Source organism: Homo sapiens, chromosome 13, assembly GCF_000001405.40.
Source record: "Homo sapiens chromosome 13, GRCh38.p14 Primary Assembly".
Lineage (NCBI taxonomy): Eukaryota > Metazoa > Chordata > Mammalia > Primates > Hominidae > Homo > Homo sapiens.
In genome coordinates, this window is record NC_000013.11 from 26244877 (window position 1) to 26508195 (window position 263319).

At 39.6% G+C, this 263319-nt stretch overlaps 1 protein-coding gene across 5 annotated transcripts, besides 7 other annotated features; it reads left to right on the forward strand.

Moving 5' to 3' along the window:
* On the forward strand, nt 9253-160362 carry CDK8 (cyclin dependent kinase 8). 5 transcript variants are annotated; one of them, XM_047430033.1, is made up of 14 exons: nt 9253-9893; nt 79896-79945; nt 92691-92766; nt 104196-104306; nt 108864-109004; nt 137938-137995; nt 140335-140466; nt 148491-148634; nt 151409-151478; nt 152277-152349; nt 155577-155674; nt 156393-156471; nt 156590-156748; nt 159080-160362. In XM_047430033.1, the coding sequence occupies exons 3-14, from the start codon at nt 92743-92745 to the stop codon at nt 159203-159205; spliced, it is 1215 nt and encodes a 404-aa protein (XP_047285989.1). In that variant the 5' UTR covers nt 9253-9893; nt 79896-79945; nt 92691-92742; the 3' UTR covers nt 159206-160362. The 5 variants fall into 5 exon arrangements, with proteins under 5 accessions (XP_047285989.1, NP_001251.1, NP_001305297.1 ...); NM_001260.3 differs by lacking the exon at nt 79896-79945; NM_001318368.2 differs by lacking the exon at nt 79896-79945 and having other exon boundaries at nt 156593-156748.
* Nucleotides 9258-9857: a silencer, noted in NCBI's record as "silent region_5186". NCBI's record gives its function as "represses an Ori minimal core promoter by ATAC-STARR-seq in GM12878 lymphoblastoid cells {active_cell/tissue: GM12878}" and the evidence as "EXISTENCE:reporter gene assay evidence [ECO:0000049][PMID:35858748]".
* Nucleotides 134036-134551: an enhancer, noted in NCBI's record as "NANOG hESC enhancer chr13:26953049-26953564 (GRCh37/hg19 assembly coordinates)". NCBI's record gives its function as "activates a minimal SCP1, AML or CMV promoter by ChIP-STARR-seq in primed H9 embryonic stem cells {active_cell/tissue: H9 hESC(primed)}" and the evidence as "EXISTENCE:reporter gene assay evidence [ECO:0000049][PMID:30033119]".
* Nucleotides 179616-180141: an enhancer, noted in NCBI's record as "H3K4me1 hESC enhancer chr13:26998629-26999154 (GRCh37/hg19 assembly coordinates)". NCBI's record gives its function as "activates a minimal SCP1, AML or CMV promoter by ChIP-STARR-seq in naive H9 embryonic stem cells {active_cell/tissue: H9 hESC(naive)}" and the evidence as "EXISTENCE:reporter gene assay evidence [ECO:0000049][PMID:30033119]".
* Nucleotides 231336-231630: an enhancer, noted in NCBI's record as "tiled region #712; HepG2 Activating DNase unmatched - State 4:PromP". NCBI's record gives its function as "activates a minimal TATA promoter and a strong SV40 promoter by Sharpr-MPRA in HepG2 cells {active_cell/tissue: HepG2}" and the evidence as "EXISTENCE:reporter gene assay evidence [ECO:0000049][PMID:27701403]".
* Nucleotides 240636-241147: an enhancer, noted in NCBI's record as "H3K4me1 hESC enhancer chr13:27059649-27060160 (GRCh37/hg19 assembly coordinates)". NCBI's record gives its function as "activates a minimal SCP1, AML or CMV promoter by ChIP-STARR-seq in primed H9 embryonic stem cells {active_cell/tissue: H9 hESC(primed)}" and the evidence as "EXISTENCE:reporter gene assay evidence [ECO:0000049][PMID:30033119]".
* Nucleotides 251834-252003: a silencer, noted in NCBI's record as "silent region_5187". NCBI's record gives its function as "represses an Ori minimal core promoter by ATAC-STARR-seq in GM12878 lymphoblastoid cells {active_cell/tissue: GM12878}" and the evidence as "EXISTENCE:reporter gene assay evidence [ECO:0000049][PMID:35858748]".
* Nucleotides 256144-256644: an enhancer, noted in NCBI's record as "H3K4me1 hESC enhancer chr13:27075157-27075657 (GRCh37/hg19 assembly coordinates)". NCBI's record gives its function as "activates a minimal SCP1, AML or CMV promoter by ChIP-STARR-seq in primed H9 embryonic stem cells {active_cell/tissue: H9 hESC(primed)}" and the evidence as "EXISTENCE:reporter gene assay evidence [ECO:0000049][PMID:30033119]".

Sequence of the window (263319 nt, forward strand, 5' to 3'; positions counted from 1 at the left end):
GCAACAACATGGATGGAACTGGAGGCTATTATGTTAAGGGAAATAAGCCAAGAATCAAAAGACAATTACTGTATGATCTCATATTTATGTATAATCTAAAATAGTCCAATTCATAGAAACAGAGTAGAATGGTGGCTGTCAGGGGTTGGTGGTGTGAGGGAAATGGGGAGATCTTGGTCAAAGGATACAAACTTTCAGTTATAAGATGAACAAGTTCTGGCCGGGCACAGTGGCTCATGCCTGTAATACCAGCATTTTGGGAGGCTGAGGCAGGCGGATCACATGAGGTCAGGAGTTTGAGACCAGCCTGACCAGAGATGGTGAGACCCCATCTCTGCTAAAAATACAAAAATTAGCCAGGCGTGGTGGTGCGCACCTGTAATACCAGCTACTCCAGAGGCTGAGGCAGGAGAATTGCTTGAACCCAGGAGGCGGAGATTGCAGTGAGCAGAGATCACGCCACTGCCCTCCAGCCTGGGCGACGGAGCGAGACTCCATCTCAAAAAAAAAAAAAAAAAAAAGATGAACAAGTTCTGAGGATCTAAGGTACACCATGGGTGGTGACAGATGCATTAATTAATTTGACCATGATAATCATTATACAGCGTATACATATGTGAAATAATCATGTTACATGCCTTGAATATATATAATCTTTGTCAATTAAATATATTAAAATTTTGCTGGGCGCGGTGGCTCACGCCTGTAATCCCAGCATTTTGGGAGGCTGAGGCGGGTGGATCACGAGGTCAGGAGATCGAGACCATTCTGGCTAACACGGTGAAACCTCGTCTCTACTAAAAATTACAAAAAATTAGCTGGGCGTGGTGGCAGGCCCCTGTAGTCCCAGCTACTCGGGAGGCTGAGGCAGGAGAATGGCGTGAACCCGGGAGGCAGAGCTTGCAGTGAGCCAAGATCGCGCCACTGCACTCCAGCCTGGGCGACAGAGGGAGACTCCGTCTCCAAAATAAATAAATAAATAAATAAATAAAATAAAAATAAAATTTTAAGAATGGGGGAAAAGGGATTGCTGGGGGGATTCCCTAAGTAATTCCAATGGACAACCATTGGGTTCTCCAAAGGTTGAGAACCAGTTTCATTGAATAGGAAGCAGCCTATGAGAAACTGTTCTGCAGCTATACTGGAAACATAGAAGAGCTCAGATTGTGGGAAACTTAGCTACGTGGAGCTAACTAATTTAATTCTAGTATTTCTATTGTAAGCTGCCTTAAAGTATTTTCATAAGCCAGGCTAAAGTAAATACAGGACCTGAAATATTAGATGAAGGAGTTTAAATTAAGCTATAGGCAATGGAAAATCACGTAGGGTCTTTAAAGATTTTTAAGCAGAGGAATGATGTAAATAGAACATTAAGAAATTTAAACAGGATGTAGGCTTTCAGGGCAGGAAGGATGATATCTGATGGAACCTGACCTTGGGTGGTGGAGGCGGGGCAGGGAAAAGGCTACTAACGGAGAAAGAGTCCCAGAGGTTCTGGGCATGGAGTTGCGTGGAAACAAATAGCCCTGGGTATCAAATATCAGGTGGTTGCAGAGGTGACCTAGCCATGTTTATGTGTGATAGAAAAAGCTATGTAGCTCACAGGAGAGATACATGTTTGTGCCGGAACCAGCCAGAAAAGACTTGGCTTTCCTGGCAATTGGGCCTGAGTAACACAGTCCAGCTAAATGGAGGGTGAAACATACTGAAACAAGAAGTCAGAGTAATACATTAAGCCTTGAAAAACTGAACACAAAACTAAACTGTGTTCCTATAGGTTAGTTGCTACACTCTTGTGTAGCAAAATATTATTTTGAACTGAAGAATATAAAGTGATATGCTTATTTCTAAAAAGGTGTCCACTAGCGAAAAAAAGGACAAAATTACAGTACTAAATATCATTTTAAAGAGGTAACTTCTCCTTAATACTTACAGAATGTGAGGATGGAATTCACCAACAACAAATTTGAGAGATTTCAGTCAGGGATGCCCTTAACAGTCAAAGTAATAGGAATCTACTAGTCAGGAAAAGGAGAAATCATTTTAAACCTATCACTCACATTATTATTTCAGCTGTCTTAGTATGTATCTGATGAAAGTGTATTGCTACCAATCTTAAGGAAGCAAGGAATGAGGTTATGTTTTTTTTTTAATTATCTTGCAAAACGGTAAAAATTTTCAAGCTAGTATTACAAGGTAAAATGGGAAATCCTGTCCCCATTTCATTCTCTACTCAACTTAAATGTCATGGTGTTCTGTCATTTTAACTACTCTCCTGCCAGTGATCCTAACCTCCCTCGCCTGATTTTCTTTTCATCATATCCAGCTGGCAAGGTCCCAACCCTGGATGAATCCAACATCTGTCTTTGCCCAGCCTCCACCTGAGCTGTTGAGTACTAGTGATGAAAATCACACAACAAGGCAAATGGATATTGATATAAATGCATGGCTGCACCTGCAAATGGGCCCCATACATTGGCTAGAAGTCCTCTGATGATATCCTGCCAGCTATCTCTCCCATTTTGCTCAAGCACTATTTTAAACCTGCGGTCTTTTCAGATATGCAATCATTGCTTTCTCTCTTTTCACTCCTTCCCCTGCTTCACAGCAGATGAGTTTTTCTTCTACTTTACAGGGAAAACCAAAGCCATTTGAAAAGCAACTGCTTCAACATTTACCAGATCTACAGATTTATATGCATCCATGCTTGGGAGAGAGAGAAAAACATGGCCACAATATTTTGCACTTCTTACTATCAAGAAGTGGAGTCTATTTGCCCATTCCTTGAATCTGGGCTGGTCTTGTGACTTGCTTTAACCAAGATGTGGTGGAAGTGATATGTGAGTTCCAGAGCACAGAACTCAAGAGACCTTATGGCTTTTATCTTTACCATTTTAAAGCATGTCAGTACCAGATAAGAAAGTTTGAGCTTGACTACTGAATGAGGAAAAACCACGTGCAGAGAGAGGCCCAGCTGAGAGCCAGAACCAAGGCCACAGACGTGCATATGAGGTCATCTTAGACCCTCCAGCCCCAGTCTAGCAACTACTTACAGCCATGTGAGTAACGTCAGATGAGACCAGCAGAAACACTTGGCTGAGTCCAGCCAACCTACTGAATCATGAGAAATAATAAATCCTTGTTGTTTTATGTCACTGTCTTTGGGAGTTGTTTGTAGGGCAGAAATAGATATGTGATAAGGATTGCTATCCTTTTCTTCTTCCTGCTTGTTAACCATGGAAGAGATGTGTCTTTTCCTGATGAAGAGCAATGCTTTCACCTATGCCCTGGGACCATTCCCTCTCCCTATTTTAGAGATACAGAACTATTGTTTTCAGTATCTTCTTGCAAGTGGCTCCATTTAATCAGCAGTGAAATACCTCCAGTCTCTCTTGACTAATGTTTCCTTCTACTTCATGTTCACCTCCTGTGACAATCCCCTTTTTGATAAGGAACTATATACAGCAGGTCCTATCTTTTATCTCCATTGTACAGCTACTATCATCATTCCGAAGAATAACTGCTAACTTAGAACATACACCATGTATTAATACCAGGCACAATTCTAAATACTTTACATATATTGCTATTAACTCTCTTAACCCTTCCAACAACTTTATGAGGTAGTTACTATTATTCCACTTTTACAGATGAAGAAGGAAACTGAGACACAAATAAAGCAGCTTGCCTTGTTAGTCAGGGGCAGGTTTGAGAGCAGAGGCCAGATTGCTGAGGCAGTTCTTGCAACCATTCTGCTATAAATGACCTACATGTCTGGTTCCATTTCGTTACTTCAAACTCACTCTTCAGTCCAATGCAGATTGGCTTCGACCCCTGCTTCACTGCTGCAACTACTGTTGTTAGTGTCCAAAATCATTTATGTATCAATGAATCATGCATTCTCAGTGGGACAATATCGCTTACTAAGGGGCAAAATCTGATTCTGAAGGGCTCAAAAAAAAAAAAAAAAAAGATACTAAAATGGTGTGTGGTCCTCCAATGTGCTACAGTACACAAATAGATACACTATATCCGTAAAATTAACATTTCATGGGGGTAGACAGAAAAAAAAATCTAAACATGCTCCTTAGCGGGGAAACCATTTTAAAACAGGTTGAGAAACTATGATACGTTTAACACTATGATCTTTATCTTGCTTGACTTCTTGGCAGCATTCAGTGCTATTGCCCATCCCTCCTTTTCAAAACATGTTCTTCCCTTGGCTTTTGTGATTTCATATTTCCTGATTTTCAAATAACCCTCTGGCCTCCTCTCCTATACTCAACCTTTGAATGTTGGAGGTCCTCAGGGATTTGTTCTTTCTCACTGTAACGTATTTACTTTGTAGGCAATCTAACCAACTGTTATGGTTGGTGATTTCCAAATTCTTATCTCCAGCCCTGCTCTTTGCTTTGAGCTTCAGACTCCCACATCCACCTGCCCACCAGATATGTTCACTTAGATTTCTGAGGCATTGCATGTTTGACATGTCCAAAATGGAACTTACTTTTTTCACCTAAACTTGTTACTCTCAGTCTTCCCCATCTCAGTAAGTGGCAACATCCTCAGGAGTCATCTTAATTACTTCTTTTTCTTTACTTTCCATCCAACTGATCAGCAAGTTCCATAAATCTCTGTCTCCATACTATCTATCTATTATCTATATATCTATCATCTATCTATCTGTCTCCCTCCCTCCCTATCCATTCATCCATCCATCCATTTACCCATCTATCATTCATCCATCCATCCATCCACCCATCTATCTATCCATCCATTCATTCATCCATCTATCATCTATTCACCCATCTATATATCCATTATCCATCTGTTCATTCATCTATTCACCCATCTATCTATCCATTCATTCATCTAACTATTCATCTATCTATCTATCTATCTATCTATCTATCTATCTATCTATCTATCTGTCTAATCTGTCTACCTATTTGTCCATCCATCCATTCATTCCTCTATCTTCTATCTATCCATCAATTCACTCATCTATCTATCCATTCATTTATCTATCTATCTATCTAGCTATCTATCTATCTATCTATGTCACCATCCATCCATCCATCCATCTTGCCTCCTACAATTAATTCTTCACATAGCACCAGGATATTCTTTTTAAAGCATAAATCACATCTGGTCACTCCCCTCCTTATAACCTTCTGAAAGGTTGCCTGCAAATAAAACCCAAACGCCTTGCTATGGTCAAAAAGGCCATATATAATCTGGTCCCTGTCTACCTCTCTGTCTTCACCTCACACAATTTCACCTCTTACTCATTATATTCTTGTCATCTTTCTGTTCCTTCATTCCCAGCTTTGCCTTTTGCACTTGCTGTCTGTTTAATCTGCCTGGACTACTCTGCTCCCTCATCCACAGCAGATTTTGTTTCTCAACCTTCAGGTCTCTGCTTAAGCATTGTCTCCTTAGAGAAACCTTGACCGTCTACCAATCTAAAGGAATTTCCTCCTGGTCTCACTTTCTATCACATTGTCCTGTTTTATTTCCTTTATAATACTTAGGGCATTCTTCCTCCTGTGAGCTCCCTACCCCCATCTCCCTCATGCCCCCTAATAAAGGAGCTCTCATATTCTTGCATGGTCCTGTCCCTGTGGCTACACTTAGTTGGCCTAGGACGGGCCTGACTCAGCCATACCAGAGCCCTTCTTGGGATTTTTAGAACCAGAATTGAGAAACAGTCAATTCTTCGCTAATGAAAGCCATTGTCTGACGTAAAATTCAGCAACTATTGGTGGTCATGTTTCCCGTTGTGTGGAGGAAATGAGTCCACAAAGGCAAATGATACCCACATGGTGAAGGGGAGAAGAGTAAGATATTTTTGAAAGTATTTTTTATATTCTGGTTATTTCTAAGGTCTAAATTATATTCTGGATGCTTGCAGAGTTAGTAAGGATACTTTTTGCATCTATAGTTTCTTTGAAAATTTTTTAAAAATCAGGCCAGAAAGACAGAGTGAAAAAAATGAAATATTAAAAAAAAGCTCTTGGATTGATTAATCTAACTTGTTCTTCCTTGTGTCGAACACTGTGCTCACATGTAGATGGTTAATATGTGCGGGATGAACGTGCCACCTGTAGAATGAGAGGTTACATGCTTTCCACTGAAAGCATGCCTTAATACTGAGTGAGAAAGTGGAAGTCAAAGTTGTAGAGACTGCAGTGATTAACTATGAGAAGAGCCACTTGGGCTTTTACATTAATATATCATGAAGCACTCAGTCCTTTTGCAGCTATAAAAAGCCCTTTTTAGAGGCAAGACTGAGGCAAGATACTAAATGTTTTACAATGACTGTCCTCTGACAGGTGGAGACCTTTATTATTATTAATGTCCATTTCAACATTTATTGAAATCAATCCAATGAAACACATTCTAATGAAATATAATTACGCAAACAATATGTGCTTGGAACTGTAGGGGATATATAGATGATTAAGGCAGGAACTCAGTCACTAAATTTATTAAGGGGCAGATTTTTTTAATCGCATAAAATAAATGATTAAAATACAAGGTAGCTATAATGAGTTACAAATAAAGTGCAATGGTGCCAGGGCTGGGGTAGAGGTTCATGATAAAGAAAGGTCATATCTAGTTGCAAGAACTGGGAAAGACTTCATGACCAAATTAAGCACTTGGGGGATGGGTAGGACTGTAAAGGTCAGAGATGGTATGAGGAAGCATCTTAGCCCTTAAGAACCTTAAGAACACACAAAAGGAGACACTTAAAACTAAATATTAGATGCTGCTGTTCCTAGCATTAGCCATGCTCTCCTATAAGGGGCCCTTAGTGGCTATCTCTTTCTCAGCTCCCCATCCTGATACCATTTTACAGGGTCAGCTTACCTCCTACCACCATATTCCTCCAACCTAGTGTCTAGGCCTCTAACTCTCACCCTGGCTTCAAAGAGAAAAGCAGATCTTGCTCTTCCCTAGTCCAAGGTTAGCTTCTTTTCCTGCCCCCAGGAAAAGACTGACAGTCAGGACTGACATTCAGGATACTCAGTTGACAGTGAGGACACTCAATTCCTTCAGGGAGAGTTCACCTTCACCCAGAGTGAAGCCAGCCAAAACAGTGTATAAAAGTACATTTTTAAAAGTCTGAGGCCAGGTATGTGGCTCATGCCTGTAATCCCAGCACTTTGGGAGGTTGAGACAGGAGGATCACTTGAACCCAGGAGTTAAAGACCAGCCTGGGCAACAGAGCGAGACTCCGTCTCTCAAAAAAAAAAAAAAAAAAAAAACTTAGCTGGGTGTAGTGGCACATGCCTGTAGTCCCAGCTACTCAGGAGGCTGGGGAGGAGAATTGTTTGAGCCCAGGAGTTCAAGGTTGTAGTAAGCTGTGATCGCATCACTGCACTCCAGCCTGGGTGACATAGCCAGACCCTGTCTCAAAATAAAAACACAAAAAGACAAACAAAAAAGGTCTGAGACCTTCAGTGTTCCAGAATAGTGTGTATAATTGGTACAGGAGGTGGGGAAGGGGGACCCGATACAGTGTAGGGGCAAGCTGAGTCCCATGCCTCTTCACAACTTTTCCTCCAGTGTGGTAGTTTGATTTCTCAAGATCCATGAGTAAATATGTGCACAAAAGACACATCCCTCAAAAAATACAAAATACATTGTCTAAGGAAGAATCTTTTAAATCCATATTCAGAAAATGATGTAATTCTTTAAGGATGCAAATGAGCAGTTCTGCTAGAGAGTTACCCAATTTTCATCACTGAATGGAAACAAATAATATGCCATTAATGAAAGCCTACATTTGTTTTGTGCTTTGCACTTTGCAAAGAAAAAATTCTAGGCTCCAAGAACACATTAGTAAATGACAATGCAGGATTCAAACCCAGTATAGTAAAATACTCAATACTTATATAGTATGCTAGGTAAAAACAATTTAATTTTACACAGTGGTGAAGTCACTAATTTTCTCCAAGGAAAATTATATAAGAGAAAGCCCTTTGGAGGCTTTTTCACAAGATGATATCATCATCATCATCATTGGTATATGGATCTTTTTGAGATAAACATGTTTATTCATTCATTAATTTAACAAGTGTTTACTGTGCATCATTATCAAGGCATGACACTAGGTTTTACAGAAGATGCAAATATGACTTCCTATAACAACTTAGGATCTAGCAAGGTAGAGGAAATAAAAGATGAAAGGAATTTGATAAATATCACAGGAAAGGTGGGAAAAAAAGTGTTAAAAAGTTCACATTAAAACTGCAAAGTTCATATTCCCTTTGGGAAGTGGGGAGCTTTAGTGGAAATGGTAACAATTGGAAAACCAAAAATTAAAAATAGACAAGGGGGGTAAGATAAAATGATAGATTAGTATCAAGATACCAGGACTCCTGAAGCAGGACATATTGCTACCTTAAGATTATTAACAAACTAGTTCCCATGGATTTAGATCCTTTCTGTAATCATAGCTAGAAACTGGTGTTCTTATAGGTAGTATCGCAGAAGGCTGTACTGTACTCAATACTTCCTGTATATGGATAGGAAAGGTTTGGATGGTCATCTGTCACAAGAGTAACAATGTTTAGGAGTAGCTTGGACACTGGTCATTGATTCACTTTTATTGGTGCTTGTAATGTCAGTATGTTGACATCATTGTGCAGCCCTTATCAGATTGTGAACACCAAGAGTACCCCAACTGCTGGCCCGCGAGCTGTTTACAAATATCATACCGGCTTTTATCGATGATAGTGGCCTTTAAAATCTGGAGTTCAGAGTGGCACAAAATGTGTTTCTAATGCAAACGACTCTCCTTCCCACGTGCACCTCTTTGATCAAGTTTGTGGCTGAAATCAGACTCTAGTTAGATCGCTGTAAAAATAAAAATAAATTTTCCCCAAATGATTGAAACGAATTTCACCCTAGACTACGAGTCCCATCATGCAACGCTCCCATATTCCCACCGTGTGGGGCGGAGTCGTAGAAGGGGCGGCAGCGGCGGCGGCCTGTGCATTCTGGGTATTGTAGTCTGGGGCCCGGCCACCGCTGGGGCTGGTTCCACGTGGTGCATTTGGCGGCAGCTTTGGGCAGTGGCTCCCCTGCTCCCTCCACACGGTCCTCAGGGTGCCAGCGCCAGCAGGGGCGGCCAGCCACCGCGGGAGCGGGCTAGAGTGTGGCCCGGAGGCAGCCCGAGGCTTCGCGACGTTTTTGCGACAGCCGCGGCCGTGTTCCGCGAGTGCCCTCCCTCCTCCTCTCTTTGAGGAGGTACCGGCTGTTGTGCGGCTCTGCCCTTCTGTTTGAGTGTATGGGAGAGTGAGTGAGTGAGTGAGTGTGAGCGTGTGTGTGAGAGCGTGAGGCGTGAGTGCGCGTGTGAGAGGACGAGAGCCCGCCTGGCCGCCCCGCCGCTCCCGCCGCAGCAGGAGCAGAACGCGCGGCCGGAGAGAGCGGCGGAGCCGGCGCCCAGGGAGCCCGCGGGGACAAGGGCAGAGACACCGCTCCCCACCCCCAGCCCTCGTCCCTCGGCTCTCCTTCGCCGGGGGATCCTCCCCGTTCCTCCACCCCCGGCCGGCCTCTGCCCCGCCGTCCCCCTGGATGTCCCTGGCGCTTTCGCGGGGCCTCCTCCTGCTCTTGCCGCATCAGTCGGGCTGGTGCTGCGGCCGGCGGGCGTAGAGCGGGCGGGTTCCCGGGGGCTGCGGCTGCCCGTGCTTCCCCGGTCCCCACCCCTGCCCCCCGGCCCCCCGACCCAGCTCTCCGGCCTCAGAGGCTGTGACAATGGACTATGACTTTAAAGTGAAGCTGAGCAGCGAGCGGGAGCGGGTCGAGGACCTGTTTGAATACGAGGGCTGCAAAGTTGGCCGAGGCACTTATGGTCACGTCTACAAAGCCAAGAGGAAAGATGGGTGAGTGTGTGTGTCTGGGCCGGTGTCCGCGCTGGGCGGCGCTCCCGCAGGCCGAGGCAGGTAGCCCGGAGGGAGAGCGGGCCGCCGGGGTGCCGGGCTCTGACTTCCTCGACGCCGGCCTCTGGCTCCGCCAGCCAGGTTTGGGGAGGAAGTGGTGTACGAGGGATCCAAACCCACGAGAAATCCTGCGTGCCGCGTCTGTGTTCTGCTCTGGTGGTAAGAGGCAAGATGAGCCTCTGCACCGTGGGCTGTATACTTTTCAAGGATTTCAAAGCTGATTCATGAAAAAATTCGTTCTAAAACGCCGGGTTAAATGTTTTTTGTTTTTTTTTTTCCTTGGTCGATTTATTATGGTAACCTTCTGGGGATTTCCTCACCCGCCTCTGGAGTGTCATCCATCGGTCTAGAAGGAAGGCTGTGATCCTTTCCCCCACCAGTTTGTGATCGATTTTTTATCAAATTTGTATTTTATTTGAGGAAAGGAAGGCAGCGAGTGAATGTGGTTCTGGAGAGAGTTCCCCATAGTGATCATCTGCAACATAAATGTTGCAATTGCTATTTAGATATTATTAGCTGTGAATTTTTACATAGAACAATGGGGGTTTGGTGCAGGGTGGGTGGTGGGGAAGAAGGCAAGTGACATAGGGACTATCTCGTTCAGGCGGTTTCCCCCAAATTTAGCGGCTGGCAGTGAACTTTAAATAATCCCTTTGCTTTAAATATTCTTCCCTAGTAACAACTTAATTAAACCTATGACTGGTAATGCTTCCAATTTAGTTTCTTAACAGGCAAGTGAATTGTTCATTTTTTCTCTTTGTCAGTAGATGAATGTCTTGTAATATTGACAAAAGAGAAGGCAATTCTTAGTTGGGGGGAAAATATATTTTATTAACTCCATGTTTTCTTGTAAAATGGATGTTGTCTCTGTTGCCTTTGACAGAATAGAAAATTATTGAAAAGTCAAAGCTTATTATATAATCCTTGGATTTTATTAGAAACGAAGTAGCTTTACTTGAGCATCCCAGTTTAGTCACCTGCTGTATGATGTTTAATCACTTAAAATTTCCAATTAGGTAGGAGAGTATGTTCAGACTACATTAGCACGAAAAAAAAATTCATAAAGCTGAAGTTCCCTACTGTGGGGTAGGGGGGCGCATATTTACAAATACTTTAGTATTCTGGATGTTGGAAAGGAAAGTGTATATTTATTGGACATTTTTCTTAGATTTACTGAAATGTCTTTCTAAAAGTATTTACAATGGACTCTACGAGGAAGATAGGAGTTCTAATTAATTTAGAATGTGTATTTTAGTGCTTTTATGCAACAGTAAAGTGGAACAGATCGGCAGAAGGTAGGGATTTGGATTTGAAAACTTGATATTCTGGGCGCCGCACGTATTTAAAAGTACTTTTTAGCGGAATGGATAGTCTGGTGACACTGGAGAAATCAGCGTCTGGAGATATTGCTGACTCTGTTGTTGTCTAATTAGACTTATTGTTGAAGTTTTACTCTGTAATGACATATATTTTTAAAATTATGTTTGTTAACTCACCATACAATATTTCTCAAAAGCTTTAAACCATCTCCCCTTCCCCCAGTATTATGTAATTTTGGGCATATTCATAAAATCCCCAATCCCATGAGATTAGACATTACAGTACATTTGACCAAACTGACATGTTATATAAAATTCTAGCGCCTTTGCATTATTTTTAATCTGTGTGAGAGAAGCCGGTTCTGTTTTCATAAATTACCAATTTAAGCTAATAAAATATGCATATTTGTTTTAACGTTGTACATTTTATTAGAAAACTAATACTGTGTATTGGCAGGGGGTACTTAAGCACATTTTATATCTCTATGGTCAGGTTTTAATTTAGGCCGTTAAGAATAATTTGAAAGAATAATTTCAATATCTTTGAATTTAAAGATAGTTGAAGGTATAATGTATGGACATTCTTAGTCATCTGTGACAGCTGAAAAGTAACATTGCATTTTGGAAAAAAGAACTTATTATTTGTAATCCTTGGAGTTTGTTTTCCATCAGTCTTTAATGATTCTCTTTATGTGATGAACTTCTATTTTTAATGGATCAAATGTCAAGAGAGTTTTAAAATTACTATCTTTTAGAGATAGTTTTAGAGAGTTTTAAAATTACAGGGATTTTTTTCGGTTTGACTTCTCTTTGTAACCTCACTCTGGTAAAGTATCGCATAGTATTTATGAGGTTCTTTTGATCTTATGTCAGTGAAATGTAATTTAATGCATTTTAGTCCTGGTAAAATAAAATTTGTGGCTGTTTAATCTTTCATAATAAGATGATGATCAAATAATTTGTTTCTAGTATTGATTTACTTTCAAATTACATTATATATTCTGCAGCTGAGATTTGTTCTCTAGGAACTCAGACAGTAACACCTTTAAGGAGAACCTGAGATTTTCTATAAAAGGAAGTAACGCAAATAAGCTTGGTTTAGACATATTTGACTATTGAAATGAATGTATGTAAACGTTGTATCCTTTCAGTTGCCCAGTGAGCATAGAACATGAATAATTGGTAAAATAATTTAGACCAGAGAAGTTAGCTGCTTAAATTATTAAGTTTTAGGAAATAAAATAGCTTCAAAGATTCATTTCTTTGACTTACTTGAGGCATGATTGCATAGTAGGGAAAAGGGACCTTTTATAACTTTGTTAATTTCACATTATAATAGAGTTTAAAGAAATGCACAATAAATCTTGGGATTAATTTGTTCTCACTCGTGTCGCCGTAAATGAGATAGTGTCCTTTGTGTCTGAACACTTAAAGAGTACTCAGTGGGAAGCAGGGGGGTTCATTTTCTTTCTGAGTTGATTGTATCTCCTCTTTGCAGAGTTTAGGCAACCAAACTAATTTTGTTTTAAAGAGTAAGAGAGCGTTAGAAGACAGAAAACAATTTGTGTTTTTAAATTCTAGACTTCAATATTTGCACTGAATGTTTGGATAATTTAAAATATCAATTTGGGATAAGAGGTTTTTCTTCAAAAAAGAAAAACAAAAGGCATTTTCTTAGCAGGGTTTTTAATCTGTTATAATCTATGTTCCAAAGAATAGATAATTATGAGTGAGGAATGAGTGTGTGTTTGTGTGTGTGTGTGTGTGTGTGTGTGTGAGAGAGAGAGAGATACTGCCAACTTTCTTTGGGGCACATTTGTTGAGAGCCCAGAGATTAGTAAGTAGGCAGTGATAATGGCAATAATAGCTAAATTACTGAGTAATTAAGTTTCAGGTCCTGGGCAAAGCACTTTACATTCATCATCTAGTTAGTCCTCACAAGAAGTATATCAAGTCAATTCTGTTATTTTTCAGTTTTCCAGTTGAGGAAACTGAGGCTTAGAAAGGTTAAGCAAATTTACCCATGAGTACACAGCTAATTAAATGTCAGCTAAGATTAGAGGATTAGGCGCAGGTTTTTCACTCCAGAGCCCATGCTCTTAACCATTATGCTTCCTATAATTAATATATTGAATAAGTAAAAAAATAGTTATGGAGTTTGATTTCTAGTGGGTTATTCAAAAACATAAATACCTTGTAGAACTATTAATATTTGCTTCAATAAACTGGTGTACTTTCTGGGTATATTGCTGAAGCACCCTTTTTTTCAAGTGCTATAAAACTGTTTATGTAGATATATGGGTGTGTCTGTACGTATATACACAAACATACTTGTGTATCTAGAGGGGTGTGTGTGTGTGTGTGTGTGTAGGACTAAACTCTAATGAAAGCCATGTGGAAGCACTTCATCTAGTGGAAAGAACTCTAGATGAGCGATCCTGGAAACCTGAATTTGAATTCAGACTGTGCTTCTGATAGCAGTATGACCTTGGGCAAGTCATTTGCCCTTATAGCTCTTAGTAGGGGGGTTTCAGCATATAATTTTTAGGGTCTTTTCTAGTATTATGATTTGAGGAAGTAAAAATTATGAACATAAAATGTAATATTTTTTGCAAGATTAGGCAAACAACCACTAAAAAATTTTACTTTAGATGATGGTGCATTTCCATATTTTTTAGTCTCATGCTTTAACGTTGGTTCTCATCAACTGCCAAAAAGCTTGGTAACTCCCAAAGACCTATCAGTTACTTAACCCAACATGTCTTACGCTACCTTGCCATTCCTCTGTATTTATCTCTTAAGATATTGAGGATTTATGGACTAGTGCCTGTTCCCACTCCCTTGAACCATTCAGTTGGTGGGCAGCACAAAGGAACTCTTCTGATTCAACCTGCATTGGAGCATCCCATTACCTTTTTCCCCTTCTGAATATGGCTGAATGCTGTATCTAAGTTCATTTTGATTTAAATATTTCTTTAGATGTCAGAAATGCCAAATACAATATGTAATTTCTATCACTGGAATAGTCATGTATACAATAAAGAGTATTCCTTATAACCTTCTAAAAATGTGACAGAAGAGGACAGTTAGTCCCCTGTGTCTGCAGGTCCTGCATCTGTAGATTCAAGCAACTGTGGTTCAAAAATTTTCGAGGGGGTAGGGGGAAGGATAGTTGCATCTCTACTGAGCATGTACAGATTTTTTTTCTTGTCATTATTTCCTTAAAAAATAGAGTATAACAACTGTTTACATAGCATTTACATTTTATTAGGTATTATAAGTAATCTAGAGATGATTTAAAGTGTGTGGGAGGATATGCGTAGGTTATATGCAAATAGGACACCATTTTATATTAGAAACTTGAGCATCTGTGGATTTTGGGGGACGGTCCTGGAACGCACCCCTTGTGGATACTGAGGGATGACTGTATTTGCTGTGTACTTCTTATTTCCATGTGGTTGAAGTTACCTACCTTAGATATCAGTGCATTCAGATCCGCTATTTAGGCCACGTTGAGATTTCATGCTTAAATTTCATTTTTTTAGTAGCAATACTGGAAAATCAATTCATTTGGGATTTGTTCATGTGAGTTATTACTTTTACTGTGTCTTTGAACATTTGAAGAAGTCAATTACTCATTCATTCAACAAGTATTTATTGGACCCTTCTATGTGCCAAGCACTGTCCAAGGTATTGGGAATGCAAAGACGAATGAAGTATTCCATTATTTGGGGAGATAACTACTGGGGAAACAAACATGTAAATGTTGCAATTCAATAAGCACTATAATAATTAATGCAAGGTATATGGCAACACAGAGAAGGAAGTCCCCAACTGGTTAAGGTTTTTAGGAAAAGCTTCAAAGTTTACAGTATTTGATTTGGATCATAGAAGACAGGGAAGGTCTCATCAGAAAAGACATTCCAACAGGAATAGGACAAAGGGATTTTTTTTAAAATTGTATTTTCTGCAGACCCCAGCAAATTTTGTGGGTTTTAATTTTTCCTTGCCATGCCTTTCTTTTCCCCTTGTTTTCCCTGGCCAGCATTTTTTGAGTTCTTGCTGTACGTGTAGTAGTATATATATGCACTACAAATGTTCCATTGTACCCGTTGGACATGGTGAGGTACTCATTATTTAACAGTGGAGATAAATTTATCAGCGTTTGCACCGAACACCATAATTGTGTGTGTGTCAGTTTTCAATCATGAGAACATTGGCCATTCAAGAAAAGCAGCCTCTGAAATCCAGGGGTCTGATTTAAGACTCTCTCATGTGTAAAACTGCCATGGCAGAACTCTGTTTTGCCTGGGGCTCTGGTTGGCAAATGATTCTGCTTTGGCCTCACCTCCATGAGGTGTAAGGAGTCAGAATTTCATATGCTGCTGAGGTGATGGATGGTAACAAATTGGAAGGGGAAAGAAGTTCTTTTGCTACTTAGAGTTTAGGAAGTAATGGAATTTCTCTTGTTGGGGCTCTGATGTGTGGAAAGATGAAAGGTAGGGACAGGGCTTCTGGCATGCTGAATTTCAGCTAGGAAAACAGAAATAATGAAAAATTATAATTATTATAGGCCATTTGCAAACGTAACTACTTTGACAATTAATTCTCTGGGCAAATGTGTTCTAATTCTGATTTATAAACATTTGAAATGTGATTCATTTGTTAGATGGGAACTATGTATGGCAAATCAGTGTTGATAAATACATTTGATTCCCTGTGACTGGTGTTAATCTTTCTTGTAGTGCCTTTCACTATTGAATCCAATCCTCATTGTCTCTTGACTCTTTTTCTGTTCTTAGCTGCTGCTAGAAAATAAAACTCCTACTATCCTTTCCTCCTTCAGAACACTTTGTGAATTTTTTCCTTCACACCAGATTACGTAGCCTTGGTCATGTTACTTAGAAATTATCTTTTCTCTTTAGCAATCTTTTATCACCTCAAGGCAGCTCTTGATGTCACTAAAAGGTGGCTTTTACCTGTTGTTTTGACCTTAGTACTTAAAGACTGTTGGTATCATGATTCTGAATATTCTTTAATATAGTTATTGTCAAAGTCCCAAAACCAGTCCTTGCTGTAGTAAGCTGCCTTTACTGATGGAGTTATGTTCTTCAGATGTATTGTAGCAGAAAAAATGCTGAGAGCTCCTTTTTAAAAATTGAGATATAAGTCACATACCATAAAATTCACCCTTTTAAAAGTATGTGATCAGTATAGTGTTTTTTAGTAGATCGACGAGGCTGTGCAACCACCATCACTGTCTAATCCTAGGACATTTTCATGACCCCAAAAAGAAACCCATTAAGCAGTCAGTCCCATTCCCCTCTCTCCCCAGCCGTTGACAAGCACTAATCTACTTTCTGTCTCAGTGGATTTGCCTGTTCTGGACATTTCATATAAATGGACTAATTCAACATGTGGCCTTTTGTGTTTGTGTTTCTTTATTTAATGTAATGTTTTCAAGGTTCATCCATGTGGTACATGTATCAGTACTTCATACCTTTCTATGGCTGGATCATATTGCATTGTATAGATATACCACATTTTGTTTATATATTCATCAATTGGGCGTTTGGGTTGTTTCCACTTTTTGGCTAAAATGAATAATGCTTCGATAAGCAATTATGTGTGACTTGTTAGGTGGATGTATGTTTTCAGTATATACCTGGGAGTGGAATTTCTGGATCATATCCAAAGCAGCTGAGAACCAATTTTGAGTGACTTTACATTGACTTTGGTTTAGGACCAAGTTCTTTGTTCTTTGTGTACAAGACCTGACTAGTCTATTTTATTCCAGGACAGTGCTCACACCATAATCTATTGCAGTAATTCTGAAACAGAGATTCATACAGCTGCTCTCCTCCATCAACTTAGACCACTCTGACCTTTTCCTCAGGCAGCACCTTGTGCTGGAATTTTTTTTGTCTCAGGCAGCACCTTGTGCTGGAAATGCTTTTTTCTCAGTTGAAATGTACTGACAGCCTCAGAAAAAAATCCTAACTACGTATCTTAACATACAACTCCAATAAGTCCCACTTTACCCGTCACCCTGCAAAACATAGTCATTCACTGATATATTATGTAACTACTTCAGTGTATATGTGGTTAATGCTTATGTGTCCTTTGGGTCTTTCAGGTGAATGTTTATGGGTTAAAATTATAGATTTCCTTTAGGGCAATGATTGTGTTCTCCCCAGCTCTTGGCATATTGCCAAATTTTGACAGGTATTTTGTACTTTTGTGTATGTGTGTGTGTGTGTATCTGAAATTCATGTTTGAAAATCTTTTTTCTAAACTTGCTAACATTAAAAGCTTGAGGCATATTACGGGAAGAGTAGAAAAGTAATACCTGTGAAAATACCAGGAGAAGCAAAATTTGATGGGTTTCCTATGTTTTTACCCAGAATGGCACTGAACAATACCAAAATCAATCCAAAGGCAAGAGCAAGCTCGGTAGTTGGCTGAATCGAAATGGAAGGCCAAGGTATTTGAAAATTGAGCCACTAGAAATAATATTTTTTTGAAATATACTTTGAAAATGAACCCTTTAAAATGTGGATCAAATCTGTATTTCTAAAATTAAGGAAAACGTAATTAGTTTCTGAATCACAGTTGGCATTTAATTTTGCCTAAAATCACTGGTCTGTATAGCATGATCGTTTTATTTGAAATTTACCTTTTGTTACATGAGTAAAAAATTATTTAGACTAACTTCTATTCAAGGTAACTCAGTTACTCATCTCACTAGACAAGTTCTTTAAAGTCTATAACTTTATTGTAATCCATGAATTCTAACAAATAATCATCCTACAGAGAGGAATTTTTACATCATGATGAAGGGCCTACTCTGGGTGTTTCTAGACATTTGAATCTATAGGTTGTTTAGAGGACTAAAGGGATTGAATAAAAAGAAAACTTGTCAAGTCGTGCTAATGTAGTTTATATTAAACAAGTCATATTTTTGAGGAAAGAAGGAGTAGGTTTTTTTTGTTTTTCGGTTTTTTTTTTGAGACGGAGTCTCGCTCTGTTGCCCAGGCTGGAGTGCAATGGCGCGATCTCCGCTCACTGCTAGCTCCGCTTCCCGGGTTCACGCCATTCTCCTGCCTCAGCCTCCCGAGTAGCTGGGACTACAGGCGCCCGCCACCACACCCGGCTAGTTTTTTATATTTTTAGTAGAGACAGGGTTTCACCGTGTTAGCCAAGATGGTCTCGATCTCCTGGCCTCGTGATCCGCCTGCCTCAGCCTCCCAAGTGCTGGGATTACAGGCGTGAGCCACCGCGCCCGGCCGGGAGTAGGTATTACCTTTTTTTTTGAGCCAGAGTTTTGCTCTTGTTGCCCACGCTAGGGTGCGATGGCACGATCTTGGCTCACTGTAACCTCCGCCTCCTTGGTTCAAGAGATTCTCCTGCCTCAGCCTGCCGAGTAGCTGAGATTACAGGCATGTGCCACCAGCCTGGCAGATTTTGTATTTTTAGTAGAGATGGGGTTTCACCATGTTGGTCAGGCTGGCCACAAACTTCTGACCTTAGGGATCCGCCTGCCTCGGCCTCCCAAAGTGCTGGGATTACAGGCGTGAGCCACCGCGCCCGGCTAAAAGACTCCCTTTTTTTTTTTTTTCGAGACGGAGTCTCGCTATGTCACCCAGCCTGGAGTGCAGTGGCACGATCTCGGCTCACTGCTAGCTCCGTCTCCTGGGTTCACGCCATTCTCCTGCCTCAGCCTCCCGAGTAGCTGGGACTACAGGCGCCCGCCACTACGCCCGGCTAATTTTTTTGTACTTTTAGTAGAGACGGGGTTTCATCGTGTTAGCCAGGATGGTCTTGATCTCCTGACCTCGTGATCCGCCCACCTGGGCCCCCCAAAGTGCTGGGATTACTGGCGTGAGCCACCGCTCCCAGCCAAGACTCCCTTTAAGTAAATGAGTCTCCTAATGTTTTATTATGTGACTTTCTTTGCAAAAATTAAGTTTATACCTAATTTCCAAGAAAATGTCAGACAGAAAGCAAGACATACTTGTAATTTATTTTTTAATGCTGACTTAATGTTGATTTTTTAAAGTGTAAAATTAAATTATTTAAATATTTGGCATTTCATTATGGTTTGCCTTTAGCTGCCGTTCTTTTTTTTCTTAAAATTAATTAATTAATTAATTTTATTGAGACAGGGTCTCACTCTGTTCCCTGGGCTGGAGTGCTGTGGTGCAATCATGGCTCACTTCAGCCTTGAATTCCTGGGCTCAACTGATCCTCCCACCTTAGCCTCCCAAGTGGGTGGGACTAGCACGTCACCCCTCCCAGTAGCTGCAGTTCTTTTTGTAAATTTGTGTGCTTATAATTTATTTGGTAACTATTTACTGAATGTCTCTTATATGATTGGTTCTTGTACAAATTTATGGGGCACACGAGAAATTTTCTTAGATGTATATATGCATAGTGGTGAAGTCAGGGTACTTAGGAAGTTCATCACCAGACTGCAGTGCATTTTTGTTTAGTACTCCTACTCTACTATCAAACATTGAATTTATTTCTATTACGTTAATCTATATCTGCACCCTTTAACTCACTTCTCCTCCTCTCCTCCCTCCCCACTCACCCTTCCTAGTCCCCTTTATCTATTTTTCACTGTCTACATCCTTGTGTTCATTTTTTTGTAGCTCCCATGTATGAATGAGAACATATGATATTTGTCTTTTTGTGCCTGGCTTATTTCACTTAACATAAGGATCTCAAGTTCCATTCACGTTGCTGCAAATGATATGATTTCCTTCTTTTTTGTGGCTGAATAGTATTCCATTGTGAATATATGCCACATTTTCTTTATCCATTAATCTGCTGATGGACACTTAGATTGATGCCATACCTTTGCTGTTGTAAATAGTGTTGCCATAAACATGCGAGTGTAGGTATCCCCTTGATATACTGATTTCTTTTCCTTGGGGTAGAGATACCCAGTATCTCTTTGATTGCTGGATTGAATGGTAATTCTATTTTTAGTTTTTTGAGAAATCTTCGTACTGTTTTTTATAGTGGCTGTACTAGTTTACATTCCCACCAACTATGCTAGGTTCTGTGCCAGATGTAGGTGATTCAGCAGTGAACAGCCCATGGTCTAATAACTCTTTAGGGAACTTACAGACTTTTGAGGGGCATAGGCAGGTAAACAATTGTAATATAGTAGGATAAGGGCTGCAGTAGGGAAAATTGTAGGTTGCCATGGAAGTACCTAATCTGCCCTTGGGGAGCTCAAGTATATTTCACTTGTGACTTGAAAGATAATTAGAAATTGTGAATGGGCAATAAATAAGAGTTAGTGGGGGCTTGAGGAGTTATAGTGCAGGTGAGAGAGGTAATATCACTCGTGGCTCCAGAATTACTTTATAAGGAAGACGGTGCTGTCTAGATGAAGAGGCAGTGCAGTAATGTGTAGTAAGCAAGTTGCAACTGAAATTGTTTATTTGAGGTAATTTTGGGAGCTTGTGTATTATGGGGGGAAGCTATCCTTTGCAGCTGCCACTGAGTAGCATGCACAAAGACATGAAGGAAAGATGGTATGTACGGTGAGACAATTGAAAGAATTTCCATGCCAGATCTTGGAGGGGTGGAGGGAGAGGTATAAATAATCAAATTGGGGAAGTAAGCAGATTGTTGTAAATCAAGTCATGGATTTTGTACTTTCTTCCGAAGTCAGTGGGAACCATGCTTAGGGTCTTAAGCAGATAGTAATAAGTTCCGATTTCTCATTTAAAAAGATTGCTTGGTAACACGATCAGAATGGCCATAGGAAGCTGTGGTTAGGAGAATGTAATAGTAATCCAGGTGAGAGATGCTAGTGACTTGAATTAGGGAAGTGAGAGAGGGGATGAGGAGGGAGAAATGATAGGACTTGTTGATTTATTGGATATGATAGATGAACAAGTGAGAACCAAGGATGATGCCCAGGTTTCTGGCTTGGGCAGCTGGATATTGCCATTCACATAGCCAAAACAGAAAGAGGAGCAAGCTTGAGGTGGAAGATGATGATTGAGCTTTGATATGTTGACTTTCAGGTACCTGTTAAACATCTGAGAAGAAATGTGCATTAGGCAGATATGTAAATTTAATGCTCAAGAGAGGAGTCTGGCTAGAGTTAGACTATGTACTTAAAGTACTTAAAGTGGTAGCTTTCAGTGGTGATGAAATTGCCTAGGGAGAGTGTATAGAGCAAGACAAGGGCCTTGTATAAAGTGCGAAGAAAGAGATGTCTACCTAGGAGGCCAAAAATTGAGTCTAGAAAGGAGAAAACCCAAGGTTGCCATATTGTATAACAGGAACCGTGGAGTGTACAGCTTACTGGCTGTACAGGGCAGCTTGGAGAAATACTAGGACCTTGTAGGTAGAATAACAGCCAGGAAGAGTCTTTCCAGGAGTCAGAGATAGGAAGTGTCACATGTGGCTCAGAGGGCAAGGGAGATAAAGAAGTGTCTGGGTTAAATAAAATAAACGAAATAAAACTTCAGCTAAAGATTTTTGGATACCAAAGCTTAAGTCATAACACACTTTGTAGGTTTTATTCAGTGTTTTTGGTACTTTGATGGTTAGCCTTATTCAGAGCAAAGCAATGAAAAGCATCACTGCCATTCCTGTTTCTCTGCTGGCTGTGTTACTGAAGTGAAACCTGTAGATGCCATTTATTTATTTTGTACTCCATGCTATTCAGGATATTTCTCATTTTTTAATAAAAAGAAAATGGCTTTTTCTTTTTCTGATTATAAAAATAATGACTCTTCATTGTGATGAATTCAAGTAGTCCAGAAATGTATTCTTAAAACCCTAACTCTATAATTAGGAGACAATTAATATTTTCCTTGTCTTTCCAGATGACTTTGAATATATGTATACATTAATAACATCTATGATCTTACATTTTTTCATTCAAAAATATTATGCATCTTTCCATGTTGGTAAACGTAGCTCTAAATCAGCATTTTTAATTATTGCTGAATATCAGATGATACATATGCATATATTAATAAATATGTAGTCAACCAGTTTTTAGGGATAGATGTTGAAGTAATCTCCAAATTACAGCCATTGCAGTTAGCAAGGGATGTCAGTAAATATGCGTGCAGTTCTCCAGTGTCATATGAAGTCCTTGAAGTAGAATTTCAGGTCAAAGGTCATATACTTTCAACAACTATATTTCATTATGAAATAAGATGGGACTATGAAATTAATATAGTCTCATGATAAAACATTTAAATTGTACATAAGAGTACCCAGGAAAATCTAAGTCCCCCTTTTACCTCAGATTGAGCTTCCACTTTTTAGGGATAATTATTACCAGTGGCTCCTTGTGTATCTGCATATAGAAGCAAATATATGTATGGGTAGACTTCAAAATTTACTTTAGTACTTTATTCTTTTTGAGCAGATAATGCATGACCGTGGAAAAAAATTTAAATATGTGTTATTCTGTGCTTTGCTTTTTTCAGTTCATATGTTTTGGAGATCTATATCAGCACCTGTAACTCAATTCATTTTATCAGTTCATCGTTTTGTTTTATGTGTATAATATACTGGTCCAGTGCAAGGACATTTAGGTTGTTTTCATTGAAACAGAACTGCAATAAATGTCCTTTGCGTCTGTCTTTGTATACAACATGCTGTCAGATGGAGGTAGAACTTCCCAGGCTCCCAAAGTTCTCCATGGAGACATTTGCCATGGATGATACACTGGCAGAAAGTGAGGTTTCCATCAAGCAAGAGAAGCTCCCTTTGCTAAATCCACAGGGAGTTTTATCCCTCCTGGCTTCCTTCAATGGTTCTAGAAACTCTGATCACCATGCTCAAGTACAAGTAACTGGTAACAACCCTAGCAGATCACTGCAAGCAGGTCAGTTTCCTAGGAATATCTCTTCCCAGGCCTGGGCCAGACTCTTTTGAGGTCTAATCTTTGTCCTCTAAAAATGTTGCACCAATTACACTCACATCAAAACTCCAAAAACAAAACTTTTTGGAAAGAAGAAATGGGAGTAAATATAGTAATGACATGTTTGAATCATGGGGTTAAATACATTGTAAAGTCAGAATTGTTGAGATTTTTTTTTGAAAGTTTTGCTCCCCCCTCCCCCAACACACACACACACACACACACACACACACACACACACACACACACACACACAGTCCTGTGTATGTTATTTTATTTTGAGACAAGGTCTTGTTCTGTCACCCAGGCTGGAGTGCAGTAGTGCAGTCATGGCTCACTGCAGCCTTGAACTCTTGGGCTTAACCCATTCTCCCACCTCAGCCTCCTGAATGGCTGGGATTACAGGCATGTGTCACCACATCTGGCTAATTATTGTATTTTTTGTAGAGATGTAGTTTTGCCATGTTGCCCAGGCTGGTCTAGAACTCCTGAGCTCAAGTGTTCCTCCTGCCTCAGCCTCCTGAGTAGCTAGGACTACAGGCACAGGCTATAGGACTATGCCACCATACTTAGCTAATCCTGTGTATTTTAGATTACTGGTGGGGATTAAAAAAAACTCGAGAGCCATATAGGTATTTAAAATTACAGTTATTTCATTATTTTTACATCTTATTTTATGTTTACTTTCATCAGATTTCTCTATTCCAACTTGATAATGTTGCTACAATTTGTGACAAATGATTGATGCTCTTGGTATTCTACCTCCATGCAGTTTATTTAGCACTGACCTGTAGTTCTCTTACTCTTGCTTAGATCATCTTTCTTTCCATTTCTTGTTGGTTGGCCTTGGTCATCCTCTCATTTCCTACCCAGCACTGACATTCCTACTCCTGATTTTTTTCCTTTCTCCTCACTTTTTGGCTTGCTTTTTCTGTTTCATACTGATGTTGGCTTTGACATTGTTTATTGTTGCCTTTCTCAGTTGCGTTCACTTATGGACTTGCCTCCATAGAATGAGAGGCTGGAGCCCTTTCTGTTGCCAGTAGAATTGCTTGACTTCATGTTTAACAGAAGTACTCATTCATGTTAGGTAAGCAGCCAGGTGATTGTAAGACAGCTCTGATGTATTTTGTTAATTCTGAAGAAACTTTTAAGTACTGCTAAACATAATTCTTGATAGTATGGATACAATGACTGCTTAATAGACTTTGGAAAGTACTCCTTATAGATAGGAAGCTGAAATACACATATATTTTTATCTTTTTATCTAAAAACCTATTTTAGTACAAATGAGTCCAGCTGTGCTTGAGAATTTAAACCAGATATCCTGGAGCTGAAAGTCGATATTGTCAGTGTTTTAGCCAAGACTAGCTGACCTCTGCAGATCCCCTTTAAGTTTGTGGCATAAGCTAAATTCGGAAGTAAGTAAAAAACTTAAGGAAATCGATCAAAGTAGCACATACCTCTCTTACTTGATCTATTTCTCTTTAGATTGTTTTTTTTTTTATGGGATCATTCTATTCTAAAAGGTGATTCAGTCTGATGTTCCTAAGTACATGAAAATTTCAATGCAAGCAAAAAATACTGAGTACATGTCACTTTAAAACAATCTTGCTTTGACTTTGATCATGTAGTGTCTTTTCTGTATTTCTATTGCACTTTGAGTAACTGGACTCACTGAATTTAAAATGTGCTTGGTGGTTTTCAAATGAGAATGTAGTGCAATTAGGTTTTTTTCTTAGTAAAATTCTGTACTATATTCTTGAAAAGTTTTGGAATAGAAGATAGCATTTGCTACTAGTTACTTATTATTTATTTATTTATTTATTTTTTAGAGCAGGAGAACTTGATAGTTAAGTGTTTAAGAAGTAATTTTGATTTAGTTGCAGTGTGCAAAGTAGGGATATTAAATCCCAATTGTCTTCATGGAAAAATATTAGTAATACCTTCCAAAAAGTTATATACATTTGTGGTTCATAAAGTTTTTCTTAATATGGCTTTTTTGAGATATAATTCATATACCATACAATTCATCTATTTAAAATATACAGTTTAGCTAGGTGTGGTGGCTCACTCTTGTAATCCCAGCACTTTGGGAGGCCGAGGCAGGTAGATCACCTGAGGTCAGGAGTTTGAGACCAGCCTAATCAACATGTGAAACCCTATCTCTACTAAAAATACGAAAATTAGCTGGGTGTGGTGGCAGGTGCCTGTAATCCTAGCTACTCAAGAGGCTGAGGCAGGAGAATCATTTGAACCCAGGAGGTGGAGGTTGCGGTGAGCCAAGATCACGCCATTGCACTCCAGCCTGGGCAACAAGAGCGAAACTCTGTCTCAAAAAAAAAAAAAAATACACACACACACACATACACAGTTTAGTGCTTTTTGATATATTCACAGGGTTGTGCAGCTATTACCGCAATCTGATTTTAGAATATTTTTGGTCCCTCTAAAAGAAACCCCGTACCCATTAGCAATCACTCCTTGTTTCCTCTAATCCTCAGTCCTAGACATCCAGGAATCTCCTTTCTGTCCCTGCATTTGCCTGTTTTGGACATTTCATATAAATGACGAAATCATACAATATGTGCTCTTTTGTGACTGACTTCCTTCACTTAATGAAACGTTTTCAAGGCTCATCCATGTTGTAGCATATATCACATTTTGTTCATTCCTGGGCTGGTGAATATTTGGGTTCTTTCTACTTTTTGGTTGTTATGAATAATGCTGCTATGAACATGGGTATACAACTATCTGAGTCTCTGCTTTCAATTCCTAGGTATTCATTATAACCAAGAGTGGAATTACCGGCTCATGTTTAACTTTTTGAGTAGCCTCCAAACTGTTTTCCACAGCTGCTACACCATTTTGCGTTCCCACCAGCAGTGCACCAGGGTTGCAATTTCTCCACGTTCTTGCCAACACTTGTTTTCTGCCTTTTTGATAATAGACATCCTTAAGGGTATTAAATGGTATCTTATTGTGGTTTTGATTTGTATTTCCCTAATAACTAATGATGTTGAGTATCTTTTTATGTGCTTATTGACCATTCATGTATCTTTGTGGGAAAATATATTCAAATGCTTTGCTGTTTAAAATTAGGTTGTCTTTTTAGTAGTTAGTTGTAGGAGTTCTTTGTATATTCTGGATACTGAACCCTTATCAGATATATGATTTGCAAATACAGTTGTGTGTTGCTTAATGACAGGGATACTTTCTGAGAAATGCAGCATTAGGCAAGTTTATGATTGTGTGAACATCATAGAGCATACTCAGACACCTAGATGGTATAGCCTACAACACACCTAGGCTATATGGTGTAGCCTATTGCTTAGTCTACAAGCCTGTACAGTATGTTATTGTATTGACTATTATAGGCACTTGTAACACAGTGGTTAGTATTTGTGTATCTAAACACATTTTAATATAGAAAAGGTATAGTAAAAATATGGCATAAAAGGTAAAAAATGAGCTGGGTACAGTGACTCATGGTTGCAATTCCAGCATTTTGGGAGTCTGAGGTGGGAGGACTGCTTGAGGACATAGGAGTTTGAGACCAGCCTGGGCAGTATACTTGATACCCCATCTTTACAAAAAAGTTAAAAAATTAACTGGGCTTGGTGGTATTTGCCTGTAGTCCCAGCTACTCAGGAGACCGAGGCGGTAGGATTGCTTGAGTCCAGGAGCTTGAGGCGGTGGTGAGCTCTAATTGTACCACTGTAGAGGGCCTGGGGGACAGAGTGAGACCCTGTCTTTTTTTTTTTTTTTTTTTTTTTTTTTTTTTTTTTTAAGAGAGAGACATAAAAATTGGTATACCTGTGTAGGGTACTTACCATGAATGGAACTTACAGGTCTAGAAGTTGCTCTGGGTGAGTCAGTGGTAAGTGCATGTGAAGGCCTAGGACATTGCTTTACACCACTGTAGACTTTATAAACACTGTACACTTAGGCTACCCTAAATTTATTTAAATTTTTTTCTTCAATAATAAATTAACCTTAGCCTCCTGTAATTGAGTACTTTAAACTTTTCAGTTTTTTAAAACTTTCTGATTCTTGTATAATAACTTAGATTAAAACACAAACATTGTATAGGTGTATAAAAACATTTTCTTTATATCCTTATTCTGTAAGCTTTTTTCTATTTTTAAAAGTTTTTGGCTGGGCGTAGTGGGTCACACCTGTAATCCCAACACTTCGGGAGGCTTGAGATGGGAGGATTGCTTGAGGCAGGAGTTCAAGACCAAACTTTTTTTTTTAAAGAAAAAGAAAAAAAAGTTTTTATTTTTTGCTTTTTAAACGTGTTTGTTATGTTAGCCTAGGCCTACACAGGGTCAGGATCATCAGTATCACTGTCTTCCACTTCCACATCTTGTCCCCCTGGAAGGTCTGAGGGGTAGTGCAGACATGGAGCTGTCATCTCCTATGATGATAATGCCTTGATGTGGAATACCTCCTGAAGGACCTGCCTGAGGCAGTTTTACAGTTAATTTTAAAAAGAATAAGTCAAACTGGAGTACACTCTTTACTTTTTATTGACCTCTTGGGGATGAAGAAAGAAGTACACTCTTAATGATAAAAACCATAGTATAGCATATACATACACCAGTAACATGGTCATTTATTATCAAGTATTATGTAGTGTACATAACGGTATGTGCTATACATGACGGGCAGTGCAGTAGGTTTCTTCACACCAGCATCACCACAAACGTGCCTGTAATGCTTTGCACTATGAAGTTACAATGGCTACAGTGTCACTAGGTGAGAAGAATTTTTCAGCTCTATTTTAATCTTATGGGACAACCTCCCTATGTGCTGTTGTCTTCAAGTGAAACATCATTACATGGTGCATGACTGTATTTGGCTTGTCTTTTTACTTTCTTGTTGGTATTGTTTGTAGCACAAAAGTTTTTAATTTTGGTGTAGTCCAGTGTATCTATTTTTGCTTTTGTGGCTGTGTTTTTGATATTATATGTTAAAGAAACATTGCTTAACCCAAGGCCACAAAAACTTCTATGTTTTTTCCTAAGAGTTTTATAGTTGTAACTCCTAGATTTAGGTCTCTAAGGGGTTGAACTTCTTTCTTTTGGTGATGGATATACAGTTGTCCCAGCCTCTGAATTGTTTGGGCATACTTTGTTAAAAATCAGTTGGCCATAAATATAGGATATTTTTCTGGTCTCTCAATATGTCTGTCCTTAAGCTGGTACTACACTGTCTTCATTGCTGTAGCTTTGTAGTTAGTTTTGAAACTTGGAAGTGTACTTTCTTTTTTGCCAAGATTGTTTTGACTTTTTTGTAGTTCATGAAGTTTAAACACTACATCTGGTATTATTTTTCACTTTTCTAATAGATTATAATGTTGGATATGTTAGAAATGTATGTCTAGTTCCAGGTAATTAAAGTTTTCTGGGTAGCTGATTCACTTTTTATTCACTAAATCTTTATTTTAATCACTGTGGATGAAAGTCATTTATTTGGTATTATATAATAAAAATTATACATACACATATATGATATACTTGGAACACAGTTTAACTTTTTCTGTGCAGTTCAGACTAACTATTGTAAAACATTAGCCATCATATGTTATTTCCAGGTGCTTTAAAAAATATATATATATATAGTACTATTGGCTTTTGTACTAAATAGCTAGGTCTTCGGAGTTCATCTACCTATGGTGTTTTCCTTTATTCTTCTCCTTATTGTCAGCTGTTACTTAAAAAAAAAGTTTTATACTTTTAAATTACAGAATAACTATCAATTGTAGAAAATACAAGTAAAGTCTAAGAAGAAAATAAAATTTACCCTAATTTGGCCACACAGACTTTTTTAAGGCATGTTTTAAAATTAGATTATATTGTGCACATTGTTTTGAAACCTGCATAGACTGTGTATATTCCATGTCACTAATCATCTTTCTAAATCTTTCTGTTGTTTTAATGTCTGTATTTATTGTATTATATGATTGTACTTTAAAAAACATTTAGCATAGTTTCACTTTTTCATTACATTTAAAATTTTGTTGCTGCATCTTTGTAGACACTCATGATTTTATCCTTAGGAAAGATTTTTAGAAGTGGGTTTGCTGGATCCATTTTTAAGGTTTTTGATATATGAAGCTAGATTTTCTCCTAGAAGGTTTGAACTAATTTGTAATGTCTTTCATAATGACAAAAGTAATGTTTGCCTCCTCCTTGATCAATAGTTTTATTATTGTTTTCTTTGATCTTTGCAAATTTGATAGGCAACCTATGGAATTTTGGTTTTATTTACATTTGTTTAACATTTAAATTTTTAATTTCATATTTATTCATCATTTAATTTCTTTTCGGAATTACCCAATCATATTTTGCGTGTTTTCTGTTATGTTTTCTTTCTTTCTTTTTTTTTTTTGAGATGGAGTCTTGCTCTGTTGCCCAGGCTGGAGTGCAGTGGCACGACCTCCACTCACTGCAAGCTCTGCCTCTTGGGTTCATGCCATTCTCCTGCCTCAGCCTCCCGAGTAGCTGGGACTACAGGCGCCCGCCACCACGCCTGGCTAATTTTTTGTATTTTTAGTAGAGATGGGGTTTCACGATGTTAGCCAGGATGGTCTCATTCTCCTGACCTCGTGATCCGCCCGGCTCATCCTCCCAAAATGCTGGGATTACAAGTGTGAGCCACCGCGTCTGGCCTACATTTTCTTAAATATTTCTTTTTGTTAAGTGCTTTGTTTATTGGGATATTCATTTTTTTATTCATGTTGTAAGAATTTCCAATTCTTTGTTTTTATATTTATGACTTCTTAAATGTGTAATCAAATGTATCAGTCTTTTATTGCTTCTGAGTTTTCTCCATTATATGCCTTTTACTTACATTTTCACCTAATGTTTTTATGGGTTTCAAAATTACAGTTAAAATTTTATTTAATCTTAAAATGATTTGTTAAAACTTGTTAGGTAGGGTTCTAACTTTAATTTTTCTACTCCTTTTAATGCTGTTGAATAATTCTTTCTCAATTGATTCGAAATGCTGCTTTTATCATTACCCTACATTCCCAACTTGGAATTTATTTCTGGACTTTCTGTGTTAGTCCATTGATCTGTCTATTCCTGTGTTACTCCCTTTGTTGTTTTACGTCTTTTATAATAAAGATCTACAATATCTGGGGTAAGACTGGAACCTTGATGTTAGTCTTTGAAAAATAAATTACAGTTTTTCTTATCCATTTATTCCAGGTAAGCTCTAAAATCAACAACTCAAGGTCTAAAAAGTATTTTGAGATTTGGGTTGAATTGTATTAAATGTATAGATAGATGAATTACTCTCCATACTCAGCAATATGGTTATGTTTTTTATTCAGATTTTATCTTAAGAACCTTAATAAAGCCTTGTAGTGTTTTTCATATGGGTCCTACATATTGCCTACTACAAGGTATTCTATTTAAGTAGTGTTGTGCACAAGTTTGTGCACCTGTACGTCTCATGTAATATTTGTGACATATGAAAATTTTTTTTATGTTTATCTGAAATGCAGATTTATCTGGACATCTTGTATTTCATTTGCTAAATCTAGTAACCCTGTGCATATTTTTTAACTATTACAGAATTTAAAAAATGTACTCCAAAGTAGAGACGGTTCAATAAATCCTCATTAACCCACCATGTATCTCAAATAGTCGTAAACTTTCTGCATTTCTTATAAAGGTAGTTTAAATTTTTTATTGCTGATTTTTTAGCTTGCTGTCTTAGATATTCATGTTATATATATTAAGAGTTTTATTCTTTTCTAGTACTTCCACTTGAGGAAACTTTGGTGTTATTGCATTGGCTCTAACTTTTTTTTTTGAGACAGTCTCACTCTGTCGCCAGGCTGGAGTGCCGTGGCACAATCTTGGCTCACTGCAACCTCTGCCTCCCAGGTTCAAGCAATTCTTCTGCCTCAGCCTCCCGAGTAGCTGGGACTACAGGTGCATGCCACTACGGCCAGCTAATTTTTGTATTTTTAGTATAGATGGGGTTTCACCATGTTGGCTAGGATGGTCTCGATCTCTTGACCTCGTGATCTGCCTGCCTCGGCCTCCCAAAGTGCTGGGATTACAGGCGTGAGTAACCGGCTGTACCTTTTAAATAACTTTTTAATAACTTTACATTCTTACTGGCAGTGTTGGAGATATTTTTGTCTTTTGATTTTTAAATGGAAATATTTCTAGTGTTTCTGTGTTAGGTAAGTAAGAGTTCTTACTAAATTTTGTTTTCCTAATATTATTAGATTTGGGATTGACATACATGATTTACAAGCTCTGTTTCTGTCTTCCTAATATTATTAGATTTGGGATTGACATCTTATATGTGATTTATGAGCTCTTGAGCTTGAGCAGTTCATTCAGTCTCTCTGAGCACTTCTGATTTTTCATCTGTCAAATGAATTCATCCCACAGAGATCTTTTTGTAACATAAGGCAATGGATGCAAAACAAGTTTTCCAGCTATCATAAGGGCATATAAGTTACATGTACTTTAATATATTTTTTTAATTAATCTCTCTTGTTCATTCATTTATGATTACCTATTTCTCCAGTGCCCAATTATCCTGATTTATATTTTTTAAGAAGAATTTAAGATGCTTAGTGGTAGACGATTATCCTAAATATGTCTGTTTACAGATAGCAACCTATGGTTGTTTCTGCTGTAATATCATGTTTGTTTTTCTGCCAAATCTCTTATTATGAAAAATCTCTTATGAAAACAGAAGTTTCATTGGAGAAAGAGGACTGGAGAGTTTCTGTAGGACTGACATAAGTATTTATGTAGCTTTACTCTAAAAATAATAAATATGCTGACTAAATTCAATAAAAACAACCAAATTTTTCCTCCTTCACCCTTGAGTCCATCCACATTCTCAGAAGGTTCTTAGCTTCTCCTATCACATTTGTCCTTGACCATGCAGTTTTACTTGCAGAACTGTTCACAACTGCCAGTGGTAAACAAAAGAATAAAAGAATGCTTGAGTAAACAAAACAATTCTATTTCAGAAGAACACACAAACAATGCAGCTCTGTGTGCCTATTCTTTGATGCAACTATTATTTTTCCTATTTACGTTGTGCTAATTCCTGTTGGTGTTGTAGTAATAATGCTTTAGTGTACTGAGTTTTCCCCCAATTGATGATGTTATATCTACATTATGTTATAAAAGCTCATGCTGTAAGAGACTTGCCTATATTTGCTAGTACAGGGTAAATAGTAAGTATTGTATTAATAAATACTTGTTGATTGCAAATGGCCAGATGACTTATTTCAAATATTGAGGCTCATTGAGGTTCACTGTTATTGCCCTGGCTAGGTATTCAAGCCTGGCTCAGTAAACTGTACTTATTGGATACTGGTTCAAAACAAAGTAAAAAATGTAATCCTACTATTGTGCAAAGTCATAGTACCTTTTTACTTTTGGCAAGTGTTGTTACATTATAGGAAGATAAGAACTAGAGCAGGTTTGGAGAAAGGCACACAAAATGACAAGGAGAAAGGTACCATAGTATATAAACTAAAAGGGTTTGGGTGTTTCAACTTGGAAGTTAAAGGGATGAATTTGAAGTATAGAAGACTGTGATCATATAGGTAAGTTGAACTTGTTTTTAAATCTCAGCCTGATGAACTGTTGTTTATTTTTACCCCCAGTGTTGAAATAAGACAGTTGGATAGAAGCACTTTATTTTGAAACTGAAAATGTAATTAATTCTCTAAAAGTTTAGGTATATTTATGAATGATAGATTCGTATTTAGTTACTAAATGGAATTAAGCTATTTTAAGCCTTCTGAGGTATAAATCAAGGGGGCAGCATAAGCATATTCTCCCATATGGGTACTAGTTCAAATATTTGCTTTACTGTTACGTAGAATAGGGACACAACTGTTTTGTGACCCCCAAGTGTAGAACTGTGACCAATGACTTTGGCACTAAACATAGGGAGGAACTTTGTAACAAAGTACTCCAGATTATGGAATGGAAAAAGGGGAATTTGTTCTTTCTACAAATGGTTTCAACATGTCCTAAATGACAATTTGGTGGAGTTGTTGTGGAAGAAATTCAAGTAGTGGATTGATGTTTGAATTGGGTGACTTGTATGGTCCTGCCAGTTCTGAGATTTTATGATAAAGTGTCAGGAATCACTATTTCTTAGAGAACATCAGCCTGAATGGGCAATAAATCCAGAAAAAGTACAAGAAATTTTGCTAAAATGTGGAGATGGCTGTTTTGCCTTTAAAAGTTGATGAACCATAGCCTCATTTTACATTTTTAAAATAATGCTCTTTAAAAATGAAATGGTCATGAAAGAAATATAGACAGTGTAGAAGGGCATGAGCTAGAAAGTAATAGTGCTCTAATCCTCCGACCACCGTTTCCCTTTCCATCTAGTAGTGAGGGAAAGGGTGGTGTTGAGAATTAGTCTTTGTTTTTTGGCTTGAATAATTGACTCCACAGTGGCAGTGCCATTAACTGAGAGATGGGATAAAACTTGCAAGAACAGGAAGCTATGCGGAGCAAGCTTCCTGAACTGTCTTACATTGTTTGTCTGATTGAATTATTTAGGCCTTGAATTCTGTTTGTGCTCTAGTGACATTTTGTCTTCAAAGATGTTAAATTATTCCAAAAGTAATAGACACTGACTTGGAGAGGTTTTTATTGGCCAGATTTGGGATAATTTGAACATTAGACAGAATATACAGTTGACCCTGTGTATCTGTGGGTTCCATATATGCAGGTTAAGCCAACCACAGATTGAAAGTGTTCTGTAGTTGTGTCCGTACTGAACAGTTACAGACTTTTTTCTTTTCATTTTCCCCTAAACAACATAACAATTATTTACATAGTATTTACATTGTATTAGGTATCATAAGTAATCAAAAGACGATTTAAAGTATATGAGATGGTGTGTGTAGGTTTCATGCAGATACCACGTCATTTTATGTAAGGGACTTGAGCATCTGTGCATTTTGGTATCTGCTGGGAGGTCCTGGAGCCAGTGTGTCCCATAGATATTGAAGAGGGCTGTGTATTATAATTTGTCCTATAACGAACCCGTGAATCCATCTCGATAGTAAAAAAGGTAGGGTGGGGGTGGTTCTTTACAGAAGGATGCCAGTTGATAAAATGTAGAAGGAATGATGGAATCAGAAAAACCATTTTGTAACTCTCAGTGTAAAAATTGATTCAGGCAAAAATCATTGATGGTGAAAATTTGTTGGGAAATTAAATATTCATTGGTTTAAAAGTATCACCTCACAAATTATTTACTAATTGCAAAAAAGAAAATGTACCTTTGTAATTGAGAGTCTGGCAATCATCAGCTTAACAAAATGATCAATCTTAGCATCATGAACGGTGGGACAGCCCATTGTTTTTGCCTTTCATGGGGTGCAGTAAGAAAAAAAAAAATCACCGGTATAGTTGTCCCACCAAAAATATTTAATTTAAACCTAATCATGATGGAATAATCAGACAGATCTAGAATTTGTGCTGTTTTAAATGACCACTGGCCTAGTCTCTTCAAGAAAGTATCATGAAAAGCTTTGTGGTAGTGGCGTAGGGATTCAATTAAAAAAAGACTAAGGAGACTTACCAACCAAATTCAGTGGATTAATAAAAATTAAGTTCAGTAAATTTGGATTTAATAAAAACTCATACAAAAGACATTTTTGGAACAATTTGTAACATTTGAGTATGAATTATAAAACAGATGAGTTTATGAAAATGTTATTTTGGGGGTGTTATATAAATGATATTTTGATTATATAGGAAAATGTCCTTATTCTCAGAAGAGGTATTTCAGAATGAAGTGGCATGATGTCTAGAAATTACTTTTGTTTTCTTCTGACATCACCACATTGATCGTATGCTAAAAATTACTTTCAAGTGGTTCAGAAGAAAATTGTGTGTGTGTGTGTGTGTGTATGTGTGTGTAAAGATACGGTAAAATGTTAACAATATAGATGAAGGATATATAGATGTTTATTATACATCCTTCAATTTCTTATTAGGTTTAAACATTTTAAAATATTACATTTTTCAAAACATGATTTTTAATGACTACATTGTAATTCCACATGGCTGTGTATGACAATTTGTTAAATAATTACGTGTAAAATTTTCAGCGAGAATACTTAGGGGCTATTTTATAAATGGTGGCTAAGAAACTTAAATAAACTTTCAAATATTCATTTAAACCTATACTGTAACTGAAATAGCACGAAAAGTAACCTTGTGTGACTTTATAACCTTATTAAACATTTTGCCCATTTGCCTCTGGAGTCAAGATCTTAATCTCATTCAGAAGACTGAGTGGACAAGGATTTGGTATGCATAGATGGAGGCACTGGCAACCGGAGAGGTCCCAGGGCTGCATAACACTAAGTAGCTCATAGTGACTCAACATTGGAACTTGGTATAACTTGTCTATGATTAAAGCCATTCCAGTGATACCACAGTGATATAGTGGTACCACAAAGTAGTTTTAGTTTTGTTTCACTGAAAAATAATGAATGTCAGCATCTTTTCATATGATTAATGAACAGAGTATCTTCTTTTGTGAAATACCTGTTCAAGTGTTTTGCCTGTTTTTCTACTGTGTTGTCTACCTTTTCCTTATTGATATGCGAGATTTCCTGTCTTGTTGAATATAAAATGTATACACAGCTTTCTTCCTCCTTCTCTGTCCACGTAGTCATGCCCGATTCCTCTTTGCCTTCTGGCATGATTGTTCAAGATGGTGGATAGGAGACAGGGCTGACCTGCAGCTCTTAACTTGGATGGACAGAACAGCATGTGGAGACTCACACTGTGGACTTCTTGCTCCAGGAACCACCACAGGAGTGTACTAGAAAAACTGAAAGAATTCACAGATGCTTTGAAAGAAGCAGCAGGCTGCTGCAAATTCTGTGAGACCGGCAGAAATCTCTGGTGCTCTCTCAAAACTGCCACCTTCTGGCTGGAGGCCAACCACAATATTACAGCAACTCATGACAGAATAGCCCTGCTTCAAGGTAGGAGAAAACAATAGCTAATTCCACTGCCTGCAACATCCTGGGCAACCAGTGGTCCTGAGTCTCTCCATGTGACAACACTGCTAGCATAACCAGCATCTGAGAAAGCCAGCACACTAAACATATCTACATCCAAGGACTCTCACAGAGTCTACTTCACTCCCTTACCATCTCCACCAGAACAGGTGCTGGTATCCACAGCTGGGAGACCTGAAGACAGATTGTATCACAGGACTCTATGCAGACATTTGCAAGTACCAGCTCAGAGTCTGGTAGCCCCACGGGGTGGTTAGGCCCAGTAGAGCAATAACAATCACTGCAGTGTGGCTTGCTGGAAGCCCCATCCCTAACGGGGAGTGCATCACATCAAGGGACCACCAACGTGGTACAAAAGAATCTGAACAACAGCCCTTGAGTTCCAGATTTTTCCACTGAAATAGTCTACCCAAATGAGAAGGAATCAGAAAAGTAATTCTGGTAATATGACAAGGTAATAAAACAAGGTTCTATAACATCCCCAAAAGACCACACTAGCTCCCCAGCAATGGGTCCAAATCAAGAAGAAGTCTCTGAATTGCGAAATAAATAACTCAGAAGGTTGATTATTAAGCTACTCAGGGAGATACCAGGGAAAGGTGAAAACCAACTTAAAGAAATTAAAAAAAAATACAAGATATGGATGAAAAATGCTCCAGAAGATATTTACTCCAGAGAAGTAAATATCGTAGAGATAATGTTTATTCTAGAGAATAAATAAATATTGTATTCCAGAGAAATAAATATCATAAAGAAAAAAAGAATCACAACTTCTGGAAATGAAAAACACACTTAGAGAAATGCAGTATGCACTGGAATTCCCACAATAGACTAGAACAAATAGAAGAAAGAACTTCAGAGCTCAAAGATAAGGCTTACAAATTAACCCAATCAGACAAAGACAGAGCAAAAAGAATAAAAAAAAAGAACAAAGCCTCCACAAAGTTTGGGATTATGTTAAATGGCCAAACCTAACTATAATTGGTGGTCCTGAGGAAGATGAGAAATATAAAAGTTTGGAAAACATATTTCAGGGAATAATTGAGGAAAACTTCCTCGGCTTCACAAGAGATCTAGGTATCCAAATACAAGAAGCTAAAGGAACACCTGGGAAATTCATCACAAAAAGATCATCACCCACACACATAGTTATCAGGTTATCTAAAGGCAAAACAAAGGAAAGAATCTTAAGAGCTATCAGGCAAAAGCATCAGGTAACCTATAAAGGAAAACCTATCAGATTAACAGCAGATTTCTCAGCAGAACCCCTACAAGCCAGAAGGGATTTGGATCCTATCTTTAGCCTCTACAAACAAAATAATTGCCAGCCAAGAATTTCATATTGAGCAAAATGAACCTTCATAAATGGAAAGATAAAGTCTTTCTCAGACAAACAAATGCTGAGAGGATTCACCATCACCACACCAGCACTACAAGAAATGCTAAAAGGAGTTCTAAATGTTGAAGCAAAACCTTGAAATACACCAAAATAGAACCTTCTCAAAGCGTAAATCTGATGACCTACACAACAGTAACACAATGGAAGCAAAAAGGTATTCAGGCAACAAATAGCACGATGAATAAAACAGTACCTCACATCTCAATACCAACATTGAATGTAAATGGCCTAAATGCTCCTCTTAAAATACATATAATGGCAGAATGGATACAAGTCCACCAACTAAGTATCTGCTGTCTTCAAGAGACTCACCTAACACATAAGGACTCACATAAACTTAAGGTAAAAGGGTGGAAAAAGATATTTCATGCAAATGGAAGCCAAAAGCAAGCAGGAATAGCTATTCTTATATCAGACAAACTTTAAAGCAACAACAGTTAAAAAAGACAAAGAAGGACATTATATAATAATAAAAGAATCCAGCAGGAAAATATCACAGTCCTAAATATATATGGACCTAACATTGGAGTTCCAAATTTATAAAACAATTACTACTAGACTTAAGAAATGGGATAGATGGCAACACAATAATAGTGGGGGATTCTAATACTCCATTGACAGCACAGGTCATCAAGACAGAAAGTCAACAAAGAATGGACTTAAACTATACCATAGAACAAATGGACTTAACAGATATTTACAGAATATTCCACCCAACAACTGCAGAATATACATTCTTGTCAGCACATGGAACATTCTCTAAGATAGACCATATGATAGGTCATGAAACAGGTCTCAATAAATGCAACAAAATTGGCTGGGCACGGTGGCTCATGCCTGTAATTCCACCACTTTGGGAGGCCGAGGCGGGCGGATCACAAGGTTAGGAGATCGAGACCTTCCTGGCTAACACGGTGAAACTCCGTCTCTACTAAAAATAAAAAAATTAGCTGGGCGTGGTGGCACGTGCCTGTAGTCCCAGCTACTCTGGAGACTGAGGGAGGAGAATTGCTTGAACCTGGGAGGCAGGGGTTGCAGTGAGCCAAGATCGTGCCACTGCACCCCAGCCTGGGCAACAGAATGAGACTCCGTCTCAAAAAAAGTAGACTGGGCACAGTGGCTTATGCCTATAATCCCAGCACTTTGGGAGGCTGAGGCGGGCGGATCACAAGGTCAGGAGTTTGAGACCAGCCTGGCCAATTTGGTGAAACCCCTTCTCTACTAAAATACAAAAAATTAGCCAGCCGTGGTGGCGTGCGCCTATAGTCCCAGCTACTCGGGAGGCTGAGGCAGGGGAATCACTTGAACCCTGGAGGTGGAGGTTGCAGTGAGCCGAGATCATGCCACTGCACTGCAGCCTGGCGACAGAGCAAGACTCCATCTCAAAAAAAAAAAAAAAAGTAACAAAATCAAAATTATATCAGGTACCTTCTCAGACCACAGTGGAATAAAATTGGAAATCAACTCCAAAAGGAACCATCAAAACTGTACAAATACATGGAAATTAAATAATCTGCTTCTGAGTGATCTTTGGCTTAACAATGAAATCAAGGTGGAAATTAAAAAATTCTTGCAACTGAACAGTAATAGTGACACAACTTACCAAACTTCTGGAATATAGCAAATGTGGTGCTGAGAAGAAAGGTCATAGCATTAAATGCCTGCATCAAAAAGTCTGAAAGAGCACAAAATCTAAGGTTACACCTCAAGGAACTAAAGAAACGAAGAACAAACCAAACCCAAACCCAAACGCAGCAGAAGAAAATAAATAACAAAGATTAGAGCAGAACTAAACAAAATTGAAACAGATAAACAAAAACAAAAGATAAATGCAAGAAAAAGCTGTTTATTTGAAAAGATAAACAACATTGAAAGACCATTAGTAAGATTAACCAAGAAGAGAGATGTAAATAAGCTCAATTAGAAATGAAATGGGAAATACTACAACTGATACCACAGAAATATAAAAGATTATTCAAGTTTACTGTGAGCACAAACTAGAAAATCTAGAGATGGATAAATTCCTGGAAATATACTACCCTACTAGATTAAATTGGAAGAAATAGAAACTCTGAACAGACCAGTAACAAGTAGCAAGATTGAAACAGTAATGAAAAAACTGCCAACAAAAAAAATTCCAGGACTGGATGGATTCACAGCTAGATTCTATCAGGCATTCAGAGAAGAATTGGTATCAGTTTTACTAAAACTATTCCACAAGATAGAGAAGGAGGGTACCCTCCCCAAATAAGTCTTTGAAGCCAGTATCACCCTAATACCAAAATCAGGAAAGGTTATAATAACAACAACAAAAACAAAAAGAAGGAAAGAAGGAAGGAGGCAGCAAGTGGGGGAGGGAGATTGGGGAGGGAGGAAGGAAAAGAAAACCACATACCAATATCCCTGATGAACATAAATGCAAAAATCCTCAAAAAAAAAAAAAAGTCTGGGTACAGTGGCTCATGCCTGTAATCCCAGCAATTTGAAAGGCTGATGTGGGTGGATCACCTGAGATCAGGAGTTTGAGACCAACCTGGCCAACATGTTGAAACCCTGTCTCTACTAAAAATACAAAAGTTAGCCGGGCGTGGTGGCACACGCCTGTAATTCCAGCTACTCAGGAGGCTGAGGCAGGAGAATCGCTTGAACCCGAGAGGTCGAGTGAGCTGAGATCATGCCACTGCACCCCAGTCTGGGCAACAAGAGCGAAACTCCGTCTCAAAAAAACAAAACAAAACAAAACAAAACAAAAACTAGCTAACCAAATTCAATAGCTTATCAAAAAGATAATACACCATAATCAAGTGGGTTTCATAACAGGGATGTAGTGATGAATTAACACATGGAAGTCAATAAATGTGATCCATCACATAAACAGAATTAAAAACAAAAATCAAAGATCGTATCAATAGTTGCAGAAAAAGCATTTAACAATATGATTAAAACCCTTAGCAAAATCAGTATAGAAGGGAGATACCTCGAAGTAATAAAAGCCGTCTGTGACAAACCCACAGCCAACATTATACTGAATGAGGAAAAGTTGAAAACATTTCCCCTGAGAACTGGAACAAGACAAGGATGCTCACTTTCACCACTTCCATTCGACATTGTACTAGAAGTCCCAGCCAGAGCAGTCAGACAAGAGAAGGAAATAAAGCGGATCCACATTGGTAAAGACAAAGTCAAACTGTCACTGTTCACCAATGATATGATCATATACCTAGAAAACCCTAAAGACCCAGAAAGCTCCTTGATCTCATGAATGAATTTAGTAAAGTTTCAGGATACAAAATCAGCGTACACAAATCAGAAGCATTGCTAAACACCAACAATAACAAAGCCGAGAATCAAATCAAGGACTAAAACCCCTTTACAACAGCTGCAATAAATAAATAAACAAACAAACAAATAAATAAAATACTTACGAATATACCTAATCAAGGAGGTGAAACATCTCTGCAAGGAAAACTGCAAAACATTGCTGAAAGAAATCATAGATGACTCAAACAAATGGAAACACATGCCAAGCTCTTGGATGGGTAGAATCAATATTGTGAAAATGACCATACTGCCAAAAGCAATCTACAGATTCAATGCAATTCCCATCAAAATACCATCGTCATTCCTCACAGAACTAGAAAAAACAATCCTGAAGTTCATATGGAACCAAGAAAGAGCCCACATAGCCAAAGCAAGACTAAGCAAAAAGAACAAATCTGGAGGCATCACATTATCTGACTTCAAGCTATATACTACAAGGCTATAGTTACCAAAACAGTATGGTACTGGTATAAAAATAGGCATGTAGACCAATGGAACAGATGAGAGAACCCAGAAATAAAGCCAAATACTTACAGCCAACTGATCTTTGACAAAGCAAACAAAAACATTAAATGGGGAAAGGACATCCCATTCAATAAATGGTGCTGGGATAATTGGCAAGCCACATGTAGAAGAATGAAACTGGATCCTCATCTCTCACCTTATACAAAAATCAACTCAAGATGGAGTAAAGACTTAAATCTAAGATCTGAAATTATAAAAATTCTAGAAGATAACATCGGAAAAACCCTTCTGGGCATTGGCTCAGATAAGGACTTCATGACCAAGAATCCAAAAACAAATGCAGCAAAAACGAAGATAAGTAGATTATTAAACGAAAAAGCTTCTGCACAGTAAAAGAAATAATCAGCAGAGTAAACAGACAACCCACAGAGTGGGAAAAACAATATTCTCAACTGTGCATCTGACAAAGGACTAATACCCAGAATCTACAAGGAACTCAAATCAGCAAGATAAAAAACAATCCCATCAAAAAGTGGGCAAGGGACATGAATAGACAGTTCTCAAAAGAAAATATACAAATGGCCAACAGACATATGAAAAAATGCTCAATATCACTAATTATCAGGGAAATGCAAATCAAAACCATAAGGAGATACCACCTTACTCCTGGAAGAATGGCCGTAATTTAAAAAATCAAGAAACAACAGATGTTGGTGTAGATGTGGTAAAAAGGGAACACTTTTACACTGCTGGTGGGAAAGTAAACCACTATGGAAAACAGTATGGAGATTCCTTAAAGAACTAAAATAGAACTACCATTTGATCCAGCAATCCCAGTACTGGGTATCTACTCAGAGGAAAAGAAGTCATTATTTGAAAAAGACACTTGCACACACATTTATAGCAGCACACTTCACAGTTGCAAAAAAATGGAGCCCACTTAAATGCCCATCAACAAACAAGTGGATAAAGAAAATGTAGTGTCTATATGTATATATACAGCTCTGTCGCCCAGGCTGGAGTGCAGTGGTGCGATCTCGGCTCACTGCAACCTCCAACACACATACACACCATGGAATACTGTTCACCCATAAAAAGGAATGAAATAATGGCATTCGCAGCAACCTGGATGGAGTCGGAGACCATTTTTCTAAGTTCAGTAACTCAGGAATGGAAAACCAAACATCATATGTTTTCACTTATAAGCGGGAGCTAAGCTATGAGGATGCAAAGGCATAAGAGTGATATAATGGATTTTTGGGGACTTGGAGGAGAAAGGTGGGGAGGGGCTAGGGATAAAAGACTACATATTGGGTACAGTGTACACTGCTCAGGTGATGGGTGCATCAAAATCTCAGAAATCGCCATTAAAGAACTTTTCCATGCAACCACACACCGCCTGTTCCCTCAAAGCTATTGAAGTAAAAATATAAATAAATAGATCAAATAATTCTAAAAAAAAGTAAATGATTGAAAGAAGTCAAAAGTAATAATACCATATGACATGTAAAATAATAGGAAATCCCAATTTTAAGACTATAAAGTGCTAGGAGAAAATCTACACACATGTATGTATCAGATATTTTCTACTATCCTGTGACTTGTGTTTTTACCCCTGTAGTGTTGTCTTTTAATGAGCAGAAGTTCTTAATTTTAGTGCAACTTATTTTATTTTATTTTTTTAGATGGAGTCTCACTCTATCGCCCAGGCTGGAGTGCAGGGGTGTGATCTCGGCTCACTGCAACCTCTCCCTCTCCGGCTCAAGCAGTTCTCCTGCCTCAGCCTCCCGAGTAGCTGGGACTATAGGCACGTGCCACCATGCCCGGCTAATTTTTTGTATTTTTAGTAGAGACAGGGTTTCACCATGCTGGCCAGGCTGATCTTGAATTCCTGACCTCGTGATCCGCCTGCCTCGACCTCCTAAAGTGCTGGGGTTACAGGCGTGAGCCACTGCGCCCGGCCTAGTGCAACTTAATTTATCACTTTATGAGCAGTGAGCTTTTTGTACTATTTAGGAAATTGTTACCTACTGTAAGGTTACAGTTTTTTACATTTAGAGTTTTTTACATTTAGAGTTACTGTACATTTGGTATTGATTTTTGCATGTTGGTTTTAGGGGTCAAGATTTATTTTACATTTTGTCTTAATTACTATAGCCTTGTAATAATTCTAATTCATAATAAATATAATAGGTAATATAAATCTTCCAATTTGTTATTTAAAATCACCCTAGTCATTTATTTCTTATTTTTTTTTTTAGAATTTGCTTATAAATTTCTACCCCACCCCACCCCCCACAAACACACACATAAACACACTACTAGGATTTTGCTTGGGGTTGCTTTGAATCTGTTGATAATTTGGGGAGAATTAACATCTTTCCAATACTGAAACCTACCAACCCATGAACATGGTATAACCCCCATTTATTTAGGACTTTCATTTCTCCAAGCTTCTGTAAGTTTTTTGGGTTGATTTTAGACAGAATCTCACTCTGTCACCCAGGCTGGAGTGCAGTGGCGTGATCTCGGCTCACTGCAACCTCTGCCTCCTGGGTTCATCTGATTCTCCTGCCTCAGCCTCCTGGGACTATAGGCACGTGCCACTGCACCTGGCTAATTTTGTACTTAAGGTAGAGATGGGGTTTCACTATGGTCTCGAATTCCTGACCTCAGATGATCCTCCCACCTCAGCTTCCCAAAGTGCTGGGTTTACAGGCGTGAGCTGCTGCATCCAGACTAAGCTTCTGTAGTTTTTTTTTTTTTTTTTTTTTTTTGAGACAGTCTTGCTCTGTGGCCAGGCCGGAATGCAGTGGTGTGATCTCGGCTTACTGCAACCTCTGCCTTCCGGGTTCAAGCAGTTCTTCTGCCTCAGCCTTCCAAGTAGCTGGGACTACAGGCGCATGCCACCATGCCCAGCTAATTTTTGTATTTTTAGTAGAGATGGAGTTTCACCATGTTGGCCAGGATGGTCTCAATCTCCTGACCTCGTGAACCGCCTGCCTTGGCCTCCCAAAGTGCTGGGATTACAGGCATGAGCCACTGCGCCCGGCCAGCTTCAGTAGTTTTTAAGTGTAGAGTTCTTACACATCTTTTATTACATTTATACGTAGGTATTTGATGTTTGTTTTGATATCCTACTGTAAATTTATATTGTTTGTTACTTTAATTTTCTATGTGTTTGTTGCTAGTATTTGAAGGATACAGTTGGTTTTTGTACATAGATCTTATATCTAGCCATCTTGAAATTTGCTTGTTTGTTTGTTTTTTGAGACTGAGTCTCGCTCTGTGGCCCAGGCTGCAGTGCAGTGGCGGGATCTCGGCTCACTGCAAGCTCCGCCTCCCGGGTTCACGCCATTCTCCTGCCTCAGCCTCCCGAGTAGCTGGGACTAAAGGCACCTGCCACCATGCACAGCTAATTTTTTGTATTTTTAGTAGAGATGGGGTTTCACTGTGTTAGCCAGGACAGTCTCGATCTCCTGAGCTCATGATCTGCCCGCCTCAGCCTCCCAAAGTGCTGGGATTACAGGCGTGAGCCACGGTGCCCGGCCGAAATTTGCTTCTTAATTATTTTTTAAGGATTCATCTAATTCTTCTTGGTTTTATTTCTGACCTAAGATCTTTCTACTGTGATTCAATGCACCAAACATTTTTTGTAAAACTGATTAGATTTTCTTGAGTACTCTTTTGCATTTAGATCAGAAGTCACAAATATTTGATGTAAAAATAACATTATAAATTTTGACTTTATCATGTATAGGTAGTAGTCCAAATGTTGTATTAAATGTGATTTCTTACAGCAAAATTAAACTAGATCCAGGAAGTTGCTAATTCTTAGCATGAGCATTCTTCTAGAAATAACTATAGAGTATATTTATTTCTAGAAGAAATATAGAGTATAACTGTATTAAAAAGTGTTGAAGTTGTTTTAAAAGCTATAATTCTGATTTGCGAAAATCATGCTAATTCACTTTTCAGAAATACACTTAATTTTCTTTCATTTATTATTAATTTATCAAGCATTTATAAAGTGCCTGTCATGCCAGGAATTTAAGTACTCAAAGGTTTTAGTTTTCAACAAGTGAAAGAGTGGGGATTGGAAAACAGATATGTAGTTGTAATAGAGTGAAACTCACCTGATTATAGTATGCTTTGTATGTTATAGGAGCTAAGAAAACGGTCATCACACCCAGACTGGAGGAAGACCTTATGATATATATTAAAAGAGCAATTGGAGTGTGGTTGCTGAATACTTCACACACACACCCCTTTCAAACCCCACACCCCTTTTCTCCTGGGTTCCTATGAATAGATTTCTTGAAGGTTACTTTAAATCTCTTTTTGCTTTCTTTTCACTGATTAGTTGACGTTGAAGTGAGTTGAGATACTTCATCATTATATTGGTATTTGGGTTTCTAAAGAAAAAACATTTTTTAAAGAAGACATTTATTTAGTGTCATGATCAGGCAATCAAAATTTAGCAATCAAAAGCATGGTTTGCAAAAAACAAACAAACAAACAAAAAAACAAATTCTGGGCCAGGCGCGGTGGCTCACACCTGTAATCCCAGCACTTTGGGAGGCCGAGGCAGGTGGATCATGAGGTCAAGAGTTTGAGACCAGCCTGGCCAACATGGTGAAACCCTGTCTGTACTAAAAAAAAATATAAAAATTAGCTGGGCATGGTGGCGCCTGCTTGTAGTCCCAGCTATTCGGGTGGTTGAGGCAGGAGGATTGCTTGAACCCAGGAGGCAGAGGTTGCAGTGAGCCAGGACTGTGCCACTGCACTCCAGCCTGGGTGACAGAGTGAGCCTCCATCTCAAAAAAAAAAAAAAAATTCTGCATGTTTAGGTACACAAATACTGTGTTACAGTTGTGTATAGTGTTCAGTAACATGGTGTACAGGTTTGTAGCCTAGGAACAATGAGCTATATCATATAGCCTAGGTGTACAGTAGGCTATACCATCTAGATTTGTGTAAGTACACTCTGTGATGTTTGCACAACAGTGAAATTGTCTAATGATACATTTCTCAGAACATATACCCATTGCTAAGCAATGCATGACTATACATAGATGTATGTATATACATATAGAAAGAGTTGTTAACGCTGGTCTTTTGGTAGAATTCTGAAATTGGGAGCCATATGAATGAGAATTTGAATAGGAACAATAAAATGCCAACTGTTCAGAATTTTTAAAAATCAATATATGTTCAGATTTTTAAAAGTAGAATTGCACTGTAAAGTTTACAACAAAAAACAGCAACTCTGGGCCCAATTCTCCCTACCTCATGATTTTTGATTACAAGAAGCAAGGACTTTCAGATCTTGGATATTTTTTCTCTCTAATTTCAGCGTAATGGTATTATTTCTCCTATTTTTAAATTTAGAGTAATCTGTTGCAATTTGCTATCATGGTACATGAATGATTTGGTTCTGTTACATAGTTTTCCCCATCCTCACGTATATGCAAACTTTCTTTCCCCATCTTCATAGGAACTCTTAGAACTTCCATATACCTTCATCCTGGATATTCCCATTACCTCTCTCTTGTGTTGGAGTTTGATTCCTAGGTCTCCATCATCTTTCTGGGTTTACTCCCTTATTTTGCTGGCATACTTCCCTGAGTAGCTTTTTGAAAGGGAGTGAATGGAAGGCACATTTTTCGAGTCTTTGCATGTTTAAAAAAATGTCTATTCAATTTTATATTAATTCTTAACTTTATATTTCACACATCAGATTCATACATTATGTTCATAGAATGTATATAAACAAAGCAAAGAAAATTGGGGTATTTCAAAAGTTTTAGAGAAAGATAGTTATTTCATGTATTTAAATTTAAAAAGTCAACTTGGGAAATAAAGTGTGTGTATGTGTATATCAGTGGCTTAAACAATGAAGACATTTTTTCCAGTCATCCAGGGGTGCAGGTGCCTTTTACCTTATTCTTACACCGTTTTCTACTCTCAGGCCTCACTACTCAGAGTGCGATTCCCAGAAAGAGCAGCAGCATCACTTGGGAGCTTATTAGAAATGCAGAATCTCAGGACCAGCCCAGACCTACTGGATCCAAGTGATTGATTTGTTTGTTAAGAACTGCCTTAGGGTTTATCATTATTTTTGTGCTGTAAGATGGCTTACCATCACCCAGTATTCTTATTCCAACTAATAAGAAGGGAGAGAGAGTGGAGGGTCTGCAGATTTGTTTTAAGGGCATGAACTAAAATCTGCTCACATCACTTTTTCTCATATCTGATTGGTCAAGTTTGCCATATAGCTAAGCCCATTAAAAGTCACACAGGAAGCAGGAAAATGTGATATTTAGTTAGGTTGTTATGTGCTCAGCTCTAGCTAGGAGGGATTTGTTACTAAAAGGAGGAAGAGAAGAATGCATATTGGGGCAAACTAGCAGTGATACTTTGGCTGGATATGGAATTCTAGGTTGGAAATCCTTTTTAAAATCCCAGAATTTTGAATATATTGTTATATTCTCTTATAACTTCAGTGTTGTTGAAAACTCCAGTGTGATTCAGATTTCTGATCCCTGTGTATAACTTGTTTGTCTTCTAGAAAGCTTAAGAACTCTTATGTTTCTTCACTTTAAATTTCCATTTTTCTGAACTTTTATGATTATGTGCATTTGTGGATTTTATTTTATTTATTATTCTCAGTCCTGAGATGTAGGACTGGGTGCTTTCAGTTAGAAAGTATTTGTCCTGTGTGATTCCATGGTGTAATGGCAAGCACTCTGGACCCTGAATCAAGAAAGTACTTGTCCTTCAATTTTGGGAAATGCTATTATTTGATAATTTCTCTTTTTGTATTTTCTTTGTTTCTCTAGATTCTTAGTTTTCAATTTTGTCTTTCAAACCTTGTATTTAATTTTTATTTCTGCTTTCATATGTATATATAATTTGTCATCTGAATGTTCTTTTTCATAACCTTACTTATATTTCATGGATGCAGTAGCTTACCTCTTTGTGATAATAGTTTTAATTGACAAATAAAAATTGTGTATATTGGCTGGGCATGGTGGCTCACGCCTGTAATCGGAGCACTTTGGGCGGCCAAGGCGGGTGGATTGCCTGAGCTCAGGAGTTCATGACCAGCCTGGGCAACACAGTGAAACCCCATCTCTACTAAAATACAAAAAAAATTAGCTGGCCATGGCGGTGTGCACCTGTAGTCTCAGCTACTCGGGAGGCTGAGGCAGGAGAATTGCTTGAACCTGGGAGGCAGAGGTTGCAGTGAGCCGAGATTGCATCACTGACTCCAGCCTGGGCAACATAGTGAGACTGTCTCAAAAAAAAAAAAAAAAAAAAAAATTTGTATATATTTATGGTGTCAACATGGTTTTGAAATATGTGGAACAAATTTTTGTGATATACAGTTTTAATTGATAAATATTGTATATATTTATGGTATCAACATGTTTTGAAATATGTATACATTATGGACTAGCTATGTTGAGCTAATTAACCATAAGCATTAACTCACACATATCTACTCTGCAATTTTCAAGTATACGTTTACTGTAGTCCATTTGTTCTATAATATATATTTTGACCTTATTTTTCCTGCTTAATTGAAATTTGGTATACTTTTGCAAACCTCTCCCCAATCACTCCCCTCCTCCTCCAGCCCCTGGTAACCACCATTCTACTCTCTACTTTTATAAGTTCCACATTTTTAAATTCTACATATAAGTGAGATCATGTGGTATTTATCTTTCTGGCTTATTTCACATAACAACATAATGCCCTCTGGTTTCATCCATGTTGTTGCAAATGACCAGATTTCCTTGTTTTTAAAGGCTAAATAATATTCTGCACCTTTTTTTTTTTTCTTCAGAGGTGGGATCTTGCTTGGTTGCCCAGGCTGGAATACAGTGGCAGGATCATAGCTCACTGCAGCCTCAGACTCCTGCGCTCAAGCAGTCTCCCGCCTCAGCCTCCTCAGTAGTTGGGATTATAGGCATGAGCCACCATGCCCTGCTCTACACACTATATTTTCTTTATCCGTTCATCTGTCGATGATTCTTATGTGATTCTGTATCTTGGCTATTGTGAATAATGCTGCAGTGAACATGGGAGTGCAGGTATCTCTTCAACATACTGAATTCATATCCTATATAGCCAGTAGTAGGATGGTTGGATCATATGGTAGTTCTGTTTTCAATTTTTTGAGAAACCTCCATACTGTTTTTTAAATGGCTGTGCTAATTTCTATTCTCAGCAGTGTGCAAGGATTCCCTTTGCTCCACATCCTCACGAACACTTGTCTTTTTGGTATTAGCCACTCTAACAGATAGGAAGTGATATTTCATTGTGGCATTAATTTGCATTTCCCTGATGATTAGTGATGCTCAGCATTTTTTCGTATGTCTGTTGGCTATTTGAAAGTCTTTCAGAAAATGTATATTGAGGTTCTTTGTTCATGATAGTTTCTTTTTTGTTTTGTTTTGTTTTTTGAGAGGAGTCTTGCTCCGTCGCCAGGCTGGAGTGCTGTGGTATGATCTTGGCTCACTGCAACCTCCGCCTCCTGGGTTCAAGCGATTACCCCGCCTCAGCCTCCTTAGTAGCTGGGACTACATGTGTGCACCACCATGCCCTGCTAATTTTTGTATTTTCAGTAGAGATGGGGTTTCACCATGTTGGCCAGGATGATCTCGATCCCTTGACCTCGTGATCTGCCCCTCGGCCTCCCAAAGTGCTGGGATTACAGATGTGAACTACCGCACCCAGCCCATGATAGTGTTTTAATGTTCTTCTTTGTGCATTGTCTCTGTTTCTTCCAAGCTATTTTGGTCTTTTCTTATTAAAGGTTTTTCTTAAATATGGTGACTCTAGGAAATGTATTAATACTTAAGAGTAAAGTACCAAAACATTGACTGTATGATCTGTCTGTATTGGCAGATCTTTGCTTATAGGGAGATCAGGTAGGGAACAGGCTCTTTTTTTGGGATCCCTTAGACTTTGGTATGTGTAGATTTTTTCTCTTGGGCTTCCCTGTTGACCAAAATACCTTATTAATAAAGGAAAGCCTGGTTTATTTCCTATTATAATAAGGGAGTCTCCTGCCTTTACAGAATCTTAGTAGTGTCTCAGAGGGGAAGGCAAAAGAGTGATATTTATGAGGCTTTTGGGTTTGGTTTAATGCAGATCTTTTCACTGCAAAGGCCTGATTGGAATATGGCTGGGTAATGACAATCAGCAAGGGTTTTAAATGAGTCTTGCAGAGTAAAGAGTCTTTGAAGAACTTTGTTGAATGAGTTATTGTCCTGGGCAGGGGTAATGAGTAGTCTGTTTTTCAGATAAATATATTTGGGAGACGTTCCTGAATCCAACTAGACTATTTAAAACTTCATCTTTCTGGGCAGGAGTTCCTGGAATAGTAAAGTCATTTTAAGTTGAAGAGTAAAACCATGTAAATATAGATAGTATGTGATTGTTAATGGTTTTGGTTCTCAGCCTCCTTTCCCCAAGCATTAACATCTGAGAATATGATCAATCCAGTTATTTATGACTGTATGAGGTCTCAATGGTCAGGTAACAGGCTGGGGGTGGGGAGAAGATGGAGATGATCATTTCAATCTTCGTAAGCATTAGAGATTCTTCTCCTTTTGTATCATGGTCGTTTGTTGGATCATTTGACTGGACAGTGGCTGTACAGCAGCATTCAATACTCTGGCTACACCCCTGAGCACTGCACCACAGACGGATACTAAAAAAAGGATTATGATTAGAGTCTGCACTCTACTTTTTAGCCAGGAGCCAAGAGTGCCAAAATTAAGCCATGAAAATTGATTCTATCCCATCCGAAGAGCTCACAAAAACAAATGTAGCGTTATTGTCAACATCGCCTAATTTTATGATTATTTTGCTTGCTTCTGTAATCTTTTTAGTAATGGTAAGGATATCAGAGAGGATCGAAAGGTTATAAGCACATCTTCCCCTAAGACAGACAAATGTTGTATTTAAAGTGACTCTTCTGAACTACCACCTATCTGGTTTCACAAACCTTTTGGACAAAGGGCTCTTTGGTTATCTTTGGGTTACCTAATTTACTTGCTATTCTCTAAGCTTTAGCATGTAGAAATCTTCCTCCTTTCTAGACCTTTTGTAGAGCTGGAAGTAAAGAAGGTTGATGTGAAAAGGAAGCAATTCAGAATCCTCTTAAGTGGTTGGGGAATCAGATTCTCAGATTGTTTCCAAGAGCAGGAACTGATGGGCCAAAATGGGCTCTGGGTGATATCAGGTACTGTCCTGAAGGGAGGCATCAGTTTACTAAGATAACGAATCCCTGATTAGTTTGCAAGTAGTAGCTAGTAGACTTCTGTGTCATGAAGTTAACATTAATCTATTGAGGTAAAATACCCCTATTGGTGTTGTCAAAGAGCATTTATAACTTATCAAGGATGATCCAGTGCCAGGTAATCAAATTTGTAGCGCCAGTATCATTAGGTAGCTCTAAAGCACAAGAGCATGGGGTTTAATTTGTCTGTCTTTACTGTTAGGTCTATGAAACTGAGACCGCCTCCAAATACACACCTTTTATTAATAAAAGGACCTCTTATTACTAAAAGGACCCAACATTAAGTCCTCTTCTAAGGACTGGAAGACTAGAGGTCCTTGTAGTAATAAAGGACTAACCTGTAGTATTAAAGGACTAACCAAGGACTAGGACCTCTAGTCCTCTTCTAAGATCCGTTAGTAATGTTTCATTGGAGATAAGAACCTCCTTTCCTCTGAATGACACAATAGATGGCCTATCATTAGGGTTGCCATTTAAAAAGTTACTAAACAGTTAAGTCATTTACCCAGGAAACAAATTGATTAGTTACAAGGAACAATTACCAAGGAAAGCAGGGTGGCTCCCAAAGGAAAATGTTTATAAACCCAACAGTCACTCTGATTGTATGCTTTGGTCAAATTATGAATAAATTTTAATCAGGCATTGGGCTCATACAAATGGAATGGAAAAGCCAATATTAAGAATAGGGGCCTTTAAAGTAATATAACTAAAAAGGTAACCTTAATAGCAAAAGAGGAAAGAAGATAGCTAGGAAGATAAAGAACAGAATAATACAGATTAAAGCATGACAGTCACTAACCTTGTTCTATGGATCTTGGTCAAGATCTTTGATTGAAGCTCCCTCCTTCCAAAGACCTTCTACTTCTAGAAGGTTGCTGAGAATCGTCAACTTCAGATTTCTAAATGGGATAGTCTTCCAGTGATTCAAGGCTGACTTAGGCTTTTTTAAATTGAGAGACGTGAGTATAAGGAGTCTTACTGCCATACTGGTTATTAACAGTACCTGATAAGTTCCTTTCTCTCAAGTTCAAGGACTGTCTTTCTCTGTTTTCCAAAAGGCCATGTCTCCAGGTTTCAGATCATACAGGGGTCATTTAGGAGGATGTTAAGGAAACGCTACTTATACCTGTTGGTAGTAATACTGGATATATTGCATGTGTCTTACTTAGTTTGGGCTGCTAAAACAAAATATCATAGAGTGGCTTATAAACAACACAAATTATTTCTCACACTTTTGAAAGCTGAAAGAGATCAGGGTGCCAGCATGATTGGGTTCTGGTGAGATTCTCCCTCAGGGTTATAGGGTGCTGTCCTCTCGCTATATCCTCACTTGGTGGAAAGAGGCGGGAGAGCTCTCTGGAGTCTCTTTTATAGGGGCAATATCCCATTGCCCCTATTAAAGCCTCCTCCACCCTCATGACTAATTATTAAAACTGCGATTTTATATTGGTACCAATCTAATACTTCCCCGAAGCCCCATCTCCTCCTTGTGCCATCACATTGGAGTTTAGGATTTCAGCACATTAATTTTGCAGGGATACAAATATTTGGTCTGTAACATTATGAGTTCTTGGCAAGCAGTGCATATATGGCCATGTCTGCCTACAGTAGTGTGGAGTCTATAATCAGAGGTAATATTTCTAGGTATGTGGGCAAGCCTGTACTAAGTAATTATTGGGGAATGGTTGAGCCCCAGAAAAAATTGATCTCATTGTTATTAAAGCCAGTGGCAATATCTTAGGCCACAGAAGTTCAAGAGACTCTACCTTTGCTCATATTAGTCTCAGAATTCCCTTTGTTCTTTCTACCTTTCTTGAGGTGAGGTGGACAGTGAAACTTCCGAGTAAGTGGAAAGACTTTGCAAAGCTCTTTAATAACAGCTCTAGCAAAGTGGATGCCCCTCAAAGAAAGGTTGAAATTCCTCAGGTTGAACACACAAAATTCAGTTTTTTCCTAGTGTTTGAGCTGTAGATTTCCAACAAGGAAAGGCTTAAGTCTAATGCAAGAACAAGCAAATGATGACCAGGATATAGTCAAAACCCACAGCAGGGGATTAGTTGTGCGAAAACCATTTGTGGCACTCAGAGAGACCTTGAGGTCTCTACTCCTGTCTGTGTTCCACCTTTACTGTCAAAAATTATGCTGGTGAGAAAGGAGACATAGACCACGGCACCCTTGGCAATTTTAGTGACGCTTTTCCGGTAGTGTTAATAGACTTGACTGACCAATTTGTCCTTACCAGGGTATACAGTTTTATGCAAAAAATTTCCGAGGTTCCATTCAGGATCTCTGATGCCACCAAGAAACCCTGTCCTAAGAGCACCAGTGGTTAACTGTGGTAATTTGCCCCTGGATTTCATCCAATATGCTTTTCTAATGCTAGAGCCAGTTGTTGGCATTCTCTTTGAACCTCTTAAAAGATTTGGCCTTTTGAACTACCATAAAGGCTAAGATCTTAGTAAAGGGTGCTTCTTGTCTGACATAATGATCAGTCAGGGCATATTCTTAATTGTTCATGTTATTTCTCTTTTTTTGTGGGCATGTCTTTAGAATTGTTACTTCCTTAGGAAGGATTAATGCTAAAGTCAGGAACCATCGTTATTTTCAAAGCATCCCCAAATCATGACTACTCTTAAAACTGATCCATTCTCAGTTTTATATATACAGTTACTTGTGAGTTAACCATGGAGATATAGCCTGAGAAATGCATTGTTAGGTGATTTTGTCATTGTGCAAACATTATAGAGTAGTGTACTTAAACCTAGATGGGATAGCCTACTACACACCTAGGCTATATTGTATAGCCTAGTGCTCCTAGGCTACAAACCTGTACTGTGTACATGGTGCTGTCCTGAATCTTGTAGGCAGTTGTGATGCCACTGTCGTATATGTGGTTCTTTGTGACAGAAACATCAATATGCAGTATGTGACTGTATTATCCTTTCATCACTAGCTACACAGTTCACTGGCAAGCTCTGCTGAATGCAGTGATTTCAGTCATCTTGGCATATCTTGCCTCTAGCATGGGGTTTCATTCCGGGTGTGAGTTGAGATCTGTTCCATCAAAGTCGGCCTCATATTTTCTTGTTTCATCTGAAGACATGACCCATCAACAACCAAGATTGAATCTGAATTTTCTAGAGGAGTTTCTGGTAAGTCTATTTAGGACATAGTTTACTGACAGTAGTTTCCTGCTTTTTAAGGAATAGAGGAGTAGCAAGGGTCAACAAACCCTTTTCTGTAAAGGGCCAGATAGTAAATGTTTTAGGCTTGCTGGGCCATGTATAGTCTCTGTTACTAATTTTTTAAAACAATTCTTTAAAAATATAAAAACTATTCTTAGCTCATGGTCAGTGCAGAAATGAGCCATGGGCTGAACTTGGTTAAATTCTTTAATAATTATATAATTACAGAAAAATGGGGACCTACTACCTTCAGTAGTCAATGAGATAAAGGAATCTTCATGATTTTCTTTGTTGCATACCTCAGAAAGGTTTGAACGGTGTGTAATCTGCCCAGAGTAAGAGGCATACCTCCTTAGGATAAATCATGCACTAGGTAACGCGGTAGTCCCTCTCTGTCCCCAGGAGAGATACCTTTCAAGACCCCCAGTGGATGCCTGAAACCATGAACTTCATATAAACTATTAATATATTTTTTTAATCTGATAACCAAGACAGCTACTAAGTGACTAATGGGTGAGTAGAGTATGCAGCGTGGGTGGGCTGGACGAAGGGATGAGTCACATTCTGGTGAGGGATGGAGGTGGGGGGCATGAGATTTTATGCTAACTCAGAATGGCACACCATTTAAAACTTATGAATTGTTTATTTCTAGAAGTTTCCATTTAATATTTTCAGACTGAGGTTGACCATAGGTAACTGATACTGCGGAAAGCCAACCATGGATTGGGCGGGGGATTACTGTATACTTGAATAAGACTATAATTTCTCTTTGCCTATGTCCTGTCTGAGTTAAAGTAGAAAAATGTAATCAGTCTTGGAACTTACTTATTTTTCAGACCAACAAAAGGTCGTCCAGATATTAGATTAGAGTAGATACAGGGAAATTTAAGATCCTTGAGGTACTAGTTGAGGACTTGTTGAAAAATTGGAGAGTGTCTCAGTAAACTCTAGGGCATAACTGTCCAGATATATTATTGATTTTTCCAAAGCAAACAGGTATTGATTATCCCGCTCTAAAAAGACATTAAATTAAGACACAGGTTTGTAAGTGTGAAATATGTAGCTTCAAGAAATGGTAAAGATAAAATAATATTTGAGTTTGGTACTGTAGGAAAGTGGGGGTGAGGAGAGAGATGAATAGTCTATTTATAGCCCTGGGATCCTGAACAAAGCTGTATCCTTTCCATTGTGGTGATTTTGTTTTTTGTTTTTGATCAGGAAGACAGGAGTATTGCAAAGATAAATATGAGGTAATGAGTCCTTTCTGTATTAGGTCTTCAACTGTTGGTTTTAGTCCTTTTCACTTCTGCAGCTAGAGAGTATTGTTCAAATTTGGGTAGATGTTTGCTTCGGGTTAGTCAATCTGAGCCTTGAATGGGGTTCAGCTTCAATAAATCTGCCATTATCAGTAGACTTTTTTTTTTTTTTTTTTTTTTGCCTACAGAAAGTCAAACTTCCTAGAGATGTTCAATGTGGGCTTGATGTAAATTAAGAAACACCAGTAATCAATGTCCAAATTAGCTATGGCCTCATTGTTGAATAGAGGAGAACTTGGGGATTTCAAGGAAAGGGCCATTAGGCAAAATTTAATGTGGTAATTAATTTCTTTTGTACAATAATTAATTCCTCCCTGTTAAATTACCTGGTATGGTATCACAGGAAGAAAGAATGTTCCTCTGTTAGAGGCCTAAGGGTGAGACTTAAGAGTGGTATGTGGGGGATGTCTGAGCATTATGAGAGATGCCATCATCTGAGTAGTTTGTTGGCTCCATTGGAGAGGTTCTGTAACATTGGTAGAGTTTAAAGTTGACGTTAGAGCATTAGTATCAATGTAGATTCTGCAAGGTTGTCCTTTAATATTTAAAGAAATTTCTCCCTGTGAGTTTAAGGATAGGATGGGACATTCCCCATAATGTCACCTTTGATTACCTTCTTATCTAACAGTAGAACTAATTTTATTCCAATTCCCTTCCTTGATGATGGTATTTAAGAGCGTCTTCATCAAGAGACTCCTTGCTCTGGAAATTAATGACTGGAATGTGGGCACCTAGTTTTTAAAATGTGTAACGCCATCATTGTATTCTGAGTCTTATCCTGCTTTTGTTCAGTGAGAAGTTGGTAGTCAGTCTGTGGGGCTATTTCCCACTCTGGTTTTTGCTTGCATATTACATTCTCTATTTCTGACTTAAAATGGTTCACAGAAAGTGAGGCAAGAGTGCGGACCCATCTGTGTCAGAATCTCCTGAATGCTGTCTGCAGGTGTTAATGAGCCTGGCCAACACAGCAAGCAAGATCCCAGCTCTAAAAAACACAAAACAATAAACCTGATAAACTTCTGGATTAATCAAGGACTATGCTATTTAAAGTACCCATAAAACACCCCAATAGAATTCTGCAATGGATGCCTTCTTTATTTGCTTATGAACTGAATTAAAGACTTCAGTCGATTTCCAAAAGAGAAATTGTGAATTCTTCCAAAACTTATAACATCTATAGTATTTCTAAAACTCGTTGGTTTCTTATACAATTCAAGGTTTCACCCAAAGGGTCTTCCCAATTTTTTTGCATTTGAGTTTCCTATATATGAACCAATTGATATGGATCTGGGAGCCTGGGATTATATGTTTCTAAAAGTGTTCGCGATTCATTTGGAAGGGTCTTTTCATGGGACAGATAGGGCAGCTAAGGAAATTGGGACCCAGAGGACTAAGTTTCTGTTCTTGGTATTTTACAGTCACTCTAACCCTTTCCTGTAGCTGCTTTTTTGCAGCTTTGTCTTTCATCATGTGTGATTGTCTTATCTTTGTCTTTTAGAAAGGTCCCTCTGGCTCGAATGGAGAGTAGATTAGATGGACAAGTCTGGAGACAAGAAATAAGATAGATCATTGTTATAGTTTAGGGGAGAGATATTGATGGGGGAGAGTATCCCCAAGAGACATCCCTAATCCAGGTTACAAGTTTGAAGTCCATCTGCACATATTGTAACTGTTAACTTAAAATTCTATTGGGGTGTTTTATGGGTACTTTAAATTGCATAGTCCTTGATTAATCCAGAAGTTTATCAGATTTATAGTTTTGTTTTGTTTAGAGCTGGGATCTTGCTTACTATGTTGCCCAGGCTGGCTTTGAACTCCTGGGCTCAAGCGATCCTCTTGAGTAGCTAGAATTACTGGCATGAGCCACTGTGCCTGGCTGGTTTGTTGGATTTTTAATGAGTCAGTGTTTGGAATTGTTGGTCCTTTTTATTTTATATTTCTTTTCTATTTTATGTATGCAGGCATATTGTGTTTCCTTTCTGTTTTATGTATGCATGTATATCTTTGGCTGTTATATTTTTTTCTTTTTTATCTCCTTTTAGTTTAATTTTTTTCTCTTTACTAACTATAGCTTTAGTTGCTTTCCATACATTTTTATTTGCAGTAATTTCATTATCATTTTTTCCACATTTTTTTCTAATTTCCATTCTGATATCTTTTATTATTGGTACTTGGATTATCTATAAATATATTTCTTTTTTTTTTGAGACAGGTCTTGCTCTGTCACCCAGGCTGGAGTGCAGTGGCACGATCTCGGTTTGTTGCAACCTCCGCCTCCTGGGTTCAAGCAATTCTTCTGCCTCTGTCTCCCAAGTAGCTGGGATTATAGGTGCCTGCCAGTACGCCTGGCTAATTTTTGTATTTTTTGGTAAAGACGGGGTTTTACCATGTTGGGCAGGCTGGTCATGAACTCCTGACCTCAGGTGGTGTGAGCCACCACGCCTGGCCTAGAAATACATTTCTTAATTTCCCTTCTTAATTACTGATTTTTAACTTAATTTCACTTTTGCCAGCCAGAGAACATACATGAACATTTATGATCTTACATAGAAAACATTTATGATTTCAGTTCCATGAAATTTGTTAAAACTTCCTTTTATGATCCAGGATATGGCCAATTTTTATAAATGTTTTGTGTGTTTAAAAATCATGTGTACTCTGCAGTTACTGAGTAATTTTTTATAGGTATCAGGGCAAATTTAGTTAAAATGTTATCATCATAAACTTCACAATTCAGTAATGCCTTTTGCCTTAAATATTACTTTGTCTGTTATTAACCCAGCTACACTCGATTTCTGTTGGTTTGATGTTTGCCATGGTGTACTATTTCCCCTCCTTTTACTTTAACTCTTTTGAAATCCTTTTATTGGCCAGGCTCGGTGGCTCACACTTGGAATCCCAGCACTTCAGGGAGGCCGAGGCGGGTGGATCATGAGTTTGGGAGTTCAAGACCAGCCTGGCCACGATGGTGAAACCCCATCTCTACTAAAAATACAAAAAATTAGCCAGGTGTGGTGGTAGGCGCCTGTAATTCCAGCTACTCGGGAGGCTGAGGCAGTGAATTGCTTGAACCCAGGAGGCAGAGGTTGCAGTGAGCCGAGATTGCGCCGCTACACTCCAGCCTGAGCAACAGAGCCAGACTCTGTCTCAAAAAAAAAAAGAAAAAAAAGAAATCCTTTTATTTTCATCTCTTTTATGCAATATGTAAGTTCAATTTTAAAAATCAAGCCTAACAAACATTATATTTATTTTACCTAGTATTTCATTTAAATCTTTCATGCTTTCTATTTATCTCTCCAGCTTTATGTTTTGTCTTCTACTTTTTATATTATTGTGTATTATTCTATCTTCCTCCTCCTATTAACTTGGATGCTTTATATTCTTGCTACTCCTTTAGTGGTTTTTCTAGAGATTAAAACATGCATTTTTTTTAAACTTACCTGTGACTAATACCCTTTTTCCAAACTTCAACTCCATTTACTCCCCCAGCCCTGACTTGATATGACAATTATGTTTTATTTTATTTTATTATTATTTTTAGTGACAGTGTTTCCCTCTTTTGCCCAGGCTGGAATGCAGTGGTGTGATCAGAGTTCACTGTAAACTTGAAATCCTGGGCTCAAGGGGTTCTCCTGCCTCAGCCTCCCAAGTAGCTGGGACTACAGGTGCACACTACCATACCCAGCTAATTTAAATTTTTTTTTAATTTTAAAATTTTAAATTATTATTATTTTATAGAGATGAGGGTCTCACTATGTAGCCCAGGCCAATCTTGAACTTCTGGCCTCAATGATCCCCCTGCCTCAGCCTCCCAAACTGCTAGGATTACAGGTGTGAGCCACTGTGCTTGGCCTGACGATTATATTTTAATTCTGTATGCCTGTAGCTTACAAGATATTATCATTGTTGTATACAGTCAGTTTTCATTTAGAATTACTTTCACTTTTACAGTTTATTTCTTCCTGCATTATCATGCTTCCTTTTTGGAATTATTTTTTCTGACTGAAGAACACCCTTTAGTGTTTTGTTTAGTGTGGTACTGTCAACAAATTCTATTTTAGTTTGTCTGAAAATGTCTTTATTTCACCTTTAATCTTGAAGGATATTTCTCTTGGTATAGAATTCTAGGTTAGCAATTGTTTTCTTTCAGAATTTTAAAGATATTCTTATCCTTCTGATTTCTGTTGTTTTTATTAATAAATCAACTGTCAATCAGTTGAAACTGTTTCTTTTCAGGTGATGTACTTTTTCTCCGGGCTGCTTTTAACATTTTCTCTTTGTTTTTTAAAATAATTTTTCTAAGAAGTACTTAAGTGTGGTTTTCTTATGCTGCTGTCATTCATAATGCTTCTGAATCTGTAATTCGACGTCATTAGTTTTAGAAAATTCTTAGTCACTGTCTCTTTAAATATTGCTTATACCCCCTTTCTCTTTCTTGTCCCTCTCTCTTTTTGGGATTCAAAATGTATATTCGCCCTTCTTATTTGTATTGTTTATTGTTTCTTATCCTCTGCTTCATGGTTTTCATCATTTTGTCATTCCAATATTTTTAATATTTTCCTCTAGTATCTCTTCCAGTTGATTAATCATTTCTTCTGCTGTACAGCATTTGCTTTTAAACCTGTCAGTTGTGTTATTAAATACAGTTGCTATATTTTACAGTTTTAGAATTTTTTTTCTCCTCAAAAATCTGTGTTCTATCTTGAGGTACTCTGTTGGAATTCTCAGTCTTTATCACATTGAATATTGTGCAATAAATATATAATATGCAATAAAGACAGCTCCTCTATTTGGAGCCCTTACGAGTCTCTTTATTGCTTGTGGGTTTTGCTAGTTGTCTTCTCTCTTCATGTGCCTGGTTATTTTTTTTTATACTGTATTTGGAATTTTTCTTGAAAAATAACTTGATACTTAGGAGATAGTATCTTCTAGCAATAAGCACATTTATTTGGTGCCTGAAAGAGTTAGCAGTCTAGGACTACATTAGTCTGTTTTCAGTCTTTGATATTTGAAGCTGAACTGCAGTCCCTACCAGAGTCAGTATACTTCTTGTTCATATTACTGTTAGAGGACTGCTCTTCAGGGTCTCAACCAAAAGTCCATGGGCATTTCCTTGCATCCTTTCCTGTATCTTCCCTGGCATTAGTGGTTTCTGGACTGTAAATTTTTATCTGCTGAGCCCTACAAGACTATCAGAAGCATCATTGAGCTTCTTAATAGTCTCTTTTGTGGGAATGAACATATTTCTTTGACTATCATTAAATTCTGAGTTAGCTTGTTATTTACTTCTTGTAGCATATAGATTAATTTTATTTAATTATAGTTTTGCTTATAGTCTAATGCTAGTGATATTCTACTTTTTCATTTATTTAAAATAATATGAATCCTTTTTCTTTCTTTTTAAAAGAAATGTTTTGTAAAAGGCAATGAAAAGAGAATCTGTTCAGATTGAAGCAAGGCCAAGGCCTTGATTCTTCCCTACTTCCCTCCCTTTGCCCCTTATTGCTCTTTTTTTTTTTTTTTTTTTTCCTTGAGATGGAGTCTCATTCTGTCGCCCAGGCTGGAGTGCAGTGGCATTATCTCAGCTTACTGTAGCCTCCGCCTCCTGGGTTCAAGCGATTCTCCTGCCTCAGCTTCCCGAGTAGCTGGGACTACAGGCACCCACCACCACACCTGGCTAATTTTTGTATTTTTAGTAGAGACAGGGTTTCACCATGTTGGCCAGGCTGGTCTTGAACTTCTGACCTCAAGTGATCTGCCTGCCTCGGCCTCCCAAAGTGCTGGGATTACAGGCTGAGCCACAATGCCCAGCCTCCCTTATTATTCTTGAGTGATCTTACTGAAATTTTAGGACTCTATGAAAGTTTTGAAAAGTTGTCTTAGGAGAGAAACTCATATTAAAAGCTTTTAAACATTTGGGGCATATACAAAGACATACTAAGAACATAATGAGCACCTTTATCCTCTACTTGAAGAATAAAACATTAGAAAAGTTATAGCTCCTTAAATACATTTCTGTGGTACAGGAGATAAGACACCCCACCACCCCCAACCATGTTCTAATCCCTGAAGTTTTTGAATGTGGCAAGGGGATATTAAAGTTCCAGATGGAATTATGGTTTCTAATCAGCTGATTTCAGAAGAGGAAGATTATTCTGGATTATGTAGATTGGCTCTACATAATCACCAGGGTGCCTAAAAGTAGAAGAGGGAGATAGAAAAGTCAGAGAAGGAGGTATGACAACAGAAGCAAGGTCAGTGTGATATTATGTGAGAACTTGACCCACTGTTTCTTGCTTTGAAGATGGAGGAAGAGATTCATGAGCAAAAGAAGTGTGGTGGCCACCTTTAAAGTTGGAAAAGACAGGACAATTGATTATCCCCTAGGGACTCCAGAGAAGAATGCAGTCCTGCTGGTACCATGATTTTAGCTCAGTGAGACCTATGCTGCACTTCCTACCCATAAATCTGTAAGAATATAAATCTGTGTTTCTTTAAGACAAGTTTGTGGTCATTTGTTATAGCAGCAGTAGAAAACTAATACACCTTCCCTGATCAGTGTAGACCTCTCACCCTAGAAATAACCAACATGCTTGTGTTATATTTTGTATGAATGCCTTTATACTTCTATACCATGTATAGATGTATGTATCCCTAAAAGACATGCATTGCTGTGCATGTTTAAACTTCATAAGAACGGTACCTAATAATGCTTATTCTGCAACTTAAAAAAAAGTGTTAGCACTTGCTAACTAACAGCATTGTTTTTTGTTAAATACATGTTGATACATGTAGCTGTACCTTACTCATTTTATTGCTATCAATTCCATTGTAACTTGTAAGCTTATTTTCCTTTTGATGGATGTTTGGATTGTTTGATAAGCAGATACACAGTTGTTGTTGTTTTTAAAGAAACCAGTATTTTAAAATTAGATTTCCCATTAAAATCTTTATTTCTGACTTATCCTTAAACAGTTGGTACATTCGTAAACAATTTTCTAGAATTGTGCTGTGCAGTGCAGTAGCCACTAACTACATGTGTCTGTTTAAATAAAATGAAATAAGATGTAAAGTTCAGTCCCTCAGTCACACGAGCCTTATATCCGGTGCTTCATACTGCCATGAGGCTGGTGACTACTGTATTGGACAGAGCAGGCATAGGACATTTCCATCTCTCAGAATGCAGTGTTGGACAGTACCAACCATAGTTGGAGGTATAGGTAGACACCAAAGTCCTCTTACCACATGTGCATCTTTGACCCTTTCTCTAATAGAGGGAACTCTGGACAGGTTTAAATCCCAGCTAGCTCTGTGACCTTGGCCAAATGCCAGACCCCTCTTTACATCAGTTTTCTCATCTGCAAAATGGGCCACTTGGCTGTTACCAGCATTACATATGTTAATAGATAAGATATGCCTTCAGAAGTAACTGGCATATTATAAATGTACATAAGTTTTGGTCCCTGTTAGTATTACATAAATTACCTTCCTGATCTTGGTAGATATTTGAGTTTGCTATTCTACCTCTAGTAACAAGTTTAACAACTGAAGTTTTTCTGGGCACTGAATCTTCTTCAAGTTACCACGCTTTCACCTTTTCTTACAGGCGTATCTTTTAGAAGAGTTGTTTGTTCATACTGCTTCTAGTTCCTCACTTTCCATTTCCTCTTCAGCCCACTCCAATTTGGCTTCTGCCTCCCTCATTCCACTTAACTGTACTTGCTAATGTCACTGTAAACCCATTGAACACTTACAGAGACAGTATCACATAATGGCTACAAATTCAGGTTCTGGAAGCTGCCTGGTTTGCTAGCTGTGTGACTTTGAACAAGTTACTTACCTTCTCTAGACCTTAACTTGTTAAACTATAAAGTGGGGACAAATAAAGAAGCTTTCTTATAGGATTGTTATGAGAAATAAATGAATCAGCATTTTCCTGTACTTACGACAGTGCTAGGAACATAGTATTTAGTAAACACCTCCTGTCATTATCATCATCATTATATCTATATATGTATGTATATAGATTTTTTTTTTTTTTTTGAGACGGAGTCTTGCTCTTTCACCCAGGCTGGAGTGCGGTGGCGCGATCTCAGCTCACTGCAAGCTCCGCCTCCCAGGTTCACGCCATTCTCCTGCCTCAGCCTCCCGAGTAGCTGGGACTATAGGCGCCTGCCACCATGCCCAGCTAATTTTTTATGTTTTTAGTAGAGACGGGGTTTCACCGTGTTAGCTAGGATGGTCTCGATCTCCTGACCTTGTGATCCACCTGCCTCGGCCTCCCAAAGTGCTGGGATTACAGGCATGAGCCATCACACCTGGCCATCATTTTATATTTTACCAATTTTCTCCTGAAATATTTTCTTCTTTTAGCTTTTGAATTATTATACTTTAGTGATTTTCATTTCATATGTATGGCTTTTTCTTCTCATTCTTCTATGAGAATTCCTTCTTCTACCACAAAGTTCCTCATAGCTGGATCACAATATGCCTGGATTCCAGACCCTCTTTTTCTCTCCCTACATTCTCTCCCTAGGTGTTTTCCCCCAATTCTAGGCTCGAGATACCCTTAATGTGCTGAGTACTGTCACATTTACATCCCAGCCCAGATATCTGTTCTGTGTTCAAGACCATAATGTAAAATTTACCATCTTACCATCTTTTTATTTTTTATTTTATTTATTGATTTTTGAGACAGAGTCTCGCTCTGTCGCCCAGGCTGAGTGCAGTGGTGTGATCTTGGCTCACTGTACCCTCAGCCTCCCAGGTAACTGGGATTACAGGCACACGCCACCATGTCTGGCTAATTTTTTGTATTTTTAGTAGAGATGGGGTTTCACCATGTTGGCCAGGCTGGTCTCGAACTTCTGACCTCAGGTGATCCACCTGCCTCGGCCTCCGAAAGTGCTAGAATTACAGGCATGAGCCACTGTGCCCAGCCTTACCATCTTTTTTAATATATAGCTTAGAGGTATTAAGTACATTCACATCATTGTGCAGCTATCACCACCATCTATCTCCAGCTTTCTTCATCCTGCAAAACTGAAACTATCTACCCAGTAACTACTAACTCACCTTTCTCTTCTCTCCTTGGCCTCTGGCCACCACCATCTGCTCTCTGTGTGTGCATTTGACTACTCTAAGTACCTCATGTGAATGAAATTGTACAGTGTTGGTGAGCCGTTAAGTTTTTAACTTGTTCCCTCTATGTCTGTGGTCCCCAACCATTTTGGCACCAGGGACTGGTTTTGTGGAAAACAATTTTTCCATGGACCAATGGGGGCGAGGGGTGGTTTTGGATGATTCTAGTGCATTACATTTATTGTGGACTTAGCCCTGAGCTTGTTTTCCTGCAACTAGATGGTTCCATCTGGGAGTGATGGGGGACGGTGACAGATCATTAGGCATTAGAGTTTTCATAAGGAGTGTGCAACCTAGATCCCTCGCATACAGTTCACAATAGGGTCCGTTCTCCTATGAGAATCTAATGTCGCTACTGATATGACAGGAGGCAGAGCTTAGGTGGTAACATGAGCTATAGGGAGTGGCTATAAATACAGATGAAGCCTCTCTTGCCTGCTGCTCACCTCGTGCTGTGCAGCCCAGTTCCTAACAGGCCATGGACCCTTATTGGTCTGAGGCCCTGGGGGTTGTGGACCTCTGCTCTACATTGTATTTCCCTCAGTTTCAATTTTTTCTTCACATAGCAGCTGGTTGTGGTCTTCTCAAAGTTACTTTGTTCAAATCTCTCCATTGGCTTTGCATTGCATTTTATGATTACTCAAAAATCTTTGACATGCCCGTAAATCCTGGGTGACTTGTGCTTTGCCCTCCTCCCTACCCACCCACAACATCACTTCTCATCATTTTTTCCTGTTCGCTATGCTTCAGCTTGATTTTCAGTTCCACTTAAGCAAGCACCAATCTCTTTTTTTTTTTTTTTTTGCCTTAGGAAGCTGGTGTCTTATAGACTGCAGATTTTTAACATGTATAACAAAATCTTGAAAATGGTAGCTGTGCATTAAAAATGTTTGAATAAATGGACTCACTGTATATTTTACTGAAAAAAAATGGGGCCACCTAGCAGTGATTTTTCTCATCCTGCCTTCTTTCACCTTAATTCTTTGTAACATACCTTGTAAAAGATCTCACATTTTCTTTCCTTTACCGTATATTTTTGTTCTTCTCCACTTACTCTTCCCCTACTTCTTTCTCTTTTCTTTCTTCCTTCTCTTCCCCAAATAAATAAAAAATATTTATTAAGTTCTTGTTTGTCTGTTAGAATGCGTTTGGTCGCAAATAATAGGAAATTCTGACTCAGAGTGATTTAAACCGTAAGGAGATTCTAATATCTCACAAAACCATTAAGTCATGATTTCAGGCAACTTCTAGTTACATTACTCTAGCCACAGTACCTCATTGATGTCACTAAGATTCCAGATTATTTTCCTCTCCGTATTTGTTATCCTTAGCATGAACTTAATCCAGAGAACAAGTCTTTCTCATGGATACAAAATAGTTACCACAGGCAGCGGGGCCATGTGATTCCTGAGGAAGTAAGCCTCCCGCTTCATCTCCCTCTCTTCCTCACCCTCCTGCTCTCCCTCTCATTCTCTTTTATGGTAATAAAAGCTTCCCCAGTAGTCTTTATCTCATTATCATTGGCCAGAATTGGTTCATAGCCTATTTCTGAACCAATCACAGGCAAAAGAAGTAAGATTATCTTTGGATCAGTCTGACCCATTGTCTTTTGTGGCACATAGTTACATTAGGTAAAAGTAGATAAACCTGGACAAAATCAGCATTCTATAAAGAATCAGGAAGAATAGACATTGGGTGGTAAACCAGTAGCATCTGATGCTAAGCTCTGTAACAGCAAATACTTGTCACTGCCTTGTGAAGGTGAGAGGTGAAGCCAGCTGGACTTCCTGGGTCGAGTGGGGACTTGGAGAACTTTTCTGTCTAGCTAAAGGATTGTAAATGCACCAATCAGCACTCTTGTGTCTAGCTACGGGATTGTAAATGCACCAATCAGCACTCTGTGAAAACGCAACAATCAGCGCTCTGTGTCTAGCTAAAGGATTGTAAACGCACCAATCAGCACCCTGTAAAATGGACCAATCAGCAGAATGTGGGTGGGGACAAATAAGTTAATAAAAGCTGGCCACTTCAGCCAGCAGTGGCAACCCACTTGAGTCCCCTTCCACACTGTGGAAGCTTTGTTCTTTTGTTCTTCACGATAAATCTTGCTGCTGCTCACTCTTTGGGTCTGTACTACCTTTATGAGCTGTAACACTCACCGTGAGGGTCTGCGGCTTCATTCCTGAAGTCAGCGAGACCATGAACCCACCAGGAGGAACAAACAACTCCAGATGCACCACCTTTAAGAGCTGTAACACTCACTGCGAAGGTCTGCGGCTTCACTCCTGAAGTCAGCAAGACCACGAACCCTCCGGAAGGAAGAAACTCCAGACACATCTGAACATCTGAAGGAACAAACTCCAGACACACCATCTTTAAGAACTGTAACACTCACCTCTAGGGTCCGCGGCTTCATTCTTGAAGTCAGCGAGACCAAGAACCCACCAGAAGGAACCAATTCCGGGCACAGAGGGGTGTCTCCTTTCTAAGGTCTGCTCCTCCTTGTGTGCCCTCTTGCTTCTGTGCCTATCTCGTTTTGATTCTTTATGTTTCCGGAGTGTGTGCATAGTACTGTATTGATACTCAGCACTGTGTATATTTAATAAATTTCCTTAGAAATTTCCCTTGTTTAATAGCTTCAGATGTCACTCATGTACAGTGGATTCCTGTGTCTGCAATTTGCATCTTGGTCTCTAGTCTTCATTTCTCTACTTCTTCACTGGATATTTCTATGTAAATGCTGTTATATCAAGCTCATTTTCTCCTGAAATCAATTACTTGCCTGTTTTTGACACATTATTTTCACCTTCCATCCAGTTAACTCCCAGGTCAGATTGGTTATTGTTTCACCTGGAACATGTTTGTACCTTCTATTATTTTTATTTCATTCTCTTCACTTAGATTGTGACTGCCTTAAAGGCAAGGGCTTGGTAGAGTTTTTTCTTGATATCTCCATCACTAGTCATAGTACTTAGCACATTATAGATGTGTATATGTACTTAGTACTATGTGCTAAGTACTAAGAATGAAAAAGAGGCCTACTACATGTGATAATCTCAAGAAGGGTGGCAAAAACGAGATGGAAAAGAGATGAAGAATTGATAATTTTTTGACTCAGACCAATTCTTAAGAAATGGATAAAAAGTTTCTTAACTTTCATGTCGAGTTGAATGTGAAATAGGGGCTATCATTAACATAAATAGAGAAGTAGGGAAGACGTGTTTGGGTTTTAGACATAACTTTGAGGTGCAGGTGGGACAGTAAATAGTGTCTAGTAGTTTAATTGGGATACGGGACTAAAATCCATTCTCCTTTACACATTTCAGGGAATTTGGTATGTAGCCAGCTATGCTTGGGAGATTTACATGTGTTACCATATTTAATCTCCAAAGTGTATGTTAATAGTATCACTTTTCAGATGAGTAAATGAACTTCAGAGAGATTGAGTGATGTCATGAAGCTGTTGATTTGAGGCGAGTGACTTGATGTAATTGTTGTGAGTGAATTGAAGTAAGGTGGAATTGGGGATAAGGAGGCCTGTTAAATATTTACTCCTTTAACTCAGAAAGGAGGTGGTGTGGACAAGAGGTGACAACAGGTCGGAGAACAGGGATTTGATAGAACTGAATAGATAGATGGAATAAAGGAGAAAAAGAAAATGATGTCCAGGTTGGGTAAATGGTGAACCACAGAGTTTGGCAAGTTTTGAGGGTCTAACAACCAGGTGACTGGATTGAGGGGATAGGAGAAAGGTTTAGAATTTCTAAGCATGGAAGCAGATCCCTCTGGACTCTTCTGTTACTTTCACTCCAACCGCTTTGCTAATCCAGAGTTTTAAGGCTGAGGAAAAGATCTCTGAGAGCTGTTGCAGGTGTTAATTTTCTATCATGCCGTGGATGGCCATCATTTTAACCTCTTATTCACAAGATATTTTTGACTTTATTTAATTTTTTTTCTTTTCCCAGATTTTATTTTGGTGATAAGTCTTACGAAATAATTTTGTCTAAATTGTCCTACATATAACTTTCAGAATAGGTCTCTTCTGAGAAATAACAGTTACTAAGAACATTTCTAAGTTTCTGTTAACATCATCAATCTAAATTCTTTGCTTTTAGCTCAATTTAAAGAAAGAAATCAAACATTAAAATACAAGTTAACTGTAGCTATGGCTAATACATTTTGGAAAATTAGGTTACTGGGATGAAATAGTTTTGATGTTTGTAGTTCTTTATAGGTCTGTTTCATATCTAAATCACTTAAATTCAAACAGATATGTAATTGCAGAGTTGACATTCATGCAGGTGTTTTCATTCTTAGAATTAGGTGTATATGTATGTTTTCATCTTGAGATTGTAATAATAGGGATGAAGACAAAAGTTATCCATGGAGTCACCATGCTAGACTTGCAAGTCCAGAGGCGTGTAATATGGGAAAATTTGGCATTGTAGTAGCCCATGCTTTACCTGCTTTGTAGTCTTAAAAATATACTCATTTTATTCGGATAACTGTCTTCTGGCAATTGATCTTTTCTCCATATGTTTATACAGGACAAATTTTATAGGTGCTTAATTACAAATATTGTATTAGTAATATATGATACAGATTATATCTGTATGGTCTTTTATACAATATTTGTCATTTAGAAGTATTTAGTTCTTTAAAGGTATAAAAAATCAATTTAATATTGCTAGCAAAGCTCATCAAACATGTAGGAGATATTAATGTCTTTTTTTTCAGTAGAGAATCTAAATTGATTTATCCCTGTTTTTATGAGCTAGTTGGAAATTAATTTTTCCCACTACCTTTACATTCTGGGATTAGTCTAATTCTGATAATCACTGATATTTCTCTGCTTTTCTATAGTCTGTTGTGCTTTTTCTTTTGGCTTGAAAGCACTCAAAGTGTATAATTTGTTAAATCATAGTTTCTATACACAATTCAAATTTTTCACCTCTAATTTTTTAGTTTTATATAAAGATCATAGATATGTGAATGATACAAATGAAACTTGAAACTTTAGGTAGTGTTTTGTAAGGTCTGTCATCCTTTGTGTTGTTCATAGAATATATAACAACAGCTTTAAGTGAAAGGCTTCTGACAGCTTATGTCTCTGTTCATTGCCAGATCAGTTAGATGAGCACTGACAAGAGCAGGGAGGAGGATCAATCAGTGTGTGTGTGAGTGTGTTGTGTATGTGTGTATACACATGTATTAATGATAAGCAAAAATAGTCTATTAGCTCATGTAGCTAGGGGAGGGGATGTTCCTTCATTACTTTATCCATTTATGGCTATAATGAAGCTACCTAAGACAATTGTAAATGATAGCAATTTGTGAAAGAGTTGATAGTCACATTTCTTTCCTCTCTGTGGAACCAATTTAGCATTGTGGTTGAGGATGTTTTCTGGAATCTGACTGCCTGGGTTTGAAGTTGAGGCTTGCTTTCTAGCCATGTTACTTTGAATTCTTTAAGTCTCTGTTTTCTCATATAAAATGGGAGTAACAATACATTGTTGTGAGGTCATTATTACTAAAAAAATGCCATTTAAAGGACAATCAGGATTCTGGGAAGATGGCAGAGTAGGAAGCACCAGGAACTTGTCTCTTTCTATGAAACCAGTTGCACTGGCGGAATCTGTCCTGTGTAACATATATTTTGGAACCCTGGAGTCTGTTGAAGGCTTGTAAGTTCCAGGGGAAGATTTGGAAGTAAGTTGCAGTTAGTTTCAGTCAATTTCACTCTTAGCACATTAGTTCCTCCAGATATTGGGAATCTGTGCTCTGATCACTGATTGTTACTTCTGATCAAAGAGGTATAGGCAGCCAGGCACGTTGGATCATGCCTGCAATCCCAGCACTTTGGGAGGCCAGGGCTAGAGAGTCAGTTGAGTCCAGGAGTTCTAGACCAGCCTGGGCAACATGGCAAAAGCCTGTCTCTACAGAAAATGTAGAAACTTAGCTGGGCATGGTTGCACATACCTGTAGTCCCAGCTACTTGGGAGACTGAGGTGGGAGGATCACCTGAGCCCAGGAGGTCAAGGCTGCAGTGAGCCATGATTGCACCACTGCACTCCAGTCTGAGTGACAGAGTGAGACCCTGTCGCAACAACAACAACAGTAAAAAGAGAGATATAGGCAAGGAGATGGGTAGTTATCATTTTTCCTCCTCCCATTGTTGCAAACCCCTTTCCCTCCATCTAGAGTCACTTCTGGCAGATTTTAAAAGCTGCCACCTCTATCCTTTTTTAGAAAAGGGCATTCAAGTCTAGGATATTCAAAAACAACTGCATATATGGGAAGTATTAGAAAGTGACTGCTCATGCCCAGGGAAAGGTAAAGGCTCAGAAAAAACCTGAGAAGACTAAGTTTACACCTCAGGCTCATCCTTGGTACAAAGGCAGTCTCTAGCAAAAACCTACACACAGACACGCAATAACGAAAAGTAGCAAACACCAGGGAAGAAGAAGAATCTGATTTCTAGAGTTACTACATTATTAGATCCAAATGTCCAGTTTTCAACAAAAATCACAAGACATACAAAGAAACAGGAAAATGTGGCCCATTCAAAAAATAAATAAATTAACTCATATTCCTTGAAAAAGACCTGATGGCAGGTCAACTAGATAAAGACTTTTAAACAACAGCTATCTTAAACATGCTTAAAAAATTAAAGGAAGATGTGGAGAAAGTAAAAACAAACCAAAAACAACAAAAAAGATCTAGAAACAAAATGGAAATGTCAATTAAGAGATAGAAAACCTAAAAACCTAAAGGACAATGGAAATGGTATCAAGTATGAGGAACAGAAAGAGAAAGGGTTGAAGAAAAGTGAACAAGGTTTAAGCGACCTGTGTGACTCCATCAAGAGGACCAACGTACGCATTGTGGGAGTTCCAGAGAAGAAGCAGAGAGAGAGCATATTTGAAGAACTGATGCCTGAAATCTTCCCAAATTAAATCAAGAGACAAAGAAGGAGATTATATATTAGTACAGAATTCACAACAGCAAGAAGATAAAACAATGATAAGCATTTATGTACCTAATGACAGACCATCAAAATGCATGAAAGGAAAAAACTGATAGGGAGAGATAGACAGTTCTGTGATAATGAAGTTGGAGACTTATACCGCCTCTCAATGATGGATAGAAGATAAGTAAGGAAACAGAGGACTTAATAAACTAACTAGATCTAAAAGATATATTTAAGAATATTCTACCCAACAAAAGTGTACACATTCTTCTCAAGTACACATGGGACATTTTCCAGGATAGGCAATATGTTAGACCACAGATTGAGTCTCAATAGTTTTTTAAAGATAGATATCATACAAAGTGTATTCTCCAGCCACAATGGGGTAAAGTTAGAAATGAGAGACAGAAGTAAAACTGGACAATTCACAAAATTGTGGAAATTACACAACACACTCTTTAAACTTCTATTGGTTCAAAGAAGAAATTACAAGATAAGTTAGAAAATACCTAGAGACAAATGAAAATGAAAACATAACATACCAAAACTTATGGGACACAGCAAAAGCAGTAGTAAGGGGGAAGTTTATAGCTATAAACGCCTACCTTAAAAAACAAGAAAGATCTTAAACCAGCAACCTAAGGAGCTAGAAAAAGAAGAACAAACTAAACCCAAAGCTGGCAAAAGGAAGGAAATAAAAGAGTAGGGGACAGAGATACACAAAATAGAGAATAAAATATATAGCGAAAATAATAAACCCAAGAGTTTGGTTCTTTGAAAAGATCAACAAAGTTGGCAAACCTTTAGCTAGGTGGACTAAGAAAAAAAAAAGAGCAGACTTAAGTTGATAAAATTAGAAAAGAAAGTAGGGATATTACTACTGATTCTACAGAAACAAAAAGTAGTACTTTTATTTATAAGAGTACTATGAACATAGTTGTATGCCAATAAATCAGATAACCTAGATGAACTGGACCAATTCCTACAAACAAAACCTACAAAGATTAAATCATGAAGAAATAGAAAATCTGACTAGACATACAACTAAGGAGATTGAATCAGTAATCAAAAAGCTCTTGATTTAAAAAAAAAAGACCAGGACCTGATGGCTTTGCTGGTTAATTCTACCAAACAATTTAAGAACTGATACCACTCCCTCTAAAACTTTCAAAAAAATTGAAGTGGAGGAAACACTTCCTAACTCATTCTGTATGAGGCCAGCATTACCCCGGTACCAAAGCCAGACAAACACTATAAGAAAAACTACAGACCAATATCTCTTGTGATCATTGTGCAAAAATTATCCAGAAAATACTAGCACCCCAAATTCAACAGCGTGTTAATGGGATTATATTCTATGACCAAGTTATTTTATTTATTTACCATGTTTATTATTACCTTTTATTCCTGAAATGCAAGCGTGGTTCAACATGTGAAAATAAATTGTTGTAATATACCACATTAACAGAATGAAGAGAAAAATACATGTTCATCTCAATTGACGCAGAAAAAATCCTGACAAAATTGATCACCCTTTCATCATAAAAACAAAAATGGAAACAAATTATAAATGAAAGGAAACTACCTCAACATGATATGAGCTATACCTGAAAAACTCACAGTAAACATTATAGTCAATGGTGAAAGACTGAGCACTTTTCCTCTAGTACCAGGAACAAGGCAAGGATGCCAGCTTTTACCACTTCTGTGCATTATAGTACTGGAAGGTCTAGTCAGAGCAATTAAGCAAGTAAAATATTTAAAAGGCAGATTATATAATCTTATATATAGAAAACCTTAAAGATTACACACACACAAACAAGTAATAAATGAATTGAGCAAAGTAGCAGGATAAAAGTGAGTATACAAAAATCAGTTGCATTTCCGTACACTAATAGAAAACAGTGTGAAAAGATTATGAAGAAATTCTATTTATAATAGCATCAAAAAGAATAAAACAGGCTGGGTGTGGTGGCTTATGCCTGTAATCCCAGCACTTTGGAAGGCCGAGGTGGGTGGATCACCTGAGATCTGGAATTCGAGACCAGCCTGGCCAACATAGTGAAACCCTGTCTCTACTAAAAATACAAAAAAACAGCTGGGCGTGGTGGCGGATGCCTGTAATTCCAGCTACTCAGGAGGCTGAGGCAGGAGAATTGCTTGAACTCGGGAGGCGGAGGTTGCAGTGAGCCAAGATCATGCCATTGCACTCCACCCTGGGCAACAAAAGTGAAACTCCACTTAAAAAAAAAAAAAAGAATAAAATACTTAGGAATTAACCAAGAGGTAAAAGTCTTGTTCAGTGAAAGCTGTAACACATTGCTGAAAGAAACTGAAGACATAAGTCGATGGAAACATATCCTATGTTCATGAATTGGAAGATTTAATTTGGTTAAAATGTCAACAGGACCCAAATTGATTACAGATTTAGTGCAACAACTATCAAAATCCAAATGGCTTTTTTTTTTTTTTTGCATAAAAAGAAAAAACCCATCCTGAAATTAATATAGAATGTCTGGGGACTCCACATATTCACAACAGTCTTGAAAAAGGAGAACAAAACTGTAGGACTCACACTTCCCAATTTCAAAATTTATTACAAAGCTACAGTAATCAAAATAATACGGTACTGGCATAAAGTCAGAAATGTGGATCAGTGGAGTAGAATAGAGAGCCTAGAAATGAACTCTTGCATATATGGTCAAATGATTTTTTTACAAGGATGCTAAGGCCATTTAATGGGGAAAGGACAGCCCTTTCAACAAACGGTACTGATAAAACTGTATATCGACATTCAAAAGAATGAAGTTGGACCCTGCCTAACACCATATACAAAAATTACCTTAAAATGGATTAAAGATGTAGATGTGAAACCTAAGACAATAAAACTCTAGCCAGATGTAGTGGCTCATGCTTGTAATCCCAGCACTTTGGGAGGCTGAGGAGGGAAGATCGCTTGAGCCCAGGTGTTTGAGACCAGCCTGGGCAAAATGGCGAGACCTTGTCTCTACAAAAAAATTTAAAAAAGAAAAAAAAAAGGCTGTGTGTGGTAGTACACACCTGTAGTTCCAGCTACTCAGGAGGCTGGGTCGGGAGGATCGCTTGAGCACAGTAATTCAGCGCAGCAGTGAGCTATGATTGTGCCATTGCCTTCTAGCCTGGGCAACAAAGCAAGTCCCCATCTCTTAAAAATTAAAAAAAAAGAAACAAAAAAACAATGAAACTCTTAGAAGATAACATAGGGCAAAAGTTTTGATTTCTTGGATATGGCACAGGCAATAAAAGAAAAACATAGACAAATTGAACTTCATGAAAATTTTAAGTTTTCTTGGATCAAAAGACACTATCAACACAGTAAAAAGGCAACTAACAGAATGGGAGAAAATATTTCCAAATTACATATCTGATAAGGGATTAATAACCAGAATAAATAGAGAGCTCCTGGAACTCAACAACTAAAAAACAACTTGATTCAAAAATTGGCAAAGGACTTGAATAAACATTCCTCCAAAGAAGATATACAAATGGCTAAGAAGTACATACAAAGGTACTCAACACCACTATTAGGAAAATACAAATCAAAACTACAGTGAGGTACACCTCACACTCATTAGAATGGCTACTATAAAAAACAAAAACAAAATGACAGTTGTTGGCAAGAATGTGGAGAAATTGGAACTCTTGTGCACTGTTGGTGGTGATGTTAAATAATATAGCCACTGTGGAAAACAGCATAGCAGTGTCTTAAAAATACAATTACTGTATTATTCAGCAATTCCACTTCTGGGTATATACCCAAAAGAATTCAAAGGAGGCCTTCAAAGAGGAATATAAATCCCTGTTTGCATATATCATGCAAATATATAAATACTGCATGATAATAGTAGTATTATTCACAATAGCTAAAACAGGGAAGCATCCTAAGTGCCCACTGAAGGATGAATAGATGAGCAAATGTGTAAGGAACATTAGTAAGCCTTAAAAAGGTAGGAAATTCTGACATACGATACAACCTGGATGAATCAGGACATTTTGCTTAAGTGAAATAAGCCAGTCACAAAAAGAAAAATACTGTATATTTCCACTTACATGAAGTACTTAGAGTAATTAAGATCATAGAGACAGAAAGTGGAATGATAGTTGCTAGGAGCTAGGGGCATGGGGAAGGGGGAGTTAGTGTGTAGTGGTTATGGTTTCTTTACACAAGGTGAAAAGTGTTCTGGAGATGGATGGTGGTGATGGTTGTACACATTATAAAGGTATTTAATACCTTTGAACTGTACACTTAAAAATGGTTAAGGTAAATTTTATGTTAATCATATTTTACCACAATTAAAAAATGGAAAAAAAGTGACAATGTGTGTAATAAGCTATGTAAACTATATAACTATGATATTTTTTCTTTATGAAACTCCTGTAAAATTGTTCTAATGGCCTTATAAGTTAAAAACAGTACTGTGGGCAGTCAGTGAGCTAAGTATAAGAAGAAATTATCTCATCTTCCTCTTTTCTCTTTCTCTTCTATATATACATGTATATCTTTATGTAGCTTTATGTCTGTCTATATGCAGATATGTAAATGTATATATTATATATGTTCATATTTATGCTATTTATTTTTATATATTTACATGTGCATACATATATGTATAGAAAGACCATATATGAATACCCTATTATACATACTTAGAGACATGTAAAATAGATATTTTATATAAATAATTGCAGAGCGCATGTGGTGCTGACTTCAACATGTATCTTAAATGCCTAGTATCTTGACATACAGAAAATTCGGGATAAATGTTATCATCATCATATAGAAATCCTATTCCTGGTCTTCCTGCCAGGAAGTCCCACTGATTGAATATTTGCTTACAGAGAAATGGGCCTTTTGGTGTTCCGGAAAGTTAGTGGCAATGATGTTTTTCCAACTATTGGGAAATGACATGGTTTCCTCCCTTCAAATAACACTGAATTTGGTTCAAGAATTAGGAGAACTTAGGGCTTATAAATTTATTAGAGTAATTTTTTTAAAGAATGGTATGAAATTCTCAAATAGAAAAGGTTAATATTAACATTGCTACAAGACTTAAGTTTGATGACCCTAAATGACCCTGCCTTGTGAGATTCGCTGGCTGCTGATGCTCCCATTCATTCACCTCCATCCACTGTGACATATACTGATCTTTTCTCACTCTGTGTGGTTATTTCACTTTTGGTAGGGTGTTACATATTTACCTAATTACAGTGAGTCCTTAATCCACTTCTATCTTATGTGTAATTGGGGGTGGGGTGGTGAGTGGGAGGAGACAGGGAAAAAGGGGCAGGTTTCTTCTTGCCAGTTTTTAATTCACGAGAAACACTCTACCTGTATCTGGGACTACTATTAGGCAGCCAAGGTGAGTTTATCACTTCCTGTTTACACTCGTGCTAAATTGTATATTGAAAATAGCAAAATTTATAGTTTTGGTACTTATCTGACTCGAGTTATTGACAGTCACTTCTTTAGTAGTCTTCTTCCCTCCAGTCTTGATCCCTTCCAATGTGTACTGCTTGTTGCATGGTTTTTCTGAAAGTCTGATCAGGTCTTGTTAATTTTATTGTGTTTAACACTGTCAAATATCTATGTAATTCAACTGAAATTTTGTCGATTTTATATATCTTTGGCATTTGCCAAATTTGGCTCTCCTCTCACGATAATTTTTTTTCTACAGAATTTTGGGAATCCCTAATTTTGTATTTAGATAGCGGTAGTTCCATTTAACTGGATGGTTGATTCTTGTTTGTTTTTTGGGCAATAGGTACATAGAATTGAGTTGAAAATACTGCTCGATGCATGGCATATTGTCATTGTCAGTCTGTACAAGGTCCTACTTTGTTCTTCATTTTTCATTCCTTCATCTCTGTCTTAGTCTGTTTGGGCTACATCTACATAGAGTGGGTGGCTTAAACAGCACACATTTAACTTCTCCCAGTTCTGGAAGTTGTAAAATCCAAGATCAAGATTCCTGGTGAGGGCTATCTTCCTGGCTTCCTTTCTTCCTGGCTGTCTTCTCACTGTGTCCTCACATGTGAGAGAGAGAGAGAGAGAGAGAGAGAGAGGGAGAGAGAGAGGGAGAGGGAGAGGGAGAGGGAGAGGGAGAGGGAGAGGGAACAAGCAAGCGCTCTGGTTTCTCTTCTTATAATGGCACTAATCTCATCTTGAAGACCCCACCTTCATGAACTCATCGAAACCTAATTACCTCCCCAAGGCCCATATCCAAATACCATCACATTGTGGGTTAGTGCTTCATCATATGAAATTTGGGGGGAGACAGTTCAGTCCAGAGCACTGTCCTCTTCTCCCTTTATATTAGGCCCTCGTTCTCATTTGTTCAGTGTATGTTCTTCCAGCCCACTTTCCAACCCAGATATCTTTATTTCCATGCTTGTGTCCATGAAAATATAGTTTTGAGTGTGGTTTTAAATTTTTATATAAGGAATTCTGTAGTGTAAATCTCATTCCTTTAAATAAAATTTTTCTACTCACGTATATGCACGTTCAGCTTGTGACTTTTGACCATGTATTCTCTTTAAATGTGTCTTTAAGTGCATATACCACAGGTTATCTATTTCCAGTGTTTGCCTCTGCAAAGATGGTACTTTTTGCAGCTATATGAAACCTTTCCTGTGGTGTATAATCAGCAGAGGCATTGGCTGTCATAGGAAATACACATGCTGTACTTAATCACTATGCCAGACTGGTCCCTAACATGTTTGTACCAGTTTGTACTCTTAGTAGCAAGGCCTGTGGAATAGTAACCATTCCTCCATATCCTTACCAATTTAAATGAGAACCATTAAGTAATGTTAAATATTAGTGTTTAAAGGATCCTAGAAATAATTGATACAGAGTGCAAGAGTGAGAAGGTATATTAATTTCTTTAAATAGAAAAGTTTGTGGTCAGATATTTTTGTTTATAAACTCAGGCATTTGTTTATAACCTCAAACATTGTGTTGCTAATGGTGCAATAAAGACTCTCCATGTGAGGCAGAGTTGTAATGATTTTAGATCTCATCTTATTTTTTCAACAACTAGCATTCATAAAATATTTACAGTTAGTATTGTTGACGGGGTAGAAAGTAGCTTTGATTTGGTGACTATATTACTAAAAAGATAGAAATGTTAGAAAGTCGATTAAGGAGACAAAGACATTTTTAGGATGTCTTATTAGCACATCACTCTTGAGTACTTATTTATAGTAACACTTGGAGTATAACATGAACACTTCAGAAATGTTCAGGTGCATTCACATGCCTGAATGTAATAGTACTTTTAAGAAAAATATGTTTCAGGCCAAGTAGAAATAAATTAGGCAGATCTATGAAATAGCAGGAAATACTAACCATTTGAGTGCAAAAGTATTCGTGTACATTAATTTCTGTTTTTAGGGTTGCCCATATCTTCTAGCATGAGTGTTAAGGAGAAAAGAATGATTATAAATGATCAATGTCAAAATATGATTCTTGAAGATCCAATAAGTTTAAATTTTTTTTTCTTAATAGAGTTGTTAAGGCAAATGACTTTGGGAAGATAATTTAAGAAAGACTGATTGGTAAGTAATTTAATGGAAAACCTCCACATTCTAGTTCTGATAATGTACTGTAATTTTATAACTGAAACAGACAAGAAAAGACCAAGTGTTTCTTTCAGCCTCCAAGACAAATATTTTTTTAAGCTCTGCTGTTTCTCCAAACAAGGTAAAGATGAATTTGAAGTATAAACCTGGCTTGAATTTCATGAGATAATGCAGAGGAGAGGTATTCATTGCTAGGTTTACAAGAAGGCTTGCAACTTCTTGGAGCTTGGCATCTGGAGCTGCCAGGAAACTTGAAAGTAATTCCTGTTGAATCTGTCTTGTTCAGTGCCATATCTCAGAGATTATAACAGTGCCAAGCACAGGAACTTCCCCCAAATTGCTAGGAAATTCCCACAAATCTAGAATTAATAGTTCTAATAATCTTTTGAATAAACTTACATCATTAACTAAAAAGTTACCTAGTATATTTCATTTGTCAGAATGATCAAAAAAGCAGTATGTGTTAATATGGCAAGGGACCTTAAACAAAATGTAGCATAACTAGCTAGAAAGTGCTCTTTCAGGTTTTACCTCATTTAAAAGAAAGTGTTGTTTAATTTGCTTTGATGCATTGTAATCTTGTGTAAGATTATTGGGCATGATAAATGATAAATGCCACCAGGAGTGCACCTGTAGCCAAAACTTATTAGCCTGCTCTAGCAAGCGAGAGCTCACGCCAGATGAAGTATGAGGTATCTCGGTAAGAAAAGAGCAAGTTCTTTATAGGGATTTGGCTTGGGCTGAATGATTCTAAGGAAAGACTAGGGGAAGTAGAACAGATCTGGATTGGATATTGTCATGAAGGGAGGTCAGTTTGGGAATTAGGTGCTTCAGTATTCCGTTTGGGAGGAGTGAAGCAGGGCTGGGTTCTCTTGGTACTGGCCGTGCTACCGATCTGTTAGGGAAATAATAATATGATTATCAGTGGGGTTCATTTCACTTTCTCATTCCCTCCTTTTGGCCAGATTCAGGGTATTCAGATCATTGTTCAATGAAATACAGATCTTTACCATTGTTAGGAGATAGGAGATTATTAAGACAACCTCATCTGTTGTTGGACTGAAGTCAGTTCTTCATGTATACCTTTTGTTATTGTTTTAAGGTTAGCTGTTGAGTCATCTGAACGAAAAATGGCTGTACACATTTAAGGTTCTGGAGGTCACATTTGAGTAATTTAACACTGACAAATGCTGAGAGATTATTAACAGAGTTTGTATTCTACTTCTAAGCCAAGAGCCTTTGTCCCTAAGTGTGGTTTTGGTGTTGACAAAAACTTTCCTAAGTATGACATCATAGGGGTATCTGTCCTGTTTACTATTTTTAGTTTACTATTTAAAGAGTTGCTTAGTAGTTAAATGTAATTGCCCAGGAACTAGAGTAAGCTGAGTTGCACCCAAAAGAAAGTGGCTACAATCTCAACCATTGGTTTGATTGCATATTTTAGTTAAATCACGAGCAAATTGTACCCTGACAATAGACTCATACAGACAGTGACTAGGGATGCACAAAGCAATATTATGGGTAAGGTCTTATAGGTATCGTTGTTGGAGTTAACAAGTGCCTGTTAACAATTCAGAAATTTAAACCAAAGGAAAGACAATAGCTTGGACACAAAATAAGAGCATACAAATTAAAGCATGATAATTTATGGTTCTGGCCATCTAGATCTTTGTTCCATGGGTCCTGAGTAGAAGCTGTCTCTTTCGTTCCTTTTGATCCAGAAGTCTTGGGTAGAAGCTATATCTGTCTCTAAGATCATCTTCTTCTGGAAGATTCTTAAGAATCTTTAGTTTGAGGTCTCTGGCTGGGACAGACCTTTAGTAATTTGAGGATCTGTTGCGATGCTATAATTCAGAGCCAATGTGTTTTACTGCTGCATTAGTTGTTAACAGAATCTGGCAAAGTCATTGGAGTGTGTTCAAGTGCAGTCTCTGTCTAATGATGCTTCAAAAATAGCCAGACACCTAATCTACGGCCATATACAGCTGATAGTTGTTTCCATCAATGATAAGATTCAGCAGCCCTGGAAAGTTATTATCTTAACTAGAATTAATAGAATGGAAAAGAATGGATCATCTAGTGGCATACAATACACAGATTCAGTCAGTAATTATGCAGGGGATTAGACATATTATGAATAGTGAGGAATCTGACAAATCTACGTGGCCCTTTAGTTTCTATCATCAAGTGTACCTTGATTGTCCATGATTAATAAGGATACTGAAATCTAGAAACAAAAATCAATTTGAAGTAGTTATTGTACCAGTTTTTGTATATGAGCATGAGTTTGCCTTTTTTCAACTTAAAGTACATAACCATTGAGGATATATTCATTAATATTTTATTTGCATATAATTGATTTATACAGCCCAAATTTCTCTTGTGATTTACCAAATAAATTAATTTATCAATAAGAATTTTTATAATTTTGAATTAAATAACATTGTAGGAATGTTGACCAAATCTAATTATTTCTATTATCCTTCCTTTTTTAAGGTAAAGGAATAAATCTTTATGTTACCTCCTGGCCATTCCAGAAAATTTAAGGATGTTTTAGGCGTAAAATACGTTTTATTAGCTTTGTTATTCTGAATTTGGGACCTAAGTCTAGAAGGGTTTTAAATGATACAATTGTTAACCTGAGTCATGATACCCAAGGTAAGAAATAGTTCTAGGCAGTTTTTGAAAATAAAGCAAGAACAACCAGGTGCGGTGGCTCATGCCTGTAATCCCGGAACTTTGGGAGGCTGAGGCAGGTGGATCACCTGAGGTCAGGAGTTCGAGACCAGCCTGGACAACATGGTTAAACCCTGTCTCTACTACAGATACAAAAATTAGCTGGGTGTGGTGGTGGGTGCTTGTAATCCCAGCTACTCAGGAGGCAGAGGCAGGAGAATCGCTTGAACCCGGGAGGTGGAGGTTACAGTGAGCCGAGATTGCGCCACTGCACTCCAGCCTGGGTGACAGAGCCAGACTTTGTCTCAAACAAAAATAAAAAGAAAGAAAATAATGCAAGAACAATAATTGTTAGGACCTTTAATTGTTTTAAATAATGAAATTTTATTAAAAATGATTTAAAATATGGCTAAGGCCCAAGAACATATATTTAAGAGCTGTCTTTTTTTTTTTTTTTAACTTTTGCTTTCTTTCCCTAGTTGGAAATACTGTGGTCACTAAAAATACCAAAGATACCACACCAAAGCAACTTAGGCTGTTCATTTAACATCTCTAAAGCATTCGGACCAAACTGGTTTATTATCTTGCACAGCCACTAAGATTTTATGTCATAGTCCAGCATTCTCACTGACCTTTCCCCCTTAATAATCATCATACCTCAGCATGCAATGGCAGTTGTTTATGATCTTACACATTATCACATATTTAAGATAATTAAATCTTAGACCTACACATTAGCCTTTAGGTAATTCACAGTTCTTACTATATAACTAAACACAGTGATTATGATTATTTCAGCTGTTTTGTTTTCCTTAAAGCATGTCTTTTTCCATGAAAGAAGTAGTGTACTGCTTTACAATCTGGTGCAAGCTCCTTGATCTGGTTGACTGTTCCAGAATATTTTCCTATCTTTGCAACTGAAAATTTAATTCTCCAGAACAGGCTCCTAAACCCTAAACCACAGAGCTTAAACCCTAAACCACATCTGTTGACAATGTAATCAGTATATAACAATTTTATACAATGCAGAGCTAGTCTAGAACTTCTAGCTTGCAAAACTCATTTTGAGAGGACCAAAGGTCTCCTGATTACTGATCCCTTTCTAAGTGATTTGTTACCCATCCCCACTGGAAGCTTGTAAAATGTAAAATGTACTGTTTGTCTCCACTTTTCTGAAATATGTAGATATTGTGTCTTGGGATAGGCCTATTTTCATTTATTTGGGATGGGAATTTGGTAGACCCTTCCAGTTTTGGAAATTATGTCTTTCAATTTGGAAGTTTTCTTGAATTGCTTGAATTGCTCCTCCAATTTTCCTATTTTTCTTTTGCCCCTCTCTCACTTTGTCTCCTGCTATTCTGTTCTAGGATATCTCCTCCACTTTGTCTTCCATTCAGCCATTTCTACTTCTAGCATATTTTATAGTCTCAATTCTCTGCCATTGCATGATTTTGCTGTGTAAGTCTAATTGGTTCTTGGCTTTCTTCACTGTCAACTTCTGATTTTGTTTTCTTGGATCCTCTTAATCAGCTATTTTTTGTCCATTTGCTTTCTAGTTTCCACATTTTTATGCTATCTTCAGTCTCAGTTTTTATACTTATCGTCCTTATGTCTTTTAAAAATTCCCTTTACCATAGTTTAAATAGAGTTTTAGGAAGCAGTGTAGTTTGATTTGTGTGCTCCATACTCTCTTTTACCAAAACACTGCTCAGTTTTTTAACCAATCCTTTGCGGCCATTTTATATTTTCATCTTACTCCTCCCATCTCTTAAAGGTGAATTTTCATCATGGTCCCATCCTCTTATTTTTGGTTTTCTTACACAACACATTTTCCCTCAGCTTTATTTTTTTAATATAATATTTTCTTCTTAACTTATTTTGGACACTCTACATACCTCTTTTGAGACAGGTGCCATAAAATACCCCCATCTTACCTTGCCTATTTCTGTTTTTTTTTTTTTGTTTTTTTTTTGTTTGTTTTGTTTTGTTTTTGTTTTTGAGACAGAATTTTGCACTTGTCGCCCAGGCTGGAGTGCAGTGGCAGGATCTTGGCTCACTGCAACCTCCGCCTCCCGGGTTCAAGTGATTCTCCTGCCTCAGCCTCCCAAGTAGCTGGGATTACAGGCACCCACCACCATGCCTGGCTAAATTTTTGTATTTTTTGTACAGACGGGGTTTTGCCACGTTGGGCAGGCTGGTCTCAAACTCCTGACCTCAGGTGATCCGCCCACCTCGGCCTCCCAAAGTGCTGGGATTACAAGCCTGAGCCACTGCACCCGGCCGCCTATTTCTAAAATCTCATCTGTCCTCAGGGCTGTCACCGGTAGCCATTTATTTTGTGGTATGTTTAGTGATATTAAACTACTTGCTGCTAGTCTTTACTATTCTCTGAGCATGGCAGACCCTTTCCATGCTTCTGTAGTTTTGTATATACTGTTTCCACTTCCTGGGGTGTCTCATGTAACTACTGATTTATTTCCCCAGGGCCTCCCTCTCTTCCTGACAAACTTCTTAAGTCTTTTTGTGTGTGTGCGTGCCCAAATTTATGAGTTACATGAGAACATTTGTTACATGTATATAATACATAGTGATCAAATCAGGGAATTCTGGATGTCTATCATCCGACTACAGTACTTTTTTGTTAACTGTAGTCATCCCACTCTGCTGTCAAATGTTGAATTTATTTCATTTATTTATTTTTTTTATGAGACAGAGTCTCTGTCGCCTAGGCTGGAGTGCAGTGGCACAATCTCAGCTTGCTGCAACCTCCGTCTCCTGGGTTCGAGTGATCCTCCTGCTTCGGCCTCCCTAGTAGCTGGGACTACAGCTGTGCACCACCATGCCTGACTAATTTTGTGTTTTTAGTGGAGGCAGGGTTTCACCATGTTGGCCAGGCTGGCCTCAAACTCCTGACCTCAAGTGATCTGCCCGCCTTTCCCTCCCCAAGTGCTGGGATTACAGGCGTGAGCTACCACGCCCGGCTGAATTTATTCCTTTTATCTTACTGTATGTTTATACCCTTTAACCACTTTTCATTCACCCTTTTGCCTCCCACTTAACCTTCCCAGTCTCTCTGTTATCTGTTTTTCCACTCTTCCTTCACGTGTTCACATTTTTTTTTTTAGCTCCCACAGGTTAAGTGAGAACGTGCAATATTTGTCTTTTCGCGTCTGGCTTATTTTGCTTAAGCTATTTCCACCATGTTGACCTCCAGTTTCGTCCATGTTGCTGCAAATGACATGATTTCCTTCTTTGTGTGTGTGTGGTTGAATAGTATTCTATAGTGTATATATACCACATTTTCTTTATCCATTCATCTGTTGATGGACACTTAGGTTTATGTCTGTCTTTGGTATTGTGAATAGTGCTGCCATAAGCATGTGAGTGCAGGTATCATTTTGATACATTTGTTTCTTTTTGTTTTAGTGGATACCCAGTAGTGGGATTGCTGGATTGAATGGTATTTCGATTTTTAGCTTTTTGAGAAATTGCCATGCCATTTTCTATAGTGGCTGTACTAGTTTACATTCCCAGCCACCATGTGTAAGAGGAGTTCCCTTTTCTCTGTGTCCACACCAACATCTGTTATCTTTTGTCTTTTTAATGAATGCCATCCTCACCGGGGTAAGATGGTATCTCATTGTGGTTTTTATTTGCATTTCTCTGATGATTAGTGATATTGAGCATTTTTTTCATATACCTGTTGGATCTTTGTATGTCTTCTTTTGAAATGTATCTATTCATGTCCTTTGCCCACTTTTCAATGAGATTATTTGGTTTTCTCCTGTTGGGCTGTTTGAGTTCCTTTTATATTGTGGATATTAGTCCCCTCAGATGAATAGTTTGCAAATATTTTCTTCCATTCAACAGGCTGTCTCTTCACTATGTTATTTCTTTTGCTGTGCAGAAGCTTTTTTGTGTAATAAAGTCTCATTGTCTGTTTTTGGTTTTGTTGCCTGTGCTTTTGAGGTCTTAGTTATAAATTCTTTGCCTAGATCTTCTGCATGTGGCTATCTAGTTTTCCCAGCATCATTTATTAAAGAGGGTGTCCTTTTCCCTGATACAAGTTTTTGTCAGCTTTGTCAAAGATAAGTTGGCTATAAATATGTAGCTTTATTGCTGAGTTCTTCATTCTGCTCCATTGGGTTACTTATCTGTTTTTCTACCAATACCATGCTGTTTTGGTTATAGCCTTGTAATGTGTTTTGAAGTCAGGTAATGTGATGCCTCCAGCTATGTTCTTTTTGTTCAGGATTGCTTTTGACTATTGGGGCTCTTTTTTGGTTCCATACAAATTTTAGGATTATTTTTTCTGACTCCGTGAAGAATGGCATTGGTATTTTGACTGGGATTGTATTGAATCTGTAGATTGCTTTGGGTAGTATGGTCCTTTTAACAATATTGATTCTTCTGATCCATGGGCCTGGGATGTTTTTCCTTTTGTTTATGTCATCTTTAATTTCTTTTAACAGTGTTTTGTAGTCCTTCTCGTAGAGATTTCCATCTCCCTAGTTAGATTTACTCCTGGGTATTTTAATTTTGTTCTAGCTTTTTAAGTGAGATTGACTTCTTGATTTCTTTCTTGGTTGGATCATTTTTGATACATAGAAACAATACTTTTATACGTTGATTTTGTAACCTGCAACTTTACTGAATTTATTTGCCAAATCTAAGAGTTGTTTTTGGTGGAGTCTTTAGGTTTTTTTTAATACAAGATCATTTGGGAGGCTGAGGTGGGTGGATCACTTGAGGTCAGGAGTTTGAGACCAGCCTGACCAACAAGTGAAACCCTATCTCTACTAAAAATACAAAAATTAGCCAGGCATGGTGGTGCGTGCCTGTAATCACAGCTACTCGGGAGGCTGAGACAGGACAATCACTTGAACCCAGGAGGCGGAGGCTGCAGTGAGCTGAGATCATGCCACTGCACTCCAGCCTGGGCAACAGAGCAAGACTCCATATAATACATATATATATATATAAAATCATATCATCAGCAAAGAGAGACAGTTTGACTAACTCCTTTTGAATTTTGAGGACTTTTATTTCTTTCTCCTGTCTGATCGCTCTACCTAGGACTTCCAGTGCTATGTTGAATAAGAGTGGTGAAAGTGAGCATCCTTGTCTTCTTCCAGTTCTTGAAGGAAAGATTTTCAGCTTTTCCTCATTCGTATGATGTTAGCTGTCGGTTTGTTATATATGGCCTGTATTACTTTGAGCTATATTCCTTCTATGCCTAGTTTGTTAAGTATTTTTATCAAATTTCTTAAGTCTTCAGATTCTAATTTAAATAGACTTTCTGAAGGCTTGTCTTATCCAGCTTCATACCTTGAACATACATTGCGTTGTCTCCTCTTTCTCTAGTGCTTAGAACACTATTTGAGCACCTCTCATCCAAAAGTCAGAAATCCAAAATGCTACACAATCTGAAACTTTTTGATGCCTGATGCCACAAGTGGAAAATTCCACATCTGATTTCATGTGACAGGCCGTAGTCACATGCAGGTGCATAACACACCGTTGATTCTGCGTCCTCAAGGGAGAAAAGGTATTCTGGTGATGCTACTGTGCTGCTTAGGACTACCCTGAACACATTTTTTCACAATATTAATTATATACCTTCTTTTTTTTTTTTGAGACTCAGTCTCGCTCTCATCCCCCAGGCTGGAGTGCAATGGCGCAATCCTGGCTCACTGCAACCTCTACCTCCTGGGTTCAAGCAATTCTTCTACCTCAGCTTCCTGAGTAGCTGGGATTGCAGGTGTCCACTACCACGCCCGGCTAAGTTTCGTATTTTTAGTACAGATGGGGTTTCACTATGCTGTCTAGGCTGGCCTTGAACTCCGGACCTCAGGTGATCTGCCTGCCTTGGCCTCCCAAAGTGCTGGGATTACAGGTGTGAGCCACCACACCCGGCTGATATGCTGTATTTTTTTACTGTTAAGTACTTAAGTGTAAGAAAATAATTAGTTATTAGTAGCATATAAATTCAGAGTCATGAATGATGGTGATGCCAAACAACCACAGGTGATTCACAGGAGTGGCAGAGATAGTGACACTTTTGCTTTCTGATGGTTCATTGTACACAAACTTTGTTTTATGCACATAATTATTTAAATATTATATAAAATTACCTTCAGGCAATGTGTATATGGTGTATATGAAACATAAAATGAATCCTGTGTTTAAATTGGATCTCATCCCCAAGATATCTCATTATATATGGGCAAATATTCCACAATATCCTGAAAAATCAGAATTTCAAAACACCTCTCATCCCATGCATTTCAGATAAGGGATACTCGGTCTGTATTGTAACCATTCATTTAATCTGACTACTTCCCTTGGATCATTACTGACACTAGTGAACAACTCTTTTTCATCTCCTTTGTATCTTTTACTAAAAAAATGTGTGGATGGAGAGATAAATTTGCCATGTAAACCACATAGCACTATTATATTATGTTGTAATTATATTAGGTGATTTTCAAGAGGAGGTTGCCTTTTTTATAATCAGATGTCATTTATAATTTATTTGGTATTATTTTTCTCCATTGCACATTTCTTTCTAATAATCTACTTTTATAAAGTAAAAAACATATATTACTTGGAGTAGGGGAGAAGACTGATTGAATATTAGAATTTTTTTAGTTCACAGAGAAGAAATTGTCATATACCACCTTGGGCATTTTTAAATAAGAGAAAGTGGTGGATATTAAGGAGGTGAATGGGTAAATCTTTAGTTTAAATTATTTTCTTTCCCACCACTCTCTTTCTTAGTAGGGGGTTCAATTCTAGGATGTAATTCTTAAACAGTAGATATAATAGAATGTGTTATACCCTTGGATTGACCATCTGGTTAAATCAATAACCCTGCCCATGAAAGTGTCTAATAGACTATTCTGATTCCAATTTTGTTTTATTTTTATGTCCTTAACTTCGTCTTTCTTTCAGAAACCATTCAGACAGTGAATATTAAGTACAGATCCTCTTAATGTCTTTTTCATATAATGAGTACTCATGGTGCTTTACTAGATATATGCTGTAAAACTGATTGTTACAAAACAAATTTTTTTCCAGAAAAATAATGTTGTAATTGTGATTTCTTTTCCCAAGTAAGGATTTGGCATAAAATATGTTGTAAAAACAAAGATAAAGCAATGTTACGTTTTAGTAATAATTTAAAATAATAAAGTATTAAATTGACTTAAATTAATTGATTTTATAAAGGCTTATTAATTTGTTCACTTAAACTGTCTTACTACCGAAGTCTCCAGTGCTATCACGTCTGCCCTTCCTTTTAGTATATGACCTCATTGCCACTTTCAGAAAAAAAATGAACATATCAAAATCGGAACTCCCCCAGCTTTTTGCCTCTGAACCAACTTCTTTCCATCTGTATTCGTTCCTTTATCTGTCCTTTCTTCCTATTACGATGGAATAGACGTTTCTCCTTCAAGCCAGAGAGCAAAGACCCTGAAAGCTTGTTCTCTGGATTTTTTTCTCCTCTCCTATATTGTTAGCTCTTTTTCTCTGGGTCCTTTCTGTCAGTGCTTATCATAATCAAGTCTCTTCCATCTTAAGAAATAATAACTCTAACCTCGTGTATTACTCCAGCACCTGCCTTATTTTTCGCCTTCAAAGAATTGCTTACATATGTTGTCTTAGTTTACGTATGTCTCATTCACCCCTCAGCCTTCTGCAATATAGACCCTGCCACCACATCGCTGCAACCATTTTTGCCTACTCCACTATCCATTGTTGACTTAATCATTGCTAAATTCAGTAGATACTTTACAATTCTTACCTCACTAGACCTCTCTGCAGATTTTTGTACTATTTGCTATTCTGCCCTTTTTGAAAATCTTTTTCTTGGCAGTCCTTCTCTTTGCTCTCGTTGAACCTACTCTTGTGGCTTCGATCACTGTGTCATGCTGATTCCGGTAAATCTGTGTCTTCAGCTTGCTCTTGAGCTTTAGTGTTTATTCTGCTTGCCAGCAGCTATGCCCACTTAGATGTCTCACTGGTCCCCAAAACTCAGCCTACACAGAATGGAGCTATCACCTACCTGTTCCCTCAAAACTTTTCCTCCTACCTGGTTTTTAATTTCAGTGAATAATGCTGTCATTACTTTGTAGCCTGTGGCAGAAATCATTGTCTTTAACTTCTTCTTCCTTACCCACAGTAGTCAATCATGAAGGACCCTACTTCTTATCTGTCTGTTCTCTATAGTAACCACCATTCTGCAATAGCCATCATCATCTCTCACTGAATAATTTTAATACTAATTACTTGTAACTGTTCTGTCTGCCTCCTTTCCTTATTTACTCCCACTAAGCATTCACAAGGCAGCCAAAGATACATTTTCCAGATAAAATATAATTGATATTCTCTTGCTTAACAACAACAACAACAACAACAACAACAACAACAGACCTTTAAAGGTGCCCTTCTTGTTGTTCTTGGCATGAAAAGACTTGTGTTGTGGTTCTTGATTTTATCCCCAGCCTCATCTCTAGTTGTATACAGTATCCAGTCTCCCTCAAATGCTTTTTCTCTTTCCTCGTGTGACTGCACCTCTCTTAACTAATACACAAACATACACACACACACACACACACATACACACATACACACACACAATCAAGTGATCAGAGTGTGATCCTGGAACCCCCTGGGTGTCTACAAGATCCTTTCAGAGGGTCTGTAAGGTCAACACTATTTTTGTAATAATACTATGATATTGTTTGCTTTTTCATTCTCATTCTAATGAGTGCCTAGTGGATTTCTTTCAGAGATGATCCAACATGTGATGATGCTATTCCGTTGCTCTGGTGGCTAGTGGATATAAACTTCTGTAGTTTTAAAAGTTCCCATTTTAAAATTTGTATAGGATATAATATTGATAGATATAATAAACCAAAGCTTGTCAGGGTCCACAGTAATTTTCAAGAGAATAAAGGGGTTCTGGGACCAAAAGGTTTGAGAACAGCCATTTAGGCCTCAGATGGCATTTTCTCTGAGGAGTCTTTTTTTTTTTTTTTTTTTTTGAGACGGAGTCTCGCTCTGTCGCCCAGGCTGGACTGCAGTGGCGTGATCTCGGCTCACTGCAAGCTCCACCTCCTGGGTTCACGCCATTCTCCTGCCTCAGCCTCCCGAGTAGCTGGGACTACAGGCGCCCGCCACCACACCCGGCTAATTGTTTTGTATTTTTAGTAGAGACAGGGTTTCGCCATGTTAGCCAGGATGGTCTCGATCTCCTGACCTCGTGATCTGCCTGCCTTGGCCTCCCAAAGTGCTGGGATTACAGGCGTGAGCCACCGCGCCCGGCCTCTGAGGAGTCTTTGCTTGGGTCCTCCACCAAGTCCCCTTTGAGTAACCTTTTCTGTTGCACTTGCCATATCATAGCACTTATCATATTGTATTATGGTGTGTTACTTATCTTTTTAAGCCGGTAGACACAGAAAACTCTCTAAAAGAAGGAACTTGTTGTATCCTCAGTACCTAGCACAGTTCTGGGTACATAGTAAGTGTTCAGTAAACACATGTTGCGTGAGTGTCTTTGAAAGTCTTTGGAGATGACCTAAATTATTTATTATCAAATTATGATTACTATAACATGTTTTAAATTATAACCATTTTGTGTCTTAGGGACACATTCATTTCTTAACTTTTCTGACCCACTAATATCTGAATAGGTTTGAGAAAGCAGGTTTTATTTTATATGTGTGTGTTATGTTCATATATTAGAGCAGAAGGAATCTATTACTGGAAGTCAGAAGCTCTGTATCTCAATCTGTGTCTTCCACAAGTAACTGTGGAACCTTGGAAAAGTCTTTTTATTCCTTTGAAGCTAACTTCCCTCATCAAATAATGGGACTGGACTAGGTTGTCTGAAAAGTTTTTCCTTGTACGACATTGTATGATTATATTGAATAATGTCAAATGTGTATTAAACGTGATTTATATTTATTTATATTTTACTTTATAAAAATGCACATAAATATAGATTTATCTATATATTAAAATAACTTTGTTTTTACAGGAAGGATGATAAAGACTATGCTTTAAAACAAATAGAAGGAACTGGGATCTCTATGTCGGCATGTAGAGAAATAGCAGTAAGTGAAGTTCTTTTTATCATCGTTATTATCAACTGACTTATGAGTACCAACTATATAAGGCTCTGTATTGTATTTGTCATATTAATTGAAAGTTAGTGAATATTTTTATATCAACTATATGTAGAAAAATATTATTTATTAAGGAGAAGTAAAGGGGTCATGTAGTTCTGTCTATATAAACTCTTTATTTGGGGTAAAGTAAATTTCAGTTGTTTATATAAATACATGTTTTCCCAATACCTGTCACTAATAGTAGAGGATCCAGTTATTTCATTGAGAGCAGTAAAAGTGGCATGTTAGTCCATAGAAAATTAATATTTTTATTTTAATAGAATGAGACTAATGTCATTAGTTATGTCAAATTAAAATGAGGTTGTATTATTTGATTTTCATTGCTTGTATCTGTTCATTTGAGTATGTAAACATTTATGCCCTTTTATTTTGGAAGCATAGTTTTCCATATTGTGATTAGAATCTCATTTTGATTCCAAAGGGAAGTAGTCTTTGGGTTAATGCATTAATAGTTATCCATACATTTAAACTGAGTGTTACTTTTTGAGATTTTTCTTCAGTTTTTACTGTTATAAAACTGTGGGTCCAAATGTGTCTTTTCTGGCTTTACACAGAATATTCTAGGATATATATTATAATCTTTGCTTTTGTTGCTCTCAGCCCTTCTATTATATTTACCCATAATAGTCTATTATGACCTGGAAATGTTAAACAATTTTGCAAGTTTACTAAGATTCTGTACCAATGAGTCTTCAACTCAAGTAGATAAAAATAATTTACACTATGTTGAGGAAAAAGACTCATAAATCTAAGAGTAGCATGTCAAGCACTGTGATAGAAGTATATGGGAATGGAGAAGGGTGTACATCTAAACTAAAGTAGAAAATCAAGGAAAGTTCCAGGTTTGGGAACGAATGTAAGAATTACTTTCATGAGGGAAGAATAGGGGTGAGATGGAGGATATTGTTAACCAAAGGTAGACCATGCTGAAAGATGTAGTTCATTTAATTGATACTTTTTTAATACTTTTCAATCTTGAGACCAGGTGTCTGTATGTTAACTGTCAGTTATTCAACATCTATTCTGTATATACTCGTCAGTTTTAAAGAGTTAAAAGCCATTAAACTATGGTCAGTGGTGTTAGAAGTCAGGATGTTGATTACCCTTGGAGGGAATACAGAGCTTCAGGGTGCTAGTAATGTTCTCTGATCTTGCACTGGGTCTAGTAACACGGGTTATATATGTGAAAATTCATTGAGCTGTGTACTTATTGTTCACATGCTTTTCTCTTGTTTATTAGTCTTTAACAAACTGTTTTTTATTAGAAAAAAACTCAGTTCAGAAACAGCTATTATCTTTGCATATATCGTGATAACTATAAATGCACTTAAATACAGAAAGAAGTATGAAAGCCTACTTTTAATGTACTTGATCATGGCTCTTCAATCTAAGATGAACAGAAATGTTTAATTTTTATGAAGTCTTACTAATTTTTCCTCTTATGGCTATTTTCTGTATGTGGCTGAAGAAATCTGTACCCACTGATTGTGAAAATATTTCCCAATATTTTCTTCTAAATGCTTTATAATTTTTTTATTTCTAGTCTATGATATACTCAATTAATTTTTGTTTGTGGTATGATACAGAGTTTGAATTCCCCCTCCCATGTGAATGTACAGTTGTAGCATCATTTTTGGAAAACATCCTTTGCCATAGAATTCCTTTGGCACCTTTGCAAAAAAAGAAAGTATACATTTGGACTGTATTTCATTCCATTGTTCTCTCTGTCTAGCCTTATACCAATAGATTACTCTACCTTTCTAGCAAGACTTGAAGCCAGGTGGTGTAACGCCACCAGCTTTATTCTTTGTCAGAATTGTTTGGGGTATTTTAGGTTCTTTAGCATTATCATATAAATTTTTACATCAGCTAATTAGTTTTTTTTTTTTTTAAAAAGCTTGTTGAGATTATAATTTGGATCAATTCGAAGAATAATAGTATTGAGACTTTCAAGCCAGCGGAAAGATATACTTTCCATTTTATTTATTTATTTATTTATTTATTTATTTATTTTATTTATATAATTACTTAAAAAAAAAATATATATATATATATAGTGTAGTATATATCCTGAGATATTTCTGAACTCACTGGTAGGTTTTTGGTGATTGCTTGGGATTTTTTCTACATAATTATGTCATTTATGAATAGGGATACTTTTACTTTTTTCCATATTTCTGCTTTTATTTCCTTTTTTTCTTTACCGAGCTGGTTAGGCCATCTCACACAATGTTGAATAGTGGTGAGAGCAGTTATCTTTGATTTATTCCCAACTGTGAGGAAAATATTTCCGCTTTCACTGTTCAGTATAATGATAGCTGTGTGTTTTTCATAGGTGCTATTAATCAAGTTTAGGAAGTTATATTCCTAGATTCTAAGAATTCTTTTCATAAATGATATTGAATTTTATCAAATGCTTTTTTCTGCATAGATAAAAGCAACCATATAATTCTTTTCTTATTCTGTTAATTTAGTACAAAATATTTTCAGTTTTCTTTGTGAAATTTTTCCTTTTATCTATGAGTTATTTCGAATTATATTGCTTAATTTTTAAACGTGAGGTATTTCTAGATAACTTACTGTTACTGATTACTAATTTATTTTCATTGTGGGTCAGAGAAAAGAGACCTTGTATTTTAGAGATACATACTGAAATATTTATAGGTGAAATGATACAATAACTGGAATTTACTTCAGCATAATCCAGGGTTGGCTGGGAGGAGTGGATATTAGTATAAATAAATTAAGTTTGTCTGTGAGTGGCTAATGGTACGTAGGGGTTTTTTTTAATATTCTTTTTTATTTAGTTTGGAAATTTGTATAACAAAAAGTTAAGAATGAAATAATTCCCATGTTTTCTGGCAAGTTTTTATCAGGCCTTCCTCCTTTACATTTCTTAATTCTTCCTCGAAGAAGTTGTGCGTCCCCAGCATTCACCTCCATTAACTCTCTATGATTACACCCAGTTTGTTTCTTTAATATAACACTCATTACAAATGTAATTACGAGGGGGTTCTTTTTATCTGTGTGCCTGGTTACTTACTTTGTTATCTGTTCCCCCAACCCTCTAGACTGTAATGCGTTTCTTCCCCAGTTTGTGCTAGGTGTGGTGTATAGTCCTTGCTCTGTAAGTAAGTGTAGAAGGGAGGGAGGGAGGAAGGAACTCTGAAAATTTCTTCTAAAAGCAAAGAGCATTGCATATCTTCATCTTCATTTTTTTGTAAGTGATTTGTCTTATACATTGTCAAAATTTCCTGTGAGCTGTAATTCCTAGTGTAGACATTTTTCAAACTGCACATGGGTGAATCATCAGTATTCCACAAGGCTGCCTTATAGTTGTGATGGGGGAGCAGAGGTAAAGCTCTGGACTTGACTTTTCTACTCACCTCTACTTCAACCTAAGCATACCTCAGTTTTTTTCTTTTTTGTGACAGAGTCTTGCTCTGTTGCCCAGGCTGGAGTGCAATGGCACGATCTCGGCTCACTGCAATCTCTGCCTCCCGGGTTCAAGTGATTCTCCTGCCTCAGCCTCCTGAGTAGTTAGGATTACAGGTGCGCGCCACCACACCCAGCTAATGTTTATATTTTTAGTAGAGATGGGGTTTCACCATGTTGGTCAGGCTGGTCTCAAACTCCTAACCTTGTGATCCACCCACTTTGGCCTCCCAAAGTTCTGGGATTACAGGCATGAGCCATCGTGCCCGGCCAAGCATACCTCAGTTTTTATCAATTTGCAAGAATTTGGTTGAAAAAGGTTTCACAGGTTTAAATATATTGAAATAATTTTGAAATTGTTTTCCTTATTTTTTTACAGTGATTTCAAGTCAACTGTCACCATACTCATGTTATAAATTAAGAATTTATTTTTTATCTTTGCTATATTATGAAGTTTTAATGTTAGAATGCAATATAGTTTTGTGAATATTAGGCTTTTTAAGCCCATTTTCTCACCATTATGATATTTATTGAGAAGACACAGTTTGAAGTATTAATTTATTTTTTATATATTTGTACTATAGAAGTTCAAATTAAATGTGATACTGTATGTAACAGCTGGAATAAATTAAATTTACAGTAAATTACATAGTCAAAACAGTAATCTTAGAACTCAGAAAATAAGATTTTTTTTTTTCTTTTAGCAGAATTGGGAAAACAGGTGGTTTCTGTAATGGAAACTATTATATGAGTATCTTTAAACCTTCTGTTTTCAATTTTTTTTTTTGAGACGAAGTCTCGCTCTTTCCCCAGGCTGGAGTACAGTGGCGCAATCTCGGCTCACTGCAACCTCCGCCTCCCGTGTTCAAGCGATTCTTCTGCCTCACCCTCCCAAGTAGCTGGGACTACAGGCACATGCCACCATACCCAGCTAATTTTTGTATTTTTAGTAGAGATGGAGTTTCACCATGTTGGCCAGGATGGTCTCTTGACCTCGTGATCCGCCCACCTCAGCCTCCCAAAGTGCTGGGATTACAGGCGGCAGCCACCGCACCCAGCTGTTTTCAAAATATTTTAACACAAAATCTTCGAAAAGGCAAAAAGTAACTTCTACAGTATTAAAAACTAGGATCTACATGCTCTGGCCTCCAAATAGTGTCATGTAGTGCTGAAGTTCTTTTCGTCACCAAGGAAAGCCTGCATACTCTCTCAGCATCACAGCGTCAAACACACAGGAATGCATGAGGGGTGACAACCTTGCCAGACTCTTTGGGCTCTTACCCTGGCTCTGCCACTTTACTAGCTTGTAGGACCCAAAACAAGTTATTTGATTTCTTTGTGTTTCAGTTTTCCCATTTGTAAAATGGGACAGTGCCTGGCGTGTAGTAGGCATTTAGTAAATGTTAGCCCTGCTAAGTGCAGCACAGCTCCCAGGTCTTTTGGAGTTTCTTCAATGTAAATATTTACTTCAAGGTAATTGTCCACTGAGACAGTTCCATCACCAATCCTCAGTGGCCATTCTCTTTTAATCCCAAAGTGACCTGTCTGTCTCCTAATATGTCTCCCTAAAAACAACAACAACAAAACACCACCACCAACAAAGGTGTTTTACTTATTCAGTAGTAATAGTTACTTACTCTACTGGTTTGCTTTAGTTGCCCTAACAAAATACTACAGGCTGGGTGGCTTAAACAGCAGAAGTTTGTTTTCTTATAGTTGTGGAGGCTAGAAGCCTTATAGCAAGATGTTGTCAGGGTTAGTTTCCTCTGAGGCCTCTTTCTTTGGCTTGCAGATAGCCTCCTTCTTCCTGTCTCATCAGATGGTCATTTCAGAGACACTCCTGGTGTCTCTCTGTATGTCCTCATCATCTCTTCTTGGGAGGACGCCAGCCAGATTAGATTAGGGCCCACTCTAAAGACCTCATTTTAACCTAATTACTTCTTAAAAGGCCTTATCTCCAAATACAGTCATGCATCACTTAATTAGCGGGATATGCTCTGAAAAAATGCATTATTAGGCGATCTCATTGTTCTGCCATCGCAGAGTGTACTTACACTAACCCAGATGGTAGAACCTAAACACACCAGGCTGTTTGTAGCCTATTCCTTCTAGGCTACAAACCTATACAGCATGTTGCTATACCGAATACTATAGGCAACTGTAACACAATGCTAAATATTTGTATATCTGAGCATATTAAATAGAAAAGGCATGGTAAATATGTGGAATAAACATAGAAAAGGTACAGTAAAAATACGGAATAAATGATTAAAAAAATGGCTGTTCTGCCTATGGAGTAGCCATTCTTTATTCCTTTACTCTCTTAATAAACTTGCTTTCCCTTTTGTCTATGGATTCGCCCCAAATTCTTTCTTGTTCAAGGTCCCCCCAAAACAAAGATAAAAAATGGTACACCTGTATGTATAGGGCTGTTAGCATGAATGGGGCTTGCAGGTCTGAACGTTGCTCAGGGTATCAGTGAGTAGTGAATGAATGTGAAGGCCTAGGACATTAATGTACACTACTGTAGACTATAAGCACTGTACACTTAGGCCACATTCAGGCTACATTCAGTTTATAAAACATATTTTACTTTCTTCAATTAACCTTAGTTTACTGTAACTTTTTTACATTATAAACTTTTTTTCACTATTGTAATAACACTTAAAATACACATTGTACACCTGTACAAAAAATTTGTATTCTTATTCTATAAGTTTTTTTCTATTTAAAAAATTTTTTTTTTACTTTTTCAACTTTTAGGTTCAGGGGGCACATGTGTAGGTTTGTTACATGGGTAAATTGCATGTCACTGAGGTTTGGTGTGGGAATGATCTCATCACCCAGATAAGGAGCATAGTTACCAACAGTTTTTCACCCCTTCCCCCAACCTCACCCTCCCTCCTCTGGTAGTTCCCAGTATCTATTGTTGCTATCTTTATGTCCATGTTTATCCAATGTTTAGCCCCTACTTTTAAGTGAGAACATGTGGTATTTGGTTTTCTGTTCCTGTGTTATTTTATTTAGGGTTATGGCCTCCAGCTGCATCTATGTTGCTGCAAAAGACATGATTTTATTCTTTTTTATGGCTGTATATCATTCCGTGGTGTATATGTACCACATTTTCTCTTGTCCAGTCCACTGTTGCTGGGCATCTAGGTTGATTCCATGCTACTGTGAATAGTGCTGCAATGAACATACAAATGCATGTTTCTTTTCGTAAGCTAAGGTACATATACATTAGCCTAGGCCTACACAGGGTCAGGATCATGAATATCATTGTCTTCCACCTCCACATTTTATCCCACTAGAAAGTCTTCAGGGAGGCCAGGCATGGTGGCTTATGCCTGTAATCACAACAGTTTTGGGAGGCCGAGGTGGACAGATAGATCACTGGAGGCCAGGAGTTCGAGACCAGCCTGGCCAACATGGCGAAACCTTGTCTCTACCAAAAAAATACAAAAATTAGCTGGGTGTGGTGGTGCATGCCTGTGGAGGCTAAGACATGAGAATTGCTTGAATCTGGGAGATGGAGGTTGCAGTGAGCCAAGATCATGCCACTTCACTTCAGCCTGGGCAATATGAGACTGTCTCAAAAAAAAAAAAAATTCTTTGGGGCAATAACTCACATAGAGCTGCCTCTCCTAGGATAACAGTACCTTTCAGACTACCTCCTGAAGGACCTGCCTGAGGATATTTTACAGTTAACTTAAAAAAAAAATAAGTCGAAGGGGTACACTCTACAATAGTGATAAAAAGTGTAATGTAATGAAAACATAGCCAGTATTAGAGGCATTTATTATCATCAAATATTGTGTGCTGTATATAATGATATTTGCTAGACTTGTATGAGACTGGCAGCGTGATACATGTATGTATACCAGCATCACCACACACACGAGTAATGCACGTTGTGCTACAATATTATGAAGGTTGTGTGTCACTAGGTGATAGGAGTTTTTCAACTCCATTATAATCTTATATATGCTGTCTGTTATTGACTGTGACATCATCATGCAGCATGTGACTGTACGGTCACATTCCAAGGTACTGGGGGTAGGGCTTCAGCATAGGAATTTTAGGGGAACACAGTTCAGTCCATAACACTATTACTCACTACTCTGGCAGTAGTTACTTACCCAGAATGAAGTCTTTACTCTCAGAGATTTGTTGTCTGGTTAATCAGATAGATGAATTTTTTTTAATTGATATTTAATGAAGTAGATTGGTTTTTGTTTTTTTGTATTGAGATGGAGCCTCACTCTGTCACCCAGGCTAGAGTGCCTTGGTGTGATCTCAGCTCACTGCAACCTCCACCTCCCAGGCTCAAGCGATTCTCCTGCCTCACCCTCCCAAGTAGCTGGGATTACAGGTGTGTGCCACCACGCCCAACAAATTTTTTGTATTTTTAGTAGAGATGGGGTTTCACCATGTTGGCCAGGCTGGTCTTGAATTCCTGAACCTCAATGATCTGCCTGCCTCGGCCTCCCAAAGTGTTGGGATTACAGGCGTGAGCCACTGTGCCTGGCCGCTAATTTTTATATTTTTAGTAAATTTTAGTAAAACACAGTAGATTGGTTTTATAAAGAAAGAAGTGATCTTAGTTCATAGATCAGAAGCCAGAGTAGGTTGTGTGTCCTTCTTTAGTTTAGTTGTGCATTTTGTTAATTTACACAATCATTTATTCGTGTGTTTACCAAATAGTTAATAAAGGCCTCTGCAGTACCAGGCATTATGCTAGGAGCTGGCCATGCAGCCATGAGAATGAATACATTAGTGCCTGCCGTTGTCAAGTTTGCCACCTGGTATATATTTAAGACATTTATGTCTCTGGATTGTAAAGACACATAATCCAGACATAATCCATTCCTCTAGGATGTTAGCTCTTGGGAGGTATTGGTATTAGACCATAGTAGTTACAAGTACTGGCTTTGTGTTTTAAAAGTTAATTTATTAATTGCTGGTTCTACCACTTCCTAGGAATGTAACCTTGAGCAAATTATTTAAACCCCTTAAACCCCTGTTTTCTCGTTTGTAAAATAGGGGTTATATAAATATTTCATGGGGCTAATTCATGATTAAATGAGATAATACATGTCACATGCCTAGTACCATACTTGGCATCTGGGAGAAGAGCTTAATCAAATTGTTGCTGCAGTGTTTTTGAATACAGGAGTGAAGTGAAACCTTTCATTGGAGGTAAAATTCAGGAGACACTAAGAATAACTTTAAATGTAGGTTTCTAATAATTGTGGAGCTCTTTTGCCAATGCTTTGGAATTTGTTGTTTTTTTATAATTTACACCCTGCCAATTACTAGAAAGAATTTGAAATAGCTGTCTAGCTTAGGAGTGTGTTCCAATTTTGAGATAATAGAAAAACACTGAACTAGAATTAAGACTACCTTAGCACGAGCTTTGGCTCTTTGAGCCAGCTGGGAGATCCAGGATTACCACAAAGTCTAGACTTTCCCTGTCAGGTTATTTGTGTTGTTTATTAATTAGGGAATGGTCAATTTTAGATATTAGCGTTTAGGTTTCTGAGGATTGGTATATAATTGCTAAAGTCTTATAAGTTTGAAAATTATATTCTAAAAGCAGAAATAATATAACCTGAACTTAATCTTGCTTCTGAATAAAATAATTATCACACCAGAGAATAATCTTTAATATGTGACTGAATATTTAATTGATTTATAGTCTTTGCTGAAGTTTACTTCAAAGCCCCCAATATAGTGTTAACTTTACATTGATTCTTATTTTTGTGGCAGTGTTCTTACAAAAAGCACTGAAGTTACAAGTTTTAAGATCTTGGTTTTCTCACCTGGCTGTCCAGTATTTGAAGCACATTTGGAAGGCACTGTTGAAACCTGTTTTAACTGATAAAGACATAGTACTGGGCTTCATGAGAGGCTTTTTCTTGTTGTTGCAGTTGTTTTTGTTTTTGCTTGGCAGGGTTAGGGGTGCTTTTTTACTGGATGGATTGTTAGGCCACTTTGGTTATCATAAGATAAGGAGACAAAATATTTTAAATAAAATAACATCCTTTTATGAGATGAGAAAGCACAAACCCATGAAAATATGCTCTCCTGGATGCTTCTCTCTACGTTCTTTGTTATTTTATGAAAAGTTACAAAATTTTAATCAACTTTACTATGTAATTTAAATGCCTGAAATTAGGTGCTGTATCTCACAGGGTTGCTGAACTTAATTTTCATATGATAATTGATGTTAATGAATGTTGCATCTTCTAATGTTGCAAATATTCTTTGATATTTTCTAAAAAGGATTACAAACTACAGATTTGTTTCAAGTTCAATTGTTATGTGATGTCAAAGCCTAGACAACTTGCAGAATGGGAGAAAGTTTTATAAATCATATATTTGATAAGGGATTAGTATCTAGACTATGTAAAGAACTCCTGCAACTCAGCAGCAACAACAAAACAACCTGATTCAAAAATGGGCAAAAGACATACTAAATAGACATTTCTCCAAAGACGATCTACAAATGGTCAGTAAGCACATGAAAAGATGTTCGACACCATTATTGACTAGGCAAATGCAAACCAAAACCATAGTGAGATACTACTTCATACTCATTAGGATATATGTTAATTTTTAAGGGAAAAAAGGGAGAAATAACCAGTGTTGGTGAGGATATGAAGAAATTGGAACCTTCATACATTGCAGATGGGAATGTAAAATGGTACAGCTGCAAGTTTGGTGGTTTCTCAGAAAGTTAAACACAGAGCAATCATTTGATCCAGGATTTCCACTTTTAGGTTTATGCTCAAAGCATTGAAAGCAGGGACTTTCATCAGATAGTGTATACCACTGTTCATAGCAGCATTAATCACAATAACCAGAGGTGAAAACAATCCATGAACATCAACAGATGAATGGATAAACAAAATGTGATATCTATATATATATCTATATAGATATATATATAGATATGCATAGAGTGGAGTATATTTATCCATAAAGAATGAAATAGGCTAAGTGAAATAAGCCTGGCATGAAAGGATACATATTGTATGGTTCCACTTACATGAAATATCTAGATTAGGAAGATTCTTAGGGACAGATAGTAGAGTAGAGGTTACCAGAGCCTTGGGGAAAAAGGCGGTGGGATTATTGTGTAACGCAGGGGTCCCTGCGTCAGCACCGGTACGTTAGGAATTGGGCCGTACAGCAGGAGGTGAGCCACAGGCAAGCGAGCATTACCACCTGAGCTCTGCCTCCTGTCAGATTAGCAGTGGCATTAGATTCTCATAGGAGCTTGAACACTATTGTGAACTGCGCATGTGAAGGATCTAGGTTGCATGCTCCTTATGAGAATCTAATGCCTAATGAATGATCTGAGGTGAAACGGTTTCATCTTGAAACCATCCACCATCTGCCCCTTCCCCCAGCCCCCGCCCTGCACCTCCACCCCATTATCCGTGGAAAATTTGTCTTCCTCAAAAATGGTTTCTGATGCCAAAAAGGTTGGGAACCGCTGGTTTAATGGATTCAGAGTTTCTGTTTGGGATGACAAAAAAAATTCTAAAATGGATAGTGGTGGTGATCGCAGAACATTGTGAATATACTTATAGGATGCCACTGAATTGTACACTTAAAAATGATTAAAATGGTCTTTTTATGTTAGATATATTTTACCACAATCAAAAAATTAAAATAACCAACCAAACAACAACAAAATAGATTTACTCAGATAATACCTGTTCAGTGTCTTTTCCTCACAGATATCTTCTCATTTGTTACTGAAGTATCCGTCTCAGAATTGTGTGGGTGCTTATTAGATGTTTAAGATTGTTTACCTGTGGGTTTGTATTGCCTTTGAATTACAAATGGTGTGGGGTTTTTTACATTATTTTTGTGACAGAAATAGTTAATGCATCTCCTTTGTTTTGCAGTTACTTCGAGAGCTTAAGCATCCAAACGTCATTTCTCTTCAAAAGGTGTTTCTGTCTCATGCTGATAGGAAGGTGTGGCTTCTGTTTGACTATGCTGAACATGACCTCTGGGTAAGGTGAATTGCTGGCAGACATGAGCAAACAGTCAGGGATTGTTAAGAGTAACTAAAAACAGTTAGGTGTTCTGCTTATTATGAGACTTATGTTTTTAAAATAAAAGTAACCTCATAGAGTGTGGTTGGTGGCATGACGAAGGCTAGAGTATTTGACTTTGTATTATTACTTTTCAATATTGTCACTTTGATCTTTTAACAGATACTAAAGAAAACAATAGAATCTAAAGAGTGTTCAACAACTATTCAATATTGCTTCATATAGTTTTTTGATAAAATAAAAAGTAACTAATATATATAAAATTTTGCTCTAAAATAGAAAAGTAGCATATTTCCTTTTATTTCGTTGTATAAAGGGAACATAAAATGAGAAGGTGGTATCCTCATGTAGGAGGACGAATATGCTATCTTTGGAGAGATCTAATAGTTCTACCATTATTTGTCGTATAGCATTAAGCAAGTCTTTTAATGGCTTTGAAGCTGTAGTTTACCCCATCTGTAAAATGTAATACTTTCTTGCCTTTTTTAACAACGTTTTTCTGAGGAACAATCTTGTATTTGAAAAGTTTTATAAATATACAAATGTAGGAAACTGTTATTAATTATTAACTATTCACAATTGAATTTAATATCCTAATTCTTATTTTCAGTGGCAGTAGTTCAATACAGTATAGTCATGCGCCATATAATGTTATTGTCAACTAGGGACTGCATATATGATAGTGGTCTCCTAAGATTATAGTACCATATTGTTACTGTACCTTTTCTATGTTTACATATGTTTAGATAACACACTTATTTACTATTGTGTCACAATTGCCTTCCTTATTCAGTACAGTAACATGTACAGGTTTGTAGCCTAGGAGCAGGAGGCTATAACATATAGCCTAGGTTTGTAGTAGAGTCTATCATCTAGGTTTGTGTAAGTACAGTCTGTGATGTTTACACAACTGCAAAATTGCCTAACGACACATTTTTCAGAATGTATCCCTTCATTAAGTGATGCATGACTGTATTGTACTTACTTGAATTGGGCATAATCTTGCATTGGAGGAATTTTTTGTGGATGAGAGCTCTATTACAAAATAAGATTCGTGTGAAAATAAATTTTAATATCTCTTGGGACTTTTAGTTCTTTGTTTTCTGACCTATGATAAGAATAGTTTTAGGCCAAGTGTAGTGGGTCACACCTGTAGTCCCAACACTTTGGGAGGCCAAGACAGGAAGATCACTTGAGCCAAAGTGTTTGAGACAAGCCTGGGTCACATGGCAAGACCCTGTCTCTGCAAAAAATAAAAAAAATTAGCTGGGCTCAGTGGCACATGCTGTGGTCCCAGCTGTTCATGGGGCTGAAGCTCAGGAAGTCGAGGCTGCAGTGGGTCCTGTTTGCACTGTTGCACTCCAGCCCGGCTAATTTTTGTATTTTTAGTAGAGACAGGGTTTCACCATGTTGGCCAGGCTGGTCTCTTAACTCCTGATGTCAGGTGATCTGCCCACCTCGGCCTCCCAAAGTGCTGAGATTACAGGCCTGAGCCACTGAGCCCAGCCAGTTTATTAGTTTATCTAATGCATTGCAGAAAATGATGCTATATTGAAAAAAATTACTGTAAAATAAGAACTTAATTTTATCTTGTCTGAGTAGCTGAAATACAAACACCAGCCTCAGTATTTTGCAGTTTACTAAGCAGATTATTTTTTAAATTGGTATTTGAGGAACTCTAAGGTAACTATAAAATTTGCTCTTTTATTAAATATAACATTTATATATTTTTTAAAAATCTGAAACGTTACCTTGCAGATAAAACTTTGAGATATATATATAGAAAATCTATAATAGGATAGCCAAAGTAATTTTGAAACATAGTAACAAAATTGACATTCTTATCAATCTGTATAGAGAACATCTGTTAATACAGATTATAGTTTAAGAAACAAGTAAACTAAACATCTAACATTACCTTGTGTTAATTCATTAAGAATTACTATACTCCTGTGAACTGCTTTTTAAATGATATTTAATAATGTCTTTAAACATTGTATTGATTTGCATACTAATCTATATTTACTAAATTAGCATGGCTATGCTTTTTATTATGTATACATGAAATTTTCTCTCTTTTATGAAACTCTTTCCAAAGTTCATGCTGGTTATTAATTTCTTCTTTTTTTTTAAATCTTTGGTTCTTCTGTTCTTCTATTTTAAAAGAAATCTAATCAGATCAACCCTGTTAAATCAGCGTGGCCAGTATTAAATTGAACACTCACTATGCTGAGCCTCATAAGAAATAAAGTCATATAATTTAAACTTAAGGCATTTTCCAGGCTGGTTTATAAACAAGATTTGTGATAAACCACAGTAGAGCATAGAAGATAGTATAATATTTCACTCAATGTGATTTCTAGCTGCTAGTTTGTAATATTTAATTTTACATGTAGGTACAATGATTATACTTCAGCAAATTTTATTGTGGGTAATATTGTACAGTGCATATAACTAGTTCATTAGCTTTATCATCATCTTAATAATATTTAAGCCAAATAAATATTTTTAATGTTCATTTTCATAAAAAACAAATGATAATTTAGCCTACTAAAACCCACTCCTTTATCTATTTTAATTGGAATGTTGAAGTGAATTGGTAGGGGTTAGGCAGCAGAGGGTAACAAGGCAGTCGCAATAAAAATAGTTATTTTTAAAAATCACTTAGGCGTTGGTGAGATTTCATGGTATGTATATTTTGCATTTGTTATGTAGCCCTGGAATATAAAGAAAATGACAGTAGGATTTGTCATTTTAAAACATTGGTAAAAAAAGTCACTTGTAATACTCTAATGAAAGTGTACATGAAGAAATATATATGAAATTGATTAATTACCTTACCTCTCCTACATATTTGTTCCTTTGATTCTTACTGCGGCAGAGTTTTAATTTTTTTTTTTTCAAAAAATTAACCTATTTTATTTTTATTTATATTTATTTTACCTGTTTTTATTAAGCTTGGAGAGAGCCAAAGAATCTTCTTCTTGTTTTTTTTGTTTGTTTGTTTTTGAGATGGAGTCTCGCTCTGTCGCCCAGGCTGGAGAGCGGTGGCAGGATCTCCACTCACTGCAAGCTCCGCCTTCCAGGTTCACGCCATTCTCCTACCTCAGCCTCCCGAGTAGCTGGGACTACAGGTGCCTGCCACCACTCCCGGCTAATTTTTTGTATTTTTTAGTAGAGACGGGGTTTCACCGTGTTAGCCAGGATGGTCTTGATCTCCTGACCTCGTGATCCACCCGCCTCAGCCTCCCAAAGTTCTGGGATTACAGGCGTGAGCCACCATGCCCGGCCCAAGAATCTTCTTCTTAAGGAGAACAGACTTGATTGTCACATCATATTTTAGGACAGGTGACAAAACAGCCTAGATTATTAAATTGTTGTAGCTCTGTTTTGTTTGCCTGCTATTAAATACTTTGAAAAAAAGACTGAGAAGAAAATTAAAGTAGATTAATGCTGCTAATTTAGATTAGTCATACTACATATGTGCAAACTGCTACACTTTACCTTCTCGTAGATATTTGCTATATATTTTTACCTTGGAGAGTAAAGCTCCTTTATTCATTAATCATTAGTTATTCCTTACTTGTGTCATATTCTGTATATCATAAGAAAATAGCAAGTGAAAATGTTAACTTATAATGTTAAATATCTCTTATTTTTATTATGTCTACTAATTTCAAGAACATGCTTAATATTTACTTACATGTATTGGCCAAGGGTCTGCTCTGTGCAATATTAGGTTCAGGGATATGTACAGTGGTGTGCAAGGCATAGTTTACTGCAGCCGAGTTATAGATTTTCCTGCAATTTAAGAGTGATCTAATTAAGAAAATGAGTCCTATCAAGAGCATTTGAAACTTTTCAAGAAAAAACTTGTAAGGCACATTTATTCATAAAGTAATTTTTCTATGTATAAAGTTGTGCTTTGTTTTACTGGATGTCTAACAACATTATACATAGAAAGCTTTGATGGATGGTACAAGGCAGTTTTTATTTTCCTCAGAATCTTTCCCATTTTTACATTTTTCCATTGTGAACTGGTATATCATTTCTTTGTGCTTGTGTGTATTTTATTGAAGCATCTCCCCACTTGCTTTCTTTATAACCTGTGTCATAAATAGGTTCTAATTCTATGCTATGTCAACCAGCCAGAAGTATCTCTTGAATTTTGTTCTTTTTTTTTTTTCATTTTATCTACCAGATAAACAGGAATCAAGTATACTCTGAAAGTAATTGATTTTTAATTATGCTTTAAAAATAAAAGCACAATATTTTCTGATTCCCTATTGTGATAATTTATCTCCTGAAATGCTGTCATATGGGTAGGAAATGGAATTTTAGCCCCAGTTATTAGGGAATTTTAAAGTTGTTTATGTTATTCAGCAGAGTACGAAATTATATTTTCAATATCTATGGGAATCCCTGAGTGTTTCTTTTTCTGTTAGGAAAATATTATACATCAAATTATCTTTTCCTTTTTTTAAGCTTCTGTTGATATTTTTTTCTTTCTTTCAGCATATAATCAAGTTTCACAGAGCTTCTAAAGCAAACAAGAAGCCAGTTCAGTTACCTCGGGGAATGGTGAAGTCACTATTATATCAGATCCTAGATGGTATTCACTACCTGCATGCTAACTGGGTGTTGCACAGAGATTTGGTAAGTTGACCTGTAATTGGTTTAAACTAGAAAGATGCATTACAGTTGGATACTTTTCTAGTCGTCTGTAGATACCAGTGCTATATGTAGGCCTGCAAACCTTATAGAAGTAGTGAGAATGCTACCTTCTCAAAACATGGCCTAGTAGTGTTTTTATATAATGCCTCCTGCTTCTCTGACATACACTAGATGGTATTTATTTCAAAGTGAAAGAAGAGACATTTGTGTTCCTAAGCTTCTGTTTCCTTTTAAGTTCATAAATAAAGCATTGGCTTGCTTTAAATTGATTATTAGATACAAGGCCAACTGTAGAAATTTATATATTTATAATAACTTGAAAATAAAATTTTGGGAGCCTACTGCATACTAATTTACATATTAGAAAAGGAAAATGTTAATTCAATATGCTTATATTTTAAGCCCCTCTATATTAGCAGTCTGTTGGCCAATCACCTTTATTAATCATAATTGAAGTATATTATTAGAAGCCTTGCTGTGTTCAGGTGCATTGAACTTTTGAGAATTTAAAAACTTAAGAAACTGACTTTTTAATTTTACGTTGCAAAGTCATTTATGCCTTTTTTCACCCATCTTGCACAGGGGTCCCCAACCCCCAGGCCACAGACCAGTCCATGGCTCATTAGGGACCAGGCCACACAGCAGGAGGTGAGCGGTGGGTGAGCATTACCACCTGAGCTCCGCCTCCTGTCAGATCAGTGGCAGCATTAGATTCTCATAGGAGCCAGAACCCTATTGTGAACTGCACATGCGGGGGATCTAGATTGCACGCTCCTTATGAGAATCTAGCTAATGCCTTATGATCTGAGGTGGTACAGTTTCATACTGAAACCATCCCCTCCCACCCCGCTCCGTGGAAAAACTTCTTCCATGAAACTGGTCCCTGATGCCAAAAAGGTTGGGGACTGCTGGTCTAGCATATTATTATTCATTAAATTTTCATGGATTTAAATTACCTAAACTTCAAATTGCCCTTTCTTACTACATAATTACATTGCTTTTATAGTTCTTTTCTTTGTAAAGATAGTAACTATATAATAAGGTTTATAAAGGCACCTTCATTTCAAACAAATATAAACACAATGCTAAAAGTGATTATTTTGTCTCTAATCACCTGTATACAAAGGAAATATCCTGTAGGCTATGAGGCGGAGCCCATCTGGTCTCTCGCAAAGATGTTCTTCACAAATTTAGTGGATTTAGTCTCTGGCCTTCAATGTGCTGTTCCAGTGGCACAGTTTATACTTCTTTCTTCTAGCTTTAGGGAATTGCCTTGTAGTACATTTGATGTTAGTTACTTTATCTCCAGTTCTCATACCTACAAAGCATTTAGACTAGGACCAGTAACAGCAGAAATTTGGTTGAACTTGTTTCTTTATGCAAACTTTTATTTTTAATACAGTTAGAATATTTCACTTATAAAAATAGATTTACAGGCCAGGCACAGTGGTTCATGCCTATAATCCCAGCACTTTGGGAGGCCAAGGCGGGTGGATCACGAGGTCAGGAGTTCAAGATCAGGCTGGCCAAGATGGTGAAACCCCGTCTCTACTAAAAATACAAAAAATTAGCTGGGTGTGGTGGTGGGCACCTGTAATCCCAGCTACTCGGGAGGCTGAGGCAGAGAATTACTTGAACGCAGGAAGCTGAGGTTGCAGTGAGCCAAGATCGCGCCACTTCACTCCAGCCTGGGCGACAGAGCGAAACTCCATCTCTAAAAAATAAAAGAAAACAAAAAATAGATTTACATAACAGAAATAAGACAAATCCTTTGGCATTTTGTGAAGCTCAAAATAAATTTTGGCCATTGGGGTGGAGTCAAGTTAGGGAAAAACATTTCTACTTTTGAGCTACCAGTCCTTTTTATGATCTCTAAAAGAAAAAACTGTGGCTTAAGGACATTTTTTTCCCCGTAGAGTCAGTTATGCTAAGATAGCTCTACATTTTCTTTTTCTTGTAAATTTTTTTTTCACTTGAAATACATATGTATATTAGGTAAATACAGACTGGTTTTTAAAACCAATATTTAAATTTCATGTAATAATATAAATATACTTAAGCCACTTAGATTAGTATTAAGTATGGTAGTGAAAATTATGATACCGAGTTTCTTTTATCTCTCTTATGGTAAAGCTCTTCCTGCTAATGCATCTTAAGTAGATTCTCTTTGACATAGGGGTAGTATAGAACAGATCATTTCAGAAGGCTCTGTCTGTTAGTGGTGTACTAAGTGGTGGAAAGTGGAAGGATTGGTGCCCCCTAATATAGGCAACAAGGGATGCATTATCTGTAGATGATTTAAAAATAATAATAAAGCACATTAAAAGTTAGTTGCTTTTTATTGTCACTATATGCTGGCAATTCTGAACAATTTCAGTAATAAAATATTTCTCTACGGTGAGGCAAATCACTCTTACTCCTCCATCCCTCTTGCCATTATTTAAAGTTTATTAATCCAAAAAGTTCTGCAGTGTCTGCTGCTATCTTCTTTGATTTCCATATTTGAGTGAGATTTCCCATATTTTCTGTGCATGACTTAGTGTTCTTTATAAACGTCTGACCCTTCTGTGTGTCTCACGCACGCAGAAGTCCACTGAACCATTGTTTCATGAAAATGATAGCCTTTGCCTCTAATCTAGATCCTACTGGTTCAGATGCCCACCTTTCAAATTCTTCAATTTCTGAAGAAAAATCTCATTTACCATATATGTACATTTTAAAATGTGAACACCTTCCTGCCAACTGAAAAAGTTTTAAAGTTTTAATGTTTATAGTGTTTGAACAATAGCTACATATGATTCTAATGTATGTAGTAATATGATATTAACTCTCAAGAACATTGTTCAGAAGCTGTATCACATAACTTTTTTAACATTTTTTCTCAAATATTTGTTGTTACTTGCATATGAAATATTTACCCTATCAAAACAAAAATTAATAGTTCATTATATTCTTTACCCCTGTTTAGTCAGATTTAGATCAAATGTGATAATGCTGACCTTAACTCTCTTCATAGATTTCTAATGCTATGAATTGGACCAGTTGGCTGACATGCCACAAGAAACTTCATATTAAGGTGGATAATTGGCACAGACACCCTAAAAACACCATTTTAATAATACTCTGGAATGTTATTGATGTCTTTGTTTAATAAAATTGGCTTTATTAATTAATAGAAATACTGGTTTGAGATGGTAGAGTTATGAATTTCTTTGATATGTATAGTTGAGCTTTTAAAATTAACAGTCCTATTTAATAAATAATGATTTATTTGGTTGCTATTAATTATCACATAGAAGCAGATCAGTAGCTGAAATCCGGCATCCTTGGTGGGAAAATAGAGATTTATTAATTCTGGAAATCTTTTTGAGCTGAGAGTCGTAATCAGTGTAAATGTATGGGTGTTTTAAGAAATATGGACCAGAAAAGAAACATAAGCAGTATTTATTTTGTGAAGTAATTCATTGATCCAAACCAAACTTTTTAGTTTTAGAACATTAAAATATGTATATGTAAGTTGTTGCTTATACACTTGTCTGTGTCCACTAGAGGTAAATAAGAACAAAGTTATGTCTGTTAAGTTAGCTTTGCTCCTTCCCTTGATGACTCTCTTCCCTTTTCTTTGTTTATTCTCTTTCTCTCCTTGGGAAGGGAAAATAGTTTGACTACCAGTCTACTATAGTCCTGGTTCTGGTATTACCATCTATACTGCTTAGGGTTCTCCAGAGATGCAGAACCAACAAGGTGTTTATACATAGATGGAGAGTGATTTATTTAAGGAATTGGCACATGCAGTTGTGGAGGCTTGGTAAATCCAAAATCTGCAGAGCAGGCTACAGGCTGGAGACCCAGGAAAAAGTTTTAGCTCTAGTCCAAAGACAGTCTGCTGGCAGAATTCCTTCTTGCTCAGGGGAGGTCAGTCTTGTTCTATGAAGGCATTCAACTGATTCGATGAGGCATATCCATGTTAAGGATAGTCCTTATGTGTTTTACTCAAAGTCCACTGATTTAAATGTTAATCTCATCCAACAAAACATTCACGGAAACATTCAGAATAATGTTTGACCAAACATCTGGGCACTATGGTCCAGCCAAATTTACACATCAAATTATTCATCCTTGGCTGGGCATGGTGGCTCACGCCTGTAATCCCAGCACTTTGGGAGGCGGGCAGATCATGAGGTCAGGAGATTGAGACCATCCTGGCTAACATGGTGAAACCCTATCTCTACTAAAAAAAATACAAAAAAATTAGCTGGGCATGGTGGCGGGTGCCTGTAGTCCCAGCTACTTGGGAGGTTGAGGCAGGAGAATGGTGTGAACCCAGGAGGCAGAGCTTGCAGTGAGCTGGGATCGCGCCACTGCACTCCAGCCTGGGCAACAGAGCAAGACTCCGTCTCAAAAAAAAATAAAAAATAAAAAAGTCATCCTATACAAGTGAATAAACAAGAAGCACAAGTTAAAATAATGTGAGGTAAGTTATTTGCCCTGTCTCTTCCCCCTCTCTCCCTGCTGTTACTAAAATAGGAGTATTGAGTTAAGGCATTCTAAGAATTTTTACCTCGTATTATAAAGAAGGGACTAAGTGGGAAATACTGTGAAAACAAGTAAAGATACATTTAACTTTCTAACACCGTTGTCAGGAATGTAAAATAATACAGCTGCTGTGGAAAACACTGTGGCAGTTTTTAAAAAAATTAAAAATAAGATTACCATATGATCCAGCAGTTCCACTTCTTGGTATATACCCAAAATAATTCAAAGCAGGGTCTCAAAGAGGTATTTGTATATGCATGTTCATAGCAGCATTATTCACAGTAGCTTGCCAAAAGGTAGAAGCAACCCAAGTGTCCATCAGTGGATAAATGGGTAAACAAAATGGGGTATGTACATACAATAGAATATTATTCAACCTTAAAAAGGAAGGAACTTCTCAGCCTGGGCAACATAGTGAAACCTCATATCCACAAAAGCAAAAATTAGCTGGGTGTGGTAGCATGCACCTGTGGTCCCAGCTACTTGGGAGGCTGAGGTGGGAGGGTCACTTGAGTCCAGGAGTTTGAGGCTGCAGTGAGCTGTGATTGTGCCACTGCACTTCAGCCTGGGCAACAGAGTAAGACTCTGTCTGTAAAATAAAAATTACAAAATTTCTTTTGGGTAAGAAAATTGACATATGTACAAGGATGAACCTTGAGGACATTATACTAAGTGAAATAAGCTAGTCACAAAAGGATAAGTACCATATGATTCCACTTTCATGAGGTACCTGAGTAGTCAGATTCATAGAGACAAAGTAGAATGGTGGTTGCCAGGGCTGAGGGGAGGAGCAGTTACGGGACGTTACTGTTTAATGGATGCAGAGTATGAAAAGAGTTTGGAGATGTACGGTGGTTGCACAGCATTATGAATGTGCATTTAATACTGAACTGTACACTTAAAATGGTTGATAAATTTTATGTTACGTGTATTTTACCACAATAAAAGACATCGGGAGAAAATATGTTTAAGTGATTCATAATAAGGAAAAGTTTGAAGTCTGCTAGCCTGATTGGATTCAGTTTGGTAATTTTTCTTAGCACAGTCAAATAACAAGACATGATGCATCAAAGTTGTATTGATACTGTTTGTGTAGAAGCCCAGTTTTGATTTGGCAATGGTATCTGAACTGTTTCTGAAAAAGTGGTCCTCCTTTCTAGATAGAGTTAAAACACATGGGCAAGGGCATGAGCGGTTTTTCACTACTGAAGCCTGTGTTGTGACCATTTTGAGAGCATCTAGACAACTTCACTAACTGCAGCTATGTGGCCTCATTTTTTTCTTCTTTTCTTTTTTTTGAGATGGAGTCATCACTCTGTTGCCCAGGCTTGAGTGCAATGGCATGATCACAGCTCACTTGAACCTCTGCCTCCCAGGTTCAAGTGATTCTCCTGCCTTAGCCTCCCAAGTAGCTGGGATTACAGGCGTGTACCACCACATCCGGCCAATTTTTGTATTTTTAGTAGAGACAGAGTTTTGCCATGTTGGCCAGGCTGGTCTCGAACTCCTGACCTCAAGAGATCTGCCCACCTCGACCTCCCAAAGTGCTGGGATTACAGACATAAGCCATTGCACCTGGCCTGGCCTCTTTCAGTAGAACTGATTTCAGTAGAACTTCAAACTATTTTTTATAAAACTTAAAAAAGGAATGCTTTTCTCATTCAGTTTGTGAAATAAATTTCAAAGTCAGTTAATATTTCTTTTACTGGGAAGAATTCTGTGATAAATTAAAAATTTGAGGCAAAGCATGATGGCTTATGCCTGTAATCCCAGCACTTTAGGAGGCCAAAGTAGGAGGATTGTTTGAGGCCAGAAGTTAGAGACCAGCCTGGGCAATATAGTGAGACTCTGTCTCTACAAAAAGAAAATTGAAACACATTGTCAAATATGCTGGTATTTGTGAATCTAAGTGAAGACTGATATGTAGTCCAGCTCCAATCTTCTTTTCTTTCCCTATCTTACTCCTTAAGCTAATTTTCCAGCCAACTCAGAGGTTGCCCTGCCTGCTTGAATCCCCTCATCCCTTCATCTTCATAGCTCGAAATTAAACTCTCTCTAGTCACCCTAGCTGAAAATGAGAATGTTTATATCTAAAATCCTATTACAGCTACTTTGAACCACCCATGGGCCACTTACTAGTTTTGGTAATATGGTAATCTATTTGATTATAAACTCCTGAGGGCAAAGACTGTGTCTTACTCTGTGTTTGTATGCCTCCCACTGCCTACCAAAATACACAATTTGTGTATACAATATTGCATGTTTGTTGAATGAATGAACTAGCTTACTTGTAACAGAAACAAAGTGGCTTCCAAGGTTATTTCTGATTTTACCTAATGCTTATGCATATCTACAGACACATGCATATCCTTTTGCATTTCTTTTTACTACCCTTTTACCTCTACTATGATTTACTGCAGTGAAGTGGTGCACAAAAGCTTCCCCCCATCCGTCTGCATTTTAAATCCTTTCAGCTGCTTCCCTCTTACTACTCAGAAGAACTCAGCTCTTACTAGTCAGTTCAAAGACCATTCAACTAATGATATTGACCTATTGATCTCTTTTATTGCTCTCTTCTTATACGCAATATTTTTGTTTCACTCAGTGAAACCTATTTGCTGACCCTTTTCCTATGTGTTCTGATGTTCTCTTTATGTCACTTATTTTTCTCAAATTTTTTCTTTAATCTTAAGGTTGGAACATTACTATCATAGTTAATATACATCCCTCACTTTATTCAAAAACATCTTAAGGTTCCTTCTGAGTAAATTCTTTAATTGCAAATAAGATGGCAATGCCTACCTTCTTCTAAACATACCAACTGTTCTGAACTTGGAACTCTTCTATTTCACTTTTACATTGCATTTAACTGACCAGTCTATTACTTGTCATAATATATTTATGGATGCTCCTTGACTTACAGTGGGGTTCCATCTTGATAAACCCCTCATAAGTTGAAAATATTGTAAGTCTAAAATGCATTTAATACACCTAAACTACCAAACATCAGAGATGAGTTCAGTGTGTTTTAAACATGCTCAGAACACTTCAGTCAACCTACAATTGGGCAAAATCATCTAACACAAAGCCTATTTTATAATAAATTTGTTGAGCATCTCATGTGATTTATTGAATACTACACTCAAAATGAAAAACAATGGTTGTATGGGTACTGGAAGTACAGTTTTTACTGAATGCATATTACTCTCACATCATCTTAAAAGCCAAAAAATTATAAGTCACGCCATTGTAAGTTGGAGATCATCTCTAATTTCTAGCTTATAGTTGCTCATTTTGGGACTGCTTTCATTTTTTAAGTAATTTTCTTTTTGTCTTTCTTTTCTTTTCCCTTTTTTTTTTTTTTTTTTTTTTTTTTTTTGAGACAGGGTGTCACTGTGTTGCCCAGGCTAGTCTTGAACTCCTGGGCTCAAGAGATCGTCCTGCCTCAGCCTTCCAAAGTGCCGGGATTACAGGCCTGAGCCACCACACACAGCCATTTTGTAAATTAATTTTCTAATGCACTTATTATTGGCTGTGTTTTATGCTTTTTGTTGAAAGTATTCATAAAGCTGTATCAGACCATAGGAATGATTTATACTAAATCAACATCTAAGTATTAAAGACTTGGTTTTGATGTATTTTCTAAGAAAATTAATTGAAAGTAGAGTAGTAGTTATATGACTGGCCTAGTAGCCATTAATTTTTGTAAAGTACATGTATTAGAGTTCTCCAGAGAAACAGAGTCAATAGGATAGATAGGTAGATGTATGTGTGGATGATAGATGATAGATGGATGGATGGATGGATGGATGGATGGATGGATGGATGGATGGATAGATAGATGAATGACAGAGCATTTGCTAGAGGAATCGGCTTATGCAATTATGGAGGCTGAGAAGTCCCATGATATGCCAACTGCCAGCTGAAGAAACAGGGAAGCTGGTTGCATGGTTCAGTCTAAATCCAGATGACCTGAGAATGAGGGAGCTGATGGCATAACTCTCAGTCAGAGGCCAAAGGTTTGAGAAGCTGGGGAGCTACTGTACAAGTCCCAGAGTCCAAAGGCCAGAGAATGGAGAGTTCTGATTTCCAAGAGCAGGAGAAGAAAGGTATCCCAGCTCCAGAGGAAAGAGAAGTTGCCTTTCCTCTGCCTTTTTGTTCCATCTGGGCCCTCACCTAATAAGATGGTGTCCATCTATGTACGTTACTTGGAGGTGGATCTTTCCACTTTAGTCTACTGTTTCAAATGCCAGTCTCTTCTGGAAACACCTTCACCGAAATACCCAGAAATAATGCTTTGCCAGCTATCTGGGTATTCTTTAGTCAAGTTGACACCTTAAATCAACCGTCACAGTCTATATCAAATTTTCATATGGTCATTAATGTTTTCCTTGTTTTAAAATATGTGATATCCAAAATTTCATTTTAATAGTTACCTTAATGATTTTATCATAGTAGTAGTTAACTTGGAACTAGCAGGCACACAGTGTGTATTGTAGTCCTGTTTTACTAAATGGCATATAATGTTGAGTGAGATATACTATAACTTTTCATTGTAGTTTTTTTTTTTTTTTAATTTTCAAGTTCAATTACAAGATTGTATAGAAATTTGGAGTATTTCTCACGCCTGTAATCCCAGCACTTTGGGAGGCTGAGGTGAGTGGATCACGAGGTCAAGAGATCGAGACCATCCTGGCTAACACGGTGAAACCCCATCTCTGCTAAAAAAAAAAAAATGGAAAAATTAGCCAGGTGCGGTGACAGGAGCCTGTAGTCCCAGCTACTTGGGAGGCTGAGGCAGGAGAATGGCGTGAACCTGGGAGGTGGAGCTGGCAGTGAGCCGAGATCGCACCACTGCACTCCAGCCTGGGTGACAGAGCAAGACTCCATCTCAAAAAAAAAAAAAAGAAATTTGGAGTATTTCAACTATTGCAGCCATCGTCGGTTGGCCACTCCTGCTCTTAACTAATTCAAAATAGTGATTTTTAATGTCATAGTAAAACTTTCTAGAAAATCTCTAGATTTGGGGAGTGTTTCAGTAGAGGTATGCTACTCACTTCAAAGCTTATTTTGGAAAAAATAAGCTTTTTTTTGTTTGTTTGTTTTTGGTAGAGATGAGGTCTTGCTGTGTTGCCCAGGCTGGTCTCAAACTCTTGGGCTCTTGGGCTCAAGCAGTTCTTCTGCCTTGGCCTCCCAAAGTGCTGGGATTACAGGCACAAACAACCTTGCCCAGCCTGATTTATTATTACTTTTTAAATCTGATAGTGTTGCTGTCCTGCAGTTTATTTTAATTATACTGGGTAATTTGGAATCACTAAGTGGGACTTCATGTGTCCTTGGTGAAGGATATGTTGGTTTCCTAGCAACTGTTAAATAAGATTAAAATCTTGGAGGGAGCCATTGACTCAAACTCAGTTTCATAGGGCACACTTTATCAAGGCATCTTATTGTGTATTGATAGCATGATGAATTATTAAGGCATTTTGGGTCTGATTCTTTTTATTTGAGTGACAAAGTGAAAAAACACCTAATGTGTTTTACTTACCAATACTAATGTTTGCTCATGGTTATATGACATTTTTGTTTTTGTTTGAGGTGTATTTTCTTATTGTCTGCTCAACTCTACTACTAGTAAGTGGAAAAATTGAGAAGCAAAGAGGCTAAATGACTTCATTATGGTTATTCAGAGAACTGTAGCAAAGCTGGACTACCGAATTTAGGATTTTTCCTCTAGTTCAGTGATTTTTAAATTGCAGATTATAAGCCATAAACGAATCAGGAAAACACACGACACAATCAGTTTTTTTGTTGTTGTTTTTAATGAATTAGAATAAATATGAGAGTGCATCATATATGTTAAGGGTAATTACTGTTTCATGAAACTTTTGATTCAGTTATGTATATTTGTCATTATTGTCATGTAATATTAAATGTGTCACATAATATTAAATTTTACTGTGGGTTGTGTTGAAAAAGTTTTGGAAGCCCTTGCACTAGAAAATTCTTAGGCCCAAATTATAGAAACTTAATGTTTTTTGCAAGCTTTTTGACATTGGTAATAAAATCATTTTGAATAGCGGTTAGGAGGGATTATATAATCAGTAGAATTTAAGGAAAGTTTCAGTTTCTTCCTTCTATACCTTTCAAATTGTTGGAATAGTTTGTAGTTAACATACCTTATTGTTACAATCAGAGGGAAAAAAGTGTTTTAATCTGGATCATAAAACTGAAGAAAATGTTTATTTAATGTGTTATTAAAGCTCACATGTAATGTTCATTGTGGTTTAGTATATTTTATGTTGGTAAAGGGCGATTGTTATTTTTAAAATAGCCATATATACACTTTCTTTCTTTCTAAAAAGAGGCATTAGTAAATTCTTCAGAAAAGAAAAAGCAAGCGGAAAGGACCCTGAAATTACCCATAGACTAAAAGAGGGGCAGAGCAGTAGTCATGGAACAGTGGGAAAGAGAGGAGTCTGCATTCTAGACATCTGTTGCCACTATTTTTCCTTATCTGTGCTGTAGTAGCTTCCTTGAAATGAGAGTTGGGAACCTGTTAAGCGTGTTTAAAACAGAGCTTTTTGAAGGAAAAATGCTTTTAGTTGTCAGGTTTAATTATTACTCATGACTTGAGATTTGCTTCGTTTGTTGGGAACTCCAAGGATTTACTCTAATTGTACCTTGTTTAATTGGGTAGCTAATAAAACACATAAGATTGCAACCATAAAATTTAGGCTTGCAGATAAAACATGGGTTTGGTAACAACTGATTAAGGCAAATTTAAATGAGATTTGCATTAATTTCAGTTAACATTGTGACTATTGTGCTTATTCTAAAGTATTCTTACTTAAATGACCAGCTGGACAGTTTTCCTTCTGTAAACTGATTATAAACAACCCATTTGGCTTTTGGGTACATGCCACATTTGCTTAATTATTATACTGAGCATGCACAATGTACTGTTTTATTATTTATCAATAAAAAAGTGGCCCACTTCATTTTATTAAATGTCACAATTGCAAATAGCATATATGTTTATATGGGTAGGTTACAAGTTGATAAAAATATTATGTCGTTTGGTTTGCATATTACTTAGACATCTCACCAATCAAGAATGGTTATTCTAAATTATCTCATCAAGATTTTGTTTTAAATGGAGTTTCTTTAAGATGTTTTTGTGTGACCATGGAAGTTGACTTGAAGTAGAGGGTTATCTGAGTTTTTCTCCATTCATAACGTAATTGATGTAATACATCATTATGTATTTTACATAACTCCTCCCATTTTTATAAACAAAATATACTATCATCCACAGCAGTGTGTTTCCAAAAACCTGGACAGATAGGGAGACAAGAATTTTTCATATCTCTGCCTGCGTCTTATATAAGCTATTACTTGATTTAATACGATATTAATGGTGACCCCTCAGTTTTTCTCTTTTGACCTTTGGACTTTCACATTAGCAAAACAAATATATCACAATACCAAGAAACTCTCTCTTTCCAAAGAGAGTTTCAGAATACTCTGAATTATACTGTGAAAAAAAACCATAAAAATTAATATCTCAGTCTAACTTTCTAGTAATAGAGTCAGGTTTTAGAGTTATTTTCCAGACTTCTGAAGATTTGCAAAAGTACCTGAATCTTTAAAGATGGACTATATTAGATAAGATTTTCTTTTATCTCAGCTAAAGCTGTTATCTAAACCTATTTTAAGTTATTGGTGCCATTGGCCACATAAAGCTTTCATTAAATCTTTTTCAGTTTGACGACCATATCTCTTTACTGGATACAAGCAAATGATAAATGGTCAAATAACAGAACAAAAGTAAGTCTTCCTACAGAAACAAGCACAAGCAGAGAGCCATATTTCAAAATCAGTTCAACCCAGAAGTTCAAGTTCTTGTGTACATTTTTATAAATTTTGTTTGAATCAACATACAATATTTTTTTTAAGATTTAATACAATGAGAAGTTTCCTCAATATAATTAGATGTAAAATCAGTAACCGTTACTGAATTAACTATTGAAAGAAATGTTCGTTTATTAAAGTCTCCTACTCCCCCAATACAACTGGATTTTACCTTCCCTTTTAATAGTGATCACTTTGTTATATGACCTATATCTATTTTTTATTATTTAATTTTTATAACTTGCCTCCAGATTTTTATCTTACTAAAAGTATAATACTCTAAGTAGGTATGTGTTCTGAAGATTCCTCTCTGTTCCCAAATAGATGTGTGAATTTCTAAAATCAATTTCTATTCTAATTTCCAGTCTTTTCAGATCACAGACAGGCTTGTAATTCAGGTCAGTGTAGTTTAAGATGCCTATTTAATAAAAACATAGAAGTTGGGAAGATAGATTGCTAATTTTTAAAAATTCATTTAACATCTGTTTATGTAAACATCTTGAACCATTTGAAATAAGATCATTTTTTGTTTTCCCTAATTTCACAGACTAATAGGCCTTAAAGTTGGAAGGCATCTTAGCAGCAACAGACTATTCCAGTCTCTTAGCTGCCATAGTAATTCTTGGTAATATGCGGGGCAGACAACCCTGCTGACACTGGTCGAACATTTCCATCATGGCTAACTTTCTGTCTTATTAGAGTAAACTTGTTGTTACACAGCTATAATCCTTGAAGGTAGAGTCAGAAATTTGGAATTCCTAATACTCATCCTTTGGGCCCTCTCTTCCTTGATTGGTCTTCTCTTTTTTCCCCCCTTCTGGTTAACACTAGATGGTAAAATCAAATGTCTGAAAAACAAACAAACAAAAAACAAAAACAAATGTCTGAACCTTGATGCTGAAGAGGGGCTAAGGGAGATCCAAAAATAAAAGGCAGAGCAAAATAAAGAACAACAAAAGGAGAAATTAAGAAGAAAAATAAGAAAGGGTTGCACATGGTAGGAAGCGATAGAAAATCTTGGGTTATCTATCCTTGAATAATTTTTTTTTTTTAATCAGCATGGGCCAAAGAGGAAAAATTAAGCCCCTGTTATAGTGGACCTGAGATTTGTTTGAATCTTTGTTCTACCACTTAATTGTGTTACCATGGGAAGCATTAACCTGTCTGTCACTTTTCTCAGCTATAAAATGGGGCCAGACCTATTTGTTTTTTCCTTTGGGTAGAGATTGATGTGAAGACTGGCACATAATAAATGTTCATTAAGTACATTTCACTTTTCAAGTTGCCCTGTGAATATTAAGTACATGAGGATTAAGAGCTTTATCCGTTTTGTTTACTGCTATATCATCACTATCCAGAATGTTACACGGTGCATATTGGATGCCTATAAATAGCTTACTGAATGAATAAGTAGATTTTTTTGTTAGCTCTTCCTTCAAAACATCTCAGATCCAGCTATAGTGAGACCTTATTGGAATTCAAATTCGAATAAAGCACAATTGGCAATTGGTCCTTATCATCTGCCTGGTATCTTTTTCTCAAAGAAGAGTCAACTGTAGTGCTTATTTTCAAGGAGAGGAATCCATGAAAGGAAGGGCAGATTTGGCAGGGATTCTGGACTTATTAGCCCAGTGTCCCTGGATCAATCCAATAAATCATTTGCCATCTTACAAGGAGATTTCAGAATTTTCTGCTGCTGGGAAATGGATTTGGATTGCCCAGATGGTCATTGGGATTGCTAGTTGTAGAGGTTCACCTTGTCCATTTCATTAATATCTGTTTACCCTACCCCTAGCTAGACCCCACATTTTACACAGTCGAATTTTTCGGACTCCAATAATTGCCTCATGGTCTTGCTGCTCACCGTTTCTGTCACCACTACTCTAATTCAGGCCACTTGGATTACTGCAGAAACTCCCCAGTGATCTTCCTCTCTTGTTGTCTTGTGTTTGTTTGATCTAATAACTACAAACAAAATGATCTCTCTAAAAACCAAATCACATCGTGTCATTCCCCTATTTAAAATTCCTCAATATCTTCCCACCTGGGAGACTGATATATTCAAAATCTTTCCTAAACACATTGTACAGTATAATGTCTTTTTACCGTGGTGAAAGCTGCACCATTATTTTATGTACCACTAAGAAAGAAAACATGCTGCCAATTTACTATCACACCACGGAGGCTGAGACACATCTTGCTTTCAGAAATTCTAAGATTTAAAAAGAAAAGTAAAAATTGGAATCCATGAAATGCATTTTCTTCTTGTCATATAGTAATGGTTAGGACTTATTCACTAATACAGTGGCAAATATAATAGAAGTGACTTATTTCTGTCTTTAAGGAGAATTCTTAAGTTTCACTATTAGATATGATATTTACTTTGGGGTTTTAGTTAAAGGTAAAAGATGTTCCCTTCTGTGCCTGGTTAAGTTGTTTGTTTCTAAATCAATAATATTGCTTTTTCTGCGTCTTCTGGGATGATCATATGGTTATTTCCTTTAATCCATTAATGTGGTAAATTACATTTATATTGTTTTCTTTTGTTTTTAATGTTGAACCCTCCTTGCAGTGGAACCAACACACTGTCATGATGTTTTTTTTTCATTCACTAGTAGATTCCGCTTGCTAATACTTTGTTTTGTCTATTTTCACAAGTAAGTTTGGTCAGTAATCTTCTGTTCGTATATTACCTTTATCCTGTTTTGTTATCATGATTTTATTAGCCTCAGAAGACGCTTTTAGTCTCTGGAATAGTTTGTATAATATAGGAATTATTTGTTCCTTGAAAGTTAGTAAAAGTCAGCCAGGGGCGGCAGCTCATGGCTGTAATCCCAGCACTTTGGGAGGCTGAGGTGGGAGGATTGCTTGGAAGGATTGCTTGAGCCCAGGAGTTCAAGACCAGCCTGGACAGCATGGTGAAATGCCATCTCTACAAAAAAAAAAATGCAGAAATTCGCCAGGTGTGGTGATGCATGCCTGTGGTCTCAGCTACTCAGGAGGCTGAAGTGGGAGGATCGTTGATCCCAGGAGGCTGAAGTTGTGGTGAGCCAAGATCGCACCACTGCACTCCAGCCGGGGTGACAGAGTGAGACCCTGTCTCAAAAAAAAAAAAAAAAAAAAAAAGTAAAAGTCCATCTGTAAAACTCTTATTGTGGTGCACTGAACTGAGGTTGGACGATTTTTTTTTTTTTTTTTTTTTTGAGACAGTCTCGCTCTGTCACCCAGGCTGGAGTGCAGTAGCGTGATCTCCGCTCACTGCAAGCTCCGCTTCCTGGGTTCATGCCATTCTCCTACCTCAGCCTCCCGAGTAGCTGGGACTACAGGTGCCTGCCACCATGCCCGGCTAATTTTTCTTTCTTTCTTTTTTTTTTTTTTTTTTTTGTATTTTTAGTAGATAGGGTGTTTCACCATGTTAGCCAGGATGGTCTCGATCTCCTGACCTCCTGATCCACCCAGCTCGGCCTCCCAAAGTGCTGGGATTACAGGCATGAGCCACCATGCTCAGCCGGTTGGACGATTTTTGACTATCATTTCAATTTCTTTAGTAATTGTTATGCTATTTAGATGCTCTATAGAACACTGAATTAAGTGAACATTTTAAAATAAAGTACAAATTACCACAACTGGCCCTAGAAAAGGTCAATAAGTAGATCAATAACTATGGAAGAAAGACATTTGTCACAGGACTACCCCTAAGAAATGTACAAAATGCAGATAGTTTCACTGTTGCTTCAAACCTTCAAACAAATAATCCTACATTATATAAATTGTTCTAGAGTTGTGTAAAAGAAAGAACATTTCCTTAATAACTTTATAGGAAGAAAGCATAACACTGACATAGAACCTGATAAAGATAATGCCTACAACCCTAAACCATTATCACCTGTAAATACTTAAGCATATGTCTTAAATAAAATATTAGCAAATAAGATCCGGGTGAACTTAAGGTCTAAGTCAGTGAAGTGCATTTTAAGAATGTGCAGATGATTCCATATTTGGAAACCTCTTAACAAAATTCATCTTATTAATAGTGCAGAGTGGATAACCCTATGATTATCTTAGTAGTCATAAATATAACACAAAATTCAATATCTGGTGAAACAGTGTTCATTTCTGGTTGAAATTCTTAATAAAATAAGAAAAGGAAACTTCCAAGCATCAAAAGTATGTATCCCCTGTTTCATCTTATATCCCAAATCAGCAGCTTTTATATACTTCCAATATTCTAGCACCACTGTTACTTAACAGTGTTCTGAAAGAGTTCTGGCTCAGAAATAAACAGTCACGATACAGGATTGATTAAAACAGGACAAATGCAGTAGTGCTATCCAACTGCTAAACCAGTTTCTATATGTATACAGAGAGAGAGGCCAAGAGATTTACTCACTGTTGAGTAACCAGAAACAGGAATTAAAAGAGCCTTGATAAGATATTTATATTACATGTAAAAAATACAGATTTAGAGAAATCTGGAACTGTGTCCAACAAAATGTTTATAATGATCTAACTTCGTGAGGTAGGATTTCAGTTAAATTTCACTTTCTGTATGCTTTCTGTGTTTTGATTTTCTATAAGAAATGTTTATTTTTGTTTAATTTTTTTTTTAAATGTTGCTAATAGTTTTTTAGGCATAGACTAGAAGCTAGAAAGTGATCATAGGCAATTAGGGGCATCTCATGGGTGGTATAGAAAGTCCCGCAAGATGAACTTCTTGCGGGCCTTATCCAATCATGCATGAGTCCCATCCCCTGAACCCCCAGCCCCAGAAGTTTTTACTTAAGAGTCACTGTGGTAGTGAATCATTGTTAACAGATTATAGTGTGAGCTGCCATCTTAATTATCATTATAATGTATTTAGGACTTTTATATATCAAGAATCTTGCTAAAGCCTTTCATATAAGTCACATTTAGTCTGTCTGACAACATTTTATAGATGAAGAAATGGAGGCTAAGTTTACATAACTAATAGCTAATGACATTCCTGATTTTTTCAGCTTTATTCTTAATCACCTAACTGTATTTCCTCATCTTCTGAAGAAGTTCATCATATTCCTCAATATTTAGGGGGAGAAGAAAGTTGGAGAACTATCAGTCTGAAGTCTCCTGTGTCTCTTGGAATATGGAAGTTATCGTCATACTATCAGATATAGTTTATTTCAAAAAACTGAAACATATTGTAGCAGAAGGATTAAAGTAGTGAAAATACAGCAGAGAACTAATGGTCTGTTCAGTTTGCCAATTGTACAAAAAGAAATAGAAACACGTGTACCTTGACTTTTTTTTTGGAGACGGAGTCTCCCCCTGTCGCCCATGCTGGAGTGCAATGGCGTGATCTTGGCTCACTGCAACCTCCGCCTCCCGGGTTCAAGTGATTCTCCTGCCTCAGCCTCTTGAGCAGCTGGGATTACAGGCGTGCACCACCATGCCCAGCTAATTTTTTTGTATTTTTAGTAGAGATGGGGTTTCACCATGTTGGTCAGGCTGGTCTCGAAATCCTGACCTCAAGTTATCCGCCCGCCTCAGCCTCCCAAAGTGCTGAGATTACGAGCATGAGCTACCGTGCCTGGCCATAACTTGACATTTTCTATCAGATTATGACAAAATTTTAAAAATAAAGAATGAGCAAAAATTATAGATTACAGCCATGTAATTTAATAGGTTACGTGGCATTTAGGGATATATAAGAGAGTATACTTTTCAAATAAATAACCACTCAAAAATGTGTGTGTCTAGGAAAGTTCAGTGTGTACTAGAAATAAAGATATGCATGGTAAGTATTGACAAAGACACAAGTCTGCATTAATCTCTCAGAACACAGTAATAGAAAACTAAAAATAAAATTTTATTTTCCTGTTAGCATAAGTTGAAAACTGTGCTATTTAATACAGAGTTTGAAAGTAGAGACTCTTGAGTGAAATATATACATTCATTGCAAATTGAAACACCTCAATATTAAAATAATGGGGAATTGTACAAATAGGCAGAAACATATTGCTTTAAACCAGTTGTTTGAAAGGCACATTAAAACAGAAAAACTTTTTGAACGTATTAGAAAAAGAAATAATAATAGATGATAAAAGCCATTTGGAAAAACACCAAGACTAACCAAAAGTCAGACCACAAATGATGTAGTTAATTTAATATACACTTACATAGTTTGTGTGTATAAACATGTATTTTTTAAAAGTTCAATTTTATTAGTAAAGTTGTACATTGAAATGTAGGAGATGCCATTTCTCCTATTAAATGGTAGTGCTCAGTTGTTGACAGTGCACTGACAGTATAATGCAGTAGTTAAGAGGGTGGATTCTGGACCCATACTCCCTGTATTTGAACCCCAGCTCTGCTACTGATGAGCCAGTATGAACTGCTAATATAAAGTCTCAGTTCAGCTGAGGCCTTTCTGGCCTTAGTCATCTCATCTGTAAAATTAACCTGTGTAGAGGACTTGGCACATAACTAACATTCATGTTGCTGTTGTCAAACCATCACTCTCTTCTTTAAACTCTTCAGTGAAATTTCCTTTTAAAGATAAAAGGAGCATTTTTTCTGCAACTAGACCCTGCAGTGCCTGGCCCCCACTTGTCTTTGCAACCACATTTCCTGCCAGTGTACCCCTGTGAATTATGCCATACCCACAAATGCCTTCTTGAATAAACCCAGGTATTTACCACTTCAGAGCCTTCTTGTTTTAACTTCTGTTTGAAAAGTTCTTCTGTCCACACCTGCTTAGGTACCACATACGTAAGTAACCCTTTCCTCTGGCTAGTTCCTTCTCATCCTTCAATCCTTAAACGTCACCTCAGAGAGACCTTCCCTCACCATCCTGTACATACTAGTGCCCCCATTATTCTAATTCTCTTTTTCTTTCATTGTACTAATCATAATTGGTAGGGTTTTTTTTACATATATTTGTTTGCATTTTCTAATGTCTGTCTTCCTTATGTGATAGATACAGTGTCTGTTTTGTTACCCACTATGACATGCCAAGAATGGTACCTGATAGATAATTGGCCTTTGCTGTGCTGTATGAATGAAGGAACACTAACTGCTGGACATAATTACAGCCTTTCTAGAAAGCAAGAATTATCAAGAATAAAAAAAAAATCATTCCTTTTGATATAACAATCTTTTAACAAATTTTCTTAAAGATATTATAAAGAATGGTGCAAGGGCCATCACAGAATTGATGGTACTAATTACAAATTATAAAATATTTACATGTCTAACAACTAGAGAATAGTTTCACTGAATTATGACACATAGAAAAGGTCAACTGTTATGTAGTCATTAAAAATTTTGATAAGTTTAAATAATGTTTCAGTGTTACAGACAAAAGCAGACTATAAAATACTGGAAATAAAATACAGTGTAAATATATCAACAAAAAAATTTATCAAAAACAGTAGTTAAATTTGAGTAGCTAATTGTATTTCCTTAATTGTATTTGAAAATTAACTTTCCTGCAAAAGCATATGTTATGTTCTAGAGGGGAAAAGAGATAGTGTGTGTTTTTTTAAGTATCAGAAGTGTTAAAAAATTTCATGAATGGAACAGGCGCAGTGGCTCACGCCTGTAATCCCAGCACTTTGGGAGGCCGAGGTGAGTGAATCACGAGGTCAGGAGATTGAGACCATCCTGGCTAACATGGTGAAACCCCTTCTCTACTAAAAAAAAAAAAAAAAAAAACAAAAAACAAAAAATTAGCTGGGCGTGGTGGTGGGTGCCTGTAGTCCCAGCTGCTCGAGAGGCTGAGGCAGGAGAATGGCGTGAACCTGGGAGGCGGAGCTTGCAGTGATCGGAGATCACGCGACTGCACTCCAGCCTGGACAACAGAGCGAGACTCCATCTCAAAAAAAAATTCATGAATAGATTCATGCGATTATGAGAACTTATAAGAATCCAGAAGCTATTTCACAATAAAGAAGGGCCTTGCTCATTATCGTCAGTAAGTAGGGAGAAGAATTTTCTTGCTTTAATTAAATTTTTGTTATTATTACTTGTATATTAAACTATTGTCTAGCCCATGTGGATCACAGTATATTAAATGTATATAAGAAAATTAGCATATTTAGTCCAGCTACAGCAGGTGGTAAATTCCTATTTAAGAACTGACAAATATCACTAAAGATATGATAAATAGGCTGAATATAAAAGCTCTATAAAAACACTCTTATAGTATATGAAATGTAAATACAAGATTTAATAGCAAGAGAAAAGCAATATATTAGGAAAATGGCAAAAATAATTTAATATACCTTTACTATCTAGAATATAATCAACATGAATATATTAGCTTAATAAAAGTCTTGTCAATAAAACAAAACTACAGAGTAAGTCATATGATTACCAATGAAAGGTATGCAAATTAAAATATGTTACATTATATATCAAGCTAATAAAATTATATGATGTAGATATGAGATATACATTGCTTTTGGTTTTACAGATTGATTTTATTATACTTGATGGTGTTATTTCTAGAAATGATAATGTTGAATTCGCAAAATCTGTTAATACGTATCAAGAAACCTTAAAAATGTTTATATTCTTTACCCAGCAATTTTAGGAATTTTTGATAGATGCATGCAGAAATGTTTTCAAGGCATTTTTTTTAAATTTAAGGACCTAGGAACAACCTTAATGTTTAATAGGAAATGAGCTATATAAATTATGGTAAATTCATATCAGAAAAGTAATTTTGTAAAGATTCTATCAGAAGAGTAATTTCCAGATTAAAAATTTTAATGATATAATACTAAATGAGAAGGATGCAAACAATATATTTAGTTTGATGCCTTTTAAATTTTATAAGGAGAAAAAAACCAAAAAGATTACTCCAGAACGTTTAAAGTGATCATTGTTAGTTCAGAGATCATAGATGATTTTGTTTTCATTGTGCTTTTCTTCATTTTATGAATTTTATCCATTGAGCGTGTATTACCTTTGAAGCTTAGAAAACAAAACACGAAAATCTCTTGAAAACCCAAGGTGTACTGTGTTTTGGAGTTGATGAAGAGGAGGATGTTGCCCAGCTTCACTGCCTGCTCACTGTCCAGGCTTGCCAAAAGATAGCCTATCACTCTTAAGATACAGACACCCTTTTATATTGCAAATGGAAATGCAAAATGATTCAACACCTGGAGAAGTAAATTTGATGATACATAACAAATCTACCTATGCATATATCTTTCCACACAGTAAATTCTGCTTTTAGCAGTTTGTCCTAAAAATATACCACAACAGTGTAAACATATATGCACAAAGTTCATTGCAGCATTGTTTCTTAATTACAAGATATTGGAAACCACTTAAGCAGGCAAGCATATGACACTGAGTAAACTATGACATAAAATATGCACACAATGGAGCATCTATGGCTGTAGAACAGAATGAAGATGTCTGTAAACTGATAAAATATGATTTATAGGAGATACTATTACATTTAAAAAGTTTTTAAAAGTCCAGTTTTAGAACAATAAATCTGTTAGCATGATTTGATCTGATAATTCTACTTTTGAGATTTTATCCCAAGGAAATTATATGGTGCATGTATCAGGGCTTTGGGGGATGGGCGAGGAGCATAATTTTACACTGGCAATGGGAACATCGTTAGGGTTACTGCCAAAAAAGTAGGGGGTGGGAGTGGCATAACCAAGTGTCTGTTAATAGAAGAATACAGTATAGTTAGTAAAAGTAATACACAAACATCTAGATTTGTCAAGGAAGTAATACTTGGGAAGATAGTAGACAAAGCAAAGTTAGTTTTGTTATACCACCAAATCTATAAATTAACATCGTTTAGAATAATAATTGGAATTAGAGTGATTTTCAGATTTCAATGTAAGCTAGGTTCGCTTTTTTAATACATCAAGTTAAATTAATAATAATGAAAGAAAGGAACTATTTTGAAAGCTAAAAGTTTTCGATACTGTCTCTGTGCCTTGATACTTCTCCTTTAAGATGCATTTGGTCTCCTTGATGTTATTCAGCCTTCTAGTCTTCAGCTTAGTTATCTCTTCTTTCTTACTTGACTCATTAGAATTTGTTTAAACTGTTATAAAATTTTACAGCTTTTCAAAAATGCAATTAATCAGATTTGAAAAAAATCCATTTCCATCTATTAAAAAATATATACACATGTTAATATGTGTACACATTCTTTATTAGAAGTAAGTTGTATCTGTGCCCAGCAATTGAAAAGTGTGTTTTCTCTTGCCATGCAGTTTTTGTACTGTACATCCATGTTGCATTTTTAAGGAAGTAATATTGCCTGTGCTAGGCTCTGCTACAGGAAGTAAATGATCTTTGTGTCAGTGAAAATAGAAGGTTCTATCCCATATTGATCTCTTAGCACTTAAACTAGTGTGCTATGCCTCAGTTGCCTAAAATAGGCAGCTTAAGAATTTTGTAATTTAAAAACTCAAAACCCCATAGTATCTGCAGAAAAAAAAGAAAAAACCCTTGGGTTTTAAGGATACTAATTTAAAGCTAATCTGAACAATGTTTATTATTTTAAATATGTTTGATGATAGACCATTGACGAAAGACCATTTTAGTTTAACTTGGTATTAATAGAAATAGACGAAAGCAAAAGGTAGGGTTAGTAGAATGGATTAGAGAAAAATAAGAGGGAATTATAAAAAGAAAATGTCATCTTTTATTAGCACTATTACTCTTGTGAAGTTAGTCCTTGTTTTATAAAATATTTTGATTTGCATTGAAGATGACAGTCAAATAACTTTCATTCCCCCTGAAAGGGGACTTCTTAAGTAAGTCAGAAACTAGTTAATATCCCTATGATTTTTGAGTACTGCCAGTGTGTGGCACATTCTGAGTGCTCCCTTTATCCCCCAACAGGGGGTGCAGCCCCAGCTCTGTGGCTTTTGCATGCAGGATCTCAGTGAGTCCTGAAGGCACTCTGTTCCTCAGATGCCAGGCAGCCACATCTGTGAAGCTCTCCCATTCCTGAATTTATCTCACCCATTTAGCCTAGACTATGACCTCTTAGAGGGCAGGAACTGTTTGTTTGTGTCTCTGTTGATCCTCAGTGCCTCTTAATTCAGTGAACATAAGAATGAATGTATAGTACTTGAACTGTTTACTATAGAGAATGAAGTTAGGTGTTTATAAGTAACATACATGTTGTTTTTATCAGGAAACAGAATTGGTTAAGAATTCTATGCTTTTTTTTCAAATTTAAACAGAGGAAGGCAAGAAACAACTTTACTAGAAGTGGGTAATTTCTCCTTGAGCTTAAGGTGTTCAGCAGTACTAGTGGAGTAAACTTCAGTATTAGAGGTAAAAAATTCATACCCCTGAAAAAAAGAGGAAAAACTGTATTATAAAGATTTCATCACTGGATTTCCAGGTTTATCTCTATCACTTAACTCTTTAGAAGATTACAGTAAAACAGTTTGTAAAACTTACTGAGTATGTGTCTATTTAAGACTTTGCTGCCTGCTTTTGAATCTCATAGGACTTTTGAAATGTGAGATATGTGTCAGTCCCTTCAGTGTGTATTATACAAAATAATCATAGAGTAACTAGAAAGTTTACCACCAGGCTGTGTTATTTACACATTTGTGGAAGTTTAATTCTGGACAAATGACAGAGAAAAGCACTGACAATATAGTTTCTTATGGATCATTGTCTTCTTTTAATAGAGAGATCCATCAAGAATCAACTTTTCCTGTTGACTCAAAATCTCCAATTTGCCTTGATACATTAGTAAATATCTGAAGACTTCATTTCACCCCTGGAATAAAGTTATTGCCGTTAACTTGGCAGATGTGCCACCATTCTCCACTTCCTATGTCGGATAGCTCTGATAAATGCTGCATTTTCTTCATCAACCCAGTTCTTGTCTTTTTCAAGATAGAGCTTTTTGAATTCTTTATTTTTCCATCAGAGTTGGCTCCTAAAACGAAACCAATTTGCTATCCTTGGTGTATGCCAAAATCATTGGTGCACTCTCCTCCAGCATGACATGCTGGAGAACAGAAAGCTTCTGCCAGAATGGTTGTCTCTGCAATACAAACATCTGCTTTAGGAAATATCAATGAGTTTTTTGGGAGTGCAGCAGCAAAAAGAAGAAGAAAAGCCTGGGAGAAATAAAACAACAATTAGATAAGGGAACCCATTGCTTCAAACAGTAGTATCTCATAGATTTATATCATTTTTCAGATGGCAATCAAGGATGATCTATCATTATTTCTGTGCATGGCTTTGCTATACTTGAAGATGTTGCCATGATATTATAATTTAAGTCATGTAGGATTTCTGATCTCCATGGCAACAAATACAGTTTAATGGAGTATATGCCTCATCAGAATGTCACCAGCAAAGTTCTATATGTTCTTTTAAGGTGATTATGTTTGATAGCATATAAAAGATCAGAGATTATTTACCAAAGTTACCTCTAATCACTTCATGTAAAGTTTTGGTGCTAGAGCTTAAAAACTGCTACCAAATTCTGCTACTGATAGACGAGGAAGAAAAGGAAAGAAGTATATATCAAGAAATTAGTTTTTTGGGCGAGTAGAATATTGTTTCAACATTGCATTAAGTACTAAAACAAAAATTATTCATCAAGTCTTTTGAAGTCTTCCTTAATACTGATTAAACAACAAAACAGAACCCATGACAAGAGTAGTCATCATTAGGGCCTTTCCTGTGTTTTTCTCTTAAGATTCCCATTAGATTACATTCAGAAAAGAAGAAATTTAGAGTTTGATTTGTCTACTAAATCATACTGTCTTTCCCTGGGGCATATGTAGTGTTAATGGAAAGTAACATGAGGAGGGACCCATCATTTCTAAATAGTGCTATTACAACAGCACTTAAGACCATTGTCTTTTGTTTCTGGCTGTAGCATGCCCAAACGGAATCTGAATTCACTAAAGAGAGAGTGTTGGGATAAAAGTGAGATGCTGGTAAGGTGGAATCTGCTTCAGATGGTGCAGTAGGCAGTGAGTTACCTAGCAAAGTAATTTTTTAATTATTAACTGGAGCTTGGGCCCCAAACTCTAATACTAGGTCGGACCTTGACAAAGATACTATTTATCCCCCCACCAGTGGTCAAACTTAGATTTAGAACTCGACCAGTTCAGTAAGTCTAGAATAAAAGAAACCTGAAATGAAAAGCAAGAGAGGGATTTTCCCCTTCTTCAAGTGCCAAGCCAATACCATCCATCCCAGGGCTTTTCAGATCTGTGTCCCAGCTGCTGAATGAGTAAGAAAGTGTGTTTAAAAAGAGGGAAGGAGAAAAAAAGATGGTGTGAGAGTGAGATCTTTTCCACTCCATCTCAGATAGACAGAGGAGAGACATGTGCATGTATTCGTTGTGCTTTTGCCAGATACGGAGAGAATCTTTTAGGATTGAACACTCCGGTGTTAGAAAAATCAGTCACAGCAATCTAACTAATCAACTTGTACCTCTGGAGAAGGTAGTGGGATTTGGGGTAGGGTAAAGGAGGGATGGGTGGTAAAAGGGACTTTTAACTGTGTGCAGCTTTATAGTTCGAATTGTTTAATTGAGAAAATGTTTGTGTATTACTTCTGTCATTAAGGGAGAGGGGGAAAATCCAATTTTAGATCAGAAGAAAGGTCAGGGACAGAAAATGGCATAGCGATGACATAGTTGTGAAAGGTTGCAGTCTATTCAAAGAATGGCGAAAACATGAAAACATGCATGCAGCAGGAGCAGTGGGATGCAGGGGAAGGCAGGGCTGCGGGTGATGGGAAGCAGCCTGCCAGGCGCCTTGCATCCCATCACAAGGACTGGACCTTATGTAGGAGTGGGGGAGGACCAATCAAAGTTAAAGTAGAAGTAGGTGTTCTTTTTTTATAGACTGAGTCTCACTCTGTCACACAGGCTGGAGTGCAATGTCCTGATTTCAGGTCACTGCAACCTCCGCCTCCCAGGTTCAAGTGATTCTCCTGCCTCAGCCTCCTGAGTAGCTGGGATTACAGGCACGCACCACCACGCCCAGCTAATTTTTGTATTTTTTAGTAGAGATAGGGTTTTATCATGTTGTTCAGGCTAGTCTCGAACCCCTGACCTCAGGCGACCCGCCCACCTTGGCTTCTTGAAGTGCTGGGATTACAGGTATGAGCCCCCGTGCCCGGCCTTTTTTTGTATTTGTTTTTTTGAGATAGGGTCTCACTCTGTTGCCCAGGCTGGAGTGCAGTGGCATGATCATGGCTCACTGCGGTCTCCACCTCCCAGGCTCAAGCAATCCTCTCACCTTAGCAGGAACTACAGGCGTGTGTCACCACGCCTGGCTGATTTAAAAAAAAAAAATTTTTTTTGTTGAGGTGGGGTTCTACTGTGTTGCCCAGGCTGGCCTTGAGCTCCTGGACTCTGGCAGCCCTGCTGCCTCATCCTCCCAAAGTGCTGGCATTACAGGCGTGAGCTACTGCACCCAACCAAAATAACATTTTGATAATAGTCATAAAACATAGCGAAAGCCAAGACCCTTTTGAAAAGGTTCATTTATACCTCTATCGCTCTACAGTTTTATTCTTCTAGTCCTTATTCACAGGAACTTTTTTTTAACCTAGTTCTAATCACAATCTATATATCATTTTGTGTTCTGCTGTTTTTACCTAGTCTTCTTGGAATAATTTTCCGTGTGGAAGGTTCTAAGCAAGAGAGTAACATAATCAGATTTGTCTTTTATGAAAATGACCCTGGCAGCAGGACTGAAGATGAATTTGATGGGAAGAGATTCAAAATGGGGTTAAAGAATAGGGAGTGTATTCAACAGGTGTTTAGGGAGTCCTGCTCTGAAGAACCATGAGAGGAGAGTTCTAGCATAAACATGGAAGTTTCTTCCTGAGCCCACATTTTGAATTGGGAGCAATCCTTTAGCAAATAGAAATGCTGCCTAATTCCATTTGGAAAGCCTTTCTCTGCCTTCAGCATTTTGCACTATCTCAGAAATCTGGCTTCTCTCTGAAGTAGGCCGGGCCCTAAGAGACCACAGAGACTAACCAGTCTTGATTGATTACCGTGGTGCATGAAAACAATTTTATTTGTCCTGGGTAGCACCTGTGTGTAGCTCCCAGGGAATACTGTTAGTGTTGTGGTTAGAAGTGCGTGTGTGTGTGGTAGTGATAGAGGTTCTGAGATTTTTTTGTGAATAAAACATCAGTATTATTATTATTATTACAGCAGTGCATATTAATTCCAAAAACTGCTGCATAAAATTACTTTCAGGATGATAAATTAGGAAGGGAGCCCCAGACTATTCAAAGACAGGGTAGACTCTGCTGCTACCCAGTCTTGCTGATTATATTTAGGGCAAGTCATTTAACCTCTCTGGTGCCTAGTGGACTCAACTTTAAAAATTGTAGGAGTTTTTAACCTCTGAGATGTTAGTGCTGCCATTTCAGCAATACCTTTTTTTTTTTGGCTGGGAATAACTATCTTTGGTAGGTGATAGGCTAGTATACTACACATTAAACGTTGGCAGTAATAGCTTAGGGGCCATCACTACATATGGTTAGAGAAGCCTGTGAAATGGTTACCACTATAAACAGGCTTCACTACAATCTTTGATTTTAAAGTGATTTATGTCAGTATCCGAAGAGGTGTTCAATCTAGTTTCACTTTTATTTAGCAGACTGGTAGAATTCAAGTCAAATCAAGTAGATAGCAGGATAGTACAGTGAGTAAGGAGTAAACCAGTTGCCTTTTTCTTCCCCTCTCTGCTTTCTCTCCCCTCATCCCCTCCTTACTCCTTCTGCTCTTCCTTCGCTTTCCTAAAGAAAGGGCAGCCTTTATTCATTAGTGTAGTAGATACCACCATAAAAGACTATAGGTGACAATCAGTATATATTTTAAAGATTTAAAAACTGAAAGCTTTGTAAACTCTTTCTTTAAATTTTAGCTTACTTTTTCACTTAAAAATGAAAATCTTAAAACTGTTCCTGTCATGAAAAATTCCTATTACTTGACTAACTTGTTTCTAAAGTACTTTATTAAATTTCTCAATAATTCGTTTATTTAAATGTAGGTGCATACTTTGTCATTTCCAAAAAAGGATTTCTGGTGATTCCTTGCCTATAATTAATTTGCTACTTGGTATTAAATCATCTTTCTCGATTCATTTTTCCTTTAAAGTCAGAGCAAGACATTTTATGTACTTGAAAGAGTGAGAAGGAACCACAACATGACTTTGTGAGATGCTTGCCAGTAGTGAAAACAGACTGATAAGAGGGCCAAGAAAAGCCTCAGCCTTCTGTGGAGAAAAGCACTGCCATATCTGGGCCTTCATGAAATTTGCATACCGCTTTGCATATATACATGCACAGTTTCTTTGGTGACTTCCTGTATTTGGTTTTAATTTTTGAATAAATGAGATTTTTTAAAAGGTGGATTTGTGTTATATTGGCATATTGTCTATTTAAAAGAAACCACTACTGTCTACTGAAAAAAAACACTATTTTGTTTCCACAGAAACCTGCTAATATTTTAGTTATGGGTGAAGGTCCTGAGCGAGGAAGAGTAAAAATTGGTATGTTATATCTTTGCTAAGTCACAGTGTAGCACTTTTTTAAAACTTTTGCAGGCAGCTATATCACTTCTAATTTTTGCTATAATATGCATATATTCATGTAGTTCCATATGATCGAAGCCATTTCTAAAGAGTATGCATAAAAGTGAAAAATGTTTCACACTCTTGAAAGGTGTCAGACACTCCTAAAGACTGAAGCATTCTAATTATGAAACCGTGCAAGTTTCCCAGAAACCTCTGCTTTCATTAAAAATGGCCTATAGAGGTGAGGGGCTTCTATCTCTGTTAGAGGCCAGCCTCACCTTTAGTCACAAGGGCATACATACAGCATGCTAATAATTCTACTATCAGTTGTGTTCGCTTGAGTCAGATTAGATGAGCACATATGCCTCTGTTGACCTCGTCTAGATTAGGAGTTGTTAATACAAACTCTAGGGAAAACCATGAGGCTGGATAGATACAGAACCTTAAGTTCTAACAAGACTGTCTCGTAGTAGGCCTTTCCCTGATGGGAAAAAATAATGGGCATTCTGTACATATTTTCTGATAGCTCTATTTTCTTACATATCAAAGCAAAATTTTACCCACTTCTGGTCTGATAATCTGTAAGGATAAAACTAAGTTTATTTAATCTGATTTTTTTTCATTGTCATTTCCAAGTTGTGTTTGTCACATATATTTAGTTTGTTTTGTGTATTTGTAGAAGAAATGTTTAAATTGTATTAATTTAAAGACATCAGGATTGTAACAAAGTTAATAGCAACTTCTGATCACAAGATTTAATATAAATTGGAAGTAACAGCTGATTTGTATCACTTCACCAACAAAGAAACACATGTGTGTTCTTAATCCTAATATTCTTCCTTATAAATCCCCCCAGATCTCACTTTCCACTTCTAATTAGACTCTTAAAATACTCTGTTTTTGATAAAACTTTGCAAATGTTTAGTTATGAGGAAATTTGATGTGCCTTAACATACTCCAAGTTTGGCTTTCCTTGAGAAGCAGAACCTGTCGGCACTCACCCTAGTGCCTTCCAAAATGCCTGTTAAGTCTTTACATGTGCTTTTAAAGGAGTCTCTCCAGTCCATTTTTGCGGCATCAAATTCAAATGTAAGTTCAAAGCATGCAAAATAGAAAAGAGCCAGCCAAACAGTAATTACAAAAGTGTTCTTTACTGTATAATTTAGGGAAAATTTATGTAATACACTAAAACAATCTAGTTTGGAATTATAGTTCTATGTAATATATGTGATGTTGGCAGGTTTGGGGAACGCTACGTCTTAAAGCATTCACATTTAAGAAGAAATACTAGTTCTGTAAATCAGTATTTAGTAATCTTATTCATAGTTTTAATTATTTGCCAACTTTTGGGTTTTTTTTTTTACCTTTGTAATTAAGGTGATTATAGTAAGGCCTACTTCATTAAAAAATGTGTATTAGGAAAATAGAACTAAACTTATCAAATGGTGGGTGAATTTTGAAATTTTTGAATAGGTGGTATGAATAGTGATCATTCAACATGTATTAGGCAAAAGCTATGTGTAATGACAACTGTACATGATACTATTAGGGATAGATATGAAAGAGACGCAATTTTTGCCTTTAAAAGATGATGGTATAGCAGGATAAACAGCCATGCCCGAATAACTACACTACATGTTAAACTGTGTTAAATGCCATGATGAACTGTATCTAATCTCAGTTCTAGCTCTGAGGTATGAGTATGTACCTTTGTCAAATCACCTAACTTCTTGAACCATATTCATCTGGAGAAGGAGGTGATTTAATCAGATGACTTTTAAAGTCTTACCTAGCTTTTAAAAAAAATACTGTGATTCCTTAAAATTAAGTTAGTGAAATTCATCCCAAGTAATAGGGGAAATAATGGTGTTAAAATATTGCATAGTCAGCTTCTGATTAATTATACCAGTGAACAGGCTTGTTGATGGAAATAATGGAAAGCCTTACTCTAACTGATCCCATTTCCTGGTGCTTGTGACCAGTACTAAGAATGGAAATGCAGCTCAACAACCCTGTCCCTAACGGTGGGGTGACACATGGAAAGAAAAATCTGCCCAGAGAAGCAAGGTCACCCCTGACCTCAGGCAGCAGAGCTTGACTATAACCCCATTGAAGAACTGGGTAACAGTAATTTGAAGAGAATGGAGCTTTCAAACTTGCTTTATGTAAGACTTCTAAAATGGATGTTTTGTGGGTTTCTTCCCCTAGAATTGAGCACATTTTTCATCTTACTGAATAAGATGGTAAATTAGACTAATTGGTTAGATTTGTAAAAATCATTTACTTAGCATGATTTTTTTTTTATTATTTTACAGCTGACATGGGCTTTGCCCGATTATTTAATTCACCTTTGAAGCCTTTAGCAGATTTGGATCCAGTGGTTGTTACATTCTGGTACCGAGCCCCTGAACTACTTCTTGGAGCAAGGCATTATACCAAAGCTATTGGTGAGTAGAACTAATTAAAATTCCATGAGTTTTTAAAAGTTTCTTTAAAAGACACACATTCCTATATATTTTTAAATTAAGTAGTATAGCAAATTATAAAAGTAAGAGCAGACTGAGTGTGATGGCTCATGCCTGTAATCCAAGCACTTTGGGAGGCGGAGGCAGCTGGATCACTTGAGTCCAGTAGTTTTGAGACCAGCCTGGGCAAAATAGTGAGACGTTGTCTCTACAAAAATTTTTAAAAATTAGCCGGGCATGGTGGTGTGCACCTGTAGTCCCAGCTACTCGGGAGGCTGAGCTGGGAGGATCGCTTGAGCCTGGTAGGCAAAGGTTGCAATGAGTCATGATCGCACCACTCTACTCCAGCCTAGGCGACGGGGAGACACTGTCTCAAAAAATATAAATAAATAAAAAATAAAAGTAAGAGCAAGGCCTAACCCAACATTCTACTACCTAGAAATACTATCAGTAGCAATAGGGGTATATCATTCCACATACTTCTCTCTGCATAGAAAGATATCAAAAATCTTTGTAATTAAATGGGATCATATTATGCATTCTATTTAAAATTTTATATTTAATTTATAAAACTACAATTTTGAAGTCCTTTAACTTAAGACAAATGTTTCTTTTACCAAAAGAAATACTAACTTCTAAAAGAGCCCCCTAAAATTAAAGGAAAGACATTATGAAAAACAATTTAGCACTTTAGGACATTTTAATCCACTTTTCTGTTTTTGATAATATCAGTTACCTCCCTATTATAAAGAATGAGGAAATTAGTGCTCTTACACTTCTTCCCCTACCAACCTCTCAATCTATAAGCAGAATTAGTAATATCTTCATCACTTTGTCAATGTTGACATTGTTTTGTTTGCTAACCATAGTTCCCACAGTTGTTTATACTTAAGTTGTGCATTTAATGCTCAGCTGCTAGGCCTTTCACCATCGCTTGTCCATTACTCAAACCTGATTCTGCTTCATTCTCTTTGGTTGCATTATCATCAAGTAGTTTTTTTGTGTGTGCTTTACCTTTCTTCTTTTCTTTATTTTGTGTCTTTATGGTTTCCTTAACTTGTTCTGTATCCTCCAGGATGGTATTAAACCCACTTTTCCTTTACTGGGTAACTGCATCCTGAGGTTTTCTATTTTGGATTGGTTGGTCTCCAGGCATATTCTACCACTTCATCCTGCCTTTTCCCTTTTTTATTCCTCTGGGTTAGATCTATTGCTTTCTGGATTTCATGATTTCATTTCTTATTTTGCTACAGTATGTTCTCATGTAAATTCCTTTGGAACTGTATCTTAGAGGTAAATTTTCTAGTTCTTGTATTTCTGAAAAATGCTGGTCGGTATCATACTTGCTAGCTTGCCAGGGTTTACAATTCTAGGTACAAAAGAATTTTCCTCTCAGAACTTGGATGACACCCCTCCATTGCCTTCTAGTGTCAATATTGCTAATGAAGTCTCCTGCCTGTCTTGTTCCCAGTCATTGGTAGATCACCTGGGTTTTTTCTTTCTAGAAACAAAAAGGATTTCTCATCCTTGTATTTCACAGTGATATGCTGACCACTTGGTGGGCACACTCAATCTGAAGTTCATATCTTGTATCTGTGGGAAATTCTCTTGTGTAGTCCTTTGATTTCCTCCTCAATGTTTTCTGTTTCTCTCTTTCCTCAACTCAGTGTCGTCAGATGTTAAATTTCTTGGATTAATCCTTTATACTACTTTTTTCTCATGTTTTTCTGCCTTTGTCATATCCATTTCTAAAAACCTCTTCTTGTTCTCTGATTACTTTTTCATAGTATCTTGTATTTTTTAATAGAAAGAAAAGCCTACTATCTGTGAAGACAATGATAACATTGCTGATTTGTTTGTATTTTGCAGTATTCCCAGAATAATTATCTGTGTTTTCTTTACAGTCACTCTTTTCATTGTATGTTTTGATCTCTCCCTTCCATGTAGCAAGCATTCTTCAACTGTTTGGTGACCCTTGAGTGTCTCTTTGTATTTAAAAATCAGGTTACTAAAACTGCTTGAGAACTTTGTATAAATCATGGGGCTTATAGAGTGAGAACTTTAGGGTGATACAGCAGAGAGCCACCGTTGCCTGGGGTAACCTCTAAATGCCAGAAGGCGCAGGTCTTTCCTCTGAAGCCAAAGTCTTCAGGGAAGAGTCCTCCAACTTTTGGCCCATGCTGTATGTACCTGGCAGCCCCAGGGTGATGATAGAGAGTAGGGAGGAGGATCAGCTCCTCCTGTTCAAATACAGACTTTGTAGCTGGTATTCCCAAGAACAAAATCTTCGCAGCATTGTAGGGGAAAAGTCTGCTTCCCACTCAACAACAGCACTGTGTCCTGAGACCTTCTCTGAACTGTCTTGTCTGCCTTCCATCTTCTAGGTCTCCACATGGCCAGTTTCTTCTTCTCATTCAGACCTTAGTGAAAATAGTACCTTTTCAGAGAGAACTTCCCGGATTACATAGTCTAAAATAGCACCCTACCTCCGCCTTCACACCTTCTTTTACCTTATTGTCTTCATTGACTCAAAGGGTATCTAAACTCCACTAAAACAGGTGTACCTCACCTCACTGTTCACCGTTGTAAACCAGTGCCTACATAGTATGTAGTGAGAACTCAGTTTTCTTTGTTGGATACTTGAATGAATCTTGTCTCTGACAGTCTCCTCCTGTTCTTGTTACTGTGCAGTTACACTTGTATGACTTTGCTGTCAATTAAATGTAGATTCAAGAAGGGAAAAGGAGCAATGTTTGTGATCTTCCCCCATATTAATCTTCAATCCAATATATCATTTCCAAAAATCTTTATGTTCTAATCTTCACACATGCTTTAAGATCACATTTTATTTTACAGAAAAATAAGTCAGTTAGATATGGGAATTCTCTATACTATCTTTGTAACTTTTCTATAAATATAAAATTATTAATACAATATTTAGTTAAGTCAGTTAAAAGGAAAAATAAGGATGATTTATTCTAGTCCTATTTTGGAATACATGTTATTACCTAAATACATATCTGGGTATCTTCTTTGCAAGTGTACTCTAAAGGCATTTAAGGACATATATAAACTAATGTGATACACAGAGATTTTTTTCCACTCAGAAAATGAATGTTTAAAAGCAGTGTTACTTTTGGTAAAGCATATTAACAAACTATACAAATAAGAAAGTGATTGCCTAATCTTATTTCCTATTCACTGAACACCTGAGACTTGAATTTATTTAAATTGAGTAAAAAATATACTATCACAGAAACTTGTGACTCTGGCTCACTGTTTATTATCTTGTTATTTTTCCTGAGAAGCTTATGTCTTATTGGAAACATTAAGATTTATATAACCTTTTACTCACTAGGATATTCTACAGTCTAGCAGTTCTAATGCAGGGAGTGTGCCACAAATCTAAACTACCAGCACTTAGGGAGCTAGATTCTCTTGTCCCAATGGCTGTATGATTTGGGAGAGAGGCCTTTCTTCATATTTTCCTCCCTCCTCCTCCTCACCAACATAAGCATTTATTGGGTAACTACTATGTTAGGAGGACCAAATATGAATTCAAATGATGGGCCTTACCCTGAAGAGATTTACAGTCCAGTTGAGAAGACAGTATGAATATATGCATACAATAATTTAGTCATCTTTGAACAACGGAAGTAACAAAGACTACCAGCCGAAGTTGTAGTCTTACTTCTATCACTCTGGGGTGTGTTTACGCATTTAGTGCTTTAGCCTCAGTTTCTGAAAATGAGAATTTAGCCTGAGTCGTCTCTTTGATCTCTCTAAATTCAAAAGTTCTGTGCTTTTATTTATTTATTTAGAGACAGAGTCTCGCTCTGTCACCCAGGCTGGAGTGCAGTGGTGCAATCTTGGCTCACTGCAACCTCCGCTTCCCAGGTTCAGGCAATTCTGCTTCAGCCTCCCGAGTAGCTGGGGTTACAGGCTTGTGCCACCACACCCAGCTAATTTTTTTATTTTTAGTAGAGACAGGGTTTTGCCATGTTGCCCAGGCTGGTCTCGAACTCCTGACCTCAAGTGATCCGCCTGCCTCGGCCTCCCAAAGTGCTGGGATTACAGGTGTGAGCCACGACACCCAGCCAAAAAGTTTTAAGCTTTTAAATAAAAACAGCTGCCTTCTGAGGCCGGGAAGTTACAGAGGGAACTGACTTGGGTGCAAAGGATTGAAACCAAGGTAAGTGCCATTTTCTCAGCAGTGGTGATTCCAACCCACACCGTCGTCTGGTGTACACCTGCTTGCCCAAGATCAGTCTTGGGGAACACTTTCTTCTATTGAAACATTGATTCAAAATTTATAATATACACAAACCACTTTCAATTTAAGTTTCTAAAAATAAGGTCAGGCACGGTGGCTCACACCTGTAATCCCAGCACTTTGGGAGGCCAAGGTGGGCAGATCACTTGAGGTCAGGGGTTCGAGACCACCCTCACCAACATGGTGAAACTCCGTCTCTACTAAAAATACAAAAATTAGCCAGGCATGGTGGCGGGCACCTGTAATCCCAGCTGCTCAGGAAGCTGAGGCAGGAGAATTGCTTGAACCTGAGAGGCGGAGGTTGCAGTGAGCAGAGATCACGCTACTGCACTTCAGCCTGGGTGGCAGAGCTAGGCTCTGACTCATAAAAAGTAAAAATAAAATAAAAATAAGAAGGAATTACAAAATGGAACCTTTTCTTTAATACCAGCCTCTACCACACAATCCCATTCCTCCTGTCTCCTGCAGAGGTAGCCTAAAGATTAAAATACTCAACAAATTTCTCACACCACCATTAAAGCTGCTTACCAAGAACTTCCCCAGCATTTTGACTTCCTTGTTTGATAGCTGAATTGTGAGCAGGTGATAGAAGAGCCTTTCTAGTTGAACATACAGATAATTTGCTGAATACATTCCATTTAATGAAGGGGTTACATCTGTTACGAAGCTACTAAGAAGGAGCAAAAGCATAGGGAAAAAAATCTGATCAGAACGCATCAAACTCACATATGCCCCATCTACTACAAACAGATTGTAGTGCTGTGCTGGTTTATTCCGTTGTGCAGAACTGCAAGCTGAGTCACTAAACCAAAGAGAGGAAATAATAGGTTAGTAAACATTGTAATCCCAGGAACTAAGTTTAATTCACTTTTGAGTGTTTTGTTTTTTATTTTTGTTTGTCTGATTTACTTTGGGGAAAAGGCTAAAAAAAGGGATATCAATCTCTAATTCAGTGCCACTAAAGTAGTCCTAAAAGTCTTACTGAAGTATGGACTTTTAAGCTCAGGTGTTTGTCCTCAAATAGCTGCATGGCCACTAAATGTGAGGCATTCTGCTAAGTGGGAAATACACATTAAAATAGAGAAAATGAGAATTTCTTCCCTTTTATCAAAACAAGAAGCTTGCTATTACTACACTTGTTGATTCAAATATTATTGAGCAAAGTCTTTTCTCCTCCCAAATTTGGTCTGTATAGCATGCCAATTCCTACTATTTCCTTTGCCTGGTTAGCTCAGTAGCTACCTATAAGCATCACACATTTTGAGAAGTAGATGAAACTTATATGTTTTTAATTTGGAAAGCCATTTTATAAGGAGTTTGGCAGGCAGGTGAACACTAAAGAGACTTTCCATGAATTGGGCACAATCTAAAAAAAAAAAAAAAACAAGGTAGGAAAAAGAAACTTATTTACAATAATTAGAAATTTATCTGCAATAATAGCCTGATCAGCTGACTCAGAGTTAATGATTAATGTATGGGTCAGGATTTTGAAGAAAGGAAGAATGGTAAAATTGACAAAGGTGAGAGAGAATAGCAGTTATAAAGACAGAAGAGTTACTAGATGGGAGGGAGTTAAGCAAGGTTCAATAAGTTATTTTTCCTGTTGACTGGACTTTTTCTTTAAAAAGCAGTGTAGCTTTGCATACATTTTTTCTGTGAAATAGGGTCTTGCTATGTTGTCAAGGCTGGATTCAAACTCCTGGGCTCAAGCGATCCTCCCGCCTCAGCCTCCTGAGTAGCTGGGACTACAGGCATATGCCAGTATGCTCAGCTAAGAGCAGTGTAGCTTTAATTATAGCTAAACTACTTACCTTTCATCTTCCTTTACATATTTTATTTTCTTCTTTGGAATTTTTAATAACTAACCAGATGAATTGTTACAGTGTTTATTGGGTGTGCTGTAAGTAGAATTTTAAACATGCAAAGCCATCCATCATCCCTTTTTGTGATCCTACTTAGCTGCCTATGTGGCCATTGATTATCAAAGGTTAGATTTATAGGGTATACCCATATAAAAAGAATAATCACAAAATAATTAATTTTCCCATATACCTTTCGATGACAAAAACAAAATAGGTTGGCCTATGTTTCTTGATGAGACTTTTCCATATGATGGTATTGGCTAGGCTTGGTTCTCTGATATGTAAATACGATGTCATTTTTTAAAATCACTTGCTGCAGTCAGTGTGAATCTTTAAGTAAATAGGTGATTAACTTGTTACTTTGAAATGTAAATATGTGAAATTTTAGATTAAATTAAATATCTCTATTCCAGTTTTGGAATTTAGGAATTCTCATTTTAGGTTTTTTCTTATTTCCTGTTTAAGTGACAGTTATTAACATATCTGAACAATCAGCTTTGATAAAATAGTAATTTTGATTTGTTCCCTTTGGTTATTTATATTTGTCACAGGTATTGGTTAAGTCAGTCAAAAACCATGTGTTGAGGGTCTGCTATATGCACACCATTGTACTTAGTTTAGGATTTGTTAAGAGTAGAAATGAAATATTTTCAGCTTTAAATTCTAAATTGGCAAATAGATCTTACCTCTACTAATAGTTCTTTTGAGTACAAATTTAATTTGAATGAAAGTAAATCTGTATCTTGTGAATGAAAGGAATTTACTTTGTTGTGTACAGAGAAACCCATTTGCCTGGCTTTTGTCAATAATTCATTTGAATTTATAACCCTTTTTTTTTTTTTTTTTTTTTGAGACGGAGTCTTGCTCTGTCGCCCAGGCAAGAGTGCAGTGGCGCGATCTCGGCTCACTGCAGCCTCTGCCTCCCGGGTTCAAGCAATTCTCCTGCCTCAGCCTCCTGAGTAGCTGGGACTATAGCCGCGTGCCGCCATGCCCAGCTAATTTTTGTATTTTTAGTAGAGACAGGATTTAACTATGTTGGCCAGGCTGGTCTTGATTTCCTGACCTCGTGATCCGTCCTCCTCAGCCTCCCAACATGCTGGGATTATAGGCATGAGCCACCACACCCGGCCGAATTTATAATCCATGTTAACAGTAATATTTTGCTTTTGCTTCCTGTCCTTTGCATTAAATACTTAAATTTGCAAAATCTGATACTGCTTATGGCATCAAGAACCACTTTGGAAAAAAAACTTTGTTAAAGTAGAAATGCTGTTAATTCTTAGGCGTTTTGAGGTCGGACATTGTCTCTTGGTGGAATACCACCTTACTGATTAGTGCTAACATGAGAGGGTAATTATTAGACCTTGCAAATTAGCAAGTAAATAAAATAAAAAATATTTTATCACAAAAATTTACACTGATTATGTTAGGCGAGTGCCCAATTTCAAATACTGTTTGGGTTTTCCGTTTGTTTTTGTTTAGTTTTCTTTGGTTGTAGTTCCCATGCTCCATATGCAGCTTTACTGTAGTTCACAGAAAAGGTATCACCTGGACATTGAAAACTCACCAAAATCCAGCCAGTACATTTAATTGGGCTTAGAGTGAAACCATTTGGGTGGTATGGAGGTATACAGAATGAAAAATCGGGGTGGAGGGCATGGGAATATATACTTATAATAATGTTTCATGGTATTTAGTAATTATAATTGCTTAGGAATTAATATGAGTTATTAGGGAAAGAAAGAAAAAAACACTCCCCAAGAAAATAAAATTGCATTTTCTTTTGGAAAGAACCACTTTATTTTGCACCTTTCTTTTTCTTTTTTCCTTGCCTATTTTTCTTTCTTTTTTTTTTTCTTTTTGTTTTAAAGATATTTGGGCTATAGGGTGTATATTTGCAGAACTACTAACGTCAGAACCAATATTTCACTGTCGACAAGAGGACATCAAAACTAGTAATCCTTATCACCATGACCAGCTGGACAGAATATTCAATGTAATGGGATTTCCTGCAGGTACACATTATTCGTTTTTGTTTTTGTTTTTAAATCACTGTTGTTTGAACTTAGATGTCTTCGTTGGAGAGGTATATATTTTTAGCTGATGGAAGCTACTTTTACTTGAGTCTTTGTTTTTTGACTTGCATTTATCAAAGATCCGTAGAAACAGCAAAATTTGTAGAGTTTACATATTGGCATGGAAATATTTATGGGTTTCCTGAATTTCAGGACTGTATTTTTGTTTCATCTTGTTTTACTTTTTTGTTTTGTTATTTGGTATTTGAAATGATAAAATATGTTCAATATCTGTATTAAAAAGGTACCTTTAGCTCTTACCAGTAGAAACTATAAATGAATTCAGTAGTAGGAATTTTTTTCTGGCAGCACATATAATACTGCCACTATTTGGCATTCAAATATAAATTTTGAACCTTATTTCTATTTAGGGCACTATACAGAATCACATTATATTGAATAATAGCATTTAAGTCTTCTCTTAGAACAGTCACAATGTGGGTGAGAGTCATAGTACCCTATGGTGAGTTAGCCTGCTGTTTTGCAACAGAGAGATGGTTTACATGTATCCTATCCCTGGTATTAGATCTCTCCAACTGTATCTCAATCCCTAGTTATATTACAGAACGGTAATCACCAAAAACTGCTCAGAGGTCCAGAATAATGAGAATTTGTTTAAAACACCTAAATTTTGGCTAGTCAAGTACTTAGTAGAAAGTGTTTCTTATTAGGAATATTTCTCAGGTCACTATAAACTCAAGACTAATAGAGATAATACCTGGGACTTTTAATTCTACATTCCCTTGTAAGGGTGTTAATTATCAGTAAATGCAGAATAACTACACAGATACTGCCTTTCTCCAAAATTGGTCACCAGTGTGGAGAAGACTTCTGTTGTGATGGGAATTTTATTTATTCAGTAAATATTTATTGAGTACCTGCCATGTGCCAGGCACTGTCTTAAGTAAAAAGTTATTGATGATGTAACAGACATGATTTTTGCCCCCTTGGAGTTTGCATTGTACTGCTATATGTAGAATGTTTAAAAAGTAGGTATGGTTTTGAGTAGAGACAGAAGAATTCTGTTTTCTTCCTGCTTCTGAATGTGTCCACCATTTCTGAGCCCACGGGAAAGGCATAGCTTCTGTGAGGGAGTAGATGTGGTGAAGATGTCTATCAGTGACTCTTAATATGTGGTTCAGAGGTTAGGGTGGTTTATAAGGAAGCTTGGAAAGCAGGCAGCAGAGGTTAGATTTGATAGCTAAAGAATGAGAATCCATCAGTTCTTGAGTACTAGAGACATGCTTTATGTTGCATTTTAGAAAGATTTAGTAAGATGGTGGTAGGTAAAAATCTGTTAAAAAGAGCTAACTGAAATCAGAAACCAGCTGTAGCAGTGCTGCAGACAGAAAGTAGAGTGAAGATAAGGATGGAGAAAAAAGGGCAGATGGAAATGTTTTATAGGAAGTGTATAAGCAAGGGAAAACTAAAGATTATCTTAAAATTTCTAGCATGAGAAATTGATAAAACACAGAAATTGGAGCAAGGAAAATAGTTAAGGAGAAAATTCCATTTAGGAGTGTAGTGTATGTTTAGTTTACAATATGTGATGTCTTTGGAGGATAGTTACCAAATATTTTTACAAGTAAGTTCAAAGAAAAGCAAGCCTCTAAAGGCCATTTAAAAGCTAAAGGTTTTGCGAGGCCGCGGTGGGCGGATCACCTGAGGTTGGGAGTTTGAGACCAGCCTGAACAACATGGAGAAACCCCGTCTCTACCAAAAATACAAAATTAGCTGGGCATGGTGGCTACATGCCTGTAATGTATTACAGGCATGGGATTACATGCCTGTAATCCCAGCTACTCTGGAGGCTGAGGCAGGGGAATCACTTGAACCTGGGAGGCAGAGGTTGGGGTGAGCCGAGATCGCACCATTGCACTCCGGCCTGGGCTGTTAACAAGAGCGAAACTCCGTCTCAAAAAAAAAAAAAAAAGAGCTAAAGGTGCTGTTAAGCTGCCTGTGACAGTCCTTTGCACCTAGTAGACTCTCAGGAAAACCCATTGGCAGATATTGGAGAGAACACATTATGTAGCATGTATTGTTTGAGCAACTTGGATGCCAGCAAAAGTAGCTGAAACGTTTTGTACTTAACGTATTTAGGAGCTGGGGTTGTTTTGGGTAATGTTAACCAGACTAGCCAAGGTACCAGCCCACTTATTAATATACTAATTATATCCTACCCTATTGTGCAAATAGTTATTACCCCTTCTTCCATTGATTGCTTATGTAAAGAAATATATTTAACAAGGTGAAAGGAGGGCTGTATCATAAAAAGAAGTATAGTTTAAAGCCACTGAGGGGAAGATCTTAGATTTCTCATTGAAGAAATTGATTGCTGACTTAACCAAGAAATTTGGTAGAAAAGGGGAAATAAGCAGTTTTACTAATAGAAAGAGGACATTTAATAAGATAAATAGAAATATGTATAACTTATTCTTCTCTAGTGACAGAAATTGAGGCAGCTTATAGTAAAACATACAGAAAGTTTGCAGTTTAAAATTTAAAATATAAACAGATATATAAAGTTATATAAGGGATAAGGAATTATGTTTACACTTCAAGATATTTACTGTTGCTGAACATTTATTTGAAGACAGCTTTTTTGTGTGGAGGTTGAACGGATAGGAAATGTAATGAACGTGGTAATAACCTTTTTAAAAATTCTCAAGAATAGGAACTTAGGCAACATAAAAATTTATCAATGTATTTCACAGATAAAGATTGGGAAGATATAAAAAAGATGCCTGAACATTCAACATTAATGAAAGATTTCAGAAGAAATACGTAAGTTGGAAAAAAAGAGACTCCTTGTTGATTTTTGCTTTACCAGAATACTCAGTGTAAGACTGAATATTCAACATAATAAAATACTCAATATAAGATTACTCTAATAAATAATTTTACTTATTTACTCTAATAAATATTTTTCATGATGACAGTCTTTATTTCTTAAGATGCTTAAATGATTATATACAAAAGTGACTAATATTAGCAGCTGATTTGGATATAAAACAAATTCATGTCTTTCCATATTGACTACTTTTTGGAAGCTAGACATTAGTGAGAAGTATCACAGCTGAATAAATAAGAATCTAAATAAATAAACTTTGGTAATAGCCACTTGCTCACCAATCTAGGTTACAGTAATTTTAAGCAGGTTTTAACAGAGAAGAATGGATATTTCACCTGTTTACAATGCAAAGCCAGGGATTGGGAGAGTTTAGTTTGTATACCTATGACAAAAGTATTTTACACTTATTGGTAAGGCTGAATTAAACTTTTGACCCAGATGTTATTTAAAATAATTGTTAAAATATAATTCATGTGAAAAAAAAAGCTGTTTAGTGTCTGTTATTCATGAAATTGTCTTACATTTAATCATCGGTATCCTTTCAAAAGTGACCATTGTGGATATTGAATGAAATAGAAAACTGATTTAATTCTACTCATTTTATGCTCATAGTGTTTTCAATATATATTTTATATCGGTTATGATCAAAATAATTCTCATCAGAAGGACTTTAGCCAATGTACAATTAACCTCAAGTCTAATATAGCTATTTCATAGTATTTCTCTTTCAGGTATACCAACTGCAGCCTTATCAAGTATATGGAAAAACATAAAGTTAAACCAGATAGTAAAGCATTCCACTTGGTAAGCATTGGTTAACAGTATTAATGAAATGCATTTTTTCCTTAATTGACTAGCCCAACTGAGGCTTTTTTGGATCAATTTATGTGGTTACTTAGCTAGCACTCAGAGTGCTTTCATGGTAAATGCAGAGATCTTGTTAGTGCATACCAATAAAGACAATAAACTATTTGCTCTTCCAGACTCATATCATGGTTTGACAGACTAATGTTTGGTCACATTAGATTTTCTAAAGATAGCGATGGTAACAAATCTGTCAAAACATTTATAAAATTACATGTATTGTTTTTCGTCTGTTTAAGATTTTAAAAGTTCCAGAGAAGTATCAAGAAGAAAGTACTTCTCACCATTGATAAATAGATTGTTTTGTATTTCAGCTCTTTGAAAGACTGTTTACAAAGTTCTTAATTTCCAAAATACCTCTTATAACCTTAAATGTTAACAGTCATTCAGCGATTATATGTGCTATTTGATTTTTCTGGAAGAATGTGATAGATGCCATATTTATCAGTGTGTAATGGAAAAATGATTTAACCTAGAATCTAATTGAATCCGTGCACTAACAAGGTAATTTGTGATGAAATTATATACAGCCATTACCAACTTTGTTTACAATAAAATTTCCATTGTTACAGCGTAATAATTAATAATGTTTTTTGTTTTAGAAAAAGGTTTATAACACATAGAAGGGGAGTTTGGGGAAGCAGGTTGTATTTTGCTTGGCTTGAAATTCTTTTAATCCTTATTCCTAAGTTCTTAAATGAGAATTCTTTCACCTTGAAGAGGTTAACCTTTCCTTTATTGCAACCAGGCCATTTGGCAAACATTTCTTCTGTTCTTCCTTTGTTTCTCCTTTTTCTTCGCTTTCTACTGCTTCTCCTTCTGTATTTTCTACTTACTATTATATCAGTTCACATTTTATATCATGTATTTCATATCTTAACAGCAATTTAAAAAGTCATTCTTAACCTGTCATATTACCACACAATATATTATCCAGATAATGGTTTATTATAATGTACTTACAGTAGGACCCAAATTAGAGGTCTAAGTTAGATCCTTCGAAATTATGGACTTACTGATTCTAATAAAATAATGATAGTGGCAGAAGATTAGAAGTCATGACTTAGGGGAATTATTATTCTCCTTGATTCCCTGCTACTCATTATAGTCTAGGATGACTCTGCCTACCATCACCACTAAAACTCTAGAGATATACCTTCCTTGTAGCTTATGTGCTTGTTTTTACCAGGGTGACCCATCTTAATTGGAGGTAATCTTGAGTAGTCTCTTAGGAAAGCCCTATTATAATTCCATTAAAACTGTTGGGTATTTTCAATAGCAAATTCAGGCCTTTCCTTTCAACCCTAAAAATAAAATTGTGCTTTCTCTGAAATATCAGATCATTAAAATTAAATTTTAATCTCACCATTCTAGCGTTTTATTTGCATCTTAAAATATGTCGTGTCGGCCTGGCGTGGTAGCTCACGCCTGTGATCCCAGCACTTTGGGAGGCCGAGGCGGGCGGATCACAAGGTCAGGAGATTGAGACCATCCTGGCCAATGTGGTGAAACTCCTAAAAATACAAAAAGTAGCTGAGTGTGGTGGTACATGCCTGTAGTCCCAGCTACTCGGGAGGTTGAGGCAGGAGAATCGCTTGAACCCAGGAGGTGGAGGTTGCAGTGAGCCTAGATCGTGCCACTGCACTCTAGCCTGGCAACAAAGCAAGACTCTATCTCAAAAAAAAAAAAAAATGTCTTTTTATCCTGTAAAATTTGTCATCTTTCTTTAAGTCTTTTTTGTTGGAGACACAGTTTCATTGTGTCACCAGGCTAGAGTGCAGTGGTGTGATCTTGGCTCACTGCAACCTCTGCCTCCCAGGTTCAAGCCATTCTCATGCCTCAGCCTCCCGAGTACCTGGGATTACAGGCGCCTGCCACCACACCCAGCTAATTTTTGTATTATTAGTAGAGATGGGGTTTCACCATGTTGACCAGGCTGGTCTCGAACTCCTGACCTCAGGTGATCCATCCACCTTGGCCTCCCAAAGTGCTGGGATTACAGGTGTGAGCCACCACACCTGGCCTCTCTTTTAAGTCTTAATGTGTCTGTTAGTTCATTGGTTTTCAAAATGCAGTCTCAGTCCAGCAGCATGGTATCATGTAGGGCCATGTTGGAAATGCAGGCTTTTGGCTCCTACTCACATCTACCAATCAGAAACTCTGTGAGGAGGGCCCAGCAGTCTGTTTTAAGAAGTTCTCCAGGTGATTCTCATGCATCCTAAAGTCCGAAAGCCACTGCATTAGATCAGAGTATAAACTAAGAGACCACATATTAGAATCCAATTGAATGAACTATGTCTTAACTAAAAAATACTGAATCTTCACATTAGTGTGGCATTTATAGTAATAATAACAATAAGAGCAAGCACTTACATAGTACTTTCTTTATGCTAGGCACCATTATAATTGCTCTCCATATATTAACTCATTTAATCCTGAAAACAACCTGTGATAATAGTCACCATTTTTAATCTCCATTTGACAAATGAGGTAACAAAAATATTAAGGTAACTTATCCAATGTCACGCAGCTAATAAATGTTGAGTCAGGATTTGAATGGAGCAGTCGACTTTCAGAGTCTCTGCTCATCACACAGCTCTGTACTTTGTAAGTTGTGTATCACCATTTTTATTTAGACTAGAACAGCACTGCACAGTACCACTTTCTGTGATGATCTGCACAGTGCAGTAGCGTAGCCACTAGCCACATTTGGCTCTTGAAATGTGCCTGGTGTAATGGGGAGATTGACTTTTTTATTTAATTCAGTTTTGATTAACTTGGATCTAAATATGAATCACTGCATGTGTTAGTGTATTATATGTGTAACAACAGCTTTTTTATCTTAATAGAAAAAGAATAGAAAATACACAAATTTTGGTCCTGTTCTAAATTGGATAAAGCCATTTAGATAATGGGGGTGGGGATCCATTTGTTTAGTCAGAGAACATAAGCAAGAGTAAAACAAGTGAGATTATGAAACTGGAATGACTAAAGTGTGAATTACTACATTAAATTTAACAACTAGGAGTTTTGTTGTTAATTTGGGGGAATAAATATTTTCCAAATTGTGATGTTATTCACCAAAAAATATATATCGTCTTCACATATGTGCTGAAAGATAACTGTGAGAAGCAATACCGTCATGTTTGTATGATTTGTGATTTCAGCTTCAGAAGCTGCTTACCATGGACCCAATAAAGCGAATTACCTCAGAACAGGCTATGCAGGACCCCTATTTCTTAGAAGACCCACTTCCTACATCAGAGTAAGTGGCCTAGTTGGTTAACTCATCAGCATGATGGAAGTTTTGGAGTATGCTTTCTTCTGCTTGTCAGCTCTTAAGTTGCTCCTCCTCTTATATGGGAACCCAAGGAAATCCTTTATGACAAGCAAAAATGAGCTTTGCTGATTAAAGTGTCATTTAGGGGCTTTCCAGTTAAGAGGCATTCCTGTTCATCTCTTGCTTTATGAAATGCTGATCACATTAGTTTCAGTAGTGATCCAGCTATTCAGTGACAGGTTGGTTATGCGTGCTGTAGCTCCTTACTGTCTGCAGTTACAGTTTCATGTTCCAAAATTGCAAATATTCCCAAATGTGTTCCCTATACCATCTTTTGTTTTGTTAATAAATGTAGTAGGAAGGGTAAAACAAAAATTACCTTTGAATGGTGACACATACTTCAGCTAGAATCTATATTTGGTCTGTATTAATAGAAGAGTAATGCTGGGATAAAAGAAGAAAGCTGAATCATACTCGATGATTATTGATCATTTGTATACAGCTCAAGCCCTCAAGTAGCCTGCTGTAATATTACTAGTTACAAAGAAAAGATTCGTTTTGTCACAGTTACATGAAAGGTGCTTATATTTGCAAATATGGAGACAAAGTTCATCTTAAAAGATTAAAATGAGAATCTCCTAAATGAAGCATTTGGAATATTGATTAGTATACCAGAAATGGTTTTTCTTTTTCTTATGATCAGCGTTTTTGCCGGTTGTCAAATCCCTTACCCAAAACGAGAATTTTTAACGGAAGAAGAACCTGATGACAAAGGAGACAAAGTAAGTATTAAAGTACTGTTAGCAGCTTCTTGTTTCGTGAATGCCTCCATAACATTTTCCATTGTGGGTATATTTTGTTCTCCCTCTGAGCTGAACTTTTTCTGTTTAACCAATTGAGAAGAACCAGCAGCAGCAGCAGGGCAATAACCACACTAATGGAACTGGCCACCCAGGGAATCAAGACAGCAGTCACACACAGGGACCCCCGTTGAAGAAAGTGAGAGTTGTTCCTCCTACCACTACCTCAGGTGGACTTATCATGACCTCAGACTATCAGGTATTCCAAGTTTATTTTGTATTGACTGCATGTCAGTGTTTACATATGGGTTTATGATCGTGGGAAAATGTGATTTAATTGAGAAATACTGACGTCTGTATACCCAGGGAAATACATTAACATGAAATGTTACTGGCATGGAAAAGTACTGACAGTGGTATGGTAGCAAGGGTTTAGACTTTTGAACCAGACTTGGAATGATCAAATACAAATTATGCCATTTATTAACTGTGTGACCTTGGACAAGTAGGATAATATCTCCTGGCGTTTTTTCATCTGTAAAATGAAACTAGTAAAACCTAACTTGCAGCTGTTGTCAGATTAGACATGAAGTGGCTTGACACCTAGCTTATGGTAGGAGCTTGATAGCTATTGTTTTGGAACAATGTTTCACAGTGATTAAGAACATAGGCTTTCAGATCCCAGTCTGGCCACTTACTTCTCTGTATCCTTGAGTAAGTGATTCAGATGTTCTCAGTTTCCATTTGTAGACTGGATAATGATCAATGTGAAGCTGTAGTAAGGATTAAATGAGATAACTCTGGGAGGTTAAGTGTTGCAGCCATTTCAGGAAACTGAGGCTTGTAGAGGTTAAATAACTTTCACATGGATCCCCAGCAAGCTGTAGATGCAGGACTCATATTTGATCTGACCACAAAGGCTGTTATGTTGCCTGCTTAGGGATCCTATCATGGCATTGTCAGTTACGTTGTGGAAAGACCCTCTTTGAAAATTGTATACCACCTCCTTTTCTCTTCTGCTTATTCTAACCATATTCCCAACTACACAAGGGTTCAGTGTGGGAAGGATACTGAAAATCTGACCAATTAGAATTATTTACACACAAAAAAAAAGAGAGAGAGAAAGAGATGTTATTAAACTGATAAGGTCCCGAGTGCTCGTTACTGTACTTTCAGAATTAGGTATTAACTCTTTCTTTTGGTTAGGGGAGAAGTCCAGCCCATCACACCATGGAAATCACTGTTGTGTGAGTAGTAATTCTCTTCCAGTTAGCTAAACAAGGACACCAAGGGCAGACAGCTGTGGGAGTTGTTGGTTCCAGTATCTTTTTCTTCCTTTCCGGATGGGAAGAGTGCATCTCTCTTGGCCCACAAATGTGTTTGCACACTAAGGTGATGGCATCCTTAGAAGGAAGCAGAGCAGTGCTCTGACCTTCGCTTCTGGAACCGAGAAAATGATGCCATGCTGCTTTGTTGGTGTGATTGTTGTTGGTTTTTTGTGGATGAATTTTAAAATAGTATTTGTGACTATCATTTCATGTGTCCACTCTTTTTAAAAATGTTACCTTTTCTAGGATTGGCAGAATTTGGAATTATATGTCTTATTAAATATGCTTTGAAAGACAGAAGTAATAAGTTCTGGTTAATCTTTTATAGTGTTTGTCTTGGGAGCAAATAGTATGAGAGAGAGGTGTGAGAATGGGAATAATAATCTAACATATCAAAATTAGAGAACCCCAAACCATCACATTCTTTCTCTTTGTGCCATTTTAGAATTGAGAATACCGTCCTTCTTACTGTGGTTATATTTTTACTTTTGTATATAAACTTGTAGCAGAAAATAAGATTCAGTAGCTTAAAGGGGCCAGGCACTGTGGCTCATGCCCGTAATCCCAGTGGTTTAGAAGGCTGAGGGGAAGGATCACTTGAGGCCTGGAGTTTGAAATCAACCTGGGCAACATAGCAAGACTCTGTTCCTTCAAAAAAAATTTTTAAAAATTAGCTGAGCATGGAGGTGCATGCCTATAATCCTAGCAATGATTATACCATTACACTCCAGCCTGGATGATAGAGTGACACCCTGTCTCAAAAGAAAAAAAAAATAGTTTAAAGGGCATAAAAATGTATTAATGCCAAAGAAATGGATTCTGTGATACCTTCTCCTATCATACTCACTTTTACTCTTCAGTCATGTGTGTGGGGGTGAGTTTTCTACTGAAGAAAGCATGTAAATAAGCTTTGAATTTTTTATGTATACATCATTAAGTTTCTGGGTAAACATCTCAAGCAAATTTACCAAGTAGATACAAAACAGCATAAAAAGGGGTTACTCCTGTAGAAAAAAATGTATTTGCACAGCATAGTAATAAGCCTAGGCTTAATATTATTTACTAGCAATATTTCTGACCTTCCTCAAGAGAAGAGGATGTTAAAATATTTGGGGTTTTTGTCTTTAATTATAAAGTTAGTACATAGCACAAAACCTATACATCCTTTCTTCCTTGAAACATAATGACACTTCAGTCACATATTGGGATTGAGCTTCCCCTAGAAGCACCTGAATCACACTTTTCCCTCATCTCCTTTCCAGCGTTCCAATCCACATGCTGCCTATCCCAACCCTGGACCAAGCACATCACAGCCGCAGAGCAGCATGGGATACTCAGCTACCTCCCAGCAGCCTCCACAGTACTCACATCAGACACATCGGTACTGAGCTGCATCGGAATCTTGTCCATGCACTGTTGCGAATGCTGCAGGGCTGACTGTGCAGCTCTCTGCGGGAACCTGGTATGGGCCATGAGAATGTACTGTACAACCACATCTTCAAAATGTCCAGTAGCCAAGTTCCACCACTTTTCACAGATTGGGGTAGTGGCTTCCAAGTTGTACCTATTTTGGAGTTAGACTTGAAAAGAAAGTGCTAGCACAGTTTGTGTTGTGGATTTGCTACTTCCATAGTTTACTTGACATGGTTCAGACTGACCAATGCATTTTTTTCAGTGACAGTCTGTAGCAGTTGAAGCTGTGAATGTGCTAGGGGCAAGCATTTGTCTTTGTATGTGGTGAATTTTTTCAGTGTAACAACATTATCTGACCAATAGTACACACACAGACACAAAGTTTAACTGGTACTTGAAACATACAGTATATGTTAACGAAATAACCAAGACTCGAAATGAGATTATTTTGGTACACCTTTCTTTTTAGTGTCTTATCAGTGGGCTGATTCATTTTCTACATTAATCAGTGTTTTCTGACCAAGAATATTGCTTGGATTTTTTTGAAAGTACAAAAAGCCACATAGTTTTTCCAGAAAGGTTTCAAAACTCCCAAAGATTAACTTCCAACTTATAAGTTTGTTTTTATTTTCAATCTATGACTTGACTGGTATTAAAGCTGCTATTTGATAGTAATTAAATATGTTGTCATTGATATAAACCTGTTTGGTTCAGCAAACAAACTAAAATGATTGTCATAGACAGTGTTTTATTTTTCCTGTTGGTGTTGCTGATTTGTGAGCATGCTTTAAGATGAAAAAAGCATGAATGATAACTTCCTTAAAAAGGTGCGGCATCCAATTCAAATATTTTCGTCCTGATTTTAAAGCTGGTTGGTGTAGTGCTATTAAAATTTCGTTCAGTTAATTTTCCTTTTGAAAACTTGTTCGCACGTTGTTTAGGGTGCCCTTACTTCAGCAAAGGAGAAGGAGTAGGAGAGCCTTAGAATTTTTGAGGAAAAAAAAACCTATAACATACAATGTACTGTATCAAACTATTTTACATGAATGACACAAGTATTCTGAATAAAAAATAATTGAACATTGTTAAAAACAAGGTGTTATGTAATAAATTTATTTTTCATAAATCAAAACATGGAGTCAGCTGTCTTTTTTATATGTACAAAGGGTTTTTGTTTTAATTTTAAAATATGCCTTAATAAGTAGCCTCTGAAGAAATCTCTTCACTTTTCATGAAGAATATCTATGTGTCTGTCTCCATAATAGAGTACTGACTTGAGTCTTAGATATGGATCCTTTTTTCCTGCTATACTCGGTACCATAATGTAAGATATGAAACACAGACACCTATCTAATTGGAAGATATTGGTGAGCCTTCAATCGCTGGAATCATTCCTAATTTATTCTGTGTTGTACTGAGAAGGATTTGACTGTTGTATCCCTAATAATTAATTTTCCTCCTCCAGAAAATACAGAAGATTAGGAAAAAAAACTAACTTTTTTCTTAAAAACCCAACTCAATGATATAAAAACATTCTAAAACAAAATCACTGAGGAATCTCTGTCCTTATAGGCCCGACAGTACAGTAATGGTAATTTCTAGGAGCTGAATTCATGTTTCCATTTTAAGTCCTCCTGCCCCAACGCATTCTCAGGATGTGTGGACCTGGTTATGAGTTCCCCTCCTGAGCCCTCAGGAGCTCCCTGCCTTCCATAGTTTGGTCTGGGTTTTTTTTCTTTCTTTCTTTCTTTCTTTCTTTTTTGAGACAGTCTCACTCTGTCACCAGGCTGGAGTGCAGTGGCGCGATATCCACTCACTGCATTCTCGGCCTCCCAGGTTCGAGAGATTCTCCTGCTTCAGCCTCCCAAGTAACTGGGATTACAGGTGCCCGCCAGCACACCCGGCTAATTTTTGTATTTTTAGTAGAGACAGGGTTTCACCATGTTGGCCAGACTGGTCTCGAACGCCTGACCTCAAGTGATCTGCCCGCCTTGGCCTCCCAAAGTGCTAGGATTACAGGCATGAGCCACTGCACCGAGCTGATTTCTGTCAATTTTACCTCTTACTGTGCCTTCTTATTTCCTGTCCATTCTCATTGTTTTCTAATATTGCTCCCTACCGTTAAAGCTGAGGTTTTTCAAGCTTAGTGGATATGAGAATCCTCTGGAGTATTTTTCTGCCCTTCAGGGAGGGCTACTCTACTGACATGAGTTTCCTATGTGAATTTCCAAAAGCGAAACCCATTCTAGAGTGGACCGTTCCACTCTAACGGTACAAGAGCCTGAAGGCTCAATTCTCAGGTTTTTGTTTCTCTGTCTGTCCTCATTCCCTGAGTGATCCTGCGCCATCTCCTCTCCTGTCATTAAACATGGAGGTGACCATTGAGTGTACATCCAGCTAGCTTTCTCCCTGAGCGCCAGGTTCCTGCGTTTACTTGCATCTGTGATAAGTACCATCCACATCCACATGCCTGCCAGCATTTTCTATTCCCTCCCCCGGCTTTATTTTTCTACATAACACTTAGACCTGACTGATGACATCTGTTTGCCAATTTTCTGTTTCTTCCCAGTAGAATGGAAGCTCCCTGAGAGCATGGGTCCTGTTCCATCTCAGACCTGGCTTCTTGATCTACACTTATGCCCTGGGTGCTGCCATCCAGGCTCGTGACTTTAATAGGCTGATAATTCTCAGACTTCTAGTCCAGACCTCCCTGTCCTGTCTGACTCATTCCTACATATTATCTAGACTGAATCTGTCCATGTCCAGAAAGGTGACTCCAGCCTCCAGCCACCGCCTCCTACAGACTCAACCAGCTAGAGGAGGCGGAAGGAGCGCTTGAGCCTAGGGGGTTGGCACCCTCCCCCCTTCTGGCTGTCCAGGCCAGGCAGCAGCCCTGGCACCATCTCTCACACAGGACATCTGTTCCATATGCAAATCCTGCCAACTGTCCCTTGAAAACATATCCTGAGTCGCTCTGTCCTTACCACCCGCACTGTACCACCCTCTACCAAGGCACAGCCTTCTTTCCAAGACTGTTCCAGTAACCTCCGCCCTTCTCCTAGTCTTCACACAGCATCCTGAGTAAGCCTTGGGCATGGAGGTCACGTCACTCCCTTGCTGTACCCAGAAGCCCCTAGTGTCCTGGCTTCCCTTCCCTGGTTGGTCCCAGCCTCTGTCCCTCTCCTCCCGGTGGCTGCACTCCCACTCCACCACTCTCCTTGCTGACCCTCAAGCATGCCAAGCACGTTTGGTCTTAAGGCCTTCATGCTTGCTGCTGTCTGCATCTGTCTCCAGTGCTCTCCCCAGCAAGCTTCTTGGTGACATTTTGGGGTCTGCTCAAGTCTTATCTTCAGAGAGGCTCTCCCTCTCTGCTTTAAAAATCACAGCCTGAGGCCGGGCATGGTGGTTCATGCCTGTAATCCCAGCAATTTGGGAGGCTGAGGCGGGTGGATCACTTGAGGTCAGGAGTTCAAGACCAGCCTGGCTGACATGGTGAAACCCCGTCTCTACTAAAAATATAAAAATTAGCCAGGCATGGTGGCACATGCCTGTAATCCCAGCTACTCAGGAGGCTGAGGCAGGAGAATTGCCTGAACCCGGGAGGTGGAGGTTGCAGTGAGCCAAGATTGTGCCACTGTACTCCAGCCTGGGCGACAGAGGGAGACTCCACCTAAAAAAATAAAAAAATCACAGCCCGCCTGCCTCCCCACCCCAGCGTTCTCCCTCTCTTGTACCTGCTTGGTTTTCCAGCACAGCACTGAGCATCGATGAGATGTCTACTTGTTTACTGCTTTTTCTCTCCCGCTAGAAAAGAAACTGCAGGATGGAATTATTTATTTGCAATAGTCCCAGCAACTAGAAGAAGAGTGCCTTACAGCAGCGCTCATCAGTATGTGCTGAATGAATGGATGACTTTCTATTGGATGTCAAATAGTATCTCGAACTGAACACATCCAAAAGAGAACTCTTTATTTTTTTCTTTTTAATGTTGGGTTTTTTGTTGTTGTTGTTTTTTGTTTTTTGTTGAGACAGGGTCTCACTCTGTTTCCCAGACTGGAGTGCAGGGGCACGATCTCGGCTCACTGCAACCTCCACCTCCCAGGCTCAAGCGGTTCTCCTGCCTCAGCCTCCTGAGTAGCTGGTATTACAGGTGCGCACCAATATGCCCTGCTAATTTTTGTATTTTTAGTAGAGACTGGGTTTCACCATTTTGGCCAGGCTGGTATCAAACTCCTGACTTCAAATGATCCACCTGCCTCTGCCTCCCAAAGTGCTGGGATTACAGGTGTAAGCCACCAAGCCTGGCCTAGAAAGTGTTTTTTCTCCACATCTAAGTTCAAGAACAGGAGCAATCGATGGTAGAATACTTTTTAAATATGGAAATTAGTTATGTTGACATTTTCCAAAATACTTGCAATCTGGTAATAGCCCCTACTTTATACTGACCTCCTCCACATTTATCAGTGCTACTGTTTGTATTTCTGCCTACATATATGTTCTTCTACCTTTTTTTGTCTTTCAGCTTTCAAAAAAATTCCCAATGGCCAGGCACCACGGCTCATGCCTGTAATCCCAGCACCTTGGGAAGCTGAGGTGGGAGGATCACTTGAGCCCAGGAGTTCAAGACCAGCCTGGGCAACAGAGTGAGACCCTGTCTCAAACACACACACACACACACACACACACACACACACCCCTCCAAGCACAGAGGCCATTTTCAGTGTCCTTCCCTAAAAAGCAAAAAATCTTGAAAATCATGATGCCAACCATAATCCAGATTTATTGCTTAACAAATTCCTGATTCTCATTGGCCTTGGGAAACACAAAAATTACTCTGACTTAAATAATGAGCATTTCAATATTAGTTGGTCTTTGCAGCAGAAAAAGAGATATTTGAGGTCTACTTTGTTTCTCAAACCCAGATACATCCCCCTTTTAAAATGACAACACATAGGCCTCCCTCTTTTTTAACTTGCTGTAAAGAACTAAATGCATGCAATGGGTTAGAATATATACTTTTTTTTGAAAGACTATGAATAAAATAATTACAGTTAACATTGTACAAAAATAGGACTCATTGATAAAAATTTAGGGCAATCAAAATACAAGACATGCTTATTATTGTTAGTAGTAGTAGTAGTATTTAGAGACAGGGTCTCACTCTGTCACCCAGGCTGGAGTGCAATGGTGCAATCGTAGTTTACTTTAACCTCGAACTTGTGGGTTCAAGTGATCCTCTTGCCTCAGGTTCCTGAGTAGCTAGGACTACAGGTGCACACCACCACGCCTAGCTGATTTTTTTTTAATTATTTTTTGTAGAGATGGGGGTCTCACTGTGTTGCCCAGGCTGGTCTCAAACTCCTGGCCTCAAGCAGTACACCTGCCACAGCCTTCCAAAGGGCTGGGATTACAAGCATGAGCCACCCCACCCAGCAAGACGTGCTAGTAATACCTTGGCAACGTGAAATGATGAGTGAAAAACGCTATGGTCAAGCTTATAACCTCTAATTGACAAGAGATTTGTGTAACAAATACCTACTGAGGCTGAACAAAGTGATGGCCACGTCATGCATCGAGGCATAATTTCCAAAAGATGCGTCATGCTCTGGCTTGGTCACTTATTGAATTCCATATGTGAATTAATGTATGTCATCATCGGTACAGAGAGGGCCTGTCTAATGGGTAGACGTGCCATGAGAATCCAAATGGTACCTGGAAATCAAGTGGGGGTGAGAGAGCTCTGTGTATATTATTTGGGTCATTATATTCACCAGAGGTTGACGTTTCAGAGATCAAACACTATCCATGATTGATATAGGAGGTTTTCAGGACACTCTCTAGCCTTAGAAAGGACTGAAGTTATTCATTCTTTCATTCCATTTATTGCATACCTACAATATGCTAAACACTGCCCTGGACGCTGTGGCTGCAACAGAGGACAGCGAGGGCTCGTTTCCTGTACGCATGCAGAGTGTATTTTAGTGATAGAAGATAAACAGTTAAGCAGTAGATAAGAATAACAATAATGTCACATTTTGATTAAAATCTTTGTAAAAAAGGAGGTGAGGTGAATGACAATGTCTTTGAGGGCCCGTTTTAAGTAGCATAATCAGAAGTTTCCAAAGAAGTGATATTAAGTTGGTGCAAAAGTAATTGCAGTTTTTGTCATTGAAAGTAATGGCAAAACCGCAATTACTTTGGCACCAACCTCATATTTGCGATGAGAAATATGAACAGGAATAGGAAATATTTGAAATACATGAAATTTGCACATAGGAGCTTTGCACGCAAGAGCAACCAATGTAAAGACCTGCGGCAGTGACGGGTGTGGGGTATTGGTGGAAACGGGAGCTCTGTGCCAGAAGAGAGTGGCTCCAAAGGTGTGGGTGAGGGAGGAGTTAGATAAATAGGCAGGAGAGTATCCTGCGTTGTGGGTCCATCGGCATGTGGGGGAGGTGGCCACTCACCAGCAGCACCAGGACCTGTGGACGCTCCAGGTGCTTGACTCCTGCTGTTGAATATGGCACGATGCTTGAAGCCACAGCCTGCACACCTTCATCAGCCGTGGAACCAAATTCACCAGCTGGCCCAGCCACTTCCAAGCGGGAGAGATTTTCTAATCTCTGCTCCCTGGCCTCCACCCTTCCTCAGTATGATCTAGCTTCCTACCTGGCCTCCCTGCCTCCCTACACATGCCATTCTGTAGTCTCTCTTCCACACACACTAATGAACCTTTATAAGAATGTCTTCATAAAAAAAAAAAAAAAAAAGCTAGTAAAAAGAAATTTCAGGAGATAAAATTTTTTTAAAAAATAAAAATGTCTTAAGAGACCTCCATCACACTTAGAATAAAGTCGGAATTTCTCAGCACTGCCTAAAACATTCCAGTTTGGCAGCTCTCCCCATTCGCGTTTCCCACCACTCCCCTGCCCGATGACTGCACTTGTTACCACCGCATCCTGGCTCTTCCTCCAAAACGTCAGGCGCATGCCTGTCTCCAGGCTTTTGCTTGCTGTGCCTTCTGCCTGGAATTCCCTCACCCTGGATTCTGTCTGGCTTGCTCAGTTCATTTAGCTCTGCTCAAATGGCACCTCCTCAGAGAGCCCTCCCTCCCCACCCTTCCCTTAGCCACAGTGTGTCTGCTTTTCCTACTTCACTTTTCCTCAGAGCAATGCACGACCTAGCGTTTTTATGCTTGTGTATTTTTTTGTTTGGGTATTTGTTTACTATCTGTCTCTGGGAAGAGAACAGCATGATGGGAAAGTTTTCTTGGGGGAGGTGGGGTTTGGAATCAGAATCCTAGGGCGTGGCCCTATCTGTTACTGTAAGACCTTAGTCAAGTCATTCAACTTTTCCAAGTATCTGTCAATGATAAGGATCATAACTGACTTTCACACTGAGTTACAGAAATGCTGAAAGGTACTTTGTAAAATAAACTATAAATCAGTATTCAAAGTTTCATAATTAACTTTTTTATCTCAGATAAACCCAAAGTAACTGTGCCAAGCATTTTACATATATTATTCACAAAAACTTTTTGAGTCAGTTATTATCTTCCCCATTTTTCAGATGAGGAAAATAAAGTTCAGAGAGGCTTTTCCCTGCTCAAATTCAGCTACTGGTAAATCCAGATTTGAACCCAGGTCCTCAGCTTCCAGGCCCCAGAGAAAGTAATAAGCTGTGATGGTCATACTGGGTAAAGTGGCCACAGTTTCCAGATTGCAAAATGTATCCTAGACAGCAACAGTCAAGGATGAAATTAGTAAGCTTGGAGGCTGCCAGAGAGAGCTGTCTTATTTATGACATTTATGACAAGAGCTGTCCTACATATGACAAGTAAGGTGAATTCTTAAATGTGTTTTTCCATTTATACTACAAAGTTTATAAATTTGTGTTTTGCTTGTTACTGACTATAGCTGTTAAAGCACACTTCAACAGTTCTAATGGATTTTAAAATGGATGCTAATTCAGTAGGCCCCAAAATCAGCTTGACGAATACGCAGTAATTATTTTGCCAGTTGAGTTTCTTCATTGGCAGAAAATATGCTAAAATAGACAACTAGCAATTTTCTCTGATTTAGTATTAATCAAAGGTTTTCACTGTGCCAAGTTCTACTGGATTCCTCTCATGCACCCCTCCAAGTGCCCCTTTTCCTTCAGCTACTGCTACAGTGACTAGTCCTACACAGGCTTCCACCAGGTTTGTGCAGGTGCTTTGCTTTGGGCCCACATCAAGTATGTGTCCCTTCCTGCCATAGAGCTTCTCTGATGATTCAGTGTGGAATGTCCATAGGAATCAACTTTGAACCCAGGAATGCACAATCAGGATATGACAGGGAGCTATAAAGGCCATATGGTTACCCTTGACCAATGGATTAAAGGAGTCAGTGGGCAGATGCTTCCTCCTTTGATTCCCAGAGCAGAACTGTTTAGAGATGCATTTCATAAGGCTTTTCAGAAGGTCCCGGCAGAATGGAGCACCCACTGTTCATTGGGCTGGCCAACTGAATAAAGCATCCTTGTACTGGTTTCCTTTCTTCCTTGTTCTCTTCCTTATCTCATACTACCGCTCGCTAAGATCACATTTGCAAGTAAACCACCTGCATACAATCCTTTATTTCATGTTCTGCTTAGAGGGTGGAATCCAGGCTAAGAAAATTTGTATTGAAGTGAGTCCTCAAAAATAGCAATAAAGAACTTGTTGCTGGTGGGAAGTGAGATCACAATTACCAGAGTTTTCCCTGTGTTCGTTTGGGATGAGGTACAGGTGGAAGGGGAAACATGATACAGATGCTGGAAGCTTGAGCAGTATGAAAACAATGATATTTAAAAGACTATGGAGTTGGCTGGCTTTTGTTAACTTCTTCAAACGACTTGAAAAAAAATATGACAAGCCTAGGTAAGCCAATTATCAACCTGAGGCATGCTTGAAAGTCAGAGGGCCAGAATGGATGGTAGACCAATGCAAACAGTGTAAACCGAACCAAGTAATAGCTCCAATTACAGCTGCTGTGCCAGATGTGTTATCTTTACTAAAACAGATCAACACAGCCCCTAGCACTTTGTATGTGGCTTTTGATGTGGCAAACGCATTATTCCCTTCTATAAGGAAAATCAAAAACATGTTTACATAGGAAGGACAATAGTACAGCCTCTCTTTTACCCCAAGGCTATATTAACTCTCCTGCTCTTTGTTATAATATAGTCTGCAGGGTAGTGCTGCTGGAAAGATGGCAGAATTGGAAGCTATCAGGAATCTATCTGTCCACCTGGACAACAATTGTACTGGCAGAAACAGTCTCAAGTAACCATTTTGGAACTCAGTTTATTTGAATACTTGAAACTTCCAGGGACCAGCTTAGCTGGTAAATTTCAGTTGATATCAGCTATCAGTGTGGTGGCAGGCAGCTGGGGAATGGCAGCCCATATCTCTGGCACATCTTGCTGGAGCCATGACAGGCAATAATGACCTTGTCCTTCAAATAGTGGGGTTCCGTGTTCTCACGGGATTGCTGTTTGATCACTGATTAGTGAGTAAAGAGTTTGGATGTCATTGTATGAATTCCTCCCAGCTGAAGCAGCTTCCAGGAGATTTAAAGGAACTATACCTGTTTGTTTGTTTGTCTGTCTGTCTTTGGACATTCAAAAACAAGCATGTATATGGGGAAATTTAGAATGCCACTTTGCATGCCTAGGGAAAGACACAGGCTCAGAAAAGACATGAGAAGACATTAAGCTTTCACCTCAAGCTGATCCCTGGCACAAATACACCATACAACAATCAAAAGACAGCAAACACTGGGTAAGAGGGAGAATCTGTTTTCCAGAGTTTCCACGTCATAAGATTCGAACATCCAGTTTTCAGAATGAACAAACAAAAAGGCATACAAAGAAATAGAAAACTATGGCCCATTCAAGGGAACAAAATAAGTTGACACAAAATGTACATGAAGCTCAGACATTAGACTTACTAGACAAAGACTTTAAAACAACTGTCTTTTAGCTGGGCATGGTGGTGCACACCTGTAGTCCCAGCTACTTGGGAGGCTGAGGTAGGAGAATCACTTGAACCCAGGAGACGGAGGTTGCAGTGAGCTGAGATCACGACACTGCACTTCAGCCTGGCACAGAGAGAGATTCCGTCTCAAACAAAAACAAAAACAAAAACAAAAACAAAACGAAAAAAAATGTCTTAAGGATTCAAAGAACTCAAGGAAGACATAGACAAAGATATGCAGAAATGATATATGAACAAAATAAGAGTATCAATAGAAATTTTAAAAGAGAAGCAAAAAGAAATCTTGAAGCTGAAAAGTATGATAATTGAAAGAAAATATGTACTAGAAAGTTTCAAAAACGGATTTGAGCAAGCAGAAGAATCAGTGAACTTAAAAGTTAAATTTTTATAAACTTAATTAGATTGTTACAACTCTAAGATGTTAAATGTAATTCCCATGATGACCACAAAGAAAATAGCTATAGAGTATACACAAAAGGAAATTAGAGGGGAATAAAAGTTTCACTCCAAGAAATCATTTTTTTACTAAACACCTAAGAAGGCAATATTACAGGAAATGAGGTAGCTAAAAGTCATAAGGTATGTAGAAAACAAATAGCAAAATATCAGAAGGAAGTCCTCCTTATATTACTTTAAACACAAATGGATTCAATTCTCCAATCAAAAAACAAGGATTGGCAGACTGGATTTTTAAAATATAATCCAACTATATGTTGTCTATGACACTAACTTTAGACTCAGTGACACAAATAGGTTAAAAGTAAAACGATGGAAAAGGACAGTAATGCAAATAGCCATCAAAAGAGAGCTGGAGTAGCTATACTAATATCTGATAAAATAGACTTTACATTTTAAAAAATTATAAGAGAAAAATATATACATTACATATTAATAAACATTGATACTGCAAGATACATAGCAGTTATAAACATTTACACATCTAATAACAGACCTTCAAAACATCCTCTGTGCTCCATTGATTCATGCCTCCTTACCCTAAGGGTGGCTCAAAATAAAACTATAAATGTAATACATCAGATTAATATAACAAAAGGGAAAAACCACATGATCAAGTCAATTGATGCAGAAAAGGCATTTGACAAAATCCTATACCCTTCCATAATTAAAAAAAAAAAACAACTCTCAGAAAACTAGTATTATAGGGAAAATTCCTCAACATGATAAAATACCTAAACATGATAAAAACACATCCAATATTGTACTCAAGGGTGAAAGACTGAAAGCTTTCCCTTAAAATCAGAACAAGACAAGGGTGCCTGCTTTCACCACTTCTACTCAACATTGTGCTAGAAGTTCTAGTCAGAGTTAATAGATAAGAAAAAGAAATTTTAAAAATTGAAAAGGATGAGAGGAAACTACCTCTAATCACAAATGACATGATATTGTATATAGAAAATTCTAAAAAATCCGCAAGAAATCTATTAGGGTGAATAAACAAATGCAGCAAGGTCTTGTGGCCTCACAAAGTCAACACACAAAAATCAGTTGTATTTCTGTACACCAGCAGTGAAAAATCCAAAAAAAAGTTAGGAAAGCAAGTTGAATCTCATCAGCATCTAAAAGAATTAAATGGGGCAAGGTGCGGTGGCTCATGCCTATAATCCCAACACTTTGGGAGGCTGAGGCAGGCGGATCACCTGAGGCCAGGAGTTTGAGACTAGCCTGGCCAACATGGTGAAACCCCATCTCTACTAAAAATACAAAAGTTAGCTGGGTATGGTGGTGCGCACCTGTAGTCCCAGCTACTTGGGTGGCTGAGGCATAAGAATTGCTTGAACTCAGGAGGTGGGGGTTACAAAGCGTAGAGATCGTGCCACTGCACTCTAGCCTGGGTGACACAGTGAGACTTTGTCTCAAAAAAAAAAAAAAAAGAATTAAATACTTAGGAATAAATCTAACCAAGGAATTGAAAGGCTTATACACAGAAAACTACAAAACATTGTCGAAAGAAATTATAAAACATACTGAAAATAAATATTAAAAATAAATAAATAGAACACCAGTGAGTTGTGGGATAATATGAAGGGGTCTAAAGGATTAATATTCATTTTTCTTTTGTCCAAAGAACTTCCTTTAACATTTCTCTTTTTTAAGTCTTTTTCAAAATAGGGTCTGACTCCATCACCCAGGCTGGAGCACAGTGGCAGGATCATGGCTCACTGCATCCTCAGTCTCCTGGGCTCAAGCAATTCTCCCTCCTCACTCTCCCCAACAGCTGGGACTACAGGTGCATGCTACCACACGTGGCTAACTTTTTTAATTTTATAGAGACATGCTCAGGCTGGTCTTGAACTCCTGGCCTCAAGCAATCCTTCCTCCTTGACCATTATCTTTATTATTATTATTATTATTATTATTATTATTGTTGTTGTTGTTGTTTTGGAGATGGAGTTTCACTCTTATCACCCATGCTGGAGTGCAGTGGCACGATTTCTGTTTTTCTTTTTTTTTTTTTTTTTGAGACAGAGTCTCGCTCTGTTTCCCAGGCCAGGTTCACGCCATTCTCCTGCCTCAGCCTCCCAAGTAGCTGGGACTACAGGTGCCTGCCACCACGCCCAGCTAATTTTTTTGTATTTTTAGTAGAGATGGTGTTTCACCGTGTTAGCCAGGATGGTCTCCATCTCCTGAACTCGTGATCCGCCCGCCTCGGCCTCCCAAAGTGCTGGGATTACAGGTATGAGCCACTGCTCCTGGCCACAATTTCTACTCATTGCAACATTCGCCTCCTGAGTTCAAGCAATTCTTGTGCCTCAGCCTCCTGAGTAGCTGGGATTACAGGTGTGCACCACCACGTCTGGCTAATTTTTGTATTTTTAGCAGAGACAGGGTTTCGCCATGTTGGCCAGGCTGGTCTTGAATTCCCGACCTCAGGTGATCCACCCGCCTCAGCCTCCCAAAGTGCTGGGATTACAGGCGTGAGCCACTGCACCTGGCCATTATTTTTTCTAATGTTCTTCTGTCCCCTGCTTCTTGTGGAACTCCACTTGCATGTACCTTAGGCCCCTTGATATTATCCCACAACTCACTGTTGTTCTATTTAATATTTCTTTTTAGTGTGTTTTACTTCGGATAGTTTCTACTGTATGCCATCAAATTCCCTGTGGGTCTCCCTCTCCCTCTTTCTATCTCTCTTGTCTCTGCTCCCCATGCCCGTGCTTACCTCCACCTTCTTGAATACAGGCACACTTTGCTTTATTGCCCTTTGCTTTATTGCACCTTGCCAGTGTTACGTTTTTCACACATTGAAGGTTTGTGGCAACCATGTGTGGAGCAAGTCTATCAGTGCCATTTTCCCAACAGCATGTTCTCAGTTTGTGTCACATATTGATAATTCTCATAATACGTCACACTCTTCATTATTATTATATCTGTTATGGTTCTTTGTGATCAGTGATCTTTGATGCTACTATTGTAATTGTTCTGGGGCCCAGCCTGGGCGACAGAGCGAGACTCTGTCTCAAAACAAACAAACAAAAAACGAATTTAATCTATAAATGTTGTGTGTGTTCTGACTGCTTCATCAACTGGCCATTTCCTTGTCTCTCTCCCTATCCTCTCTATTCTCCCTGTTCCCTGATATGACAATTTTGAAATTGGGCCAATTAATAACTTTATAATGGCCTCTAAGTGTCTGAGTGAAAGGAAGAGTTGCATGTCTCTTACTTTAAATCAACAGCTAGAAACAATTAAGCTTACTGAGGAAGGCATGTCAAAAGGCATGATAGGCTGACAGCTTGGTCTCTTGCACCAAACAGTTAGCCAAGTTGTGAATGCAAAGGAGAGCTCTTAAAGGAAATTAAAATTGTCACTCCAGTGAACACACAAATGATAAGAAAGTAAAACAGCAGACTTATTGCTGATACGGGGAAAGTTTGAGCGGTCTGGATAGAAGATCAAACCAGCCACAGCATTCCCTAAGCCAAAGTCTAATCCAGAGCAAGACCCTAACTCTCTTCAATTCTGTGAAGGCTGAGAGAGGTGAGGAAGCTACAGAAGAAAAGTTTGAAGCTAGCAGAGGTGGGTTTATGAAATTTAAGGAAAGAAGCCATCCTCAGAACATAACAGTGCAAGCAGCAAGTTCTGATTAAGAAGCTGCAGCAAGTTATCCAGAAGGTCTAGATAACATCATTGATGGAATGCTTCAAAGGACGGAAGCTCTGAAAGCTTCAAAGGATGGAAGCTCTGAAAGCTTCAAAGGACAGGCTGACTATCACTGGGAGATAATGCACTGGTGACTTTAAGTTGACTCCAATGCTCGTTGACCATTCCTAAGATCCTATAGTCCTTAAGAATTGTACTGAATCTCCTCTGCCTGTGCTCTAGAAATAGAAAAACAAAGCCTCAATGACAGCACATGTGTTTTCAGCATGGTTCACTGAGTATTTTAAGCCTACCATTGAGACCTATTGCTCAGAAAAAAAAAGATTTCTTTCAAAATATTACTGCTCATTGACAATGCCCCTGGTCACCTAGGAACCCTGATAGGGGTATACAGGAGACGAATATTGTTTCCCTGCCTGCTAACTTAACATTTATTCTGCAGCCCATAGATCAAGGGGTAACTTTGACTTTCAAGTCTTATTATTTAAGAAACATACTTCATAAGGCCGCAGGTGCCATAGGTAGTGATTACTTTGATGGATCTGGAAAAGATAAATTGAAAGCCTTCTGGCAAGGATTTACCATTCAAGATGTCATTAGCATTAGTCATTCATAGGAGAAGGTCAAAATATCAATATTAACAGGAGTTTGGAAGAAGTTGATTCCAACACTCATGAAGGAGTTTGAGGGGTTCAAGACTTCAGTGGAGGAGATCACTGTGGATGTGGTGGAAACAGCAGGAGAACTAGAATTAGAAGTAGAGCCTGAAGATGCGACTGAATTGCTTCAATCTCATGATAAAACTTTAATGGATGAGGAGTTGCTTCTTATAAATGAGCAAAGGAAGTGGTTTCTTGACATGGAATCTACTCCTGAAAAAGATGCTGTGAACATTGTTGAAATAACGACAAAGTATTTAGAATATTATATAAACTTAGTTGATAAAGCAGCAGCAGGGTTTGAGAGGATTGTGTCTAATTTTGAAAGAAGTTCTACTATGGGTAAAATATTTTTAATTTTTTTTTTTTTGAGATGGAGTCTCGCCCTGTCACCCAAGCGGAGTGCAGTGGCGTGATCTCGGCTCACTGCAACCTCCGCCTCCCGGGTTCAAGCGATTCTTCTGCTTCAGCTTCCCAAGTAGCTGGGATTACAGGCACCCACCACCATGCCCAGCTAATTTTTGTATTTTTAGTAGAGATGGGGTTTCACCATGTTGGCCAGGCTGGTCTCGAACTCCTGACCTCAGGTGATCCACCTGCCTTGGCCTCCCAAAGTGCTGGAATTACAGGTGTGAGCCACCATGCCCAGATATCTTGTTAAAATATTATCAAACAGTATTGAATGCTACAGAGAAATATTTCATGACAAGGAAGAGTTGAACTTCATTTTTGTCTTATTTTAAGAAATTTCCTCAACTACCCCAGTCTTCAGCAACCACCATCCCAATCAGTCAGCAGCCATTAATATCAAGGCAAGATTCTCCATCAGCAAAAAGATTCTGACTTGCTGAAGACTCAGATGAATGTTAGCATTTTTTAAACAATAAAGTCTTTTTAAATTAAGGTAGATACATTGCTTTTTTAGGCATAATGCTATTAAACACTTAATAGACTACAGTATAGTGTAAGCATAATTTCTTTTTTTTAGAGATGGGGTCTCACTGTGTTGCCTAGGCTGGAGTGCAGTGGTGCGATCATAGCCCACTGCAACCTGGAACTCCTGGGCTCAAGCAGTCCTCTCACCTCAGCCTCATAAGTAGCTAGGACTACAGGTGTGTGCCACCATGCCCAGCTATTCTTTTTTTCTTAGAGATGGGGTCTCACTATGTTGCCTGGGCTGGTCTAGAACTCCCGGCCTCCAACAATCCTCCTGCCTCGGCCTGTAAGCCTAACTTGTATATGCATTGGGAAACCAAGCAATTCATGTGACTGACTTTATTGTGTTATTTGCTTTATTGCAGTTGTCTGGAACCAAACCCACAATATCTCCAAGGTGTATCTGAATATGGAGCAGTGGCTTTTCAAACATCCTTATCTCCAACTTCTAGTATCTCTGTTATTTTTGGATCCAGGTTTATTGATTGATTTTTCTTCCATTTAGGAGTCATATTTTTCTTCTTCTTTGTATGCCTGGTAATTTTTTATTGGATGCTGAGCATCATTAATTTGCTGTGTTGGTTGCTGTATCTTGTTATGTTTGTTTAGTGCTGGATTTTGTTATGGCACACTGTTAAATCACTTGGAGTCAGCTGTATCCTTTTGATGCTTGCTCTTAAGCCTAATGTGTCAGGTCCAGAATAACTTTTAGTCCAGGGCTAATGAAGCCCCACTGCTACAGAAACATTCTTCTGAGAATTCTGGCAGATGCCCCAGCTACAACTCTTCACTGGTAGAAACACGGACTATTCTCAGCCTTGTTTGAACTCTAGGAATTGTTCTGCCTACTCTTTTTCAGGATTCTTTGTCTGACCTCAGATAGTTTCTTGTCACGCATACACAGATCAGTACTCAAAGGCTGGACAGAACCCGCTGTGTGTTTCCAGAGCCATGTCCACTTCCCTGCCGTAGCTCCCTCTTTCCCAACACACCTTTTCTTAAATTCCAGCCACCTTAGCTTTGATCTGTTCAACACACAAAGACCACTGGGTTTTATTTGGATTTTCCTCTCTGCACTGCAGCCTGCCAGCTGCTTTTAAGTGGTAAGCTCAGGCAATAATAAAACACACATTGCTTCTCAGGAATCACAATACTGTGCTGCCTTTTGTTTGGTGTCTGAAAAACGTTTTTAAATACATTTTGTCCAATTTTCTAATTGTTTAAGGGGGTAGGGTAAATCAGGTCCCATTACTCCCTCTTGGCTGGCAGTAGGAGTTACAGCTGGTGACCATTTGTTAAATGGGTGCAAACTTGAAGCTGGCTCACAAATTTCTTAGCATTGAGGTACACCTGAGTTTGATCCTGATAAGACAATCAATGCATTGTCCTGAAATTTATGAACATGATATCCATAATTGCCCAATATTTTGTCCGAATATTTTTGGACCATGCTCAAACCACTAAGCAGTCTGGTATATAATGTGAGCCTTTGCTTTCCCAATGAGGAGATTGATAAAAGAAAGAAGAAAAAAATACATCTCCTTTAAGGGCTGGAGACAGAATGCTTAAATATCTACATTGCAGTGTTCAAGTAAGTTACAAATATATAAAATTACACACTAGATCAACTAATACATTATTTTAAAGGATTGCCTTTTCCCACTCTTGCTGAATCACTGAAATGATTCTATTTAAATTCTCATATGCATTTTTGACTTTAATAATTTATTTTTCATTGCTATCATCTGAGTTATCTAAAACATCATCTTTGTGCCATCGAAGTTGCTTGAGCTTCAGCACTATCTGACTTTCTATGTATGTTGCTGGACATTTTACCCAGGCGGCAAGTGTGCATTCACGTTTCAGGAAACAGCTAGTTGTGTCGTTTTTTTTTTTTTTTTTTTCCATTTGGCAGTCACCATATGCAAGACATTTACTGTGTGGCTTGGTAAGTAATTTTTTTTTTTTTTTTTTTTTTTTGAGACGGAGTCTTGCTCTGTCACCCAGGCTGGAGTGCAGTGGCGCGATCTTGGCTCACGGCCACCTCTGCCTTCCAGGTTCAAGCAATTCTCTGCCTCAGCCTCCTGAGTAGCTGGGATTACAGGTGCCCGCCACCATGCCTGGCTAATTTTTTTTTGTATTTTTAGTAGAGATGGGGTTTCACCATCTTGGCCAGGCTGGTCTTGAACTCCTGACCTCGTGATCCACCCGCCTTGGCCTCCCAAAGTGCTGGGATTACAGGCATGAACCACCGCGCCCGGCCTTGTAAGTGATTTTAATAAGGCTTGTTTCCAATACAATACATCCAACAAATTGTAATTGAGTGTATTCCACCCCCAAGAATAATTCCTGAATACTAAACCTGTTCAATGTCTTGTTCTCTTTTTCAAACCATCTGTTCCATCAGATGACCACTATATTCATCCAAAACTAGCATTTCAAGGTTAGTTTAGACTAGGGTTGCATGATAATATCCAGGGAGCCTGGTTAAATTTGAATTTTAGATAAACAACAAAAATGTTTTGGTATAATTACGTCCCAAATATTGCACAGAACATACCTATACTACAAAAAAAGGTAGTTTATCCGAAATTTAAATTTAACTAAGCAACCTGTGTTTTTATTTGCTAAAACTGGTAACCATATTTTTTTAAATCACTGTGTCTTCCTCAACTAACCAATTTGTAACCTATTCATAACCAATCCATTTATAAGATATTGCTTGTCACTGATTTCCCCTATTTTGAATAATAATGAGAGAAAAAATTTACTTTTTATTTAGGGATATATAGTAATTTTTACTGTCACTTTCTTGCAAAGGATGTAATACCATAAGCACTCTTGAATATATTTGGAAGTATTTTTCCTGAGAGGTAGCAATTAATTCAGGGAACGAAATATTAGAAGATTGGTTTTACCAGTTCTCTATGCTATGAAAGCACACATTACGAATTAAAACATGGTATTCATTAACACAAGTTTGAACTAGGTAAGTATGTTCATTTCTCTTTCCACATTTTCAGAATTATGCCTCCGATTCTTTTGGCATACCAGCGTGTTTCAAAGGCAAATGTCATCTTTATCACGACCACCCTGCCTACACAGATTGTGGGTTTCCTAGGCCACACGTACCAGGAAAGTCATTTAAATGGCACATTGTAGTATCTAGGAAGAAATGTTCCTTTCCCTTTGGTTGAATTGACTGTTAAGCGGGGGGAAAATACCCAGAAATCTCAAGGACTGAATTTCTTCATAAAACTAAACATGTCTCCATTTATTCTTAGGCATGGTGACTCTAATACTTTCATTTTCCCCTTCTGTATTATTTAGAAAGAGTAATTCAATTTCCCCAATACTTCAGAATCCTGATGGAGTGTCAGATCTTCAATAACTTAACTTGTTCTGTCATTTTATTAAATTAGGGAAAAAAATAACCATTTGCTACTTTTGATTGCATTTTAGAATCTATAAGAAAGTGCTAAGTTTCTCTGTGGCTCCTGCGTGTCCTCAGTTAATATCAAATTGTCCCCAGCTTGAATCATTTCCCATGATTCAGAAAATCATTTTTCTTCTGCCCCTAAGGATACAAATTGGAAATAAAGTGATAAAACTTGGAAGAAATGCAATAAAACATCCCTAGGAAGCTTGAGAATCTTAGATGAAGCAGTTGGTGAGTTTAAGATCTTGCCCAGATGTGCTGAAAATATCCTTTCCACACAGTAAAAATATTCACTGCCTTCTTAAATTCAGTGACGTTTTTCTTTTTCTTTCTTTCTTTTTTTTTCTTTTTCTTTTCCTTTTTTTTTTTTTTTTTTTTGACAGAAAGGCAGCTGCTGTTCTTGCTGGCAGATGATAGCACTGGTTCCAAGGAAATCAGAATGCTTGCTGCCTTTGAGGCTGATGCAATGGGGAGGTCTAGCAACTTCTTTATACCCTGGCTTAAAAGGACTTTCTCCCAACACATTCCTATCCCTAAAGAACATCCCTGCTTTCCTTTCCAGGGCATTTCTTTCTCTCCAAGCCAGCCAGACGGTTCTCTGCCAGGGCCCATAGCCCTGCACTGACATTAACCAGAGCTGAGTCCGCCCTGCAGTCCTGCTCCTCTCTCACATTCAGTACTCGTTTTTACAGGAAAGAAAAGCTCATGTGTGCTAAGTCAAGCATTTTTAAAAAGAAAAAGGAGTTTGAAAGATTCATTTCACAAATGCTATTTCCTTTGCACTTGTTCCACCCGCCCCCCGCCCACAATTCTTAAGGGCAGGTGCACCAGAAACCATGATGTTTATGGCATTCTCTCTCATCCAGTAACTCCCAAACCAAACTGAAAAGATGCCAGACAGTCTTCCCTGTATACCATGGTTTCTTTCAGGGTTTTTGATACTGAATGAGAAAATGATGATGTGTGGGTTAGAGTCAGACTGAAACTGGGCCATCGGCTCCTTGTCTGAGGAAATGTCGTGTCCTGGCGGAGGGAGCGTGGAACCGCTTTCTGGCCTGAGCTGGGCTCTTGGGACAGAGTTGGCAAATGGCTTCACTTCTCTGGGTCTCAGATTTTCCCTCATGAAGTAGGAGGAATGGGGAGCACTAGATGGAAGCAGGCAGATAACTTCTGGAGCTGAGGCTGGCGTCCGCCTAGGGCCCCGGGCCCCACCCGCACGGGTAAGCTGAGCCTCTGAGGGGGTCTGCGATGGGACTCACATGAGCCACACAACACCCCCGTTCTCCTGCCGATATCCGCCCACACTCTGGGAGCTCCTGGGGGCAGGAACAGCCTTATATCTCCCCCCACCCCCAACAGCACCAGGCACATCTCTGTTGTCTATAAGGTGTCGATCTAACATATCCACAGCCTAGCCCCTGTTGTAGGAGTAAGGATATCAGGGGTAGGATACCTACCACACTGTGTCCTAGCAGCCTGGTTGCTCATCTGTCTTTCCAATTACTCTCATCTCCAGAAGCTAGCATGGTGCCTAGCTCTGGGTGCCATTCAGTAAGTTCCACAAAGACCAAGAATGAGCTCCTATACTTAGGAAGTTTCTGCTGCGTACCAGCCACCATCTCACCATTTCATTTAATGCAACAATCCTAGGACATCAACTCTATGATTGTTCCCACTTTCCAGATGAGAAGCCCGGTGCTTAAGAGGTTCACATTGTGCCTATGATGCACAGCTTTTGAGCAGAGCCAGGATGCAAATCAGGCCCATCAGCCTCTAGAATGTGCACCTTCACCCCCACAGTGAGGGAATGAAGCTGCCTTGTTCCATTAAGGTGATGGAGGGAGGATGGAGGAGCAGAGAGACCGCAAGAAGCCAGGGGCCTGACAGGCACCTATGCCCTGGAAGCCTGATTCACCTCTGGACTTTCAAGTTACACAAGCAGGTAAATGTCTTTATCCTTTAAGCCATTTTTGACTGACTTTTGACTGTTTGCAACAAAAGCACCAGCAAGCTGGATATGAGATTCCTCATCCACCACTACCTCCTCTGCTTACAGATTATTTATAGATGTGCTTCTTTTCTGGAGAAAAATATTCTTTAATGAAATTTTCATTGATATTTATCTTACACTACTCGGAAATCAAACCATATCAGTAGATTACTTTAATCATCAGTAGATGATTAAAAAGGCACTCACATGCCTTTTTGTTTTTGTGATTTTTTTTCATCTTTTAACTTCTGTGTTTATTTCATGCTCCTAAGAGTTTATGAAAGTCTCCCACTCCACATCAACACAGAGGTAACATTTATTTCTCAGTGGTGCATTCCAAGAATAGTCTGTGTTTGCAAAGCCCTCTTACGCTCATTTCTGAGCTCATTTATTTATTTAAGAGCTGCACAATCCCAGCCTTGTCCTGTAGTGGAAAGAGATTCTACCACGTTCAGATAGCAATGACTGGTTTAGAAATGATTTGTCTTAGTCCAAGCCAAAGTCTCTTCTGCATCCTTGATTATGTCTAAATGATGCTCTTATCCTTAAACAGAACCCACTTTCTTAGTCCACCAGGAAGCACTTGATTTATTTACCAGCTCCAGGGAAGGGAGGAAGCAGCCGTCCAAAGGGTAATCACACAGCCAGGTGAGCTGCCACTGAGCTGTGGCCCGGGAGAAAATGGTTTTAAGTGCTGAACGGGTTTGGTGTCGTGCCAGCCTGCTTGCTAAGGAACTCGCTCAGTCCTGCCTGGGAAATTAGATGGGCAGGCAAGTAAGTATTCAGAACGCTTCCAAAGGGGGACACAGGCAGCTGTCATTGTCCTGGCCACGGGAGACAGTCACAAGGGGACAGTGCTCACAGCACATGTGACCTGGAGAAGAGAGACCCAGGAGAGTGCAGTTGTTCACAGCAATCCAGCCCTCAAGGGTAGAGAGCCTGAGGCTCCTCCTGGATCCATAAAGAACTGGTTTCCCTAATGAGTGGCTTGGATGATTCATTTAAGGGACAAGTACAGCCAGTGAACAAGATGGAAGCACCAGATGTCTTAAGGCAGACAGATATCTTGATTGAGTCTCCATAGGACAGATGACCACCCTGGCCCATCAGGTCCTGAGATGCCACACCCCAGCTATGTGGATTAAGGGGGCACTTTCCCTGAGAGTTGGCCAGAGCTCTAAAAAGAATTCCAGGTACAGATGCAAGATTACAAATTAATAGGACAGCTCTTAAAACTTCATTCATTCACTGAAGCCTGCTATGCACCAGACAACATGTTGGGTTCCAGGGACGCAATGAGAGAGAGAGAGTTGGGCAAGTTGGGGAGAGTGTGTGTGTTGCAAGCCTAATGACAATTTAAGTATGCTAACCTAGCTCCTTATTCAAAGGCATGTTATAATTCCTCTCCTAAAATGAAAATGTTCTGATTTAAAGCTATCCCTCTATTTAATACTTAAACACTGGAGGGTTCAAGAAATAGGCTGACCTGAGGGTTTAGGAAGCCTCAGAGTAGCTGGATTCAGCTTTTGAGACTCCCTGAATGGGATTCTACAGATGCAGGACCAGGGCCCACACCATCCCCTGAGTGACAGGGCAGCCACAAGCATCCTCCACTTCCCTAGCTCCAACACCACTTCCTGACTTGCTCCATGTGAATCTCTACCACTCACTGTGACATGTCCTGCAAAGTCCATTTGCGGCCACAGGGTCCACCCACTTCTCTGTGGATGAAAGAGGGTGGGGATTCCTGGAGGAATTAGGGTATCAGGCCTCTCCAGAGCTGCAGCTTGCAAACAAGAAGCAAAATAGACGAGAGATCAGGTAGCAGAGGGAGTGAAGGAAGTGACATGAATGGCTGGAATCATTCCTAGTCTCCACTCCAAAGATCTGCATTCTCTGGTGGGTCCAAGAGTCTGTATTTTTAACTCCTGGGTGATTCTGATGCAGCAAGTCTTGGGATCCTCAGGCCTGAATGTCCCACAAGCCAGAAAATTAGCCCCTGAATCCCAGTTGCTTTTACATAAAGTAAGAAAGTATGTGGATGGCCACTGGGACAGAAAGGTAGAAAGAGTTTCTGTGGGGCCCCAGGATCACTGAGTTCTAGTCCTGGCTCTACCCATACTGATAATATCGACCCAGTTGTCAACACCTCTGACTTCAGTTTTCTTACCTTTGAAGTAAGAAAATTGGGTAAAATAATCTCTAATCAAACTGAGAAAAAAGACACTAATTAGTTACACAAAAACCTATGAAAGTGTAAAACTCATGGATAAAATTAAGCACAGAGCATGGTGGCATGTACCTGTAGTCCTACCTATTCAGGAGGCTAAGGATTGCTTCAAGCCAGGGGGTCAAGACCAGACTGGATAATGTAGTGAGACACCATCTCTAAGGAAGAAAGAAAAGAAAAGAAAAGAGAAAGGAAAGGAAAAGAAAAAGAAAAAGAAGCACACAGTCACATTCAGAATACCTTAGTACTGTAATGGTAGTATATAAATCATTTATATCTTTAGCATCAAGGTTAAAAGACAAAACTATTAAAAATAAAATAGCTGCAATAATTTGTTAAGGGATACACAATATAAAAAGATGCAAATTGTGACATTAAAAACACAAAATGTAAAGGAGTTGGAGTAAAAGTGTAGAATTATTTTATGCAATCAAAGTAAAGTTGTTATCAGCTTAAAATAGCCTGTAATAACTATGAAATGTTTTATGTAAATCTTATGGTAACTACAAAGCAAAAAATCTATAGTAGATACACAAAATATAAAGTGTAAGGTATCAAAGCATACTACTAGAAAAAAAAATCATCTAATCACAAAAGAAGACAGCAAGAGAGGAAGAAAGGAACAAAAGATCTACAAAACAATTAGAAAAAATGGCAAATTATCTGTAGTAAGTCATTACCTATCAATAATTATCTTGAATGTAAATTGATTAAATTCTCTAATAAAAAGATATAGAGTGGCCAAATGGATTTTTAAAAAAGACCCAACTATGTGCTTCCCATAAAAGACTCATTTAACCTTTAAGGACATACATAGATTGAATATTAAAAAATGGAAAAATGTATTCCATCCACATGGAAACCAAAAGAGAGCAAGGGTAGCTATATTTGTATCAGATAAAATAGACTTGAAGTCAAAAGCTGTAAAACAAGACCAAAAAAGTCATTATATAATGATAAAGGAATCAGTTCAACAAGAAGATATAACAATTATAAATATATATGCATCAAATATCAGAGCACCTAAATATATCAAGCAAATGTTAAGAGATCTGAAGAGGGAGACAGCAATATATAGTAGGTGATTTAATATCCCACTTTCAACAATGGACAGATCATCTGGACAGAAAAGCAATAAGAAAACATTGGACTTGAACTACACTTTAGACTAAATGGACTTAACAGACATATACAGACCACTGTATCCAACAGAAGAAGAATACATATTCCTCTCCAGAGCACATGGAGCATTCTGCAGAATAGATAATAGTTAGGCCACAAAACAAGCCTCAACAAATTTAAGAAGAATAAAATCATATCAAATATTTTGTTTCAGCCACAATAGTATTAACCTAGAAATCAATAATAGGAGGAATTTTAGAAAATTTGCAAATATGTGGAAATTAAACAACATGGTCCTAAACAACCAATGGGTCAAATAAGAAATTAAAATAGAAATTTAAAAGTATCTTGGGACAAACAAAAATGTAAACTCAACATGCCAAAACACATGGGATGCAGCAAAGGTGGTTGTAAAAGGAAAGTTTATGGCAATAAATGCCTATATCAAAAGAGACTAAAAGTCCTAAATAAACAAGCTAATGTTATACCTCAAGGACCAAAAAAAAAAAAACAAAAAAAAAAAACAAAAAAAAGAAAAGAAAAACTAAGCCTTGAGTTAGTAGAAGGAAGGAAATAAAGATAACAGCAGAAATAAATGAAATAGAGACTAGAAAAACAGTAGAAAAGATCAATGGAAGTAAGAGTTGTTTTTTGACAAGGTAAAAATATTGACAAAACTTTAGCTAGACTAAAAAAGAAAGAGAGTAGTCTCAAAATAAAAATAAAAGAGGAGACATTATATGTGATACCACAGAAATACAAAGGACCATAAGAGACTATTATGAACAATTACATGCCAACAAATTGCATAATCTGGAAGAAATTAATAAATTCCTAGACACATCCAATATACCAAGACTAAACCACGAAGAAATAGAAAATATGAACAGACCAATAATGAACAAGAAGATTGAATCAAATATAAGCAGTCTCCCAAAAAATAAAAGCCCAGAACCTGATGGCTTCACTGCTGAATTCTACCAAACATTTAAAGAGGAACTAATACCAATCTGTTTCAAACTCTTCCAAAGAAATTGAAGAGGAGAGAAAACTGACAAACTTATTTTACAAGGCCAGCATTACCCTGATACCAAAGCCAGACAAGGACACGACAAGAAAAGAAAATTACAGGCCAGTATCCCTGATGAATATAGATGCAAAAATCCTCAACAAAATACTGGTAAACTGAATTCAATAGCACATTAAAAGAATTGTTCACCATTAGTAACATAGTACTGGAAGTCCTAGCCAGAGCAATTAGGCAAGAGAAAGAAACAAAAGGTACCCAAATCAGAAATTAAGATATTAAATAGTCTCTGTTTGTAGGCAACATTGTTTTATATTTAGAAAGCCCTAAATACTCTATCAAAAAACGGTTCAAAGTAATAAACAGACCCCACAGAAATACAAAAAAATCCTCAGGGATTATTATGAATACCTCTGTGCACACAAACTAGAAAACCTAGAAGAAATGGATACATTCCTGGAAACAAGCAGTCTCCCAAGATTGAACCAGGAAGAAATTGAAATTCTAAAGAGACCAATAATGAGTTCTGAAATTGAATTCAGCAATAAAAAGCATACCAACCAAAAAAAGCACCGGACCAGATGGATTCACAGCTGAATTCTACCAGATGTACAAAGAAAAGCTAGTACCAATCCTACTGAAATGATTCCAAAAAATCAAGGAGGAGGGAGTCCTCCTCAACTCATTCTATGAAGCCAACATCATTCTGATACCAAAGCCTGGTAGGGACACAACAGAGAAAGAAAACTTCAGACCAATATCTCTGATGAATATAGATGCAGAAATTCTCAACAAAATACTAGCAAACTGAATCCAGCAGTGAATCAAAAAGTTAATTCACTATGATAAAGTAAGCTTTATTCCTGGGTTGCCAGTTTGGTTTAACATATGCAAATCAATAAATGTGATTCACCACATACACAAAATTAACCATAAAACCCAAATTATTATCTCAATAGTTGCTGAAAAGGCTTTTGATAAAATTCAACATCGCTTTATGTTAGAAGCCCTCAACAAAGTAGGCATGAAAGGAACATACCTCAAAATAATAACAGCCTCAAAATAATAAGTTGCTGGCTGTGACAAACCCACAGCCAACATCATACTGAATGGGCAAAAGCTGGAAGCATTCATCTTGAGAACTGGAACAAGACAAAGATGGCCACTCTTACCACTCCTGTTCACCATAGTACTGGGGCAGATACCCTGGAGCTGTGGCCAATTCTGCTCTTTCTGTGGTGGTATCTGCTTTTCTGTGGCCTTAAAATGATTGTTCTTTTAAGTTTGTATCTTATCTGGTGGAAATAAGAAAAAAATCTAGCTTGCATAAATCTAGTATTGTTTACTTCTAATTCTGCGTGGGGGCCTGGATATATTCATAAGCAAAAATTTGTAGATAATCACCAACTTAGGAGTTGACAAGGCCCCGGGTGCCCAGGCCTCTCTGGAGCTGCAGCTCGCAAACACTAAACAAAACAGACCAGAGATCAGGTAGCAGAAGGAGTGAGAAAAGACACATGATTGGTTGGAATCATTCCTAGTCTCCCCCTCAAAGATCTAGAGTCTCTGGTGGGCCCAGAAGTCTATATTTTTAACTCCCGGGTGGTTCTGATGCAGCAAGGCTTGGGAGCCTGTGGCCTGAATGACCCACAAGCCTGCATCCCAGTTGGGTTTACATAAAGTAAGAAAGTCTGTGGATGGCCTCTGGGACAGAAAGGTGGAAAGAACCCCTGTGGGAACCCAAGATCACTATGTTCCACTCCTGGCTCTGCCCATACTGACAATACTGACGCAGTTGTTAACTCCTGTGACCTCAGTTTTCTTACCTTTGAAGTAAGAGAACTGGGCAAAATAATCTCTAATCCTTTCCGTTATGAATTTCTCTGACTTTTGAGAGTTGAATTCCTTATTGCAGGGTAAGCATATTTATAAAGGAATTGGGATCAGTCCCCAGAGAGGAGTTGTGATATTTTTAGCATTGCCTCCTGATTCTGTTAAGGAATTGGCACCCAGCTCTCTCATCTTCCTTCCCTCCATTAGGTCAGTGATCTGTGACCCAGGGGCTGATCTCTCCTTCCCCAATTCTAAGAAATCTCTCTTCTTACTCTCTGCTCTTCCTGCCACTGGAAGCCTCAGAATCACCGTTTTCAAATCTGGCTGTATAATACAGTCTCCAGGGAGCTTTTATACATACTAATACCCCAGACAATTGAATCAAAATCTTGGGGGCAAGCCTTCAGCATCTGCATTTTTAAAGCTTGCTGCTTGCTGGTGATGCCCAAGAAGGTTCAAGCCACTGAGCTAGGATATCCCAGAGCTGGTCTGAATTCAGCACGGGTGACTGAGTCTCTAGATGCCTCTTTCCCCAAGTAAAGGCAGTGAGAGTGTAGGGTTAGATTTGCTGCATCACCAGGTCTTCTCTGCTTAGTCCTACATGCCAGCATTTTAGATACACCAGATCAATACTTTCAGGAGCAAGCATCACATATATGTAGAAGTAAAATGAAAAAGCCAGGACAAGTGGCACCACCACATACGCCTTGTTGACCTAGGTCAAGTCTCTTAAGATTCCATTTTCTCATTTGCAACATGAAGCTGGCATTTCCCTTTGACCTTACAGGGTTGTTAGGTGGATCAAATAGGATAATGTTTGTGAATTTGCTCTATAAACTTTAAATACAATGAGCTTAAACACCTTGTATGTAGACGTTCACAAATTCAACAAATATGATGTCTATCATACCCAAACTAATGTATAGGTTCAAGCAAAACTAATACCAATCAGAATCCCAGCAAGCTTTTTTTTGTAGAAAGTGACAAGTTGATTCTAAAATTTGCATGAAAATGTGAAGACCCTTAAATAGTAAAAACAGTTCTGAAAAAGCTGCGCAAACTTGAAAAACTCACATTACCTGATTATGAAGCAACAGTGCTCAAGATAGTGTAGTATCAGTGTAAATATAGGTATATAGTTCAATGAAATAGAATAGTGAATCCCAAAATAGACTCACGTATATATGATCATTTGATCTTTGACAAGGTTGTCAAGGCAATTTAATCCAGAAAGGACAGTCTTTTCAGAAATGGAACATAAACATAAATGAAAGAACTCCAGTAGTTTTATACATAAACTACTAGAAGAAAACATAGGAGAAAAATCCTAGTGACCTTGGCCTAAGCAATTATTTATTAAATAAGACACAAAAAGCAAGAATTGATAAATTAGAGTTCAACAAAATTTAAAACTTCTGTTCTTCCAAAAACAGTGCTAAAAAAATTAAAAAGCAAGACATAGGCTGGCAGAAATTATTTCCAAAACATGTATCTGACAAAGGACTTGTATCCACAATATATGAAGAATACACACAACTAAATAAAAAGAAGACAAAAGCTCCAACTTAAAAAAATGGGCAAAATATTTAAACATATACTTTACTAACAAAGATATATGTATAACAAATGAATACATGAAAAGATGCTCGCCATCATTAATGTTAGATACTGCTGCACACCTACTAGAATAGCTAAGATTAAAGATACTGTAGCAAGGATATGAAATGACTGGAACTCCCATGCATTGATGATCAGAATGAAAAGTGTTATGATAACTTGGTAGGGCAGTTTGGCCACTTTCCTAAAGTTCAGCATACACGTACCATATGATCCAGAAATTCCACTCTTACCGTATGTCCACTATGACTCACTTGAAAACTTCCTTATTAGCTCTCTTCATAACAGCCAAAAAGTAGAAATAACTTAAATGTTAATCAACTGGTGAACCTATAAACATAGTATGGTATATCCATACAATGGAATATTCAAAGAAAACTCAAAGAGAAAGTAATGGGCTAGCAATATGTGCATCAGCGTGAATGTACTGCCAAAACAATATACTAAAGGAAAGAAGTCAGACACAAAGACTGCATACTATTTGATTTCATTTATATGAAATTCTGCAAAAGGCAAAACTACACTAACAGAAAGCAGATCAGAAGTTGTCAAGGGCCAGGGGGTGGGAGGAGGGGACTGAATGCAGAGGAAACTGGGGGAAATCTTTGGAGTGATGAAAATATTCTGTCATGACTGTAGTGATAGCACAGAACTATATGCATTTGTCAAAACCCACTGAATTGTTTAATCAAGATTGGTGAATTATGTATATAAATTATTAAAATTCAAGAAAAATGACAAAAGTTATTGAAGGTTTTTTTGTGCCAGGCACTGGGCTGGGAATATCAAGAGAAATCGGACATGGCTCCTTCCCGTAAGAGCTTGCAAAAACAAAAAAGTGCAATAAAGCATTGCAAGTGTTGTGACAGAGATCTGTATACAAGATAGAGAAGTTGATTCTAACCAGGGGCAGCACAGCAGGCTAGGTGGTGTTTGTGCCAAGTCTTAAAAGATAGGTAGCTATTTGCCAATCAACAAAGGAGAGAAAAACGATTCTAGGCAGCAAGAGCAGAACAAAGCCTTGCAAGCTCGAAATAGCTTAATATATTCCAGGAAATGCAAATAGTTGGTTGAAGCATAAGGTTCCAGGAAGAGTGTGTCCAGAGATGAACATGTGGATGGTGGCAGAGTTTGAAGGATTGCATACCATGTACTAAGATGTTAAGGTGTTATCCTATAGATAAACTAAAAAATTAAGTGGTTTTATATATATTCAATTGGGGGTCTTATGAATATTACTCTGGAAGCAAAAAGGAAGGAAGATTAAAGAGTGGTGCTAGCTAGATTGAAAGCTGGGAGACGAGTTAGAAGACTATTGCAGTCATTCAGATAAGATAAATCATGATTTTGTTATTTGGAGTAGAATGATATAGAGGGGAGATTTTTGAGAGCTGTTAAAACAATAGATCCGGACAGAAGGGCTTGAGGGTGCTGCATGAGAATGTTGAAGAGTCTAAGATGGCTCCTTGGATTCTGGCATGGGTGACTGGGTGGCTGGAGGTGACATTTGTCAAGATCGAGAATGCAAAGGAAGAGCATATTTGGGAGGGAAACATGAGTTCAGTTGGAGGCATGTTGAGTTTTCTATGGTCCGTTCTAGTGGAATATTTAAAGGGAGATAAAATACCCAATAATAAAATTCAGAAGAGAGATCTAGACTATATGTGTAGTTCAAAGTGATCCATGCATAGATAGCATCAAAGCCAAGGAATGCATGAGATTTCCCAAGGCAATCACACAGAGTAGCAAGGAGGGCATGTATTATGAAAGGGATAAGCAGAGAATGGGAAACCTTAAAAGAAGTTGAGAAATAAGAGGAGTGATGTCAGCAAGAGGACTAGCTAGAGGTTCCTTGGGCTCACCCCTAACAAGAAAGGACAAAGGTAATAACAATTAAGATTCAACTGGACTGTCAAAGGGAGAGTGGTGGAGTGCTGCAGGGGAGTGGAGAGGTGCCTATGGGCATTTGGAAGCCCCGAAGGGCAGTGTAGAAAAGGGAGTGAGGCACCCTGACTCTACTGCTTCATCTCCTTTGCCTGGATTGGCCCAAAGTAAGGAGGCACTTCCCCTTGCAGGGAAAAGGTAAGCAGAAGAACCCCACCAGCCTCCACTGTCACCACAAACACCTGTAGTCCTCACTACAGAAGAATCCTATAGCCCTTGTAAGCCCTAAGCCCAGCTTGGGGAATTGCTAGGAATTCACACAGCTGTACTTCTCTAGATTAGGAGCACAGGGTGTGTACTCCCAACTCTCACCCACCCACTGTGAGCCAAGCTGCTACAGCACAGCACTATCTTGATACCAGAGCTACTTCTGGAGTGTGCCTACTCTAAGGCCAGGAGCTGCTGTACCTCCTGAGCCCTAGGGCTCCTTTTTCATTCCACCAAGCCCACCACATGGCTGACTGCAATGCTTCTACCCAAGCTGCATGAAACATAGGCCAAGGATTATCTGTGACTCTAGTCCTGTACAGCAGGAAAACCAACTCCCATCACCGGCACTACTAATCAGAGGAACAGTCTAGTGGACCTATCCAGGACAGTTCCACCCTTTAGCCAGCCAAACTGCCACATGCCCTCGGCCAAGTAGGAGAGGCCTTCATGCCACTGAGGAGCTGATATGCTCACACGTTGGCTAAGTGGTTGCATGTCTGTGTCCAGAGCCTGAGGAACAGCCTAGTGGGCCCCCCCATGGTGGATGTGCCCCTAGCATCTCTGTTCCCATGCCTGGGGCCTGAGAAACCACCTGGTGAACATGTCCCTGGCAGATAGGCTCCAGGCCAACTGAGCAGCCTTGTGCCCTGCCCCTGGTCAGAGAAACAGCCCAGTGATAGCACCCTGGCAGACGTGTCCCTGAGCCTGCTAAGATCTGCACACTTGTGCACCTAGCCAGAGTAACCTCACCATAGCCCCCAAACCAGCAAGTCAAACCCCAAGTTGTTAACCTACAATGTGCATGCACATAACCGCAGCCTAAGAAACAGACCAGTGAGCCCACCCCACTCCTGGTAAAGCTTTGCCACCACTGCCCCCAAACTCTTGTAGTCTAGACCACTGAGATACCCACAGACATCACTAGCATGGATTACAGCTGAAGAAACTACATGGAAATTACACTATTGCATCCACCTAGAACCAAAGTCAATGCACTCTACCCAACCAACACCCTAAGATCCATATATAGGAATAAGTCTTTCCCTATGAAACCTACTCCATAAAATTTGAAGAGGCAACTGTTCCATCAAGTGCATAGAAATCAGCAGAAGAACACATCAAACATGGAAAATAAAGGCAACATGACACTTCCAAAAGAACACAGGGATTCTCCAATAATTGACAACAATCATAAGGAAATAGGCAAAATGTCATAAAACATTTCAAAATAATAATCTTAAGGAAAGTCAGTGAGATACAAGGAAGTACCGATAGGCAATTCAATGAATCAGAGAAACAATTTATAATTTAAATGAGAAATTTAACGAAGAGGTAGATATTAAAAACAAAACAAAATGGAACCCTTAGAGCTAAAGACTTTAATGACTAAAATAAAAATACAGTTGAGAGCTTCAACAAGAGTAGACCAAACAGAAAAAAAGCATTTCTAAACTTGAAGTCTTGTGAAATAACTCAGGCAGAGAAAAAAGGGACAGAGAAAGAAAGGAAAAAAAGAATAAAGCCCATGGGATTCATGGGACACCATTAAATGAATAAATATTTGCATTGTGGGAGTTCCAGAAGGAGGAGAGTAGGGAAACAGTGTAGAAAAATCAATGTAATACCATAATAGCTGAACACTTCTAAAATCTTTGAAGAGAGATGGAATATCCTGATTCAGGAAGCTCAAAGATCTCCCAAATATATTCACCCCAAACAGGTCCTCTCCAAGGCACATTATAACCAAATTGTCAAAAGCTGAAGACAAAGAAAGAATTCTAAAAGCGGCAAAAGAAAAACATCAAGTCACATACAAGAGAATCTGCATTAGACTAACAGCAGATTTCTTAACAGAAACCTTCCAGGCCAGGAGAGAGTGGAATGATACATTCAAACTACTGAACAAAAAACCTGCCAACCAAGAATACTATACTCGGCAAAGCTATTTCTTAAATGAAGAAGAAATAAGCTCTATCAGACAAGCAAAAACTGAAGGAATTTATGACCACGAGTTCAGCCTTACAAGAAATTCTTAAGGGAGACCTACCTCTGGAAGCAAAAAAGGTAATAACTATCATAATGAAAACAGATGAAATTATAAAACTCATTGGTACACAACAGAATGAAGGACAAAAACCATATGACCATTTCAAAATATGCAGAGAAAGCATTTGATAAAATTCAAAATCTGTCCTGACATCTCTGTCAACATCTCTTCATGACAAAAATTCTCAATAAATTAAGTATAGAAGAAAAGTACCTCAACACAATAAAGGCCATGTATGCCAAACCCATAGCCAACATCACACTGAATGGGGAAAAGCTGACGGCTTTTCCTCTAAAAACTGGAAGAAGACAAGGATGCTCATTCTCACCACTCTTATTCAGCATAGCACTGAAAGTCCTAGCCAGAGCAATTAGGCAAGCAAAAAATAATAATAGCAATAAAGGACATTCAAATTGGAAAGGAGGAAATCAAATTGTCTCTGTGTGCAGAGGATATGATATTATACATAGAAAAACCTAAAGTCTGCACAAAAAAAAAACCTCTTAGAACTGATAAAGTTGCAGGATACAAAATCAAGACACAGCAAGTAGCATTTCTATATGCAACAGCAATCAATCTGAAAAGGAAATCAAGAAAGCATTTTCATTTACAATAGTCCCAAAAAAATCAAATACTTAGGAATAAATTTAACCAAGGAGGTGAAAGATCTCTACAAGGAAAACTATAAAATACTGATGAAAGAAATTAAAGAAGTCACACACAAAAAATGGAAAGACATCCCATGTTAATGGACTAGAAAAATTAGTATTTTTTAAATGACCATACTCCTCAAAGTAATCTACAGATACAATGCAATCCTGACCAAAATACCAATGACATTCTTCACAGAAAAAGAAAAAATATCCTAAAATTTGTATGGAAATGCAAAAGACCCCAAATAGCAAAAGCAATCCTGAGCAAAAAGAACAAAGCTGGAGGCATCACACTACCCAATTTCAGAATATACTACAAAGCTATAGTAACCAAAACAGCATGGTACTGGCATAAAAACAGACACATAGACCAATGGAACCAAATAGAGACCTCAGAAACAAATCCACACTTTTACAGCCAATTGATTTTTGACAAAGGTGCCAAGAACACACACTAGGGAAAGGGTTTCTTCAATAAGTGATGCTGGAAAAACTGGATATCCATATGTAAAAGAATAAAACTAGATCCCCATCTCTCATCCTATAAAAAAATTAACTCAAAATGGATTAAAGACATAAATTTAAGACCCAAAACTATAAAACTACTAGAAGAAAACATAGAGAAAATGCTTCAGGACATTGGTCTGGGAAAAGATTTTATGAATAAAACCTCAAAAGCACAGGCAACCAAAGCAAAAATAAATAAATGGGATTGTATCAAACTAAAAAGCTTCTATGGAGCAAAGGGAACAATAGAGTAAAAAGACAACCTATATAATAGGAGAGAATATTTGGAAACTATTCAATTAACAGGGAATTAATATCCAGAATACACAAAGAATTCAAACATCTCAACAGCAAAAAAAAAAAAAAAAAAAATTCAATTTAAAAATGGGCAAATGATGTGAACAGACGTTTCCCAAAAGACATACAAATGTCCAATAAATATATGAAAACAATGCTCATCATCACTAATCATGAGGGAAATGCAAATCTAAACCACAAGGGGATATCATCTCACCCCAGTTAGAATGGCTATCACTGGCCAGGTCAGGTGTGGTGGCTCATGCCTGTAATCCCAACACTTTGGGAGGCTGAGGTGGATGGATCACATGAGGCCAGGAGTTTGAGTGGCCAACACTGCGAAACCCTGTCTCTACTAAAGATACAAAAATTAGCCTGGTGTGGTGGCACACGCCTGTAATCCCAGCTACTCAGGAGGCTGAGGCACTAGAATCACTTGGACCTGGGAGGCAGAGGTTGCAGTGAACAAGATCCTGCCACTGCACTCCAGCCTGGGTGACAGAGCAAGACTCTGTAACAGAACAAATGTTGGTAAGGATGCATAGAAAAGGGAATTCTGAGGAACTGTTGTGAGAATGTAAACTAGTACAGTCATTATGTAGAACAGAACGGAGGCTCCTCCAAAAACTACAAATAGAACTACCATATGATCCAGCAATCCTACTACTTGGCATTTATCCAAAAAAAGGAAGTCAATATGTCAAAGAGATATCTTCACTCCATGTTTATTACAGCACTATTCGCATTAGCCATGATACAGAATCAACCCAAGTGTTCAACAACTGATGAACAGATAAAGAAAATGTGGCATGTATACACAATGGAATACTATTCAACCATAAAAAAGACTGAAATCTTGTCATTTGCAGTAACATGGATGAGTCTGAAGGACATTATGTTAAGTGAAATGTCAGGAACAGAAAGTTAAACACTGCATGTTCTTATTCATATGTAGAAACTAAAAAAGCTGATCTCATGGAAGGCTAGTAAGGCAAAGTATCTAGAGTCTGGGATGGGTTGAGGGAAGAAAGGATGGGAAAGATTTGTTAGAGGATACAAAATTATAGCTAGATAGGAAGAATAAGTTCTAGTGTCTTATAGCACTGTAGGGTGACTATAGTTCACAATAATATAGTATATATTTTCAAATACCTAGAAGAGAGGATGTTGAATGTTCCCAACACAAATACATGATAAATATTTGAGATGATGAATATCCTAATTACCCTGATTGATCACTACACATTGTATGTATTGAAACATCACTATGTACTCCATAAATATGTACAATTATTATGTGTCAATTAAAAATCAGTTTAAAAAATTTTGAGGTGAGAGTACTGGTCAAAGAGGCAGAGATGAACCAGGGAGTGCAGTGTTATCAGAGAAGCCAAAGAAAAAGGGAGCTTTTAGGAAAGGAATGGTCACCACCATCAAATGCCACCTGAAGGTCAAACATGACAAGAAAGAGTCCATTGGAATTGCCCAGTGGAAGATCGTTGGTGTTATGTCCCAGAGTGGTTGCTATGAGGTTGCAGCAGCAGTCTGATGACAGAAGGCCAAGGAATGAGTGAGCTGGCGGGGAGTGGAGATAGTGGGCAGGCAGTTTGGCTGTGGAGTGAAAAAGAGAGAAAGGGAGTGAGTGGGTAGGGAGAGATGTAGGATCAAAGTATTTGTTTCTAAAACATTGAAGAGACTTAAATTTTATCCGTTGTTGAGGAAAAGCCAGTGGAGTGGAATAAGTTGAAACTATACGAGAGTAGCCCAGGGAATAAGTCTTAGTCATGAAGGAGACAGGAAGGGTAGAAATAGGAAGAGGACTCCTTTTCCTCTGGGAAGGCAGAAGGAAGCAGAGGGCAGGTACAGATATGGGTAATTTTGAAGGTTTGGAGGTAGAAGCTGAGGGAGTTCACAGCTGAAGACTAATTTCTCAATGAGGAAATAAGTGAAAGTTGGCATGACTGTTGCAAGGTATTGGAAAGGAAGCTAATTTGTGAATTGACAAGGGCACTGAAGGTTGGACTCCATATATCTGCCCTCTGTTTAGAAGGGTTTTGTGACTTTTCTGGATCAGGATTGAGCTGCCTATGTGTGGCATCCAGGAAAATAGATCACTGGATTGATCCGATGTTTGGATGAAATAGGAGGATGTGGTACAACAGCAAGGTGATGAGGACACTTGCGGATTTATTAACACAGTGGAGAAAAATGGGGAACTCCAGGAGGAACCGGGCTGGATGAAGAGAAGGTACAACCATGGTGATAGAATTGATGGGAGAGAGACAGAGATCAGAGGCAGAGGGGTCTCTGAGAGCATGATAAGCTGATGTATTGACAGAGCAGGCTGATATAAGGTTATGATCAAGAGTAGGATGCTCAAGTATAAGATTTAAAAGGGAAGAGGTTCTAGGCAATGCCAAGATCTAAACTATGGGCATGGGACTGGGAGAGTGAGGTGAAGGAGAGTGAAAGTCATGGTATCTAGGACAGGATAGTGCATGAGTCTTCCCATAAATGTTAAAGTCCCCAAGATGATGTGGGTAAAGAGGAGTATTGGCCGGGTGTAGTGGCTCATCCCTGTAATCCCAGCACTTTGGGAGGCCAAGGTGGGCGGATCACGAGGTCAAGAGATCGAGATCGTCCTGGCCAACATGATGAAACCCCATCTCTACTAAAAATACAAAAATTAGCTGGGCATGGTGGCACGTACCTGTAGTTCCAGCTACTCGGGAGGCTGAGGCAGGAAAATCGCTTGAACTCGGGAGGCGGAGGTTGCAGTGAGCCGAGATTGCACCACTGGACTCCAGCCTGGTGACAGAGTGAGACTCCGTCAAAAAAAAAAAAAAAAAAGAGTATTGTGAGCAAGGTATCAAAGTCCTCAATAAATGGGAAAGGGAAGACAGGAAGGTCACAAGACATCAGCCATATGTATGACGACTGTGGCCTGGACTTCAAAGGAAAGGCTTGTGCAAAAGAGTAGCAGAGTAATGGTCTGAAAAAAGCAACAGGGAGCAAGTAAGCTGCCAGCAACCGAGGGTTCAAAGATGTTTGAGGCATAAAGGAAAATGAGGTGCTCACTTGAAAAACAGGGTGGGAGATGTTCTTGGGGCTTGGCCAGGTTTCCAGCAGGAGTAGGAGGTGAAAGAGTTTAAAGATGATGGCACAATTGATCTGGATTATAACAAGGTACAGATTGGGAGGGAGGGAGGGTGCTGCTTCTGGGAAACTGGGGAGAAGGAAGCATGGCATGGTCTGGGGACATGAGGATACTGTGAGGCCCACATCTTGGCTGGCAACTTAAGATGGCAGGGCTGAGGTACAGGTGGAGTTTGTTGGCCTCAGGCAACTAAATGTGGAGGCCTAGGAGTCTTAGATGCAAATAGAGTGTGATGAGTTTTGCTGATGCCTTGGAGGAGGAAGAACCAGAGACTCTATACACAGATCATGCCTGGAAAAGACTCCTGCCTGGGAGGCTGAAGAGCAATGTCTTAGGACATTTGCCACTTGGTGGAATTAGCAGTTGCTTATGATTAGTTGGAGGACAAAGATTTTGCCTGCGGATTTTCTTTAAAGGGCAAACATTATTCCAATAGGTCTCCGAATAGATATTTATTCAACTGAATTGAGATAAAGAGTTGAGCACATCAGTTACTTGTGGAATAATAGAACTTCAGAGCAAAAGGACCTATGGGAAGGAGTCCACTCCTCATACGCATTTAGTGATCTCCATGCTCAGGCCCTTGTCTCTTGTCCCAGCTCATCCTGGCCCCCTCCTGCCACTGTCACAAGGGTTGCCCTTCAGCAATCTCCTGTGAACATACTTCCCTAGACCTGTCTGGCTCTTTTGTACCTTTCTGCACATGCTATCTCTTTTTTTGGAAGGAATCTTCCCCACTTCTGTCTGGCTAACTCCTACTCATTTTTCAAGTGTCAGGCAAAGCCAAATGTTTCTTCCTCCTTAAGCTCTTTTTGGCTCTCCCAGGCCTACTTAGGGACTCCTTCTGCTACATTCCTACTATGCTGTCTCATACTTTCTTTAAAGCAATGATCTTATCCCAGTAGAATTCCTTGCCTGTCTCTTCACTAGACTGTAAACTCTTGAAGTTAAGAACTGAGCCTGTTCACATTATAGCCTAGCTCCTAGAACAGTGACAAGAACGTTATAGGGTCTCAATTACTAGTTGAACCATGAATGAATGAATGAATGAATGAATGAATGAATGGAATATATAAATAAATAAAAAGGAACAAGCAAATGAACAAACAAGGGAATGAGTAGTGGAGAGACACTTTGGGGTCAAACAGAGCCTGGGACTCCTATCTTTATTCTGTAATTCATTGTTTTATGACTTAGAGCAAGTTATGCAATTTATTATCTACACAAAGGTCATAATAATACATTCCTTAATTGGAAAAAAAAATCTATAAACTGCCTGCCGCAGAGATGGCACAGGACACATTGTAGCCATTGTGTTACTTCCAAAGTTCCCAGAGTCTGGTAATGTGAAAGGAGTGTCTGGAGGGGGAAAATACTAGCTCTTCCTGGAAAGAACTGCCTCATTCCTTACCTTTCCTCCCCGGATGCACCATCATCCTTCCAGCTCTGTTAATCTTTTATTCAGACACTGCCTGTAAATTGTCTCTCAGATTCTACCTTTTCCATTATTTCTGTCTTTACTACCCTTATTTGGGTTTGGATTGTGTCAAAAAGTCTCCTAATGGCTTGCTTGACTCTGATCTCTCTACTGAGCAGTATGTAACAGCCCTCTGCTCAATCACTTGCCATGGGTCCATGTTGCCTTTTTTTTTTTCTTTTCTTTTTAGACATGGTCTCGGTCTGTCACCCAGGCTGTAGTGCAATGGCACAATCTCAGCTCACTACAGCCTCTGCCTCCTGGGTTCAAGCAATTCTCCTGCCTCAGCCTCCCGAGTAGCTGGGATTACAGGTGTGCACCACCACACTTGGCTAATTTTTGTATTGTTAGTAGAGGGAGGGTTTCACCGCTGGTCAGGCTGGTCTCAAACTCCTGGCCTCAAGTGATCCATCCACCTCAGCCTCCCAAAATGCTGCGATTACAGGCGTGAGCCACCACGCCCTGCCCCTGTTGCCTTTTGATTAAAATCTAAATTATTTACCTTCATGGTCAAGGCTTTCTATGAATGAGCTCCACAGTAGCTGGTCAGTTTCCCCTTTCACTGCTCACTGTCCTACAACTGGTTATTCTGTTTCTTTCTCCACTTCTGTCATTGCTAATCTCTCTCATTAGAATATTCTTTCCACTCTTCTTAAGCAGTTGACATCTGATCCTTCTAAGTTTAGCTAAAAACTGGTCTTCTCCTTTAAACGTTCTTTGACTGTTCCCACTGTACATCATGGCCTTTCTTTCTTGCACTGATTCCCTTCTACACTTTTGAATTAAGTCTGGACTTAATTTCTACCACCTTATTTGTAGATTGCTACAGAATTTTTCTGGAGCTATTTTATGTCTTCATCTCATATTCAAACTTTCAAATACAAGGGCTGTATCCCTTGTTTCTGTTGTGTAACCCCAAACACCTGGCACACTGCTGGGCTTTGTATAAGTACTTAAGTGCATGCCTATTTCAGATTCTCGACCTTCTTATCCCAGGAGCAGCAGGGCATATATAATATCCCTGTAGCAGACTGAATGATGGCCCCCAAAGCTATCAGGCCCTAACCCCCAGAGCCTGTAAACGTCACTTTGCATGGAAAAAAAGGTCTTTGCAGATGCGATACACTTTAGGCTGTTGGGATGAGGAGATTATCCTGAATTATCTGGGTGGTCCCTGAATGCCGTTACTAGTGTCCTTATAAGAGAGAGGTGGAAGGAGCTTAGATACACACACACAATAAGAGAAGACAATGTTATCACAGAGGCCAAGGTTGGAGTAATGGGGCCACAAGCCAAGGCATACTCTTTCTACTTAAGGCACAACTTTCCTCTAGAATCTTGGAGGGAGCTTGGCCCAGCTGACGCATTGATCTCAGCCCAGTGAAACTGAGTTAATACTTCTGGCCTCCGGAACCATCAGTCAGTAAATCTGTGTTGTTTAAAGTCACCAAGTTTGTGGTACTTTGTTATACATGCCACAGGAAACTAAGATAATCATCATATTCATATTTATAGATTAAATTGGAGAAATACTTAAATGGGATGATTTACCTGCAAAAGAGAAGTAAAAGGTTGTGGAAAAAAATTAGACTCTCTTGAAAGGACTTAGGAAGAGATCCTCCTTCCTTCAGGTCGATCCCGGGTATTTGCAGTAGTGCCCTCACTTCAAATCTCTGGGGACTGCTGGAAGGACCCAGCGTCATAGGAGCAGGCACCCTACATGTGCTGTTTTACTTAATCCTCTTAATAACCTTTGAGTTAGATACTATTAGTTATGCTTACTTTACATACAAGGAAACCAAGGTTCAGAAAAAATAAGGGCTTGTCCCAAGCTGCACAGAACCTCATTTGCTGAAGGGGGCTCCAAACTCTGGTGTGTGAAGGTCTCTTTCTTCTACTGTATGTCTCTGCATCCAGCTCTTTTAAGCCTCAGCCACTTCCACTGTCTCAGTCAGTGATTAAACGAGTATGTTTTGCAGCCAGATAAACCCTCGACTCAAATCCCTGCTCCGCCACTTACTATTGCTAAAGATGCTTAACTTCTTTAAGCCTCAAGTTCCTCATTTATAAAATGGAGATGGGGGTGGTGGTGGTGGTGGTGGTGTAAATGGTGCTGTTCTGAAGTTGAAATGAGATAATGTATACAAAGCTCTTCCCACAGTGCCCAGCACACAGTGAAGTCTCAGTATAGCTTAACGATCACTTTTATTGCTGTGCTGTTTTTTAAATAGGTTCAGAAATTCTCTTATAATCTCAATCTGTTCAAATTCTGGTGATCCGATTCATACCACTTTATAAACCAGAATACCAAATTATTAGTTCACAGTAAGTGTGCCAAGCCAACCAGATACTATGTTACTCTCCGTACGTCTTCCCTTGGGACAGTGCCTCGGACACACTGAGAAATTCTCATTACCTACCTTGCATTATTATAGCTTCTGATGAGATGATTACTTCTCTCTTTCTAATGTCATTTGAGTTTCTTTTCATGGCATATCACATTTCCAAGTTAATTTTCTTTGAGCTATAGCAGTGAAATTCTCCTTAATTGAAACCTTCAATCAGAAAAGGATAACCCTTCTCTGACCTTGAGTCCAAGATCCTGGGCTCTGTCTTGCTTTGGGGACTGTAATCTCTCCCCCTGTTCATTGATGATACTGTTTATCCTTAAAGGAAAGAAAGGCAGGTTTTTATTTTGGGGGAAGATTAGGTATTATATAGAGTTCCAAAGAATTTCCTGCTGGAAATCTCAGCAGCAGAGGAGCAAGTGTGTTAGTCAAAGACCCTATTGATGGAAAGGGAATGGCAGCAAGTGTCCTCAGCTGCCCTTAGATGTCTTTCCTGAGATGTTTATCTGGGAGTAGGTCTTACATTTCTTACATTTACAAAGGAGGCTGAGGGACTGCTGTCTTAAGTATAGGAACCAGTGGGAGCTCCCTCCGAGAGCAGCCCTGAAAAGATGTGAAATTCCTTTGTGTCCAATGGCAAGACCTGAGTGGGTAATCACAGAATGCTCCTAAATCAAACCTGGATCCTGGCCCCAGAGTTAGTCAAACATATTCTCTGCTGTCCTTGTTTCTGTCCATTCCTCTCTTTTCCTTTTTTCTTTTTCTCCTACTCTTCCTTGTATTTTCTTTTCTTGTGTGTGTGTGTGTACCTCCACAGATACTCTAATTAAAGCAACAATTTGGATAAAGCATTTAATTTGGAATTAAATGAGCTTTTATTGTAACTCCTTTTAAAATTATATAAAAATCCTGAAAGGCTAACATAGGAGTATCAGGAAAGAGCAAATCTCAAATATCTTATTTGATAAAGTAAGCTCTAAATATGGTTTTAGAGTTATAGTCTCCCCAGAATCAAGCTTCAAATCTTAGCCTCCCATTCAGCTGCTTGTGTGTATGTCTAGCCGGACTGTTCATTTTCTCCTACATTAGGAAATAGAGTGTGTTATATTTAGGGGTCTCATTTGCTCACATTCCTAATGTGCCCTCTTGTCCTGTCTTCATTTTGGATGATTGAGCTTTTCTCCTGGTTGATGGACTGGGTGGTTTTAGTAATATCGTGAGTCATCACCCCAAGCCTTGACATTGGCTGTAATGAAATTTCTAAGGCATTAAGCACGACAACCCAAAGAAATATCATACTGTAATGAAGGTTTGGTTTTCTGGCTACACTGAAAATCACTTTTCCTCCTCTTAGAAGAAAACATGGGCAAAAAGCTTCTTGTAGACATTGAACTGAACAATGATTTCTTGGATATGATATAAAAAATAAAGGCAACATAAGCCAAAATAGACAACTGGGATGGCTTAAAACTAAAAAGCATCTCCACAACAAAGGAAGCAGTTGACAAGATGAGAGGGCAACCTAGAGAATGGCAGAAAATATTCACAGACCATATAGCTGATAAGGAATTAATATCACAAACATATAAGGAACTCCTAAAACTCAGTAGCAGGAAGAAACCTGATTTTAAAATGGAGAAAAGTCCAAAGATGACATATGAATGGCCAATATGTATATGAAAAGGTGCTTGATATTACTAATCATAAGGGAAATGCAAATTAAAACCACAACAAGGTAACAACCCACAAACATTAGGATGGCTATGATGTGAAAAACAAAGGACAACAAGAGGTAGCGAGGATGTAGAGAAAAGGGAATCCTTGTACACTGTTGATGGAAATGTAAATTGGTACAGCCACTATAGAAATTAACTTGGAGCTTCTGCAAAAGCTTAAAAATAGAGGTCTCTAGATGAAGGCAGACCAAGATGGTGGAATAGAAGCCTAGTGATCATCCCCTCTGCACAGGAACACCAAATTAAACAACTATCCATGCAAAAAAGCACCTTCATGAGAACCAGAAATCAGGTGAGTGATCACAGTACGTGGTTTCAACACTGAAGAGGTCAGGAAAGACAATCTTGAATTGCCTACACCAACCTTCTTCTGTTTCCTGGCAGCCCATGGATGATGCAGAGAGAGAGTTTGTGTTCTTGAGAGAGAGAGACAGAGAGCAAGGTGATTACGGGGCTTTGCATTGGAAATCGGTGCTGCCCAGTCACAGTGCAAAGCAACACTGGGCAGAACCCAGCTGATGTCCATGGAGGGAGCATTTAGACCAGTCCTAGCCAGAGGGGAATTGTCCATTCCAGCAGTCAGAAAATGAGTTCAGCAAGCCCCATCACTATGGACTAAAGTGCTCTGGGGTCCTAAATAAACTTGAAAGGCAGAATAGGCCACAAGGACTGCAACTCCTGGACAAGTCCTTGCACTGTGCTGGGCTCAGAGCCAGTGGACTTGAGATGCATATGACCTAGAGAGGCGCCAGCTCTGCTGGCCAAGAGAGTGCTTACATCACCCCTCCCCCAGTTCCAGGCAGTGCAGCTCACAGCTGCAGGAGAGACTCTTTCCCTCTGCTTGAGGAAAGGAGAAGGGCGAGTAAAGGAGGATTTGTCTTGCAACTTGGATGCCAACTTAACCACAGTAGAATAGGGCACTGGGCAGAGTCCTGAGGCCCCTATTCTAGGTCATACCTACAGGACATCTCTAGACTCACCCTGGGTCAGAAGAGAACCTGCTGGCTTGAAGGGAAGGACCCAGTCATGTCAGGATTCATTATCTGCTGACCAAAGGGTCCTTAGGCCCTGAATAATCAGCAGTGGTAACCAAGCAGTATTCACCATGGACCTTGGGTGACATTCAGAGCCATGTTGGCCTCAGGTGTGACCCAGCACATTCCTAGCTGTGGTGGCTATGGGGAGAGACTCCTTCTGTTTGAAGAAAGGAAAGGAAAGCATAAAGGGGACTTTATCTTGCAGCTTGGGTACCAGTTTGGCCACAGTGGGGTACAGCACCAAGCAGGCTACTAGGGTCCCCATTTCTAGGCCTTGGCTCCTGGATGGCCATTCTGGATCTGCCCTAGGCTAGAGGGGAGCTCACTTATCTGAAAGGAGAGATCGAGGCACGACAACATTCACCACAAGGTGACTGAAGGACCCTTGGGCCTTGAGTGAACATCGGTGGTAGCCAGGCAGTTCTTGCTGTGGGCCTGGGGCAGTGGTGGCCATAGAGAGAGAATCCTCTGCTTGAGGAAAGGGGAAGAAAGAGTAGGAAGAACTTTATCTTGGAGCTTGGGTGCTAGCTCAGCCACAGTAGAATACAGCAGCAGGTAGATTCCTAAGTTTCCTGACTCCAGGCAGGCCCTGGATCTTGAATATCATCTGTGGACCCATCTGGGGCTGGGAGGAGCTTGCCATCCTGAAGGGAAGGACACAAGCCTGGCTGAGCTTGCCACCTACTGACTGTAGAGCCCTTTCGCCTTGAGTGAGCATAGGTAGTAGCCAGGAAGTGGTCACTGTGGGCCTTGGGCAAGACCCAGTACTGTGCTGGCTTCAGGTCTGACTCAGTGCAGTCCCATTGCTGATGGCCACAGAGATGCTTGTGTCACCCCTCCCCCAGATCCAGGCAGCTCAGTACAGGGACAGAGAACCCATCTGAGAGAAAGTAAGGGAAGAGAACAAGAGTCTCTGCCTGGTAATCTAGACAATTCTCACACATCTCACCAAAGACCACCAACGTGGTGCCTCTGTGAGTCTGCAAGAGCCACAGAATTATTGGGCTTAGGTTTCCCCCTAATGCAGACATAGCTGCATTGACCAAAGACATATCAAAACACCCAAGTCCCTTCAAATACTTGGAAAGTCTTCCCTAGAAAGACAGGTTCAAACAAGCCCAGACTGTAAAGACTACAATAAATACCTAACTCTTCAAAGCCCAGACACTGACAAATATCCACAAGCATCAAGGCCATCCAGGAACACATGATGTCACCAAATGAACTAAATAAGGCACAGTGATCAGTCCCAAAGAGAGTGCAATGTGGGACCTTTCAGACAGAGATTTCAAAATAGCTGTTTTGAGAAGGATCAATAAAATCCAAGATAATATGGAGAAAGTATTCAGAATCCTATCAGATAAAGTTAACAAAGAAATTAAAATAATTTAAAACAAGCAGAAATTCTAGAGCTGATAAATGTAAATGACATATTGAGGAATGCATCAGAGTCTCTTAATAGCAGAACTGATCAAACAGAAGAGCTTGAAGACAGGCTATTTGAAAATACACGGTCAGAGGCAACAAAAGAATAAAGAATAAAAAAGAATGAAGCATGCCTACAAGATCTAGAAAATAGCCTCAAAAGGGCAAATTTAAGAGTTATTGGCCTTAAAGACGAGGCAGAGAGAGAAACAGGGATAGCAAATTTATTCAAAGGGATAATAACAGAGAACTTCCCAAACCTAGAGAAAGATATCTACATTCAAATAGAAGAGAGTTACAGAGCACCAAGCAGATTTAACTCAAATAATATTACTTCAAGACATTTAATAATCAAAATCCCAAAGATTAAAGATAAAGAAAGAATCTAAAAGTAGCAAGGGAAAAGAAACAAAAAACATATAAAGGAGCTCCAATGCATCTTGAAGCAGACTTCTCAGTGGAGTGTCTCAGAGTGGCATGACATATTTAAAGTGCTGAAGGAATAAAACTTTTTTTATCCTAGAATAGTATATCCAGCAAAAATATTCTTCAAACATGAAGGAGAAATAAATACTTTTCCAGACAAACTAAAGCTGAGTGATTTCATCAACACCAGGCTTGTCCTACAAGAAATGCTAAATGGAGTTCTTCTATGTGAAAGAAAAGAACATTAATGAGCAATAAGAAATCGTCTGAAGGTTCAAAACTCAACGATAATATTAAATACACAGAAAAAATACAAAATATTATAACACCGTAATGGTGGTGTGTAAACTATTCATATACTGAGTAGTCGAAAAGATGAACCTTTCAAAAATAATAACTACAACAACTTTTCAAGACATAAATAGCATAATAAAATATAAATAGAAATAAAAAGTTAAAAAGTAGAGGGCCGAGTTAAAGTGTCGTTTTTATTAGTTCTATCTTTACTTATTTGTTTGTTTATGCAGTCAGCATTAAGTCTTCCTTAACTTAAAGTAACAGGTTATATTATTTGCAATCTTCATGGCAACCTCAAATTTAAAAGCATACAACAGATACACAAAAAATAAAAAGCAAGAAATTAGAACACACTACCAGAGGAAATAACCTTCACTAAAAGGAAGACAAGAAGGAGGGAAAAAAGGAAAAGGAGACCACAAAACAACCAGAAAACAAATAACAAAATAGCAGGAATAAGTCCTTACTTATCAATAATGACATTGAATGTAAATGGACTAAATTCTGTAAACAAAAGACATAGAGTGAGCAGCTGAATGGATTTTTTCAAAAGACCCATTGATCTATTGACTACAAGAAACACACTTCCCCTATAAAGACACACACAGACTGAAAATAAGGGACAGAAAAAGATATTTCATGCAAATGGAAAGCAAAAAAGTAGAAGTAGCTATACTTATACCAGACAAAATCAATTTCAAGACAAAAATAATAAAAAGAGACAAAGAAGGACTTATTCCTGCTATATGATGATAAATAGGTAAATGCAGCAAGAGGATATAACAATTGTAAATATATATGCACCCAACACTGAAGCACTCAGATATATAAAGCAAATAGTTTTAGAGCTAAAGAGAGAGCTAGACCCCAATACAATAATAACTGGAGACTTCAGCACCCTACTTTCAGCATTGGACAAATTATCCAGACAGAAAATCAACAAATCAAAAAAAAAATTTGCTACACCAAATGGACCTAATAGATATTTACAGAACATTTCATCTAGCAGCTGCAGAATACACATTCTTCTCCTCAGCACATAGATTATTCTCAAGGATAGACCATACAACAATCTTAAAAGCTTGAAATTATATCAAGTATCTTCTCTGAAAACAATGGTAGACCTAGAAATCAATAAGAGGAGGAATTTTGGAAAGTATACAAACACATGGAAATTAAACAATATGCTCCTGAATGACCAGTGGGTCAATGAAGAAATTAAGAAGAAAAGTAAAAAATATGTTGAAGCACCATGGCACACGTGTACCTACATAGCAAACCTGCACGTTCTGCACATGTATCCTGGAACTTAAAGTAAAATAAAGTAAAATAAAAATTTCTTGAAGCAAAGGAAAATGGAAACACAATATACTAAAACCTATGGGATACAGTGAAAGCAGTACAAAGAAAAAAGTTTATAGTAATAAATGCCTACATAAAAAAGTAAAAAAATACTTTAAATTAGCAACCTAATGATACATCTTAAAGGACTAGAAAAGCAAAATTAGTAGAAGAAAAAAAAAATAAAGACCAGAGCACAAAGGAAAATAGATCATTGTACTGAAATGACACATGCACTCATATGTTCATCCCTGTGCTATTCACAATAGCTAAGACATAGAATAAGCCTAGGTGCCCATCACTGGTGGGCTGGATAAAGAAAATGTGGTACATATATACCATGGAATACTATGCAGCCATAAAAATGAATTAAATTATGTTTTACAGCAACATGAATGGAGCTGGAGGGCATAATCCTGAACAAATTAATGCAGGAGCAGAAAATCAAATACTGCATGTTCTCACTTATAAGTGACAGCAAAACACTGAGTCTCACGAACAAAATGAAAGTTAGTTTTTTAAAAAGATAAACAAAATTGACAAACCTTTAGCCAAACTACGAAGAAAAGGGAGTAGAGACAGATAGTCAGGGATGAAAAAGGAGACTTTACAGCCAATACTGCAGAAATTCAAAGGCTCATTAGAGGCTACTATGAGCAACTATGTCAATGAATTGGAAAACCTAGAAGAAATGGATACATTTCTAGACATGTACAACCTACCAAGATTGAACAGTGAAGAAATCCAAAACCTAAACAGACCAATAACAAGTAATGAGATTTGAAGCCATTCAAATCTCCCAGTGAAGAAAAGCTCAGGACTTGATGGCTTCACTGATGAATTTTTCCAAACATTTAAAGAAGAACTAATACCAATCCTACCCAAACTATTCTGAGAAATAGAGGAGGAGGGAATACTTCCAAACTCATTCTATGAGGCCAGTATTACCCTGATACCAAAACCAGACAAGACATATCAAAAAAAGAAAACCACAGGCCATTATTCCTGATGAACAGTTATGCAAAAACCCTCAACAAAATATTAGCAAACCAAATTCAACAACTCATTAAAAAGATCATTCATCATGACCAAATGGGATTTATCCCAGGGATACATAGATGGTTCAACATATGCATATCAATTAATGTGAGACATTATATTAACAGAATGAAGGACAAAAACCATAAGATCATTTCAATTGATACTGAAAAAGCATTTGATAAAATTCAACATCCCTTCATGATAAAAAAAAACTCTTGAAAAACTAAGCATAAAAGGAACATACCTCAACACAATAAAAGTCACATATGAAAGACACATATACACAATGGAATATACACAATGGTATATATAGCTAGCATCAAATTGAATGGGGAAAAACTGAAAGCCTTTCCTCTAAGATCTGTAAAAAGACAAGGATGCCCACTTTCATTCCTGTTATTTAACATAGTACTGGAAGTCCTAGCTAGAACAATCAAACAAGAGAAAGATATAAAGGGCATCCAAACTGAAAAGGAAGAAATCAAATTATCCTTATTTGCAGATTATATGATCTTCTATTTGGGAAAACCTAAAGACTCCACCAAAAAACTACTAGAACTGATAAGCACATTCAGTAAAGTTGCAGGATACAAAATCAGCATACAAAAATCAGTAGCATTTTCACATGTCAACAGTGAACGATCTGAAAAAGAAATCGAGAAAGTAATCCCATTTAAATTGCCACAAATAAAATAAAATACATAAGAATTAACTTAACCAAAGGAGTGAACGGTCTCTACAATGAACACTATAAAACACTGATGCAAGAAATTGAAGAAGACACAAAAGAAGACACAAAAGATATTCCATGTTCATTTCCATGTTCATGGATTGGAAGAAACAATATTGTTTAAATGTCTGTATTACTAGAAGCAATCTACAGATTCAATGCAGTCTCTGTTGAAATACCAATGGCATGATTCACAGAAATGGAAAAAATAATCCTAAAATGTATGTGGAACCACAAGAGACCCAGAATACCCAAGGACATTCTGAAAAAAAAAAAAAGAAGAAAACTGGAGAAATCACATTACTTTACTTCAAATTATACTTCAGAGTGTAACCAAAACAGCATGGTACTGGCATAAAAACAGACACATAGACCAATGGAACAAAATAGAGAACCGAGAAATAAATCCATACATCTACAATGCACTCATTTTTGACAAAGGTGCTAAGAACATGCATTAGAGAAGGAATAATCTCTTCAATAAATGGTGCTGTGAGAACTGAATATCCATATGCAGAAGAATGAAACTAGACCCCTGTCTCTCACCATATACAAAAATTAAACCAAAATGGATTAAAGACTTAAATCTAAGATCTCAAACTGTGAAACTAGTGCAAGGAAACATTGGCAAAACTTTCCAGGACATTGGACTAGGCAAAGATTTCTTGAGTAATACCTTGGAAGCACAGGCAACCAAAGCAAAAATGGACAAATGAGATCACATAAAGTTAAAAAGCTTCTGAACAGCAAAGGAAACAGTCAACATAGTGAAGAGACAACCCACAGAATGGGAGAAAATATTTGCAAACTATGCATCTGACAAGAGATTAATAATCAGAATATATAAGGAATTCAAACAACTCTATAAGAAAAAGTCTAATAATCCAATCAAAAAATGGGTAAAAGATTTGAATAAACATTTCCAAAAGAAGACATACAAATGGCATGAAAAGGTGCTCAACATCATTGATCATGAGAGAAATGCAAATCAAAACTACAGTGAGTTACCATCTTACCCCACTTGAAATGGCTTATATCCAAAAGCCAGGCAACAACAAACGCTGGTGAGGATGTGGAGAAAAGAGAACCCTTGTACACTGTAGTGAGAATGTAAATTAGTACAACCACTACGGAGAACAGTTTGGAGGTTCCTCAAAAACTAAAAATAGAACTACCATATGATCCAACAATCTCGAAGTATATGCTAAGTACATACCCCAAAGAAAGGAAAGAGCATACCCCAAAAAAGGAAATCACTATATCAAAGAGATATCTGTGCTCCCATGTTTATTGCTGCACTATTCACAATAGCCAAGATTTGGAAGCAACTGAAGTGTCTATCAACAGATGAATGGATAAAGAAAATGTGGTATATACACAATGGAATACCATTTAGCCATAAAAAGAATGAGATCCTGTTATTTGTAACAACATGGGTGGACTGGAGGATATGGTATTAAATGAAAGAAGCCAGGCACAGAAAGACAAACTTCACAGGTTCTCATTTATTTGTGGGAGCCAAAAATTAAAACAATTGAGCTCATGGAGATAGAGAGTAGAATGATAGTTACCAGAGGGTGGGAAGGGTAGAGGAGGGAAGGGGTGGGGAGTGAGATGGTTAATGGATACAACATATAGTTTGAATAAAATCTAGTATTTTGATAGCACAATAGCATGACTAGAGTCAACAATAATTTAGTTTACATTTTAAAATAACCAAAAGAGTATAATTGGATTATTTGTAACACAAAGAAAGGATAAATGCTTGAGGTGATGGATACTCCAATTACCTTGATGTAATTATTATGCATTGTATGCCTGTATCAAAATATCCCATATACCCCGTAAATATGTACACTTACTATGCATCAACAGAATTAAAAATGTAAAATAGGATTACTATTCGATCTAGCAGTCCCACTTCTTGATATATATCTAAAGGATATAAAATCAAAATGTTGAAGAGCCATCTGCATTCCCATGTTCATTGCAGCACTATTCACAATAGCCAAGACATGGAATCAATGTAAATGTCCATTGACAGATGAATGGATAAAGAAAATGTGGTGTATGTATATACACAGACACTCACAAACACAATGGAATATTATTTGGCCTTTAAAAAGAAAGGCCTGCCATTCGGGACAACATGGATGAGCCTGGAAGACCTGATGCTAAGTGAAATAAGCCAGATATAGAAAGACAAATACTGCATGATCTCATTTATATGTGGAATCTAAATCGACAAACACATAGGAGCAGAGAGTAGAATGGTGGTTGTCAGGGGCTGGGAGGAGAGAGGAATGGGAGGTGTTGGTCAAAGGATAAAAAGTTTCAGTTATGCAAAATAAATAAGATATGGAGATCTACTTTATGGGGTCTATGATTAGCAATACTGTGTCGTATACTTAACATTTTTCTAAGAGGGTAGATCTCATATTAGGTGCTCTTACCAAAAAAGTTGAAAAAAGAAAAACAAAGAGGATGGGAGGAAACTTTTTTCGTTGAGGGATATGTTTATGGTATCCATAGTGATGAAGGTTTGATGGTTTCATGGTGTATAATTATCTCCAAACACAGCAAGTTGTATACATTGAATATCTACAGCTTTTTGTATGCCAATCATACCTCAATAAAGTGGTTAAAAATTTATTTTTTTTCCCACAAAATTTTCATTAGTTCTGACCTGATTTCTTTCTATTGCTAAGATGTGGAGTTGTTGTTCAATTGAGTCAAGTGGGTTAGGAGGTTTAATAACTCCATCACACGAGTACATGCAATGATGCTTTCCACATCCTACCCTCACAATCACTCGTGCTCCCCAACCTCAGTATCCCCACCTGGCACAGTGACACCTGGGACTTTCTAAACCTTGGAACTGTTTCCCTTCCCCTCTCCCAACCTCATCCACCTTTCAGTCCCTCTCTGTCCATGGTATTCATCCACCCAGCCTAGAAACAGTGGTGTACTGGTAAGTGTGTAACAACTGGCTGGGCATGGGTTGGGGCGGGGAGGGGGGCGGGTGGCTGCTTTGTAGCATTTGCCAATTTCTGCAGTGCAAACACTCCAATCATGGGACTATTTCAAGCCAGTTTAACAAGTAGCTCACAGAATTCCTGGAAATTTCATAATCAGTTTTCCCAAAGGTAGGAAGCTTCTAGCACATCACTGACTGAAACCTTCTCTTTACTTAGCACTTGCTTGAGTTATCTTTCCCTTCTTTGTTGTGCAACTTCTTTAAGAGCAATCTACAATCATTGCTTATACTTCCTAACCTTGCAATCTCCCCTGAGACATTTACAATCTGGTTTTGACCTCTTTAAGGTCATTAGTAATCTTGTCACTGTTATTATAAAAAGAATCCATGCAAAACCCCAAAGCAAAAACAAATCTTTCATGGACAAAAATGAATAAGAATGTAAGTCTTGAATTGCAGAACTACACCCTTGCTTCTCCTTTTCTCTAACCTGTCTGCATTGTTGGTCCCTAAGCCACCTCTTCCTTCTGCCAGGAGCTCCTCCTTCTTTGGCTTTCACAACACTGTGTTCTCCAGTCTTCCTGGCTCTCTCATTACAGCTTCCTTGTCCCCTCCTCTCCCACTTCCTCCTCCACCCCCATGATGTCCATGTCCCAGAGCTCTGTCCTCAGCCCTCTCACTTCTCTTCTTCATCTCTCCATTGACCTTGATGACTCACAAGCCTTTCTGCCTGGGATCTCTCCTCTAAGCTCCAGTTAGATTCTCAGTTGCCTGCAGGCAATTTCTTCTCAGAAGTCTGAGTAACCCAGAATAGAATCTGCCAGCATGACCTTCATTATCATCTTTGTCAACTGTATTTTCCCTGTTTCTATCTATGGGGGCCACCATCCTTCCCGTCACTAAGGCTACACGTAGCAAAGAACTCTCTATACTCTCACCCGCACATCCTGCTTGGTGCCTCTCCCAGCTACCTTTTGTTCCATCTTCATCACCATAGTGTATACCATCATTACCTACTGTCCCACTTTCTGGACTCTAGAATTGCTCAGAATTCTTCAGTAGACAAGAAACCAGCTATAAGATGTGTATTTATAAAGTATCGCTTGACTGTTCTCATCTTCCTGCTGAAACCACCTTGCTTACACTTGAAGTTCCACCTTAGCCTGGCATGATCTCTCATCACCTCCCAGCATTACCTGTCACTCCACATCTCCTGTTTCTACATATCCAGATCTGCTCATATTCAAAGCCAAGTTCAAGTGCCACCTCTTCTGTGAACTCTTTCCTGAGCCCCCGCCCCCGCTCCGCTGTAAATAATTGCACCTCCATTCTTTAAACTCTCAGAACGCTGATGTGTATTGTGACACATCAGCTTCTTCCTTGCATCGCAGTCATCTGTGCAAGAAAGGAGGGGAATGAACATTTATTAGGTCCATTATTGCACTAGGACTTTTTATTAGCAACTTCAGTGTTTACATGACCCAATGAGGTGCATAATATTACCCCTTATAACAGAAGAGGAAATGTTAGCACAGAGTGGCACCATAAAATTGGATTCTGATGGTAGCCTGTCTGACTCCACAGCTGTGCTCTTACCTCTCCAATGTGTGCGTGTGTGTGCATGTGTGTGCGCGCGCATGCGCACACCTTAGCTTCCCTCTGGATGGTAACCTCCTTGAGAGTAAGAATCTTGTTTTTCATCTTCCCACGCCTCAAATTCTCAGTGCAGGGCTTGGCACATGGCTGGCAGTCAGTGAGCACTGTGGACTGAATGAAGGATGGATTGACGGATGGACCTGCCCCTGATTCCATTTCCCAGTTGCGCCGAGGATTGCAGCTGTGCATTCCAGAGTTACGCTGGCTGTAAATATCTCATTGCCCATTCATATTTTGATGTTTTTTCCTGCTCTCTGTGTCCTACTTCTGTGTTTCTCTTAGATTGGCAAGCTTTGGGGAGGCAGAGATTAAATCTGTGGTATGCTTTTGTCCAGATCCTGAGCCTAACAATCAGCAAATGATTTCTGGTGATGAGAACAAGTTGTTTTTCAGGATGATTTTGTTCTGCTTTTTGGACCAATTCTGCTTGCATTTTCTTCACCTCATTTTAAAAGATAGAAACTTCAAGTAGAGTTGACTTTGGCATTACCCATTATGAAAATTATTTATTGTGGAGACCTGCAGGCTATTTTGACCAATTCCACACTCCCCTGCCCCCCAGCTAGTTGCCAGTGCCCTTGTTCTGTGTGGGCACAAGGCTTCCCTGCAAGCCACACTCTGGTCTGGACTCCCTCCTCTCAAAGTTGAATTGTCCTCTGCCTCTGCTAGACCTGCTTAACTAATCTTATAAATGAACCAGGACTAGACAACTGTTCATGGAATTCCTTAGTCCTTCCAGTTGATCCATAGCTTTACAGAGTAATTTAATTGAAAAAAAATAAAAGTAAGTAGTAGTGGGAACTCAGGCACCATGGTCCCCTGTTGGGAAAGATATTTTAGGGGCAGGGACTTTTCTGAGGATCTTCCTGTTGTACCGTGTGGGTGGCCGAAGGCAGCAACAGGATGGCTGGCCCAGTCCACACCCATCTCCCCACATCCCTGACACTCCCCACTTAATGTGCCATAAGAAGTGCCACACTCTCATTGCTCATCCTGTTAACCATCTGATATGAAATATGACTCACAGGCAGGACTGATAAAACTGGTGACAAATATAAACCTAATTTCCCTGAAGAGAAAGGGTGATATACCCTGTGTGGGGCTAGGCACTGCCCTGGGCTGAGGGAGTGGCTGTCAAAGCCAGCCAAGGAGCCTCAAAGACAAGCTGGGCCAGGGATTCTACTCTTCTGACTCCTCTTCTATTAGTGATGCCTTTGACAGAACGTCATACTGATCCATCCCATGACACACCACACCTTTGGTGGAAGCAGGGAGAGAAGAGAATGTAATCTTGTCTGCTGACAAGGAGGCCCCTGGGACCACAGAGCCCTTGGCAGGGTGTTCACTGTCCTGCAGATGGCGGACCGGCAGGACCCTACACGTGTTTTTGCTTTTTCACAAACACCAGAGAGTCTCTGACTCACTTGGTGTGTTCCTTTGATATTAGAAAATCCTTGTTTGGCCTCCAAATTCATGCAGAAATCCTCCCAAGGCCCTGGATTTATCATGGATGGATTTCATGGACATCAATGGTTCTAAGCAGCTGCTGTGGTATTTCAGACCTCTGAATGTACATTCATTCCCACGAAGTGCTCCAGGGACATCTAAGCTCTTGGATGCTTCCTCCTCTGTCTGTCCTCTTTGTGTCCCAACTTGTAGGTTATTGCAGCTATTGCTGCAACTGCTTTGCGCTCGTTCAGTAAAAGGCTGTCCTTTTTAATCCAGCACTAATAAAATGTGTTCTAGTTTATTTGCGTACGTTTATTTGTATCTCATCAGTGTAGCATGAGATGAAATGTAACATTTGAAACTAAAATTGCTCTACTGTGACTATGGCTAATGCTAATTATTATTAGCCACTTTCTGGATGTGGGAAACATTTCCTTTGCCTCAAGGTGATATATTGAAAGAGAGAGTGCGCACCCATGATAGAGGGGTTAGGAATTGCCAGATAAATGTCAGGCATTGCAGATAGACAGACAGGTGGGTAGACAGATAATATATGTATACACACACTTACGTACATTATATTATATATGTACATAATATAATGTAATATATTACGTACATATATATTATGTACGTACACATATATGTACACATTATAATTTTAAATATGTAAGATATTTACATATTACATCTATAAATATGGAGAGATGCTAATCTCAAGTACTCAATAATGGGAATTCAAAACCTTTTCTGAGAAGAAAATCAAGGCCAAACACTGAGAGAGAGCAGAACAGGCCGAGTTCCCAAAGGAAATTAAGTCTGGTCTCCTGCACAATCACAGTCCTTTAGTCATGTGCTGGCTTCTAGCCTAACACCATGGGTTCACCTCGGACCTCACCAGGTCACAAAGGAAGACAGATGCTCACAGCTGTTCCCAGGCATCTGCAGAGGCAGGCAATAGCCCACGGTGCGTCACAAGGCAAGACCATGCCAGTGCCCCCAGGGAATTCACCCTGAAATGCTCTGGGAACTCAGCTTTAGAAAGAACTGGCTTGTGCATTTGACCTTCCAGCTGGAGCAGGAAGTAGTCCCTAGCAGCAACTGCATCCCAGAATCCGAGGAACAGTGCGATCCTGACTTGGTGTTGAGGAATGAGGAGCTTTGAAACTTAGCCTTTTAAACTCTGTAATATTTTGAACAGTTTCTCGACCCTTAGACTCATCATAATGAAAAGCACAAATGTGATCTTCACAGTGGATCTGAGATGCCAGTCTCAGGACCAACTGCATCCGATAATCTGGTAACCTTGCTAAGCATATAGATTCCTACCCTCCATTCTGAATTCTCACATAAATAGGTGTATTAGTCTGTTTTCATGCTGCTGATAAAGATATATCTGGGACTGGGCAATTTATAAAAGAAAGAGGTTTATCCCAGCACTTTGGGAGGCCGAGGCAGGGGACCACGAGGTCAGGAGATCGAGACCATCCTGGCTAACACAGTGAAACCCCGTCTCTACTAAAAATACAAAAAATTATCCGGGAGTGGTGGCGGGCGCCTGTAGTCCCAGCTACTCGGGAGGCTGAGGTGGGAGAATGGCGTGAACCCACAGGAGGCAGAGCTTGCAGTAAGCCGAGATCCCACCACTGCACTCCAGCATGGGTGACAGAGTGAGACTCTGTCTCAAAAAAAAAAAAAAAAAAGAAAAGAAAAGAAAGAAAGAGGTTTAATGGACTTACAGTTCCACGTGGTTGGGGAGGCCTCACAATCATAATGGAAGGCAAGGAGGAACAAGTCATTTCTTAAATGGATGGCAGGAGGCAAAGACAGAGAGCTTGTGCAAGGAAACTCCTGTTTTTAAAACTATCAGATCTCATGAGACTTATTCACTATCACGAGAACAGCATGGAAAAGACCTGCCCCCACGATTCAATTATCTCCCACCAGGTACCTCCCACAAATTATGAGAGAGTTACAAGATGAGATTAGGGTGCGGACACGGAGCCAAACCATATCAGGAGGTCTGGAGTGGGCCCAGACCAGTGGATGTTAAACAAGCTGATGTAACATCCAGATTTGGGGACACTGTCCTGGTCCAACTCCCTACAAGCATAGAATCCCTTCCACAATATTCCTGAGCCAAGATGTCTTAACATTAATTGTTTCTCTTACTGCGCTGAAAATTGCCACAAAGCAATGTTTACCCATCTGCCCTGGTTTACCCACTGGCACAATAGATCCAAGCCCTCTGGATTTGAGAGGTTAGGAGGACAGCCCAGGGCAGGGGAATCAGTGTGTTTGTGCATGCATGTGTGTGCATGTACGTTTCATGCATGCTCACATGTGTTGAGGCACTGGCTGGAGCAAGTATAAGGCAGAAGGGAAATGGACATTTAGAGATCAAATGAAAGCTGACATATTTCGTCCAGTAGCCATCAAGAACCAAGGGAAGCAGAGATTGGGGCAGATGGAAAAGGGCAGATGTGCAGAAACAGAGCACCCTTGATGCATGGCCAACTTGTCCAAGGGACTCCATCAGTGTTGTGACTGATGAAGGAGGCACAGAGCCGCATCCTCAGAGATGGGGGACTGGAAGGGAGGGGCAAGAAGCCAGCATCAGGCACCAGTTGATATCAGGGAAATTTTGAAATACCCAAGAGACTTGAGCAAAAGGAAGCCAACCAGTCCTTCTTATAGAAGGAAGAAAGGGAGTTGCTGACCACAGTGCCAGAGTATGGCATGAGACCCTTACCACAGAGCTATGAAAACTTTCTAGATCTAGTTTGTGGGGCAAACGCTGTCATCAGCACAGGCTCCTCAGTTCTGGGGAGGAGCAAGGGAATGGCAGAGAGACAGATCTCATTTGATGCTTCTCCCGTGCTGCCAGATGGAGCCGGACGGCCCCCGATAGTTGGGGCTTCAATTGCTTCACCATTTTCGTGGTCTCTGGACTTTTTGCCACCCAGGTGGAGTGCTTTCAGTTTGTAAAGACTCCAGAAGTAGTCTAATCAGTGCAGAATAGAGTGGGACTAACACAGGATGAATACCTTCTTTGTTCTGGCCATCACACTATTATAGCAGCCCTAAGGTGGCTCCTTCACCTTTTAGCAGTCCTTTCATAAGATTGGGTTATGTTGAACTTGCAGACATCTAAATCCTCTAGAACCCTTTCCAGAACTTCTCCAAAAATCATATCAGAATGTAAGTGATGACTTTACACTTTTCCTTAACAAATGTTATCTTTTAATGTTGACATACCTTTTCCAGGTTTCAGAGTTTTTCCTGCATCCTGATGCATGGCCAATGTATTAGTTATCCTCATAAGTTGACATCACTGGCAAATTTGATCAACATGACTTTGATATCTTCATCTAAGTCTTGAAAAGGGTTTGCACAACATAGAACTGATATAAAACTTCATGGTGAGGGAGTAGAGACTTTCTTCCATCTTGATGTTGAATAATTAATGTTCTTCAACCAGCTACAAAGTCACCTGGTTGTCTCGCCACATAGCACTTTCTAAATGACTCAATTACAGCATTTATCAAAGTGTATCATAACTTTTTTATATAGCTGTCTCACTCACCAGGCTGAGGTTCTCTAAGGCAAGAGCCATGTTTTATTCATATTTGTGATTCCAATGTCTAGCCAAACACAGTCGGCGTGCAGCAAGTTTGTGACGTATGTGATACATTTCCGCAACTTGGCTACAGTGGCAAATATCTAGAAGACTGAAATCTTCTTGCCAAAATTAAGGTACTCTCTTTTATGCTGCATTTTAGTCTATCAAGAAATGTTATGAGGTGTGAGGTCAATTGAATACAAGTTAACTTCCCGGAATCATTCATTCCTTTCCTTATGCATGAACCATCATATTAATATTTGATAATACACCATGGTTTGGTTAAACTAACCTGGACTTTTGTAAGGATTCAAGGTCACTTTCATTGCTCCGTGGTTTTTGGTATCCTCCTTCTTCTCTGCTCCTTCTCCCTTTGAATATCCACAGTACTTTTGCCTCAAACCATTCCCTGGGATTTCTCATGGACCCCCTTGCCATGCCCCTGTGCCTCCAGCAAGCCTCTTGGCAGCACAGGAGGTCCGGCGTGGACCCGCCTGTCTGAACTGATGGAGAGCTCCCAGGCTGCTCCCTGTTTCCTCCTCCTTCTTGAACCACACCTTCCAGTTATCCAGGACTCAAGATCGGCCTCTCTGGCCAGGGCTGGAAGAGGGTGAGAGGTTTGCCTGGGGAGCCCCAGGCTGCCTCATGGCTGGCCTGGGTCAAGACAAGGAGACACTGCAAGTGGCCTGCAGGGCACTGCTATTCACGACCCTCCAGGGACTCTAGAATGATGGCTGTGGGGAAGAGGCCTTTCCCAAATCATGGAGATTGGCTTTCCTGCTAACCCTCAAAGAAAGGGCAAAAGGGGGCTTGATGGGATTGTGAAAAACCGAAGAATGTGGCTTGTTTTCCCCCATGAGCGTGTCAGAACTAGTTCATACCATTACTGAGGTCTTGCTCCACTTCTGATTTTAGAGTCATTTTCACTGAGAGAGAAGACAAATGGAGCAGACCAGGACTGGGTGGTTCTGTTTTCACGAAGGTCTCTCCATCATCAGGCCACCTGCCCAACACAGCTTCCCTGCTTCTGCTTCTGGGCTGCATGCTTCCTGAATCTAGCCTGAAAATTTGCATGACTCTGACCGTATGTCCTCAGCTAGATGTCACTGCTTCCATTGTATGCATTCATTCAACACACAGTTATTGAGTACCTGCTGTGTACCGGACACTGGGTTGACTGGGGGTACAGCACTGAACAATACGGAAAACACAAACCCTGGCCCCTGGAGTGGATACCCTACCAGGAAACAGACAGCAAACAAGATAAATAAGTCAAATAACTTCTGCCTTGGAGGGGGAGAACTGCTGTGCAGGGGAACAGAGCGGAGAAGGGGATCAGGTGCTGGAGAGCGAGGGACAGGGGAGTGGAGATGTTAAATTATGTGGTCTGGGAAGGTCCCGCTGAGAGGCATCTGAGTCATCTCAAAGGCCAGGGAAGTGAGGGGCCAGGCCATGGAGGTGCCTGGGAGTTGTGTCCCAGACAGAGGGAACCATCAGCTTGAGGTACAGCCTACCTGCTTGTTTAAAAAGGCCAGAGCAACCACAACAGGGAATTGGAACATGTCCAGTTAAAATCTGGATTCCCCAGAGAACCGGCTAGTTTCTCTTTTTCTGTGTCAGAATAGACAGTTCTGGACACTGCTGCAGCATGGCTTTCAGGAGCCATGGGAATAAGTGGCCAGGGCTCTTTGTCCTACCCTAGGTGGCCCCAGATGGCCACGCTTTCTGAGTACTTGGTATGAGGCCGTGAGCTGTCAGTTAGTTCATGTATTATACACATTATTACTGAGCACCCATTATACAGCCATGAACGAAGCATTTACACTCTTGCCTTCTTGGGCTTGGGGATGCCACGAACACAAGCACTTGTTTTGACTGAGGACATGAGCCACCAAGAGGCACACAGAGAGACCCAGGGTGCTTCTAGTGGGAAATGATGCCCAAGCACACCCTGAAGAATGGACAGGGAGCTTTCTAGGCAGCATGCCCAGGGTATCCGAGATCCGCACATATTCGAGATACTCCTGGGATGGTTCTGGATGCCCACAGAGGGGTGAGGGTATGGGGTTGCCAGGAGGGATGCAGGGGAAGGATAGCAGGGAGGTGAGAGGGGTGAGGTCGGCAGGGGCCCGGCATGCCGGGTCGCGTCCGTGAGTCATGCAGGACTACATTCTAAATCGGGTGGAGGTCACTGGGCAGTTTGAGCCAGGAAGTGACGTGGTCCCAAGTGCTTTCCCTGGGGACTTGAAGAGAACACATTGGAGAGAGCACAGCAGGAAGCAGCAGGAGTCACAGGAAAGCAGGGTGGCCGACCGCAGCTGCTGTCCATGGGATGGAGACCAGTGGGCCAACTCAAGACGAGGAGCTGGCTGGTGGCCTCTGGGGTGGATGTGCTGTCTAGTGTGAGGACAGGCCGGATCACTCAGCAGCTGACATGGAAACAGTGGGTGGTGGTGCACTCTGATAATGATGCATGGACATGTCTCCTCCAAGCCCTCTGCTCCAGCTCAGGCTTCCTAGAAGCAGAGCCTGAGATGAGGATTTGGATGCCCATGATTGATTGAGGTCATGTTCTCAGGAGAAAGACCAAGCAGAGGAAACCTCAGCAAGGGTGCATCTCAGCTGGGGGTGGGCAGCACCTGGAGCTGGGGAGCATGAATTGCATCCAGAGTTGGCTCCCTTTGGAGCCAGGCAGCCAAGCTTTTGTGGCCTGTGTAAGTCAGTCCCTGGCTGTGGGCTTCCCTGGGGTGGGGATGGGGCTGCTTGTATCCTTTGGGCAAATTGGATTTTGTTCTGCCAAGGACAATTCTCCTGAGAAGGGGGCACTTCTGAGTGTTTAACAGCCAATATTCCAAGGTGCAAGGGGACAAGGGACAGGTGCACAGGCCCCCATAGAAGGGGGCTGGGAGAGGCATCCATTTTGCTCACAGGATCTTCTTACCTTCTATTGGCCAGGAAAGCAGATGCATTAGTGAGGGTTCTTTGGAGAAATAGAACAAATAGGAGATACATGTGTGAGAGAGAGATTTATTATGAGAGATTGGCTCATGTGATCACAATCTGCCATCTGCAAGCTGGAGACCCAGGAAAGCTATGGTGTCATCCAGTCTGAGCTAAAGGCCTGAGAACCAGGGGAGCCAATGGTGTGAACCCCAGTTTGAGAACAAAGAAGATGAGATGAGATGTCCCAGCTCGGGCAGTCAGGCAGAAAAGCAGGAGTGATTTCCCCCTTCCTCCACCTTTTCTTTGACTCAGGCGCTCAATGGATTGGGTGACGCCCACTGATATGGTTTGGCTGTGTCCCCACCCAAATCTCATCTTGAATTGTAGCTCCCATAATTCCCACATGGTGTGGGAGGACCCTGGCGGGAGGTGATTGAATCATGGGCGTGGGTTTTTCCTGTGCTGTTCTCATGACAGTGAATAAGTCTCACGAGATCTGATGGTTTTATAAATGGGAGTTCCTCTGCATATGCTGTCTTGCCTGCTGCCATGTAAGACGTCCCTTTGCTCTTCCTTTGCCTCCCACCATGATTGTGAGGCCTCCTTAACCATGTGGAACTGTGAGTCCATTAAATCTCTTTTCTTTATAAATTACCCCATCTCGGGTATGTCTTTTTTAGCAACATGAGAACAGGCTAACACACCCACCCACATTGGAGAGGACAATCTGCTCTACTGAGTCCACCAAGTCAACTGCCAATCCCATCCAGAAACACACTCTTTCACAGACACACAGAAATAATGTTTCACAAGATATCTGTGCATCCCCTGGCCCAGTCAAGTTGATACGTAAAATTAACTATCACACCAGGTAACCAAACTGACTTGGAGGGTGTACCAGAGAAGAGCAAATTGCTCTGACAGCCTGATTCACTTGTCAGTGAGTAATTTTTTTATTTTAACTTTAAAATGTATTTTATTTTTTCCAGATCCATTGACATAAAATTGGCAAATAAAAATTGTATGTTTTTAAGGTGTACAATATGATGATTTCATATGTGTCTACAGTGAGAAATAATTACCGACTGGGCACGATGGTTAACGCCTGTAATCCCATCACTTTGGGAGGCCAAGGCACACAAATCACTTGACGTCAGGAGTTTGAGACCAGAATGACCAACATGATGAAACCCTGTCTCCACTAAAAAATACAAAAAATTAGACAGGCATGGTGGTGGGTCCCTGTAATCCCAGCTACAAGGGAGGCTAAGGCAGGAGAATCACTTGAATCTGGGAGGTGGAGGTTGCTGTAAGCCGAGATCGAGCCACTGTATGCCAGCTTGGGCAGCAGAGTGAGACTCCATCTCAAAAAAATAAATAAATAAATAGACAAATAATTACCACAATCAAATTAATTAACACATTCATCAACTCACAAAGTTACTTCAAAAAAAAAAAAAAGCACACACACACACACAGAAAATCTGTCTCTCTGCTTCCCATCTAGCTCTTACTTGTATTCTACATTGTTGAGGTTACTGAAAAAAAGTGAGTTCTGGATACCATGGGGTGTTGTTTGGGCCCCAAATAGATTATTCTAGTTTTCATGCAGAGAGTGATTGGAGGGAGTCAGGGCCACATCAGTGCAGACTGCAGAAGTGGCCTTCTCATTGCAGCCTATGAAACCACCCTCAGGAGATCAGGGGTATCCCCTGCACAGCCCTGCACAGAGGCCTCGGATGTTCTGAACTCACCACTAAAAAAATGCACACCAATATTGCTCTTGATTATTTCCTGGTGTTCCCATTGTTTCTGGCTGAAGGGCAGTGTGGCTGGCAGGGCAGATGGTGATCACACAGATCCCTGCAGGAGACCCGTGCCTGCTAGGCTTCCTACCCATGGATGTCCACCTTGTGACCATAACCTCACCCCTAGCTGGAATGTGGCTCTCTCACAACATTGCTGGGATGCATCCAGGTTGCTGTGTGAATATTCAGGGGCTGTACTGTCAAAACCAAATCCCTTGGATTGCTGCAAAAATAAACAAGATCTACAGGGACAAGTCCCTGTTTGGATGGCCCCTAAGACAAAGGGACAAAGGGTCTGGAAGAGACGGTGTCCTGTTGTGTGCCTGTTGCCAGGAGAACGTGCCCCTCCCTCATTCAAGGAGGCTCTGCTCACACAGGGAGGTAGGAGAAGGAGTGAAGGGTCTTGGGGAGAGAAGGGCTTTGGAATCAGGAAGACGAGATTCAAATCCAGGCTTCTGATCCAGCAATTGCTCTACTGGGTGTACAGTAGACCCAAAGCAAAGGAAAATCAGTTTGTCAAAAAGCTGTCTGCACTTCCATGCTCATTGCAGCGGCATTCACCACAGCCGTGATAGGAAATCAACCTAAGTGTCCATCTGCAGATGCATGGATAAATAAAAGGTCGTGTATATACACAATGGAATACTATTTAGTTTTTTGTTTTTTTTTTAAGACAGAGTTTTGCTGTCTTAAACAAATAATCTATTTGTTGCCCAGGCTGGAGTGCAATGACACAATCCCAGCTCACTGCAGCCTATGCTTCTTGGGTTCAAGTAATTCTCCTGCCTCAGCCTCCTGAGTAGCTGGGATTACAGGTGTGCACCACCACACCTGGCTAATTTTGCCTTTTTAGTAGAGACGGGGTTTCACCATGTTGGTCAGGCTGGTCTCGAACTCCTGACCTCAAGTGATCCACCTGCCTCAGCCTCCCAAAGTGCTGGGATTACAGGCGTGAGCCACAACGCTCAGCTATTTAGTCTATAAAAAAAAGGAAATCCTGCCATTTGTGACAACATAGATGAACCCGGAGGACATCATGCTAAGAGAAATAAGCCAGGAACAGAAACAAATACCACATAATCTCACTCATATGTGGAATTTTAAAAAGTGGAATTCATAAAATGAGATAGTAGAGCAGTGGTTACCAGAGGCAGTGGGTCAAGGGCTGGAGAGATGTTGGTCAAAGGGTACAATGTTTCAGTTCAACTTTGGAGGAATAAGTTCAAGAGACCTATTGTACAGCACAGTGACTAGAGCTAATAGCAATGTATTGAATCACTGAGAGTAGATTTTGTGTTCTCACAATAAAAAATTAAAATGCATGTTCATTAGCTCTCTTTAGTCATTTCATGATGTATACATATTTCAAAACAACATGTTGTACACACTAAATATATACAATTTTTTACTTGTCAATTAAAAAGATTAAAACAGCAACAACAAATAGAGGCTCGGGCACCCACTAGCCAGCCCATGCCACAGGGCACCATTTTCATCTCTCAGGGTTATCACTGGTATTGGACGAGAGAACATGGTCCAGTGCTGAGCCCCGCAGCTGCCACCTGGCCAGTATCCATGAAATGGTAGCAGCAAATGGCAGAAGGGAAGCCAGCTTTCTGCCAACAGCATTACGCTGTTTGTAAATTTACTGAGTCCTTGCTCACATTTGGTGCCTGGAGCTTGGTAAACACTGGGACTCTACTTCTTTCAAAGGGATTGCTGCTTCCCTGAATGGCTCTTCCCTTGACATTCAGTCCAATTATTGCCTTTTTGGTTTACCTGCAATGATCCCATGTTACACAAGAGCTCAGCCTGGTAAACACCTTTCCTCTTTGTAACTATGGTTTCTTTTGCGTGCTCTTTTCATAAGCCAATGTGGGAGATATTTTTTTAAAGAAACCAAACTCTAGTAATACATAATCATTGTAGAAAAATTAGGTAATATTGATAGGCAACAAACAGAAATAGAATTAAAATAATTCCCAATCTTTCTACCCAGAGACAATCACTGTAACATAGATTCTAGACTTTTCCCTATGTAAAAATATGTGTCATCTATCCTTTTTAAACAAATTTAATTCATATATACGAATGGTTCTATTTATTTTATTTTATTTTTATCTCTTTTTTTTGAACTTTTATTTTAGATTCAGGGGGTACATATGCCAGTTTGTCACCTGGGTATATCATGTGAGGCTGAGGCTTGGGATATAAATGTTCCATCACCCAGGTACTCAGCTTAGTACCCAACAGTTAGCTTTTGAACCCTTGCTCTCCTCCTTCCCTCCCCTAAAAGTAGGTATATATCCAAAAGAAAACACATAGTTCTACCAAAAAGACACGTGTATATGCATGTTCATCACAGTACAACAGCAAAGACATGGAATCAACATAGATGCCCATCAATGGTGGATTGGATAAAGAAAATGTGGTACATATACACCATGGAATACTACCCAGCCACAAAAAAGAAAGAAATCATGTCCTATGCAGCAACATGGAAGCAGTTGGAGGACATTACCCTCAGAGAATTAACCCAGGAACAGAACACCAACTACTGTATGTTTTTACTTTTAAATGGGGGCTAAACACTGGGTACTGCTGGACATAAAGATGGCAACAAATGGCTCTTTAAACTGCTTTTTCAGCTCAAACATGCTAAACATTATTCCAAATAAGTAAAGACAGAATGATCATCCACAGAATCATTTAAAATGGCTGTTTAATATTCTTTTACATAGATATAATACATTTTACCAACTATCTAGGAAGCTAGGATTCTTTTTGCGACCATAAGCAACATTGCGGTGAATAATCTCATGCATGTATGTTTGTGCGCATGCCCCTTGTTTCCTAGGAGCAAACTGCTGGAAGCGGAATTATATGAAGAGTATGTACCTTTTGAAGGCTCTTGATACATATTACCAAATTTTTCCACAAATGTACTGATCTAGGGTCCCTTTAATCTGAGAATCGGCATCATTTCCTTCACACCGAAGTTGGCACTGGTTACAATTCTTTTTATTTTGTTTTCCAACCCACTATATGAAAAAAATACATTCTTATTATTTTCTTCCATGTTTGATTACTAATTAGAGTTTTCATTTTTGGCATTTCTTGGCCATCTTTCTTTTCTTTTCTTTTTCTTTTTTCTTTTCCATTTTTTTGAGACAAGGTCTCACTCTGTTGCCCAGGCTGAAATGCAGTGGCACAATCATGGCTTACTGCAGCCTTGACCTCCTGGGATCAAGTGATCCTCCTGCCTCAGCCTCCCAAGTAGCTGGGACTACAGACATGTGCCATCATGCCTGGCTAATTTTTTACATTTGTAGAGTAAAAAAATTATTTAACTTTTTTTTTTTTTACTTTTTGTTGCCCGGCTGGTCTCAAACTCTTGGCTTCAAGTGATCCTCCCACCTTGGCCTCCCAAAGTGCTGGGATTCCAGGCATAAGTCGCTGTGTCCAGCCTGTATTTCTTATTTTATTAAATGCTTCTTTATTACTACGCTTAGCCGTTTTCCCATTAGGGTATTTCTCATTCTTCATTGATCTGTATGAGCATTCTATATCGTAAGCTCTGCAAACCTCCACCCAGGGAATACTCCCTTGCATGTGGGTGAGAAATCACTGTGTGGATGCTCCGGTGGAGGTGCTGCTGAAGTCAGGTTAACTCAACGGGGCCTTTAAGGAAGAGAGGTCACTCACCCAGTGGAGGGTGGGGCACAGGAGCTCCTGGTGTTTATTGTCCAAGCTGGTATTAACCAAGAGGATTGAGCTTCGGGGGACAGAAGACACGATGTTTGGCCTTGGCCTGATGCTGGGTCCCGATGATGTGAAGTGGGAAGTACTGACCTGAGTCGGCTACGCAGTGGCCCTGGGACCAGTAGCATCAGCACCACTCAGAAACCTGTTCAGCAATGCAGATTCTCAGGCCGCAGCACAGGAAACTTGTGAGCACACTTTTTTTTTATTATCATGGTAAAATATACATAACATGACTAGGCGCAGTGGCTCACGCCTGTAATCCCAGCACTTTGGGAGGCCGAGGCGGGCCGATCACCTGAGGTCAGGAGTTCGAGATCAGCCTGGCCAACATGGTGAAACCCTGTTTCTACTAAAAATACAAAATTAGCCGGGCATGGTGGCGCATTCCTATACTCAGCTACTTGGGAACCTGAGGCATGAGAATCGCTTCAACTTAGGAGGTGGAGGTGGCAGTGAGCCGAGATTGCACCAGCCTGGGCAATAAGAATGAAACTCTGTCTCAAAAAAAAAAAAAAAAAAAAATATATATATATATATATATATACAAGTATATATATACACACATATATTTTTATACGTATATATTTATATACACATGTATACATGCATATGTATATATTTATATACACATGTATACATGCATATGTATATATTTATATACACATGTATACATGCATATGTATATATTTATATACACATGTATACATGCATATGTATATATTTATATACACATGTATACATGCATATGTATATATTTATATACACATGTATACATGCATATGTATATATTTATGTACATATGTATACATGCATATGTATATATATATACATGTATATATGTATATCTCTGTGTATATATATACATGTATATATATCTCTGTGTATATATATACATGTATATATCTATGTGTATATATACATGTATATATATCTATGTGTATATATATACACATGTATATATATATCTATGTGTGTGTGTATATATATATATCTATGTGTGTGTATATATATATATCTTCCTATGTTACCCATTTTTAAGTGTTCAGTTTAGTGGCATTAAGTACATTCACACTGTTGTGCAACCATCACCACCATCATCAATCCACAGAATTCTTTTCGTCCTCCAGACTGAAATTCTGAATCCATGAAACAGCAATCCTCCACTCTCCCTAACCCCTCCAGCTCCTGACCACTGTCATTCTACTTTCTGTTGCTATGGATTTGCCTACTTAATTCCATCATCTAAGCGGAATTGAACAAAAGGTGTCTTTTGCATCTGGTTATTTCACTTAGCACAGTATCTTCAAGGTTAGTGTGTGTCAGAATTTCCTTCCCAGCTACTCAGGAGGCTAAGGTGGAGGATCGCCTGAGCCTTGGAAGTTGAGATTGCAGTGAGCCGTGATCTCACCACTGCACTCCAGCCTGGGTGACAAAGTAAGGCCCTGTCTCACACACATACACAAAAAAAAAGGCAGAAGAAGAAGAAGGAGGAGAAGGAGAAGGAGAAGAAGAAGAAGAAGAAGAAGAAGAAGAAGGAGGAGGAGGAGGAGGAGGAGGAGGAGGAGGAATTATTTCCTATAATATTCCATTGTATGCATATACCACATTTTGTCTTTTTGTTCATCTGTTCATGGCACACACTACAATTTGGCATGCAATGTGCACAGGATTTGTCAGGAATGTGGTTAAAATGCAAATTTTAATCAATTGTTCTGAGATGGAGTCTGAGACTCTACAGGAAACCTCTGGGCCACTTGCCCTGCAAGTCAGGCCAATTCTTCATCATTGCGTCAAATTCCACTCATAAAAATAAGCCACAGTACCAAGGGTTGATTTCAGTAAGCAAGTCCCACAAACTTTCTGGGAAGCTTTAAGAAAATGAAAATGCTCTCTTCTCACTTTTGCAGCTGCTGTACCCTCCTCCTACCTCTGCTGACTGCAGCAGGTCAGAGTGGGTCTGAGGGCCTCTCTGGCACGGCTGGCCTGCCCCACTGGCCCAGTTCCCGACTCCCTGAAGGCTGCTCACCTGCTTCCCCATGCCTCTGGCACTGTTTCTATCTGTCACATATATTCGACTTCTCTTACTCGAAATGAGCACCCTGAGGCTAAAAGCCTGTATTCTGCATTCATTCATTCAACAAATATTTATTGAGTGTGACTGTGTGTGAAGCACTGTTCTTTCTAGGCACAGGGGATACAGCAGAGAACAAAAGAGGCAAAAATCCCTGCCTTTGTGAGCTTTCGTGCTGGTGGAGACATCGATCATATGATAAATGAGCAAATATTAGCTAGAGATACATTTAAGCACGAAGAATAAAGCAGGGAGACAGCAAGGAATTTGGGTGATGCTGATACTTTACAGTGGTAAGCCAGGGCCGGCTTCACTGAGGAGGTGACAGTAGGGCGAAGACAAGAGGGAAGGGAGGCAGCCAGCTTTGCAGGAATCCGGAGGCTCACTCCAGCTGGAGAGAACGGCACAGGCAGAGGTCCTGAGACAGCGGGCTGCCTGGGCATGCAAGGCATAGCAAGGAGGCAGCGTGTGGCAGATGGAGTGAGAGAGACAGAGAAGGGAAGAGGAAGACAAAAAGGCAGCAGGGTGGGTCAAGAAGGATGCTTAGACCAGCAGTGTCCAGTGGAAAAAGAATGGGAGGTTGGGCGCGGTAGCTCACGCCGGTAATCCCAGCACTTTGGGAGGCTGAGGTGGGCAGACTGCCTGAGCTCAGGAGTTCGAGATCAGCCTGGGCAACATGGTGAAACCCCATCCTTACTAAAATACAAAAAAATTAGCTGGGTGTGGTGGTAGGCGCCTGAAGTCCAAGCTACTCAGGAGGCTGAGGCAGGAGAATGGCTTTAACCCAGGAGGCGGAGGTTGCAGTGAGCCAAAATCGCACCATTGTACTCCAGCCTGGGCAACAGAGCAAGACTCTGTGAAAAAAAAAAAAAAAAATAGAATGGGAGCCACATGAGTCATTTTCAATTTTCTAGTAGCTGTACTAAAAAAAAAACCCAAACAAGGAAACAATGTGTTTTACTTGACCCAATGTATCTACAATATTATTATTTCAACATGTAGTTGATAATAAAAACTAATGGATGAGCTTTTTTGCATTCTTCTTTCTTTTGTGTTAAGTCTTCAAAACCCAGTGTGTATTTGACACTCACAGCACATCTCGGTTTTGACCAGCCACATTTCAAATGCTCAATAACCATATGTGACCAGTGGCTCCGGGAGTGGGCAGCAGAGCCTAGACCGCATGAAGACCTTGGCTTTCCCTCTGAGGATGTTTTAGAATGTAGGTTTTATTATTATTCAGGTATGGCAAGGCCAACAGATCAGGAGCGGACTGCCATTGAAAAGTGAGCTGGGAGCGCTCCACACCGTAGGGGCCCCCTGGGGAAGCAAGGGGGGGAGGGAGTGGAGGGAAACATGGGCGGGAGCGTTGATTCTGATTTTCATGGGAAAGAACAGGCAAGGCAGGGTAAGCAGGTTTAGGATTGGCTGGTCTGAGTAATTTCTGCAGGCCCTGGGCATGGGACAGTCCCTACTTGTCTGGTACCTGGCCCTGGGGTGATTAGGGCAAGGGGCCAGGGGCCAGGAGCATAGTGGTGTAGCGGGGTGTGAGCTCTGGCTTAATTGCTTTGCATATGAAAGGTGCTTGCACTCAGTCATTTGCTCTCTCTAGGACCTGGCTAAATGGGGAGAGGCAGCCTCTCTAAGGTCAGCAGAGCCTCAAGAGCCTCAAGAGGCCAAAGCATCAGAAACCCATGGTTAATGGAGAGGGTTCAGGAGCTGCAGGGCTGGGCTTAGGAGGGCTGGGCTCAGGAGGGCTGGGCTCAGGAAGGCCGTGATCCCGCTGCTGTGTCTGCCGGGCTCTGGCTTCTCCTGGAAGAGAGGTGGGATGGGGCAAGGGGGCAAGGATGGGAACAAGGCTGTGGCCACACCCCAGGGAGGGGGCAGGGCTTGGGTGAGGCTGAGGCTTCGGGGGTGGAAGGAGGTGGTCCCTGCTAGACAGACTGGCAGACAAAGCAACTACGGCTGATTCCTCACGTAAGCACCTGGATGCTGAACTGAATGACAGCAGGCGCTGACTTTAGAGGAAGAGTGGGATAGCACATTTGCTGAAATACTTAGGTATCCAATAGAATTCCAGGGGCGTTTAGACAGTGAAGTAATGCTGAGAGAGACAGAGCTATTCTCCATTGGCTGCTCACCACATTGACCGGTCCTTCTGCCAGGCCTGGTTAGGTCACTGTATTTCCTGTGCAGGAGCACTGGGTCACCGCGTCCCTGCTGACCTCGGCAGGGTCAGAAGCGGGGTCCGCAGGGCGGCGGTCAGGGGCGGGGACTGTCCTCAGGGTAGGTTAGAACCTAGGGAGGGCAGCGGGCAGGCTGGGCTGAGCCCTCTTCCGTCACACAGGAAGCTGCAGGGCTTTCCTGCGGCATTCATGCTTTTTTATTCAAAGTCAGAGCTAGGGAGCTATTTGTCACTCTGCTTCCGGAGGCAACTTTATTCAGAAATCAACCGCTGCCTGGCTCCAGGGCCAGTGTCAGGAGCCAGCGGGGGTTTGTTCTGGCCAACAGCCCTCTCCTCCATCAGAGTCATCCCCACATCCAGGCGGGAGTTGCTAGAATTATCTGTTCCTGTTTCCTTCAGAGTCTGCACAGAATGCTTTGGATTCCCGAGATCTGGCTTCCTCTGTGTGTTGTCACTGACTCCAGCCCAGCTGCTCGCAGCACGGCCTGGGGAGACAATTCCCCTTTGCATTCAAAGACCAGGTAAAACAAGCCATCCATAGAGCTCACCAAGGCATGAAGTTAAACAGAAGTACGGAGTCAAGTAGAAACCACCACTTTCTGAGAATGCAGGTGGTACGGGATGGGGACACTTCACTGGCTGATCTGTTAGTGCCTGTGCCAGAAATCACAGGCTTCAGGGAGGGGCCCCTCAGAGAAGCCCCTTGGGAAGTTATACTCTCATTCCAAAGCTTTTCCCACACTCAGAGCACACTTGGAACTCCCTTCTCTTGGCAAAGGCCTTTAGAGTCCATTTAAGCTACATCGGAAACCCCATGTCATTTTTTAGAAAAAATTTTTTTATGTATAATCTACTAGATTTGACCCTGAATTTTTTTTTCTATTTTCTAAGCCCATTAAAACACACACACACACTCACACACACACTCACCCACACTCTCACACACTCACTCACACACACACACTCACACACTCACACACACACAGACACTCGACCCATGATGGCATGAAAGCAATGACTCCAAGGCCATTCATCCTGAAATGAGGGCATCATTCCCATTGGATATGTAATCTTTTATTGAAAGATTATTCCATACTTATATATAGAAAAGTGCACCAGCCGTAAGTGTACAGGTTGAAGAATATTTAGGAACTGAACACCCTGGTGCACACAGCACCCGGATGGAGACACAGAACAATAGTAATGCCTGGATGCCCTCACGGATTACCCTGGATCACTCACCTTCAAGTATGTGTGAAGTCTTTAGCCCACACCATCCAGAATAATCACCACTCTGACCAAGGTTGGGAAAGGTTGAGGAGCCTGGGGTGCACAGTGTAAGGAGGCCTCCCCTCTCAAGGTCAAGCACGTCTAGCCCCTTACATTTTGTTCTAGGTGCTTCACAGGCCTCACCCATAACTGACTTCTAGCAGCACAAAACAGTTCTGCCTGTTTTTGAGCTCCGTATAAATGGAATCTTCCAACATGCACTTTTTTGGGTCTGACATCTTTTGCTCAACATTATGGCTGAGATTCATGTTTTTGCTTGGAGTTGTAGTTTCTTCAGTCTTGTTGCTGTACAGCAGGTTCTCAAACTTTAGCCCGCATCAAAGTCACCTGCAGGGCTGGCTAAAACACAAGATTGCTGGCCCCACCCCCAGAGTTTCTGACCCAGGAGGTCTGAGATAAAATTCCAGAGTATGCTAACAGATTGTCCTGCGATACTGATGCCGCACTTTATTATTTATTTATTTATTTATTTATTTGAGATAGAGTCTCACTCTGTCGCCCAGGCTGGAGTGCAGCAGCACAATCTCAGCTCACTGCACGCTCCGCCTCCTGGGTTCACGCCATTCTCCTGCCTCAGCCTCCCAAGTAGCTGGGACTACAGGCACCCGCCACCATGCCCAGCTAATTTTTTTGTATTTTTAGTAGCGATGGGGTTTCACTATGTTAGCCAGGATGGTCTTGATCTCCTGACCTCGTGATCTGCCCGCCTCAGCCTCCCAAAGTGCTGGGATGACAGGAGTGAGCCACTGCGCCTGGCCCGCACTTTATTTTTTAAGACAGGGTCTCGCTCTGTTGCTCAGGTTGGAGTGTAGTGGTGCAATCATGATTCATTGCAGTCTTGACCTCCCAGACTCAAACAATCCTCCCACCTCAGCCTCCTGAGGAGCTGGGACTATCGGTGTGTACCACCACTCCAGGCTAATTTTTGTATTATTTGTAGAGACGGGGTTTCACCATGTTGCCTAGGCTGGCTGATGCCACACTTTTGAGAACCATAGATGAATAGTATTCCATTGTGAGAATATCCCACCTTTTACTGGCTTATTCAAATCTTGATGGACAAATAGGTTTCCAGGTTTGGACAATTACAAATCGTGCATCTCCAAACAATTTTGCACATGTCTTTTGGTGCACAGTGCATGCACTTAAGATAGGAGTGGAACTGCTAAGTCGTAGAATATGCATACAATCGGCTGTAGGTAAACATGCCAACAAGTTTTCCAAAGTGGTTGTATCAACTTACTAGGTTGGCGCAAAAGTAATTGCTCTTTTTGCCACTCATTTTAATACATTCCCATCAGCAATTTATGAGGCTTCCTATTGCTCCATATCCTTGCCAGCACTTATTGTCCATGATTTTTATTTAGACATCCTGGTGAGTGAGTACTAGTATCTCATAATGGCTTTAATCTTTAATTTGCTTTTCCCTCTTCATGGGTCTCCAGAGCTCATCACAGGTCCCCATTGAGCTGTGGACTTCAGCTTCATGTCACAAAAGTCCTCTGTGATGATGATGATGGCGGTGACCTGCTCCACAAAGCCCCCTGGGACCATAGCACCCGTCCCAAGATGACCAACTGGGTCAGAGGCAGCCACAGGCTTTCCTTCTCAGGCAAGGGTCCCTCCTTTCAAGGAAACATCTCTGTGCTCATCATTACGTTCCCCACCTGGATGTCCAAAATCCTGAATGCCACGGCTGGATTATACAGCAATGTCAATCTCTTAAAATTGGATTCAGGGCCTGGTGCGGTGGCTCACGCCTGTAATCCAAGCACGTTGGGAGTCTGAGGCAGGCGGATCACGAGGTCAGGAGATTGAGACCATCCTGGACAACATGGTGAAACCACGTCTCTACTAAAAATACAAAAATTAGCTGGGCATGGTGGTGGGCGCCTGTAATCTCAGCTACTCAGGAGGCTGAGGCAGGAGAATCACTTGAACCAGGGAGTCAGACGTTGCAGTGAGCCGAGATGGCATCACTGCACTCCAGCCTGGTGACAGAGCGAGACCCTGTCTCAAAAAAAAAAAATGGATTCAGGGCCAATCTCATTCTGAGGATTGTGTTTCCCACACTGTAAACCTGCCTGCTGGTCTACCATGCCGGAGTGGTGTAGTGCCAGGCCCCAGGGACAATACGACCCACACAGGCTCCCATGAGCAAGTGGTGCTGTGGGCTTGTGTTCAGAGTGGGGGAGGGAAGTGTCAGGGGCCAAAAGTTGACCACAAGTAGCCAGAAGAGTTCACAGACACACGCAGAAGCTAGCAAGGAAGTGTTGAGGGGCATCATCATAGAAGAGGCTTGGGACCAGGCCAGCAAGGCAGGTACCGGGACATGTAGCTTCAAACATTCTCCTAGAATGCGCTTGCTTTGCATACCTAAGAAACTTTTTCTAGCCAGTTGTGTGATCTTCACTATAGAAGTCTTGGCCCAGTTCTGACACAATAAGCATCACTCTTCTAAGGGCTAATACAGTTAATTAAAGCACACGCGTGCACACGCACACACACACCTGCACACACAAACCCGCACACACACACCCACAGACCCACATCCACGCACGCACATCCACACACACACACACACACACTCCTTTCTGGCCAAAGTGGTAGATAAAGAAATGGCCTAGACTGGGCACCCTGAATATATGTCCATTGCAGATAATTTTGAATTTTCCGTATGAATGAAGCGATCAGAGATGTGAAACAGAACACTCACATTTATTTGTTTTACTTTATAAAGTGTTAGATGAATTTTCTTCCTGCAGCAGCTCTGCCTCCTTTTCATGCTTTGCCAAATCTAATGTTATACTTCTTGTTTTCTTGCGCACATATCAGTGGCAGGGGCTCTGGGCAGTGGTGGCAAACCAGCTAAATATTCCAAGTCCCCCGAAAGCACACGGTGGACAATAGACATGCCAGCCAGCCTTGTGGGGAGCGGGAGCGTTCTGCATGCCAGTCATATCAGGTCTTCAAACCACGGCCTTCTCACTCCACTCCTTTTAACAACCGTATTCTCCACTCCTTAGGTCTCTTTACTTGTCTTTTTATTTCCTTACTTGTTTTCTGGCAGCTTCATTTTCAGCCTTGCTATGGGAAGGCGTGGACGTTCTCCCTGCTTTCTTCCTCATTCCTCCCTGCTGATTAACTTCCCAGCCATCCTCCATGAATTGCCATCATCCTCACAATTCGGTCTAAAGGTGAATATTTTCAGACATCAGCAATGATCACTGTATTCCTGCTGTCTGGTTTAGATTATTTATTGGTTGGGAATATAGGGATTTTCCCCCATTTACCAGTGGTAAAAGTTAAATTTTAAAAATCAAAATTTAGTATTCCAAGAAAATAATCATGGATATAAGCAAAGGCTACCAAGTTGTTCATCATAACATTGTCTCCTACAATAGCAATGATAATAATAATAATTAGAAAGGAACCAAATATCCATCTACAGATTAATTAAATTAAGATATATTATTGCAATAAAAGATTAAAAGCCATACAAATGGTACTGTAGAACAATATTTGATGATGCGGAGAGTTGTTTATGACAGATTATTGGTGAGAAAAAGTTAAAACCAATCTGTATAAGATGGTCCCATTTTTGTAAATGAACCAAAGCTATTCATCTATATTCACAGAAAGAAAAGAAAATACCCCACTGTGGATGAGAAATAACAAATGTTAACAGGATCAGCTCTGATTGCAAGGGACTCATTCGATTTTATTTTATTTTTCCTGGTCTACATTTTCTGCAATACTTGTGTATAAGTTTTGCAATAAGAAACAAATGATGGCTCTCAAATTTTTCAAATTAAAATTTTCAACAAATGGAGACATAGTCTTACTAGGGACCCAAAGGGGCACAGACAGGTGAGCAAATGCTCATTTTGAATCAACAATGTGCTACCAGTAAGCTCCATGGTGAGGGCCCGACCTTTTCACATGGATGCATAGTTTGGGCTTCATCTGAATTAGACTGCAATTAACCACAAAGAGGCCCCTTCATAAATTAGACACAAGTTTAAAGAATAGATGCTCGATAATGGACTGAATGCTTAACTTCCTTGTCACTGGGAAAACTTGTTCCTGAATGGTGGCTGCATTGGTCCACTAGGGCTGCCATAACACAGTGCCACAGCCTGGGAGGCTTCAGTAACAGACATTGATTGTCTCCCAGTGCTGGAGGCTGGAAGTCCAAGATCAAGGAGTCTGCAGGGTTGGTCTCTTCCGAGGCCTCACTCCTTGGCTCACAGATGGCCGCCTTCTCGCTGTGTCCTCACATGGCTTTTCCCCTGTGCACAGTCCCCTGGGGTCTCCGTGTAATCCCTTTTTTTTTTTTTTTTTTGAGACAGAGTCTCACTCTGTTGCCCAGGCTGGAGTGCAGTGGTGTGATCTTGGCTCACTGCAACCTCTGCCTCCTGGGTTCCAGTGATTCTTCTGCTCAGGCTCCTAAGTAGCTGGGATTACAGGCGCATGCCACCACGCCCAGCTGATTTTTGTATTTTTAGTAGAGTCGGGGTTTCACTCTGTTGGCCAGGCTGGTCTCCAACTCCTCACCTCAAGTGATCCACCCGCCTTGGCCTCCCAAAGTGCTGGGATTACAGGTGTGAGCCACCGTGCCCGGCCCTAATCTCTTCTTATAAAGACACCAGTCAGGCCGGGTGCAGCTGCACGCCTGTAATCCCAGCACTTTGGGAGGCCAAGGCGGGTGGATCACTTGAGGTGAGGAGTTGGAGACCAGCCTGGCCAACACAGTGAAACCCCGACTCTACTAAAAATACAAAAATCAGCTGGGCGTGGTCGGTGCGCCTGTAGTCCCAGCTACTGCCTCCAGCTGAGGCAGGAGAATCGCTTGAACCCGGGAAGCGGAGGTTGCAGTGAGCCAAGATCATGCCCCTGCACTCCAGCCTGGGCAACAAAGAGCGGAACTCCATCTCAAAAAAAAAAAAAAAGAAAAAAAAGACACCCGTCAGATTGGACCAGGGCCAAACCACCGTCACCACCTCATTTTAATTTAGTGACCACTTCTAAGGCCTTACCTGCAAATACAGTCACATTCTGAGGAGCTAGGGGTTAGGGCTTCAACACATGAAGCTTTGGGGGACACAGTCCAGCCCATCAGAGTGGCTTCCTTGTTTTCTGAGTGAGAAGAACCTCAGACAAACAGGAAGGGGAAATGCTGCCTGACTTAGACCATCACATTTACCTGACACTGTTTGCAGTTTCCCCTCTGTCCACCAGGAGGCAAACTTCTAAAGTGCTTATTTGAAAATTCTTGGTCCCTGGGGCTGTTTTTATGAGCCTTGATTTTTAACCCTTTATAGCCTAAGCAGTTTCACTAAATAAACAATTGTTGGAAATAGAGAACACTGTGCTGTTCAGTAACATCACTTATTATCAGCTCAAGTCTCAACAGGTCATTCTTCCCTTTCTTTGAAAGTTCAGGCTCATAGACTAATAGTTTTCCATTACTGGATTTGAATATCTCAACAACTTCAAAGTCAGTTGTATGAAAAAAGCAAGTCTTTGCTCCTATTTTTTTTTATCATAACTCATACAAGTTTAGTTTCATTACATCTTCTAAGTACCTTATGAGATAGTTAAAGAGGTATCATGCAAGAGTGGAGAGAAAATGAATTTTGAAGTCAGAGGGCTTGAATTTATTTATTCAATCATTCATCCAATCAACAAACATTTGTTGTTGCCAACCAGGGAATGAGCTGGGTGCTGGATTCAAGTCCTCATTCTGCCACTTGGCAGATATTGCTACCATGAGCACGTGAAACTCTCATATTTCTGCTTCCTTGTTTGTAAAAGGGGAATAAAGCTGAACTTAAAGGACCGTTTTAGGACTTGATGTGGTCAGGTGCTCGGAAAGGTTTGGAAAACTTCAGTGTGCAAAGCCTGTCCATCGTTACATATGTGCCGTGGTTAGCCTCCACTTTGGAGAGCAGTTTAAGTGCCATGTCCAGGGCCTGCCTGCTTCTGAACCTCTGTACTATGTATACGGGTGGGCAGGGTGGGAGCAGGAGGTAACTTATCTCAAATATTCTAATTGATCATCTCTGGGGTAGTGTCCGGGAACACCCACCTGCTAATACGTTCACCAGAGCACCACAGCTTCATCCAGGGCGGCACTCCTCACCGCAGCACTGCTGATATTGGGGCTTGACGGTTCTTGGTTGTAGGGCCACCCTGTGCATTGCAGGGTGCTGACAGGCATCCCTAGCCCCCACCCAGTAGATGCCGGCTGCACACCTCCCCACTTAGCGAGAACAAACATGTCTCTAGACATTGTCAAATATCTCTTGGGGGACAAAATCGCTCCCAGCTTGAGGACTACTGAGCTACATAGATTAGATTGGTCACATTGTTGCCATCAAGCAGACCCACAATTCCAACCCTGTACCCTCTCCTGGGTCCAGCACCCTCAGTCCAGCCCTCCTGACTGGTCTACACTGTCTGCACCCTCATTTTTAACCCATTAGAAACTCACTTAGCTTTACTTAGAAAAACTAAAATCAGCAACTTTCTATGTAAACTAATAAAATATTTTCAATTAGTGCAGAAAACGAAGGCTCTTAAGGCTGGGGTCATTGCAAATAAGATGCCAATACTTTAGAAGGCAGCAGTGAGAGTTCCTGGAGTCTCCTCAGGCTGAGATCACTGTGGTGAAGGGTCCCTAGCAGGCCTCAGCAGGGCTCAGGTCCCTGGCTGTCCACCTCACCTCAGGCAGCTGGTCTGTGTTCTCTCTGCTCCTTCTCAAGTGCTGGTGAGGTCTGAGGGTCTGGGCCTTCGAAAAGTGCTGCTTTTCCTGAGTCTGGCTCAAGCCTCAGAGCTTGCAAAACCCATACTGGGAGTGAGAGCCTCTCCCCTCCCGTGACACCCTCTGCTCCCTCCCACTGGGGCACAGTATGGATGATCACACGTGGGTTTCTGCACGCTCCTCCTTCATTGGGTGAATACCATGTACCAGTCATGCTTGACATAGATGAGCCCCGTGAACAGGTGTGCGTCCCCTCAGAGGGGGGTGTCATGATGAATTCTGGTTTATGAATGAGGAGCAGGCGTTCAGGCACCTGTGCCCGTGGTCACAGGTGAGTCCCGATCTGCCTCTGGACTCATTGCTTCAGCATCTCTGCACCCACTGGGCAGTTAATGACACCTGCCTGGTCAGCCACCTTGTGTGATCTACCTGATCCAATGACAGGCTCCATAGGGCAGGAGCCATGGTCTAGAAGGCCGCGAGTATCTGCCAAGGCACTGATGATGTATGTAGCCCCGTGGATTGACTTAGTGGTTTCTCTCCTCTCTGCTGGGAAGGTATGTACTTTGCCTCTTGAAAAATCATCAGGGGGCCGGGTGTGGTGGCTCACGCCTGTAATCCCAGCACTTTGGGAGGCCAAGGCGGGCAGATCACGAAGTCAGGAGATGGAGACCATCCTGGCTAACATGGTGAAACCCCGTCTCTACTAAAAATACAAAAAATTAGCCAGGCATGGTTGCAGGCACCTGTAGTCCCAGCTACTCCAGAGGCAGAGGCAGGAGAATGGCGTGAACCTGGGAGGTGGAGCTTGCAGTGAGCCGTGATCGCGCCACTGTACTCCAGCCTGGGCAGCAGAGTGAGACTCCGGCTCAAAAAAAAAAAAAAAAAGAAAAAAAGAAAAAAAGAAAAATCATCAGGGAACTAGGGACTTAGTGTCTTTGTGCCTGCTCATGGAAAGGGCTGTTATTAATGTCACAATCATGCAGTCACATCTATGGAGATGACCCTTCTCCTGGGAAAGCCATGGAAGTCTTTGTTTGTCAGGAACCTGTGTGGCTTTCTTACTGTTTAGTGGACAAAATGGAAGCAGCACTTAAAATCTCATGCTGGAGATTTCATCCCTCTATTGTTTGGGATACAGAGAGTCTGTGTAACACACACATATCAAGAGGGAAGCTGGGCACCAGTCAGAATTGACGACGGGCCAGAAATCAGCAGGCTGAAGAGAAAACAAATATGGCTTCAATGAAAAACAGAAAGAACTGAGAATCAGATGCGAAAGCGCTGAAACCAGCACAGTGTGCGGTACTGTGGCGGCTAAAGGGGATGGGAAACGGGTCACAGGCCTCAGGGTTTCCCCCTGTACAATGGACACACTGCTATTGCCAACTGAGTGAGCTAGCTTTTGTAAGTAGCTTGAAATATTCATACCTAAACGTTATTTCTGTCCTCTGTCATCTGTCTTTTCGCTGTTACTCTTTTCTGGAGCCCAAAAGGGCCTTTTACCTTGTTTGTGCCCCAAAACGAGGAGTGTGCAGAAACCCACATGTGATCATCCATCCTGTGCCACAGTGGGAGGGAGCAGGGGATGTCACGGGAGGGGGAGAGGCTCTCACTCCCAGCATGAGTCTCACGCGCTCTGAGGCTTGAGCCAGACTCAGGAAAGGCAGCACTTTTCAAAGGCCAGGGCCCTCAGACCTCACCAGCACTTCAGAAGGAACAGAGAGAACAGGGACCGGCTGCCCGAGGCAAGGTGGACAGTCGGCGACCTGGGCCCTGCCGAGGCCTGCTAGGGACCCTTCACCACAGTGACCTCTGCCTGAGGAGACTCCAGGAACCCCCACTGCTGGCTTCTAAAGTATTGGCATCTTATTTGCAGTGACCTTCCATGTGTGTTGCCTGCCCGGGTTAATAGCCTTAAGAGCCTTCGTTTTCTGCACTGTTTAAAAATATTTTATTAGTTTACATAGAAAGTTGCTTACTTTACTCAGCTTTCTAATTCTTTAAGATCTGAGGCCTCTAGTTTACAACTTGATCCATTTTTAACCACCTTAATTTCCTTCCTGTTGTTGTCTAGAATTTTTCCCTTAACGTTTTGTCTTCTATCTTTAAAATTTTCCTCATTCCTTTTAGTGTGACTTATAAATCATTTTAGTTTCCTGAAGCTGACACCCTTTTATCATCCACATCTTAATTTTTACTTACCTGAATACATTTATTCGTAAAAACAAATTACTACCCTTTTATATCTCCTTCTCACATTTTGTTCGTCTTAATCTCTTTACTTGTTGCTGTTCCTTTTAGTTTCTTAGTTGGGTTAATATCTGCTTTCTTTTTTGGCTCTGGCTTGTAAGAGACAGGCAAGATGTGTGTGTCCCAGACGAGAGGATGGGGAGGGAGTGCAGGCTGGGAGTGCGGGCCAGGGACAGGGATCTCTAGCTGCAGCCAACTGTGCTCTGGCTCTGCTTTACACAGCTTCCATCCTCTTAGCCACAATCTTAATCTATGAGGACCGAGGTGCTGGTGCTCCTCCCCAGCGTGGTGACTATTAACCAGGGCAGGCGGCACACTTGAATTCATTCATTTAACAGATACCTGGTGCCACTGTGGGAACAAGGTGCCTCCCTCCCTGGCTTGTTCTGGTGGTGGCCAGACAAAAGCAAGCTTCCAGAGGTGATGGGAACCAGAAAGGACATTTAATAAAATTTAATAAAACATGAGACACAGGCCAAAGAGAGATGAAGTGAATAGCAGGAGGTTAGTGGACTTAGCAGAGAAGGTGGCAGAGCCCTGATCCTGATTTCTCTCTGTCTAAAGATAGGCAGAGTCCCTTCTGCATCAGCTGATGATGCCTGGGGACAGAGAACCAGGGAAGGTCTGAGGCAGGAGGCCTCAAGGACTTTGCAAGGAGCTTTGCTCTTTGTGCTTCTATGATGAACACTCATAACCATTTATTTCCCTTTGCTCTTCTGTTGTTTGTCTGTTTGGATCCATGGGACTTCTGGAAATAAAAATTGTTGGAAAATTCCATTTAGAAAGAATGACCAGAATGGTGTTGATGTGCCACTTGTATACTAACCACTTCCCCTTGTCAGGCACGAAAACATGAAAATCACATACAAACAAGCACAAGAAAGGGTCTATGCCACCTGGAGTGATCGGACAGTGGGGAGGCCGTGGACGGCCCCTGCTTCCTCAGGATGAGAGGTGGGCCACATTCTGCCCTCTCCTCTCATGCGGAGGTCAGTGCAGCGATCCTGCAAGAACAGGAAGGGACACGAGACCACACGAGGTTGGAGCAGCCATAAAGCAGAAAACCTCTCTCTCTTTGTGAGCACGTGTTGTAGGGTGGTTAGCCTAGAGAGGTAAGCCCCAAGAGTGTCATAACTATTCAGCAAGCTTCGTGGAACGGTGAGCATCCTTGGCCATCCCAGGAGTCTCCCTCCACCTGCAGGACCTCTGGCGCCTTAGCTGGGCAGGAATGTGTTTCCGGAAGTCCACCTTCAGATCCTTGGTTGGAGCTACAAAGCCAAGCAAGGGTCTGTCTACACGATGGCCCCAATGGGCAAACAAGGCAAGATGTCCCCCAAGTGGGCAAGGCCTGCCACAACCTGGGAAGCCAGCCAGCCGCTGGAATCTAGCCCGATCCCCTTCTTCAGCAAAAAAGTCAGACAAGGCTGGCCAGGCCAGCAGGCGACTCCAGGCGTGGGCTGGGAGGGAACAGGCTTGTCAGAGGGGGAAGGTCAGAAGACAAGCAGGGAGCAGTGATGACAGGCCCCCGTAAACCGCACAGGTGGCCCAGCTCCTTCCAGGGCCCAGGACAGAACTGATGAGGGCGACGCTCCACCCGGACCTCCATGCAGTGCCTCTGGTTTGACTTTAGGAAGAGAACGAGGGCTAAGTCTCCTGTGAGGTCTCCAGGGAAGGAGGCCATATAGAGGATGCAGAGGCAGGGCCCTGAGACCTTTTCTGAAGGGACCCTGCCTCCTCTCCCTCCTTGCAAGGCCACTAGAGGGTTCTCATGGGGTGGGGTCTTCTGCAGAGGATGGGGGAGAAGTCAGGTGGGACTCTCCCTCTTGCTTCAGCATTCACACAAATACTGGACCCCGTGGCTGGCCCCTCTGGAATGCTCAGCGCCTTGGAGAAAGGGGCGCCTGCGGCATCTTCCCGTCCTAAGTCTCACCTCCTCTGGCAAGGGTGTCACACTTCCAGTGGCCTCCCAATCGCCTTTTCTCAATTGGTCCCATTACATCCACATTTAGCTTAAGCGAATTCAACTGTAGGTGCTCAAAGAAAACTTTAAACGAAAAACAATGTAAATAAAGTGTGTGATTCTGCCAGCCCTTCCCCGCAATAAGCATATGCCCCAGAGAGCGGATCTGCCAACGTTTGCATCCAATTCTGAGCCTCTCCGAGGTGCGAGCATCTCGCACACCAGTGTTTAGAGTGACAATACATCTTTTTCATACAACATGACCTCGAAATGCAAGCCAAGCCGATTGCTTCCTCTGGTGCTCAGCCACAGAGACGGCCATCTGTCCCAATGCTGCAGGAAAACTGGCTGCGTTGTGTTTACTAGAGGCTGTGTTTCAGACACCAGCCTCTGATCTCCCTGGAGAATTCTTTTCTCCCAAGGTAATTTTGGTTAGACTTGATTTTCTCCTTAATGTTGACTTGAGAATCTACCTAACTGCTGTCTGAAATGCAACTCCACTCTGGCTCTTTTCCTACTAAGCTGCGAGCTCCTTGAAAGGTGGGCCATGTCTGCTTCATGTTTCCAATCCCAGCACATGCCTGGCACACAGTAGACATGGTGCCATGGAGGAATGAAGAGGCCAGAGCCTCCCTGAGGATAGGTTCCTGGCCATTCTCACTCATTTCCCTAAGGGTGGGCAGATTGAGATCTCCGAGGATGATTTGATTCCATTTCAGATCGGGATGAAGATGATGCAGCTCCTATCTATCTCTGCTGTTTTCGCCCACGATACCTTCTCATCTTTCTTTGGAGGGTCCCTGACAATTTTCTTCTGGTGGCCACTGCTGAGCAGCTGACACACACAGGGACTGCTCCATGCTGTCAACTCTTGCTTTTCGTAAGAACTTCTCCCTGGCACATAATAGGTAAGTGCTCAATAAACACACATTGAATGTTGAGTGAACAAATGAATAGAGAAATACCTAGTCTACCAGGTAACTACTCCTTAAGCTCTTTCCCTTTGATTTTCAGGCTCTTGCTAATATACAGCCCACTCTTCCCAGGAACAGCCTTTAGTAGAGTTTCCTAAGCACAGTGTGTGAATGTTACTTCTGAATTTATTCCTTCATCTCCTGATTTGGGTTCCTCCCAGCAGGGCGAATGGTAACCCTTAGATGGCTACAATGATGACACTGTGTTTGCCTCTATTCTATACATCCCATGATGGAAATAATTGTCTCTGTAAATCTGAACACCATGGACCACGATGGCCTCTCCTCCAATTGATCTGGACCGGAGGGCTTTTTGTCCAAAGCTCTGTCTCCTGGAGATTGTTATGTTAATTTCAATAGAAACCGCTTCATCGGCATCAGGTTCAATTTCATGTGACTCAGCTGGCCACCCTTTAGTTCCCTAAACTTGGATGCCATTGGAATCACATGGGGAGACCTAACTAGGTCTCGTTCCTGAGACCTAACCTAAGAGATCCTGCTTCGATTGGTCTGTGGTAGGGCCCAGGCTTTGGTGTATTGTAAGAGCGCCCCAGGAAATTCTAACAGGTGTCCAGGTTCAAAGAACCATTTCACCTAATCACTTCTCTCTGCCACTCTCTGGAAGATTGGATCACACCTTTCTTCCCTACCTTCCCTTTCCAAATGCTAACTCCCCAAGAGAGGATTGCCCCATCCTCCCAGCACCACGTGGACACACCAGCACTTGTACCCAAGTGCTCTGTCCTGGATCCCACCTCAATGCCAGCTTAAGCCTAAGTGGGGCTTCTCTCCCACTCTTGATCACTGTCTCTTGCCTGCACCATTCATTTCTCCTTCTGTACTGAATCCCTCTCCAACAGTGCAATAGGACCTCCTGTTTAAAATACTACGTCCTGCCGAGCACAGTGGCTCACACCTGTAATCCCAGCACTTTGGAGGCCGAGGCAAGTGGATCACTTGAGGTCAGGAATTTGAGACCAGCCTGGCCAACATGGTGAAACCCTGTCTGTACTAAAAATACAAAAATTAGCTAGCTGGGTGTGGTGGCACATGCCTGTAGTCCCAGCTACTCAGGAGGCTGAAGCAGAAGAATCCCTTGAACCCAGGAGGTGGAGGTTGGAGCGAGCCGAGATCGCGCCATTGCACTCCAGCCTGGGTGACAGAACGAGACTCTGTCTCAAACAAAAACAAAAAAACCCCACTATGTCCTAGTCACCACCTCCCTCCAGCCATGCCCCGACTCTCTGCTCCCTTCCATGCCAGTCTCCTCTCTTCTAGGCAGCTGGCTGCACTCTCACTGTCCACATCCTTGTCTGCCCTTCTGTTTGTCAGCTTTTCATCTCAGTATTGCTCTTGTCAAGGTCACCAGCCCTGACCTCTATCTAGCCACATCCAACGGTCACTTCTCACCTGCATCTCATAGACCACTGGTGCTGTTTATTCTCTTGGCTTTCAGGTTCCACACTCTCATCTCTCATTTGCCTCATTGGATACTGGTCTTAGGCTCTTTTGCTGGATCCTCCTTCTCTTCTTAACCTCTAAACATTTGAAAGCCCTAGGCTCAGTCTTGGCTGTGTTCCCTGCTCTCCTCTACCTGCACATGCGTTAGAAGTGCTCCTGCCCAGCCCCAGAGGTTCAACACCGTCTATTTCTGAGCTATACAGTATGGCAGCTGCCAGCCACACGTGGCTACTGAGCACTTGAAATGAGGCTGGTCCAACTGAGATGTGCTGTCACTGTGAAAACACACCCAATGGTGACAACTTAATATGGGAAGATAATGTAAAATAGTAATGTTTTTGTATTAATTACATGCTGAAGTGATAACATTTTCGGCTAAGTAGAATATGTTAAAATTGATGTCTTTCGATTCTTTCTACTTTTTTAAAACAGGGCTGCTGGAAATTTTTAGATTATCTCTAGTCTATACGGTGATGACGCCTACATTTTCTAACTCTAGCCTCTGGTCTCTAGGTTTTAGAATGTTGTACTAATCAGGGTTCTCCAGAGAAACAGAACTAATAGTGTGTGTGCATGTACGTGTGTGTGCGTCCGTGTGTGTGTGTGTGTGTGTGTGTGTGTGTAGAGGTTTATTCTAGGTAATTGGTCCATGTGATTATAGGGGTTGGCACATCTGAAATTTGAAGGGCAGGCTGGCAGCCTGCAGACTCAGGAAAGAGGTGATGTTGCTGGAGTCTGGAGGGAGACTGCTGGCAGAATTCCTTCTTCCATGGGAGACCTCGGTCATTTTCTCTTAAGGCCTTCAACTAATCTGATCGGATAAGGCCCATTCGTTTTACAGAGGATCATCTAATTTACTCAAAATCTATTGACTTAAATGTTTATCTCATCTTTAAACAATTACCTTCACAGCCACATCCAGATTGGTGTTTGACCAAATATCTGGGCACCGTAACCCAGCCAGGTTGACATGTAAAATTCACACAGGTTCACTTGAGTGTCTAATGGCCACTGCAAACTTCACATGTTCCAAACAGAACTCTCTTGCTGTTGCCCCCACAATGGCTCCTCCCCACCTTGGTACGTAATACCCTCATTCACCGAGTTGCTCAGTCCAAGCCCTGGGATCCCCCTGACCACTTTCTTCCTTCATCTCTCATATCCTGTCTGTATTAGGGTTCTCTAGAGGGACAGGACTAATAGGATAGATGTATATATGAAGGAGGGGTTATTAAGGAGTGTTGACTCACATGATCACAAGGTGAGGTCCCACAATAGGCCATCTGCAAGCTGAGGAGCAAGGAAGCCAGTCTGAGTCCCAAAACCTAAAAAGTAGAGAAGCTGACAGTGCAGCCTTCAGTCTGTGGCCAAAGGCCTGAGAGTCCCTGACAAACCACTGGTGTGAGTCCAAGAGTCCAAAAACCGAAGAACCTGGAGTCCAATGTTCAAGGGCAGGAAGCATCCAGCACAGGAGAAAGATGAAGTCAGGAAGACTCAGCCAGTCTACTCCTTCCACACTTTTCTGCCTGCTTTCATTCTAGCCGCACCGGCAGCTGATTAGGTAGTGCCGATGCAGATTGAGGGTGGGTCTGCTTCTCCCAGTCCACTGACTCAAATGTTAATCTCCTTTGGCAACACCTCACAGACACACCCAGGAACAATACTTTGCATCCTTCAATCCAATCAAGTTGACACTCAATACTAACCATTACACCATCCATCAGCAGGTTCTGCCTGCGCTACTCTCAGCTTAGATTCTGACTCGGACAATGGCACATGGTCCAAGCCGCCATCCTCTCTCACCTATCTGTAATAGTGCTTCCAACTGCCTCCCCGCTTTCCCCTCCATTTGCAGACACATCTCCACACAGCAGCTGGAATCACCTTTTTAAAACACCAACCTTACCATGTAACTCTTTATCTCAAAATCTTAACGGCTTGCTATCACACTGAGAATAAAATCAGAAATCTTGACCAAGGCCCACAGCATGCAAAGACCAGCCCTTGCATTGCCAGTTTCTCTGATCTCATGGCCTAACTCACTCACTCAGATCCAGCCACGCCAGCCTTCTTGAAGTTCCTTGGATGTGTCATTCCCATCTCCAGGCCTTTGTGCCTGTGGCTCACTTACTTGGAGCACTCTTTTTAAAAAATTTTTAATTATTATGGGTACATAATAGGGGTATACACTGACGGGGTCCATGCAATGTTGTGATACAGGCATGTGATGGGTAATAACCACAACAGGGCATTTGGGGTGTCCATCACCTCATACATTTATCATTTCATTGTGTAAGGACAATCCAATTCCACTCTTTCAGTTATTTTTATTGGGTTTTTTTGTTTTGTTTTGTTTTTGAGATGAGATCTCACTCTGTCACCTAGGCTGGAGTGCAGTGGTACAATCTCAAGTCACTGCAACCTCTGCCTCCAGAGCTCAAACGATCCTCGTACGTTAGCCTCCTGAGTAGCTGGAACCACAGACATGTGCCACCATGCCTGGCTAATTTTTGCATTTTTATAGTGATGGGGTTTCATCATGTTGCCCAGACTGGTCTCAAACTCCTGGACTCAAGCAATCTGCACGCCTCGGCCTCCCAAAATGTTTGTATTATAGGCGTGAGCCACTGTGCTGGGCCTTTTAGTTATTTTTAGATATGTAATAAATTATTGTTAACTATAGACATGCTGTTGTGATATAAAATATAGATCTTATTCATTCTAACTGTATTTTTGCACCCATTAACCATCACTCATATGTGGGAACTAAACATGGCAACAATTGAACTCGTGGAGATGGAGAGTAGACTCATGGTCACCAGAGGTGGGGAAGGGCAATAGGGAGGTGGGAGCACCCTCTCCCCACCATCTTACGTTCATTCCCTCCCTTCCTGTCCTGCTGTACCTGGCTTGGCATCTTGGCGCCTTCCATGAGGGACCACCTCCCTTGAGCCTACACATTGCTTCTTGCAGGTCAGCAGGGTGCTGATTTGACTGTGGAAGCCCTTCTCCAGGCCATGCTCTGTCTCTCCAAGGAGAAAATGCAGAGGTGAGTTTGCTCATCACATACTGCTGGGACCGCTGAGCTCCATCCAGGCCACACTCAAACTCTCTCATCAGTAAAGTGACAGTAACAAGAGCTTCCATCTCATAGGTTTGTTTGAGGATTGCATGATAATCTTTGCAAAGTGCTGGTATGTAGTAAATATTCAACAAATGCCAGCTAAGATATTGCTGACCTTATTAGTCACACAGTTAAGGAACTAAGCACCATGTAACGAGAGAGTGGCAGCCTATAATCCGGGTTTGTGATTGTACCAACTTGCCACTGAATAAGAGGCTAAGGGATAGAGTTATTTATATTTGCAGGAAGGGTGTGTGATCCAGGTTTTAAGAGAGAATCAAGTCTCACACTGGATACAGAGTTAGCAACGGCTACGAAGAGAGGGTTTGATATTTTTTCCCTTTACTCTGTGTTGGCTTTATTGGGTCTTCCTTTTTTCCAACTCAGCATGTTTGGCCCTCTGGTCCCAGCAAGTGGCATACTGATTTTAAGGTGAAATTTGTTATCCTGGCAAATTAAGAGTACATTGGGAGAATGAGCTTCTCACTGAAACTGGCACATAAAATGAGAACTGCAGCCCCAAATCAATGAAAAGATAGAAGGAAGCAACACGCTGCTTTAAATGAGTTTTGGTCTCTAGACGTAGAGGGACTGTAATCGCAGACTGCTAATGGGATTTGCAAATGTCGTCTCAGAACCACTATCTGCAATCCTCAAGAAACGTGACATGGGAGGAGTGCCAAAGGACTGGAGATGGATAATATGAGAGGAATTTTCCAAATGTGGAAGCAATAAGAATATATTGAACACTAGATTGAATTTCACTCAATCTTTCTCTGATGATTCAGAGAACAATTAGAATTATGCATTGCTTCAAGGTCATTGCACCAAATGAAGCTTATTGCGTACTGTAAATGGGCAGATGTTCACATTAATGCACAAACTGTTAACAGTTAACAGCTTTCTGGGCAACAGGGCTTGATTTGTTAATAATCTCTGCCAGTTACTGGGCACCCCATGTGCCAGGAGCAATAAGTGTTTTCCTTACGTTTGCTTCTTTCATCCTTTCTGCCACCCTGGGAGGTTGCATTTTGAGGGCATTGAAACTTAGAGAGAAGGAATCGCTTCCTTCTCCACAGCTATACAGGTGACATGATAAGAGGCAAGACAGCAGCACAAATGTTAACTTAATTTAAAGGTAATTGATCTTAACCTCTACTCTGTGCTGCCTAGAAACATCCAGACTGCATTCCATGAGCGAGAGGCCAAAGAGAAGCCAGGAAAGGAGACAGAAAATAAGCAATCATGAGAACAGGCTCCTGAGAACAGCAATCATGAGGCTCCTGAGACATTCCTCACACATTTCACCTCTAGGGCACATTTCCCATGTTTTTTCCTGCAGGATAAACACAGTTTTACATGAAAATGGCATGAGCTACTTTAAGTCAAGGTTCAAAATCACGTCATGTGAAGCAGATTTGATCTGATGAATGGGAATCTAGGCACGTTCCCTGTTGATGTAGTTATGGTTTCCCGTCCTTACGGCCAATACACATCCTCTGAGACCAGTCTATTATTTATGTTTTGTTCATATAAACAACCCCCCAACTTTCCTGTGTTCTGCACTAAATTACTTATTTTTTAGTAGCCATGGGCCCTGGTAGGAAGCTAACAAAACCCTCAAGTCAGATAATTGAGGGAAGCTTAATGAAGGGGCTATGCACGAAGATCCAGGCAGGGTTGAGGAAAACCAACAGGGTGAGGATGAAGATGCCACAGCTCCGCAGCTCACCCGCCCTAGAAGGACCAGGACCAGGAGCAGAATCCAGAGCTTGGAGAGGACAGCTGGAGGCAAGGCTGTCTGCCCTGAGCCAGGACCTGAGCCTCCCCAGCAGGGAGTGGGCTGGAGAATCTGTATTCCAGCCTCACTTCCTTCCCACCTGCAGATGCTGGCAGGGCCTCCCAACATAAGTCACAGAGCAAGAGAGCCTGATCGTTCCCAGGACACAGAGCAAAGTGGAGGAAGCTGCAAGATGGATCTGGGAGAGTGAAGAGAAGATACCCTAGCACAATCCCCTACTCCTCCCCCAAAATGAAATTAAAACAATGAAAACAGAAGCAAATGGAAAAAGCAAAGCAATAAAATAAATGAAATTATATATGTGTGTGTATATATAAAATACATGTTTTTTAAAAAATCAAAACAAAAAACACCCATCAAGAGGTCACAAACTGGAGGCCGGGCACGGTGGCTCACGCCTGTAATCCCAGCACTTTGGGGGCTGAGATGGGCAGATCACCTGAGGTCAGGAGTTCGAGACCAGCCTGACCGACATGGTAAAACCCCATCTGTACTAAAAATACAGATATTAGCTAGGTGTGGTGGCAGGTGTCTGTAGTTCCAGCTACTTGAGAGGCTGAGGCACGAGAATCACTTGAACCTGGGAGGCAGCGGTTGCAGTGAGCTGAGATCATGCCAGCCCGGGTGACAGAGTGACTCTGTCTCAAAAAAAAAAAAAAAAAAAAAAAAAGAGAGAGAAAAGAAAAAAGAAAAGAAAAAAAAAAAGAGGTCACAAACTGGCCCTCGAGCAGAAAATAGCCCCAAGACAATTTGATTTGGCCTGGTACTTGTCTTACAGACATTTGAACATTTGAATTTATTGCCAATATATAAACTTGGGAGGTTTTACATAGAAATCTGGATTTCCTGTGTTTCTTGAACAATCCAAAGATTCAATGGCCCCATAGTGGGAGCTGAGGGCCTGCTGCCCTCTGGAGGGAAGACAGAGAGCTGCAGCCTCCAGGCACTGTGGCGCCCGCCCCCGCCCTCCCACCTCTACTTGACTGATGTCTGCAAACTGCTGGGCCTGGGTAGGCAACTTAGACTTACACCGATCCAGAGAGGCCCATGCAACTGAGTAGAAACAGTAATTCTAAGCTCTCTGGTCACCAAAGCAAAGAGGGAAAAGGATAGGGTTCTTTATATTATAAAAGTAAGAATACCAATTCATCAGAAGAGGAAAGTTTTAATAGTTTCAGTTCTGAAAAATACCCATAGCAGAAAGGCACATCAGCTCTTTTTCTCCTACAACTTTTGATGCTCACGAGAAGCTCAGCCCAAGGCGGAGAGGAAATGGCTGTAGCAATGAAGACTGCAGAGTTCCTGCTATCAGCTGCTGCTCAAAACCCCTCAGTGGCTCCCCATTGCCCCGGAGCAATGATTCTCAACAGGGGGCAACTTCATCACCCAGGGGACACTGGGCAATGACTGGAGACGTTTTTGATTGTCATGACTGGGAGGCGCCACTGGTATGTTGTAAGCCCAGCCAGCAATGCTGCAGAACATCGCACAATGTACAGGACAGCCTCCTGCCCTGCCTCACAACAAACAATTATCCAGCCCCAGATGTAAGTAGTGCCAAAGCCAAGAAACCCTGCTCTAGAATCAAGTCCAGAATCTTATCCAACTTCCAAGATCTCCATTGCCTGGCTCCTGCTCCTATCAACCATCTCCTCCTTCAACCAACCCTGCTCCCCGACTCACACTTGGTCATTGGTTGCCCACTCCTTTTGTGCCATGTCCTATGTTTGGCCTTTTGAGTATGCTGTTTCTTCCATCTGAGACACAAACTCGTTCACCTTCATCACCTAGGGGCAGTCTATGTCCCTCAGGGATCATCATCTATATCCCTTAGACATCACTCCACTTCCTTAAGGGAGCCTGTCTCTGAAACCCCCAGGACACCCTGCAGGATGGTAATGACCACACTTTAGTGTCATCTCTGGACTAAGTCTGCGAGGGCAGGGAGCGGGGCTGTCTTGACTACTGAATCCCCAGTACCTGCATAGAACATGCACCCGATCTGGCCACACACCCTCTAATCTCGGTCCTCTAATAGTCTTAAATAAATAAAATCCAACTTCTACCAGAAGCTTTAGTTTTGTCTCCAAGATAACCAGCATGAATCAAGCAGCTCTGGGGAGAAAGCGGATGAGTTTGAGAGCTGCACTAGCTCACTTCCCAGCAAGCGCTGGCTCTGGCAAGCCCTTGCAATTCTACCTCCCACAAGAAAACATTTGGTTTACAGGTTGGTCTGACTTGGCTTTGGAATACCAAGAACACAATCAGTATAAGTACCATCCAGTGTTAGTCAGCACGGATTCACAGAAGTTCTCATTCTACATATTTATTAAGAAATCCATCAACCCACACTTTTCTAGACAGAGCAATTTCAGACACTTCCTGTCTCCAAGAAGTCATTGCTAATATTGAATTCCAATAGTATGCGAAACTGTGGCTGGCAGCCAATAAGAGATGCTTTAAACCCCAACTCTCCCTTGATAGCCCGGCAATTTGTGAGTAACTTATCAGGCAGCAGAATTCATGGAGCTCTGAAGGCTGGGCCTTTCCCCTCTGGTGGCAAGAACTGGGTGAAAATTGATAGCCCCAGTGGAGCCACTTTTGGAATCAAAGTTGCATCCATACTTGCCCTGAGTCCACAACAGAATATAATTTTTCCAGAAGACTTGTCCATATACCCCGAAGTGACATGGGGCAATGCGGGGACACATTTGCTTTCTCCAACTGGAAGGCAGGTGCCATTTCTAGACCTGACTAGCGCAAGGCAGGGTTGGAGGGGGTGCCAGTGCCAGCTAGCTCGGGCCCCTACCTGCTGCTGGACCTCAGGTCCTCGGGAGATAAGAAAGCCCATCTGCCCGCCCAGCATGGCCCCACTGTAATGAGTGCAGCAGGCGCCTTGTATTTCCTCTCTGCTGGGAACTTGTAATGTCTGTTGAATGCAACCAGAATCTCGAAAGTGAGGAGCCTTAGGGAGAGAGGGCCTCCAGCTGTAAATATTAACAGCAGCCGCGTGAAACGCAGTGTTTTCTGTTGACAGGTGTTCCCTGGGGGAGGGCCCCCGCAAAGAGTGACTACATCACCAGAGTCTTTCAGCACCCCTGACAGTAGACACGACAGTCCACAAAGAGGTGTAGAAATGACAGCTCTGTTAATATAATGACATTAAATGTGACTCACTATCAGGAGCAGGAAGCAGCAGCCATGATGTTTTTCTTTCTTTCCGTAGTAATGGTCTGAGCTGCTGGGCTGTGCACATTCTCTAGGAGTCAGTCTGCTGTGCAGTTAGCAATTGGTTTCACAGACTCGCAGGCTGTTACAGCTAGAAAAGAACTTTGAGGCCAATGCTCTATGAAGTGTTGCACAGACAGTGCAATTCAAACCCAGAGGGCCTGAGTGATTTTCCCAAAGAAAAACTAGGAGCTGGCAGGTTAAAAGCAGAGAGGAACTAAATTTTCTAGTCTAACCTGTTACCCTCTGTTCCCTGCCACCTCCCAACGCTGCTGGAAGGACACAGCCTGCCCTCTCCCGGGTGGTGCCTGTGCAGCAAGCCTGGGGCCTGAGTGTCAAAAGGTCTTTGGACACTTTGGGTTGGAATCCTGGCTCACTTAATCACCAACTATGTGACACTGGCCAATTATCTCATCTTCCCTTGTCCTCATCTTTAAGCAGGAACAATAATATGCCCCTCCCTGGGCCTTTGTGAAGACTAAATGAGATGTCCATGCACAGACATGCGTGGCCCACAGTAAGCACTCCAGATGTGTTGGTGAGACATGAGAGAACGTGTTTTGCACACATGCGTGTTTAGTGCATTTAGTGCCTAGTTTACATACAAGAAGAGAAATACAATAACATATTCAGCAGTTCTCAACCTGTCCTAATCTGATTTGCACCTTTATTTTATGTTAAGAAGATGCAGCAGGCGGAGCGTGGTGGCTCCCAGCACTTTGGGAGGCTGAAGCAGGTGGATCATGAGGTCAGGAGTTCAAGACCAGCCTGGCCAACATAGTGAAACTCCGTCTCTACTAAAAATACAAAACTTAGCCAGGCATGGTGGTGCATGCCTGTAGTCCCAGCTACTCAGGAGGCTGAGGCAGGAGAATTGCTTGAACCTAGGAGGTGGAGGTTGCGGTGAGCCAAGATCGCACCACTGCACTCCAGCCTGGGCAACAGAGTGAGACCACATCTCAATAAAAAGGTTGGGGGGAAGATGCAGCAAAGATAATCCCAGCACTTTGGGAGGCTGAGGCAGGTGGATCATTTGCAGCCAAGAGTTCGAGACCAGCCTGGCCAACATGATAAAACCCCATCTCTACTAAAAACATAAAAATTACCCGGGTGGTAGTGACGTGCGTCTGCAATCCCAGCTACTCGGGAGGCTGAGGCAGAAGAATCACTTGAACCTGGGAGGTGGAGGTTGTGGTGGGCCGAGATGGCACCACTGCACTCCAGTCTGGGTGAGAGAGTGAGACCCTGTCTCAAAAAAATAAATAAATAAAAATTTAAAAAGTTTAAAAAAACAGGGTTTCCTGCTGCAAATGATGTAGAGTGTCCTTTCAGGACACATACTATCCCATGAAGGGAGTGAAGTGGCCGTTTGGCTAAGGAAGTTTGCCAGTCTGCGCCATACTCTCCATTCTACTTTCCTGTGTCAGGCCTTGCCAGGGAAGGAGGGAGAACTGCCTGGCATTTCAGCAGAGGTGAGGTTCACAGCCCCTGGCAGTCACAGCTGATGCCTGGACCCCATAGAAGTGGCTGCAGGCAGGTAGGATGGCAGGCAAGATACGAAGGCCGTTCTGGGGGCTCCCTCCTTATATGTCTGGCGTGCAGGTCGGGGCTCAGCCCAGCCTCACGGGATCCCTTAGTCATTCCGGCCAACCAGATGCCCATTCCCCTTCTAGAAGATACCCAAACAGACGCCTTGGGTGTGAGCTGGTTTCCAGTGTGGCAGCCTGGGGTGGCTGACTCTCCTGGAGAGGAGCAGGCCCCTTAGCCTGGAGAGAAGGAGCCAGCCCTGGGCGAGGACAGAACCTGGATAGCGGCTGGGTGGGGTCCTGGTCTCAGCATCCTTCCACTTAGCACTGGATCCGTGGTAATGCCCTTGTCAGGAGGATGCAAAGGAGGAGCAAGAAGTACCCGGGCTGCAGTGCACACAACTGCCCGGCATGGGAGAATTCAGCCTTCTATCCTGTGGCTCTGCCTCGTGCCAGCTTCCTGCCTGCCGTTCTTTGCTCCCCAGTCAAGAGACAGGAAATGCAAAGGGCAAGACGGTTTGCAGGATAGCAGACAGCACTGCCAATGGTCTGTACATCCTGAGGCACTCAGGTTTTCTAGTGCCTGCAGGCTGCCCACATGCAGCCCATCCTGCCAGCCTCTTTCAGAGCTTTCTGAGCACAGGGTGACTGACCTGTGTGACTGGGAAGCCCAGCCATTTCCTCCCATCAAAACAGATGCCTGCGAAGGGACCATTGTCAAGGGGCCCAAGAGGTTTGTGGGGAGGGCGGCACCACATGCTCCCAGATGAAAGGCCTGACTGGGAGGGAGAAGGGAGCTGGTGGGTTCCCATTCTTAGATGAACAAACCATGCCTGAGATCATTCCCTAACCTTGATCTTGGCACATTTATTTCCATAGCCATTCAGTGAAGGAATTCCCAAGTCATTATAAACCATTCCTGATATTGAAATTGGGAGCAATGAGCATTTCCAGGCAGCCCAGCTTTCCCACTCAATGCATGTGGGGTGAGGGCTAATGAGCTTCCTGCCTCTTGACCTCCTGAACGAGCTGGAAGAACCGTGTGGGTGAGGGAAAGGGCACTCCCGGGCCTTTCATGCCTCTGCAGGCAAAACACCAGTGTCCACAACAATCCTGTCCTTCATCGATTATGCTGACAGTCATTTAAACGGGCTTTCTATAATAAAGCAGGGGAGGGCTAAGTAGGGAGCTGGGCCCATAGGATCTATCAATTCTACTTCCTCTGCAACTTGACATGAAATATAGATCATAGATCTCAGAGTGTACGATGGAAAAGGGCACTTTAATTCCCTCACTCCATTCACTAGGGAGGCAGGCATGGGAGACAGCAACCTACTCAAACAAGCAGCCACGGAGCTTGGCTTTCACATTTGTTTAATGCTGACTGATCGTTAGCTTTTCTAAGAATGTTTGCTATTTAAAAACACTTTTAAATAGTAAAAATTATTTCAGGGCTTGCTTGGAAGTGGGTAACTTGATTTTCTCAGCAAACAGCTAAGTCTGTTGGTCTCTAGTAAAAAAGTATATCTCTTCCTTACTCCAGGGTAAGTAATTCTGCCTCTGGGAATTTACCAAAGTAAATCAACCTCAATTCTGAAAAATCTACATTCATGACTATGTCTATTATAGCATTACTCATTAACATAAAAGCAGTGAACACTTTCAATATTCAACAATAGGATTATGGTTAAGTACACTGTAAAGAATATTATTCAGCCATTACAAATGATGAGAAGGCCAGGATTGGTGGTTCATGCCTGAAATCCCAGCACTTTGGGAGGCTGAGGCTGGCGAGTTCGAGACCAGCCTGGCCAACATGGTGAAACCCCATCTCCACTAAAAATGCAAAAAACTTAGCCGGGCATGATGGCGGGTGCCTGTACTCCCAGCTACTCAGGAGGCTTAGACATGAGAATTGCTTGAACCCAGAAGGCGGAGGTTGCAGTGAGCTGAGATCGTGCCACTGCACTCCAGCCTGGGTGACAGTGAGATTCTGTCTCAAAAATAAAATAAAAAACAAATGATGAGAAAATGCCAAAATCACTGAAAAAAAAATCAGGATATAAAGTCAAAAGTTATTAGTGCAACTTTACAGACATGAAAAAACCTGTTATAAAATTTGCTAAAACATTAACAGTGATTATATAGGCTAGCAGGGTCACGGATAATTTTTGTCTTTATTTTCAAAATTTTCAGTTACATAATTCTATTTTTATAACGGAAAAATATGAATATAACTTTCCAAATAAAAAAATGTTCTACTGACTCACTAAGACGCTTAGTTCTTCTGGACCTGGCAGGCAGCTCTCTGACATGAAAGAAGCCCACGTGCAGAGGATCTGGTAGTTGAGTTGACTCAGGGCAAGTCACTGATGAGGAGCTCACTGTGAATCGTGTGAAGCGGTTGCTATAACAGCTACTGCCTGCTAGGGGGTATGAATAAAAGCACGGTTTCTAGAACGCCTGCTGTTTCCTGCACTGGCTGGGTAGCGTGCTGACTTTCCCATCCAGAACTACCCGTTAAGACAGCCAGGAAGTAGATAAGGATGAGACGTCAGGGGTAGCGAGGACTCTGAGAATCACATCACACGGACTGGTTGAAGGAGACGGCACAAGTAGACTGGAAAAAGAAGATGTAGCAATGGCATGCCGGTTGTCCTCAAATATTAGGGAAACTGCAACCTTCTGTTGGCATTAACATCTGATCCCTCCTCACCAAGAAGTCAATATCTTTATCCAGGAGTGACTACAAGAAAGGTCTTTGCCTGGTCGTCTTCTCTATTTGTTGCCCTGGTTCTGCTTCCAATCCTGCGCCAGTTGGCAATGGAGTGCTACCTCCTTTATATCAGGGTTGATTTGCCAATTGTAGACAGAATTCTTCCTTTGTGATTGCTTAAATTGAGATATCAACTGTTAATTTCTCCTCAGTATTTCTATAAATATAGCTATGCTCTTTCTATGCTGCTGCTGCACAGATCCATGCTATGCTAGAATTTTTCACTCATTCGTGCCACAAATATTTGAATGAGCACTTACCACATGCCAGCCCCAACCTAGGCACTGAGATACTACAGTACACAGAGTAGACAAAATCTTTGCCTTCAGGAAGCTTCTGTTCCAGCGAGACAGGCCTAATAAATGTTTTTGAGTGTCTGCAGGGATTTGACTAATTTAATACTCATCCCAACCCACTGGGTAAGTACTGTCATTATCTGCATTTTACAATGAGGAAATGGAGGAACAAAGATGCTGAGCAACTTGTCCCAAGAGACCGACAGAAGGTCCTCCCTCTGCCCCACTAGGCTAGATTTGCCTCACTGGAGTGGGAGCTTCTGGAGGCCCACACGGCACAGACACAGCCTATGCTGTTCTGCTGCAACTGTCTGCTGTCTGGAAATTACTCCTCTCACTCTGCTGCAGTGAGGTGGGAGGTGTTAGAAGGATTGGGGTGTGAAAAGAATGACTTCAAAGTTCAGTACTACTTGAAAAACTGATTACTTCTGAATGACTTTCTGTGTTTCCTTATCCTACAGACGTTCTCAATGTAACATCCTCAGGCTTCCTTGGGCCAACTCACGACAATGCCAGGTACATTTCTTAGAGTAGAGATAACATATTTCTGTTAAAGTAATATATTTTCTTACATGTACCACACTTTGGGAATGTCCTAATCAACTGAGATAACCGCTACATACATTTACCAAAGTGTGTGCCGTGGTCCCAGGGTTTATAGCAGGAGGCACACTGACACTGCTGGAACACAAGGGACTGCTGTCTCCAAAGGCTGGAGCAGATTCTAATATGCGGGATTCAGATGCTGAGTGTTCACAGGTAGTGTAATGTTCATGGCAACTGTTACACTTATTAAATTACTGACTTCCTAAGGGCATGAATCTAATAGGAAACGTTAGATGCCCTGTTAATATTATGTTGCCTGCAAGCATTTGTATTGTTTTCTGATATTTGTTGTTTTCTAAGATTTTGAAAAAAATACTTAATTAGGAAGATAATTTTTTTTCCTGGCTCTAGTGTTAAATTAAGTGGGAAGGTATTCTATTTAGGATCCTCCCATAGAGCTATTTTTCTCTTAAGGGTTACATGCATTCCTTTGTTTTTAAAATTCACTTTAATATTAACGTATTAATTCAGTACTTATTGAGTGCCTGCCATGTGTCAGGTGTTTTTCTGGGCACTAGGAATCAGATAAATAAGGCAGACAAAGCCCCTCATGAAGCTTATACTTGCTGAGAGGGAGATAGCCAATAAAAAGAACACAGTAATTGTATGATACAATGTCAGTTGCTAATAACACTAGGGAGGAAAATAAGCCAGGCTAAGGAGAGAGAAAAGGAAAGGAGAAGGTGGTTTTACATGGGTCAAGAGGCAAAGCATCGCTGAGGAAGTGACCAGGTGCCATGATTTGAGTAATAGCAAGGGAACAAAGGCCACCTCCCCACCCACGTGCTGTGTGACTTGGGCAACTCCCATAATGCTTCTATATTCTCATCACTGAAATGGAGATAATCATAGTACTTATATCATAGGGTTTTTTTTAATTAATTATAGAGTTTTAAAATATTTTTTGAATTATCTTCCTTTCCTTGTCTGCCTACTTTTCTTAAAAACCTATGGTGAGACTGGGCATAGTGGCTCATGCCTATAATCCTAGCACTTTGGGAGGCCAAGGCGGGTGGATCACCTGAGGTCAGGAGTTTGAGACCAGCCTGGCCAACCTGGTGAAATCCCGTCTCTACTAAAAATACAAAAATTAGCCGAGCTTGGTGGCAGGTGCCTGTAATCCCAGCTACTCGGAAATCGGAGGCAGGAGAAATCTCTTGAACCCAGGAGGTTACTGGGAGCTCAGGGGTATATGGAAACTTTCTGTTAAATTTTGCTGTGAACTTAAAACTGCTCTAAGAAATAGTCTATTAATTTTAAAATATTAATTAACTCCCAAGATAAGGAGGGAAATGTCAATTTATTTTTATTTTTATTTTTATTTTTTGTGATGGAGTCTCTCTCTGTTGCCCAGGCTGGAGTGCAGGGGCGTGACCTTGGCTCACTGAAGCCTCCACCTCCTTGGTTTGAGTGATTCTCATGCCCCAGCCTCCTGAGTAGCTGGGATTACAGGTGTGCACCACCACACTCAGCTAATTTTTGTATTTTTAGTAGAGACGAGGTTTCACCATGTTGGCCAGCCTTGTCTCAAACTCCTGACCTCAAGTGATCCACCAGCCTTGGCCTCCCAAAGTGGTGGGATTACAGGTGTGAGCCGCTATGATCAGCCTCAAACAATATCTTGAAGGCTCAAAGTAGACAGAGGATTGGCGAGTAAGGGGTAAGGGAAATTGGCGATATAGGAAATTGCACCTAACTGTAGGGGGCAGGGATGCTGACAGAAGCCTGTCTGCTTCCCTCCCGTGCAAGGGGAATGGTGATAGCACCCACTCTCCCTTCGGTTGTAAGGGGTCTGTCTGCGTGGAGCATTTGGAACAGCGCCTGGCACGGAGGCAGCTCCCATGCATGCTATAGCTGTTTTACCGAGCAGGAACTTTCTGTTCCTCTCCTGAGGCCGTTTCTCAGTCTCTCCTGCTGTCTCTCCTGGAGAAGAAGTCCCTGATACACCCTGGGGGCTGGGCCCAGGTAGGGCCGGAGAGGCATAAGCCTGGCTTCCCAGAGCCCTGATGGCTGGGCCAGCGGTGGAGGCTAGGGATGGGTTCTCATCATTTCATCAGCTGACACTCACTTCTAACATCACTTCACCCCACCCCCAGTGGCACCTGGTGTCCCTGAGATCGCGTGTCCATCTCAGGATCTCCAGAAGGTGAGGGAAAAGGAAGCTAGAGCGTAACTCTGATTGTCTGACCTTTCCACGAACCGCCTGCTCTTGGCCCCAACCCTAACCCCCTTCGCCTTTCCAGGGACCTGAAGAGGCACCCCGAATCCTGGCCTTCTCTGCACTCTGGGTTGCATAGCAAGAATCATCTTGCTTCTTCAGCTGCCCCTCCCCCTTGAAACTCTTCATTTTGTGAATAAACAATCACCTATGTATATCAAAAACCCACACACACTAAGAAGGTGCCTCTTTGGAGATGCCTTGAGGCAGATTTCTCCTGCCTCCGATTTCCGAGTAGCTGGGATTACAGGCACCTGCCACCAAGCTAGGCTAATTTTTGTATTTTTAGTAGAGACGGGATTTCACCAGGTTGGCCAGGCTGGTCTCAAACTCCTGACCTCAGGTGATCCACCCGCCTTGGCCTCCCAAAGTGCTAGGATTATAGCACTTGGCCTTGCTGCCACCCCAGACCCTCATCTCCTTGTCCTCTGCACGGAACTATTTTGGTCGGATTTTGCTTCTTCTTGGCCTGTCCTATTCCCTAACCCGCCTTCAGAGGGACTGAGGTTTTAGATTTTCCCGCTCTGCTACATTTGTGTCTACTCATTTCATCTTCCAAATCTTGGTTGAAGTATTTTGTCTTCTCCTTCTGCCATGTTTCCTTCTTCTGAATTTGCGCTTAAAAAATCTTTTTTACTGTCATTTAGTAAAGTTTTGCAAAGTAATGGAGAAAAATGTGTTGCCAAACCAAACGTGAGTCTGCTCACCCAGTGATCGGAAAAAGCCAAACGCCAGCACTGGGATTTGCAGCAAGAGAAAGTGAGGAACTTCCTTAGCGCATGTTTGATTTCAGTCTCTCTGAGGTCTGTGAGACTGTGGTCAGCATTTTCCATTGGGCGAGGGTCCTGGTTTCTGAAAAACAACTCCAGGACATATGTCAAGAAGTTATCTTTAGTTTCTGTAGGGAACCAATCATCTTGTGACTCTGATTTATGTGGGTGGTTATTGTTGAAGTTATGATTATCTTCTTGTTTAGCAGGTTATTAATTTGCTTCCTCTGGTTGCAGGGTGTGCCTGGAATTTCCGTTAGAGATTCAAAATCTTTTCTTTATGTCCATGCTGGGGTGGAGGGGAGCCCAGCAGGGCCCTACAAGGGGATCCCTATTCTATGTCAAAATTTCCGGGAGATGGCCAGGCACAGTGGCTCACGCCTGTAATCCCAGCACTTTGGGAGGCCGAGGCGGGCAGATCACTTGAGGTAGGGAGTTCAAGAACAGCCTGACCAACATGGAGAAACCCTGTCTCTACTAAAAATACAAAATTAGCCAGGCGTAGTGGCGCATGCCTGTAATCCCAGCTACTTGGGAAGCTGAGGCAGGAAAATCACTTGAACCTGGGAGGCAGAGGTTGCAGTGAGCCGAGATCGTGCCATTGCACTCCAGCCTGGTTAACAAGAGCAAAACTCCATCTCAAAAAAGAAAAAAAATTCCAGGAGATTTCATTCTTGCTCTTTCATTCTCTCTTGAACACCTTATAAACTGTAAAATATAACTCGCTGAAAAATACACAAAGCTTGTGTGCATAGTTCACACCTAAATCCCAAACACCCAAGAACCATCATCCAAGGTCCAGATGCAGAACATGATTGGTCTTCCGGGGTCCCCACTTGTCCCTGGCCAATCACAGCCACCTCCCGCTGAGGGCACATGTGGAAGGAAGCCGCTGATG

Bases quoted from the DNA above. Each gene is read 5' to 3' on its own strand.
- CDK8 (NM_001260.3), top strand. From the start codon at position 9,766: ATGGACTATGACTTTAAAGTGAAGCTGAGCAGCGAGCGGGAGCGGGTC. The intron at 9,894-92,690 runs GTGAGTGTGTGT...TTGTTTTTACAG, and splicing joins AAAGCCAAGAGGAAAGATGG to GAAGGATGATAAAGACTATG. The intron at 140,467-148,490 runs GTGAGTAGAACT...TTTGTTTTAAAG, and splicing joins GCATTATACCAAAGCTATTG to ATATTTGGGCTATAGGGTGT.